This window comes from Pleurodeles waltl, chromosome 7 (genome assembly GCF_031143425.1).
Source record: "Pleurodeles waltl isolate 20211129_DDA chromosome 7, aPleWal1.hap1.20221129, whole genome shotgun sequence".
NCBI lineage: Eukaryota > Metazoa > Chordata > Amphibia > Caudata > Salamandridae > Pleurodeles > Pleurodeles waltl.
In genome coordinates, this window is record NC_090446.1 from 597,373,215 (window position 1) to 597,661,572 (window position 288,358).

Consider the following 288,358-nt stretch of genomic DNA (forward strand, 5'->3'; position numbering starts at 1 on the left):
AAAATATAGCAATTTTTGTAGGAGACCCACCAGTAAAAGAGACATTTTGAGAGTTATGCCTGGAGCCCAGTTCAGGCTACGATTCGGTCCATGATGAAGATCTGCAGATCCAGCAATGGAAAATGGAGAGCATAGCACCCAATACTCCGGGGCAGATTTACTTACATTATGCACTGTGTTTGCATCATGAAAGTGACACAAACTGATGTGAAATGTGTATTTGGGATTTACATTCCATTGCATAACATGTTTGTGGTGGAAAGTAGCCCTAAAGTAATGTATTGTAAGCCGTGCTTTTCATTGCTTTGCCACGGGGTGGGGGAGTGACGGTGTGGCACCATGAGAGGTATATGGGCATTCCCACACAACCAGCCATGTTTCTTTTACACAAAGTCATATCTTCTAAGATTTGTAGACAGGGCTTTGCACCTAAAAATATTGCCTCTGAGGCTGGTGTTAAATAGGAGAGATGTTTTAATTTCTCCAAACATTTCTGACTTTGCATGTGTGCTGCATTGTACAGCAGACCTCCAAAGTGGGAAACATTTTAAAGTGTGCAAGGCACAGTATTTTGTACTGGAACAGTAACCTTCCAGTGCAAAACCTATGTTAGAAATGACACAAGCACCTTTACGTTGATGATGATAAGCAGCGCCAAGCCGTCTGATGGTGCGCTGATGCTAGGGAGAGACCATGGCAGTGCCATATCTTGGCATGTAGGGAGCGGCCCTGCTCTCGCCCTCTCAGGCAATGCAGTGCAGCAACACTGGTTACTGTGCTGTGCGAGTCTTCAACAAGTTACTCTGCAGTTTTAATTAGCATTTTTTTTTTTAAATGAAGGTTAAAAAAAATTGCTTCACTGTTCTTGGTTATTGGTAAACATTTCATTAGTGTCACTACATGAGAAAAGATGGTGTCTTTTGATGTTATTTGTGGCTCAAAAACAGGTTGAATTCAAACATACAACAAAAGTACAATACTCAACGGTTAAACCTTAGACTGCTTTCTATAGTTTATAAATGAAGGTTTATAAACTGTAAAACACTTTGTATCACACCATGACAAGCTACACGTGCCTCTCTATCTGCAATATTATTGTCCTTCAAGAAACATGGGCAACAAATACCGTCCCCTGGCCTAACTTCACTGTTTATGAATCTTCTGCAATTGTGTCGCCAGTAAGGGGCCACACCCCCAGTGGAGTCACAATTAAAGTAAAAAACGAGTTGTCTGTTGCAACCAAGGTATTAAAAGCAGGGAAGGGCGATTCTATCATTGTGGAAATAACTCTCCCTGCCATAAGTACCGGAGCCTAAATAAATCCCTTATACTAGGCTGTATTTATCTACACCCCTCCAAGTCAAGAAGAGATGCAACCCTGAAGCAAATACTCCCCACTATCCAGGACCTTGGCACTATCCACCCAGATGAGATGTGGGTAATCATGGGTGACTTCAAATGCAATGATACATGATAATTTGAACAGGAGCATTGTAGATTTTAACGATGAATTCTGGGATATTCAACCACTAATAGTGCAATACCAAAGGTGCAATAAACAAGGGAGGGAGCTGACAGCACAATTAAATGAACTGGGCCTTCGCATAATAAATGGCAGAGTGTCATTGGATATTCCAGCAGCCAACACCCAATTTTCTGTTTTTAGAATTGCTATTCTTGACTACATCTGGGTGTCTTTAGCCCATTTTCACTTGATAAGCAAATTCGCAGTGTGCATGACGTTGGCAAGCGGTCACGCCATCCTTAGCTGGGAAGTCTCAGTCATGCATCCGTGCTGCCCAAATGTGACCCTTATCTGAAAACAAGACGAGCTGGAACCAACTAATAGGGTGATGATGAGGGGCGTGGCCTGAGGCCGATGGAGCAGCACGCGTAAAGCGGAGCTCCCGGCGGCCTCCGATCTTCGCATAAACATCCTGCCTCCCCGGCCCAGGCGATCACCAGGAAAGATCCAAGGCAAGTGGTGGAGCCCCTGGAGCACTGTCTGACGGAAGCCAAGAGGGAACTGGCTGGCTCAGAGCAGACGGACGGCCTGGCTGCCAAGCGGAGCCGCTGGGCAAAATGGCGGCGACTTGGGATCGCAGCAGCTAGCTGAGCCTGGGGCGCGGGCCGGGAATACGGGGATCGCCCAGCCCCGATGCAGCAGAAACGGATTGGGGCATAAAGGAATCGCCTGGGGCCCGTGCCCAGCTCCGTGACAGCCTTACGAGTAGGCGGTGAGGGTTGGAGAAGGGGTGCGCCCGCGGCAAGGGCCGGATCCGTGCAGCGACTTGCGGCAGAGACCGCGTCAACATAAAAGGGCCCGGAGGCCCTCCACCCGATCCCCTCCCCCAGGAGACAGGCGAGGACAATGGGGGCTGTGCGGCGCTGGATGAGCAGATAGGAACGGGTGACTGAGGGACGAGACCCGGACCCCCTCCCCCCCCCCCCCCCCAGTGAATGACCTGAATCTGAAACCCGGGGCCTGGAACAAGAGGTGGTGCCTGCGCGGGCAGCCTGAAGGCTCAAGGACGAGATCTGGACGTCCTAAAGGACTCCCACACACCGATTTAAAGTAAGGAGGGACACACCAGCAGCGACTCATCCTGGCAAGGCGAAATAAAGCACAGAACAGCCCCCAACGGGAGGGGGGAAGAGGAAAATAAAAATAAAAAAAAAATAAAAAAGAGGGAATCTGACCTGAGGGAACAGCCAAGGCAGAGGCAAAGCTGCGCCCAGCCCTGAAAAGAAAGTGCAGCTGCTAGAAATGGGCATACCCAACAAGCAAGAAGGCCCTGGAGAGGACAATAGCTTGCAAAGAGAAGGGGGAGCTGGTGAGGCCGATAAGGGAACCACACTGGACACCCTGCTGCAGGCAATACAAGCATCTGGAGAAGCTCTAGAACTAAAAATAGACTCTGAGGAGCGCCAGATCTGCAGATAGAGACGACCACAGAAGACTAACCGACAGAGTGGTGGCCAACGAAAAGTCACTAGAACAACTCACCGCAGAATGCAAGAAAATCGCCAAAACTGTGACCTCTCTAACGTCCAGGATTAAAATGCTTGAGACACGCGCAGAGTACGCCAAAAATAGAGCACGGAGAAGCAACTTACGACTGGTGGGCATCCCCGAAAAGTCGGAACGAGATGCGCCGGATATGGAGTCATACTTGGAGCAGTGGATACGCAAAGAGGTAGCACCGGAAGGCCTATCACAATATTTCGCAATAGAAAGAGCTCAAGGAGTACCTGCAAGACCTCCTCCTCCTGGTGCTAGACCGCGCCCGATTGTAGCAAAGCTACTACATTTTAAAGACCGAGACTTCATCCTGTCACAAGCAAGGAAAAAAGGGGAGATTACGATGGAAGGACAGCGAATAATGATTTTCCCGGACTTCGCCAAAGACACCCAGAAACAAAGAGCCACTTTTATGGAGGTCAAGCGGCGACCTAGAGAGCGCGGCATTCAATATGCCATGCTGTTCCCGGCCAAACTAAAGATCATTGCAAACAATGATATGCTCTTTTTCACAACGCCGCAACAAGCGTGGGAATGGCTAGATGAGCTGGGGCCGACAGAGAGAGAGCACAAAGAAAGAGCGACCAAAAAACGCAGAGAGCCCCCCCGGCGGAGGGGGAAACACATTATGGACATGGCCCCGCCACACAACCAGACATTGCGGGAAAGACAGGATGCAGTGAAGGCCGTGGCGTCCTTGGGTCGGAGGGAGGCCGCCTCCCCGCGCCCGTCCGAGTCTCTATCGGATCAGGATTCGGTGCCCGACGAAATCTCCTGTTCATCACAGGACACAACCGACAACCTACCACGATTCACCCCAGGGACATCTGACAAGATCATTTGAAAAACAGCAGAGGTCTGCCTGCGCCCAAAAGAACGACTGGAGAGACATGGTTTGATTGAGTGAAACAAAGGAGGATCAGCGTAAATGAGGACTCGCGGAGCTGGCCGGACCGGGAACTCAACCGCACACAGCGACACTGAAGCATAATTTCTATGGACCTGGGACTTTGTCGCAGCCCACTTACCGCAAGTACAGCTGGGGTACAGGGGAGAAAGACACGAAATGAAGCAAATTTGCATTGAAAGGGGGCTCATGGGTTAAGCACACGGTTCTTGCCTAGCCCCCCCACACATAATGTTTACTGAGTTGGGAAAGGTTTGGACTGGAAATGTTACACTACCGGTCCTGGGGACAGGGAGTTTGGTTTATAGAAGAATGGTTAAGTTAGCAAGTAATAGGTTTCAAATAGGGGAAACAGATCCAAGCCATAGATTTATGTGGCCAAGCTCCTGGTCATTGTCACACACGGAATGGGGGTATGAGTGCAAATACACCAATGGTCCCCACATAAGTACAGAGCATGGACAGACCACTAGATTACAAACTCCTCACATGGATTATTAGAGGACTGAACAGTCTGAGTAAGCATTATAGGGTTTACAATCAGCTCAAAAGACGGGGAGTGCAAATAGCAATTTTACAAGAAACACACCTTATAGGAAAAGAGGTTACAGCACTGACGAAGAGATGGTGAGGTCAGGTATACGCAACAGAATACTCAGCGTACGCACGAGGGGTTCTGATATGGATACGACCAGGGGTCCCCTTTCAAAAAACAGAAAAACACATAGACAAGGACGGACGCTATATCTTGGTGAAAGGCCGGCTAGGGGGAAGGGACATTACACTGGGAGGTATCTACGCCCCTAATCAGGACCAGAGCTCTTTCCTAAACGCAATCTCCCACAAATGGGGGCCCCACTTAACCCAGGCAACAGTGGTGGGGGGCGACTTTAATTGTACATCGAACACAGTGCTAGACAGATCTCACCCACCCCTGGTGTCCTCCCCTATATGCAGGACAGCCAAGAGTTTTTCACTGACTGGCAAAGGGATTGGGGACTGATAGACTCCTGGAGACATCTCCACCCGCAAGAAAGGGACTACTCTTTCTATTCACCCATGCATGACTTACAAGTCCGACTAGATGCTATCCTCCCTGGACGTAAATTGCACGGTATGCAGTGCGGAATACCTATGCCGTACAATATCTGACCACAATCCGTTACTGATCACTTTAGACTGGCGAAGGGAACGGCCCCTGATACCAGACTGGCGACTTAATGTAGAGTCCTTAGGGGATAGTGCTTTCCAGCAAACCATCCGAGACGCAATTAAATAATTTTTTACGCACAATGCAGGCTCAACTTCCTCCCGAACACAGGAATGGGAGGCGTTCAAGGTGACTATCAGGGGCCAATGTATGGCTGGAATACTGAGGGTTAGGAGGTCAATAGAGGGGGAACTCGATAAACATGAGACGACATTGAGGACCTTGGAGCGCAATAGACCAGATAACCCAGATTTGGCCCCTAGCATATCTGAGACTAAGAATCAAATAGCAAATTCCCTGGAAAAACTCAGATGCTTTGACTATAAGAAATATATCAGCAGACAACACGCGGAAGGAGACAGAGCGGGGGCCTTACTGGCCTGGCTGGCGTCTCCACCAAGACAACAATCGCTCATGATGGAGATAGAGGACACATAGGGAAGAAGGGGGGGAAATCAATGCTAGCTTTGCCAAATACTATGCAGCACTCTACGCTACCCCTACAGCACCCCTAGGGTCCGATCGGTTGAGACTCCTGTAAAATATCCAGCTTCAAACCCTGGGAGGGGATGACCAACAAACACTAGGGAGGTGATAACCCCCCGGGAGGTGACCGTTGCAGTGGAGATAATGGCCAGAGGGAAAGTACCAGGAACAGATCGGCTACCAGCGGAATTTTTTAAAGTATATGCAGACCTTCTGGCGCCACGACTCAGTGATATATATGAGGAGGCGTTCGAGACCGGTAATCTACCCAGTTACATAAATGAAGCCATTGTTGTCCCATTGCCAAAACAGGACCGCCCGTCCACAGATGTGCGATCATACCGTCCTCTATCCATGTTGAACATGGATTATAAAATAATGAGTCGTATCCTTGCCACCAGATTATTGCCCCACATGGAAAAACTGATCCACCCCGACCAAACCGGCTTTATTCCCAACCGTAGTACAGCCATTAACATCAAAAGACTGATTGGAATAATGCACTCAGGCTCCCCAAATATCACTACATCTGCCATATTAGTGGTGGATATTGAGAAAGTGTTCGATAGCCTTAGATGGGATTCCCTGGAAGCAGTGATGAAGAAAATGGGTTTGGGCCCGGGGTTCCTTAGATGGTCGAAGCTGTTATATACCTCCCCCACAGCACGAGTTCGCACAGGTCGAACAATATTGAGCTCATAGAGAATAGGGAGGGGCACCAGGCAAGGATGCTCGCTATCGTCATTACTGTTCGCCATCGCGGTTGAGCCCTTAGCACTGATGGCCAGAACTGAGGAACACTATGAAGGACTAACCATAGAGGATAGGACGCACCAGATTGCACTATACGCAGATGACATGATATTATTCTTGAGAGATCCAAACAGGGATCTGCCTAGAGTCATGACCCTGTTTAATGGTTTGGGGATGTCTCGGGGCTTCGCTTCAATTGTCAGAAATCCCTCCTCTTCCCGCTGCAGAAAGGGACCGTCCGGATCACAACCGTCCAGAATCTGGGGTGGTCCTCGACCACGTTCCGATATCTGGGCGTCAAGATATACCATGATCTAAGGGACCTTTTAGAGGGCAACGTGAATATTGCAATACGGAAATTAAGAACAGACGCCCAGTTCTGGAAGACGCTGCCGCTATGGGTAATCGGTTGAGTAGCTCTGGTAAAAATGGTGGCACTGCCGAGACTGCTATACGGCTTCTTGACCTTGCCCGTGTTGATCCCCCGATCATCCTTCAGGGAAATTGACTCCATCCTTACTAGCCTTATCTGGGGGGCGGGACGCCACAGACTAGCCCTGCACAAACTCCAACGACCTACAGCGGAAGGTGGACTGGCAGCTCCAGACATGGAATTATACTACCTAGCAGGCCAGCTCTAGTGGCTGGCTAAAGAGTGTCATGTAGCAACAGCAGTAGAGGCATGGGAATCTCCGAAGGAGAATTCGGTAACAACCCTTGCAGGGATACTCCTAGCACCTGAGGGAAAGAGGGAGACAAGGCCGCTTGACCTTCGGGTCATAAGCACATGTTGGAGGCGTAGCCTACAGCGCACATGAACCAAATCCCCATACTCACCGAATATCCCATTGAAGTGCCTGGCCCTGCTTCATGGAGGGAGTTCCATAGTGGGGATCACAAAACTAGGGACGTATGGTGTTACCATGGTGGGGGAGCTCTTCAGAGACAGAGAGCTCGTGACATAAACAGACATGATGACACACTACGGAGTACCACCGGGGATGTTCCTCATGCACAGATCGTTAACAGCATTAATACAACGGCATTGGAAACAGGGACTAAGGGAACCCCCTACACACGCTGGATGCCATGTCATCTGTACAATAGGGGGAGACAAAAAGGTGGTATCGACAATTTACAAAACACTACAAACCGATATGCTAGCCCCTCTCGAAACTCTAAAAACCCTTTGGCAAGCAGACATTAAGGAGCACATAGATGACGAATGCTGGGGAAACATCACAACCCATGTTTACAAAGTATCCAGGAAAGCCCGTTTCAAACTGATAAATATATAACTATATCACAGAGCATACCTTAGCCCTGCAAAAATAGCATCAATGTAAAACAACACGAACAATGCATGCCCTAGATGCGCAGAGCAAAAGGCAGACCTGATACACATGCAATGGAAATGTAGAGAGTTAAAACAATACTGGGAAGAGGTCATACACAACATTATGACAGTGACAAATAGGAAGCTAGGAACCACCCCTGCAGTGGCATTGTTGGGAGGCTTTCCCAGACATCACTTGAAGAAAGCCACAACTAAATATATAGACTTAGCATTGATCCTAGCAAAAAGGGAAATTACAATGCACTGGAAAGACCCCATTGGCCCACAAACACTTAGATGGCGGGACACATTAATCAAGTGGGCTGAAGCTGAGGGCGAGGCGCTACACCAGGAGATGGCAAGAGGGGCCGGGAGCGTGGAAGGGGTGCAGCAATGGGACAGCCTACTAGATCGCTTAAAAGACCCAACAATCGACTCCCAGAAACAAAGTGCATCCTCGGAGGAATCAGACTCAGCTGAGAACAGCTTTACTAGCTCGCATAGAGACTAGCACCACACCAGGCAATTAATGGGACTAATTCAGGGTAGCAATGTCCGGGAGTAAGGAGCATCAGGATCCGAGCCGAAATAGAAGTACGGGGAAGGGGAAGGGTGCTGAGGGATAAGTAGTTGTTTGAATGTTTGTTGATAAAATGACAATAAAAATATATAAAAAAAAAAAAAACTAATAGGGTGATGTGAAATATGGATAATCAAGAGGAATATAGTAAATGCATGGACAAATTTCTGGAGATGATGCTGACTGAGGAGGGGGCGCCTCTCCCCGCAGATCATTGGGAGTGCTTGGCATCTTCCCTTAAAGAAATGAGGCCTTGAATGCAAGAAATACAGGTTACAAGGAGGTACCCCAGCCAGTCTCGGTAAGATCTAATCAATGTCAACTACAGGCCTTAAAACAGCAGTTAAATAAGGCTCTGAAAAACAAAAAACAAAATAAAGCGGAGCATCAGTGGCTGCACCTCCAGATTTCTTCCATAAGAAAGAAATACAGAAAGACCCGATACATGCAAAAAAAGGAGGAAGAAGCAATAAAATGGTCCAAGTCACATCAGATCATGAAAGCAAAGGATGAAATAACATTTTGGAGCTGGATTAACAAAAATTCCACCCCAAATCCTCAGACAATAGGAGGCAATATCGCTCCATCTGACTGGGAATCATATGTCTCAAACCTATATAGGGAACAATAGGAAGCCATCCTCATAAAAGGCAAAAATGGTATGGGCTCTGATAGGATGTGGCCTGGATAGGGTCCTAACAACAATCAGTGTGGTGCAGGTTTTGAAGCGATTAAAATCAGGCGCACCGAAGGAGCACCTGTCCCAACCTGCATTCCGGCCACGGTATATAAATGGGCTCCAAGGAAAAGGGCCACTGTTATGGCTCCCCTGTTTCAACAATATCTGTTGGGGTCATCCATCCCTGAGTCATGGCGGGGGTCATTATTGGTGCCTGTGTATAAAAAGGGGCCCAGATTAGTCCCTTGGAAATATAGGCTAATTGCGCTTTTGGACATAGAAGGGAAATACTTTGCCAGTGTCCTAAACTCAAAACTTAAAGCCTGAGCTGCAAGCATAAACATAATCCCGCCAACCCAGGCAGGCTCTCAAAGAGGAAATCAAAGTGAAGACAATCTTTTTTGCTTAGCATATCTGAGTGAAGTAACCATGGCCACAAAGGGGAAGGTCCTCTATGCCGGCTTTATAGACGTTCAAACCGCCTTCAACGGTGTTTTAAGATCAAGGCTTTGGCAAAATCTAAAGGTCTGGGCTAGCCCAACCAACTTACTGACTGCGATCATCGTCCTACACACAGATACATGGTTAAAATTAAAGGTCAATGCCAAATGGTCCACCACAGCAAAAATCAGGACAGATAAGGGCCTAAAACAAGGATGCATATTGGCCCCATTGTTATTCAATCTGTATTTGGCAGACCTGCCAACCCATCTAGAGAGGGTGAGGGCATTCTCACCAAAAATGTCAGGCACCAGAATACAATCTTTACAATATGTAGATGACACAGTGCTCTTGGACCAGACACCAATTGAACCTCAATGCCTTGTTAATGCTTTGGTAACTTGTTGCCAAGAAAACAGCCTGAAAATAGACATCACTAAAACAAAAGTTACTGTAGTTTCATCCAAATTAAAGAAGCATTGGGCCTGGTTCATTGGGAGAAGCCCTGTAGAAGTAGTTGAAATCTACAAGTACCTGGGGTCTGGCTGGACCGTAGGGCCCGTACTGTATCATATGTTCAGGCCCAACAAGCAGTCACCAATTCATTGGAATGGGCCTTTCCCAGGCTTCGGAAATCATTGACATACCCCGATTTAAGCCCCCTGCTAAAATTGATGGGTTGTAAATTCTTCCAACTTTAACACACGGTTCAATTATATACAGACAGAAATTGACAAATTGGCTGGATATGCCACAATCTGTATTTGCTCTAACTGACTGCACAGCACACGCTCAACTCAAAAGAGTTTGGCCTGACGTCACAACATTGGGCATTGAAAGCCAAATTCTTAATATATTGCCTAAAGCCAAGCAAGCAAAAGAAGGTACACTGAAAAATCTAATTTGGCAAATAATAAAAAACCCTCAATTTCACTGGAAAAATATTTTTTAGCCAAGGACTGGACACTTTTGAGGCCAGTGTGATATGGGCAAGTGGTCTCCCAGGTCCAAGGAACTTAGATTATTGAACAAGCAGGTGAAGTTGATCTCCATAAAGCAGGACTACAAGACAATTAAGAAACTTGCCAATGGTGGTTGGGAAGTCACCCTCTATAAATCTGGGATCGCGCCTATTTAGCTCTCCCTGCCGTTTAATGTGGCCCTCAAACAGGAGTTACTGAGAGCCAGTCTAGGGCTTATTCCATTAAAAGCATATGGATATGGTTGGAGGCATTTTGAAGCTCAGGACAGGCAGTGCAGATTCTCTGCAAGGCTTGAGGAATCATTAATCCACAGTGTGTGCATATGTGAAGAGCTGCTGCCCTTAGAGTATTTTTGGCTTTGAACAATATGGTACACCCTACATATCCGCAGCTGCAGTGGTGCCGTGGAAGCATGCCTGAAGGACGAGTGCTCACAGTTGGTGGCAAGATCTATAAATTTCTTGAGAGCAGTCTGGGCACTCCCCACAAACTCACCAGACATTATACCACGAGTCCCTGATTAGCACTTGGCAGACACTTTTGACCTCAGAGGGGCTCCGAGCTGGCTTGAGATTCGTCAGTATTTTAGTCTTCTGCGATCCATACTCTTGTAATTTTTCAATTGTCAGTAATTTACATAAAGTACTTATGTTTTATTTGCTGAAAAGTGAAAGAGATTTTATAAGGTACAATTTGTCGTAATTCATTTTTTTCTGTAACTTTTGTAATGATTTTAAATTATTGTGCAATAAAAGTATCTATCTATCCCTGTTTGTAGCAGCTTTCTTTATACATACACGGCAGAGGACACAGACCTGCGCAACTCATCTTTTCAGCTCTGTCCTTTCCTTCTGATGGAGAAAAAGTTACCTCCCTCCGCTCCTCATCTACTTTTTGCCTTGCTGAGCTGTGAGGGAATTGAAAGGAGGAAGGACTGCAGGAAGTGAACTTGGCTGTTAGAGAGCCACATTTACTTTGTTGTTGTTCCCCTGCAATCTCCAATGCAGGGGTTGCAAGGGAAGTGCCCGGGGTCTCAAATGATGTCCTTGGCCCTACCATTTTATTGCTACCCCCCTCACATCTTGATAGTCTTGCTTACATAAACACCCAGGTTTGGTTAATCACTCACTCCTGGGCCCCAAAGCAACTCCACCTTCTGCGCTAATGATAGTTGCAGCCCTGAGTAGCAGGCTATCTCCTCTGCCTCTTTCACCCCTTTCCCACCAAGCTTGCCCCTCACTCCATTCTTGTAACAGCCCCTGTCCCTTTCAGAAAAATGAGGTCTCATGTGTTGTCTGTCTCTTTGCAGCAAGGATGCTCTCAGCCCTTATGCTATCCTCCATGCCTTGATTGCAAAGTAACACTAATACAATACTGGTATAGAGTAGGGAAATATACACATGTATAATACATCACAGTGAAGACATTAATTAATCACTGGAAAGATTTTTTAATTCTGGCACTCGCTCTTTATATGAACAAATTTATACTTGTCTCACTTTGTCTCGCTCCTCCTCTTAAGGAACAACACATATAATATACAGATTTGACACAATAATATACAGTTTTGACACAATGCACAACACTGCTCTCAGCCCTAATGCTGTCCACCATGCCTTGATTGCAAAGTAAGATAGTCATAATTGTGATGTAGTGGACCCTTCGTGCTCCTGGTCCCCAGTGCCACTTCACCTGCCTCACCAATGAGAGATAATGCCTTGTGAAGCAGGCAGTCTCCTCTGTCCCTTGTTAAACTACCCTATCTGCCATCTCTCTGAAGCTCAAGCTATAGTTTCTCCTCTTCTTCCCTGTTCTCCTCTCTTGGATCATTGGTTCAAATCCCAAAGCAACACAGACAGAGCAAGGGTGCCTAGAGCCATAATACAAGCAACGAGTGACTGTAAAACAGCCATAATAGGGATTTAGTTAGGCCCTCACACACATGGGTCCTGGTGCCATTGCACTTGCAGCACCAATAATACCTACTCCTCTTCCCACACTACTGGGGTATCACTCTTAGGCCTGAGGCCCAAAGTGGACTGTCTGTTCCTTTGTATAAAAAAATAGTAAAAAGCCCCCCATCTCACTCCCTTGCGTGGGAGCTGTTCCCTGTGCAGCAGGGAGGACTTTGTCCCCAATGCTAACAAGGAAAATGGCTCTCCACCACCACCTTTTTTCCTAGCAATGTTTCCTTAATTGGGGTGCATTGGACCCTAATACCATTGCCCCGGTGCCAATACACCTGCTGCACTAATGGTAGTAATGGCGCTTTAAAAATATTACTCAACACCTTTTTCAGGGCATCTCTTTGAAGAAGTGGGAAAGGCATCTCAGTCCATTTTTAAACAAAAACATTGGACCCAACATATCGCACCTTCTCTAGGCCATCTCTTTGATGCTATCCATGGATCTTGCTTTGTTCTAGTTTCTACTGGGCCGGTGCTCTAAAGCCCCGGGGTTTGAGTGATCAGGCTCTGAATATGACCCTTTTTGGCAATCCCCTTTCCACCCCTGAGCTTTCCTGAGAGGACATCTACATGTAAACAAAGATTGAAGTTGTCCGCGTGTAAGGGAACCAAGGTGTTCTTAATTTTACAAAAGCAGTTCCTATACATATCGTTAAAAACAACAATCCCAGAATTGTTAATGAGGACCTGGAACACCTGAAACGTGCTGGGGGTATTCTCTAAAGTGCTTTAATTTTTTAATTTATGGTGTCACTTGAAGTATGATGACAAACATTTATTATTTTTGATAGATAATGTATGGATGCTGAGTTTTGGAAAGTGTCCTTTTAATAGACTCATAGGCCCTCATTATGACTTCGGTGGACGGAAAAGCATGTCTGCTGAAGTCCCGAAGGGTAGGTTGCCGCCAATATGGCAGCCTCCCTGCCGGGGCCGTTACGAGTTTCCCGCTGGTATAGTGGGTGGAAACACAGTTTCCACCCGCTGACCCAGCAGGAAACGGCCTACAGCATTGTCTCCGGCTCATAATAGAGCTGGCGGCAATGCTGTAGTGCTTAGGGTACACCAGCACCCGTCGCAAAGTTCACTGTCTGCTTTGCAGACAGTGAACATTGCGACAGGGCTGGCCCTGGGGCCCCCTGCACCCCGTCTCCACTAGCCTTTTCATGGCAGTGCTACCGCCATGAAACCGCTGGTGGAGAAGGTGGTCGTAATCCCCAGGGCAGCGCTGCTTGCAGCGCTGCCCTGGCAGATTAGGACCACCAGACCGACGTGAAGTCGTAATTTGGCAGCCTGACCGCGGTGGTACTATGGTGCTCGGACCACTATATTGGTGGCAGTCCGACCGCCACCACGACCCTGACGGTCAATAGATTGCAAGGATTGGAATGCGGCCCATAATATCTGTACTTGGTACAATCTAGTTAGCTATTACTAATATGTATTCTTGGGAAGCACTTTTTTTATAATATACACTAAACCATTGTGGGGCAGCCTATCTTCTATTATGTGTAATGCAATTTTAAAATAATGGCACATATTCACAGTGCTTTCTGTTACTTGCTGGGACCTCATAGCACTATAAATACACAAGTCACTATTCTGCACTATACTGATTTAATTCTGAGACTCTCTGATCTCACAAAAACACATCTGTATCGATAACATCAACCAATTGATGTGTCATAATATAAAAGAGTTAATTTGCTACAAAATAGTTTAAGTTGCATTTTTATCATTTTTTTTTTTTTCAAGGTGTGTGCATTATTTTATATGCAGTTGTGAGGGTGAAAAAGCAACAAAATGCTTGTAGAATATATTGTTGTTTTTAGCAAAATCTTGACAACACCATCAAAGGGATCAGTACCACACTTGCTGGTATTTTAATGTGTGGTACAAATATTTGAAAATACAACTACTGCCAGTATTTGTTTACTGTTATCAGTACATACTTTAAACAGTACATGTTAGAAGAAAACACTTTAAAATGTCTTCTTCAGCTGCTCTAATAACCCCGACTGATAATTAAAGGAAAAAAGACAGGAAAGTCATGTTAATAATGAGTACAGACAGTTCATATAAAGTTCTCCTTAACCACGTCCGGGCCTTTGCAGAATCCGAAAATGTGAACAGATGGCTGGCATTTTTCTTTGTGAAAGGTGACAACCCTAACTTCAATTGCTTAATATAAATGAAGATGGCCTGGAGTCCTCACAAGTAAACAAAGTCACACTTTCAAGCCATCTTCATTTACAAGTGCTTACTTAGGCATTTGCTCCCCTACTGGGAATGGTGTCATGACCATGGGCGTCTGCGGGGGGGTTAAGGAGGGTGCTAACGCGTCCAGCCCTTATAAATTACCTGTACCTGGACACGTTGGAGGTCGGTGAACCTTTTAGCCGAGTTGGGTTCTCCCCATCCTAGAATAGTCGGATCACTTAAATCGATAATCATTAACTATTGTAATCGATACCCAATACTCAATTAATAGATCAAAATAACACATTAGGAATCAATAACAGTTGGTATTTCGACGCAACATGACCTTTCAGTCATGAATAACCACACCAGTTTATTTTAAAGTTAATGAATTTATTTCCCTATATTAACAAAGCTAGCACAATGTATATAAGTCTCAAAACCAAATGATATATGTATACGAACATTACTAGCTGTCCATAGCGGCGGAAGAAACGCAATCTACGCAAAATCTGAACTATAATGCATTCAGTTATAGCAATACAAATCACTAATATGAGTAATTGAATTTGACTAATTGCATACATCGGTCAGCATGACAAGATTTCAATTCAACATGGTGCGTCAAGTGCATACCTCGACTAACCTCTAATTAGCATTGGCATGTGGGACTTCATGCAAAACGAATTTAGTCAACACAAATTTGGAAAACTTCTAGCTTGGGCCCTATCAAAATAGCAGTTGGTACCTAAAAGGAAAAACACAATGCATAATACAATTATCCTTTCATAATTACCAAATACAATCAGTATACAAGGAAAGTCTTCGTCCTTCAGGTACCGGTTCGATCAGAATGGGGCAGATTTCATAGGGACAGAGTTAAGGGCAAGTTTCCTTGCAGCGGCAAGGAGAATGGGGCAAAGTTACTGCATGGGCAAGACGGGGGCAACATTAAAGTTAGTCTCTAGGGTGAGACTTCTTAAAGTCTCTTTCTCTGGAATAGAGAAAAGGGCATCAAGATGTCATCTAAGATGGCGTCTGGCATTCAGCTTCAAAGATGGCATCAAGGAAAATGGCTGACTTCTCTTTGTCCAGTGGGTTTAAGTAAGAAACATTCCAAAAACTTCAGGATCTTCCATTGGAGGGTTCATAGGGTGGCTTCAATTTGACCAATGAATAGTGTCTTTCTCCTAGTACTCATTTATGCATACATTGTCCTTGGAACACAAGTTGCAACATAGTTTGCCAAATATTTCAGTATCTGTACTTTTATTGTCCGCACCTGCAGAGACTAACCTTGGATCAAAAGGGATGCAACCAGCCTAGCACGAAACCTTGGAGATAAGTATGTTAGTCATCCCTACTGGATAAATACAACCTTAAAGTAAAATGTTCATTTCATTAGTTCAAGGAAAAGCCACGCAGTTAGAATTTGAGACCAGGCAACTAGGCCAAAGCCTCTACTAAATTTAAGCTAAACACACACAGTTTCAATAAGAAATTATGCCATACATTTGCAATTATAACGGATTACTACGATTTTCAGTTCTTCATGATTAATTAAGCTTGTTTATAATGATGGCGAACTACCCCGAGGGCACAATTTCCCTCGTTCATTATTTTCTTTACTAAAATCACACTACATTATACGATCTTGGCTACATGATATATGAATATTTGTTAGTCCTTCTTTTTCTGCGTCATCAATCCCTCCTCTGATGACTAATTATGTCATCACATCAAATCTTCCCACAAATTTTATTATATTAAAATTCTGTTTTAGTAATTTGGCACTTCAGTCAATTTCCTCTTTCTTTTGGTTCCTTTAGATTTTTCTCTGTATATTTCTACCATTTTGTTTTCTATTTTCTCTTCTCTTCTTCTTTTGTTTCTTGCTTTTAATATTTTAATAGCTTTTCATATTCCCCAAATGCCTAATAAACAAATTAACACTATTAATATTCCTTTTACTATTTTCAGTAATAGTCCGTTCCAAATGTTGCTGAGCCAATTTCCCACCGAAGCAAATCCTTTTCCAACCTTCTCCCATACTCCTGGTTCTTTCAATTCTTTCAAGTCTGTAGTTTCGTTAGTTAAGTTTGTAAGCATTTTTCTAATTTGCCCACTGTTGTCCGGAATATAAGTACAACAGTGACGTGTACCAAGCATTTTGCAAACGCCGCCATCCTTTGCTAAAAGAATGTCTAAGGCAAGCCGATTTTGAAGAGTCATAGCTCTTTCTGCAGCAAGTTCAGCATCCATCAGGAATATAGCTCCTGAGAATTTCGTCAGCATGTTATCCACAATAGTAGACAACTTTCGTATTTTAATTGAATTCAATATGACTCCTACTGAAGGAATCACTGCTCCAAATATATCTCCTACCACACCAGAAGCTGTCTCTCTTTTCTGAACATGATGTGATTCAGACAGCTTTGGAAAATTCTTTAAGTCGTCCAGTTGATAAACCTTTGGAAATACTATTCCCAAATAACATCTCCCATACCATCCTTTAGGAAGGCGATAATAGGCGTTAAGTCCACAAATATAATATACCCCTGGAATAACTGGGTCTTGTCCATTCAGCATGAACATCCATTTAGGTTGAAACAAAAACGTATGTTTACATTCACTTGTTCCCACAAAAACTGTGTCATAATATGATTTATGTCTATGTACACAAAATCTCCCTACGTGTAATGTATCTAAAGCTATTTTCCCTTGTGTCTTTATCGCGGCAAAAGCATAGTTATCTACAGATGTCCTCTTGTGTAATTCCCTTTCTAATTTCTCCTTCACCTCTTTCCTCCTATCGTCAGTGCGATCTAAAAAGCTTATCTCCATCGGTGAAAGCAAGCAAGTAAGATTTTCTCTGTGGGCGTGAGCTGTGTGGAAAGGTGACAATGGCTCAAAGAAACCCCTCATCAATTTTATATAGTAATCCCTTGCTACTTTACTCAGGTACTCGATTATGGGGATATATGCAAATGTAACATCCTGATTGGAATAAAAGTAGTGAATATACTCCTGGCCGTAAAATCTGGTCATTATTAAACTACGTGTAATTCCATACGTAAGAGGCATGCTATGATATGTCACCCCTTCCACTACTGAGGTAGGTATTTGTGTGCATACATAACAATCTTTCGCATCCATTGTCTCAACATACTTACTCAGCAAGCGATAGAAAACATTGGACGAAAGTTCCTTCTTATCATGCAAATGTCTTTCGTCTTGTTCGAGTTTCTTCAAAGGAGTTAGTTCAGTAATAGGTTTAGAAGTAGAAGCATCATTCGTTTCTCTTTCATTCTTCCCATGCATTCCAAGAACTATTGCTACAATGATTAGCACACATGCAGTTATTAGACCTATACACACGTATTTACAACACTTCATCTTATGTCCCTGTGTAGTGTAGCCTGTCATGATCTATATAGAATCAGAAAGTTGAAGACACTTTATCAAATCAGATTTGCAGATATATATATAAAGCTGAACGAGTTCAATGTTCACACAGTTCTTTTTAGCAGCTTAGTCTCTCATCGGTTTAGCAGCTTTGTCTCAAAATCGGTTTCAAAGTCAATCAAGTTAGCAATGTCTTTGCCGGTTCAAAAGTCAATCAGGTTGTTAATGTCTTATTCGGTAATGTTCATGGGATTTCGCTTCTCAAGTGCCAAAGCGAAGTTCTGCGTCTTCGTTCTCAAGACAGAGATAGGAATTCGTCTGACCAATCATTAGTGGCTAGGTATGCCTATTCCGGACCAGAATATCTTCTGCTCAGTATTCTTTTCCTTTTCAATTTTGCCTCTCCTTTTGATTCTCTCTCGCTGGTACTTTCTTCCTTGGCCGGGTCTTTCTCTTCACTTGGTGTTGTTGTTGCGATGGACACTTCTTTTCTTTTCTCCTTCAACTTTGGCCCTTCACTTTTGTTCAATATTTCTCTAGTCCTTAATTTCACTGCCGATATGCTTTGTCTCTGTTTCGCACTGCTTTCACCTGACGGACCTGCAATCGGTTCTGGAAGAGGTTGAACGATTTCACCCTGTCCTGCCTCCTTTTCTTTCCCTAGGAGGTCAATCAGGTTTTCCTTTTCTTTTCCTGGATCGGCTGCTTCTGGGAAAGCCCTCCTCTGATCAGGCTCTCCTGCTCCTTCACCTGTCGCAGGCTCTTCGTTACCTTCAGGATCTTTGTCACTTTCTGAGGTTTCTCCTCCGATCTCCTCAAATGGGTCTGTTGTTTCTTCCTCAGAAAATATCTCTCCCTCCTCTATTTCTGCTTGTTCGCCTCCAGGTTCTCTTTGTTCTGTCTCAGTGCCTGGTACTTTCTTGTCAGTCACTGGCGATTTCAGCGCTTCAACTTCCTCTTCTGTGGGGCACGTCACCCTTTTCGTGTGACTGGCGTGAATCCAGTTGGGAACTCCCGCACACTTCACAGCGGTGGTAGTTGTCAGAATCACTTGAAAAGGTCCTTTTCAACGGGGTTCCAAACACGACTTCCTCACATGCTTCTTTATCACGACCCAGTCACCTGCTTTCAGGGCGTGTCCCGGACCTTGGATCGGTGGCAAGGTGGTTGCCTCCACCTGGTGAGAAAAAGAGCGTACCACATCAGCTAGACCTTTGCAGTAGTCCAACACCATATCATCTGTAATATTCAAAAGAGCATTTGCAGGAACTGCGGGAAGCCTCATGGCTCTGCCCATGAGGATCTCATGCGGGGACAGTCCAGTCTTTCTATCAGGGGTGTTTCTCATTGACATTAACACCAAGGGCAATGCGTCAGGCCATTTCAAGTTTGTTGATGCACATATTTTCGCCATCCTCGATTTCAATGTGCCATTCACTTGCTCCACTAGTCCTGATGCTTCAGGGCGATAGCTACAATGCAGTTTCTGCTCAATGTTCAGCGCTGCACACAGTAATTTTATTCATTTGTTATTGAAGTGACTTCCCCTATCTGATTCTAAGGAGATTGGGAATCCGAAACGTGGTATTAATTCTCTCAAGAGTAGTTTTGCAACTGTAAGGCTGTCATTTCTACGTGTGGGGTATGCTTCAATCCAGTGACTAAAAATGCACACAATCACCAACACATACTTCAAGCCTCCATGCACAGGCATCTCAATAAAATCCATTTGCATCCTGCTGAATGGACCTCCTGCTCTTCCAATGTGGCTCAAATTTACTACTGTTCCCTTCCCTGCGTTCATTTGTTGGCAAATGACGCAACGATGGCAAACTGCTTCAGCAACTTGACGGAATTTGGGATTAAACCAATCAATTTTGAATAGTCTAACCATGGCATCCCTTCCAAGATGGGCTTGTCCATGGTACAATCTGGCCAACTGCGTCAAAAGACTGTTTGGCAGAACCAATCTCCCTTCACTTGAAACCCACAAATCATCTGGTTTCTTTACACATTGTAATTTGCTCCATGAGAGTTTCTCATCTTCACTAACATCGTTCTGTAAGGATTTCAATTCATCGATTGTATCTACAACCTTTAGAGCAAACGCTTCACTTGGCTCAAGTTCTGGCTCATTTATCAAGTTCCATTAGTCTCTGAGCAATATACAGTTCAATGCGCAAAACCTTGCGACTTGATCTGCATACCCATTTCCCAAAGAAACATAGTCTTGTGATTTTGAGTGTGTGCTGCATTTTACCACTGCTACTTCTCCTGGTAACTGGATGGCATGTAACAATTCTCTTATTCTTTCACCATTTTTCACTGGTGATCCTGAAGAGGTCATGAAACCTCTTTGTGACCACAATTGTCCGAAATCATGCACTATTCCAAATCCGTACTGACTGTCAGTGTAAATGGTAACTTTCATTAATGCGGAAAGTTGGCAAGCTATAGTAAGTGCTACCAGTTCCGCTACTTGTGCAGAGTAAACTCCTTGAAGCCAAGATGCTTCCAGAACACCTGTTATTGTACATACAGCATATCCTGCTTTCAATATTCCTAGTGCATCTCTTAAACATGAACCATCAACAAAAATAACTTGATCGTTTTCTTCCAATCGGGTGTCTTTGATGTCAGGTCTTGGTTTTGTACAAAATTCAGTCACCTGAAGACAGTCGTGCTCGATGTCTTCAGCGTTCTCAATTTCGACATTTTCACTGGGAAACAAGGTTGCTGGATTCAACGTAGTGCACATTTTCAGCTGCACGTTAGGTGAACCCAAAATTATTGTCTCGTACCTTGTAAGCCTAGCACCGGTCATGTGCTGTGTTCGGGAACGTGTCAAAAGTATCTCGACTGAGTGAGGGACCATGACTGTCAAAGGATGTCCCATCACTATTCCTTCACTCTGATTTAGGCTGATACCAACTGCTGCTACGGCACGCAAGCACCCTGGCAGTGCTGCTGCGACCGAATCCAAAGTAGCTGAAAAATATGGTACTGGTCTGTTTACGCCACCATGGGCTTGAGTCAAGACAGACATCACGTTCATGACAAAACAATGTAAAAGGCTTTGTGTAATCAGGCATACCTAAAGCTGGAGCTCTGCACATGCATTCCTTTAATTCAATAAAAGCATCCATCTCATCTCTTTTCAGCACTATTTCATCCAGCGCATCTTTCTGGGTCAGTTTCAGCAAAGGTTTGGCTAGAGTTGAGAAATTGGGAATCCATTGGCGACAGTAGCTCACCATTCCCAAACACTTTCTCACGTCCCTCCTCGTTTTGGGTGGACTCATTTGAAGTACACTTGTTATTCTTTCTTTCATTATTCTTCTCAACCCTTTCTCTATCTGGTGACCCAAATATTTCACTTTCTTCTGACAGAACTGTAATTTCGAAGGGGACACTTTGGGGGTTATTCTAACTTTGGAGGAGTGTTAATCCATCCCAAAAGTGACGGTAAAGTGACGGATATACCACCAGCCGCATTACGAGTTCCATAGGATATAATGGACTCGTAATACGTCTGGTGGTAAATCCGTCACTTTTCCGTCACTTTTGGGACGGATTAACACCTCCTCCAAAGTTAGAATAACCCCCTTTGTGTCCATTCCTTCTCAAATGATTCAATAGGGCAATGGTGTCAGCTGTACAGTCACTTTCTGTCTTGGACGCGATCAGCAAATCGTCAATGTACTGTACCAAGGCTGACTCAAAGGGTAATTCCAATGATTCCAAATCTTTCTTTAGAATCTGATTGAAAATTGATGGTGACTCCGAAAACCCTTGAGGAATTCGACACCAACTGTAGACCCTGTCCAAAAATTTGAAACAAAAGAGAAATTGGCTGTCCTCATGAAGGGGCACAGAAAAGAATGCTTGTGACAAGTCGATGACTGAGAACCACTCAGCGTCACAGGGAACTTGAAACATTATCACAGCTGGATTTGGTACTACGGGACAACACTTGACTATTATGTCATTTATTTTCCTCAAATCCTGAACAATCCGGACCTTTCCACTCGGTTTTATTAGTCCCATGATTGGTGAATTACATGGACTACTTAACACTTGTTTCAGTACTCCCTGTTTCACAAACTCGTCAATGAGTTGGGCGACTTTCATGAGGGTGTCTTGTGCCATATGGTATTGTGGGGTCTGGGGAAAATTCACATTGGGTTTTACAGTCACTTTCACTGGTTCTACTCCTTTGACCAATCCTACTTCTTTTCCTGTCATATCCCACACTTCCTTTCCAACTGTTTCCTGTAACTAAGCAGGAATATCTGCTTCAGTGAGCATTGGATAAAGAGTAATCAGGGGATACTCTTCATCGACAGTTTCCACTACGTCTCCTCCTAAACTGTCCTCTTCTTCCTCATCACTGTTTGTCTGAATTTTAATTCCATCATTTGAACACATAATCGAACACCCCAATTTGCACAATAAGTCTCTTTCTAATAATGATATCGGGCTTGAGTCACACACCACAAATTTATGTGACCCTTGATAGTTACCAATTCTGACTTGCACTGGATCTGTGATTGGGTTTGTCAGGTACCTATTTGCCACTCCCACTACTTGAACTGTTCTCCCTGAAAGTGGCAAGTTTGGTACTTCGATACTTCTAACTTCTAAGTGTGTAGCTCCTGTGTCAACCAAGAATGAAACGCGGTGACCCATAACTCTTCCTTCCACATATGGACCCTTTTGATCAACTTCCAAGGATGCTGCAAGCATACAATTTCCCTCCTCTTCTGAACTTTCACTCTCCCATACATTGTTTATTCCGTGCTCACTGTGTAACGGGAATTGGTGTACTGTGTCATTTTGATTCATTCCTTGACCCATGACCTGTTGAGGAAGCATTACTTGTTGCTGATTCATTGGTGCTAAGGGTATTTGCATTTGCTGATTAGGTACCTGTAGGAAAGTACCATCTTGCCTGGCATGTTACCCCCATTTTTCACTGCATATATGTTGTTTTAGTTGTATGTGTCACTGGGACCCTGCCAGCCAGGGCCCCAGTGCTCATAAGTGTTCCTGAATGTGTTACCTATGTTATGACTAACTGTCTCACTGAGGCTCTGCTAATCAGAACCTCAGTGGTTATGCTCTCTCATTTCTGTCAAATTGTCACTAACAGGCTAGTGACCAATTTTAACAATTTACATTGGCTTACTGGAACACCCTTATAATTCCCTAGTATATGGTACTGAGGTACCCAGGGTATTGGGGTTCCAGGAGATCCCTATGGGCTGCAGCATTTCTTTTGCCACCCATAGGGAGCTCTGACAATTCTTACACAGGCCTGCCACTGCAGCCTGAGTGAAATAACGTCCACGTTATTTCACAGCCATTTTACATTGCACTTAAGTAACTTATAAGTCACCTATATGTCTAACCTTTACCTGGTAAAGGTTGGGTGCTAAGTTACTTAGTGTGAGGGCACCCTGGCACTAGCCAAGGTGCCCCCACATTGTTCAGGGCCAATTCCCCGGACTTTGTGAGTGCGGGGACACCATTACACGCGTGCACTACATATAGGTCACTACCTATATGTAGCTTCACAATGGTAACTCCGAATATGGCCATGTAACATGTCTATGATCATGGAATTACCCCCTCTATACCACCCTGGCATAGTTGGCACAATCCCATGATCCCAGTGGTCTGTAGCACAGACCCTGGTACTGCCAAACTGCCTTTCCCGGGGTTTCACTGCAGCTGCTGCCAACCCCTCAGACAGGCTTCTGCCCTCCTGGGGACCAGCCAGGCCTGGCCCAGGATGGCAGAACAAAGTACTTCCTCTGAGAGAGGGTGTTACACCCTCTCCCTTTGGAAAATGGTGTGAAGGCAGGGGAGGAGTAGCCTCCCCCAGCCTCTGGAAATGCTTTCATGGGCACACATGGTGTCCATTTCTGCATAAGCCAGTCTACACCGGTTCAGGGACCCCTTAGCCCTGCTCCGGTGCGAAACTGGACAAAGGAAAGGGGAGTGACCACTCCCCTGACCTGTACCTCCCCTGGGAGGTGCCCAGAGCTCCTCCAGTGTGCTCCAGACCTCTGCCATCTTGGAAACAGAGGTGCTGCTGGCACACTGGACTGCTCTGAGTGGCCAGTGCCATCAGGTGACGTCAGAGACTCCTTCTGATAGGCTCCTTCAGGTGTTGCTAGCCTATCCTCTCTCCTAGGTAGCCAAACCCTCTTTTCTGGCTATTTAGGGTCTCTGTCTCTTGGGATTCCTTAGATAACGAATGCAAGAGCTCATCCGAGTTCCTCTGCATCTCTCTCTTCACCTTCTGCCAAGGAATCGACTGCTGACCGTGCTGGAAGCCTGCAAAACTGCAACATAGTAGCAAAGACGACTACTGCAACTCTGTAACGCTGATCCAGCCGCCTTCTCGACTGCTTTCCTGGTGGTGCATGCTGTGGGGGTAGTCTGCCTCCTCTCTGCACTAGAAGCTCCGAAGAAATCTCCCGTGGGTCGACGGAATCGTCCCCCTGCAACCGCAGGCACTAAAGAACTGCATCACCGGTACCTTGGGTCTCCTCTCAGCACGACGAGCGAGGTCCCTTGAATCCAGCAACTCTGTCCAAGTGACTCCCACAGTCCAGTGACTCTTCAGTCCAAGTTTGGTGGAGGTAAGTCCTTGCCTCCCCACGCCAGACTGCATTGCTGGGAACCGCGACTTTTGCAGCTACTCCGGCCTCCGTGCACTTCCGGCGGAAATCCTTTGTGCACAGTCCAGCCTGGGTCCACGGCACTCTAACCTGCATTGCACGACCTCCTAAGTTGTTCTCCGGTGACGTGGGCCTCCTTTGTGCGACTTCGGGTGAGCACCGTTTCACGCATCCTCGTAGTGCCTGTTTCTGGCACTTCTGCGGGTGCTGCCTGCTGCTGAGAGGGCTCCTTGTCTTGCTCGATGCCCTCTCTGTCCCCTGACGCAATTGGCAACATCCTGGTCCCTCCTGGGCCACAGCAGCATCCAAAAACCCTAACCGCATGATTTGCAGCTAGCAAGGCTTGTTGGCAGTCTTTTGGCGGGAAAACACTTTTGTACGACTCTCCACGGCGTGGGGGATCCGTCCTCCAAAGGGGAAGTCTCTAGCCCTTGTCGTTCTTGCAGAAACCTACGCTTCTACTGTCCAGTAGCAGCATCTTTGCACCCACAGCTGGCATTTCCTGGGCATCTGCCCATCTCCGACTTGCTTGTGACTTTTAGACTTGGTCCCCTTGTTCCACAGGTACCCTCAACTGGAAATCCATCGTTGTTGCATTGTTGGTTTGTGTCTTTCCTGCAGAATTCCCCTATCACGACTTCTATGTCCTTTGGGGAACTTTAGTGCACTTTCCACTCACTTTTCAGGGTCTTGGGGTGGGCTATTTTTCTAACCCTTACTATTTTCTAATAGTCCCAGCGACCCTCTACAAGGTCACATAGGTTTGGGGTCCATTCGTGGTTCGCATTCCACTTTTGGAGTATATGGTTTGTGTTGCCCCTATCCCTATGTGTCTCCATTGCATCCTATTGTAACTATACACTGTTTGCACTGTTTTCTAATACTATTACTGCATATTTTGGTATTGTGTACATATACCTTGTGTATATTTGCTATCCTCATACTGAGGGTACTCACTGAGATACTTTTGGCATATTGTCATAAAAATAAAGTACCTTTATTTTTAGTATATCTGTGTATTGTGTTTTCTTATGATAGTGTGCATATGACACTAAGTGGTACTGTAGGAGCTTCACTCGTCTCCTAGTTCAGCCTAAGCTGCTCTGCTAAGCTACCATTATCTATCAGCCTATGCTGCTAGACACCCTATACACTAATAAGGGATAACTGGGGCTGGTGCAAGGTGCAAGTACCCCTAGGTACTCACTACAAGCCAGTCCAGCCTCCTACATTGGTTGTGCAGCGGTGGGATAAGTGCTTTGAGACTACTTACCACTCTTGTCATTGTACTTTTCATAAGAGAAAAATATACAAAACAAGTTCAGTGTATGTACACATAACTAAAAAGTTTTGCATTTCCTCTTTTCACTCTTTTCTAAAGTGCTGAAAAGTACTTCTAAACTTTCTAAAAGTTCTTAAAAAGTGTAAAAAGTTTTTTTTTCTGTCTTTCTAAAAGCTCTAAAAACTTTTTTATCACTTTTTCTGTCACTTAAACTCTTTCTAAAATGTCTGGCACAGGCCAAAATGTTGATCTGTCCAAACTTGCATATGACCACCTTAGCTGGAAAGGAGCAAGGAGTCTCTGTGTAGAAAGAGGTTTGAGTGTAGGGAAGAATCCTTCCTTGGAATTATTGCTTAACATGCTTAGGGAACAAGATAAGGGCAGAAGGGCCCCATCTGTTGAAAAAGTAGCTAATGATTCCCAATCTGATCCAGGGACACCCCTAGGAAAAGATTCAGGAAAGAAACTTCAGAGCCTGCCCATTACTAGACAGTCTAGCATAGTTGGTACTGATGTTGAGTCACACCATACAGATAGTGTTGTCTCACATCATAGCAAGAGCATTCATTCTCACCACAGTAGAACTGATGTTTCTGTTAACCATGCTGTTAGGATGCCTTCTGTAAGGGACAGATCTCCTTCTGTCCATTCTCACCACACTTCTGTGTCAAGGAATGTCCCTCCCACCCACCCTGATGACAGATTGTTAGAAAGGGAGCTCAATAGATTGAGAGTGGAACAAACCAGACTGAAGCTCAAGAAGCAACAGCTGGATTTGGATAGACAGTCCTTAGAAGTAGAGAAGGAGAGACAGAAACTGGGTTTAGAAACCCATGGTGGCAGCAGCAGTATTCCCAATAGTCATCCTGCAAAAGAGCATGATTCTAGGAATCTGCACAAGATAGTTCCCCCTTATAAGGAGGGGGATGACATTAACAAGTGGTTTGCTGCACTTGAGAGGGCCTGTGTTGCACAGGATGTCCCTCAAAGGCAGTGGGCTGCTATCCTATGGCTATCATTTAGTGGAAAGGGTAGGGATAGGCTCCTTACTGTGAAAGAAAGTGATGCCAATAATTTTACAGTTCTTAAGAATGCACTCCTGGATGGTTATGGCTTAACCACTGAACAATACAGGATAAAGTTCAGAGAGACCAAAAAGGAGTCTTCACAAGACTGGGTTGATTTTATTGACCATTCAGTGAAGGCCTTGGAGGGGTGGTTACATGGCAGTAAAGTTACTGATTATGACAGCCTGTATAACTTGATCCTGAGAGAGCATATTCTTAATAATTGTGTGTCTGATTTGTTGCACCAGTACTTGGTGGACTCTGATCTGACCTCTCCCCAAGAATTGGGAAAGAAGGCAGACAAATGGGTCAGAACAAGGGTGAACAGAAAAGTTCATACAGGGGGTGACAAAGATGGCAACAAGAAGAAGGATGGTAAGTCTTCTGACAAGGGTGGGGACAAATCTAAAAATGAGTCTTCATCAGGCCCACAAAAACACTGTGGTGGGGGTGGTGGGCCCAAATCCTCTTCTAATCAAAACAAAGAAAAGAAACCATGGTGCTATTTATGTAAAATAAAAGGCCATTGGACAACAGATCCCAGTTGTCCAAAGAAAAGCACCAAGCCTCCTACCACTACAACCCCTACTGCTACACCTAGTGTCCCTACTAATAGCAGTGGTAGTGGGAGCAAACCTACTAATAGCCAATCCAAGGGAGTAGCTGGGCTCACTTTTGGTAACTTAGTTAGGGTTGGTCTGATTAGGGAGACCACAGAGGCTGTGTTAGTCTCTGAGGGGGCTATTGATTTAGCCACCTTGGTTGCTTGTCCCCTTAACATGGATAAGTACAAGCAACTACCCCTAATAAATGGTGTTGAGGTTCAGGCCTACAGGGACACTGGAGCCAGTGTGACTATGGTCATAGAGAAACTGGTCCACCCTGAACAACACCTACTTGGTCACCAGTACCAAGTAACCGATGCTCACAACAACACACTTAACCACCCCATGGCTGTTGTAAATCTCAACTGGGGGGGGGGGGGTTACTGGTCCAAAGAAAGTTGTGGTAGCTTCAGATTTACCTGTAGACTGTCTATTAGGGAATGATTTGGAGACATCAGCTTGGTCAGGTGTGGAGTTGGAGGCCCATGCAGCAATGCTGGGCATCCCAGGGCATATTTTTGCTTTAACAAGGGCTCAGGCCAAAAAGCAAAAAGGACAGGGAAACTTGGATCCTGGAACAATGGACCAAGTGCTCCCTAAAGCTAGGGCTAGTAGAAGTAAAACACTTCCTACTATCCCTCCCTCTACAGTGGATTCTACTTCTGAGGAAGAAGAATTTCCACCCTGTGCAGAACCTACACCAGAGGAGCTTGAAGCAGACACTGCTGAGCTTTTGGGTGAAGGGGGGCCTGCCAGGGAGGAGCTGAGTGTGGCACAGCATACCTGTCCCACACTAGAGGGTCTAAGACAGCAAGCTGTCAAACAGGCTAATGGGGATGTCAGTGACTCTCACAGAGTTTACTGGGAGGACAACCTCTTGTACACTGAAGCAAGGGATCCTAAACCTGGAACTGCCAGGAGGTTAGTGATTCCTCAGGAGTACAGAAAGTTCCTCCTAACTCTAGCCCACGACATTCCCCTAGCTGGGCATCTGGGACAAATGAAAACTTGGGACAGGCTTGTTCCCTTGTTTCATTGGCCTAGAATGTCTGAGGACACAAAAGAATTTTGTAAGTCCTGTGAAACCTGTCAAGCCAGGGGCAAGACAGGTGGCACCCCAAAGGCACCCCTTATTCCACTGCCTGTGGTTGGGGTTCCCTTTGAAAGGGTAGGGGTTGACATAGTTGGCCCCCTTGACCCTCCTACTGCTTCAGGCAATAGGTTTATCTTGGTGGCAGTGGACCATGCCACAAGATATCCTGAAGCAATTCCTTTAAGGACCACTACAGCACCTGCAGTGGCAAAGGCCCTCCTAGGAATATTTTCTAGGGTGGGCTTCCCAAAGGAAGTAGTATCAGACATGGGAAGCAATTTCATGTCTGCTTACTTAAAGGCCATGTGGAAGGAGTGTGGTGTGACTTACAAGTTCACTACACCCTATCATCCACAAACAAATGGACTGGTGGAGAGATTTAACAAAACTCTCAAAGGCATGATTATGGGAATCCCTGAAAAACTCCGCAGGGGATGGGATATCCTTTTACCATGCCTCCTTTTTGCCTACAGGGAGGTACCCCAGAAAGGAGTGGGCTTCAGCCCCTTTGAACTCCTCTTTGGACACCCTGTTAGGGGTCCACTAACACTTGTCAAGGAGGGTTGGGAACAACCTTTAAAAGCTCCAAAGCAAGATATTGTGGATTATGTACTTGGCCTCAGATCAAGGATGGCTGACTATATGAAAAAGGCCAGTAAAAACCTTCAGGCCAGCCAAGAGCTCCAGAAGCAATGGCATGATCAGAAGGCTGTTTTGGTTCAGTACCAACCAGGGCAGAAAGTGTGGGTCTTGGAGCCTGTGGCCCCAAGAGCACTCCAAGATAAATGGAGTGGACCCCACATAATTGTTGAAAAGAAGGGTGAAGTCACCTACTTAGTTGACTTAGGCACTGCCAGGAGTCCCCTTAGGGTGCTCCATGTCAACCGCCTGAAACCCTACTATGACAGGGCTGATCTCACCCTGCTCATGGCAACTGATGAGGGACAAGAGGAAGACAGTGATCCTCTACCTGATCTCTTCTCTTCCACAGAACAAGATGCTCTAGTGGAAGGTGTAGTTTTGGCTGATTGTTTTACTGCTGAGCAGAAAGACCATTGCATAAATCTCCTGGGTCAGTTTTCTGAACTCTTCTCTGCTGTGCCAGGTACCACTTCTTGGTGTGAGCACACTATAGATACTGGAGACAGCTTGCCTGTCAAAAGTAAGATCTATAGGCAGCCTGACCATGTCAGAGACTACATAAAGCAAGAGGTGCAGAAAATGCTAGAACTGGGAGTGGTTGAGCACTCTGAAAGTCCATGGGCCTCTCCTGTGGTACTTGTACCAAAACCTCATTCCAAGGATGGAAAGAAAGAAATGCGGTTTTGTGTAGATTATAGAGGTCTCAATCAGGTAACCAAAACTGATGCTCACCCTATACCCAGGGCAGATGAGCTCATAGATACACTGGCATCTGCCAAGTATCTAAGCACTTTTGATTTCACTGCAGGGTATTGTCAGATCAAATTATCAGAAGATGCTAAACCTAAAACTGCATTTTCAACCATTGGAGGACATTACCAATTCACAGTAATGCCTTTTGGATTGAAAAATGCACCTGCCACTTTTCAAAGGTTGGTGAACACAGTCCTGCAAGGGCTGGAAGCTTTTAGTGCAGCATATTTGGACGATATAGCTGTCTTTAGCTCCAGTTGGGATGATCACCTGGTCCACCTATGGAAAGTTTTAGAGGCCCTGCAAAAGGCAGGCCTCACTATCAAGGCTTCAAAGTGCCAGATAGGGCAGGGGAAGGTGGTTTATCTGGGACACCTTGTTGGTGGGGAACAGATTGCACCACTTCAGGGGAAAATCCAAACTATTATAGATTGGGTTCCCCCTACTACTCAGACTCAGGTGAGAGCCTTCCTAGGCCTCACTGGGTATTACAGGAGGTTCATTAAGAACTATGGCTCCATTGCAGCCCCTCTTAATGACCTCCCATCCAAAAAGATGCCTAAAAAGGTATTGTGGACAGCCAGCTGTCAGAAAGCTTTTGAGGAGCTGAAGCAGGCCATGTGCTCTGCACCTGTCCCAAAAAGCCCTTGTTACTCTAAAAAATTATATGTCCAAACTGATGCATCTGAATTAGGAGTAGAGGCAGTCCTATCACAACTTAATTCTGAGGGCCAGGATCAACCTGTTGCTTCTATTAGTAGAAGGTTGACCCCTAGAGAAAAGCATTGGTCTGCCATTGAGAGGGAGGCCTTTGCTGTGGTCTGGGCACTGAAGAAGTTGAGGCCATACCTGTTTGGCACTCACTTCATTGTTCAGACAGACCACAAACCTCTACTTTGGCTAAAACAAATGAAAGGTGAAAATCCTAAATTGTTGAGGTGGTCCATATCCCTACAGGGAATGGACTATACAGTGGAACATAGACCTGGGAGTAGCCACTCCAATGCAGATGGACTCTCCAGATATTTCCACTTAGACAATGAAGACTCATCAAGGTCATGGCTAGTCTTATTGTCCTTCGTTTGGGGGGGGGGGGGTTGTGTAGGAAAGTACCATCTTGCCTGGCATGTTACCCCCATTTTTCACTGCATATATGTTGTTTTAGTTGTATGTGTCACTGGGACCCTGCCAGCCAGGGCCCCAGTGCTCATAAGTGTGCCTGAATGTGTTACCTGTGTTATGACTAACTGTCTCACTGAGGCTCTGCTAATCAGAACCTCAGTGGTTATGCTCTCTACTTTCTTTCAAATTGTCACTAACAGGCTAGTGACCAATTTTAACAATTTACATTGGCTTACTGGAACACCCTTATAATTCCCTAGTATATGGTACTGAGGTACCCAGGGTATTGGGGTTCCAGGAGATCCCTATGGGCTGCAGCAATTATTTTGCCACCCATAGGGAGCTCTGACAATTCTTACACAGGCCTGCCACTGCAGTCTGAGTGAAATAACGTCCACGTTATTTCACAGCCATTTTACACTGCACTTAAGTAACTTATAAGTCACCTATATGTCTAACCTTTACCTGGTAAAGGTTGGGTGCTAAGTTACTTAGTGTGAGGGCACCCTGGCACTAGCCAAGGTGCCCCCACATTGTTCAGGGCCAATTCCCCGGACTTTGTGAGTGCGGGGACACCATTACACGCGTGCACTACATATAGGTCACTACCTATATGTAGCTTCACAATGGTAACTCCGAATATGGCCATGTAACATGTCTATGATCATGGAATTACCCCCTCTATACCATCCTGGCATAGTTGGCACAATCCCATGATCCCAGTGGTCTGTAGCACAGACCCTGGTACTGCCAAACTGCCTTTCCCGGGGTTTCACTGCAGCTGCTGCTGCTGCCAACCCCTCAGACAGGCTTCTGCCCTCCTGGGGTCCAGCCAGGCCTGGCCCAGGATGGCAGAACAAAGGACTTCCTCTGAGAGAGGGTGTTACACCCTCTCCCTTTGGAAAATGGTGTAAAGGCAGGGGAGGAGTAGCCTCCCCCAGCCTCTGGAAATGCTTTCATGGGCACACATGGTGCCCATTTCTGCATAAGCCAGTCTACACCGGTTCAGGGACCCCTTAGCCCTGCTCTGGCGCGAAACTGGACAAAGGAAAGGGGAGTGACCAGTCCCCTGACCTGTACCTCCCCTGGGAGGTGCCCAGAGCTCCTCCAGTGTGCTCCAGACCTCTGCCATCTTGGAAACAGAGGTGCTGCTGGCACACTGGACTGCTCTGAGTGGCCGGTGCCATCAGGTGACGTCAGAGACTCCTTCTGATAGGCTCCTTCAGGTGTTGCTAGCCTATCCTCTCTCCTAGGTAGCCAAACCCTCTTTTCTGGCTATTTAGGGTCTCTGTCTCTTGGGATTCCTTAGATAACGAATGCAAGAGCTCATCGAGTTCCTCTGCATCTCTCTCTTCACCTTCTGCCAAGGAATCGACTGCTGACCGCGCTGGAAGCCTACAAAACTGCAACATAGTAGCAAAGACGACTACTGCAACTCTGTAACGCTGATCCAGCCGCCTTCTCGACTGCTTTCCTGGTGGTGCATGCTGTGGGGGTAGTCTGCCTCCTCTCTGCACTAGAAGCTCCGAAGAAATCTCCCGTTGGTCGACGGAATCGTCCCCCTGCAACCGCAGGCACCAAAGAACTGCATCACCGGTACCTTGGGTCTCCTCTCAGCACGACGAGCGAGGTCCCTTGAATCCAGCAACTCTGTCCAAGTGACTCACACAGTCCAGTGACTCTTCAGTCCAAGTTTGGTGGAGGTAAGTCCTTGCCTCCCCACGCCAGACTGCATTGCTGGGAACCGCGACTTTTGCAGCTACTCCGGCCTCTGTGCACTTCCGGCGGAAATCCTTTGTGCACAGTCCAGCCTGGGTCCACGGCACTCTAACCTGCATTGCACGACCTCCTAAGTTGTTCTCCGGCGACGTGGGACTCCTTTGTGCGACTTCGGGTGAGCACCGTTTCACGCATCCTCGTAGTGCCTGTTTCTGGCACTTCTGTGGGTGCTCCCTGCTGCTGAGAGGGCTCCTTGTCTTGCTCGATGTCCCCTCTGTCCCCTGACGCAATTGTTGACATCCTGGTCCCTCCTGGGCCACAGCAGCATCCAAAAACCCTAACCGCACGATTTGCAGCTAGCAAGGCTTGTTGGCAGTCTTTCGGCGGTAAAATACTTCTGCACGACTCTCCACTGCGTGTGGGATCCGTCCTCCGAAGGGGAAGTCTCTAGCCCTTGTTGTTCTTGCAGAAACCTACGCTTCTACTGTCCAGTAGCAGCATCTTTGCACCCACAGCTGGCATTTCCTGGGCATCTGCCCATCTCCGACTTGCTTGTGACTTTTGGACTTGGTCCCCTTGTTCCACAGGTACCCTCGACTGGAAATCCATCGTTGTTGCATTGTTGGTTTGTGTCTTTCCTGCAGAATTCCCCTATCACGACTTCTATGTCCTTTGGGGAACTTTAGTGCACTTTGCACTCACTTTTCAGGGTCTTGGGGTGGGCTATTTTTCTAACCCTTACTATTTTCTAATAGTCCCAGCGACCCTCCACAAGGTCACATAGGTTTGGGGTCCATTCGTGGTTCGCATTCCACTTTTGGAGTATATGGTTTGTGTTGCCCCTATCCCTATGTGTCTCCATTGCATCCTATTGTAACTATACACTGTTCGCACTGTTTTCTAATACTATTACTGCATATTTTGGTATTGTGTACATATATCTTGTGTATATTTGCTATCCTCATACTGAGGGTACTCACTGAGATACTTTTGGCATATTGTCATAAAAATAAAGTACCTTTATTTTTAGTATATCTGTGTATTGTGTTTTCTTATGATAGTGTGCATATGACACTAAGTGGTACTGTAGGAGCTTCACTCGTCTCCTAGTTCAGCCTAAGCTGGTCTGCTAAGCTACCATTATCTATCAGCCTATGCTGCTAGACACCCTATACACTAATAAGGGATAACTGGGCCTGGTGCAAGGTGCAAGTACCCATAGGTACTCACTACAAGCCAGTCCAGCCTCCTACAGTACCATAGGGAACTGCTGTTGCATTGGTTGCAACTGTGCCATTTGTGCATAGGGCATTTGCACCTGCTGCGGTTGTATGGGTTGTAAACCCTGCATCTGATTTATATTACTTTGAAAATTTGGATTTGCACCTCTCAATTTCGGTTCTCTCATATTCTGAAATGCATTGACATCATTGTTTTGCTGACCTACGCCTTCCTGCACCAACATTGGGCACTCCCGTTTCCAATGCCCGACGATTCCGCACGTGTGACATGGCATCACCTTCTTCATTGCCTGTATACCATTCGGAATCATAACAGTATTTATATCAGGACCATTATTCACAAACCCTCCTCGGCCTCTGCCTCTCATTTGTGGCTGGAACATAGCATTTCCCTGCTGTTGCTGCTGCGGCAACTGCTGTTGAAAACCTTGTAAACCTTGCAAGCCTGTCTGAGCTGCTCTAAGGTGCATCACCATCACCTTTTCTTTCAACCTTTTCTGCTTCGTCTCAATCTCATCACTACAGTATTTTGCATAGTTCAACACTTCGTCGATCGATTTTGACTGCCAACAAATCAAATGCATTTTAATCACCTGGCTGATTTCGGGTCTCAATCCTTCCACAAATCTGAACACAAAATGGAGCATGTCCTTTGGCTCAATCGTTTCCGTGCCGCTGTAATTTTTAAATGCTTTCAACAATCTCTCATAGTACGCATGTATTGACTCTTTAACTTCTTGTGCCGTTCTGTCAATCCTCTGCCAATCCACATTTTTCGACGCAACCTTTGTTTTCAAGTGCTCAATCACCTTATGGTATAAACTCATTACCGTAGGTGATGGTGCACCTGTGTCCCTATCTCTTTCTGGTTCACTTGTCGGCCAACCTACAGCCCTCTTACAATCTTCCCACAAGTCTGCCGGAACCACAATTTCGAATAAGGTGTTCAGGTCTTCCCAAAGACATTTTGCAAGTTTCACAAATCTATCTGTTTGTTGATACCATTCAATCGGTTTCTCTCTTAATTTAGGGAAATCATCCGTGAAGGATTGAATATCGCATCTGTGCCATGGTACATGTACAAGTTTTCCCCCTGCTGTTTCTCTCATTGGCAACATGGTTATCAGGTCGTCATTCTGTTGTGTTTTTTCATTCCGATCTGGGGTACTTTCTTTCTTTTTGTACTTTTTCTTAACCCATCTACTTTCCCACTTGTCTAAGCATCTCCAGACCTGCGCGCTCTGCAGTATCTCCTTAAGGTGTGTTTTCATCCCTGCAGATCTCATGTGTTCAAAGTCTTTTGTCTCAAAGTCTAGCCTGTAACTTCTGCTCAAATGTTTAGTCTTCCCTATATCGATCTCGTTTCTGTCTGCAATTTCTTGTAACTTCTTATGTATATTACTCACTTCTCTTGTAATCCTAGGGCACATGTATCTCAGCTCTTCTGTGTATGATTCTAACCTGTTCAGACCCATTGTTCCCTCTACTAGTTCATCTGCTTCCATGCCCAGTCTTATTTTATTCAGGTAGTCTTCTCCCTTCCCGCTGGATGTACTCTGTGGGGAGTTTAAACTGTTGAGCCATTGTGTTAGCTGTTGTGCGTTCAGTCCCATCAATGTAGCACTTACATCAACTGCTACTGATGGTTGCGGCAACGTTTCAGTTTTTGAAGTTAGCGGTACTATTAGTGGTAGATTTGACCGTACCACAGTTGACGGAGCACAAGCTGGAATTGGACTAAATTCCAACAAGGACCCAGATCTATTTGGCAGTGTTCCTACCGGGGTTGTTTCTGGAGTGTTTTCTATGCATCTCCTCCCTGTCTCATTTCGTGTCATTACCCCTTGGTCGCATGCATTCGGCTTTGCCTGTATATACAATGGTACTGGCGGACCTACAGTGATAGGCAGAGATATTGCGTCTGGATTCTGTCCGTTCCCCGAATTCTGTGGCATGTTAATTCCCACATTATGGTTCATCATTATTGGCATGTCTAACTGGTTCCCTGCTATTTGTGTGTACCTCGGCACCTCTTGCATCTGCTTCTGAGGCATCAAAATTTGTGTTGATTCAGCTTGAATCAATGTCGGTCTTTGATAATTCTGTCCTCCCTGCGCCATTAAAACAGAAGTCATTCCCAGATTATGCTCATCACAGCAGCGCCTTTGAACCTGCGGCTGATAATTATCGACAGGATTCAATTTAGGCACGTCAGGATATATCCTCTGAATTTGTGGTATTTGTGGTGCAAAGGGCATATCGGAACTGCTCTGCCTCTGTGATATTCTCAAATTCGGTGTCACATTACCTTGTATTGGTTCTGGAGGGGCAGTGCTAATGCTTGAGCCTTTTTCGCTTTCCACATATGGTGGCGGGCGATCATTTAACAATTGTATAATGAACTCCTCATCGTCTGACTCGTCTGATCTTTTCGAATTTTTGTTGTTTTCTCTATCTCTGGACTGACTCCTGTTTGTTTTATAGGTAGCTTTCCTTCCTTCTGTCTCTGCTTCATCAGTAATTGCCGGAAACAATTTAATTCCCTGCAATAAGTCTGATCTCCAAACCTTTTGTGTGCTATCCCATCTAGCGTCCGCTAGTGTCTTTTCTACTTTTCTTATTCTTGTCTCAAATTTCTTTTGTTGTTGGTTTCTAGCTATTAGCTCCCAAATTGCTAATGCCTCAAACTGTGCTGGTCTTGGAGGTACTTTCATGTCGTATAGCGCGAATCTTAGATTCTCCAAAACTCTTAGATTAAACGACCCATGGATAGGGAACGCTACACTTCCATGTTTTTCTGTTAATTTGCACCATTGCTTTAGCCAAAGACATGGTGCGACACCCTTTTCTTCAATCACAATGTAAGCTGGTGTACCCTCAGGCGGTGTTTCTTCTCCCACATTTGCTTTAATATATACATCTCCCCTCAAGGCACTCTTGAATGCTTTGAAAAATTTCATCTTTTCGTCTTGTATTTTTCTAAAATGTGTAATCAATAAGTGACTTTAATTCCCGGAATACTCTTCGCTTGCCTTTCCCCACCAATTGCGCTTCACGAACTGCGTCCAACCCGTGCGCGACCCTTCTCACCAACCAACCTATCCCAGCGCGGCTCCTAGTGACGTCACACTCACACACTGCGGCTGACAAAGTCCCGCGGCTTGTCCTCCTTCATTCAACTTCACCCGAAACGAATTTCTGCAATATATCGCGAGCACTAACCAAAAAGAAGAAAACAAATCTGTCGGTTTACTACAGGAAGGGTAATACAATCGCTTCAGAAACCTTAGGGATTTTTCACTAGCCTCTGCAGTTATTCCATCTTTCTCGGTTTCCCGCTCTCGCAAGCAAAATTTGACCCGCAAACTTTACTCTCAACTGATCAATGAACTATTCTAGAGCACCTTAGAATTCGGCAAATCTCAAAGTCGAAAATTTTCTTTCATTCCTCAATATTCATACTGACTCGTTGACCACGCCCGATCAACCTATTAAACCGAACAGATTACAACATCAATCAAGTGTCTCATACACTTTTCAACATACTCCGTAGTCTCTTGACCTCGCAGGGCCCGTCTCAACATCAACAACCATGTGGACAATTTTCCTGCACAAAGCGCTACACACATGTGAAGTTCAACGACTTCCCTATTCTCACACTTTGGAGTAACACTCCTCTAAATTGGAGTTCGTAACCCCCTAAAATCCTCACAAACTTCTCAATTAATCCGCGGCAATAAGCTGTGCAAGCGCAAAACCCTAACTTCTCTCATACCGTCACTAGAAACGTCTGAAACATTCTCACACCTCCATTTCCTCCATTCGCAAGCTCCGAGATTCCGGGAAAGTCATTGGGGATTTAGGGCATCATCATCTCTCCAACTTGTTTTATCAAAGAAAATTCTAACTTGACTCCGTTTATTGTTCGGATGGGGTCCCAAAGGGCGTAACCATCCTCTGCTACCATCTACTGATAACGCGTCCAGCCCTTATAAATTACCTGTACCTGGACACGTTGGAGGTCAGTGAACCTTTTAGCCGAGTTGGGCTCTCCCCATCCTAGAATAGTCGGATCACTTAAATCGATAATCATTAACTATTGTAATCGATACCCAATACTCAATTAATAGATCAAAATAACACATTAGGAATCAATAACAGTTGGTATTTCGTCGCAACATGACCTTTCAGTCATGAATAACCACACCAGTTTATTTAAAAGTTAATGAATTTATTTCCCTATATTAACAAAGCTAGCACAATGTACATAAGTCTCAAAACCAAATGATATATGTATACGAACATTACTAGCTGTCCATAGCGGCGGAAGAAACGCAATCTACGCAAAATCTGAACTATAATGCATTCAGTTATAGCAATACAAATCACTAATATGAGTAATTGAATTTGACTAATTGCATACATCGGTCAGCATGACAAGATTTCAATTCAACATGGTGCGTCAAGTGCATACCTCGACTAACCTCTAATTAGCATTGGCATGTGGGACTTCATGCAAAACGAATTTAGTCAACACAAATTTGGAAAACTTCTAGCTTGGGCCCTATCAAAATAGCAGTTGGTACCTAAAAGGAAAAACACAATGCATAATACAATTATCCCTTCATAATTACCAAATACAATCAGCATGCAAGGAAAGTCTTCGTCCTTCAGGTACCGGTTCGATCAGCATGGGGCAGATTTCATAGGGACAGAGTTAAGGGCAAGTTTCCTTGCAGCGGCAAGGAGAATGGGGCAAAGTTACTGCATGGGCAAGACAGGGGCAACATTAAAGTTAAAGTCTCTAGGGTGAGAATTCTTAAAGTCTCTTTCTCTGGAATAGAGAAAAGGGCATCAAGATGTCACCTAAGATGGCGTCTGGCATTCGGCTTCAAAGATGGCATCAAGGAAAATGGCTGACTTCTCTTTGTCCAGTGGGTTTAAGTAAGAAACATTCCAAAAACTTCAGGATCTTCCATTGGAGGGTTCATAGGGTGGCTTCAATTTGACCAATGAATAGTGTCTTTCTCCTAGTACTCATTTATGCATACATTGTCCTTGGATCCTTGGAACACAAGTTGCAACATAGTTTGCCAAATATTTCAGTAGCTGTACTTTTATTGTCCGCACCTGCAGAGACTAACCTTGGATCAAAAGGGATGCAACCAGCCTAGCACGAAACCTTGGAGATAAGTATGTTAGTCATCCCTACTGGAAAAATACAACCTTAAAGTAAAATGTTCATTTCATTAGTTCAAGGAAAAGCCATGCAGTTAGAATTTGAGACCAGGCAACTAGGCCAAAGCCTCTACTAAATTTAAGCTAAACACACACAGTTTCAATAAGAAATTATGGCATACATTTGCAATTATAATGGATTACTACGATTTTCAGTTCTTCATGATTAATTAAGCTTGTTTATAATGATGGCGAACTACCCCGAGGGCACAATTTCTCTCGTTCATTATTTTCTTTACTAAAATCACACTACATTATACGATCTTGGCTACATGATATATGAATATTTGTTAGTCCTTCTTTTTCTGCATCATCAAGGGGCAGCTTGCCCCACCCGATTTAGGTACATCCTTGTTTGTAGGCTCACAGTGCAGTGTAACACTCTCGCCACCTTAGTGTTAAGTTGCCTCAGGATGAATGACGTTAAAATTATACCCCCCCGAAAATATTTCTGCGGACGCCCATGATCATGACCCCTGGAGGGTACACCCCACAGTTTCAAGACCTCTAACCTACCTCTAATGAGAGCAGTAATATTGCTCTCTGTAGACCTCTTTCATTTCCATCTGACCATAAGAAGGAGCGCTACATCGTAAAGTGAGGATCAGATTTGGCCCCTGGCCTCTCGAAAAAACTTGCACTGACCACAGCTGGCTAAGGATCTGAATGGTTCTAGTATGTCACTTTTCCTTTCTCCTGACAATTGCTCTGATCAAAAGGGCTGAAGAAAAAACCCCTGTCCCTTCTTAAATATCATAGGGCTAATTCAGGCATTTACCTCAATCTGATCCCAAAACATACTGAGATTAAAGCACTTATTCCTGTGGAACATCCTATCATACTCTTTATATCAATTTCCTCAGGCTCATCATTGGCACAGAGAATTCTATTTTGGTAGCAATCCAACAGAGGGCCTAATTTAGGGACCTTTCTGTTAGCTCATTCTAAAATATAGTGAAACCTTTAATTCACTTGGACAGGGACTCCTGAATCTTAGATTTTCTCCACTTTTGAGGACATTCCTTACTATGTTTTTCCTTCTCATCAGCTGTTATTTCCACAATGAAATCAAATATTTCAACAAATGATGCCTTACAGATTTTATTTCGCACAGTTCCACTGACAACCGAAACCCCATTTGATCCCTTGGGGACATGACAGAACTATGTAGTTGGCCTACCTGCTCACTTTTTTGTTACTATCACTTTCACCAGTTTTCGTTTCTGCCTCAAGAGGGAAAGTGAGTTGAGAAGGAGGAGAAGCAACCCGACTCGCTGTGGAGACCTGCCCAAGGCTCCGTTTGTAGCTACCTGCATCACCCTGCAACCCCAATTAGGAGAGTCTGTGGGGCAAATTAGGCCAGAGTAATTTGTTGTCCTACAGGATTGTCGGGAAGCTCACAATCATGAAGTAGGACAACATTTTTAGTGACCCATTCCCATCACACAAGTCTTAGTGATATGAGTAACCACACAAGCCCTTAGGGATCCCCCTTGAGCAAGGACACTGACCACTCTTGGCTCTAGCCAGACTATCCTACTTGGAGCTACTTGAAACGAGACCACTACGTACTGACACAGACAGACCTCTCATTACCGACAACCAAGGCAGCATGTTAGCCAGACTAAATGCTTGAGTAGCCAAGGCTATCTGGGCACCCTCCAGTGATGTAGAGACCCCTGGTGAATTTGCTAAAACATCCAGCCCACTGTTGCCCCACCCTGGGAAGCTCCCTGTAGAAAAACCACCTCATCAGCTTGGTGAACCCAGATTTTTCAACATGTGCTGGACCCAATATTTTTGCTACCTTTTAAAATCTTTGCATTTTACCCCTCCAAACCAGTAGTAAAGTCAACATAGTCCACTTTAACCATGCTTAAATTGGCCTATTCCCGATTGGCACATTTAACTTGCCTGTAAGTCCCTAGAATATAGTGTAAAAAGTGCAGACATGGCTTTAGGCCTGACTGTGCAGTGTAGATATACAGTGCAACTTGTTAAAATACCCCTTTTCGACAGGTAAAACCCTCCCTCTTAAATATCAGTAAGTAACTCTTATGTACACCTAGTAGCCCACTAGTCAGGGTAAAAAGCATTTAAAAATGGTACATGTAGAAAATGAATGTCACCATGTCCATACAGTGGCACGGCTCTAAAAGCTATTTTCACCGTTGCAGGCCTGGCTGTCCTATGTAGAAATTCAGGGTACAGATTAAAATACTAATACTGTTTACTCTGGAACAGGAACAGCTGGAACGATAATGAAACTACTGTTTTTAAAGCTACCAAAATTCACCTGTGAAATCAGAATGTCAATGCATATTAAAGAAAAGTATCTTTTAGAAAGTTACCCTTTGGCTGCCTAAACTGTCAGGTGGCTAATTAGCCAAAACGTTTGCCAACTCTCAGCCTATAAAGCCTTGAATAGGTGTGAATGAGGCATGAAATGCCTCCCAACAATAAACAATAAATTCACATGAATGGGCAGAGAAGACTCCTCAGAGCTCAACAGACAATGCAGGGTGGGTGCTGTGCCTCCTTTTGACAGCACACTGTCAAATCCTGCTTGTCAAGTCTGATGCGCCTCATGTAATATCTGGGGCACATTTGAAAGGGATAGAACAGAATGCCCAGACAATGCTTGTGAATCCCCTGCCTGGTTGCTGAAGGACCCTACAAGATTTCTAGCTCTGGGTTTGTTGTGGGTACAGTGTCTCCTTCAAACTGGATTTTAGTGTTGGATGTGGGATCACACTAGTATTACCATACTACACTTCTCACACACAACTATTAGATCCCAAGTTTAGCGTGGCCGAAGATTTTTGCCATCTTGAAAATGCCTGACACATGGCATTTTGGGCATTGACCCCATTGGTTAGGGTGGCCTCAGGAGTCACCACCACCTACTAGCTAGTGCCAGGCTTAAGTGTGGCGCCCCCAGACAACTTCTTCGGATCTGCGGAAGATCAAAATAGGACTGGACCTGCTGTCTGTGCATGAGATAAGCCCTGAAGGACTGGACCTGTACCCTCTTGAACCCATGAGAAAAAGGCTGACTCCAAGGATCAGCTGTCTGACCTCCGGCATGGCTACAGGGAGACAACATGCTGAAAGAGGGCTTTTCCTGAAAATATCCAGCTGACTAGTGACAACTGGAGCTGAGCTGGACCTTGCTGTTGGCCTCTGCCTGACACCATGTGAGTCTCTGCCTCCCCTGAGGTCCTATGGGCTTTAGAAGTGTCCTCCTATGTAGCCCTGGGTTAAACTTAAATAACGCTGGGGTAAAAGGCATAGTTAAAGAAAAAATGCATATAGAAATTTACGTGAAGTTACTGAGATTACACCGTTATGTCACATTGCTTAATTTCAGGTAGAAATTTTATGAGAGTTGTATCATTTGGATAGTTTTTTAGTGCAAGCAGCATTTCAGGTACATTTTCTACTCAAACAGACCGGCTGGGTATGTTTTGAGCTCAAAATTGCAAATCCAAACGTGAGCAGCAGTATTTTTTCAATTCGAGCAGCAATACCTTTAATGTGGGTGATCAATAAATATTTTAAGTTATTTCTTTTTGTTTTACCTGAGACCACTCTGGTAATCTTTAAGTGCAAAACTAAAACTTAAACTGCAAGCAGCGACTGGAAGTCAACTTCAAACTACATTTTTGAGTTATATTTTTAATTGAACAGTCTGTTCTTGTAATTGTTGTAGTTTGAGATGCATTTCACATAATTAAACATAGTTTTGTGTAATTATGCTGCCGCAGATTACACAAGATTCGTACACCCCTACTCCTGTTGTTGATTGGGACTTAATGGACTATGGGCTTGATTTAGATCTCGGCAGAGGGTTTACTCTATTGCAGCGCTGACGGATATCCCATCTGCCAGAATCTAAATACCATAGAAAACAATGGTATTTAGATTTTTAGCACATGGGATATTTGTCACCGTTGCAACCCTTCGCTGAAATCTAAATCAGGCCCTAAATTAGAAAGTAAAATCAATAGAAGTCAATAGGGGAAAAAAAAATTTCAGGACAAACCTGGTTGACGTGTCTTGAATTGCGCTCCATCGCAGTCGGAATCAAATTGCCCTTCTATGTGGTTCATCAGCTTGTACCAGCAGAACAACCAGCCTATAGACTCCACCACCAGTTGCCAAAAAGGACTGGTGAACAAAGAGAGTAACTCCTCAAAAGAATCTAGCCTCCCCATCACTCTTGAAATATCCTCATCCCTGCTGGAATGCCTCACCTCGTTTTGACAGCCCATGGATGCATTATTACTCAATTCCTGCCAAAAGGAAGTCACCAAGAAGTTACAATGCTTAAAATAAGTATAATGAGTTTGAAATGCTCACTTTAACAAATGCAACAATTTCAAATGCGGCCTTTGCAAGACGAATAAAATGGATCAAAATTGTAGGTGTAACAAAAGGATCAAACCACAATAAGGACAGAAAAATTGTCACTATAACTGAGCCCCATGGCATACAAAACAAACAGACATCTGACCCCTTTAGGTTTAGCCTAAAAGTGGATGAAAGCAGCTTCTGTCACTGTCAGACGAGATATTCAGGGCTATTTTATTTCTTTTTACAAATAATTCACAATATAAACCCTCAAAAACAGTATTTGAAGTTGCATGATTATTATGAACTGAACAGTGAAAATGGCAAACAGGACACAAACCCTTGCCCTTCAGACTGAGAGGCGTTGCAGTGGTGTGGACCAGAAATCTCCCCAGTAATTAAGACAAACAGGGATCAACATGCTGTGCTGGTACAGACACACTCTTTGCGGCACCCAATGCTGCAGAGATGGGTGGGGGAGGGGACAGCGAACAGGATGTATTTCCCCTTTTAACCTCTATTGAAGTAGAGACAATTTTAGGTGGCAGATGGACAAAATAAAGCCTTTTTTTGCTTCAGAAATCATGAGTCTCCCACCTGAGTCTTGCCTATTGACATGTATGGTGGCGGTACTCATATTTGGGGGAGCGTATGTGATTGTTGGCAAAAGTGACTACTCAACCCTTGGCACCCAGCTTTTAAAGAGGGGGGCAGGGAAGTAAAGAGATGGACAGGAAAAGCAGGGTGGACAAGCCTAAAAAGAGGTAATGGTGAAGGGGAAGGTAAATCAAGTACAGATGTTGAGATCAATAGAACAATGATAAAGAATAGGTGGGAAGAAAAAAAGTTATGGGTATATCTAGAACTCATACAACCAGGGAGAAAAGGTAGAAGAACAAGGAAGCTCCTCCACCTGAAATCGTTTTCAGTTACTATTTTCCCTCTCAAATTGCCCAAGCTTGAAGGCTTTAACATCAAAAGATCCAAGACAAGTAGGGTTCGTCAATTACATAAAGGGCAATGAAGTAATACAAATATTATTATATCCAGAAATAGTCAAGGCAATACTTGAGTTATTCTTATCCCTCGCACCAATTCCTTTTTTGCGACACATAAGAGTATTCTACGGTGGCCTATAAGGGCAGACAGACTGCCCCGTATCGACTAGAACACCCTGACTCTCCCGCATGAACATGGTGGGTTTGGAGTTCCGAGTTTACATTTATATTACCTCGCCGTGCAGTGTCACTATGCATACCATTGGTACCATGCTGACCCTCATCTTCCATACTCTAAACCTGAAATAGACCAGGCCCCAACCCCATTCCAAGCTTTTTACCCACAGGCCTGCCTATGGACCCGACTGACACAGACCTGTCCAGTTCCTGTTGGGCCTGGAAAAGACTTGCCAGAATGCTGAGTGGGGTATTGCTTTACTGTCCTGCATTTCCACTGGCGAATAATCCCTGGCTTTCTATCACACAAGAGAATTTGTTTCAGTGCACGCTGACAACCTACGCTTTGCATACCTTTGGGGATATATTTCTGGACGGCCATGTTTTCAGCCGCATGGAAGATGGCAGATTCCGAGAGGCCACGTAGATGGATAACATTGTGCTCCGAAGCTTGGAGAGTGCGTTGAGAGATGCAATCCCCACTTATCCCCTGCCTCCAGACGACTTTATACCACTTACTCTAGTAATACGAATAGTGATGGCAGTCGACTAACCTCCAAATTGTATCATACTTGCTTAGGCATTTAATTGCCGCAGATTGCAAACTTAGGGCTACTTGGAAAGCTGATCTGGGACACTCCCTGACTGACAAGACCTGGTATGCTTGTTTTGCACAGACGCGCCTCATATCTTTTAATCATCGCCATAAACTCTTCCATTGTAAATTCGTCCATAGAGCATACATTATGTCTGCAGCACTAGCGTGGCCCTCAGAATACCCGAAGTATCACATGCCCATGGCAGACCTTGCCCACTTGAAATGGACATGTAAATAGGTCTAATGATACATATTACGCTTGATCCTTCACCTTTATCAGCTCTATTAGGCTATGTAATGGATGTCCCTAAATCAGTACGGCAATTTGTGGCCTTGGTGCTATTGCTAGCAAAGCGCAAGGTAGCCAGACATTGGGGGAGTAAATGCCTACCAGTGGTGGCGGCATGGATGAAGAGCCTGATGTACTGCAACACCAACAGCGAGCTCTCTGTGACTATACAGCCATCTACCTTTCCACCTAAGGGTATCTGGCATCCTCTAGGAGATTACTTACAGACACCTGGGTCACAAAGATCAGACACTTAACCTGGAACGCACCTAGAGATATTATTTTACATAGATCTCTACCTCCTATATAAATAGCCTTTGTATTATCATCCGTTTGTGTGCGCTGTATGCGGTAATACCTCCTTTCTGCCGTAGAAGGACGCTAGTGCTGGCAACTTGCTCCTAATGCTGTCTTGTTTTTTGTTGCATTATATTTTTCTCGATTCTGCTTCATTATCACTTCCTATATGGGAAGTAAGTTTACAAAAAAGGCAACACTTGAGAAATCTGAAGCTGGGGTGCTAGAAGAAGGTATTACATTTGTGATGGAAAACTAAATACCAGAAATAGGAAACATGAACACCTTATTGAAACATCATGCAGAGCTAGGGTCAGGGCAAGTGATTTTTGACAAGCAGGGCAGCATGAATGGAAGATACTTAGAATGCAGCAAACAGTGTGCACTAAAGGTAAGGGTCCCACACTATAGCACAGATGAATATGGTAAAGTTAGCTACAAAGGGAATCGTTATGGGGCTCTGGCAAGCTCTGCTACTACAAAGTCTGTTTGGTTTAATGATCTTGATTAGGAAGAGGGGGTTGCACAGCCTAGGAATTTTACCATGGAACATCGGTGGGTTTGTAAAAACATATTAGGCTAGAAGTTTTTAAGAAAATGCTGAAACTATATGAGATTAAATGTTTACAGAAACCTTGGCTGTGTGACAAACCTCCAGTACTAGATGGGTTATTGCTGGTTAATAGAGCGGCAAAGAAAGTGGGCCAGGGACGACCCTTTGGGGGGGGGAGGGGTGACAATACTTGTTTCCACTAAGGCACCTAAAATGTCTCATCAATAAAAGAAGCAGCTACATTGTCGCCTGTAGAGTCTACCTATATGTTGAAGACACTAGGTATGACTGTAGAACAATAATTGATGTATATATCCAAACGTTCGAAAGATCAAGTGGCACAATGCCTAAAAGTGGAGCTAACGGCTAATAGGAGGAAGCAGAATAAGGCATCAGGAGACTTTATAAAAGAAGACGGTTGGTTTGATAGAGAATGTAGGCAATTTAAAAGCCTCATAAGGAAAGGAGAGAACAAACTAAAGATAAAACATGAGTTTGAGGTGTACTCTAATCTCTAGAACACTAAAATACAATATACAAAATTGATAGATGATCAAAAAGAGCCCATAACGAGAGCTGCTGGAAACACATGTTAGAAGTTATTGAAACAAACATTACAAAAAACGTTCTGGCATCTGATGCAACAGGGGTCAGGGATGAAGAAGGAGCTATGAAACGTGTTATAGTTGAAGGAGCATGGGTGGATTACTTAAAGGAAATGTACAGCAATGGTGATGAGGTGGAGGGAGCAAGTATGATAGATTGGAATGGGATAGACGAGGCTGTTAAAACTCTATTCTCCTTGCAAAACGTCAAAGACACTATAGTGGCTCTGAAATTGACTAGAGTGGTAGGCCCAGACAATCTACCAGTGGCCATAATCAAAACTAAGGCAGATTGGTGGGCAACATTTTTCTACCTAGCATTCCAGGAAATCCTGTCGACAGACTGGCTCCCTGAAAATTGAAAGGGTGCAGTCATAAGACCAATACATAAGAAAGGAGATACAAACCACCCCCCCAAAAAATTGTAGACTGACCAACCTCCTTGGTATAGATGAAAAGTTCACAAAGATCATTTTAGGAAGACTTAAGGAATGGGCACTACATCTACATCATATTGTACCAGTAGAACAAGGGGGAGGGTTTAAAGAAGGTCACTCTGTGATAGACCATTGCTTTAGAATGTGTTAGTTTGCACAGAAGTCAATGGAACAAATGGGCAGTCTATTTGACGCTTTGTAGTCTTCTGTGCAGCTTTTGATTCAGTAGTACATAAGTGTCTATGGGAAAAGGCTTATGAATTTGAAAATCTCAAGGAGCCTCCTTAGCATCATAATGGGTCTGCATTCACATAACTGGGCTCAGGTGATCATCATCGCTGAAGGAAGATTGATTCAGAGAATCCCCATTAAGAATGGGCTTCACCAGGAATGTGTCCAGGTCTACCTGCTTTTCTATTTGCTCATCGCTGATCTGTCATCAGTATTAGCTGCAGTATTAGTTGCATCAAAGGACCTCAGCCCCTAAATGAATGGCACCCATATAACTTGCTTACTACACAGATGACTTGATCATAATGGATATGACTGACATAGATCAACAAAACAAACTGAATACATTTTGGAGAACTGTTATAAGAAAATGCTAGTGGTAATAATGCTTGGAAACGACCAAGGTGCTGGGATTCGAGAAAAAAATCTATAAAATCGAATTGGCATTTGGGGCTTAATAAACTAGAAATAGTGAATAAATATAAATACCTAGGAATATGGCTTGATAAGGGATTAGTATGGAAAGAACATATTTTCTGTAGTTAACTTTCTTTTATTTTCTCACTTTGTACTCATGTTTTATTTCATTTTTGCTTGTGTTCTTAAATTATGACGATTATCTTGTTCTAAATATTGCAAAGAGACATTATGCCTTTTGGTATGTGTAATTTCTGAAATTATGTTTTTGTTTGTAACTTCTTTATTAGTTTTAACATTTAAAGACACAGCGATACGTTGAGGACAATCAGCGCCATACTGCGGGCGCACCATAGTTTAGACATTGAGTAATTCAATTAGCATAACCATAGCCTAGGAGCTACATAAGAAACTATTATTTTAGATATCATAGTGGGACCTAACCCCCATGTTTGCTAAGACAGAGCGGAGAATGGTCCAATCTAACCTGTCAAATGCCTTCTCTGCGTCTAATGAGAGGAGCCATACTGGGATGTTGTAACGGTGGGCTTTCTCAATCATGTGGGCTACTCTATGGCTATTGTCGGCTCCCTGTCAGTTATATATAAATCCCACTTGATCCGGGTCTATAAGGCCCAGTAAATAACGATCGAGCCTTGATGCCAATATTTTGGTGTAGATGTCGGTGTCCGTGTTAAACAAGGCAATGGGGCAAAAGGAAGAGCAGAGTGCTGGGAGCTTACCTGGCATGGGGATGAGGGAGAGTTCACCTCTTGCCATTGAGGGAATGAGGCCCGTAACATGGGTGAAAGAGTTAAATTGTTTGAGTAAGTGTTGTCCCAAACAACTGGTAGAAACTGATAGGATGGCCATCCGGTCTAGGTGTCTTGCCTAGCGGGAGTGTGCAAGTTGCAAGAAGGATCTCGTCTAAGGAGATAGCAGACTCTAGCTCTTCCCTGTGAAAAGGCTATAGTGGGGCCCAGTCACAGGTGTGCAGGTATGTGTCAATATTTGCCTTCAATGTCTCTTCGCATCTATAGATTGTTTGATAGACGGCACAGAGTTCTTCCTGTTTGTCGCATTCTGCGATCACCCAGGACCCATCCGATCTCAGGAGCTTAGCTATGTGTGCCTTGATTTGCTGCTGTTGCATTCTTTGAGCCAGCAACATGTCTACTTTGTTCCCCCCCCTCTCATAATAATGTTGTTTAAGAGCTAGGAGGGAATGCCTAGCACTATTTGTTCTGTGGGCTTGCCACTGTCCCCACAGAATAGCCAGTTGCCTTTTGTTACGACAAGTGGGATTTGCCTTTTCTTGTTGCTCTAATGCTTTAATCTCAGGTGCCAGGTTGTGGTCTACTATCCGCTTTTCACAACGCCATGCTATAGCGATCGTGGGGATCACTCCACAGATGATGGCCTTAAAGCCATGCCACAGAGGCGCATCCTGTTCTGTATTGTGAGCAAAATAGTCTGTGATGCCTTTACGGATTCCTGCCACATCTACTGGGTCATGGAGCAGCCTCGGTAGTAGCCACCATCTGGGGGTGTCACCAGATAATCTGCTGGTGGGGAGCCATGTCGCCTCAACATGAGCATGATCAGAGATAGAGATGTCTGATGTCTTAGTGGTGTCGAAGGTATGGAGGAGAGAGCGTGATACAAAGATATAGTCAATTCAGGAGTATGTGACATGGATGTGAGAGTAGAAAGAATAATCCCAGGTGCCCAGGTGTTGATAACGCCATGCATCAATGAGCCCTACGTCTAGTATATCTTGTTTTAGTTGTGCTGACATGGTGTAGGAGGCTGGACTGGCTTGTAGTGAGTACCAAGGGATACTTACACCAGGCCCAGGTATCCCTTGTTAGTGTAGAGGGGTGTCTAGCAGCTTAGGCTGATAGAAAAGGTAGCTTAGCAGAGCAGCTTAGGCTGAACTAGGAGATGAGTGAAGCTCCTACAGTACCACTAGTGTCATATGCACAATATCATAAGAAAACACAATACACAGATATACTAAAAATAAAGGTACTTTATTTTTATGACAGTATGCCAAAGTATCTCAGTGAGTACCCTCAGTATGAGGATAGCAAATATACACAAGATATATGTACACAATACCAAAATATGCAGTAATAGCAATAGAAAACAGTGCAAACAATGTATAGTCACAATAGAATGCAATGGGGGCACATAGGGATAGGGGCAACACAAACCATATACTCTAGAAGTGGAAAGCGAACCACGAATGGACCCCAAACCTATGTGACCTTGTAGAGGGTCGCTGGGACTGTAAGAAACCAGTGAGGGTTAGAAAAATAGCCCACCCCAAGACCCTGAAAAGTGGGTGCAAAGTGCACATAAGTTCCCCAAAGAGCACAGAAGTCGTGTTAGGGGAATTCTGCAAGGAAGACCAATACCAGCAATGCAACAACAATGGATTTCCTGACGAGAGTACCTGTGGAACAAGGGGACCAAGTCCAAAAGTCACGATCAAGTCGGGAGTGGTCAGATGCCCAGGAAATGCCAGCTGTGGGTGCAAAGAAGCTTCCACCGGATGGTAGAAGCTGTGGATTCTGCAAGAACGACAAGGGCTAGAAACTTCCCCTTTGGAGGATGGATGTCCCACGTCGTGAAGAGTTGCGCAGAGGTGTTTCCGTGCAGAAAGACCGCAAACAAGCCTTGCTAGCTGCAAGGGTTGCGGTTAGGGTTTTTGGATGCTGCTGTGGCCCAGGAGGGACCAGGATGTCGCCAATTGCGTGAGGAGACAGAGGGGGCATCCAGCAAGACAAGGAGCCCTCTCAGAAACAAGCAGCACCCGCAGAAGTGCCAGAACAGGCACTACGAAGTGGAGTGAACCGGAGCTGACCCAAAGTCACAAAAGAGGGTCCCACGACGCCAGAGGACAACTCAGGAGGTCGTGCACTGCAGGTTAGAGTGCCGGGGACCCAGGCTTGGCTGTGCACAAAGGAAATCCTGGAAGAGTGCACAGGAGCCGGAGTAGCTGCAAAACACGCGGCTCCCAGCAATGCAGTCTAGCGTGGGGAGGCAGGGACTTACCTCCACCAAACGTGGACTGAAGAGTCACTGGACTGTGGGAGTCACTTGGACAGAGTTGCTGAGTTCAAGGGACCTCGCTCGTCGTGCTGAGAGGAGACCCAGGGGACCGGTGATGCAGTTCTTTGGTGCCTGCGGTTGCAGGGGGAAGATTCCGTCGACCCACGGGAGATTTCTTCGGAGCTTCTAGTGCAGAGGAGGCAGACTACCCCCACAGCATGCACCACCAGGAAAACAGTTGAGAAGGCGGCAGGATCAGCGTTACAAGGTTGCAGTAGTCGTCTTTGCTACTTTGCTACTTTCTCACACATGGCCACTGTGTTTTGATATGTTTTAGTGTGTCTATCTAAGGTAGGGTCCCACACCAGGTTTAGGTCATCCCTCACTATGATGCCTTCCTCAATTTCCTCTAGCTGGTCCTTCAGTATGCGGTGGGATGTTGGGGGCATAAAGAATAAACAGAGTGAGTTGACACCATCCACCCTGCAGGTGGAGTGCCAAGTATCGTCCATCCCTATCCCTAACCATTTTGGTGACATGCAAGCTAAAGCGTGGCTGCATTATATTCCTAACCCTAGTGTCTTAGAGTCTGTATAAGCCCAGTGTCTTATGGGGTACCTTGGATGTGCCATCCTATGTCTGACTACCCTGTGTAAATGGGTTTCTTGATGATGATTTTGGGTTTATGGTGCATAATGGCTTTCTTGAAGATGATTTTGGGGTAATGGTGCATAATGTACCCCCAAGCCTGTTCTCATTTGTCGGGGAGTTAAGACCCTGAACATTCCGAGAAAGTAGTTTCAGACCTCCTTGTAGGCTCATCGGTGTATGTGTAGTGTGATCAGGTATCCCTTTTGTAGCAAGATCAAGGGCCGCCTCCCCAGTGTACAAATATCAAATGTGTTATGAATCTCTGTTTGTAGCCCTCACACCCCGTAACACCCAAGGTAGACCTGAAAAGAAACCAGATTAGGTCATAATCAAAATCATTCACAGGCAAACAGGGCCAAACTTGTGTGTCCGCAGTCTTCAGAGACTGGCACTGTGGCACCTGCTTCTGAGTAGGGGAGTTACCCTCCCAGAGAGCGTGACACCAGGGCCAGGTCAGCAGTTGTGAGTACAATTGTTGTTGCATATTCCAATAGGCTCAAGGGAGCCCTGGTAACCGCACCCAGGGCTCGGCACCACTGCCAAGGTAGGCATCATCAAAACTAAATCACAGAATTAAGGCCAGAAAGCATGTAGGGATGAGGGTGTCAGTCATTGCCGGCGGAGCCAGCGGTGGATGGGGCCGGCGAGGTGGGCTTTTCCATGTTGCGAAATGTTGGATAATGTCCCTCTTTGTTATCTGGGATGAGGTTGCAGCCAACGTCTTATCAGGAAAGGCACGTCATACTGTGGTACAGACAGGTTTCAGAATGTCCCCAGGGGGGCTTTCATGCCGGGGGGACGTTTTGGAGTTGTCGGATGCAGGGAGCCCCAGTAGCCATTTTGCTTTTGTCAGTGAGCCCCGTCAGCCCTCCTGTTCGAATATCAAGGTAAATGGGTGCCCCCATTGGTAGCTAATGCTCATTGTGCACAGTTTATCTGTTATGTGTTTGAATTCCCTTCTTCGTCTCAGAGTGGTAGCTGAAAGGTCTTTATATAATTGAATCTTATGGACCTGGAAGTCTATACTGGCCTTATGTTGCGCCGCTTGGAAGATAGCTTCTTTTGCTGCGAAGAAGTGGATGCGAATTAAGATATCTGAGGCTGCACTGGGGTGGCCAGGAGCTGACGGTGCTTGGTTCGGATCCCCTCTGATGGATTGTTAGAGGGCAGCAGTAAAGGCTACAATGTAATTGCCTTCAGCACCTCTGGGAACCCCCGTATACGAACATTATTTCGGTGGCTCTGGTTTTCAAGGACTTCCTGCTTGATTTGGAGCTCGATATGTGTTCTTCCAAAGCCGTCATTCGTCTCCATAACATTTTCTGGTCCTCTGACCTTGCATCAACAGGTCGTCCACCCGCTCCCCGATTTCAGTCACTTCCCTCTGGACGTCCCAGATGCAGGTTTTAAGGTCTGTTTTGAGGGAGTTCATTTTAGTGCGTATTCCCTGTAGGAAATGGTTCATGTAGTCGTGAATAATGGGTGCAGTGTGACCTGCAGCTTTCAGCTGTTGTTGTGGTTGGTTCTTCTGATCCATTGCCTTACTGGGAAATTTGGCCCACAACGAGGTGAAAGTGGTCTTGACAAGACCATGTCCACTCACCTGAATTCCAGGTTCCACAGGAGCGAAGAGAATAAAACCCTCACCCCTAAACACTATTCTCTCGTATCTGAACTGAACAGGGAATTAACAAATAGTCTCTGGGGGAAAGGGATAGGGAACAGGGATTTGGAAAGGGAAGAGAAACTAAAACACTGGTTCAGAAAGGAGTGTCACTTTTGTTCTAAGAAAGTTGCCTCAGGGTTTGGTGCAGGAATTTCTAAGACCAAAAACAAATAAAAAACAACAGAACTACAAATATCACAGACTCTTTCGGCAACATAACAACAATTATTATCATTCGATTGAACATTCACCGAACCTTTCAGAAAAATCACAATAATTACCGTATTTATCGGCGTATAACACGCACTTTTTCTCCCTGAAAATAGGGGGCAAATGATGTGTGCATGTTATACGCCGATATAATGTTAAGGAGCCATAGTACATACAGAAATTTAAGTTTATGAGGTGCGTGTTATACGCCGGTGCGTGTTATATGCCGATAAATACGGTATTAGCACTTGAATGCTCAACTATTAAACATGCTTTTGTAACTCACAACAAAATTGTTATAAAATAAAACTTAAGAATTTGTCTTTTGTTATTTGTTTTCACACAATAGACTGGCTCCAAAAAGAATCAGAATAAACGTCTAATTTTGCATAGATACCGAGCAATGCTTTCAGGAGTTCACAAGACAGCTTCAATGCTGCCTTCAAAAATACTTTGCAAGTTGTCTTTGGAAAATAGTCTTGTATCACGGTTTTCTCAGCATCGATGAATATTTTTCATAATGCACCAAAAGATCACTAACCGTGAGAAGGTTAATAACAGGGTAAGGAGAGGGGGAGTACTCACGAACCAACTTCTCCTGGAATGTTTTTGATTATTTGAGGGAGATGGAATACTGTTTGTAAATTCTCCAGCCGCTGCTAAAGTAATCTGCTCCAGAGAGGGAAGGTCCGATGAAGCCTCGCACTGAAATGACGGCTCCAGAAAGTCTGAACTGGGAACACCTGCGAGTGAAGGAAGACTCAAAGCCAAGCCCAGGAAACACCTTGGCAGTTCTGTTTATAGACTGGTGATGAGTCATCAGACACATGCTGGTGATGAGCCATCAATCACTTCTGATGATTCATATGAAGGAATTCAATGTCTCCATAAATCACTTGCCAAACAGTTCACAAATGGAACAACACTTGCTTTTATAAATATAAACAAACATGCAATGTAGTGTTCCTCACAAGTTACAGGGAAGTGCTGTGCTGTAAACACATTCATTACATGTTTCATTGTTCTTCATACATGCTGATTTATTTTGTGAGGGTGCAGCAAGAAGTGTGCTTGTGTGAGTGAGAGTCCTAACAGGTCTTCTCGTTGTGTTTATTACATGGCATGTCGCAAGTGGTGAACTGAGGGCAGTGCTAAGGTCTCTCAGTGAGGTCAAAAATGTTCCCCCTCCTTCAGTGCTAGTGTTGTGTGCTGTCCCCGTTTGGTGGTCAATTAGAGTGCCACAGCAGGGGTTGTAGTGAGCTGGGCACTGAGTGGCGGCGGTCAGTTGGGGGAGCTCAAATATGCCCTAGGGCTGGTAGTGCCAGCCAAGGTGCCAAATGAGTGGGGAGGGCTGGCGTAAACTGCTCCAGTAGAGGCATGTGTTGTCCCAAGGCACCAGTAGGTGGGGTGTAGCTCGCTGCAAGCAGTTTCACTATATTAGCACGCAGGGAACACAAGAAACCGGGTGTCCAAGAACTTCAAAGAAGTGTCTGTGGGGTCGGGGAATACCCGGCCTAACAATGTGCCTTTTAAATAATTAGATCTCTAGTTGTGCTGCGTGTACTGCAGCACGAGGCCCAACCTTCAGTTGTTTATGTCACCCCCTAGGGAGCCCACCCGCGTTGCAAGGACCCCTCCCACTCCAATCCACCACAATCCAAGCCAATCCAAACCAATTCATCTAACTCTACTCCAATCCATCCCACCCTAGTTCAGTCCACCTCACTCACTCTAATCCATCCAGCCCACCCCACTTCAATCCCCACGCCCCACTCTAATCCATGCAGCCCACCCCACTCCAATCCATGCAGCCCCCCTCTCCAATCCACTCCAATCCACCCCACTGCAATCCATCCCAGTCCAATCCACCCCATTCTAATCCATTCCATCCCAATCTAGACACAATCCACCACACTCTAGTACAATCCACCCCCACTTCAATCCAATCTTCCCACTCCAGTCCAACCCAGTCCTCCCCACTCACCCCACTCCACCTCACTCCAACCCACAACACTCCAAACCACCCCACTCCAAACCACCCCAGTCTAATCCAATCCACCCAATCCGATCCACCCGTGTTATCACTCCAATCCAGTCCACCCACACCAATACAATCTAATCCACCCTACTCCAATCCACTCTGCTTCAGTCAACCCAGTTGAATCCACCTCACCCCATTTCAATCCACCTCACTTGAATCCAATCCACCCCATCCGGACCCAATCCACTGCATCCTGTACACCTACTCCAATCCACCCCATTTAATCCACCTTACTCTATCCCAGTCCAGTCCACCCCACTTTACTCCAATCCAATCCTCCCCACTACCCCAATCCACTCCAACCCAATTCCACCACACTGCACTCCACTCCACCATACACCACTTCACTCTGACACTCTGCCACTGAACCATTGAGCTCTATTCAATTCTATGACACTCTACTCCCACTACTTCACTCTACAGCAACATATCCACTATACAACACCAGTTTTTAGCCATGCTGAGCAGCAACTACACTGATACATAACAAGGCAACAACATATTGCGAAAGCCAATATCTCTTATGTAGGTGAGACCTATTGGCTTAGCCAATGCTTGTTTTTAAAGTTGAAAGCGTTGCCCTATTGGGTGTCCTGGCATCAGTCAAATAACTCACAACACCCTCTGAACTTATTATCAAGGAGGCACTCGGTGAATACCTCCATCAACAGCCGATTTTAGGAGAAGGATTAAAAAGAAACTTCACATAGAGTCCTTTCAGACATTGGCATAAAGAAACTTGAGGGGGTCCCCCTGCAAAGTACATGGAGGGCCCCTCCCTCCCTGGCCCACCACCTTCCACTTTTGCTGAGGGGATCACCTGGAGCCTTCTGCACTACCGGGGCTGTGGGGAGCTTATGTTACGCCACTGCTTTTAGACCTCTCCACCAATCTGTCTGTCTGGTTTCAGGGTGCGTGAGCAGCCACTCCCGCTTTCAAACCGCAAGGGTTCTTTTGGAAGAGTTCAATAACATTTGTAACGCAGTCCACTAGCTCATGAGGGTCTGCCTCTAAGAAAGGCAGAGCAAAACCATTGGGAGCTTCGGCCTCTGTTTGGCTGGCAGGCCAGGTAAAAGTCAGCTGCATCAGTGGCGTAACAAAACTGGAGGGGGCCTCCTGCAAGGAGCATAGAGGGGGGGGCCTCCAGACTCACTCAGGCCATGTGCTGTGCTGAGGGGGGGGCCTGGAATTCCGGCCCCTCTGCACCGAAGGAGCTGTGGCGACCTTTGTTATGCCCAGCAAGGCCCACCCAAAAATGACCCTTGGCCCACCCAGTCATGCAAATTAGCCAGTGTATCTGTGAACACATTTTAAAAGTAATTCTTCTTATATTTACTATTTGGAGTATAAAAGAAGAAACAACACTGACCTTAGGTGATTTTACTAAATTTTGTGCTTTAAAATCCAAGTCATGCCTGTATAAAACTGACTATGCGGCAATCCTATGTGTGGGGTGTAACATGCCCAGATGTGTGAATGTTGGGCATCAAGATAGACTGTGAGGCAGTGGTCTATTATAGAGAAATTGGAAACTTTGGGTGGAGATAGCCTCATGTGTAAGTGAGGATAGGACAGGTACCCTGGTAGGCAGAAGCAGAGAGATACCAGGGTGCAGCAGGTGCAGTGGCACCAGAGCCCAGATGCCGAAAGAGGCCATTGAACCCTGATTATTGTGGGATATCACAGTTCAAACAGGAGGCCCATTTCTTTCTTGCACTGGGCCCATGACACACCGGCTACACCACTGACAGATAACAGAGCTGAGGACTCTTGGAAGTGAGGCCTTACACCACCCCCGGGTTTAATATTTTATGGGCAAACACTGTAACTTCTTCCTCAAGTCTCGGCACATAAGAACACAGTTCCCCTTTCGGAGTGCCACAGTAGGTTGACAGACTGATGTGGTGGGATCGCCTGGACCATGATGAAGCCAGATCATTCCCAGTGGCGTAACATAAAATGATGATGCGAGGCCCCTGAGCATACCATATCTCATAGATCTTCATTGGCCTTCGGATCAATGGGACCCTCTGTAATGTTGAGGGGCCACCCTAGAGGGTTGGCACCTCTCCTGCACTGAAAGGCTGCAGAGGCCTGGTTACACCCCTAGGCATTCTATTCTAAGCTATAACCAGCCTAGAAAGATGCCGAATCAAGGTGCTCTCGGCACAGCATTCAAAGTTAAATTCCCCCAAAAAATAGAGAATGAAAAGTTTAACACACCCTCATAACTTGAACAGATACGTTTTAATCAGCTTTTTTGGACTCTGATTGGTGGAAATGCACAGATCATTTAATGTAGAATCTGTGGTCACGGTTATACATAATTGTGTGTTGGAATGGTTGCTCAAGTATCGGAAGAAGGAGCATAGCTCCTGCTTAGGGTTTGATCTCCTGTGGTAAGTGGCAAACAACTCTTGTGAAAGAGGCAAATACTAAAGTTGATGTAGGCCAACCTTTGAGTCAGTTGCAGGTCTGGTGCTAGTGGTGATGAGTTGCTTTTGGCTCTGCTCCATATCCAGCATCACTGCAATATTTTGTGTAGCAGCACTAATAGAATAAGGGAGAGATTAACCCAGAGTGAGCTACCATGATTCTGATGGCTCTGTGCTACGTTGCCCACAACCAGTTTCCAGTCCGTCTGGGGTGAAAGGTGGCATCTAGTTGAGAGGCCTCATCTGGAAATTATGATTAAATGGCATCCTGAATTTCATGGGAAATGAGCTCTTTGGAAGTAGACTGTGGTTATGCTGGGTTCACTCACTTCTTTTGGGCCCTTAATGTTTGATCTCAAGGATTTTCTTCTACACATCTTCACTTTTTGAGTCTCTACATTGCCACCAGTTCTTGTAATTTTTTGTTATGTGAACCTACTCTTGCTTGCCTTCCCTACTCCTTTTTCTCGGTTGTCTGAGATGGTAGAAATGCAGTTTTAGAACTTCCACATAATATGGTTTCCCCAAACTCCGGTGCAAAGGACGTGAGGATTGCAGCCTGGCGAGGTGGTGATTTCAATCCCTGTTCCAGCAGTTCTGTGTAGTCCCCATTTCATTCAGGAAGATTCCTCCTCTGCAAATCGAGAGGTACCAAAAGTATTAATCTGTGTGTTAGATGACCACTTTCCTCCATGTAATCACATGCATTGTTTCCAGTTCTATACTTTGACCTCACAAATCATTGGTATTCCCTGTTTGTCTTGTTAATTTGATAGAAGCATACTAAGACTACAATAGACAACATGCTTACATCCCTTTAGCACTACCCAGTCTATAACCCTAAAATCACCAATACATCCCTTTACCACTCACCCTCCCTAAAACCTAGAGCCAGATGTAGCAAGCAGTTTTGTCCATTCTGTGTCTATGGGAAAATATGTTCGTACATATGGCCCCTAAAGTTACCCTTAGCTCAAATTACTACTACCCACAACTAAACCCTAAAATTAACCTTAGCTCAATTTATCACTACCCTACTATCTACAAGCTTTATACACACACAGAATCCATTGTTTATATCATGGCGCCTATTGGAAGCAGATATGATGTAATTTAGGGTGTGCAGGCTACTTTCAGAAACGAGAACAATGTAGCCCACTGTGGCCCACTTGAATGCACCCTTGACCTACTGCGATACAAATTCCTGAAGCCCGTCCTGGTTAGGCCAACGAGCTACATGGCACACAGGCCTGACTATGAGGCAGCAGAGTTATCCTTTAAGAAATTGGCCTCGCATGTGACCCCCATGTCAGAGGTAGTATGCTATAAATGGCTAATTCTTCTCATGCCAGAGTCCTCAGATGCAGCAGTATAACACATGCCTCACTGTTCCCCAACCCATCCTGCTTTTCACAGGCATTAACCTGAAGTGTGTCTGACTCTAATTGCGCGGCCTTGCAGAGGCTCCAGCCAGGTCCACGACATAAAGGGAGGAGAGAGAAAGGAAGAGGCTGGATGCCATCACCAGTCTTCATGTGTGTGAAAACTTTACCCGTGTGCCAGAAAGGGCCTTTGTGAATATTTGCACCACTTTGGCGCTAGGCTGGTCTGTGCATTAGTGTGCAGGAGGGCGAATGTTTGCACAGACGCTGTGATGTGTGAAGCCTTCTTTAGTGTGGAGTGCATGCTCTCACTCACTTGCTAGTGTGTGAGACATTACTAGTGATGAAGCAGAAATGAAGGTTTTACATTTATTAGCGCTTAAACGTAGTGTTGAAATAATCATGTGTGACTTTAACCGAACTAATAAAGATTGTACGGGGACAAAATGTGCCCTCAGAGTAGTTTGCCAACATTTATAAGCGTGCTTTATATAACGTGATGTATTAGAATTGCACTAATCCGACATAATCGTAAACGTGTGCTATGATTTGCTTGCTTGAAATGCTTTAGCTTAGCATAACTTTAGTGGAGGCTTTGGCCTAGTTGCCTGGTCTCACGGTTTAGATGCTCGTATTTTTCCAATGTGCTATTAAACGTGTATTTTTGCTTGAAGCTGTACTTTTCCACTGAGATCGTTCCCATGCTTATCTTAAAGTTTCGTGCCAGCCTGGCATATTTTCTCTTTACTCTAAGGTCGATCTGCAGGTGCGGACAATGGAAGCTCTGAAAGTGAGTTAATTGGTATAAAATGTTGCAACTTGCGTACCCATCTCCAAGGATAATGTATGCTTAAGTAAAAGCTTGAGAACTGTTGTTTTTGATTGGACAATTTGAAGCTAACCTATGAACCCTCCAATGGAAGACCCTACTGGATTCGAACTGTTGTCTATAAAACCCAGGTGCACGAGAAGAAATTAGGCCATTGCAGCTATTACCCGCCATTGCCAGCTCGACACCCGCCATTTTGCAGACTTCGTAGCTATTATGGCCCATCTTGCTGCGACGCCATTTTGAGAGACTTTGATGCTTTCTCTAATCAAGAGAAAGAGACTTTAAATGATTCTTGCCCTAGAGACTTTAACTTTGATCCCCTTGCATGAAGTAGTAGTTTTACCTTGCCGCCGTGAGGCAATTGCCCCGTCCACACCTGCCCCTTTGCCCCGTCCCATGCTGATCGAAACGGTACCCATGCTGATCGAGAAACGGTACCTGCGAGACGAAGACTTCCTTGTATGCTGATCGTAATTGGTAAATATGAAAGGAAAATTGTAAAATTGCATTGTGTTTCTTTTAGGTAACCAACTGCTGATTTTTGACAAGATCCCTAGCTAGGAGTTTTTCCAAATTAATGTTGCTAAATTGTTTTTGCATGAAGTCCCACATGCCGATGCTAATTTGAGGTTAGATGAGGATTCCTTTTGCTGCACGATGCAATTTGAGACCTTGTTATGCTGACTAAATGTATGCAATTAGCTCATTACAGATTATAGTATTAGTAATTTGCATTGCTATTATCGAATGTCTTGTGATTCAAATGCTGCATAGATTGCACTTGTTTCGCCGTTATGGACAGCTATTAATGTTCATTTATGTTTATCATTTTGTGTTGAGACACATCTATATTGTGCTAGCTTTGTTAATATAGGGAAATAAATTCAACTGGTGTGGTTATTCCTGACTGAAAGGTCAGGGTTCGCCGAAATGTATTCTGGATTAATTGTTAAGTGTTATGTTGATCAGGGTATTGCTTATGTTCGTTATTGATTATTGATTTAATGCAATTGATCGATATAAGAGTACGGAGAGTTCCACTTAGTCAAAAGATTCATCGGCCTAAAGAGCGTCCAAATACAGGTAAATTATTAGTACGGACCGCTCTATCAGTAGATGGTAGCAGAGGACGGTTTCGCCTTTTGGGACCCCGTACTCTTAAAGTACATGGTGTTGAATTAACGGTTTCGACTTTTGAGACCCCATTTGAGAAGTTGAATTAGATTTTTTTTTGGATAAAATAGATTGACAGAATGATGATGGGCTAGGTCCACCGCGACTTTCCCGGGATCTCGGAGCTTGCGAATGAAGAGAATGGAGGTGTGGAATCAGCGTTGGCGGTACTAGTGATGGTATGAGTGAAATTAGGGTTTTGCGCTTGCACACCTTATTGCCGCAGATTGGGTGAAAAGGTTGCAAGGAATTTTTTTCTTTTTAGAGGATAGCGGAGGTGCGACTCCGAGTGTAGAAGTAGAGAAGTCGTCGAACTTCATAGAAATAGCAGAGGTGCGACTCCGAGTGTGAGAGTAGGGAAGTCGTCGAACTTCATGTGCGTGTGGCGCTTTGTGCATAAAAAGGTCCACATGGTTGTTGTTGTTGAGACGGGCCCTGCTAGGTCAAGAGACTCCGGAGTATGTTGATCTATGTTGTGGTCTGGGCGGTTTAGTAGGTTGATCGGGCGTGGTCAACGAGTCGGTACGCGTGTTAAGGGAGTGAAAGGAACTTCGACTTCGGGCTTTGACAAGATTCTAAGTGCACTAGAATAGATCATTGACAAGTTGAGAGTAGGTCTGCGGGTCACATTTGCTTGCGAACGTGGGGACCGAGAAAGATGGAATAACTGCCGAGGCTAGTGAAAAATCCCTAAGGTCCTGAAGCGACTGTTACCCTTCCTGTAGTAAACCGACAGATCTGTTTTATTTTTTGGTAGCTCGCGATACATGCAAGAAGTTGTTACGAGAGGAGCTGAGTGAAGGAGGACTAGCCGCGAGGCTTTGTCAGCCGTAGTGTGTGTGAGTGTGACGTCACTAGGAGCCGCGCTGGGATAGGTTGGTTGCAGAGAAGGGTCGCGCACGGATTGGACGCAGTCCGTGGGGCTCGATTGGAAGGGTGAAAGGCAAGCGAAGAGTATTCCGGGAATTAAAGTCACCTATTGATTACAAATTTTGTGAAATAAAAGACGAGAAAAATGAAATTTTTTAAAGCATTCAGGAGTGCGATGAAGGGGGAGTCTTACATTAAAGCGAGCGTAGGAGAAGAGACGCCACCCGAAGGTACACCAGCTTACATTGTAATGGAGGAAAAAGGGGTAGCTCCGTGCCTTTGGCTAAAGCAATGGCACAAGCTGACAGAGAAACATGGGAGCGTAGCGTTCCCGATTCATGGGACATTCAATATAAGGATCCTAGAGAATTTGAGATTCACGATGTACGACATGAAGGTACCTCCAAGGCCAGCACAGTTTGAGGCTCTAGCGATTTGGGAACTGATGGCTAGACAGCAGCAGCAAAATAAGTTCGAGAACAGGATAAGGAAGGTAGAAAAGACACTAGCGGACGCTAGGTGGGATAATGCACAGAAGGTGTGGAGGTCAGATGTATTGCAGGGGATAAAATTGTTTCCCGCAATTACTAAGGAAGAAGAGGAGACAGGTAAGAAAGCTACCTGTAAGACAAACAGAAGGTGTTCCAAGGAGAGAGAGGACGAGGAAAAGTTGAGAAGGGAAGAGGAGTTAGAGGATGAGGAGTTAATAATGCAATTGCTGAACGACCGTCCACCACCTTATGCGGAGAGTGGACAAGGTCCAAGTACCAGTTCTGCCCCTCCGGCATCGGTACAGAACAGTGAAAGTCAGAGTTCAGGAGCATCATCGGGATCTAAGGACCCGAGTCTACTGTTCACCCCGCAGATACCGCAGGTTAGGAGAATATATCCAGATGTGCCCATGTTGAAACCAGCAGAAAATTATCAGCCGCAGATTCCAGGATACTACAGCAGTGACAACGGTGCAGGAATGATTCTAGATCCAACCGTAAGGGGAGTACAGAATGGTCACAACCCGACATTGGCACAAGTTGAATCAACTCAGTTTCTGATGCCTCAAAAGCAGATGCAGGGGGGAAATGCACATGCTCAGATGACGGGGAGTCAGATGGGCATGCCGGCAATGATGACCCATAGTGTGGGAATGAACATGCCTCAGAACATGGGAAATGGACAAAACCCAGATGCAATATCACTACCCATTACTGTAGGTCCACCAGTACCTTTGTACAGTCAGCCTAACTTAGGTATGAGCGGTCAGGGATCAATGCTGCAGAATGGGACAGAGAGGAGGTGCATAGAAAACACTCCAGGGATAACTCCGATAGCGGCTCAGCCAACTGGATCTGGGTCCTTGATGGAGTTTAGTCCCATATGTGCTCAGTCAACACTGGTGAGGTCAAGTCCCCCACTGATGATACCGCTGTCATCGAATACTGAAAAGTTGCCGCAACCATCAATGGCAGTCGATGTGAATGCTACACTGATGGGGTTGAATGCGCAACAGCTGACACAATGGTTCAACAGTCTGAATTCCACTCAAAGCTCAGCCAGTGGGAAGGGAGAAGATTATATGAATAGGATGAGGTTGAACATGGAAGCACAAGAATTGGTGGAAGGGACTATGGGTGTGAATAGGTTAGAGTCCTACTCGGAAGAAGAGCTGAGGTATCTATGTCCCAGGATTACGAAAGAAGTGAATAAGGTACATAAAAGTTTGCAGGAAGTAGCTGACAAAAACGGGGTTGATATAGACAAGACAAAACACTTGAGCAGGAGCTATAGATTGGATTTTGGGACCACAGATTTTGAACACATGAGGTCAGCAGGTATGAAAGCGCACCTTAGAGAATTGCTGCAGAGTTCACAAGTGTGGAGGTGCTTAGACAAGTGGGAAAGCAGGTGGGTAAAGAGAAAGGAAAAGAGGAGGGACAGTGCTACAGAGCACAATGAGAAAAGACCACAGAGTAGCGAGGCAGTAACCATGTTACCAATGAGGGAGACAGCAGGGGGAAAATTAGTACATGTACCATGGCACAGAAGCGACATTCAGTCATTTACGGATGATTTTCCCAAACTGAGAGAGAAGCCGATTGAATGGTATCAACAGACTGACAGGTTTGTGAAGCTTGCAAAATGTCTTTGGGAAGACCTGAACACCCTCTTTGAGATTGTGGTTCCAGCAGATTTGTGGGAGGATTGCAAAAGAGCTGTAGGTTGGCCGACAAGTGAACCAGAGAGGGACAGGGAGACGGGTGCACCATCACCTATGGTGATGAGCTTGTACTATAAGGTGATTGAGCATTTGAAGACGAAGGTTGCCGCGAAAAATGTGGATTGGCAGAAGATTGATCGAACTGCCCAAGAGGCTAAAGAGTCGATTCATAGTTACTATGAGAGGTTGTTGAAGGCGTTTAAGAACTACAGCGGCACGGAAACAATAGAGGCGAAGGATATGCTTCATTTTGTGTTTAGTTTTGTGGAAGGGCTGAGACCAGAAATAAGTCAGATGATAAAGTCGCATTTGATTTGTTGGCAGTCGAAACCTATTGATGAGGTGTTGAATTATGCGAAATACTGTAGCGACGAAATTGAAGTGAAACAGAAAAGGTTGAAAGAGAAGGTGATGATGATGCAACTTAAAGCAGCTCAGACAGGTCTGCAAGGTTTGCAAGGGATGCAAGGGTTCCAACAGCAGGCACCGCAATCGCAGCCGCAGTTGCAGGGAAACATGGCGTTTCAGCCACAGGCCAGAGGCAGAGGCAGAGGAGGTTTTGTGAATAATGGTCCGGATTTGAACACTGTTGTGACTGGTGTGCAGGCAATGAAGAAGGTGATGCCGTGTCACGTGTGCGGAATCGTCGGTCATTGGAAACGCGAGTGCCCGATGGTGGTGCAGGAAGGTGCAGGTGCAGGTGTTGGTCAGCAAAACAATGATGTCAATGCATTTCAGACAATGAGGGGACCGAAAATGAGAGGTCCAAACCCACATTTTCAGACCGTAAATCAGTTGCAGGGATTACAACCTATGCAGCCGCAGCAGATGCAGATGCCTCGTATGCAGATGACGCAAATGCAGCCAATGCAACAGCAGTTACCCATGGTACCTAATCAGCAAATGCAAATACCTTTGGCACCAATGAGTCAGCAGCAAGTGATGGTTCCTCCACAGGTCTCGGGTCAGGTAATGAGTACAAATGGCACCGTACAACAGTTCCCATTACACAGTGAGAGTGGAATAAACAATGTATGGGAGAGTGAAAGTTCAGAAGAAGAAGGAGATTGTGTGCTTGCAGCATCCTTGGAAGTTGATCAAAAGGGTCCGTACGTAGAGGGAAGAGTAATGGGTCATCGTGTTTCATTCTTGGTTGACACAGGAGCCACACGTTCAACTGTTAAGAGCAGTGAAGTACCAAATTTGCCACTCTCAGGGAGGACAGTTCAAGTGGTGGGAGTAGCAAACAGGCACCTGACGAACCCAATAACAGATCCGGTACCAGTCAGCATCGGTAACTATCAAGGGGTGCATCAGTTTGTGGTATGTGACTCAAGCCCGATAGCACTGTTAGGGAGAGACCTATTGTGCAAATTGGGTTGTTCGATTATGTGTTCGAACGAAAGAATAACAATCCAGACGAGCAGTGATGGGGAAGAAGAGGACAGTGTAGAGGGGGATGAGATGGAAACTGTCGATGAAGAATATCCTCTGATTTGTCTTTTCCCGATGATAACTGAAGAAGATATTCCAGCCGAATTACGGGAAACAGTCGGAAAGGAAGTGTGGGATATGACAGGGAAAGAGGTGGGATTGATGAAAGGAGTGGAACCAGTGAAAGTGACTGTAAAGCCCAATGCAATCTTTCCCCAGACCCCACAATACCACATGGCACAAGACACCCTCATGAAAGTTGCCCAACTTATTGACGAATTTGTAAAACAGGGGGTACTGAAAGAAGTGTTAAGCAGTCCATGTAATTCACCAATAATGGGACTAATAAAGCCAAGTGGAAAGGTCCGACTTGTGCAGGACTTAGGAAAATAAATGACATCATAGTCAAGTGTTGCCCTGTCGTACCAAATCCAGCTGTGATAATGTTTCAAGTCCCTTGCGATGCCGAATGGTTCTCAGTCATCGACTTGTCACAAGCATTCTTTTCTGTGCCTCTTCATGAGGACAGCCAATTCCTCTTTTGTTTCAAATTCCTAGACAGAGTATACAGTTGGTGTCGAATTCCTCAAGGGTTTTCTGAGTCACCGTCAATATTCAATCAGATTCTAAAGAAAGACTTGGAAGCATTAGAATTTCCATTCGAGTCAACTCTAGTGCAGTACATTGATGACTTACTGATTGCATCAAAGACAGAAAGTGGCTGCACAGCCGACACCATTGCTCTGTTGAACCATTTGGGAAGAAATGGACACAAGGTGTCTCCTTCCAAATTGCAGTTCTGTCAGAAGAAAGTGAAATACTTGGGTCACCAAATAGAGAAAGGGTCACGGAGAATAATGAAGGAAAGAATAACAAGCGTACTTCAAATGAGTCCACCAAAGACAAGGAGGGAGGTGAGGAAGTTTTTGGGAATGGTGGGCTACTGTCGCCAGTGGATTCCCAACTTCTCAACTCTAGCAAAGCCTTTACTGAAACTGACCCAGAAGGATGCCTTGGATCAAATTGAACTGAAAGGAGATGAGATGGATGCTTTTGTTGAATTGAAAGAGTGCATGTGCAGGGCTCCAGCTTTAGGTATGCCTGACTACACAAAGCCTTTCACATTGTTTTGTCATGAACGTGATGCATGTTCTTTGTCTGTCTTGACTCAAGCCCATGGTGGCGTAAACAGACCAGTAGCGTATTTTTCAGCTACTTTGGATCCGGTCGCAGCAGCACTCCCAGGGTGTTTGCGCGCCGTAGCAGCAGTTGGTATCAGCCTCACTCAGAGTGAAGGAATAGTGATGGGACACCCAGTAACAGTCATGGTCCCTCACTCAGTTGAGATACTTTTGACCCGCTCCCGAACGCAACACATGACCGGAGCAAGACTCACAAAGTATGAAACGATAATTCTGGGCTCACCGAATGTGCAGCTGAAAAGGTGCACCACGTTGAATCCAGCAACCTTGCTTCCTGGTGAAAATGCTGAAATTGAGAACGCTGAAGACGTCGAGCATGACTGCCTTCAGGTGACTGAATTTTGCACAAAACCCCGACCTGACATTAAGGATACTAAGCTTGATGAAAATGACCAAATTGTTTTTGTTGATGGTTCATGTCTAAGAGATGGGATGGGAATTTTGAAAGCAGGATATGCTGTATGTACTGTAACAGGTGTCTTGGAAGCGGGCTGGCTTCAAGGAGTCTATTCTGCACAAGTAGCAGAACTTGTAGCCCTTACAAGAGCATGTCAACTGTCTGCATTGATGAAAGTCACCATTTACACTGATAGTCAGTACGGGTTCGGAATTGTGCATGACTTTGGACAACTATGGTCACAGAGAGGTTTCCTGACTTCTTCAGGATCCCCAGTGAAAAACGGGGAGAGAATAAGGGAATTGTTACACGCCATTCAAATGCCAGCTGAAGTTGCAGTGGTAAAGTGCAGTGCTCATACAAAAGGACAGGACTATGTTTCTCTGGGAAATGCATATGCGGATCAAGTCGCAAGATTTTGTGCCTTGAACTGTATATTGCTCAGGGATGAATGGAATTCGATAAGTGAGCCAGAACTCGAACCAGCTGAAGCATTTGCCTTAAAGGTCGTAGATACAATAGATGAACTAAAAGCATTGCAGAATAACGTCAGGGAGGATGAGAGAGATTCCTGGATTAAATCACAGTGTATAAAGAGACCAGACGAGTTATGGGTTTCAAATGAGGGAAAATTTGTTTTGCCAAATAGTCTCTTATCACAGCTTGCGCGGTTCTATCATGGGCAAGCTCACCTAGGGAGAGATGCCATGATAAGATTGTTCAAAACTGATTGGTTTAACCCCAGATTTCGTCAAGCTGCAGAAGCAGTTTGCCATCGATGTGTCACTTGCCAGCAGATGAACCCAGGAAAGGGAACGGTTGTGAACGCGAGCCACATTGGTAGAGCAAGTGGCCCGTTTAGTCGTATGCAGATAGATTTCATTGAGATGCCTGTGCATGGAGGTCTAAAGTATGTGTTGGTGATTGTGTGCATTTTTAGTCACTGGATTGAGGCATACCCCACACGTAGAAATGACAGCCTTACAGTTGCAAAGCTATTGTTGAGAGAGTTGATACCACGTTTCGGATTCCCGATCTCTTTAGAATCAGATAGGGGAAGTCACTTCAATAACGAGGTGATAAAGTTACTTTGCGAAGCGCTGAACATTGAGCAAAAACTGCATTGTAGCTATCGCCCTGAAGCATCAGGATTGGTGGAGCAGATGAATGGTACACTGAAATCAAGAATGGCGAAAATATGTGCATCGACAAATTTGAAATGGCCTGACGCATTGCCCTTGGCGCTAATGTCAATGAGAAACACCCCTGATAGAAAGACTGGATTGTCTCCGTACGAAATTCTCATGGGCAGGGCTATGAGACTTCCTGCAGTTCCCGCAAACGCGCTTTTGAATATTACAGATGATATGGTGTTAGACTACTGCAAAGGTCTGGCTGACGTGGTTCGCTCTTTCTCTCACCAGGTGGAAGCAACCACCTTGCCACCGATCCAAGGTCCAGGACACGCACTGAAAGCAGGTGACTGGGTCGTGGTAAAGAAGCACGTGAGGAAGTCATGTCTGGAACCCCGTTGGAAAGGCCCTTTCCAAGTGATCCTGACGACAACTACCGCTGTGAAGTGTGCGGGGGTTCCCAACTGGATTCACGCCAGTCACACAAAGAAGGTGTTGTGTCCCACAGATGAGGAAGTTGAAGCGCTAAAACTGCCAGTGCCTGATAAAACAGTGCTGAGTGCTGAGACAGAACAAAACCGAACTGAAAGCGAACAGGCAGAAGCAGGAGAGAGAGAGATATTATTGGAGGACGAAGAGACAAACTCACTTGGGGAAGACCAAGGAGAAAGTTCAGACAGCGACGAAGAAGCTGAAGGTGACAAAGAACCTGAAGCAGCTGAAGGTGACAAAGAGCCTGAAGCAGCTGAAAGTGATACAGAGCCTGACGAAAGTAACGGTGACGAAGGGCTCGAAAAAGGTGAAAAAGCAGGAGAGCCTGATCAGAGGAGGGCTTTCCCAGAAGCAGACGATACAGAAAAAGAAAAAGAGAACGTGATTGATTCCCCAGAAGGAGGGGACAAGGCAGAACAGAACGAAACAGTTCAAACTTCTACAGAAAAGGTCGCAGGTCCATCAAATGGACATGGTGCAAAGAGGAGACTAAGTATATCACCAGTAAAACAAAGGACTGAAGACAGTTTGAACGACGGAGGAAGGCCAAAAGTGAAAGAGAAAAGAAAGGAAGTGTCTGTCGTGGTACCATCCCCGAGTGGAGAAAAGGACTTGACAAAAGAGGAAAGTACCAGCGAGGCAGAATCGAAAAGAGAAGCAAAATTGAAAAGGAAAAGGATACCAAACAGGAGATATTCCGGTCCAGAATGGGCATATGCAGTCAATGACGATTGGACTGACGAGTTTGTATCTCTAAGCATTGAGAACGAAGAAGAAGAGATACCAATAGAAAAGAAAAGTTTTATGGACAGTGTTGATTGAAAGGGTGATAAATGACATTGCCTGCTACAATCTAAAGTGATACAACCAGCTGAGACATTGCTAAACCGGATGAGACATTTGCGAAACCGATAAAGACTGAGTTATTGCCGAATTGAGACAAATGCTGCTAACCGATAAGTGACTGGCCTCTTGAAGAAAACTGTGTGAACATTGCGCTCGTTCAGCTTTGTAACTGAATTGCTAAATAGTTTCATTTATAGGTGCTTCTAGCTCTCTGATTCTATACAGATCATGACGCAAAACAGTAGAAAGAAATATTGTAAATATGTGTGTATAGGCTTGATAATTGCATGTGTACTAATAATAATGACAATAGTGCTTGCAATGCATGGAAAGGGTGAGAATGAGAAAATTGATGCTTCTACTTTTGCTCCTGTTACTGTCACTGAACTAACCGCATTGAAAAGACTAGAAATAGATGAGAGACTCTTGCATGATAAGAAAGAACTTTCGTATAATGTTTTCTATCGCTTGCTAACAGAATATGTTGAGACTATGGATGCGAAAGATTGTTATGTGTGTACACAGATACCGACATCAGTAAAGGAAGGGGTGACATATCACCATATGCCGCTTACATACGGGATTACATGTAGTATAGTAATGTCTAGATTTTATGGTCAAACTAACATACAGTATTTTTACTCAAATTATGATGTTACCTTCGCATATGTTCCTATAATAGCGCAGCTAAGCCAGATTGCTAAGGATTGGGATGCTAAAATAATGAGGGAATTTTTCGAGCCAATGCTACCTTTTGAAACGGCTCACGCTCATAGGGAAAATCTTACCTGCTCGCTCTCTGCAGTAGAAATAAGCTTTTTAGATCGCACAGATGATAGAAGAGCACAAATGAATGCGAAATTAGAAAAAGAGCTACATAAGAGGACTTCAGTAGATAATTATGATTTTGCCGCAATAAAGACACAAGGGAGAATAGCTTTAGATGCTTGGCATGTAGGGAAATTTTGTATATATCGAGGTGAATCTTATTATGATAACATTTTTGTAGGAGCGAGTGAGTGTAAACATACGTTTATCTTTAAGGCCAAATGGACATTCATGATGAACGGACTTGACCCTGTCATTCCAGGTGTATATTACATTTGTGGGTATAATGCCTATTATCGTCTTCCAAAGGGATGGTGGGGGAGATGTTATTTGGGTATAGTGTTCCCAAAGGTTTATCAACTGGATGACCTATCGATGATTCAAAAGACATCTGGATCCCATCGTATCCAGAAAAGAGAGACCGCAGCTGCTGTGGTAGGAGATATATTTGGAGCCATGATTCCTTCATTGGGAGTTGTGTTGAATTCCATCAAAATAAGAAAGTTGTCTACTATAGTGGATAACATGTTGACAAAGTTTTCAGGTGCTATAATCCTGATAGATGCTGAACTTGCAGCGGAAAGAGCTATGACTCTTCAAAATAGGCTTGCTTTAGACATTCTTTTAGCAAAGGATGGCGGCGTTTGCAAAATGCTTGGTGCACGACACTGTTGTACGTATATTCCCGACAATAGTGTGAAGATTAAAACTATGCTTGCTAATCTAACAAAAGAGAGTGCAGATTTGAAGGAATTGAAAGAACCAGGAGTGTGGGAGAAGGTTGGAAAAGGACTTGCTTCAGTGGGAAATTGGATTGGGGGAATTTGGAATGGAATACTGCTAAAAATAATAGAGGGAATATTGATGGTACTGATTTGTATATTTGGAATTTGGGGAATAAAAAGGGGAATAATAATGATTATGGAAAGAATTAAAAGAAGAAAGGAAGAGAAAATAATGAAAAGAATGGCAGAAGAATACAAAGCGAAAACTAGGGGAATTAAAAGGAAAAGAGAACTGACAGAATTTTAATGGAATAAAATTTGTGGGCATGGTTTCGTGTGATGACAAGTAGTCATCAGAGGAGGTATTGATGAAGCAGAAATGAAGGTTTTACATTTATTAGCGCTTAAACGTAGTGTTGAAATAATCATGTGTGACTTTAACCGAACTAATAAAGATTGAACGGGGACAAAATGTGCCCTCAGAGTAGTTTGCCAACATTTATAAGCGTGCTTTATATAACGTGATGTATTAGAATTGCACTAATCCGACATAATCGTAAACGTGTGCTATGATTTGCTTGCTTGAAATGCTTTAGCTTAGCATAACTTTAGTGGAGGCTTTGGCCTAGTTGCCTGGTCTCACGGTTTAGATGCTCGTATTTTTCCAATGTGCTATTAAACGTGTATTTTTGCTTGAAGCTGTACTTTTCCACTGAGATCGTTCACATGCTTATCTTAAAGTTTTGTGCCAGCCTGGCATATTTTCTCTTTACTCCAAGGTCGATCTGCAGGTGCGGACAATGGAAGCTCTGAAAGTGAGTTAATTGGTATAAAATGTTGCAACTTGCGTACCCATCTCCAAGGATAATGTATGCTTAAGTAAAAGCTTGAGAACTGTTGTTTTTGATTGGACAATTTGAAGCTAACCTATGAACCCTCCAATGGAAGACCCTACTGGATTCGAACTGTTGTCTATAAAACCCAGGTGCACGAGAAGAAATTAGGCCATTGCAGCTATTACCCGCCATTGCCAGCTCGACACCCGCCATTTTGCAGACTTCGTAGCTATTATGGCCCATCTTGCTGCGACGCCATTTTGAGAGACTTTGATGCTTTCTCTAATCGAGAGAAAGAGACTTTAAATGATTCTTGCCCTAGAGACTTTAACTTTGATCCCCTTGCATGAAGTAGTAGTTTTACCTTGCCGCCGTGAGGCAATTGCCCCGTCCACCCCTGCCCCTTTGCCCCGTCCCATGCTGATCGAAACGGTACCCATGCTGATCGAGAAACGGTACCTGCGAGACGAAGACTTCCTTGTATGCTGATCGTAATTGGTAAATATGAAAGGAAAATTGTAAAATTGCATTGTGTTTCTTTTAGGTAACCAACTGCTGATTTTTGACAAGATCCCTAGCTAGGAGTTTTTCCAAATTAATGTTGCTAAATTGTTTTTGCATGAAGTCCCACATGCCGATGCTAATTTGAGGTTAGATGAGGATTCCTTTTGCTGCACGATGCAATTTGAGACCTTGTTATGCTGACTAAATGTATGCAATTAGCTCATTACAGATTATAGTATTAGTAATTTGCATTGCTATTATCGAATGTCTTGTGATTCAAATGCTGCATAGATTGCACTTGTTTCGCCGCTATGGACAGCTATTAATGTTCATTTATGTTTATCATTTGGTGTTGAGACACATCTATATTGTGCTAGCTTTGTTAATATAGGGAAATAAATTCACTAACTTTGAATAAACTGGTGTGATTATTCCTGACTGAAAGGTCAGGGTTCGCCGAAATGTATTCTGGATTAATTGTTAAGTGTTATGTTGATCAGGGTATTGCTTATGTTCGTTATTGATTATTGATTTAATGCAATTGATCGATATAAGAGTACGGAGAGTTCCACTTAGTCAAAAGATTCATCGGCCTAAAGAGCGTCCGAATACAGGTAAATTATTAGTACGGACCGCTCTATCACTAGTATACACATGCGCAAGAAAACAGTACTCTGACATGGCTCCTTTCTATTCCTAGAGCTCGTTCCCTCTTATGGATTTCTCCTTCTGGGAGTTGTCCGGCACCAGGAGCCGACTCCTCAGTCTGAAGAAGAAGCTGAGTATCTCCAGAACCTTCTCGGTGAACCGCCCGCTGGAGGCCGGCCAGGTGAGGAGGTGACAGGTGACCCAGCCTGTGCTGGCACCAACTTTTGCACAATTTAACCTCTACCGTTGGCCATGCTTGTGGCCAGTACCAATTTCGTACAGAAAACTTGGGCACTGAGGGGGGAGGAGGGGACAGCATGGGTGTGGACCATGCTCTCTGCACAGCTACTGACCTTACCCCTCGAAGAGTGGGAGCATGGTACTGGGTGCAGCCCAAGCCCTGTACCCAGGGCCCATTTTCCATAGCTGTGCCCAGCAATTACTGTCAGCAGAGGTATTTTAGCTAAAGATCATGTCTGAAGTGCACGAGCTCTGAATGAATAGGTGCTATAGACTACATATGGTACCTATCAATGTTTATTTTTCTTTAGATTTTGTATGGTTATTTCCTTTCAGCTGTGGTTTCGAAATCCCTATTTCATAGGATGGGGGTCATACAGATAACGTTTTTTTCAGTAACTAGTACTTACATCACTGTGATTTACAGATTTCAACTAATAAGGCTCGAAATTGGTAGTGTACTATAATGCAGCTTGTATGGCTATGGAGTAGTACCGTTTTCAGTAGGCATGTTCACATTTCAAAAACATGTAATATAAAAATGCATGACATATAACATGCTATGGAGTTCTGGTGACATATACTAAGCAATCCATCTCATGACTTATTTTATCTTATGAGAACTCCACATTGGCATCATAGAAGTATGGGGTGAAAAATATAAAAATGTGTCCACCCTGGGACGTCCGACAATGCACAAGGGGTGCTAACAGCACATTGTAACCACTGAAGTTCATTCTAATGGATGTAAATTCGAGCCAGCCAATCAAAGTACATATGCACAAAAGATTGTACGCTTAGACTAATGAATGTACATTCACGAAATTAAATTTACATTCCCACTGTGTCCTCCTCACAACATTACAGTGACAGGATTGAACTTAACCTATATGAAATGACTGCTCCTAGAGGAAACCTTATTTAATTGCAAAAGAATATTACACAAACGAACACGAGAACACTACATATTTAGCTGAATAACTGTGTATTGTGCAGTAAATAGCTCTACTTAGTCGCTGTATTTTCCTTAAGGCATGTTTTAAGCTGGAATTATGATTGCAAGGACTGCAGAATACAATAGGGGAACATTTTTGGCAAGGTCAAAATCGTAGCAAATCATGTAAACAACGTGGTTGTTAATTCCAAAATAGATGCATTTATTGTTTACTTGTCCATGATTAATGATCCTCCAAGAACGTAATTTGCCCTGAGGGATTTACTCTGTTTTATGGCTCTGATAGTGTTCATACTTTCTATAGCAAGGGCTCTCCAGCCATTTCTATAATTAGAGGTAATTATGTTCAGTGAAAATCACTCTGGTCTAGTAATATTAGTGTTGTAATAGTGACATCACCATACAGAATTATAAGAGGCCTTCCCATGACACATTACCAGCAGTGCTCACTTCAATGCATCAGACAGAGGTGTCAGCATTAGTATGAAGAAGGATTTGTTAATTTGGAAAGCCACCTCTACATGGTTAATAAGTGACAGCCACAGATGCCGCGCCCCTAGCGTGACAGTAGTAACATTAGTAATCCGTTGCTACAGTGCCTCATGATTTATCACTCAAATATCACCTTTAAATATATTTCAGAAATCCTATCATTTTTTCTTCAAACATCAGTTTATGAGTTCTGAAAATACACACATTTTTATCTTGAATACACACTTTTTAATTTTGGGATACATATATTGATTCAAACAGATCAAAGCTTCTAAATTTAGTAGGCTCGGCAGCACACAGGAGAGCTACTTACAGATAGTTGAAGAGCCACCAGTAGCTCATGAGCAACTCATTGGCGAAGCTTTAGACTATGCAGTTTTTTTAATTCTTTCAATTCTTGAGTTCTGTGTTTCAAAATATCATGCAAGATGAACTGTAATATTGTGCACATTTTGGGGTTTTATTGTAAGTTTTCATTCTATGAGGTAGTGTCAAATAAATAGAAATTAGAAGTAGAAATTATAATACTAAATCACGTCTGTTAGAGTGCTTCTGAAAAAAACACATAGCGGTGCTGTATAAAATCCATATTTAATCTCCATGACTTGACTCCTGCTTTGAACAGGAGCACTTAAGGTATTTGTATTTTTTAAAAAAATCCTTAACATACTACAATATCTTTCAGTCTGTTGTCTTTATATGTCAGGAATTGCACATAGGTAAGCACCACAGATTGTAAACCTTTGTCGGACTTCAATTACACGTTCGTTATCAGGGTGGGCTCAGTTTCCTTCCCAGTTGTGTGTGTTTTTAATAATACAGCAGCCAATCAAGCCTTCACACTGCAACAAACCTGATGCTGTTACAGTATGGCTTCTTGTAACAAAAGCTTTACAATGTCTTTTTGGGGTGCTTGAGATAGCATAGAAAGCTCACCGGTTCAAAGGCTCTCACAGGTGTTTCAGGCATGTTACTCAAATTGGTTTAGTGAAAGCAAAATAAGACTACGACGACCAGAATGCGTTCGGTTATCACACAAACAGCCATGACTGGAAAGTGTGTCCAAAAAACCTGGAGAGAGGTGGTCGTTCTATGTAAATGTGAAAAAGTCTGCTTGTCGAATTCCACTTGAGACTTTACATACACATGCAGTCTCTCCCTCACCCTAACTCCGCCTCTTTCTCCCTATGTCTCCCCCCCCCTCTACCTCCAGTTCCTTACCTCCCTCTTCCCCCACCTCCTTCTCTCTCCCCCTCCCTAGCTCCTTCTATCTCCCTACCTCCCTCTCTCCCCCTACCTCCCCCCCAATCCGCGCTCCTCTCCCTTCCTATTGCTCCTTCAGGCCCCCTCCTGCCCTGCTTCTCATTTAATACTTTTAACCAGCAACATTCAACCTGTACGCAGCCAGCGGATGTGCATTCTTTTCTAAAAAAACTGCAGATCTTCCAGTGTTTTTCAATCATATCCAGAGAAAGCATTCCGAGACGTGTGAACTTAAATGTAAAATGAGAAGCAAAAAATATTCAAATCAGCTGCTCAATGACAGTCAGTGAAGAAATTGAAAACAAACAGATATTGAATTAAGCTGGTTTTGTCCCACTTTATTGATCACAACAAACGTCGTTTTACACAATTTACTCATATACGTCGTTTCGGTGACCTCATCCTTATTTTTGGCATTAAATCAAAAACATGAATGCAACGTGGAGAGGGGGCAGCAGCACATAACGGGCACCGTACTATGCTGCAATCTGTACTAGGTGGTGTTCGCATTGCACATGTTTGTGCATTATTCACATTTACAATTCGAAGTACACAAATTGTTGCACTCAAGAGGCACGTTTTGTACATTTGAGTGTCATAAGGACTATATGTAAATATGCTAACAATAAAAACTGTTTCTTAAACTGGGAAGTGGGCCTTTTCACTCTCCAGTCATTGGAGAAAGGCGCCTTCAACCATTTTGCGGGTGTTTGAGATAAAAAGTAAAACACACACTTGTGTATGTCCGGTAAACAAGAATGTCATTTCCCAGTTTCCCCTTTCAAAACATAAAAAGCATTGGCAAAGTCTATAGCTCTCGCCTATAAAAGAGTTATTGGCTTGGCAATGTATTTTGTCACGTTGTACACCAGTGTGGCTGCTGTTCGGCATGTCTAAAAAATTAGTGACATGGAGTATCACAGAGTGAAGTGGAGGAGTAGTGTTGTAGAGTGGATTTGTTGGAGTACAGAGTAGTAGAGTGGAGTAAGGGGAATAGATTTGAGTAGATGAGAGTAGAGTTCAGTGGCAGAGAGTGCCTTAGATTTTAGTGTTGTGGAGTGGGGTGGAATAGGTTGCAGTGGGTTGGAGTGGATTGAGGTACTGGGCTAAATTGGATTGGAATAGAGTGGGATGTATTGGATTGCATTGTGGTAGAGTTGGGTGTTTTGAGTGGACTGGGGTGGATTGAAATTGGGTGAGGTGGACTGAAATGTGATGGATAGTATTTGGGTGGATTGGATTCGGGTGGATTGGAGTTGGTGGATTAGATTAGGGTGGATTAGATTAGGGTGGGTGGATTGAATTGCAGTGATGAGGTGAATTGTTTTGGCGTGGATTGGAGTGGGGTGAATTGGGATGGAGTGTATTCAATTGAACTGGAGTGGGGTGGATTTGATTTACTGGACTGAAGTGGAGTGGAGCTATTGGAATGGAGTGATGTGGATTGGACTAGGGTGGTATGGATTGGGATGGGGTGGACTGAACGGAGGTGGGTTGGCTGAACTTGGGTGGGGTGGATTGAATTGTGGTAGAGTGGGGGGGATTGTAGTAGATTGGCGTGGAGTGGGGTAGATTGGAGTGGCGTGGAGAGGAGTGGGGTGGATTGGGGTGGGGTGAATTGGGTTGGGGTGGGTTGGAATGGATTGGGATAGACTGTATTGGGGTGGGGTGGACTGGAGTGGGGTAGACTGAGGGGTGAATTGTATTGAGTGGGGTGGACTGAATTGAATGTGATGGATTGGAGTTGGTTGGAATGGAAAGATGGATTGGAGTGGGGTGGGGTGGATTGGATTGGGGTGGCATTGAGTACGGTAGATTGTGATTGATTGGACTGGAGTGGGGTGGATTGGAGTGGGGTTAATTTGATTGGAGTGGGGTAGATTGGAGTTGGGTGGGCTTTTTGAAGTGGGGCAGATTGGAGTGGAGCTAATTGTTTGGATTGGAGTGGGGCAGATTGATTTGAATTGGAGCACGGCAGATTGGAGGGGAGTAGATTGGAGTGTGGCAGATTGTTTAGATTGGAGTCTGGCACATTGTTTTAGATTGGAGTGGGGCAGATTGGAGTGGGGAAGATGGGGCACATTTAAGTGGGATGAGTTGGGAGATTTAGAGTATGGTGGATTGGGGTGAGTGGTTTTGATTGGTCTGGGGTGGATTGGACTGGTCTGGGGTTGATTGGATTGACCGGGGTGGATTGGTGTGGGTGAAGAGGGGTGGATTGGAGTTGGTTGACTGGTGTGGGTTAGGTGGGGTGGATTGGCATGGATTGGAATGGGGCTGATTGGATTGGAGTGAGGTGGATTGAGGTGTACTGCACAGTTTTGTGTTAAAGCATATTTTCATAAATGACACATAAAAAGTACGCAATGTCGCTTTGCAATTTTTAGAACAAGATAATCATCCTATTTTGGGAACAGTGCCAACGAGCAAAAACAAAACAGGAGTGCAAAGTGAGTAAAGAAGACTCTGCAAAATAAAAGAAACAAGTTAACTATAGAAAATAAAACTTTGCAGTTTTGTTTGTCCTGCTGGGCACATTTTGCCAGTCATACACCTTCGTTTGCAGGGTCCTAGAAGTTAAAAAGAAGTACCTCAATCATGTTGGGAGCAGTGGAGGGCATTGATGAAGTTGAATCAATCAGTGCTGGGTCCCTGCTTCACAAACAGGAACGGAAATTATGCTAGGCCTAAGCTAACAAACGGTAAGCAGTGGGCTCTAAGCATCCCGTAATATTACAATAGACTCGAAGAGAAAGCACATGCACAGTCTAACTGAGACCTAAAAAAGAAAGGGTCTTGTGTATTTTTGTTCTGTTCTCTACTCCAGCCTCTTAAATTATACATTAAATTTTTCTTGTTATGTATCATGATTTGTCCCTTCCCATTTGTACAAACACAGAGTGTATATATATATATATATATATAATCTCCAAGCAGGAGTTCAGAATGTTCACAAGTGAAAAGTTACCCTCTGAGACAATAAAGGAAAGAAGCAGGGTTTTGGTTTGCAGTATTAAATGTTTCTCTCTGTTGTAGCTTGTTAAGAGGCATATAAGGGTTGTTTGTGGGTGTTAATTGTTCTCTTTTTTTCATATAGCCATGTTATGTATCTGGTGGTGGAAGGAGGTGGTAGTCAAAACAAACATTTCATTAGTTCAAGGGGGCATAGGCCTGTGTCTCAAACACTGATCCCAGGGGACACCCAAACACAGACACTGGTAAACCATACTACTTCAACAGGTCTGCAGTACTATGTGCCAAAATGTCTGAGCTCATGTAGCTACCACCCTAGATGCTTTCTATACGTAACTGTACAATGATATATATTTAATAAATCTGCAGGCTTGGGAAGTGTTCCTGGAACAGCCATTTTTTTCAGTAATATTCTAAAATGCGGCTCCCACTCATTTACTATGGTGGTAAGAGTGCGGCAGCGCTCATACTTTCAGCTCCCACGTTTACAGGAAACAAAGCGAGAGGAAGAATGCAGGTTAACCTAGCTACACCGTCCAAGGGCAAAACTTTTTAGGAGGGTTGCGCCTCCTTTAATCAAAATCATGGCTATATCTCAACTTTTTCTCTCTTTAAGGCTCAGGAATGTCTTACTTCAAATCCTTTTTATGTATCGCCTGACACAGCATATGCTCTGTCACTTGTGAGACATTTTTATAACTTACGGGGTTTAGAGCCTGCCTGTTGCTTACCACTGGTTGGCAATTGACACTCTCATTTCCATGCTACTTATTCTTTGTTGGTCTCTCCCCTGGAACATGACCCAAGGACTACTTCCTTGCATCCTTCCACTGTTCCCCTTTTTGGAGCTATTTTTTTCTTTTAGTTGCACCATTTCATATGAGTGCACGTAGTTGCAGTTCTGGCCGTGTCATTGTTCTTTTTTGTTTCTTACTTTCCGCTTGCACCGCTCATCGTCCCTCCCCTCTCACTGATGTTGCTTGCTCCATCCCATCCTCCCACCCATCTCTGTGATGTTTCTTGCTCTTGTATCCCAGTGCTTGACTCTCAGCGAAACACATTGTTGCTTGCTAGTTGTGGAGCTGAACAGCATGGCTTTAAGACATTGACAAAGCCAATAGTTCTTGTAGGTAAGAAATATTGGCTTAGCCAATGCCTGTTTTCTCTGTCAACCCTGAGTTTCTCTTCAATCTTCCTCCTCCACCCTGATTCTTTTAGTGGCGTGGGGGTGACATTTATCTTACATATCAAATGCCCCTTGTTAAAGAATCCGTCTTTCTTCCTACATTTCCCTCAGTGCTGCATTGCCCCCTAAGAGTGGAAGTAGCAGCAGTGCTTAATTTGTGCTGAAGCTTCTAGTTGATGTGCGCCAGCGTTCATTTTTGGGGACCATGACTTATTTTTCATCAGTAGACTTGTGCCCAGATACATTGTGAGAAAGGCTGTAGAGGGAAAGGGGGATGAAACGTGGAGAACGATAGGAAAACACTGAAATGGAGAAAGAATAGATGAAAAAGAGTCAAGAGCGAGGTAGAGACACAAAGTGAAGGGTGGATGAAGAAAGAGGCAAGAAATGGAATAAGCAGCTGTGATACTCAGCGACCCTCACCGCACAGAGGTCTGGGCTCCGAAACAATAAAGTTGGCCTCCACCATTATTCTTTTACACTGTGTATTCTTAGACTTTCATCGCAAATGGGCATTTGGGTCTGAGACGAATACATTGTCTTACTTATTACTGTTGAACTGATATTTGATATTTTTGAAGTCCTTGTTTTTACCCGCGGAATGACCACTGAAATGTATCTGCTTCATGCATGTCACAAGAAGGCCTTTGAAACGACGCTGGCTACGTATTCGGGCCTTTCCCTTATCAGCTGGGCTCTCTTTGAGGGAAACCTGGGCTTCGGGAGACGCACGTAGTAAACAGCAGTTCAGAGTGTAAGCCCGCCGGGTAAGCTTACCTGAAGAAGACATCTTTTAGACCCTGATAGAGCGTTCCTCCCTAATAATTTACCTGTGTTTGGACGCTCTTTGGGTCGATGAATCTTTTGGCTAAGTGAGACTCTCTTCACCCGAGATCAATCGATTTAATCTAATCAATAATCAATAACGAACATAAGCAATACCCTGATCAACATAACACTTAACAATTAATCCAGAATACATTTCGGCGAACCATGACCTTTCGGTCATGAATAACCACACCAGTTTATTCAAAGTTAATGAATTTATTTCCCTATATTAACAAAGCTAGCACAATATAGATGTGTCTCAACACCAAATGATATATGTAAATGAACATTAATAGCTGTCCATAACGGCGGAAAAGATGCAATCTATGCAGCATTTGAATAACAATGCCTTCGATAATGGCAACGCAAATCACTAAAACTATTATCTGTAATGAGCTAATTGCATACATTAGTCAGCATAACAAGGTCTCAAATTGCATCGTGCAACAAAAGGAATCCTCATCTAACCTCAAATTAGCATCGGCATGTGGGACTTCATGCAAAAGCCATTTAGCAACATTAATTTGGAAAACTCCTAGCTAGGGCTCTTATCAAAAATCAGCAGTTGGTTACCTAAAAGAAACACAATGCAATTGTACAATTTCCTTTCATATTTACCAATTACAATCAGCATTCAAGGAAGTCTTCGTCTCACAGGTACCGTTTCTCGATCAGCATGGGACGGGGCAAAGGGGCAGGGGTGGACGGGGCAGTTGCCTCTCAGCGGCAAAATAAAACTACTACTTCATGCAAAGGGATCAAAGTTAAAGTCTCTAAGGCGAGAATTAATTAAAGTCTCTAGAAGTCGGCAAAATGACGAAGTCAGCAAGATGGGCCATAATGGCCAATGTCCTGCAAAATGGCGGGTATCGGGCTCGTAATGTCAAATAATGGCTGTTTTCCTCTCGTGATGGCGCGTAATGGCTGGTAACGGCAATAATGGCTACTTTCTCCTTGTGCACCTGGTTTAAATAGACAACAGTTCAAATCCAGTAGGGTCTTCCATTGGAGGGTTCATAGGTTGGCTTCAAATTGTCCAATCAAAAACAACAGTTCTCAAGCTTTTACTTAAGCATACATTATCCTTGGAGACGGGTACGCAAGTTGCAACATTTTATACCAATTAACTCATTTTCAGAGCTTCCATTGTCCGCACCTGCAGATTGACCTTGGAGCAAAGAAAAAGATGCCAGGCTGGCACGAAACCTTAAGATAAGCATGTGAACGATCTCAGTGGAAAAGTACAGCTTCAAGCAAAAATACACGTTTATTAGCACATTGGAAAAACACGAGCATCTAAACCGTGAGACCAGGCAACTAGGCCAAAGCCTCCACTAAAGTTATGCTAAGCTAAAACATTTCAAACAAGCAAATCATAGCACACGTTTACGATTATGTCAGATTCGTGCAATTCTAATACATCACGTTATATAAAGCACGCTTATAAATGTTGGCAAACTACTCTAAGGGCACATTTGTCCCCGTACAATCTTTATTAGTTCGGTTAAAGTCACACTTGATTATTGCAGCACTACGTTTTATGCGCTAATAAATGTAAAACCTTCATTTCTGCGTCATCAACCCCTTTATCCATCCTGTGTTTTTTCTTTTAACATCCCAATTAAATTCTGTAGTGGTCTACTTTAAACCAGTTGAACTAGAGTTGTGCATTACAGTTATTTGTTTATGGGAAAAACTGGATTGGACTAGGGTGCTGCTGGGTGCCTCTGATGACTCGGAGACATAGGGTTCGTTGTGCCTCCCTGCGGCCTGTGTTCGAGGCTTGCGGCCTCCTTTACTCGGCGCTGCTGTTCACATGACACGAGGCAGCCTCAGTGCGCTCCGTGTCTCGTGCCGAGTGAGGTCTGCAGGGAAGCCTGGTGTATGACGCTTGGTTGGCGACGAAACCCACAGAGTCGGAAGTGACTTTAACGCATTTGCAAGCGCTATGTCACCGCAGATAGGAAGACACAGGACGTCCTCTGCCCTGCCCATTTCCGTTCTTCCCCTAACAGATCATTTTCGGTCTCTGCGTTATCATGCGACACCCCGTTTGTGTCTTTGTTACATGTCCCCGCAGCCTTCTTGCCGAGCACGAGTCATTCAAGCCCCCGTCACTTCATTCTAAGATGGCCGCAGCCCTGGAAGGTTATTACAGGGGAAAGCGCCCCTTCTTTAAAACCGGAGATTTCGCAGTTCAAGAGTCCACAGAGTGAATTTCCAGGTGTTGGATCCAACATTATGATTCTTGATGGTGAGACTTAATTTTAGCTCACCAGTCTGTGTTGAGACTGATCAAGAGACAGACAGTGTTCCATTATATGAGATCATCACCCAATGAAAGAGACTGAGCTCCAGGAATAACACGGACATACAATAAGCTGGGCTGTAAGGGGCAAGGCTTACAGCCAGTGAGTGACTTTATGTTTCTAGGAGGGAGGTTCACACTTGGTCTTTCACTCAAAGCAATAGGCTAACAGCTCAACCTTCCACTGAATAAATGCACTAGGCTAACATCTCAACCCTCCACTGAATAAATGTGACTGTTCTTCACAGGCTTCGAAGTAATTGATTTATGCATTGTGCACTTTATAAAACACAAACACAGGTGTGAGGCACCCACTAAATGAGTGAAGTGTTGAGAGCCCTCATAGTATATGTTCGTTTCAGTATTATTTTGTTAAAACCACAAGAGATGAGGAAGAGGCTTGGTGCGCTCACCCTCCCTCGGCCCCTGCTTCCTGCCACAACGTTAGTTCTTTGCTAACACTTCCTGTCATGGTGAGTGAAGTGTGCGAAAACGATGTGGCAACTGCATGACAGCTGAGCTTGACAGCACATCCAGTACTGTAGCATCAATCGCTCTTATACCACAGTATCAGTTACTGCTGAACAATTAATAACTGATTACAATAGACACCGAGACAGGACAGTGGAAAGAAAACTGCTGAATGCTGGGCTTCATGGAGTTCCTGGAAGTCCCTGTCTCTCGAAAGGTAAGTGATTGGTTCGTAAGAGCCCAGCAGTTCTCTGGGTAACAGTGGCTGTCATCAGCCGATGTGCTATGGCAGATTGTGTTCGACATTTCCTCTATGGGCGTCCCCTGCCAAGTGAATGTGTATTGTCTCAATATGTTAATGGCCTGGCAGGTTCATTTGCTTCTGCCTGTGATTATTTGGGTGTGAGGAGACGTGAAAGGTCCTGCCTCATATCAGCCTGTTATTCCTGGTGGATCATAGCCACATGCAGAGGTTGCCAAATGCCAAGGCTGACTGGTTTTCATTCCACTTTATGCCTCTTTCTTCCATCACCCTGCACCAGCTATATCTTTTTCTCACTCTTGCAGAATTCTTTCCACCCCTGCTTTCTCTCTTTGTCACTGTTTTCCTTCGTTTATCTCCCCTTTCTCTCTTTGATGACTTTATCCCTTTTCCTCTGCGTTAAAGCCTTAAGATGAAAAATGCATCCTGGTCCTCGTAAATGAGGTCCAGTGCCCAGTAGCTGCAACCACTCACAGCACTAATTAAGCACTCACCACAGTGGCCTTCTGGATGAATGATCATTGCCGGATGTCGAGACCTGATGACGGCATTGGTGGGTGAGGAGCTCTCACTTGCTTGGATAAATAGTTAAACCAGCACTATTTTTCAATTTACATTTTTGGATTCACTTTTGACTCCCCTTCATAAATAGACGACGTTAGCTCCCAAAAAAGCAGCCAGGTCAGTCTTCTCACACCTGGCATAAACCAGATAGAAATGTTTGTGGAAAAGGGTTCGGATAGCTGCTTGAAATGATACCAAATGGAATGGCACGTGTTAGCTGCCACAGTTTAATGGCACTTTCCCAGTCTGTGTTATCCAGTGGGCACACTCGGCGTCCCCTTAAGCCCACAGCCCTCACATCCAGGCTTAAGCGGTGCCACTTCTAAGTTGAATTTTTCATATCCATTTTTGTGATTTATTCAAGGTGGCCAGAGTGCATCAAGTGGTAGCAATTTGTTTACAAGACTTAGCTAAAAAGTCAAAACAGTAATAAGATATATTATTTTATTTTGTTTTGTCGTTTGTATATTTCCTTTGTTTTCAATTTAAAAGTACTCCAGTTCCTGGGATTCAATCACACTGCTGCACCAAGTGCAGACCCAATTTTACATAGTTACTGTTTTTCAAATATTGTTAATTCATTTTTTCATTTCTGTTCGTAACTTTATACAATTGCATTTGGAGCACAAAATGATTGAAAATGACAAAATTAACATACATTGTCATTTAGTAAATGATGTTTTCCTACAATATAACTGATGTATTTTTATAATGGTTTATATTCCTAAATGTGTTTACACACCTAAATGTTGTCCTTTTAGCATGGTGGGAGAGGATGGAGGATCAGTGTGTGTGTGAGGATTCATATCCTGGTACCTCTGTTTACGGATCAAATGCCCATAGATTCCTCAATCTAGTTCCATGTTTCCTTCTGTCTTGAAGATTCCTTTGTTTAGCAGTGTTTTCCATCTGATGATCTCACAGTCTGTGAGTCCAACAAGGTGCCAGTTCCCCAGTTCCACCAGGCAGGGCCACTCCACCTGGTTGGTAAGCACCAAGTGTTATCACCTCGAATGAGCAACTTCCCCAAGAGCTACCTGGTTGGTGGAAGTTTACCTGAAAGTTGACGCAATAGACTAAATTGTGTTTTGGCCGCCATAGAGTAATGTTGGTTTCAGTTTGTTCTCACATCTCCTCAGTAGTATGAGACAGGGTCTTTGGGCATCACTACATTTGATATCTGTTGGCCCAGAAAAGCCCCCTGTGTCATAACAAATCCGGATCATGCTTGTGTTCCATGCCCTAGACCTGTCTCATGCTAATGTGGTCGTGATAGCCTGGGAGGTGTACCCCAAACGCTATTCATGTAGTGGTAGAGGGCTACTGCCCTTGTCAGGAGTTAAGTGACTCGATCATGGTGGTGGAAGCATACTCTTCCTGGTTTTTTGGAACCAGCAGTGTGAACAGGTCTGTTACCCGTGTCATCGAAGTGGTGCCTACTGGCCCCCTCATATAAAGTTTTGAAACTGTGTACTTGACTCACCCTTGGCCTACATGATATCTGTATGTAGTGCTGTGCAGCATGTGATGCTTGCACGTACATACTGGGATGCATGCGTGACTATGAATGGTAAAAGACATGGAGGCCTGTGGATTCCATTCTGGAAGCCCACGGCCTGGAAAGGCAAGTTGGAGCTGAAGCCGGCAACCCCCAGACAAGAGATGTGGATTGTTAACTTTCCATAGGCCTGGAGTGGGAACACACACTGGAGGATGAGGAACAGAGCTTTCCCTGTGCACCTCAAAGGTCTTGGATTCAGGGAAGCTTTACTGGTTTTTCGGGCCTGGGCTCATTGTCAGGCGAGATGGTGGGTCTGGTAAGGTTGGCACAGTAGGACCAGAGAATTATAATAGAAGGGATGGCTTAGTCCTTTGACCTCTGCGAGGCATATTTCAGTGGAGGGTGACAGCTATGTGTGATCCCCAGTTATTCTGTTAGCCTGTGTGGTGGGTCATTCAGAACTTTAGATGCTCATGTTGTGGCAGACTGTACATTTGAAAAAGCACAGAGGTAAGGGTATTTCAAAGGAGTCCGCATCAACAACACAAATCTCAAAGGACCAGACACTAAATTCATGCCTGGATATGGACTACAGAGATGGAAGTCCACAAAGGATTCAAAAGCACTGTGCAACAACGTGTACAGAAGATCACCAAGACTTCTTACTGCTGTAACTAGAACTAGGGACCAATGTCTGCTAGTTTCCCTCTGCGTAAGGGGTTATAATCCTGGAAGTCAAAACCACTTGTCCTGAGTTTGGTCCTTCTGCCTGCCTGCCTGCCTGCCAAGACCAGCATACCTTTTGAGGAGGAGAGTGCATGGAGAGAGCAAGGACCAGTGGATCTTGTCAAGTGGATCCTGGTGAGCGAACTGCGAGATGCTTGGTCCAGTCGGGCGTGCTCTGTCCAGTTACAAGAGTGAGGGCTCTTTGACCCATCTTGTGGGAGTCAGAAACCCCAGTATGCCAGGTGAGGACCACCGTGAAATTATAGCAGTTGCCCATGCTGTCTAAACTCAGTGACCTCAGAATGGGGGGGGCCATGAATTTACGTTTGTCACCCTTGCTGTGTAAAGTCAGCTAACTCCATATACTTGGGACCTACCCTAGAATATCACTGCCATAACAGCTGAGGGAGCCATGGAGAAAACATCTGTCACCGACATGGGTGGTCAGGGAGACTGTGGTGACCCAATGCATCACTGTGAAAAGACAACAAGAAGTCCTCCAGCATCCCAGCGTAGGAGCCCGCAAAGATGCACCCTGGTCCTCCTGGACTACCTGCCATCAGGTCGGGTAAGACTGTTGCCAGCAGGCCTCCTGGGGACTTTCACAAACTAAGTACACAGTGCTGCTGAAGTAGACTCTTAAGGCCAAACTCAGACCTAGTTGCATATTGACTAGCATATATCACATCTGAAAGTTCCCACCATTTTTGAATGGAGAATAACCAGCTCCACTACATGGGAAAGAGGCATTTGAGGATCCCTCCTGGGACAGCGTTAGAGTGCTGACATTCAGAGACAATGGGTATTATTTAGTGTTTGGTTTTTATGTTTTGTACGTTTATATTAAATACTGCTTTTATCACAAAAGACAGTATTTCACTGGACAATCAGTTATTATGGTTACTTTGTGGGTTTTTTAGTCCTGTGCCTGTGTTCGCCTTAAACCTACCTCCCCGAAGATCATTTGACTCCTCAACCCTCTCTACCACTGTGAGTGAAGGGCCTCGTTGCTCAGGATCCGTAGTAGGTTAGGCACCAGGGCATAATGAGCAAAAGATAATCACCAATGTTGGCACTGGAAACCCCGTGCTTGCTCCGTTGCCCTTTTTGAAGGGTTTCTGACAAAATCCAACATGCAGCACTATGCCTCCTCAATGACCTAAAAAATATGAACACATCATCCCCTTTCTACTTCAACTTCACTGACTTCAGTTGCATAAGCTACAAAGCCAGCACGACTGACACCTCAGCCATCTCCAGTGGCCTTCAGCACACTTGAAGAAAAGACACAATTAGAATAGAAATGAAGAAATAGGGGGTAAAAGGGCAGTGCTTATTCTCCATCTATGCCCCCAGGACCAGTAATCACATTTCATAAGCATCGGGACTACTTCAACCATGCTCCATTTTTTAGAAAGAGTTGGAGAAACACCTCTTAATTTGAAAGTGAGAAATAGATGCAAGTAACAATAGCAATATACTCAAAGGAGTTTCCAAAGAGGGCAGATGTCCGTCCCACGTAATCTGCCTTCTGGCTGCCAACCATATGAACCTCTCAACATTTAGTCTATTCTGATGTTTACTTAATTCTGTACTAACTGATGTAGTTTTGTCTGCTGGTGTCTCAAAGACATATTCCTGTTAAAAGAAATACCTCTACCTGAACCTTGCTCTCTAGTGAGCATGAATTACATCTGTGTTGTTTTATGGTATTTGTTCCAACTGTAGTAATCCACATTTATATCTCTTATTGGCATTTATCCACATTTGTTTTTCTCTAATTATCAGTATTTATCTGTGTCTATTTTTTGGTTGGCTTGGTGTAACTAAAGGTGGTAAACCCAATCAAAGGCGTGGCCAAAGAGCAGTGTAGTGAGTTTCTAAAAGAACTCTAAGTGGTTATTTTGTTCTTTACGCTCATGGAAAGAACACCCCATGCCTCTGATCCCTACTTTGGCAGAGTCATTCACTTAAAAATTAGTATTTCTACTTGACAGATTAGATTTTACGTCTGAGATAAAGATCTGATTCTTCTTTTCAAGATACACTGGGTAAAGTAATTGTAGCAAAATATTTGGGGTCTGAGGATCCTGTGGACCTTCTAGTGTGGGTGGAGATGTTTGAAGGTATCTCTCTTTTTGGCAGGCTTTGGTGATCTGATTTTCTTACTATCTGGATTATTTCTGCAAATATTTCTGGACTTGCCTATGTATTTCTGTTTTTTTAGGGTAACCTAGATAGATGGAACTGGAGTCTGCCTATTTGTGTAGGATTAAGATTTTTGATTTGTTTGTCTTGGGATCTCGTGTTTGAGTAGGAGATTTTTCCCAAGAATGAGAAACTCAATGTGTTACCTGTTCTATATTACTTTGGCACTGGAAGGGTACGTTAACGTTGAAGTGAGCTCTGATATTACAGCATTCTTTTGCCACTGACTGGTGGCCTTAATCTGGTGGTCTGGTAAATAATGTCTGCAAAGTGGAGATTGTTTGTTTGGCCACCAAGTACCTGAATCTGTTCTGCATTCAGTTCTGAATAATGTGCTCACTCTGCTCTAAGAGTCCTTAACATCTAGATTCTTCCATAGTAAGATAGGCCTGGGGAAAAAACAATTTGTTAGTTATGTACCCCTTTCTGCACCTGTGGGGCACCCTTCATGCATGTTTTCAGAAGGAGGTGGACAAGTACTAATCCTGGGGGTGCACTGCCTGTAACATTTGCTTGCATTTTATTTATTTTACTTTATTGTAGTTCATATTTTATAGGTTGAGCGTAGGCAGCTCGCATGTGCTTTCTTCAAGACATTCTGTACTTGCTTTAATCATGCCACGATTGCCATTCGTTCTTTGTTGTGCTTGTCTTCAATGCTTCCTTTTTATTGGTGCATTTTTCTAAATGTCCCTCCTTTTGTGTGCTTACTTCCCTCCCAAGCGATTTCACTAAGAGAACATTGTTGTTGGCCAACACACTACATTCATGCATCCTCCTGTTACAGCGTGTGATGGCCTATCTGGGCATTACAGCCTTAGTGTTCTTTTTTGGCTGTCCATAGCAATGTTTTCACACTACACCAGTGAAAACACCCCAAAGGTTTAATTTGTAATGGCACTTTGTTCTTGGATATTTCTCTCTCCTAAACTTCAAGCGTAGCGATGGTGCTTGGTTCTTGGATCTCTCTCTCTACCTCTCTCTACCTCTTCCTCTACCTCGCTGTCTAACTCTGGCTCACTCTCTGCCTCTACCTCTCTACCTCTTTACCTCTTTACACCTCTACCTATACCTCTACCCCTCTCTCTCTCTACCACTACCCCTCTCTCTCTCTACCACTACCCATCTCACGCTCTCTCTACCACTACCCCTCTCTACACCTCTACCTCTCTCTACACCTCTACCTCTACTCCTCTCTCTACCTCTCTATGGACCTCTCCCCTCTCTCTCGACCTCTAACCTCTCTCTCTACCTATCTCTCCACCGCTACCTCTCTTTTTATCTCTACGTCGCCAGACCTCTACCTATACATCTACCTCTCTCTACCTCTAACCCTCTCTCTCTACCTCAACCCCCCCTCTCTCTACCTCAACCCCCACCCTCTCTCTACCTCTCTCTACCTTTACCTCTCTACCTCTATCTTTTTATCTCTACCTCTATCTATACCACTATCATCTCTCTCTCTACCTCTCTCTCTCTACCCCCTCTCTCCCTACCTCCACTCTCTCTCTCTCTCTCTCTCTACCTCTAACTCTCTTTCTATCCCTACCCCTCGATGCTTGTGAGTATGGCGTCACACACATCTAGGGATGTTTTTTTCGCTTGTAGTGGCAATGCAAGCTTCTAAACGATAACATACTAGAAATGCAGAAATACTGCATTCACATCCAAAATGCGAGACCTATTGGCTATGTCAGTGCTTCAATGGCCTCTCGGGTAAATTTTTGTGTTAGGTCGACATGCATAATTTAAGGGAGTTGTTTTGTGCGCTCTGAGGATGAAAGAGTGTTTTTAGGGTCGAGCCTGCGTCGCATGCGCTTGCGTTTCGCTAAGCGAGACGCTTTAGGATTTAATAAGGGCTCAGAGCCCTGTCCACGTCACGTCAGTGTCTTTTATTGGCTCGTGGGCTTGCCTGTTAGAATCTGCTTGATTTCATTAGTAGAAGGCATGCATACGTCATGCCTTTTCCGGTGGATAGCCCTTCTCGAGCGCATCGACCAAGTACAGAAAACATGCGAGGCTCGCTGTTTTCCGTCCGGATCGTGGACTACTTTTTCTCTATTTTCCCAGTCGGATCTCGCTTGGCAGAAGTCGAGCGTTTTACATAATATAGACCCAGTTACACAGTTCATTGCACTTTTTCTGGTTACGTACACTTTTGCCGATAGGTTTCATTACCTGTGAAAAGTCCGGTTAGGAGTTTACAACGCTATCAGCTCTAACACGAGGAAACGCAAGACTCGTTGCATTGCAAATGCTGTTGCAGTGCTTAATTTGTGCTTGTTGTTTCCGGTGCTGAGCACCAGCACCTATTTTTGAGGGCCGGCGCTTAGTCTCCTGCCTCAAGCATTTGCTGCGAGCAAAAGACACGTTTGGAAAGACGGAGGACAAGAAAAACGAAAAAGCGTCACAATGAGAAAGCAGAAAGCTGCAGGTGTGAGCTGAAGGGGGATCAAGTGGCTTTTAAATGTATTGAAGAGACCCGAGATGGCTTCGGGTTTACGCTGCCTCAGTATTCCGTGTTCGCACATTTAATTGCAGCAGCCGCATGTTTAAGAGGAGGGCTTTGGGCACCGGCACCTTTTTATTTACAAATTAAGCACTGGCTTGTCGTACTGTGGGTTCGTGGTGTGTTTGAGTTGCATATACGTTCTTTTCTGACGCACATTATGTTTGATAGCTATGGTGGTGCAAGCAAATTGTCTGCCCTTTAAATGTAGTATTGTCTGTCTTTTTTATAATCTGTGCAATAATGTTTTAGGGTTCTGCCTGCAGTGTTCTTATGTTACAACTGTGCCGAGTGATAGCTTTGTACAGTGAATGCTGTATGTGTTATGTACTGTGCTAACATTGTTTGCTATGCTTTGTATTCTGCGTGCCACACTGTTTTATGAACAAGCAGTGTAGATGGTATTATGTGTGCACACACGCAGACTGGATATCAGCGTGGTATGAGGCTGCCTGTGGCGTCGTGTTACGAAAGTTTATGTATTACGTTGTGTGCTATATGTGTAGCTTTTGTGTGATGCATGAACCTCACTCACCCCCACACACATTGCGCATTTTCCAGGCAGCACACCGTGTGTGCGTGTGTGTATTTGCGTGCGCGTCTGGTTTAATGAGTGATAATCCTCAGAAGACCAGTGCTGACCCTGCAGCTCTCAGGGGGCGTGGCCCAACCAAACTGTTTTTACAAAGCTAGTCTGAGATAATCCCAGAAGATCCCTGTTTCTGCGAACCGAGGGACCCCAACGCTTCGGGTCAATGGAAGGAGGGGGATTCGTTCTCAGTGGGAGGGACACGGAAGGTAACGAGTCAGGATGCTAGATACTGAGAGCATGTGGAATATATGTGACAGGGTTTCCGACACAATGCGTGTGTGAGGCACCCAGGACATCGGTAGAAGCTAGGAGTGTGTCGGGCCACCTGGACGCTGATAGGACGGATCCTGCTCCGCGTTTAAGCCCTGGCCCTATAAAATGGAGTCTACACCCCCCTTCCCAGTCCCTAAAAGAGGGCCTCTGGCTCCTCCCATGTTTTGAGACGCCCAGCCATATTACTAGATACACCAAATACCAAATAATTAACAAGTGTCTTAATCTCTGGTTCCATTTTGCCCATCCTCTAGGGTCTCGCGTATCCTAGGGCTTCTCGACACTGAGGAAAAGTCGGGTTAAGCGAGGGCTCATGGACAGGAGGTCTGTGTGTGAGAGTTCCTGTTCACTGGAGGAGTTCTTTGTATGCATTTCTTTCGGGACACTGGGATAGTGGTTTGTAAAAGACCTTTAACACTAAAAGGGCTCCTAGACAAAGGGTGGAAGGTGGGGGTCTGTGTATTAGGATGCCAGAAATGGTCTCTTTTTGAGCGCCCAGGGCTCTTGGTTTTTGGGTAAGGGAGTGTGTGAGGGTTCAGGACATAGGGCAGTGTAAGTATGAGAGAGCAAGAAAAGTTATGAATGAAGAAGGCTCTAGATTGAAGAAATGGGCGTCCCAAATATGAAGATTCAGGGGGAAAATGACAGATTCTCCTCCCCTGGGTTTCCAGAGCGCCGAATAACATGCTAACTAGAGCCACGTGTCCCAGGACCATGGCTGTCCTGCCCTTAGAAGCTTCCTTCCTGCTGTTGTATCTGTTCTGTCCCTGTACACAGGGAGGCCACATCAGAGCCCGGAGACTTTACCAGAACCTGGAGTGCACCTCAGCAATACCACGGCACCATGGTGGACTCTGGAAAAGAGGGGAAGGTCATGCTGTGGATGGAAGATGGCTCGGAAGATGGTGAGGTGAGCCCTGCGTTTTGTAGGAGCTCTGAGGGGGGAGAGGGTGTAAGGTTCTTCTAGAGGCGTGGTGGGCCTTGCATGAGTGCTACCATTTTCATTAGAAGGTGTGAAGTATAATTTTGTATGGTATTGGAATGGTGAGCTGTAGTGTTCTGTGGTGTGCTGTAGTGTGCAGCGATGGTGCGTTGAATTGGTTGTTATAAATGGTGGTGTAACCTTTTCCCTTGTGGGGTGCTGGCAAATGTTGTGGTATGTGTGATGTGCTGTAGTATAGTGTACACTGTAGTGGGTGGAGTAATTTAGGACCATGTGTATCATGCATTTTTGTGGTTTACAAACACAATGGGGCTGTTTGAGACTGCAAAAATGCATTTTGGTATGTATGAATTCCAATTTGTGATCCGGTAACATGTTACTGAATTGCAATTTGGAATTGCGCATACATACCGAATCAGTATTAGGTAGGGACATGTCAAGGGTGTCCTTCCTAATACTGAATTGCAGCAGTATGTAGGAATGCTTTGTGAACGAAATGTGGTTGCAAACATTTGCATTTTACCACCTACTTCAAGATGGACGGCAACCCATTCGCAAATGGAAAGGAGGTCCCAAGGTCTCCTTTCCCCTTTGTGAATGGTAGCGAAATGCTTTTTTGCTCTTAAAAAAGGAAAAGACAACTTTTCCTTTTACTTTTTTAAAGAAAATAGGCAGCATTTAAACAAAAAAAGATTGCTTTAATTAAAAGCAGTCTCAGATATGGTGGTCTGCTGAGCCCAGCAGGCCACCATCCCTGTGATTTTTGCCTTACAATGGAACGCAAATTGTGACCTGCCTCATTGATATTAATGAGGTAGGTCGATTTACGATCCTTTAGGACACGCTTCATAAAACTCATGGAGTTTCATACATTCGAATAACGATTACCTAATTGCGATCCACAGAGAATCGCAATTAGGTAATTACAATTTGTAATAATGATGCATATGGCCTGTCATGTTTTAGTGTGAGGAGATGTAGTATTGCTCAAAGTAGTACAGTACGAATTGTGGTGCATTGTGTTGCAGTGTTGTATGGTGTAATATGCTATCAGTATTGTTAAAAGTAGTGATGTATGGAGTGAAGCATAGTGGTGTTATATGATGATGGATGCTGTAACGTGGTGAATTCCGATGTGGTGTGGTCTGGTCTGATCTATTGAGACTGTAAGATATGTTGTAGAAAATTGTTGTGTGACGTGGTGCTGCATGAGGTGCAGTGATTTTAGGGCCTGATTTGGAGTTTGTCAGGCGGGTACTTTGTCACAAACATGACGGATATCCCAACCACCTTATTACAAGTGCCATAGGATATAATATACTCAAATTTGTGATGGAGTAACCAGTCTGCTGAACTCTAAATCTGACCCTTAGTATGGTGTGTTGCGATGGAGTGCACCACAGTGTGCTTTTTAGGGAATTTCTTGGTATGTTTTTGGGCGGCATGGTAAGGTGTGAAATGATGTGTTGTTATTATGTCATGATGTTACAGGTATTTGTTGGGCCTCAAAGCATTAGTAGACTGTCTGGATGCGCACTGTTCTCATTCTGAGCCCTCTGGAGTGTGCAGTGTTGTGTTTGTGGATTGCTGTTCGGCTTTGGAAGGCTTGCAAATCATTCTTGTAGAGTTTTCATGGCTCAAGTAGTGCTTTGGCAATGAATACATTTCGTTTTTTACTTTTATTTTATTTTTTCCCCAGATTACATTGCACAAGTTAACAATCATTAGGTCTAGAATAAGTGTTTGACCTTGGGTATACTTTTAGTATATCATGTTACCCACTGTCCAAACAAGGACCCTCACACTAGTCAGGGTAAAAGAGAATCACCCTCAGCTAACCCCTCCTTACCCCCTTGGTAGCTTGGCACGAGCAGTAGGCTTAACTTCAGAATGCTAGGTGTAAAGTATTTGTACCAACACACACAGTAACTTAATGAAAACACTACAAAATGACACAACACTGGTTTAGAAAAATAGAAAATATTTATCTAAACAAAACAAGACCAAAATTACCAAAATCCACAATACACAAGTCAAGTTATCCATTAAAAAGCAAAAAGAGTCTTCATGTAGTTTTAAACATAACGCTAGCGCTGCTAGCCTGAAAATGTACCTGGTGCGCGTCAAAAATAACCCTGCATGGGCAAGTGTGTGTCAAAAAGGGCTTGCCATGCGTCGATATCACTCACGAGCGAGACCTTACGTCATTTCTCCTTCAGTCGAGTCGGCGTGTGTCGTTTCTTCTCTCCGCATTAGAGCGATGCGTCGATTCGGTCCGCGCATGGGTCCTGGCAGGCATTGCACTGTTTTTACACGGCCAGTAATGTTTGCGTCGGAAATCCAGCCGCACGATGATCCGAAAACCACGCAGCGCGGGTTGTGATCTCACCAGCCTCTGTCAGCGATGCTGTGCGTCGTTTCTCCAGCCCTGGGCATCGATCTTCGGGTCACATTGCAGGGGAGCATCGATTTTCAGCCGCAACGCCGGCAGTGCGTCGATTTTTCAGCTGCAGATCGGACTCGCGTCAATCTTGGGCTGCCAGCTTCGCCTTTCAGGGTCCCAGGAACTGGATGGGCACCACTTGTCAGGGTAGGAGTCTCTCCAGAGACTCCAGGTGCTGGCAGAGAGAAGTCTTTGCCGTCCCTGAGACTTCAAACAACAAGAGGCATGCTCTAAATCAAGCCCTTGGAGATCTTCACAAGATGGAAGGCACACAAAGTCCAGTCTTTGCCCTCTTACTCTGGCAAAAGCAGCAACTGCAGGTTAGCTCCACAAAGCACAGTCACAGGCAGGGCAGCTCTTCTTCCTCAGCTCTTCAGTTCTTCTCCAGGCAGAGGTTCCTCTTGGTTTCCAGAAGTGTTCTAAAGTCTGTGGTTTTGGGTGCCCTTCTCATACCCATTTTGCTCTTTGAAGTAGGCTTACTTCAAAGAAAAGTCTCTCTTGTTTGTGAAATGCTGCCTTGCCCGGGCCAGGCCCGGGACAGACACACACCAGGGGGTTGGAGACTGCATTGTGTGAGGGCAGGCACAGCCCTTTCAGGTGTAAGTGACCACTTCTCCCCGCCCTCCTAGCACAGATGGCTCATCAGGAAATGCAGACTACACCCCAGCTCCCTTTGTTTCACTGTCTAGTGAGAGGTGCAACAAGCCCAACTGTCAAACTGACCCAGACAGGGAATCCACAAACAGGCAGAGTCACATAAATGGTTTAAGCAAGAAAATGCTCACTTTCTAAAAGTGGCATTTTCAAACACACAATATTAAAATCAACTTTACTAAAAGATGCATTTTTAAATTGTGAGTTCAGAGACACCAAACTTCAGATGTCTATCTGCTCCCAAAGGGAATCTACACTTTAATCATATTTAAAGGTAGCCCCCATGTTAACCTATGAGAGGGACAGGCCTTGCAACAGTGAAAAACTAATTTAGCAATATTTCACTGTCAGGACATATAAAACACATTACTTTATGTCCTACCTTAACCATACACTGCACCCTTCCCTTGGGGCTACCTAGGGCCTACCTTAGGGATGCCTTGCATGTAAGAAAGGGAAGGTTTAGGCCTGGCAAGTGGGTACACTTGCCAAGTCGAATTTACAGTTAAAACTGCACACACAGACACTGCAGTGGCAGGTCTGAGACATGATTACAGAGCTACTAATGTGGGTGGCACAACCAGTGATGCAGGCCCACTAGTAGCATTTGATTTACAAGCCCTGGGCACCTTTAGTGCACTTTACTAGGGACTTACTAGTAAATCAAATATGCCAATCATGGATAAACCAATCAACCATACAATTTACACAGAGAGCATATGCACTTTAGCACTGGTTAGCAGTGGTAAAGTGCTCCGAGTTCAAAAGCCAACAGCAACAGGTCAGAAAAAATAGGAGGTAGGAAGCAAAAAGATTGGGGATAACCCTGAATAAGCAAAAAAAGCGAACACTCCTTATGGCTCAAACCGATTTCATTTGTTTGGAGCAGTGTCCTTTAAAAATTCTTGCTTGTGAGTTGTCAGTTCTGCCTTTTTCTGTTTCAGAGCAGTGACCAACTACTATATTATTTCACTTTGTTTTCTTTATCTGTTGCCGTGACGGACTATTTGCGTTATTTCTTTGGTGCTCCCCTTTCACTGTGGGTGTTTTAGGCTGGTAGCTGCCTGCGTTTTATTGCAGCATTCCGTTCCATCTTCTCCTATGTCACTGACATTTGTTTAGGCTTTATTCCAGTGCTGTCCTTGTTTACCTCTGGCTCCTAAAATAAGCTTATTTTACAAAAGAAGCACCCGGTCATTTAGCACACTACTCACGAAAGCCACAATATGCCATTTCTGGTAGAATGTAGCTAAGCCTAAAAGCAATGATGTGAAACTTACTCAGCCTTGCATTGCATCTTGAGTCTGTCTCTCCAGGGCCCCTCCTTGCCAGTACTCAAGACATCACACACAGGGCATTGTTTAGCTCCTTTATTGGGGCCATAAATCTTCTCAGGCTGCTCTGCTTGTGAAATGCAGTCAATAATGCTTGCAAGACTTTTCATTCTGTTAAAAAAAAAAAGAAAATACTTTTACAACCTTATTTTCCAATTTCTGTTCAGACGTTTTCACAACTCAAGGTAGTGCAATCATCTTCTCGCCTCTCCTCCAGGGTTTGTGATTTCTGATGTCAGTAGTCACCAATGACCACCAAAACATGGCAGGAAAAGATGAAATTATGAGACAAGGTAGACCAATTTATGTGGCAAGAAAAGTCCAGTTTTGAATCTACAATGCTTATAGCTCTAACTCAAGAAAATATGAGATTAGATGGCTGTCATGTTCTGGCACAGTTGAGCACTGGGTCTGTTGTGTGCTGAGTTATATTTTTAGAGCTGCATGTTTGCTCTTGGGTTGTGATGCAGGTGTTGAGACATTCAAGATGTCTTTGGTACTGATGAGAATTGCCACCTTACTCATGGCCGTGTATGGGCTGCACAGTAGTGTGGTATGTGCATGTTGTGTGCATTGTGTGCTCTGGTGTCTTTGTGTCGTAGGGCCATGAATTGTAAGGTTTATTGTTCATATTCTGGATGAGTTCCACTCTGGTTGTGTACAGTGCTAAGTGATGTTTAAAGGGCCGCATTCTAGTGTTCGGATTGTGCTGTAATAGGTGAGGTTTTACTGATGTGTGTAGTGTGGGTATTCTGGTGTCATTATTGCCATTCCTTGAATTCAGAGGCTTTGGAATTTTGTCCAGGTACTATTTTTCAAGGGCAATTCAAGTGAAACGTTAGAGAGGTACCCAGTGATCCAGAAGGAAACTAGAGCATTGTGCGCACATAAAAAAACAATGTTCCATTAGGAACAATGTTCAATATAAGAATACAACTAAAAAATGATATAATAAAGAGAAACAATTCAAGAGAAAGGCTACAAAATAATAGTATTTAATACTTTAACACGTTTCAATGAAGGTGGTGACAATATACAAAAAAAGTTACAACTGCACAATAAGCAATAATTAGATGAGTACACAATATAAACAATGAAAAGCACCGATTCACATTTATATTGAAGAGTGATAGTTGTACGTGTATATATTGAGTTTAGACTTCAAACAATCTTTGAGCAAATTATTGATGTTCCTACCACCGAGCAACAATTTATGGGACTTCCACAGGACATGGAACAATGTACAGGAGTCACCTTCACAGTTCAGTAAATTAACATCTTGACTGAAATAGAACTGCAATTCTGATAGCAATAGCTGTTAACCACAGCATGAAGTATTGAAAGGAACAATTTGAGAGCGACAGATGGGAGTCAATAGAGGACCTGCACTGCTGCTGCTTGAAGATTGAGAGACGCAAACAGAGTCTGGCTGGGATGAGTCACAGAGACGCATCATCCGCCCTCGTGGGTTACTTACAGAGAAGCGTTTCCGCTGCTCGGGACTCTGAGGTGAGCACAGTGAAGCTTTTCTCCATGGTCAGAGGTGAGTCCCAGTAAGGTTTTTATCCAAGTACCACAGCTCTAGAATGTGTCAAAGGGAGTCATTTCCCCAGGCACGTGAGCTCTGAGGTGAGTCACAGTGAGACTTTTCTCCAAGTGCTGGGGCGAGTCACTGTGAGGCCTTTCTCCAGGTTCTGAATGAATAACAGTGACACTTTACCCCAGGCAGCTCTGCTTTTGGATGAGTCCCCATGAGGCTTTCCCCCAGGCACTGTGGCTCTGGGGTGGGTCACGGTGAGACTTCCCTGTTGGCACAGGGGCTCTGGGGTATGTAACACTGAGGACTCCCACAGGCTCTGGGGTGAGTCCCAGTGAGACTTTTACCGAGGCTCTGTGGTGAGTCACTGTGCGGCTTTACCCCAGGCCCTTGGCAGAGCTACAGTGAGGCTTTTCCCCGGGTAGCAGTCCTCTGCAAGCAGTCGCGGTGTATTGCATTTGCCGGATAAGTCTTGCTTTTTTACCCTCTGTCTTGGAAAAATTCAGTGCATTCCACTGAGCCGATTTTGAGAGACTAGACTAAACTCAGAGGAAGGCACACTTCCATATGTTATAGTGCTATATTAGTTAGCAGTCCTTAGCAGAAAACAATCTAATTAACATGGAGAATAACACGTGTAAAAGTTGCATATCTACATGTTTAACCACCAAACTGAAATACCTCACCTTGCAGTTTGGTATTTACCGGTGTTACATAGTTAGTGAATCTTTTTTTATGTTTCCTTGAGTTCACAACCTTCATAATGCAGTATATGCTTGCCATTTCAGCTCTGTTGCCGCTCTGAACATGGCCTGGTACATATGCCAGACCCTATAATTGGATTACAGGCGGTCCGTGTCACCGGGGAGAGGATTCGTAATCCTCTCATCTGCTCTGGAATGAGATTATTGGTTAGTCACTCCAGGAATCAGGGAGCCCGCCAGTGCTTCATTTGTAAAAGTAATTGCCAGGGCCTAAGTTTTTCCTTAGGAGTCCACTGCCCTTGCTGCTAATACCAAGGCCGCCTAATGTGGATTCCATCACACGCCTCTTTCATCCATCACCCTACGCTTGGTGCCTCTTTATCTCACTTTTTATTTACTTCTCCCTTGAGCACGGTTTTCATCCCTTTCACTTCCTTTTTATTACTTTCATTGCCTCTCGTGCTCGGCAAAAGTATGAAATTAAAAAATAAGCCCTGGTGCCCAAAAAAACAAAGGTGTGGTGCCGTTCAGAGCTTAGTTTGTGGCAGCATTCACTGGCACAATCTAAACTCTGGGACCTGGTGCAACAACCAGAACACAGGGCCCACCCGTGGATGCTGCTCAGTGGGAGCTTGGGTTGGACCTTACATTAGCTTGCTCTCTGTATCACCTCATGAGCTCTAGAAGCTGTAAATTCATTTATTTTATGTGTATCATACAGCGCCAAGGAGCTTCAGCGTGCTTTGTGAAAAAATAGTTTGCAAATTTACATTAGAGTGGCTGAACGTGGGATGGTGTTGTGCCCATGCACCTCTGTCATTTGCTTGTGTGGAGTTGTGCATCTCTGTTGTGGTCACTTATGGCATTGTGTTTGCTGTACACCTTTGTCGTGGCTAACGTGGGTGATGTTGGTCTGTGTGCCTCGGCTGTGGTAGTGTTGGTGTTGTGCACACCTACAGTCGTTTCAGACAGGGCTCAGAGAAATGCATTTTTATGCACTATGTGGGTGTGGTTTCAGTTGAAATACAGAGTATGTTCTCACTTAAGACAGACCAAAACAAGGTCCACAAACAGAGCTGACCGGTTAGGGCAGTATGTACGGTTTTCTGTAGGCTCGGGCGAAATTTCCATCATGTTGGCATTACCTTGCTATAATTTTGGAATTTCGTGTTAGGTCAAATTCCTGAAATTACACAATTACACCACGTGGCCTAATTACGCCGCATTTTCCGCAAAATGTTTGTGTACGTGGCGCCGGTGTTTTCGTGCTGTTTTTGAGCGTGAAATGTGTCCTTATGTCCAAAATGGACACAGCCACGCATTTCGTTCTAAATGTAGTGCTAACTGCTGGTTTGCTCTTCGCAAAATATGACGTAATTTTTGCAGAATTTCATGTAATGACAAAATTGCAATTTATGCGATTTCTCACACTCCAAGTTTTCTCTAGCAAAACGACATCCAGTCAGAACCACAGCCACCGCATGTTTTTTGGTAGTTTCTCTGGTTCTCCCTGGACCTCGCTGTGCTAGGGAGGAGGACGCTAGGGGCCAAATGATCGCACGTTTGGAATTGCGACTTTCTAATTCCAATTCAATGCGAATTGCAATTAGGAAATCGCAATTCCAAATGTTCAAAACTCCACTAAGTTACATTTGGAATTCCCAGTGGGGTAGCACAAAAAACCTGCCTCATTAATATTCATGAGGTAGGTTTTGCTTTGCACCCGCTGGGAATCGCAAAACATCACAGGGATGGTGGCCTGCTGTGGTCAGCAGGCTACCATGTCTGTGACTGCTTTTAAATAAAGCATTTTTTTTAATGCAGCCTGTTTTCCTTAAAGAAAAATGGGATGTGTTTAAAAAAAGAAAAGTTTTCCTTTCATTTTTTTAAGAGCATTTAAAAAATGATTTTACAGACATTCACAAAGGGGAAGGGGTTGATGAAGCAGAAATGAAGGTTTTACATTTATTAGCGCTTAAACGTAGTGTTGAAATAATCATGTGTGACTTTAACCGAACTAATAAAGATTGTACGGGGACAAAATGTGCCCTTAGAGTAGTTTGCCAACATTTATAAGCGTGCTTTATATAACGTGGTGTATTAGAATTGCACTAATCCGACATAATCATAAACGTGTGCTACGATTTGCTTGTTTGAAATGTTTTAGCTTAGCATAACTTTAGTGCAGGCTTTGGCCTAGTTGCCTGGTCTCACGGTTTAGATGCTCGTATTTTTCCAATGTGCTATTAAACGTGTATTTTTGCTTGAAGCTGTACTTTTCCACTGAGATCGTTCACATGCTTATCTTAAAGTTTCGTGCCAGCTTGGCATTTTTCTCTTTGCTCCAAGGTCAATCTGCAGGTGCGGACAATGGAAGCTCTGAAAGTGAGTTAATTGGTATAAAATGTTGCAACTTGCGTACCCATCTCCAAGGATAATGTATGCTTAAGTAAAAGCTTGAGAACTGTTGTTTTTGATTGGACAATTTGAAGCTAACCTATGAACCCTCCAATGGAAGACCCTACTGGATTTGAACTGTCGTCTATAAAACCCAGGTGCACGAGAGGAAAGCAGCCATTATTGGACATCCCGCCATTTTGTAGACTTTGCAGCTATTATGGTCCACCTTGCTGCGACGCCATTTTGAATGAGACTTTGATGCTTTCTCTAATCGAAAGAAAGAGACTTTAAATGATTCTTGCCCTAGAGACTTTAACTTTGATTTGTCCCTTTGCATGAAGTAGTAGTTTTTACCTTGCCGCCGTTAGGCAATTGCCCCGTCCACTCTGCCCCTTTGCCCCGTCCCATGCCGATCGAAACGGTATCCATGCTGATCGAGAAACGGTACCTGTGAGACGAAGACTTCCTTGTATGCTGATCGTAATTGGTAAATATGAAAGGAAATTGTACAATTGCATTGTGTTTCTTTTAGGTAACCAACTGCTGATTTTTTACAAGATCCCTAGTTAGGAGTTTTTCCAAATTAATGTTGCTAAATTGTTTTGCATGGAGTCCCACATGCCGATGCTAATTTGAGGTTAGATGAGGATTCCTTCTGTTGCACGATGCAATTTGAGACCTTGTTATGCTGACTAAATGTATGCAATTAGCTCGTTACAGATCATAGTATTAGTGATTTGCATTGCTATTATCGAATGCCTTGTTATTCAAATGCTGCATAGATTGCACTTGTTTCGCCGCTATGGACAGCTATTAATGTTCATTTATGTTTATCATTTGGTGTTGAGACACATTTATATTTTGCTAGCTTTGTTAATATAGGGAAATAAATTCACTAACTTTGAATAAACTGGTGTGGTTATTCCTGACTGAAAGGTCAGGGTTCGCCGAAATGTATTCTGGATTAATTGTCAAGTGTTATGTTGATCAGGGTATTGCTTATGTTCGTTATTGATTATTGATTTGATGCAATTGATTGATATAGAGTACGGAGAGTTCCACTTAGTCAAAAGATTCATCGGCCTAAAGAGCGTCCGAATACAGGTAAATTATTAGTTCGGACCGCTCTATCAGTAGATGGTAGCAGAGGACGGTTACGTCTTTTGGGACCCCGTACTCTTAAAGTACATGGTGTTGAATTAACGGCTTCGACTTTTGAGATCCCACTCGAGAAGTTGAATTAGATTTTTTTGGGTAAAATAGATTGACAGAATGATGATGGGCTAAGTCCACCGCGACTTTCCCGGGATCTCGGAGCTTGCGAATGAAGAGAATGGAGGTGTGGGATCAGCGTTGGCGGTACTAGTGATGGTATGAGTGAAATTAGGGTTTTGCGCTTGCACAGCTTATTGCCGCAGATTGGGTGAAAAGGTTGTGAGGAATTTTTTTTCTTTTTTAGAGGATAGCGGAGGTGCGACTCCGAGTGTAGAAGTAGAGAAGTCGTCGAACTTCATAGAAATAGCGGAGGTGCGACTCCGAGTGTGAGAGTAGGGAAGTCGTCGAACTTCATGTGCGTGTGGCGCTTTGTGCATAAAAAGGTCCACGTGGTTGTTGTTGTTGAGACGGGCCCTGCGAGGTCAAGAGACTCCGGAGTATGTTGTTTTATGTTGTGGTCTGGGCGGTTTAGTAGGTTGATCGGGCGTGGTCAACGAGTCGGTACGTGTGTTAAGGGAGTGAAAGGAACTTCGACTTCGGGCTTTGACAAAATTCTAAGTGCACTAGAATAGATCACTGACAAGTTGAGAGCAGTCTGCGGGTCAGATTTGCTTGCGAACGTGGGGACCGAGAAAGATGGAATAACTGCAGAGGCTAGTGAAAAATCCCTAAGGTCCTGAAGCGATTGTGTTACCCTTCCTGTAGTAAACCGACAGATCTGTTTTATTTTGGTAGCTCGCGATACATGCAAGAAGTTGTTACGAGAGGAGCTGAGTGAAGGAGGACTAGCCGCGAGGCTTTGTCAGCCGCAGTGTGTGTGAGTGTGACGTCACTAGGAGCCGCGCTGGGATAGGTTGGTTGGAGAGAAGGGTCGCGCACGGATTGGACGCAGTCCGTGGGGCTCGATTGGAAGGGGAAAGGCAAGCGAAGAGTATTCCGGGAATTAAAGTCACCTATTGATTACAAATTTTGTGAAATAAAAGACGAGAAAATGAAATTTTTTAAAGCATTAAGGAGTGCGATGAAGGGGGAGCCTTACATTAAAGCGAGCGTAGGAGAGGAGACGCCGCCCGAAGGCACACCAGCTTACATTGTAATGGAGGAAAAAGGGGTAGCTCCGTGCCTTTGGCTAAAGCAATGGCACAAGCTGACAGAGAAACATGGGAGCGTAGCGTTCCCGATTCATGGGACATTCAATATAAGGATCCTAGAGAATTTGAGATTCACGATGTACGACATGAAGGTACCTCCAAGGCCAGCATAGTTTGAGGCTCTAGCAATTTGGGAACTGATGGCTAGACAGCAACAGCAAAATAAGTTCGAGACCAGGATAAGGAAGGTAGAAAAGACACTAGCGGACGCTAGGTGGGATAATGCACAGAAGGTGTGGAGGTCAGATGTACTGCAGGGGATAAAATTGTTTCCCGCAATTACTAAGGAAGAAGAGGAGACAGGTAAGAAAGCTACCTGTAAGACAAACAGAAGGTGTTCCAAGGATAGAGAGGACGAGGAAAAGTTGAGAAGAGAAGACGAGTTAGAGGATGAGGAGTTAATCATGCAATTGCTGAACGACCGTCCACCACCTTATGCAGAGAGTGGACAAGGTCCAAGTACCAGTTCTGCCCCTCCGGCATCGGTACAGAACAATGAAACTCAGAGTTCAGGGGCTTCATCGGGATCTAAGGACCCGAGTCTACTGTTCACCCCGCAGATACCGCAGGTTAGGAGAATATATCCAGATGTGCCTATGCTGAAACAAGCAGAAAATTATCAGCCGCAGATCCCAGGGTACTACAGCAGTGACAACGGTGCAGGAATGATTCTAGATCCAACCGTAAGGGGAGTACAGAATGGTCACAACCCGACATTGGCACAAGTTGAATCAACTCAGTTTCTGATGCCTCAAAAGCAGATGCAAGGGGGAAATGCACATGCTCAGATGACGGGGAGTCAGATGGGCATGCCGGCAATGATGACCCGTAGTGTGGGAATGAACATGCCTCAGAACATGGGAAATGGACAAAACCCAGATGCGATATCGCTACCCATTACTGTAGGTCCACCGGTACCTCTGTACAGTCAGCCTAATTTAGGTATGAGCAGTCCGGGATCAATGCTGCAGAATGGGACAGAGAGGAGGTGCATAGAAAACACTCCAGGGATAACTCCGATAGCGGCTCAGCCAACTGGATCTGGGACCTTGATGGAGTTTAGTCCCATATGTGCTCAGTCAACACTGGTGAGGTCGAGTCCCCCACTGGTGATACCGCTGTCATCGAATACTGAAAAGTTGCCGCAACCATCAATGGCAGTCGATGTGAATGCTACACTGATGGGGTTGAATGCGCAACAGCTGACACAATGGTTCAACAGTCTAAATTCCACACAAAGTTCAGCCAGTGGGAAGGGAGAAGATTATATGAATAGGGTCAGGTTGAACATGGAAGCACAAGAATTGGTGGAAGGGACTATGGGTGTGAATAGGTTAGAGTCCTACTCGGAAGAAGAGCTGAGATATCTATGTCCCAGGATTACGAAGGAAGTGAATAAGGTACATAAAAGCTTGCAGGAAATAGCTGACAAAAACGGGGTTGATATAGACAAGACGAAACACTTGAGCAGGAGCTATAGGTTGGATTTCGGGACCACAGATTTTGAACACATGAGGTCAGCAGGTATGAAGGCGCACCTTAGAGAATTGCTGCAGAGTGCACAAGTGTGGAGGTGCTTAGACAAGTGGGAAAGCAGGTGGGTAAAGAGAAAGGAAAAGAGGAGGGACAGTGCTACGGAACTCAACGAGAAAAGACCACAGAGTAGCGAGGCAGTAACCATGTTACCAATGAGGGAGACAGCAGGGGGAAAATTAATACATGTACCATGGCACAGAAGCGACATTCAGTCTTTTACGGATGAGTTTCCCAAACTGAGAGAGAAACCGATTGAATGGTATCAACAGACTGACAGGTTTGTGAAGCTTGCAAAATGTCTTTGGGAAGACCTGAACACTCTCTTTGAGATTGTGGTTCCAGCAGATTTGTGGGAGGATTGCAAAAGAGCTGTAGGTTGGCCGACAAGTGAACCAGAGAGAGACAGGGAGACGGGTGCACCATCACCTATGGTGATGAGCTTGTACTATAAGGTGATTGAGCATTTGAAGACGAAGGTTGCCGCGAAAAATGTGGATTGGCAGAAGATCGATCGAACGGCCCAAGAGGCTAAAGAGTCGATTCATAGTTACTATGAGAGGTTGTTGAAGGCGTTTAAGAACTACAGCGGCACGGAAACAATAGAGGCGAAGGATATGCTTCATTTTGTATTTAGATTTGTGGAAGGGCTGAGACCAGAAATAAGTCAGATGATAAAGTCGCATTTGATTTGTTGGCAGTCGAAACCTATTGATGAGGTGTTAAATTATGCGAAATACTGTAGCGACGAAATTGAAGTGAAACAGAAAAGGTTGAAAGAGAAGGTGATGATGATGCAACTTAAAGCAGCTCAGACAGGTCTGCAAGGTTTGCAAGGGATGCAAGGGTTCCAACAGCAGGCACCGCAATCGCAGCCGCAGTTGCAGGGAAATATGATGTTTCAGCCACAGGCCAGAGGCAGAGGCAGAGGAGGTTTTGCGAATAATGGTCCGGATTTGAACACTGTTGTGACTGGTGTGCAGGCAATGAAGAAGGTGATGCTGTGTCACGTGTGTGGAATTGTCGGTCATTGGAAACGCGAGTGCCCGATGGTGGTGCAGGAAGGTGCAGGTGCAGGTGTTGGTCAGCAAAACAATGATGTCAATGCATTTCAGACAATGAGGGGACCGAAAATGAGAGGTCCAAACCCAAATTTTCAGACCGTAAAGCAGTTGCAGGGATTACAACCTATGCAGCCGCAGCAGATGCAGATGCCTCGTATGCAGATGACGCAAATGCAGCCAATGCAACAGCAGTTTCCCATGGTACCTCATCAGCAAATGCAAATACCTTTGGCACCAATGAGTCAGCAGCAAGGGATGGTTCCTCCACAGGTCTCGGGTCAGGTAATGAGTACAAATGGCACCGTACAACAGTTCCCACTACACAGTGAGAGTGGAATAAACAATGTATGGGAGAGTGAAAGTTCAGAAGAAGAAGGAGATTGTGTGCTTGCAGCATCCTTGGAAGTTGATCAAAAGGGTCCGTACGTAGAGGGAAGAGTAATGGGTCATCGTGTTTCATTCTTGGTTGACACAGGAGCCACACGTTCAACTGTTAAGAGCAGTGAAGTACCAAATTTGCCACTCTCAGGGAGGACAGTTCAAGTGGTGGGAGTAGCAAACAGGCACCTGACGAACCCAATAACAGATCCGGTACCAGTCAGCATCGGTAACTATCAAGGGGTGCATCAGTTTGTGGTATGTGACTCAAGCCCGATAGCACTATTAGGAAGAGACCTATTGTGCAAATTGGGTTGTTCGATCATGTGTTCGAACGAAGGAATAACAATCCAGACGAGCAGTGATGGGGAACAAGAGGACAGTGTAGAGGGGGATGAGATGGAAACTGTCGATGAAGAATATCCTCTGATTTGTCTTTTCCCGATGATAACTGAAGAAGATATTCCAGCCGAATTACGGGAAACAGTCGGAAAGGAAGTGTGGGATATGACAGGGAAAGAGGTGGGATTGATGAAAGGAGTGGAACCAGTGAAAGTGACTGTAAAGCCCAATGCAATCTTTCCCCAGACCCCACAATACCACATGGCACAAGACACCCTCATGAAAGTTGCCCAACTTATTGACGAATTTGTAAAACAGGGGGTACTGAAAGAAGTGTTAAGCAGTCCATGTAATTCACCAATAATGGGACTAATAAAGCCAAGTGGAAAGGTCCGACTTGTGCAGGACTTGAGGAAAATAAATGACATCATAGTCAAGTGTTGCCCTGTCGTACCAAATCCAGCTGTGATAATGTTTCAAGTCCCTTGCGATGCCGAATGGTTCTCAGTCATCGACTTGTCACAAGCATTCTTTTCTGTGCCTCTTCATGAGGACAGCCAATTCCTCTTTTGTTTCAAATTCCTAGACAGAGTATACAGTTGGTGTCGAATTCCTCAAGGGTTTTCTGAGTCACCGTCAATCTTCAATCAGATTCTAAAGAAAGACTTGGAGGCATTAGAATTGCCATTCGAGTCAACCCTAGTACAGTACATTGATGACTTACTGATTGCATCAAAGACAGAAAGTGGCTGCACAGCCGACACCATTGCTCTGTTGAACCATTTGGGAAGAAATGGACACAAGGTGTCTCCTTCCAAATTGCAGTTCTGTCAGAAGAAAGTGAAATACTTGGGTCACCAAATAGAGAAAGGGTCACGGAGAATAATGAAGGAAAGAATAACAAGTGTACTTCAAATGAGTCCACCCAAGACAAGGAGGGAGGTGAGGAAGTTTTTGGGAATGGTGGGCTACTGTCGCCAGTGGATTCCCAACTTCTCAACTCTAGCAAAGCCTTTACTGAAACTGACCCAGAAGGATGCCTTGGATCAAATTGAACTGAAAGGAGATGAGATGGATGCTTTTGTTGAATTGAAAGAGTGCATGTGCAGGGCTCCAGCTTTAGGTATGCCTGATTACACAAAGCCTTTCACATTGTTTTGTCATGAACGTGATGCATGTTCTTTGTCTGTCTTGACTCAAGCCCATGGTGGCGTAAACAGACCAGAAGCGTATTTTTCAGCTACTTTGGATCCGGTCGCAGCAGCACTCCCAGGGTGTTTGCGCGCCGTAGCAGCAGTTGGTATCAGCCTCACTCAGAGTGAAGGAATAGTGATGGGACACCCAGTAACAGTCATGGTCCCTCACTCAGTTGAGATACTTTTGACCCGCTCCCGAACGCAACACATGACCGGAGCAAGACTCACAAGGTATGAAACGATAATTCTGGGCTCACTGAATGTGCAGCTGAAAAGGTGCACTACGTTGAATCCAGCAACCTTGCTTCCTGGTGAAAATGCTGAAATTGAGAACGCTGAAGACGTCGAGCATGACTGCCTTCAGGTGACTGAATTTTGCACAAAACCTCGACCTGACATTAAGGATACTAAGCTTGATGAAAATGACCAAATTGTTTTTGTTGATGGTTCATGTCTAAGAGATGGGATGGGAATTTTGAAAGCAGGATATGCTGTATGTACTGTAACAGGTGTCTTGGAAGCGGGCTGGCTTCAAGGAGTCTATTCTGCACAAGTAGCAGAACTTGTAGCCCTTACAAGAGCATGTCAACTGTCTGTATTGATGAAAGTCACCATTTACACTGATAGTCAGTACGGGTTCGGAATTGTGCATGACTTTGGACAACTATGGTCACAGAGAGGTTTCCTGACTTCTTCAGGATCCCCAGTGAAAAACGGGGAGAGAATAAGGGAATTGTTACACGCCATTCAAATGCCAGCTGAAGTTGCAGTGGTAAAGTGCAGTGCTCATACAAAAGGACAGGACTATGTTTCTCTGGGAAATGCATATGCGGATCAAGTCGCAAGATTTTGTGCCTTGAACTGTATATTACTCAGGGATGAATGGAATTCGATAAGTGAGCCAGAACTCGAACAAGCTGAAGCATTTGCCTTAAAGGTTGTAGATACAATAGATGAACTAAAAGCATTGCAGAATAACGTCAGGGAGGATGAGAGAGATTCCTGGATTAAATCACAGTGTATAAAGAGACCAGACGAGTTATGGGTTTCAAATGAGGGAAAATTTGTTTTGCCAAACAGTCTCTTATCACAGCTTGCGCGGTTCTATCATGGGCAAGCTCACCTAGGGAGAGATGCCATGATAAGATTGTTCAAAACTGATTGGTTTAACCCCAGATTTCGTCAAGCTGCAGAAGCAGTTTGCCATCGATGTGTCACTTGCCAGCAGATGAACCCAGGAAAGGGAACGGTTGTGAACGCGAGCCACATTGGTAGAGCAAGTGGCCCGTTTAGTCGTATGCAGATAGATTTCATTGAGATGCCTGTGCATGGAGGTCTGAAGTATGTGTTGGTGATTGTGTGCATTTTTAGTCACTGGATTGAGGCATACCCCACACGTAGAAATGACAGCCTTACAGTTGCAAAGCTATTGTTGAGAGAGTTGATACCACGTTTCGGATTCCCGATCTCTTTAGAATCAGATAGGGGAAGTCACTTCAATAACGAGGTGATAAAGTTACTTTGCGAAGCGCTGAACATTGAGCAAAAACTGCATTGTAGCTATCGCCCTGAAGCATCACGATTGGTGGAGCAGATGAATGGTACACTGAAATCAAGAATGGCGAAAATATGTGCATCGACAAATTTGAAATGGCCTGACGCATTGCCCTTGGCGCTAATGTCAATGAGAAACACCCCTGATAGAAAGACTGGATTGTCTCCGCACGAAATTCTCATGGGCAGGGCTATGAGACTTCCTGCAGTTCCCGCAAACGCGCTTTTGAATATTACAGATGATATGGTGTTAGACTACTGCAAGGGTCTAGCTGACGTGGTTCGCTCTTTCTCTCACCAGGTGGAAGCAACCACCTTACCACCGATCCAAGGTCCAGGACACGCACTGAAAGCAGGTGACTGGGTCGTGGTAAAGAAGCACGTGAGGAAGTCGTGTCTGGAACCCCGTTGGAAAGGCCCTTTCCAAGTGTTCCTGACGACAACTACCGCTGTGAAGTGTGCGGGGGTTCCCAACTGGATTCACGCCAGTCACACAAAGAAGGTGTTGTGTCCCACAGATGAGGAAGTTGAAGCGCTAAAACTGCCAGTGCCTGATAAAACAGTGCTGAGTGCTGAGACAGAACAAAACCGAACTGAAAGCGAACAGGCAGAAGCAGGAGAGAGAGAGATATTATTGGAGGACGAAGAGACCAACTCACTTGGGGAAGACCAAGGAGAAAGTTCAGACAGCGACGAAGAAGCTGAAGGTGACAAAGAACCTGAAGCAGCTGAGGGTAGCAAAGAGCCTGAAGCAGCTGAGGGTGACAAAGAACCTGAAGCAGCTGAAAGTGATTCAGAGCCTGACAAAAGTAAAGGTGACGAAGGGCCCGAAAAAGGTGAAAAAGCAGGAGAGCCTGATCAGAGGAGGGCTTTCCCAGAAGCAGGCGATACAGAAAAAGAAAAGGAGAACGTGATTGATTCCCCAGAAGGAGGGGACAAGGCAGAACAGAACGAAACAGTTCAAACTTCTACAGAAAAGGTCGCAGGTCCAACAAATGGACATGGTGCAAAGAGGAGACTAAGTATATCACCAGTAAAACAAAGGACTGAAGACAGTTTGAACGACGGAGGAAGGCCAAAAGTGAAAGAGAAAAGAAAGGAAGTGTCTGTCGTGGTACCATCCCCGAGTGAAGAAAAGGACTTGACAAAAGAGGAAAGTACCAGCGAGGCAGAATCGAAAAGAGAAGCAAAATTGAAAAGGAAAAGGATACCAAACAGGAGATATTCCGGTCCAGAATGGGCATATGCAGTCAATGACGATTGGACTGACGAGTTTGTATCTCTAAGCATCGTGAACGAAGAAGAAGAGATACCAATAGAAAAGAAAAGTTTTATGGACAGTGTTGATTGAAAGGGTGATAAATGACATTGCCTGCTACAATCTAAAGAGATAAAACCAGCTGAGACATTGCTAAACCGGATGAGACATTTGCTAAACCGATAAAGACGGAGTTATTGCCGAATTGAGACAAATGCTGCTAACCGATAAGTGACTGGCCTCTTGAAGAAAACTGTGTGAACATTGCGCTCGTTCAGCTTTGTAACTGAATTGCTAAATAGTTTCTTTATAGGTGCTTCTAGCTCTCTGATTCTATACAGATCATGACGCAAAACAGTAGAAAGAAATATTGTAAATATGTGTGTATAGGCTTGATAATTGCATGTGTACTAATAATAATGGCAATAGTGCTTGCAATGCATGGAAAGGGTGAGAATGAGAAAATTGACGCTTCTACTTTTGCTCCTGTTACTGTCACTGAACTAACTGCATTGAAAAGATTAGAAATAGATGAGAGACTCTTGCATGATAAGAAAGAGCTTTCATATAATGTTTTCTATCGCTTGCTAACAGAATATGTTGAGACTATGGATGCGAAAGATTGTTATGTGTGTACACAGATACCGACATCAGTAAAGGAAGGGGTGACATATCACCACATGCCTCTTACATAAGGGATTACATGTAGTATAGTAATGTCTAGATTTTATGGTCAAACTAACATACAGTATTTTTACTCAAATTATGATGTTACCTTTGCATATGTTCCTATAATAGCGCAGCTAAGCCAGATTGCTAAAGATTGGGATGCTAAAATAATGAGGGAATTTTTCGAGCCAATGCAACCTTTTGAAACGGCTCACGCTCATAGGGAAAACCTTACCTGCTCGCTCTCTGCAGTAGAAATAAGCTTTTTAGATCGCACAGATGATAGAAGGGCACAAATGAATGCGAAATTAGAAAAGGAGCTAAGTAAGAGGACTTCAGTAGATCATTATGATTTTGCCGCAATAAAAACACAAGGGAGAATAGCTTTAGATGCTTGGCATGTAGGGAAATTTTGTATATATCGAGGTGAATCTTATTATGATAACATTTTCGTAGGAGCGAGTGAGTGTAAACATACGTTTATCTTTAAGGCCAAATGGACATTCATGATGAACGGACTTGACCCTGTCATACCAGGTGTATATTACATTTGTGGGTATAATGCCTATTATCGTCTTCCGAAAGGATGGTGGGGGAGATGTTATTTGGGTATAGTGTTCCCAAAGGTTTATCAACTGGATGACCTATCGATGATTCAAAAGACATCTGGATCCCATCGTATCCAGAAAAGAGAGACCGCAGCTGCTGTGGTAGGAGATATATTTGGAGCCATGATTCCTTCATTGGGAGTTGTGCTGAATTCCATCAAAATAAGAAAGTTGTCTACTATAGTGGATAACATGTTGACAAAGTTTTCAGGTGCTATAATCCTGATAGATGCTGAACTTGCAGCGGAAAGGGCTATGACTCTTCAAAATAGGCTTGCTTTAGACATTCTTTTAGCAAAGGATGGCGGCGTTTGCAAAATGCTTGGTGCACGACACTGTTGTACTTATATTCCTGATAATAGTGTGAAGATTAAAACTATGCTCGCTAATCTAACAAAAGAGAGTGCAGATTTGAAGGAACTGAAAGAACCAGGAGTGTGGGAGAAGGTTGGAAAAGGACTTGCTTCAGTGGGAAATTGGATTGGGGGAATTTGGAATGGAATATTACTAAAAATAATACAGGGAATATTAATTGTACTGATTTGCATATTTGGAATTTGGGGAATAAAAAGGGGAATAATAATGATAATGGAAAGAATTAAAAGAAGGAAGGAAGAGAAAATAATGAAAAGAATGGCAGAAGAATACAAAGCGAAAACTAGGGGAATTAAAAGGAAAAGAGAACTGACAGAATTTTAATGGAATAAAATTTGTGGACATGGTTTGGTGTGATGACAAGTAGTCATCAGAGGAGGGATTGATGAAGCAGAAATGAAGGTTTTACATTTATTAGCGCTTAAACGTAGTGTTGAAATAATCATGTGTGACTTTAACCGAACTAATAAAGATTGTACGGGGACAAAATGTGCCCTTAGAGTAGTTTGCCAACATTTATAAGCGTGCTTTATATAACGTGGTGTATTAGAATTGCACTAATCCGACATAATCATAAACGTGTGCTACGATTTGCTTGTTTGAAATGTTTTAGCTTAGCATAACTTTAGTGCAGGCTTTGGCCTAGTTGCCTGGTCTCACGGTTTAGATGCTCGTATTTTTCCAATGTGCTATTAAACGTGTATTTTTGCTTGAAGCTGAACTTTTCCACTGAGATCGTTCACATGCTTATCTTAAAGTTTCGTGCCAGCTTGGCATTTTTCTCTTTGCTCCAAGGTCAATCTGCAGGTGCGGACAATGGAAGCTCTGAAAGTGAGTTAATTGGTATAAAATGTTGCAACTTGCGTACCCATCTCCAAGGATAATGTATGCTTAAGTAAAAGCTTGAGAACTGTTGTTTTTGATTGGACAATTTGAAGCTAACCTATGAACCCTCCAATGGAAGACCCTACTGGATTTGAACTGTCGTCTATAAAACCCAGGTGCACGAGAGGAAAGCAGCCATTATTGGACATCCCGCCATTTTGTAGACTTTGCAGCTATTATGGCCCACCTTGCTGCGACGCCATTTTGAATGAGACTTTGATGCTTTCTCTAATCGAGAGAAAGAGACTTTAAATGATTCTTGCCCTAGAGACTTTAACTTTGATTTGTCCCTTTGCATGAAGTAGTAGTTTTTACCTTGCCGCCGTGAGGCAATTGCCCCGTCCACTCTGCCCCTTTGCCCCGTCCCATGCCGATCGAAACGGTATCCATGCTGATCGAGAAACGGTACCTGTGAGACGAAGACTTCCTTGTATGCTGATCGTAATTGGTAAATATGAAAGGAAATTGTACAATTGCATTGTGTTTCTTTTAGGTAACCAACTGCTGATTTTTGACAAGATCCCTAGTTAGGAGTTTTTCCAAATTAATGTTGCTAAATTGTTTTGCATGGAGTCCCACATGCAGATGCTAATTTGAGGTTAGATGAGGATTCCTTCTGTTGCACGATGCAATTTGAGACCTTGTTATGCTGACTAAATGTATGCAATTAGCTCGTTACAGATCATAGTATTAGTGATTTGCATTGCTATTATCGAATGCCTTGTTATTCAAATGCTGCATAGATTGCACTTGTTTCGCCGCTATGGACAGCTATTAATGTTCATTTATGTTTATCATTTGGTGTTGAGACACATTTATATTGTGCTAGCTTTGTTAATATAGGGAAATAAATTCACTAACTTTGAATAAACTGGTGTGGTTATTCCTGACTGAAAGGTCAGGGTTCGCCGAAATGTATTCTGGATTAATTGTCAAGTGTTATGTTGATCAGGGTATTGCTTATGTTCGTTATTGATTATTGATTTGATGCAATTGATCGATATAGAGTACGGAGAGTTCCACTTAGTCAAAAGATTCATCGGCCTAAAGAGCGTCCGAATACAGGTAAATTATTAGTACGGACCGCTCTATCAGGGTCTAATGGAGACCCCTTCCTATTTGTGAATGGGTTACCACCAACTTAAAGTTGGTGGTAACCTACTAATGTTTTGGGACTGCATTTCAGTCGCAAAACATTCAATCATGCCACTGCGATTCAGCTTTAGGAAGGGATTCCCTAAACCTGCCTCTTCCTAATACCGAATCTCAAGGCCAAATTGGGATTCAGTAATATGTTACAGAATCACAGTTTTGCATTAGGAACATGCCAGACCGCTTTTTAGCATTCGCAAATGACCCAATTCTGTGAATTGGACCATTTGCAACTGATTAATAGCTTTGATCATCTGGCCCCACGTGTGCAACTTGCTAAACCTTTTCTCAGGTTCACCTGTTCTGCAAATTTTGGTGATATTTGTAGCACAATTTGACACCACTTCCTGTGCGAAGGACGGTGTTTGTATACCTCTCCGTAACTGTTTCGAGTTTGGCAATTCCTTCCTTGCTGTTTGCCCAAATTATTTGAATTTTAGAGAAGATGGATGCCAGGGAAAGCCCTTCTCGGAACTATAGGTAAAAGAAAGTATCAACAATCCTCATTTGCGCCTGAAGTCTTTACAAGAGTGCCGGCTGCTCACCGCCTAATTGTTCGAAAATTAAAAACAGTGATATTCATGCCTCGCTTACAAGAGTTTTGATAATCAAGTAATTTTTTTGGGATGTGGTTGGAAAATGAGCAGCACTCCAAAAAGAAGGGAGATGCTGCAGATTTAGCTGCATCTCTCCGGAGTCATATTCGCATAAAACTTTGAAACGCACTGTGTTTTAAGGTAACAGCTACTAAGGCTCCTAGGGCCAGCTGTACGAAGGATTTTTCTTGTCGCAAATGACCAGATCTGCAGATCTGTGACAAGAAAAATGCCTTTTGGTATGTACCAAGCCCTATTTGCGACTCGATAATCTATTAACGAATCACAAATATGATTTGTGATTCAGTATTAGGATGGAGTGTGTTTAGGGTATCCATTCCTAATGCTGAATCACTGTGGTATGTGTGAATGTTTTGCGATTGAAACGCGGTCGCAAAACATTCACATTTTACCACCTACTTCAAGTAGGTAGTAACCATTCGCAAATGGGAAGAGTTCCCCAATGGACCATTTCCCCTTTGAGAATGTTTTCAAAAACATTTTTTAAGAGCAGGCCGTAGTCCCAGGGACCACGGCCTACTCTTAAAAAATTAAAAGAACACTTTTAATTTTTCTTTTTGAAACTCTTCCCGTTTTCCTTTAAGGAAAACGGGCTCATTAAAAAAAAATGCTTTATTGAAAAGTAATCACAGACATGGTAGTCTGCTGACCCCAGAAGGCCACCATCCTTGTGATTTTTGCAATTCTCAATGGGTCGCAAAGCGAGACCTACCTCATGAATATAAATGAGGTAGGTCTATAGGCGACCCACTGGGAATCGCAGAAAGTGTAAAGCACACTTTCGTACTAGGGTGTTTGCGATTACCAAACAGAAAATCACAAAAATTAGCTATTTGGTAATCGCAAACCTGTCCCTATCTTCATCTAGCCACCAGGTTCCTTATAGATCCTTAGGGATATTGCTGGTCCTTTTTTCTTTTTAATTTTCAAAACTTTAACTCTGATTATGTCCGATATTGATCCTAACCCATAAGTTGATGATAATGGATTCATTGGAACTTTGTATTAAGATGAATTATATTTTGATTATTTTTCATACTTTCACATACATATTGAATGTGAGAGATGTGAATTATTGTGGATTAAGTATGACTTAAAAAAGTTTTACAAATTGTAAAGAAAAAAAACCTCCAAGAAAAATAGTTGTGAAATTAAATGAAATAACTTGCTCAATGATTTGTCCTGGAGGTTGGTGTCATGATTTCAGGTCTGCTAACCTGCCAAAAGCCCACCTCTCTAGACATATTTATAGGACACAGAAACGTCTGTATGTGATTGACTTAAAGGTGGGTGGTCTCACCAGGGCTGGGTTAGAGTCTATTATAGGTGAAGAGACTGGGGGTGTGGCAAAGGTCCCCAATGTGTGCAGTGTCAACTGCCAGAGCACGTACTGTGTGCTGCAAAGAATGAGGTCCTAGGTCTCATCTTAGGGTCGGCTGCAGAAAGGACTCTTCTAGGCTGTTTTTCAAATCTGTTGCACAAGACAATCCCTACATTGAATCTAATAGAATCAATAAGATGAGTCTGGTTTACTCTATGACGTCAATTTGGTAATACTGCCAAGAACTTCAGGTGGCAAATAACTAGCGCTCACAATTTCAAGCTGTCAAATGAACAAAAAAAACCAACCTAAACAAAAGTCATTGTATTTCGTAGATTTAACAAAACCTTAATTTGGATAATTGATAATTCCGGTATAGAGCAGCTGTCAATACATAGGAGTAGCGATGGATGGAACCTAATATTGAAACAACACCGCAAAAAAACAGTATTCCACCTGCATGCTGACTTCAAAATATTGTGAAGCCAATATATCGAGGACATAAACATCACATAGGTAAGTATATATAGGTAAATATAGGTTTACTATAACTAACTTCACATATATGTATCTTGAGAAATATTTTTATCTGCAAGGTACCTAGCTGTGGAGTGAAGAGTAATAAACCTGGAGTTACCTATATGCACTTACCTTCACGTTATTTTGGTCCTCTATTTTTAGGCCTCAATATTTTGGCCCCATAATATTCTTGTCACTGACATTCTGACGTGCAACCGGAAAAATATCTCGAGGACCTTTCCCATAGAACACAAATGACCGCTGCATCTGTGTAGTTCCACACCGGAAGCTCACATCGCTCTAGAGCTAGGGTTGATTAGCCAAGTCGTTTTAGCTGACCATGATTACATCTGTTATATGAAGCACGAATACCTTAAACACATAATCGGAGCAGCCTTAGACAATAATATATTTTATCAACTTAACAATCTTTAAGGAGAATTTCTTGGACTCGCTTGTGCCTACAAGGAACTACCAGAGTGAAAGGGCTTATTAAACATTTAAGTTCGTAGTAACACAAAATCTTTAAAAAAAAACATGAGCAAAAGACATAATAAACATGAAATCAAAACATGATGTAGGGTAATTGATAACAGTGTACGTTAGGCGACAAGGTTATATAGTCTCAAACCTTACTAAAGCTAAGATCTGTTTCCTATAGTTTCTTAATGTTGTATCTATTGGTGTTTGTAGAGCCTGAGTTTACAGCTCAGTAGCAGGTTATTGTACTCTCGCTGCTACAGTTTACTCGAACATGGACATTCATTAAGAATAATCACTTCAAATGCCATCCTTGTGGTCAATTCCAAGAAACAATAGATCTTATCCTTACTGTATGCCCTGCACTCCTAGGAGAAAGTAAACTGTCGTTAAAACCATCCTTTAAAGAGGCCTGGAGCCACACTGTTGCAGAGGCCGTAGAATTGATCAAGGTCCTACTTATAGGCTAATCCGTAGACTGGCCACCTTTATGTCTCTTGTGAAAAAGAAATTAGCCACTTTGCAAATGAACTGACTAAATTGACCATATATTATATTTCTCCTGGAGGTGTTTGCTGTTTACTGTAAAAAAGGGCATATCATATTGCGACTGACTAAACTTTATTTCTATATTAACATGGCCAACTTGGTAGCCCAATCTTATTCTAAGCTTTTAACATTAAAAAAAAATATTGAATGCACTGATACATATATCGATATTTATGTGTAGACATTTTATCTAAACAAACTTATTACCACTAATACTGCTACCCAAAAGACTCACTGGTATTGTATTTTCTCTATTTTCTCTTTTAGAAGTTGGCTGCGTCTGATGGAGGTAAGTCCAGACCTGGACATCGAGGTGGGATCCAGACTCTCACCCCACCTCTGGGTGGAGTTAAGGAGGGAATGTGTGGTATACTGTGGAAAACCATGTGGTAGATAGCGAATGGTTGCGTGCAACGGGCATAGTGGACTTCAAAAATCCATGCAGCCTCTATCATTTCTTTTTTACTTTGTGACCAATTTGCCCTTGGCTAGTCCTTCCCAAAATTCACCCATTACCTGTCTTTTTGTGGGCCTCAAATCTGCGGAGCTCTCCACCCCACCCGAGAAGCTGCACTTGATAGCAGGAGAGCCACAGCAATCCATCAATTGACTCCTAAAATAATTCACCAGCCAGAGAAAACACAGAATAGCAGAGGGGATGGTAGCCAATTGTGATTACATAGAGAATTCTGAAGGACGCCACATCCTCTCTAGTACAATTCGCAATATACAGGCACCTACCAGAATTTCAGAGATTGAGCAACACATCTATACAGATGACACACAGATAAACTGTCTGAACACTACATCAACAACAAAAGTATACACAACATTAACATACCTGTGAGACAGATAGTGGGTCAGCACCAGAAAATGGCACTGCATCTTAAAAAGTAATTGGCTCTGGCATAGTAATGGGTAATAGCTTTTCCAATGGATGACAAATATATTAGGTGAAAAGTTACTAAATGATCATGGCCACAAAACCGATTACCACAATATTCTGGGTCAAAATGAACTACAGACAACCTCCAAAGGTGGCAAGCAGACAGATTATGGGGCCTGCTGGAGACCAGCACATCCTTTCTAACCCTGTAACAAGAGCACTGTTAACTCAAAACCCAGAGCACAACTATGAGAGTCTATGTTCAAAGTCTGACCCTAGGGGCCCTCCAAAACTGCTCCCTGCTAATCAGAAGGCACTCCCCAGCCCATGCCAGACAGAAGCAACCCAGGGCCTTTGTCCATCTCACAACAGTGATGTAAAGAGGCACTTAAAGGTGCCCTCCATACCACTTATCATTAGAGCACTTGGTGCATCCCAAACAAGATTTCCTCGGAGGTCTTGTCAGGCCCATTCCCCCATAACCACTGAATTTAGTCTGCCTTGCTCACTCATCCCGAGCCAACATCCAGGAGGCCACCACACAATCACACACACACTTAACCCAGAAGACCACCATAGACCAGGCCCCCACTCAAACTTACTGAGAGGCTCTCACTAAGTAGGATGACCAGGTGGTTCCATTTCAGCACCATGACAATTTTCTAGAGACTTCTGCAGGCCCTCTAACTCTGTTTACCCCACATCCATTACACTGGCTCAGCCGATCCCAGATTTATTTCACAATCCACTTTCCTCCTTTGATTGTAATGTTTTCAGACCCTACCCACCCACTGACTCCAGAGACCATTTTCAGTCCTAAGCCAAGTTGACCACCTCCCACGTCCTGCAAACCCACTGACTCAGATGCTCTTAGAGGCCATCCTCATGCCTGCTGACCTTGACATACCTTACTCAGCTTACCCAAAAACCCTCACAACATCAACACACTTGCTGATCCCAATACAGCACGTGTCTTTCTGCCACAAGAGGCACCCCTTGACTTCTCTTGAGCCCAGAGACTTTCACCAGAAGCCTCTCTGCCTCACCTTGTGGATTGAAGATAAAACTAATCTCTGTAGTCAATTCATTGCTAGTTGAGGTTTTGCTAGCCCGCAGTTCCTCCTATGTGCTGCTGCTCATCTTAAGCACAAAATTCTTGTTAGATGACCAAAGTTCCCATATCAGAAAAAGACAGTGCTTATGTCCCCCCATGTAGAAATGACATTGTATCCTGCAGACCTCAATTGTCTTTTGAATCCTTTGACCACATTCGACAGAGTGGACTAAGGATCTTAGTTGCTTCTAATGTTATAAGTGTTGAAGTATAGCTATGTCTCCTTGAAGTAGCCATATTTCTAAGCCTCCCTTGAATATCACTTCACCCACAGCCGTGGGACTCTAGGTGCTGAAATAACAATTATGATAGGGAATAGCAAAGCCAAAAAATTGATGGGTCACAATATCACAACCAGTATACTGAGGGACAAAATGTCGAAGAGGTAAGTGCACAGAGGGAGATATAGATTTACTACTGTTAACCCCAAAGGTAAGTACCTTGAAGATATATATCACTGCGGTACATAAATGAGGAGTTACGTATTGAAAATGTATACAAGCTTATCTTTCGATACTTTGTCCCTCGATATTCTGGTCACCATATTGTGATCTGTGGAAATAACAGATTTTTATTGTTACCCAACTCAATGGTACTCATTTTATCAACCTCAGAAGCATGAAAGGCTCAGTGGACCCAGATGGGTTTCTAGCTTGTGACCATGAGGTCAAACACAGATCAAGAGAGTGAATGTATTGGTTGACTGAGCTACTGACCTGGGAAGTGCTCAAAACTATTATCCTCAGTTAAACCAAAGGTCTCTTCCACATTAAAAGGTGGAAGTTAGTATGCCACTACTCAACCAGAGCTAACTTGAGGCCCTTGCCACACATCAGTTGCCCATTCTGTAGCTTCAGCGTCAGGCTCCATTTCACTTTCTCAAGATGATTTCTGTCACTGAAGCCAGTATTACATCAGCCTTGTTTACTGTGCCAGATACGTCCTCCTGCCAGACCTTTGTATTCTTCACTCCACAGAAAGGTGCAATGCAATCAACCTACTCAGTGAAAAAAACACATCAAAATCTGACATCACTTTGAGAACAACAAGCCTGCTTCATCTCTTATGCCCACCCCCTTACCGTAGAATCTGGCAGTGGTCACACCTCAAAACCTTATCTGTTGCAGATCTAGCCATCATACTTGACTCCCTCGATACCACTTCTTATGAAGATGATGCTTTATCCACACCCTTCATCAATGCATTCTCTTTCACCCCTGCTTACCATTGTCAATCCTGCCTCACCCAAGGCATCATCCAAGAAGACAAGCCAGATCCTCCCACTCCAAAAGAACCCTACAGTAGACCTACTGACCTTGCCAACTACTGGCCCATCACTCACCTACCATTCATTGGAAAGATCATTGCAAAAGTAATTTATGTTCAACACCAAGGTCCCATTAATGCTAACTATCTCCACATCTACCATCTGGCTTCAGATCACGCTGCAAAATGGAGACCACTACCAAGCATATTGGAGATGATGCCCTTGTGACCACAGATGAGGATGCCCTGTGTCTCCTGATTTTGCTGACAGTCTCCACCCGCCCCCCACCCTAGAGTCTTCAATGGGGTTCACTGGCAGTGTCCTTCACAGGTTCTCCATCTTCCTTTTCATCTGACACCAGTTTGTTAACATGGGCACCTCCAGGTCCAAAAAACTCTCTATCACCTGCAAAGTCCTGCAGGGTTGTATGCTGTCCCTCATCATCTCCAACCTCTACAGGAAGCTGCTTGATGCTCTACTCAAAGGTAACAGCATCAGGATTCATCAATTTGCGATGATACACCACTGCACTTGGAAGTGTCCTCTGCTTCAGATATTCAATACCTCAAACACTTCCTGCATATCATCCAGACCTCGATCTCTAGAGCCTACCTAGGGCTCAACCCAAAATAGAATTCCTGTTATTTGCCAAAAACAACAAACAGCAAACTGCAAAAACCTGGCTCAATTACATGAAATTTGACACCTTCAAACCCCAATTTGTACCAAATGCCAAGTCACTTGGATTCAACCCCGACACCAACCTCACACTCAAGGAACACATTGCCCAAAACAAAAAAAACAAAAACAAAAAAAAAAAGACCCTCTGGTACCAGCTTCCACTGCTAAAGAAAGTTGAACCATCTCTTACAGAACTGCTTTTGAAACCCTTGTGCTCTTGGATCAGGAATGCTGGTAATGCCTGGCTGCATGAATTCCAAGATTCCACATTGAAACCCCTTGATTGGTGTCTGACATGCCACAGTCTCATCCTGGGCAACAAAAAAGGATGATGGACGGAGTGCTGGACAATGCAAACACTCACCTCCAGTTACAGATCTGGGTTTAATCCATCGTTCTTTTGCTCACCATGCCACCCCTGTTTGGACCCAGGCCATATGCAAATCAATCTTGACCCTGTTCCTCATGGGAACAGTCCAGCCCGAACTGCCAGGTCTTTCCTGGACTGGAAACAAGCATCCGGGGACCGGTTTCAGGATATCACCCTTCATCAGTCAGGCTAGCTTGAATCCAGTGGCACAGTGAGCAAAGGACCCACGTCTGGATATACCCTTCCCACTTAGGGCAACGTTAACAACACAAATCCTGGGCCTGAAGAAATATGATCACTTCAACCCATCCTAGTGAAAATGCGTTGGCTCCCCTTTCTGGCTCACACTGTCCTCCCAATCAGTTGCATCATTTACAGAGTTATCACAAATAACATTGGTGCTCATCTTACAGACAAGCTCACCATCTCTGGTGGTTTCCAGCACACCCACAGCCAGGAAAACTGACTAGACTTTAGGAAGTGTAAAGAAAGAAGAAACATGGCAGCGTCTATGCACCAATGATCTGGAGCGACATCTCCATACATCTTGACTGCCCCAACACTGGTCCAGTTTAGTAAGGTGTTGAAGAATTTCCTATATCACAATGCACTAATCATCTAGAAACCAACTACCCCTCCTATCTCTCTTTGACTTTATTCTTGGCTTGACCTTGTACAGAGCTCCATTGCCCTTTTACTAGATCAAAACTATAGAAATACCATCTACATAATACTTCCATTTCTGTCAGAACCACAGGAATAGCTATCAATAGTGCAGAGGCACTAGGGACCAGAGGGTGAGGTGCCAACTGCACCCCATTTATTAATGTTTTTTATTAATAAACAAGGCAAAAGGGATGCTATTTTCCTTGCTTGCATAGGGGTATGTGCACCCACGCTGGGTCGCTGGTCAGCGCAGCATCATGCCGCAGTGGTGGACAATTATGACTGTGCTCTTTGTGGATGCTGCCCCAATTCTCTCTCGTTCACTTACAAAACTTAACCTTATCTGTAAGGTAAGGAGAAGCCACCAAAAATCAACATGGAGACCTCCATGTTTCATTGGCCCTAAAATTCAATGTGCTGTTTATTTCATGTGCTGAAAAGAACAGTGAGTTTACAAGTCAAAGTAGTCAAATGATGTCACCTGTCCTGGGAGGTCTGCTTCTCTAATGGTAATTTCCTATTTGTGGTTTCAACTATGCTGAAATATACCGTAGAAAGGCACCTTTGCATGTGGAGAGTCATGCTATGGAACACTGTCCTTGAAAACCTCACTTTTGAAACCTCCCAAACAACCTTCCACACAACCTTATAAACCATTTTGCATTATCTTGCTTCAAGACGTATGCCACTGAGTCAAGCACCAGGGCTAGGACCAGTCCAAGATGAACTGGACTGTATCAGATAGTCAAATTCACTACCTTACTGCTTTTTTATAATTCATGCCCAGGCAACCCGCTATATCTGTTGACCATAGAGGCAAGCCTTAACCCCTCACACCTATTAGTTCAAGAAGACCTGTCCAGGACCATCACTCTCTCTGGCCAAAGACCTAGGGATGCCACATGTTCTTATGTGACTCACCCATTCAGGTTTGTGATTATCTGTTCAGGTGTTAAGGTACACATGTATTGGAGGGATCCGTTAGTGTTTGAGTCTGGATAAATATTTGTTTGAGTCAAAGTGAAAGTTTGTCTACTTGAGACTAGACCATGTTCAAGCCTGGTGGAAGGTTATCATAGCATTGTTCATGTCTGGCTGGGCAAAAGGAGGCAACTCTATCCAAAGGCCTTCTCAAGGTCACCCATTACCAGTTAACCAAATCAGTCTGTGGACATACCCGCATCATACCACTGACCACATAAGGTTTGGTTACCAGGTGACACTATGTTACTGGCGCTTCCCATTTCCATTCCTGTTTAGGTCTCGCCTGCCGAAAAGTCATTTGAGTGGTATTGTTTACTGTATAGGGCTTGGACCCCCCAATTGCTTACCATTTGTTGGCATCATTGTCACTAATCTTTGTGGCCTTCTAATCGGTCAATGCGTGCCAGGCGTCATTTCCTTTTCTTTGTGTGGAGCATGGATTGATTTATCTTAATTAGTGTCTGTCCCCTGGTTGTGCTGTGAATGAGGTACTATTTCTTTCAGTGTCCCCACCAGGCTCCTTCTTCTTTATCCCCAACCAGCATGATATATGTTGCTCCCTCGCCCTCTACCCCTCCCAGTCTAAAATGGATTTATTTGTAAACAGCAATCCTACACCACAAGACTTACTATGTACCACTATCTTCACTATTTAACGAAATGTCGAGATCCTGAGCCAATCAAGTTTTTCTTTACTTGCCAAAAATTGGACTGCTTGCAATTCCGGAAAACCACACACCATTATTGCGTACTCTGTCTTTAAAAAAACAAGCTCCTGCATTTTATCAAAGGCATCAAATCTTTACATTGATCGTAGGTCAAGATAATTAGTGACATATTTCATTATATTTGCATTTATATAGCACTAGGGTTTGAATCACTATAGGGCAACTCGTCCAACTTTCCATACCACACAATGCCACTCCACACATTGCCACTCAACACTACACTGCACATTGCCACTCAACACCACGCTGCACATTGCCACTCCACTTCGTGCCACACTAACTCCACTACAAGCCACACAACTTCACTCCACTCCACATAATTCCATGCCACACAATTCCGCTCAGTGCCACACAACTTCACTCCACTTCACAAAATTACAATTCATGCCACACAATTTCTTGCACCACAGTTCTACTGTACTCCACACAATTCCACTCCAAGCCACACAATTACACTTCATCCCACTCCACTCAATTCCACTATAATCCACACAATTCTTATCCACACCATTCCACTCTACTCCATGCCACTCGGCTGCACATAATCCCACTTAACACCAAACAATACCACTCCATGCCACACAGTGCCATTCCACGCCACACAATGCCACTACACACTAAACACTGCCTCTCCAAGACACACTGTTCCACTGCATGCCACTCAGTGCAACTCCACTCCATGCCACACATTGCCACTCTGTGCCACTCCAGTCAATGCTACTTCACGCCACACAGTGCCACTCCATGCCACACAGTGCCACGCCACACCACGCAATGCCACTCCACACAATGCCTCTCCAAGCCACTCCACTCCACGCTACTCCACTCCTCACAATGCCACTCCACTCAGTACCACTACAACACTCAGTGCCACTCCATTCAATGCACAGAATGCCACTCCACACCACACAATGCCACTCCACACAGTGGCACTCTACATCACACAGTGCCACTCCACACTACACTGTGCCATTCCACTTCACACATTGCTACTCCACGCCACTCCAGTCAGTGCCACTTTACTCCACTTCATGGCACACAGTGCCACTCCATGCCATACAATACCACTCCACCCCACTCAGTGCTACTTCACACTGTCACTCGACACCACAGAATGCCACTCCACACCAAACAGTGTTTCTCTACTCCACACAATCACACTCCACTCACTGCCGCACATTGTCACTTCACCTCACTTCAGAATGCCACTCAATGCCACACAATGCCACTCCATGCCACACAATGCCACTCCAAGCCACACAGTCCCACTCCACTCATCGCTACTCTACTCCACTCCACCCCACTCAATGTCATTCCACATCATGGAATGATACTCCATGCCACACAGCGTCACTCCACTTTATACAATGGCATTCCACTCCACGCCTCACAATGCTTTCCCACTCCATTCCACACAATGCGCTCCGTTCAATGCAACTCCGTGTCACTTCACTCCACTGAATGTGACTTCACTCCACTCAGTGCCACTCCACTCAATTGTAACTGTATTTGTATAGTGCTTACTACCCCTGATGAGGCATCTAAGCACTTTTCGGCATGCCACTTCACTCTACCCATTGCCACTCCACGCCACACAATGTCTCTCTTCTCCACTCCACACAATCCCACTCCATGCCACACTGTGTCACTCCACTTCCCACCTCAGAGTGCCACTCCATGTCACACAATGCCACTCCGTGACACTCAATGCCACACAGTCACTCCACACCACACAATGCCACTTCACACAATGCCACAGACTGCCACTCCAAGCCACAAAGCTCCACTCCACTCATTGCTTCTCTACTCCAGACAATGTCACTCAACTCCAGGTAGTGCCACTAGCTTCAGCTCAGTACTACTCCCTTCAATCCACACAATGCAAATCCACACCAGACAGTGCCACTCATGCCACATAACACTGCTCACTGCCACTCCGCTCAGTGCTACTCTACTCCACATAGTGCCACTCCCTTCAGTCCACAGAATGTAACTCCACACCACTCAGTGTCACTCCACGCCACACAATGCCACTCACCACCATTCAGTGCCACTCCATGCCACAAAATGGCACTCCACACTACACAATGCCAGTCCACACAGTGCTCTCCTAGGTACACTGTGCCACTCCACTCCACACAAACTTCACTCCATGGCACAGAATGCCACTCTATGCCCCTCCAATCACTGCTACTGTACTTCACTTCATACCACAGAATGCAACTCCACACAATACTACCTCAATCCACTTAATAGCCCTCCACACCACAGAATGCCACTCCACACCACAGAATGCCACTCCACTCCATACAGTACCATTCCACTCCAAGCCACACAATGCCCCACCACTCTATTCTATACAATGTCACTTCACGCCACTTCACTCTGCGCCACTTCACTTCAGTCCCCTCCACTGAATGCCACTACACTCAGCGCTACCCCACCCAATAATAATTATATTTAAATAGCACTTACTATCCTTGAGGAGGCGTTGAAGAGCTTTGTGGAATGACACTCTGCTCTACCCAGTACCATTCAACTCAATGGGACTCAATGCCACACGTCACTCTATAGCACACAATCCCACTCCACTCTGTCACTCCACACCTCAGAGTGCCACTCCACGCCACACAATGCCTCTCTATGCCACACAGTGTCACTTCACGCCACGCAATGCAACCACAGTCCAATACACACCACACAATGCCACTCCGTCGCACTCCAACAAGGCCAAGACCTCTCACATAGGTGAGGCCTACTGGCTTTGCTAATGCTTGTTTTTCAGATAATTGTTGCTAGATGATTTTCCCAATTGTAGACAATTAACACGACTATTCCAATATGCTTTAGATACAAAAATGCCCAGGCTTTTAATATGGTGTCTCGATGAAATTAGATCATCGAGTCACCCTGCTAGAAAATTCCTAAATCCCACCCCTTTCTGGTCTTTGCTTCATCCTCAGACACACCTAGAACGCCCCCCACCCCAGGGTCGCTCGCTCATTAAGCCACTTTCCTTTCTCGGGACGCTTTCTTCCAGTCAGACCCGTACAGTCCTACTCTACGTGCTCCCTGAGCCGCCCGCACTGAAGGGCACAGTCGGGCAGACTGAGAGACCTGAACAAACATGTATCCAAACCCAAACACAGAGGTGGTCACTATGGAAGGTTTGTTTCCCCTGGTCATTAACCCCGAGCCTGGAATGGCAACAAAGGTTCTCTCTCGCCTGACAGCCCCCCGGGCCTGAGAGCGGAATCCGCCCGGACCAGCTGCCGTCTGACACCTATTGTTTGCTCCTGCACCGTTTCGGAGATGGGTGAAGATATTGCACCCCTCCACCCCACGTCCTGCTCCTCGCTGCCGTCCTTTCTACGCAGCTTCTCGGAGGCCGAGGCCGGCTCTCCTAGGGCTCCGTCGAAGCTTTCGCTGCTTCACTCGTCGTCTCCCATCTCTTCTTCCTCCCTTATTTTAATTTCTTTTATTCTCTCGCTCTCTGCCGACATCCCGATTTCCTTTTTTCATCGCCTTCTCGCTCACTTTATCCCTCCCTGGCCCTCCGTCTTCTCTCACTTACCCTGCCTCTACTCTCCGCGTTCACTCTCTTCCCGTCTCTCTGCCCCATCGCATGTCTTCCCTTCTAACCTTTTCTACCTCTCCCCTCCAGACGTGGTCTGCCTCTTCTTGTCCTTATCACGCTCCCTTCCCATCTCCCCTCTCTCTCGTCTCTGACTCTTTGGTCTCTTCGCTCTCGCCCCTGCCTCGTTATCTCTCCCCGAGCCCCACCCTCGCCCTAGGGCCGCCTTGGTGCCCCGACTATGCGAGACCCGTGCCCCAGACGCCATTCCCAGAAGATGTCCCCCTCGCCCCTGCTTCATCTCTCCAGCCTCGTGTGCTTCGGGTTCCCGAAGTCTGGAAGGAGCTCCGAGGGTGAGTACGAGAAGCACACATGCGCGCCGTTTTCCATACTTTGCGAACACAACTATACTTCTCGGTTTGCAAGCGTGGTCACGTTTTAGCTATTGAGGACCCCTTCTATTTCTGTCCCGGTCCGGCCTCGACAATCGCTGAGATGTGGAGGGCACTGAAGAGGCGGGTGGTTGGCCACAGAGGCGGGGTACGAGACTGCAGGGGCCGGGGAAGTGATGGGCCAACTGTGCGCGTAGATGCCAAGTAGGGTCTGCCAGCTCCTTGTACTTAGATGTGTTAAGGTATTCATGATGGGCCTATCTTCGGGGGCTCTCTTTTCAACCTTTGACCAAATGGTGAAACGCAGATCTCAAAAGTGATTGCAGTTGCAAAATAGTTGCACCTTTTGTGTGAAAGCAGCAGTACTGGTGGTGCGAGGCATGCAGACATTTCCATTCAAAGATTGGCACTGCTACCATGGCATAGGGGCAGTGGCACCAGTGCCTGGTGAGATGTCTCCCAGGGACGTAGGAGACAACACATTTCTGGGGGGACAGTCTTGTGGGCTCTCCAATGAGCCCATACAAAAGTACCCATTGTCTGTGAGCTGCAGGCTCTGATAAAGGTATACAGTTGCATAGTTCTGAAGGGGAAAACGTAAATAATGATAAAAGCGGGCGTGTAATCATAGTTTGCAAGCATTATTTATTGGATTTATATTTTGCAAAGTAAAAAGAAAATAAGTGAAAACGAACCTTGCGTCTTCGTGCACCAAGCAAATAAGAATCCTAAAGGATAAAATAAAGAATAAACAAAATGTTCTTAGTGACGTTCTTGAACACCAAAATGCAAATGGACTAATCAGAAACCATTTTTTTCTCGCTGCATTCTTCTTACACTTTTATTCCCTTAACTGAAAAGAATGAAAGTGCTTAGAAACAGTGCTTTTAAAGACCTTTGACCAGACCGCCAGATGACAGTTCCCTTGAGTTAGCAGACAGCACCACTCAGCCACTAGATATGGTCCTGTGTGTAATTTTCAGCCAATAAACTAGAAGGTTTCTCATCCAATCACAGCTTTTCCATTTTTAATGAAAGTATTGAAAGGTATTGGGGTATTTGTTTTTTCCAATTTTATATAGCACAAACTCAACCTGAAGTTATTGGATTGCTTTGCATGAGCACCAGTTACATGTCACAAGAACACATTCATTTGTTTTGGAGAAATGGGTAGATTAAGTGATTTGCCCAGAATTACAGGATGTTGAGCCAACACCAAGACTGGAACCTGGGTCCCCAGCTCCAAAGCCAGCAGCTCTGGTCTATGTGCCACATCCTCTCCCTGCCGCTGACTGTCCGCCTCAAGTAATAATCACAATCCTGGTCAGGGTGAACCCTAAAATAAACTAAATTAGCCTGAGCTCAACCCCCTGGTAGCTGTGGCACATAGAAAACAGGCTTAACTTAGGACAATGTGCAAAGTATTTTTCAGTACCAAAACAATAATAAAATTGAAATGCAAAGTAATAAATAACCCAAACTAAATTAGAAAAATAGAGTAGAAACGATTAATCAAAATAACACAAAAATGACAAAAATCCAATCAAGGGAACCGGAGATGTGAATTTTATGTGGGAGCAGCTCCAGAAAGCTCAAAGAACCAATGAGTCAAAGCTTTTGATTGACATGGATCTAAGTGACATTTGAAGCTAAGTACAAGAGACCATAGAGGTCAGGTACACCAACTACATTTGTCCTGGTCAAAGACTGCACCTTCTGACTTTAGCTCTTTGTGTCCCATTCCACAAGAGTACACTTACAAAGTCCCTCCCCCACCCCACCCCAGAAACTCCGGGGAGGCATTTGGGAGTCTCAGAGTGTTAGGCAGATTCCAACAGCAGGTTCCATTCCTGGTCCAGTTGCCACTGGTCAGTTGTTGTAAAAGCCCATTGTAGCTTCTTGTGTCCATGTCGCATGAACAGGAGGTCAACCATATGACCCTTTGGTCCACCTCTTTGTCCTGTGTACAAAAGGCAGCATGCCAAGTCCTTTAGGGCTCCTCTCAGGTCACAGATAGCAGGTACCATCCTCTACTGTTCTTCCTTAGGTCTGTGAGTGTTCTGAAGCGGGTCACTGGATGTCCCACATTTATGCCTGCCACGAACCAGCAGGTGGAAAAGGCTCTTGGGCACACCCTAACCTAGTTCCTGGGGCCAACCCTGCACACTCTGGGCTTTTTGAAGCTGGTGAATGTGTGTGGCCACACTAAACGTGGGCTCTGAGAGCTCAGTGTGTATGTTTGTGGTGTACTATAGTAATCCTAGTATCCTCTCACATCTAAAACTAATATTGAGTTTCTGCTAACCACTGTAGACCCAATAAGACCAGAGACAGGAGTCTGGTAGGAAAACAAGCAGACAATTGCCTTGGCATCCTGTTTTGCCCTTTGAAGTGCACCCCATGTATTATATGTATTACCCAGAGACAGATGTCTCATAGAACAATCTGCTTTCCCCATATAATTGGATTTTTAATAATTAATAAAAATTGTTGTTTATTTTTATAGCTAGTCCTGTTCCTGGGATACATGTTTAGGATTTTAATCTGTACTCTGGTTTTCCGCACAGGACAGCTAGGTCTGCCACAGTGAAAATAGCTTTTGGGTGCTAGTCACTGTACAGTAGGACATGTTAGCGTAAAGTTTCTACATATCCTACTTTCAAATACCATGTGCCTTGCATTGGTGCCTTGGAAGCAACAACGCCTGATTAGTGGTGACTTATTACTAGTTCAAATGGTGATTTTTACCCATCAAAGGGTTTTATTGGCTCTTGATGTTAAGTTTTGAGAATCCAGTCATGATTCTATCAAGTGGTAATGCTGTGTGGAGGGGCGTACACTTGCATGGTCAGGCAAAGAGGCAAATAGGCAACCTGACTGAATTTTACTTGACAGGGTGGCAAGATAGATTCCCTCTGTCACTGAAGAATAAGAGCACTCTTATTACATGGAATGTAAAAAGGCTGGGCTTGGCAACTAAAAGGCATATGATCATTGCATACTTGAAGAGAAGTGGTACACATATTGCATTCCTCCAAGGACTTATCTTAAGACTGTGGTCTGTAGACTATAACGGAGATGGAGGGGCCAGATAGTCATGAAAGTGTACTCATCTCTTGAAAGTGTGAGGGGGGGGGCTCATCAGGGCTGAGGTCCTGTTCCCTGCCTCACACACTGTAGCAAAGAGGGAAGATATGTGCTGGTGACAGGTAAGTTAGATGGGCAGGAGTTATTGTTGGTCAGTATTCATGTGCTTAATCAGAAGCAGTTACGATTCCTTGCATTGCTGATTTGGCCCTCTACACTCATTGGAGGGGATTTTAACTGTGCTAGAGATGCGCACATAGCTTGCTCTATGCCACCTTTGGCAGGTGCTCAGTATGTTAAAGTGGTGAAGGGCTTTACTAGATGGACAGCGGATTGGGAATTAGTGGGTGTTTGGAGGCTCCAATACAGACACCGTAGGGAATACTCATTTTACTCCAGTATGTATGATGTTCACATGTGATTGGATGCAGTGTTCTGCTCTAGTCTGTTAAGTCAATGTGTGGTGAGTTTGGAGTACCTGGGCAGAACATTGTAGGACCATAATTCACTTTTGGTGGGAGTACAACTGAGAAGACCCCACAACTGATACTTTATTTGAGAAGATGATTACAGAATACTTTGGCAGTAACCAAGGTACAGCATCCAATGTGATGGTTGAATGGGAGGTGTTTAAGATGGTGGTGTGAGGTAGCTAATTATGTACGGTAGTAGGAGCCTGGAAGGCGCTAGAAGATGGACAACCGCAAAATCAATCATGAGTTGGAATTAGACATAGAAGTGGCCCGGACTACTAAGAATAAACTAGCTGGCAGCAGGGAGAGGTATATTCAGAGAATCCAGAAGTTTCGTTGTTATAATTACAAAGAGTACACCAATGGGTATATGAAGGGGACAGTAGGCCTAGGAGGATGCTGGCTTGGTTGGTGCTGCAGAGAGTAGAGGGTCTCTGATCACACAAATACAGGATCCCAGTGGTCCCATACTATGCTTCCAGTTACAGATAATGACACCATCAAAGAATAATATAGGGCTCTATTAGCTCAAACTGACCAGGCACTAATGAAAGAGGTGAAGGCATTTTTTAACAAGGCCCATCTGAGTGTGTTGGACTCAGAGAGCAGAGAGACTCGAGGGGGCCAATCATAGAAAATAAAATTAGACAAGCCCTTACACACATGGGTAGGGCTAAAACCACTGGGGATGATAAGCTGCTAAAAAAAGCCAAGTTCTTCCACTAGATTGGTACCACATTTTGTAAAGGTATATGGAGCAGCTTGGGAGCAGGGTGAGTTCCCAGCTTCAACTAGGGCAGCCTTAATGGTACCACTTTTTGATCCAGGAAAGAATCAGGACACTGTTTCCTCATATAGACCCTTTTCAATGGTGAACCTGGATTTGAAAATCATTAGTAAAGTTTTGGCAACTTGACTATACCAGCATCTGCAGGGTTTGATTCACTGGGGTCAGAATGATTTCATACCTGCCTGTAACACGTTGGGTAATCTCAGGTGCTATTTAAGATTCTAGAGGTGACAAATGTAGCCTTATTCCCTGATGCAATGAATGGCTCTGTCAACCTTGAAAATATCTTCAACCCTGTAAAATGGAATTATCTTGAGGTGGTTATGGACAGAATGAAGTTGAGGGTGGATTGGATTAAATAGATTACAGTACAGTACTCTAATGTGGTGGCCCTGGTAAAAACCAGATGGTATGTATCTCAACAATATTTTATATAACATGGAGTGTGATAGGGTTACCTCCTTTTCCCGCTGCTTTTTGCTACTGTTATTAAACTTCTGGAGGCGGTAAGGCAGAGGGTGGGGAGACCAGAAACATCCCACTAAAGGATGGATTCATATTATATCACTTTACAGGGACAATTTATTATCATATGTCCACAGCAGGACTTCGGATTTAGGGCCTACCATGCACCTTCTAGATGTGTTTGAAAGGGTTGCTGGGCTTAAGACAAATACTACTAAGGCTTATTTCTTCTTGGTTAGCTGAGATGGGCAGGAACTAGACGTAGCTACAACAGGAATGCAGTGGGCCTCTCATACCTTTAAATATTTGGGGTAAATATACATCACTGACCGATGGACCTGAGAAACAGTAACTTCGGAGTCACAATGAGGGCTTTAAAATGATCATTGGCATTTGGCACTCCCTCATCATGGTGATTATGGCAAGGATCGCTCTTGCCAAGATGGGGGCCCTGCCCAAGCTGCTATACTTTTACTACCTCCCTGGTTTGTAGCTCTATCAAGTGGTTTTCATAGACACACTACTTCAACTACTAGTATGGAACAGAGGAAGACAGAGGGTTGTGTTGGGATTCGGTTAAACACACAATTTGCAAGGAGGCTTTAGTGCTCCTGAGTGAGAGTTACATTACCTGATAGCCCATCTAGAATGCATAGCATGATGGATTGATAGTGCGAATGTTGAGGAATTGGGGTAATAAACAAACTAGGGTGCTCTGATTGCGGTTCTAATGCCGAAGTCCATCAAAGCCCCTAGACCCAGTTCATTACTTTTGGGACCATTGAAATTTTGGAAACTAGGCATTGCGAGGACCTCTGGACAACCACTGCATGCTTCAGCTTTGTCCTTGATTATCCTCCCACGTGTGGAGCTCCCTATTTGGGCTTGGCCCCTGTTCAATTTTTGAACCGTTGTGCACTGAAACTAATATTTGAGGGACTATGGGACACAGGACTATACATGCATTACTTTAGCATTGGAGAGAGGGAATAGTAGGCACATGGTTGCATATCTCTATACAGCACTTACCAAAATGTTTAGAAGGGGTCTAGACTAATTCAGAGAGAGATGGCAGACTATTATAGGCCATGAGATAAAAGACAAGGAATGGGAGACAGTATCAGTCTATACTCAAAAAGTGCTGAGAAACACTGCGCTGAAAGTATATACAATTTAACTTTTTACACCAGTCATACCTCTTCTCCATGAAAATCTGTGAGATATATGAAGGAGACCCTAAGCCTTGTGCAAGTCTCTACATGCAAATGACTTCAACACAGTGTGGGACTAAATCTAGATTAGGGAATATAGGGATCAAATAATACAGTGTTTAAGTAGGCCTCAAGATTACATAATTAAATGTAGGTAAGACTTTTGTTTAGTTGGATTCAGTAGACTCAACCCTAGAAAAGTGTGTAATCAACTCTTAGACTTGGCACTCTCAATGGTAAAACAACTAGTGTCAGTGATGTGGAAATCTTATCATGGACCAACATTTGCAAGATGGAAAACGGATGCTGAAGCGTAGGCTAGAACACAGGAAGAGACATTAAGGAGAGAGAAGGCATGTGGGATGTGTAGGCGCCCATTGTCAGATTTGTGGTATGAAGTGTTGCAGAGTTTTGTTAAATATAGACCTATACAAGGATCATTACTGGAGGACACAGAAGTAGATTGGTTGCGTAACACAGCCTGACATGCTCCACTGTACTATAATATTTGTTTGCATTGACAAAGTGGTGCCCCAGGTTGCAGAACAGACTTAAAGGGATGATGGTTTGCTAGCAGCCACACAGCAAAGTTAATCCAAAATCATTAAGTGATTGTGTTTATATGTTACACCATAGCCTTCTGAAGACGTACGTCATACCTACAAAACACACGTAAACATGTATATATGGAACCGCATTGTTCACAAGTGGTATATAAAGTAAGATGTAAACTGAAAACAATAATAAAAAGAGGCTTAAAAAAATGAAAAATATATTGGTTCCTTGAATTGAGATATGCTTCTTTATTATGAATTTCATGTGCCAGTTCTTTGAAAATGCGTGCTTCCCAGGAAGACAATGTAAACATAGATCTACAGGAGATTTAAAAATAACTTGTGAGAAGCAGCTGTTCAGTGCTTAATGGCATTCAACCTTTCACCGTCTTTCAAATGCAGAAAGAAACAGCAACCTCACTGTCCTACTCATTGTCCTGCTAAATGTTTGCAAGCTACCTGGGGGTGGGGAGGGGGGGCAGCAGCACTTGCCCCACCCCTAGTTATAGCGCCACTGAAATGCTGAAGACGTCTGGGTCAGCGGAACTTTCATCCTCCGCTTGGTCAGCGTGAAGCTGAGGTATGGCTGAGGACGCTGTGGCGGATGACTATCTTTTGTCCCCTCTCATCCCCCCAAAGTTGTCCCCTGTGTTCCCCCCAGTCCAAAATCTGGGGGGGGGATAAATCCCTGCTTTCCCCACACTTCCCATGCCCAGGCCCGACTGCACCCTGAAGCAGGGAGAACCTCTGACGTGGATCTCATGGGCATCATTGAGCCAGGTGGGGGGATGGGGAGGAGGTGCTATATTCGCTTTTGGGTTTCCTTGAATTGAATTGTGGTACTTGCATGTGGTACTTGCATTATGTTGAATATCATCATGGCAGGAATGCAAATAGCAGAATGCAAAGGGAAAATCACAAGGCATGAAACAACTCGGATCACTCACGTGAGCTGCTAATTATTTTAAACAAATGGCAAAATGCGCAGTGTGCATTGCAATTTATGGAGTGCTGTGCTGACATAACATAACTGGGGATTTCTGAAGCACTGTGAAGCTGTGTCAGGGGAAGACATGGGATGACGGGTGGCGATGGCAATGCTGGCACCTTTGATGGGGGCAATGCAGTTGGGTGTAAACGGTACAGGTGCATTTGCTTACTTAACCACATACCAGTAGTTTGGGCTACTATAGTGATCCCTATGGGGCAGTGCATTAATAACCCTAATTGTGATAAACACGCTAATGGCCAGAACATAAACATACAGGCAGTGCGAGCAACCTGGGCTGCTGCCAAGCTCACAAGCAGCACACACTGGCTGACCAATCGATGCCAGAGTTTAGAGGTGAGCTCCGGAATGCCAACCCTGCCCTCTGACAAAGCTCTTCTCACAACCACGGCAAGGACTCCGTGCAAGCCAAGGGAACTTCCACTACGGAATGAGAGCAGTCGCCGCCTGGATGGAGGCCAACTGCCTCAAGCTCAACTCGGACAAGTCAGAGATCCTCATGATCGGCTCCTCCCCTTCTGCCTGGAATGACTCCTGGTGGCACACTGCACTTTGTAATGTCCCCACGGGCCATGCGCACAACCTGGGCATCATCCTGGACTCCACTCTATCGATGACCCACCAAGTTAACATCATCTCCTCACTAAGCTTCCACACCTTCCGTCTCCTGCAGAAGATCTTTAAATGGATTCCCCCAGATACAAAGAAGACAGTCACCCGCGCACTCATCACCAGCAAACTGGAGTAAGGCAACGCATTATGTGCTGGCATTACCACGAAACTTCAATCAAGACTACAGCGAGTCCAGAATGCAGCAGCCAGACTCATCCTGGACATCCCCGACACAGCCGAATCTCCTCCCACCTTAGAGACCTACACTGGCTCCCAATCAACAAGCACATCACATACAAATTCTTGATCCACACCCTCAAGGCACTGCACAACATAGGCTCAGCATACCTCAACCACCGCCTCACCTTCTACGTACCCATCTGACATCTCCGCTCCTCCCAGCTCGCCCTTGCAGCCGCCCCCAAGATCCAGAAAGGTACAGCGGGAAGAAGATCCTTCTCCTACCTAGCAGACCGGGCATGGAACACACTTCCCCTCAGGCTCAGGCAGACGGCATCACTGAAGTAGTTCAGGAAGGATCTCAAGAGCTGGCTCTTCGACTGAGCAGCCCACATTCATTCAGCGCCTTGAGACCCTAAGGGTGATTAGCTGCGGTTTACAACTCCTGATTGATTGATTGAAACTAACCATTCTGGAAACCCCAGAAGAGCCAAAGAGTTCTTAATGAAGGGTCGCTGCACTCCTGCAGAAGTCAACAAAACATCCGAGTGCACCCTCCCACAACTTTACAAATGTCTGGTCCATCACACATATCATGCACTGGTTGACATGGTGCAGCCGAAAGGTGCCAATCATTTCAAGGGCATTCAGGAGAACTGTTTGGCCAGAGGGGGCATCGTGTCAGCAGAGCCATAACTGCATTTCTAAACAGACTGTAATCACGTAACCTAAGGAACGAGCAATATTTGTTTTGCCGTCCTTGGCATGGGTTTAACATTGGTTCATATTTGACAGCTCTAAAGGGAAGTTTTAAACCATCGGAAATACAACTTGGCCAGAAGTTTTGTGAAGTTTGTGAACGCGATTTTAGCCAAGCAGCTAGTATCAGGTCCAATTTAAAAAATCGAAATACGTCTGACTCCCAACAAATTAATCAAACGCTACTGCTTTTTTATCTGATTGTTTGACAGAAGGATTTTTTTACTTTTCAAACGGATTTTATTAACTAGGCAATTAGGACAGGGATTGGTTGAAGAGTGAGTCAGAATCCGGGGATTGCTCAGGGGGATTCGTGTTGAGACCCAGCATCGTACAGTCCTCTGAAAAGGGGGACACGCAATGCCAGGCGGGAGTGCGTCGGGGCCTCTGAAGATGGGCCTATCCTTTACCCCCTTCTTAAAGGACAGGGAGCTGACAGGCCATTTCCTTGCTTCTGCACCTAAAAGCACACTTAACTAGTCACTGCCACTTTCACTTCCCTGGATGGCTTCTTAACTAACCCGCTGAGCCTGTGCGGCCTTGTACCCCGCCCCTGTGCAAGCTACCCGCCACCCCCACATTCTGTCGAGCTCGGACCGGGACAGAAAAAGGACCCGGGCACCGAAGTACAAGTGGGCCCATATGCGAATCAGACAGCTAGAAAGTGGCCCATATTTGCAAATCGGGGTCAGTTTTGAAGTTGTTAGGACACCATGCTTAGGCGTTTTGCAATGTATGGAAGACTGTGGATTTGAGGATGCTGTAGGCAATGTTAGATAAATAAACAGTAAAAACGGTCCCAGCAGACTACCCAGGCATTCATCCTTCTGAGGTCAACATAAATCTGTCACATTGAGTTTCGTAACCACAAGCTCTTGTTATTCAGCTTCACCATGCCCGTCGCGCTGAACGTGCATAATTCATTAGATTATGCAATGTAAGGAAGCCCCACAATATTTCCTGATGTCTTCTCAATTACCCTCCGATGATCAGCCCCAAAGCAAACACCTGCTCGGATTAGGTGCTCATGTTCTGTCTATTCGAACACCCTGGCCCACCATTCTCTCAATGAATGTGTGTATTCAGTAACCTCCTCTCTCTCCTTCAGAGTTAAGCAGCGCTGACGTCGGTGGACGGGGAAGCAACCAAAGCCTGACCAGTCTGCCAAGTGTCCGGCGCTCGGGATCCTCCAGTGAGCGTGCAGTGGCCAGCTGGGCCGTGTCCTTCGAGCGCCTCCTGCAGGACCCCCTGGGGGTGGCATACTTCACGGTAAGCTGAGCAGCAGGCCATGGCGCTTCTCTGTGAGGTGTGCTGCTGACTTTGATGGGATGTTGGGCACACCTCCCGATGACTGGATGCTCCCTTCTGACAGTGCGCCCTCTACTGGATGGCTTTCACTACTGACCTTACCACAACTGTCAATTGCACCCCATTTCTAATCGCACCCCTTTGGTAACAGTGCTCAGACCTTGCCAATCTCGCCCCTGTAAACGGGGCTGTCCTGCAAAGAGACTCACTCTTATTACCGTCAGCCTTCTCTGACTGTGCCCCCCCGGGCTTTGCCATTTTGAAATAGCTGTGCTCTCCCGGCTGCCTCTGGCCCTCTACACTTGCTGTCCACATCGACACAACACACCTTCTCTTCGTGCCCCCTACCCTCTCACGCTCACTCTGCGTCCCTGGCCCATCACCTCCCCTCTATGGCCAGCCTGTAACCAAAGGTCCTGCCCGCCACTCAAGCTGTTCCACCCTGGCAGTCACGATCACATGGTTTGTCCTCCTCGGAATTTGCTCTTTTACTACTTATTAATTGCCACTGGTTATTGCGTTGTGCTGTAAATAGTGGAAAAACATTATTTTATATTTTGTACTTTTTCCTGACCTTTTCTACATGTTCTCTTTTGCCTTTGATTTATACTCCTATATTTGCATTTTCACATTGTGACTGACATCCATAAGCAGGCTTTCTCATTTTGCTCAAAGGATTTGGAAATATTTTCCACTGCTCCACATTTGCTTTTATGTCCACCTTTCCATTTTCCCTCTGCTTTTTTCCTAGTATACTTCTCTGCTGGCTTGCTGCTGTTGTTGCTTGTATACCTGGAATGTTGGCCTTTTGGCCTATCCCAGTTATGTTACCACAGGAACTGACTGAATGACTACGGGGTTGGTGACCCAACAGTATATGAGCACAGCTCTATCACTATCTGCATTTTAAACAGACAAAGTATATAATTCAACTTATGTGCACTTTCATATTTGAATTAATCACGCGCCTCTGCTATTCATATACACAATACTCCTCAAATCTGTCTGTGAACGGAAATGTTAGAAACTTGCTTGCAAGCCAAATGTGTGTCTTGAAGAAGTCTTTGACACTTTCGAGTATTGGATGAACAAATTGACGTTTCTACTTTTTGCAAAAATGCTTTAACTTCAGATTTGATTATATTTTGCTCAGAAAAAAAACTACAATTTGTTGGGCTTTCTCAGTGTTAGGAATCAGGATACTGAGTTTTTTTTATTTATTACAAATAAAGCTTACCATTTTTCATTACAAAAGTAGAATCACTGTTTCGTAAAGGAGTTCTTAAATCAACAGATACTGCGACGTGTTTTAATGTGATCTGGATATAGACGTGATTACAGTTTACATTTTTTCGCTATAATGTATTCTGAGTTTTACATTTGATTTGTAAATACATATTAATCTCTCTCTCTTCCTTCCTTGCTTTCTTATTTTCTTGCTCACCTTCCTTCCACTGTCTCACTCCTGCGGTTCTTCCTACCCTCGGCCTTCATTTCTGCCTTTGTCCTCCTGATTCATGTTCTTCCCCTGGCAATCCCACGCTGCTCACCTTCTCATTCCTGCTTCCCTTCCCCTCGCCAACTTCCCTTTCCACCCCCCATTTTCTTTCCCTTCTTTGTTCACGCTTCCTTCATTCCTCCTTCTCTCCTTCACGTTCTCCGGACCCCACCGTCTGTAGGAGTTTCTTAAGAAGGAGTTCAGCGCCGAGAATATCTTCTTCTGGGAGGCCTGCGAGAAGTTTCAGCACATTCCCGCCGAGGACAGTGCTCAGGTAGGAGGAAGGGCTGGGAGTGGGAAAAAAGGGAACCTGTTGACAATCTAACTTGTAAATTCACACAAAAGTGATGTATGCAAGGAATCATCATGTCTTCACAAGTGCAGCTCTGTTCCTCCTAGGCGCAGGGCTCTGTAAATACGGTCCCGGAGAGCCGGGTCCATGCCTGATTTTTAGCATATCCACATTTAGAAAAATGTAGATTTCTGAAACATCTTTTTTCTAAATGTGGATATGCTAAAAACCTGGCATGGACCCGGCTCTCCAGGACCGACTTTGCAGAACCCTGTCCTAGGGTAGTAAGAAGAAGCCTTGAGTATTCTGTCCTCCACCTACAAATTAATTCCTACATTGACGATGGCTTGCAAGGGTCAGAGAAACCAGGAAGTTAAGGTTACTGTTTGAGCATCACCTTCATTGGGATGGAAACTGTGATAAACAAGTAACTGTGGTTATTATGTAAGAAAAACACATATCTGAGAGGCCATGGTTGAGAGCGACACATTACCATCCTTTGCACCTCGACTTGTAGCCTTCAATACGCAATTTTAGCTACTCCCCAACTCCAACCCTACATAGAATCCATCCTTTTGGTCCACCTGCTCTGCCACAACTTCTCATGTTTTCACTTCTTCCAGCCGGTTGTCTGAGTGACTTGGCCTCATTTTATTCTTATCTCCTGGTTGGGCTGTCCATGCTTATCTACGTTACATCTCCTACTACTAGGCTTGTCAGTCTTCTTTTAATATCACTTCATATTTATTTGACGAAGTTTATATATTTAACCAATTTTTATCAGCTTTCCTACTATGTCTGCTACTTAAAGGCCAAATGACAAAATTGACACAATACTTCCTCAGTAACGGTATTTGCCAAGCTATTTCCAAAACTGACCATTACTGTGACGCTTCTCAGTCATGCCCTGCTGATACTGGGCATAGGTCGGGATGGCGGGCAGCGTGTGTACAGCCGAACCCAGATCACGATGAGACCTGTGCTCCAAGCCGTGAAAACCCATATTCACCTAATTATTTGTGGGGCATCCCAGGTCCTATGAACAGCTGCACCAACAAGATGCCTTGCAAGGCCAACATCATATCCCGCCTCATGGCCTGTGTCCATGGAGAAAACCCTTCTCCAGACCCACTCAACAAAATTAATAGACGAGTGAGAGGTTTGTGCATAAGTGCCAGTCAACCCGCGCCTGACTCCCAAGCCGTAGATAATAGTTGGAGAACTATAGATTATGTGAAATTATATTAATCATGTGAAATGATATTACATCATCACAGGAATGACGTAACAACTCTATCATACTCTTCCCTTTAAGGGGAGTGGGTCTGTTTTCCAGTCAAAGTCGAGGTACACATTTTGCTAGATAAATATAGATGTTGGTAAGTATATGTGTAGTTTCTATTTATTTATTTATTTATTTATATAACTGTGTTATCTAGCATTGCTGCACCCATAACGTATTAGGGCATTCTACATTTAATGACAGATACATCTAATAGCAACAGAAGCTAGCTAAGGTAAGAGAAGATTTGTGCTTCTGTAAGAACAGACAGAAAGACATATTTTGAGGGACAGCTGGTATAAGTGAGTTTTTGGGTATCACCTGAATACCGCAAGAAAAATATTGGTCCATAAATTTGCTGGAAGAGAGTACCACAAAGCAGTTTTCACTCCCAAAAAAGTGTTGTTAGCCTTGGGCATTCTGAATTTCGACAGTTTTAAGTACAAAGTGTCCCGGCCACTTGGACCTCCTTGTCCACCCAATAGATTGGCCAAGTTTGATGCTGAATCCGGTTCAGGGCTTTCTAGGCTTTGGTCCCATTTAAAATTTGACTCTTGTATCAGTTGACAGCCATTTAAAACTTGAAAGGATTAGGGCAATATGGTCTAACTTATTTGTTGAAGACCAGAGTTTGGCCGTGAAGCATAAGACACTTTAAGTTGTTTGAGTGAGGTTTGAGGTACTTGTTTATAATGTAAACTACATATTCATGTCTATCAACTTATTTGTTTGTCACTGAAAAGCAGCAGGTAATGTTTGAGGTGATCCATGAACATGACATTTTATTTTTATGTGTACAATGGGAATGGAGCGACACTGTCAGAAACTGCCTTTAAAACATATAAATATTTCTTGATTTTTAGCAGATGAGTTTTGTGAGATGGGCTTAAAGAAAAGCTATTTAAAAAAATGATCACATACCCCAAAGGCAGATATGGCATTGGCAGCTGGACGTCTCATACAAATTAACAGCGTATTTCAACATGCTATAATACCTGAGCTTTTAAAGGCTTAAGGCAGTGGCAACCTGGCCCAGGTTCAGATTTTCTCTTCCCACCCCCAGCAAAAAATCATGACTATCTCACATTAACGTGTGATGTTTGATAAATCAATGATACATGCTCACAACTGAGAACCAATCTAATATTCAACCACAAGAAACCTCTCTTGGACATAGCGAACTGAGATGGTTTGACAGCACCACAGTCCACACAGAGGAGTTAAATGAAGAAATTAGTCTAGTGGGGCTACAGGCGCTTGGCAGGAAAGTGTACAGGTAATATGAGTTCCACTAACTGTCCTCACTGGGCCAATGTAGGCTAGGCAATCCAAGTTGAGTAGGGTGTTAGAAGAATAGGTGGTGATGATAGGTGCTCCAGATGAGTTTCTGCAGGGTTCTTGTTAGAAATGGGGTCCTTGGTTGACAGTCAGGTTACCCCCTGTTCAAGCAAAGACCCTCACTCTAGTCAGGGTAAAAGAGAATCACCCTCAGCTAACCCCTGCTTACCCCCTTGGTAGCTTGGCAGAGCAGTAGGCTTAACCTCAGAGTGCTAGGCGTAAAGTATTTGTACCAACACACACAGTAACTCAATGAAAACACTACAAAATGACACAACACAGGTTTAGAAAAATAGGAAATATTTATCTAAACAAAACAAGACCAAAACGACAAAAATCCACCATACACAAGTCAAGTTATTAATTAAAAATCAAAAAGAGTCTTTAAGTAGTTTTAAAAACACACTAGCGCTGCTAGAGTGAAAATGTACCTGGTGTGCGTCAAAAATAACCCCGCACGGCGGTACTCGAGTAAAAAATCCAGCCGCACAATGAGTCGAAGGTCCAGCCGCGCAGGTTGTGATCTCCCAGCCTCCGTCAGCGATGCTGCGCGTCGTTTCTCCTGCTCCGTGCGTCGATTCTTCGGTCGCGTTTCCTGCGAGCGTCGTTTCTCAGCTGCGGAGTGGGCGGCGCGTCGTTTTTCAGCCGCAGATCGGATTCGCGTCGATCTTTTCCCCGCACGGCGCTCTGTGCGTGGATTTTCTTGTCTTTAGGCTGCCAGCTTCTCCTTTCAGGGTCCCAGGACTGGATGGGCACCACAGGGCAGAGTAGGAGTCTCTCCAGAGGCTCCAGGTGCTGGCAGAGAGAAGTCTTTGCTGTCCCTGAGACTTCAAACAACAGGAGGCAAGCTCTAGATCAAGCCCTTGGAGATTTCTTCTCAAGATGGAAGGCACACAAAGTCCAGTCTTTGCCCTCTTACTCTGGCAGAAGCAGCACTGCAGGAAAGCTCCACAAAGCACAGTCACAGGCAGGGCAGCACTTCCTCCTCAGCTAACAGCTCTTCTCCAGGCAGAGGTTTCTCTTGATTCCAGAAGTGTTTCTGAAGTCTGTAGATTTGGGTGCCCTTCTTATACCCATTTTAGTCTTTGAAGTCACCTTTCTTCAAAGGGGACTCACACCTACTTGTGAAATCCTGCCTTGCCCAGGCAAGGCCTCAGACACACACCAGGGGGTTGGAGCCGGCATTGTTAGAGGCAGGCACAGTCCTTTCAGATGAGAGTGACCACTCCACCCCTCCCTCCTAGCAGAGATGGCTAATCAGGAAATGCAGGTTACACCCCAGCTCCCTTTGTGTCACTGTCTGGTGTGAGGTGAAAAACAACCCAACTGTCAAACTGACCCAGACAGGGAATCCACAAACAAGGCAGAGTCACAGAATGGTTTAAGCAAGAAAATGCTCACTTTCTAAAAGTGGCATTTTCAAACGCACAATCTTAAAATCAACTTTACTAAAAGATGTATTTTTAAATTGTGAGCTCAGGGACCCCAAACTCCACATGTCCATCTACTCTCTAGGGGGAATCTACGCTTTAATCATATTTAAAGGTAGCCCCCATATTATCCTATGAGAGAGACAGTCCTTGCAACAGTGAAAAACGAATTTAGCAGTATTTCACTGTCAGGACATATAAACCACATTACTATATGTCCTACCTTATCCATACACTGCACCCTGCCCTTGGGGCTACCTAGGGCCTACCTTAGGGGTGCCTTACATGTAAGAAAAGGGAAGGTTTAGGCCTGGCAAGTGGGTACACTTGCCAAGTCGAATTTACAGTGTAAAAATACACACACAGACACTGCAGTGGCAGGTCTGAGACATGATTACAGAGCTACTTATGTGGGTGGCACAACCAGTGCTGCAGGCCCACTAGTAGCATTTGATTTACAGGCCCTGGGCACCTCTAGTGCACCTTACTAGGGACTTACTAGTAAATCAAATATGCCAATCATGGATAAACCAATCACATACAATTTCACACAGAGAGCATATGCACTTTAGCACTGGTTAGCAGTGGGAAAGTGCTCAGAGTTCAAAAGCCAACAGCGACAGGTCAGTAAAAAATAGGAGGCAGGAGGCAAAAAGACTGGGGATGACCCTGCATAAGCAAAAGTCCAACAGTTCTCCACTCTGATGACATTAAATTATGGTGATGGAATTCTAATCTCTGTGAAGTAAGATGGTGCAATGGCTGCCGGAGGTCTGTCATGGCACCTCTAGAGAAAGAAAGGAAAAGAATCCTGGAAGAACTTAATGCTTCTAAACCATACTTCTGTACCTCATAGGAACCAATAATGACAAAATACAGCCAAGCACTTCTATTTTCCCTATAACGAGGTAAAGAATGGTTAGAACAAGTAAATCAAACACTATGCAGCGTCACAGTGACCTTCCTGAACTCGGCCCTGCTCATAAGTACCCTTCAACTGAATGGTCCAGGTCAGATGGCACTGGTTGAGCTCTTGTGAAGAAGGTGGTTGCATCCTTATTGGCGGAGGATCACTATAAGGCTTGATGCCTCTGCCATGGGAGATGAAGCGGGGGAGGGTCTGGATAGCCCAGTGAGTACTGGTGATGATGAGCCAATCTGTGCCAAAACCTTGAAAGATTTACCGCCCTGGAGAATTGAGGGTCTTGAGATCGAAGACTGGGTAGGCCAGCAACGACAGAGTGATCATAAAAGACTACAGTCTGGGTTCCTGCAGCAGGCAGGAATACAGAAATAATTAGCATGTTCAACACAGCAACCAGAAAGGTAGTGACCATCCAAAGCATGCAATAGGTAAAAACAATTCATTATTCTCTGGGACCTGGTATCACTCTGAGGATGTAGGGCCTGGTCCCTTTGTGGTTGATAAGGTAGAATGTTTCTTACGGGCTGTAGTAAAGCACAAATAAGTTTGTACAGTCTCCAGATGATCAGCCACTGGATGCAGTTCAGATTTGCAGGGCAGCACACACCGAGGCAATGATGAGTTGGGACGTCACAAGGTTCTGGGAATCCCAGCTGATGGAGCTGCAGTGCCAGTGTTATAAGGTTCCTAAAAAATAAGTAAGACTGTGTATTAGGTCAGCAAGAACTTTAGAATATAGGGACTTGGTCTAGAAATATCACATTGGCCCTGTTTCCTAGCTAGGTCACAGTGCTCCATCTGAACCCCTATCCTTTACCAGGGTACCAGATGGTATCCATAACCTCAAACATGACCACTCTTATTCCCAGGGGAATTGTGGAAACAGATTTACCCTTTTGTTGTTACTCTGCATGCCCAACATGAACACAAGAAGGATATGAAAATGGCTTTTCAAGTATTTATTGAAACAATTGTATTCTTGTATAGAAAGCATGAGCTGTGACTATCTGGTAGATGAAACAAAGGATTGTAAACAGCATTATAAGAGTGGTGAAGAAGATAAGCTGTTCAACCATGGTAAAGTAACTATGCTGTTACACTCATATCTGCTACCACCTATGCTATTGAGAGCATTTCGGGAGGTCCCTTGGCCAGATCCATTAAGATAGCGTAACCCTCCGTACCTGGGTATGATGTGCCAGGAAACCAGTCTGATGTAGTACAGGTTTGTCCTTTACTGGATAGAGGTCAGTCAGCAGGGCTGCATCTCAGTCACAGTGCACCGTGTTCCAGGATAATCCCAGCATAAGTTCTCCCCTGACGAACTTAGCACAAAGGCTGTTTATATAATAAAAGCACTATTCATATCGCACTGTGTCAAAGGTGCAGAGTGGATCCGATGGGATGGCTTGTCTGGAGCTTTAGAGCTGTCTCCAGCAGACAATATAACACAAGGGCATCACTTTCTTTGTATGATGGAGGCATGATGGAGGCAGCACGTTGTGGTTGGTTGAAGCCGGACCCTAGCCAGGCAGGACCCACCACTCCTGTCGAGGGTGGGTGATTATACTTACTGCATATTCTGTGCTCACCCTTGAGTAGCTTGGCCCAGATCAATCAGCCTTATCACAGAGGCAAAGTGTAAAGCAAAGACACAGCACTTCCCTGCCACAACCATGTTGCATGGGACAAAGGAGACGTCACACACAGTGCATGTATAAAACGATTGTATTCAACAAACACCTTGTTAAAACAGCACTGTTAAAATGTAACTTTTGGCCTATTTCCCAGTTTGAGTGGAAACCACTATATGAGGCTGAACTGTGTTAAACACTACTACTGTATGTCCACATGAGGAAAACGGTACATTCCCTGCCCGCATCCACATAAGGAGCCAAACGTTGTCAGCACAAGACCACCCTAGAAGTCCTCACAATCAATGTAACACATAAATTCAGGGTGCACCCCTGTTCCCAACATTAGCAGCAAAACGTACATACAAGGTTTACAACACTTCGCTTAGCACTGCGGCCACAGCTGCACTACTAAGATATTATGGCAACTGTACGAACTTCCCGGCAGGTTTAGCATGACCAGCAGTGTACTGCCTTCGTATTCGCCCACCCTCACTCGTGCACATCCACTCTGCGTCACCGTGCGGTGCCACATGGATATCCACTGACACATGCACACACTCGTGTGCACTCACTGCACACATTCGTATGCACTCACTCCCAGTACCCTAATGCGGTGCCCTGATACCCGGACAGTGGATGCCACTGTATTTGTGAGCACCCTAGGTCCTAAATCTCCCCTCATCCACTCACCATCTTCAACTATCACACCCGTCCGTGAACCAAAGCTTGCATTAACCTTTCCCTGGTTAGTGGGCTGCTCGCAGCTAGTCACCGGCCCCAGGTTTCTGGGTTCAAGGTGGGGGAAAGGAAAAACAACAGCCGGTAGAAAATTAAGGAGGAAACGTTGGGGCTCCCTATAGGAGGATCACTGAGAGGTCTGCAAAACACAGGTGGAGGGTCACTGGGGCTGCCTTTAAGACACTGAGGCACCCAGCCCAGCCAGACTGTTCAATGTTACCAAATAGTTGCCAATTTCAGGACCTTCAGAATGGAGAGGCACCTTCAGGGCTTGTTGACGTAGTTGCCCTCAAAACCTCCCATTGCACACAACAAGTTACTAGGCCTGTACCTTCTGCACCAGGAGATTCCACTTCCGGGGCATGAAGACTCCAGTGACCCCAGACAGTTACAATTCCACGTGAAAAGTGCTCCGTGCTGCACCACCATAAAAAGGAGGCACAACGCCAGGGGTCCGATGATTTGAGTTGCCCTGACCGTACGTTGACCCACAAGCCAATTTCCAATGTGTTACCACCTCGAAAGAGGTACTAGTCTGGTGCGTAATTACTTGACCTGCATCAGACAATCCCAGACTCTCCCACGAAAGATGTTAACCCTGCAGCCCTCAGGAAGGCACAACATCTAGCACACAATGACTTGAGTCACACTAGTCCCTCCGGACAATCTCAGAACTTGGTTTCCGTACCTCTCTGGAATGAAGCACACTGTCGAGGGCACAATGACTTTAGACGCACACTTTGATGCAAGTTCAGCCGTGCCATATGAGGCCAAGTACAGTACAACTCGGGTTGCACCCTCACCTCCAAGGGTCGCAACCAATGAACAGGGCACTGCACCCAATGACCAGGCAGCGAGGCTCGTACAAGAGAAATGCGACATACTTGACAATAGCGGGCCCCCCCGGGTCCCGCACCAGGTGATCCTGTTCACACACACAAGACGTTTTGGCATGCAGTGATCCCCATGATTAAGGGCCACTCGCCTGAAGTGGGGCAATCTTTGGTAAGCTCCACACCAGACACTTCCGGTCTCCAGACAAATACCTAAGCCACATGAAATCTGCTGCCAGATGAAATCCAGCATACGATGTAGACTGAGCAGAGGGCACCCTTCTCCAGATATTATCGATGTAAGTCTCTCTCAGGAGGTCTTTCATGTCCTTAAGACCTCCTCTGAGAATAGGGGTCAAGCCAATGTGACCTTGGAGAGTAACCCTTTGGCATGCTACACAGCTGCAGGAAATCAGCCCCAGGCCAGTCTCTAAGCAGGAAGGGGAGCACAGATCCCCTCCTCGGACAGTTATCCTCCTGGGCACAACAGACTCCTCTGGCAGTGTGCCTGTGCAGTACAGCAGCATTGGTCCTGCATTGTGGTAAAGGTTACTCTGCCTTGCAGACATTGAGTACCCCTAGTTATACTAGATGGTTCCTTTTGAAGTTGGGGATGGTTCAAAGGGTTCAGATGTCTCCCCTAAATTTCCTCCCTGTCCACCATGAGGCTCTGGAATGCAGATCTTTATTGGGGCCATGCCCTGGCTTTGAGAGGCCAAGTGTCAAAAACCTCTCCCCACAGTCTATCTATCCAGGCCACAAATTGCAGTGACCTATCGTTCTAATTGCCCAGGTTTTATAGCAGTCACTTGGGGAATTCACAGATGTGCTTTTCCACCATGACCAATGGAATGAAGCCTAATTTACAGGACACCAGAACCATTTCAGAACCTAGAAATCCTCACTTGCTAGAAGTGCCATTCATAGGGCATTGATGACAAAACTACCTTCACCATCTGAAGGGGTTTGACATTCTGAATCCAACAATACCAAACATCACGAGGCTGCTTCCCTGCAATTCACTATTGCAGCCAGACTTAATAAGACTAATTCTCCCCTGTTACCTTATGGGCAGAGCAGCTCTCGTAGGTAGTGCTAGCATGCATGGGTATTCAGCATTCCCTGGGACACGTATGCCCTGGCGCATACCCATGCCTGCTGGGTATGTGGGATACTTTCATTAAAGCCACCACAAAGGTCTAATTCTGCCAATACTGGCCTGCTCCATCAGGCTCAATTCCTATCTTAGAATACCTGTGTGCAAATGTGCACACCCTGGCAAGTGGTGCCAGCTCCACGACCTATATAGAAAACCAACCAGGTGCAAGTTGCACACCCAGGCGAACTTCACTTTCAGGTGGATGGAAAGATGGCGCTTGCACTTTCATACTGTGCTTCCAGTGGAGAAGTGCCCAGGGCTGGTAGGCCCTTTGCGAGAACCAGCAAAACATCCCAGAGAAAAGCGAAAAATGAGGGGTAACCACTGCCACCACCTGTCAGATCTAACACCCAACCTTGGAACAGAGTGTACAGACTACTCATCAGCAATGCTAACTAGGAATAAGCTGCATATACAGTATCTTCTCAGTACATTATCTTAATAGAAAAACGTGTGAAAAGTCAACATTAGAAAACAATTTCAAGCTAAAGCGGGGAATCTAAGATGGAGACTCATCATGGGCCCTAATGCACTTTACTACACCAGCCATTTCGCCAGAATCCCATGGCGTTTTTCTCTCCCCAGGCACACTTTAGGTGTCTGGATGGCAGCACAAGGTAGAGTGAAGAGGAGCACAGCTTTCCCTTTGAATGGATCCCTCTAATAGTAGTCTAAGTGTGTATCTGGAGGGCTTTAAATGATATCATCTCTCCAAAGTGAGGTGCAGCAGTGATGGCCAATCCGAGAAGAATGGCACCCTTGAGACAAGTCCCGAGAAACTCACCTAAAGGAGCAACCTCCGTAAGTTGGGGGGTTGAGGTTCGTTCTGTTGATGCCACGTGCCACTCTACATTGGAAGATATGATTGACTGTGCATCATGCTTACATTCAGTTTCCATAACATTTCTCTATTAAACATATGCTGTAAACTGGGCCTCTCCTAGACCAGGAGTTTGGGTGCAAGTCTTACGGCCCCAGAGAGCTGCCCCAAATCACAACTTGATGCCCTCATCCTGGAACGTGACCACAGCAGCAGGAAGAGAGAGCAGGAAAATATATGCAACCATTCACATTTACTGTCGAGTGCTTGTAGTTAAAGAGTATTGTTATTATTTTAGGGCCTGTGGTGAAATATCCTTGGTATTGTTCTTTATACCTTTCGGAAGAAACGTGTCACCAAGCCTCAAATGAAATCTCTACACATGAGTTTGGGCAATAGCCCCAATATTAGGATATGTTCACAGACCAGGAAATGCCCCTCAAGTTCAATATAAGCTAACCCATCTCATATGGGTCCCAGTCCTTCCTTAACCTGGGCATGGCACTGATGAGGCTAAAGCTCCATCGGACAGGGTATTGTCTCCCATGTGCAGCTGTGAGCAAGGAAGGTCAGAATGCAGGAGCGAAGGGGAAGGGAAAGACTCAGGTCTAAATAATACCCCAAAAATGTACCGCTCTGTCTAGTGGCTGAGTGGACTGTTGCATGCTCTCCAGGAATCTGTGTTTGTGTTTGATTTCATGTTCATAGGTTCAAATCCAAACATGAACAGTCAGCCTTTCATCCTTCTGAGGTCAATAAAATGAGCTCCATTGAGCTGGGTAACAATAAACGTTTGTTAGTCAGTGCCAAGACGTCCCAACGAGTGAATATACGGTTACAAATGCATATTATGTTATGTACCAGTATAAGGTCATTTTTCATTCGTTTCCAGTGATTTGTGCACGGATGCTGGGGAATTTTGCACCAGTTCTGACGAGTTTTGCAGTAATAATTTCACAAATCACCGTGCACAAGACACTTGCTTCATTCAACACATGCAAAAACAACATTTTGCAAAATGACAATACAGATGTTGATTCTGCTATGAAATTACCCTGGACCAGTGCAAAACACCCTGGCAGTAGTGCAATAAATGTGACCTGGCCCATGTTGTGAATTGTCTTTACACCAGGCAGCCAGCATTTGGTTTGAAGGGCAGGACTCTGGCCAGTGATGACAGAAGCCTGCTGTACAGAAATATACACCAAAAGCCAGTGTGCAAGGGGGTCACAGAGCAGGGCATCACAGATCCGGTTTGCAGGCCAGCGACTTGACATGGAGGCGGAAAGCTACAAGTATCGAAACAGCCTAAGTGTAGAAGGGAGGTGCAGTGCTACCAGATATCGTCCAAGAAACAGGAAGCTGCTACAAACACACACTCAGGAGGAAGTTGCACATACTACTCTGTTTTACCCAGCCAGCCACCCACTCACTTTTTGTTTTCTCCATATCTGCCACTGAGTGCCCACTGCTGCCACTGGATACGACATGCACCTCAGTCCCCCAGCTCAGGCAGTATGGAGGAGCAGAGTTTGAGGTCAACGACAGAGAAAATTCAGATCAAGTGAAAGTTGACTGAGATCATGGTAGAATAAGGGTCGACAATTAAGTCAAGGGCTCTCTAACGCTTTATTCCAGAACTCTTTGCAATTTTAATGTTAATCTGTGGTACAGGACTCTCTGAAGGACTGGACCAGGGGACACTGAGGGGGCATTCACAAAGGCAAACTTTCACCTAAGTAAATCTACATGCGTAAGTTTACTCTTATACTTAGTAGTAAATTTACTACTTTTGGCTATTGACTACTTAAAACTGTACATTTACTACAAGGGGTAGGCTTACCTCTTTGGGCGGAGCGTAATTTACAAGTGTAAGGCTCACACTTGTAACTTTTCACACATATGCAAAGACCTGTGCCTCCCAGGTGGAAATCTCCCTATGGTAAAGTATAGCCAAAAGTTTAAAAATACTTAATAAAATCTTTTTATGATGAATATTAATTTAAATTATTTTGATATACTGTATGTTCAAAGTACAACAAAATATAAAATGCTCTAGCCTTATCTTAATTTTCAATTAAATATTTATTTTTAATATATGAAAATAAATTACAGTTTCTTAAGATATACATGTAAAAAAACAAAACACCTGAAGTATAACATTGATATATATTTATTATGTAGTAAAAATGATTAAGTTATGCATAGAATTCCTTTAAATTAATTTATGTTCTAAAAATGATTTAAATTATTTTTTACAGTAAAAAGGTAATTGCCATATTTGTTTTAAAGTAATATGTGTTTTACTTATATACATTTTCAACATTAAATTACATTTATTTATATTGTTTTAGGACTTAATAATTTAATTTAGCATTGGTTCCTATGGGCACTTATTTTAAGTCCCTGCCTCCATTATTTTCTATGGGAGGTTGTTGCAATTCCAATAGTTGGCTTTTTGTGGTGCTGGACATACTCCAGCTCTAAGCTGGGGTACATTTACCGCTGTTTTGGGTCCCTTTTTGCTGCAGTAACCATAGAAGGGAAGTGCAGTTTGTGAATAGCAATGGACTTCCTTTTTCTTTGGTTGGTGCATGTCCCTCCGAAAACCCCTACATAACCCTCCGAAAACCCCTCCATATTCCTCCGTTAACCCCTCCTAGTTATTTGAATGTGTTGCCCATTTTGAGGCCACTCCCTCTCTCCCTCCAAAATTAACTATTTAAATGTATTCCTACGTGTGCCGAGATCTCCACAGTTGGGGCGGAGATCTACACACATAAAACATAGGACCTTTGCCTGCTGGTTTGTGAATAGCATGTTGCAGTATGTTAGACATACAACAAAATGCAGTTTGTTAATAGGCTGCTGACTCTCCATCCCAGGACCGCAAGTGTCCTGGTCCAGGGCACCCTGGTGTTCAGGTACGGTGCAAGTATGCTTTTTGTTCTACCATCACCACTGCATACTGTTCAGTTTGTGCATTGTTCTGATAACATTTTTTACTTTGTCTCCTCATATAACACTCCCCCGCCTGCAACCTGTCCCTCCTCCATGCCTCTGTCCCACCACCTTCCATGTCCTCAGCTTGCACAGGAGTCCAGGCGAATATATGATGAATATCTATCGAGCAGCTCCTTCAACCCTGTCAACATCGACCACCAGGCCTGGCTTGGAGAAGACATGCTGGAAAAGCCCACCCCTAACATGTTCCAAGTCCAACAGATGCAGGTGACACAGATCCTCCACGTTACTTATAATGTACAAACAAAACAACATTGTGTTTTCCTTGTGAGGTATATGTATATGTGCCCACTAAAGCGGTACAGTGAGTGTTGCTCCGTCATAATCCTAAATGGTCCCTGGGGTATGAACCTAGACAGATATACTGCTGGTAGTTTCACAGACAATAACATGCAGCCTTTTCTCCTGATGGTCCCTGTGAGAGCGCTGAGTCATGTGAGTTATCTTGCAGCCTTTTTTTGGTGTGAGAGCCCCTGAGTACTTCCCTTTCCGCCCCTCAAGCCTCCCTGGGAGTCTCGTGTGGTCTTGTCTTGCTGATGTGCCCTGTGTGTCCCCTGTAAGATGCATGTAACCTTGCCCTGCTCTGAGTGCCACTTTTGACATCAATGAGCCCCTGTGTGACCCTGCCCTTCTCTCAGTCTGTGTGTCTCGTCTTATGTTATTTGGCATTTGTATAGTGCCCAGCTTCCACTAGTTTGGCATTGTGGTACTATGACTGGCTGGAGTATTTTTGGTTGGAGAGGTGTGTGGTCGTAGTACGACCTGTATGGGAAGATTTGGATGAGGTACATGAGATACTTACATGTGGCCTGGTTGTCTAACGAGAGACTTGCTCTAGTGTGCATGCACTACTCACTGAGGTACGGGAGAGATCATGGGGTGAGCTTCATGCAACATTTATTCGACATTCCTAATAGAAGTGTAATAGCCTGTTTGATGTCCTATTCAATTCTGTGTGGCTCGTCCCACGGGAAGTAAATCAAAGCAATCAAATATTCATCTATGCGAGTCTAGCCACAATTGCTGAAGGAACATGTGAGAAGTGCCCACCCTCTACATCAACAGATATCCACAGACGTTAATTTAAAAGTTGTATGGTGTCCACCTAACCGCTCTGAAGAAGCAACCAACAAGGTGGGTGAGATTTTGGAGCCAAGAGTGAGTGTGCATCAATCTCTCACCTGTGGAAGGGATCTAGGTAGATAATGGAAAAGGATGGAGAGGGAGGGGCCAGAGATTCAAAGCAGCGCTAATGTGGGAGAATGGCATGACTTTTAGCATGAAGTCCCATTTGGCCTCCAGGAGGTCCAGGCAGGGAAGACTCCACAGAAAGAAATCTTTAAAATCTTTTCCCTTCACGTGGATGAGCCTGTGAGGGAAGATGAAGTAAAGCGGGTGATACGGGTGGGGAGGAGGGAGAGGGAGGAACAGTCAGCACAAGATGACGTTTTGCCCTTGAGTGATTGAGTCAAGGGCATTGGGCAGGGGGTATTAGAAGGGTAAGGGCATTGTGAAGCAGAAGGGCCTTGGGCTCCGTGATTCGTGGAACACAAGCTAGAAGCTCAAGGTACCTTTAGGGCAAAAAGGAAACAAAACAAAAGATAATCGAGTGATGTCCTAAAAAATGGAACTTTATTTGTTTGCCAATTAAAGCAGTTCAGTACAACAATTGCAAGTTCAATAACTGAGGGTGGGGTCTGTTTCAAATAATCATTGGAAGGCAGATAAAATCCAAATCAATATTTTGGATGTACCACAGCATTAGCAGTAAAAATACCCTTTTGGTCTACAAAAATGAATCACCCACCTGTTCATGCTCACACTGTAACACACACCATGATCTCTTTGAAAATCCTAGCTTACATCACCATTTTCTGGCATCTCATGGATGACCTGGGCATGCTGACAGGTCTTCTCTAATACTGATACTCCTGTTTGCCTCAGATCTTCAATTTGATGAAGTTTGACAGCTATGCCCGCTTTGTGAGGTCCCCCATGTACCAGGAGTGCATGCTTGCTGAAGTGGAAGGACGCTCCCTCCCTGACCTGGGTTCTACATCGCAGAGCCTCATGTCCAGCAACAGCTCCACCTCCTTGGATCTCAAGAAGGTATGTACTTTCCCTTTTGATTGACTGGCGGTGGGTTGAAGGGAGAGACTATTCCTAGAGCCTGCATATATGTGACACCAGACACCAGTTGAACTCTTATCTCTAAAGTGTAACCTTCTTCAACTGTTTCTTTGAGATGTTTTTATCGAGTTAAGGGAGGAGTCAAGCAGTTAGGCTTGTCAGAGTGTAGTGCAAAGCATTTGTTGTACACACACAGTCAAGAAAGAGGCACACACTCAATGACTAGCTTCAGGCCAATTGTTTTATACAGCAAAAATATATTTTGTTACTTTATTACTAGAACCAGAAAAACTTTGTTACCGGTAAGTATAGTTGTGAATAGGTATCAAGCATATGTTTCCAATGTACTTTGTTTGGTTTTTGCAAGTAAAGCAGTTTGCAAGTAAGTTACACTTTTCTATTTTAATTTCAAAAGTTGAGCCAGTGCAATTTTTCATAGGAGTCAATAGAGTCCCAAAGGTGGGAAAAGGTTTAGCATAGATAACAGGTAAGTACACAACTTACAATTCCAGTCTTTGGGGGTTAGGATGTTCACAGGTCGAAGTTTAGGCTGACTCCAAAAGTGTACCACCAGCAACACGGGGCTGGCTAGGTGCAGAGGTCAAAGTTGACGTCGGATTTGCAATGGAATCCTATGAGGACTGGGGGTGCTTGGTAGAAAGCAGATTGCAGGTAAATACCCGCGGTTCCAGGACACAGGCCTGGTGGGTTTAGGTCAGCACGGGGGGGGCACAGGATCACTCCAAGCACACACCCTTAGCGGCACAGGGGCAGCCGGGTGCAGGGTGAAAACACAGAGCTGGGTGCCCAATGTCTCAATGGGAGGACCCCAGGGGTCACAATAGATGCTGCGGGATAGGTCCAGGGGGTCAGTTCCGGGTAACCAAAGGGTAGGCAGGCAGGAGAGGCACGGTGTGGACGTTGCTGGACCATCGGTTGGGTTCCCCAAGGCCAGGGGCTGCTGGTGCAAGGGTCTCCTTGAGCATCTGGAATCCTTGTCGAATCCAGTCATGGTCAGGGAGGTCCTCCGGATTCAGGCTGCAGTCATCGCTGTGTTGGACAGGAGGGGTCAACCCAGGGTGGACTCCAGGTCAGAATCACCTGGGGTCTGGTGGGCCACCTGGACTCAGGCTGTGGGCGTTAGGTGCAGAGTGGACAGGGCTTGCAGATCCTGGGCAGCTCTGGAGTCCTTTTGGAGATTTCTTCTGGACAGGGCTGCTGTCCTCTGAGTTCTTGTTCCTCTGCTGGGCAGGCAGTTCTCTGGGGGGGTTTTAGATGTTGCTGGTCCTGCAGGATGCATCGCCTTCTTGGAGCAGTGGTCTTTGAAGTTGCAGACAGGCCGGTAGGGCTGGGGCCAAGTCAATTGTCATTTGGAGTCTTCACTGCTGGGGTTGGTTATGCAGTCCTTATTCTTTCTTCTGAGGTTGCCAGGAATCTGGTGAGTAAGGTTCAGGGGAGCCCCTAAATACTACATTTAGGAGTGTTACGGTTTAAAGGGCAGTAGCCAATGGTTACTGTCCCTGATTGTGGCTACACCCTTCCTGTGCCCACTTCCTTTGGGGAGGGGGGCACATTCCTAACCCTATTGGTCCCTGTCCTCCAAAAGAAGATGGGGGATTCTGCAAGGAAGGGACCACTTCAGCTCTGGACACCTTAGGGTTGGTCCCAGCTGAATTGATCACTCATCCTTGTTTTTCCTAATTTTCCCACTGGACTTGCTGCCAAAAGTGGGGCTTGATCTGGGGGTGTGGGGGAAGCAGGCATATCCACTAGCTGGAGTGCCCAGGGCTCTGTAACAGGAGGCCTGAGCCTTTGAGGCTCACCACCAGGAGCTACAGGTCCTGCAGGGGGAGAGGTGTGAAGCACCTTCACTCAGAGCAAGCGTTGTTCCTGACCCCAGAGAACACAAAGGCTGTCACCCCATGGGGTCAGAAGCTTGTCTGTTAGTGGCAGGCTGGCACAGACTGGTCAGCTTTACACTAAAGGGTTGGGTAAAATACAGAGGGCATCTCTAAGATGCCCTCTGTGTGCAATGTACAATACATCCAACACTGGCATCAGTGTGGGTTTATTTTGCTGAGAAGTTTGATACCAAACTTCCCAGCCTTCAGTGAAGCCATTATGGAGCTGTGGAGTTTGTAATGACACACTTTCAGCCCATGTACCTAATATGGCCACACAGCACTTACAATGTCTAAGAACGGACTTGGACACTGTAGAGGCATATTGCTGATACAGCTATGCCCTCACCTGTGGTATAGTGCACCGTGCCTTAGGTCTGTAAGGCCTGCTAGAGGAGTGACTTACCTATGCCACAGGCAGTGATTTGTGGGCATGGCACCCTGGAAGGGTCGACATGTCGACTTTGGCTTTTTCTCCCCACCAGCACACACAATCTGCAATGGCAGTGTGCATGTGCTTGGTGAGGCATCCCTTAGGGTACCGATAGCACCATTTGCAAGCGACCTAGCTGTGTGCTAGGGGTGTGCCAATTGTGTAAACAACTGTACAGTTTACTGAAAGAACACTGGTGCTGGGGCCTGGTTAGTAGGATCTCAGCACGCACTCAATCAACTTAGCATCAATAACGGGCCAAAAGTGTGTGTGTGTGTGTTGGGGTGGGGGCGTAACCAATGAAAGAAGGGGCCCTTTCCTACATTATTGATCAGGGTAGCTGAACTCTGAAGTCCATTAGGGCTGGTTCTGCCCAAGGACAAAAACATATTCCATGTCTTTGTAATTGAAGCACTCTCTCAAAGCCAAAGATCCAGCGCCTTGAAACCCCACAGACTTCTTGTACAACACAGTGCAATAACCCACCCCATCACCTATTCACAAGCTTTAGTTGCCTGAAGTTCAGAGCCTGAAGTACAGAGCAGAGTTATTCCCCTCCCTTGACAAGCTACATTCTCAAGTTAGAAGGTTATTTTGGTAGAATAGTGCATGTTTGGTCCCCTAGTGGTGACTGGAGCATGAACAGGTGCTGCCCTTCTTTGTTCTCTGCTTGTGATGATGAACGCAGAGAGTTTTAGATGCCTTGAATGCTCTTGGTGGTAGCCAATAGCAATCCAGCGGGTTTTTGTAGTAGGTTTGCCGCCCCATGTAAGAAGCTAGCTAACATGCCTCCTCTCAAGGTTAAGATATCCTGAAGTGCATTGACTGCTGTACTTATATATCAGATTATTATATGCAGGATTATTTTCTGACACAAATATTGAATTTTTCGTTTACAACAATATTGTCCCTTTGTGTGTAGATGTTTTGTTAGAAACTCCAATGGGTTGAAGTTTTTTTACTGATATTTAGTTGCAATATTTATGTCAGAAGATGTTTTGACAACAGTAGTCTGAGGCCACACCATGCAGTAAACCTGGACATAGGGAAAACAAATCCAGAGGCTCACACATATTAATAAGTGTTGCCACTGTTATAATGAATATACCGCAGAGAAAGTACTAACAAACAGAATGTTATTGATTAGACATGACAACCAAATGGCAAAAAAGTAAACTACAGACCTCGCTAATAAATCACCAGTGACCCAAGCATAAAGAGCTCAAAAAGCACAAACAAAAAATAAAGCTATACATGGGTGCCAGATGTGGCAAAAAAAGAGAAAGAGGCCTAAGAAAAAGACTAGGTGTTACTGCAACAAAAGCAAGATTGAAGACTTACACTTCAACGCAACATCAATTTAAGACATTGCTAAAAATGTAAGCATGATAACACAATCCAACATGTAAAGCATGATCACTAAAAATGTGTCATACTACAAATATACTCACAAGCAACATGGCTTCACTCTGATAATGATGGTCTTGAATCATCACTGGACACCCAATACTGCTTGGGAGTGTTGGGCGATCTGAAAATGCTGAAACTTTCAAGATTTACTGAGCATCGTTGATAACTTTCTGAAGAAATGTAGATCACCTGCTTCCAAAAGAAAAGAGGAGCGGACCTAAGGTGTGCTTGATGATCTAATATAAGAACATACAAGGTGTCATGTAGCAAAAGGGCATTAGTATCCCGAAGGTCATTGAGACACTAGAGTGATCACTTCCTGGGCGACAGCATTGACAAAAAGTGGTCAAAGGGTGGCTGTTGTAGATCAGGCCAAAGCAGTGTACACATGATGAGAGGCATGTTTGCCAGAAATAGAGAGCAAGTGTACTGTGAGTCAGTTGAATTATGAGATCACTCTGTTATCGTTGCTTCGTTTGTACTGGGACATCATGGATAGTCGAACACCAGGTGTCTGTTAGCACCATTATGGAAATTCAACGCATGAACCTCTCATCAATCAGTGGAGCATGATAATAAAACTATTTTAGTGAGAGTAGAATGCATAGAATTGTAGGTGGATGATTATCAATAAGTTATTAGCTATCAATAACAAAGGGTTCCAATAGTCAGTCTACATAATGCCACCAGGTAGGTAACAGAGGTGAAAGACTTCTGATATCAATACTTGCTGTTAGAAATAGGGTCTCTAGTTGGCAGTGGTTTGCACCATGTCCAAGTAGAGACCCTCACTCTAGTCAGGGTAAGGGAGCCACTTAGCTGAGATAACCCCTGCTCACCCCCATGGTTGCTTGGCTCAAGCAGTCATGCTTATCTCAGAGGCAATGTGTAAAGTATTTGTGCCCACACACACAACAACACAGTGAAAACACTACAAAAGGACTCAACACCAGTTTAGAAAAATAAGCCTGTATTTATCTGAGTAAACCAAGACTAAAACGACAAACATCCAACATACAGAAGTAAAATTAATGAATTTTCAAAGATTAAATCCTAGTATAGCGCTTAGACACACAATAGCTCCAACTGGGACTATCACAGCATCTTGACAGAGTTGCTTCCAACAGTCCAACACCACTTGCAAGGGAGTTCGGGCCGGTCACGGAGTCGCACGGACTCCAGGCATAGGACCCTGGAAAACGCAGAGGAAACAAAGACATTGTACGGAGTCGGGAGGTGAAGTGTCGCTGGAGCCGGTGCAGCGTTGGTTCCTTATGGTTGCAGGGAAGGTGATGCGACGTTGGAGGTGAGGCATCGATTCCTTACGACAATGTGAGGTCTGTTGGAAATGGCCCTTTCTAAAGGGTTTTCCCTGTCTTTTTGGTTTCTGACTTCTTGTTTTTTTTTATCCTGTGCTGAATTTAGTTTTTGCTGGCTTTAGGACTCTGGGCACTTTGCCACTGCTAACCAGTGCTAAAGTGCAAGTGCTCCCTGTCCAAAGGGTATTGGTGATTGGTTTATCCATGATTGGCATATTTGATTTACCAGTAAGACCCTCGTAAAGTGCTCTGTGTGCCTAGGGCCTGTAGATCAAATGCTACTAGTGGGCCTGCAGCACTGATTTTGCCACCCACATGAGTTGCCCTGTAAACATATCTCAGCCCTGCCACTGCAGTGTCTGTGTGAGAAGTGAGTGCACCCACTTGACAGGTCCAAACCTTCCCTTTTACTTCATGTAAGTCACCCCTAAGGTAGGCCCAAGGCAGCCCCATGGACAAGGTGCAGTGTATTTAAGAGGTAGGACATGCACTGCGGTGTTTTACATATCCTGATAGTGAAAAACTGCTAAAATTCGTTTTTCACTATTGCAAGGCCTATTGCTCCTATAGATTAACATGGGGATTGCCTTGAAATATCTTTCAACTGTAATGTCCCATTGGGAGCAGACAGAGATCTGGAGTTTGGGGTCTCTGAACTCAGTTGGTTTTTCAATTGTAAGTTTACATTTTCCGGCCAGGTTGAAACTCAACCAATGTAGGATTCTGGTCATACCAGCATTTTATGTCCTCCTGGCTAGCTTCCAGATTCTCCTGGGCAAGATTTCTGGACGCTGGCTGTCTGGTTCCTGAAGGCCAGCATGTAATTGAAAACATCCTGGTGTAACTTCTTAGGAGCTTGCTCCTAGCCTCCTTTCACCAGACTGAAAGGCCCTCTCACAGGGTTCCCGTACAGAAGCTCAAAAGGGCTAAAACCACCCCCCTTTTGCAATACCATTCTGTAGGCAAACAACAGGCAAGGTAACATGACATCCCACTTATGTCTCATGGGTTCTGAGAGACCGATAATCATGACCTTAAGGGCACGGTTGAACGTTTCAACCAACTCATTGCTTTGGGGGTGGTAAGGCGTGGTGAACTTGTAGGTAACACCACGCAACTTCCACATGGCTTTCATGTACAGCAACATGAAATTGGTACCCTGGTCTGATACCACCTCCTTGGGGAAACCCATACGGTGAAGATCCCCATAAGTTCCCTGGCCATGGTGGGCGCAGTTACTGCCCTTAGAGGGATAGGTTCTGGGTACCGTGTGGCATGGTCCACCAAGACCAAGATAAACCTGTTGCCCATGGCTGTCTTGGAATCCAGAGACCACACAATGTCAGTACCCATCCATTCAAAAGGGTGCTCAGAACAGGAAACGGTTGAAGAGGAGCCTTGCACCTCTTCCCAGATTTGCCACTCGCCTGGCAGATTTGACTCGTCCAGCAGAAGGCCTCTGAGTTTTTCCTCATTTGGGGCCAATAAAAGTGGGTAACAAGCCTATCAAAGGTCTGGTCCTGCCCCAAATGACCTGCCAGTGGCACATCATATGCCTGACCCGGAGGAATTCTCTGAAACACTCGGGTTCCACCAGCACATGGGCTGCTTAGGCTCAACAATCTTGGGCTTGCTAACAGGAGATCATTCTCCCAGTAAATCAGATGAGATCCAGAGAAGTCACCAGCTGTCTTGGCCTCGGCCTGTTTCGAAGATCCTCAAGAGTAGCGCACTGTTTCTGCACTGTGCAAAACTCCGCCCTGGTGAGGCCTCCTTTCTGCTGCCAATGGGTCAGCTGAGGTGGGCCCCCAGTTTGGCCACCTCTTCCCCTGTAGATTCTGGGGCGTTCCCCTCGGGTTCAGCCTCCTCCTGGACCATGGGAATCTCAGGAGCTGGTTCCCCACACCTCTTGCCCCTCCTCCTGGCAGGCACCTGGGATACTAATTCGGGCTATAGGTCCTTCTGAACCCCCCTCTCTGGTGGCCATGGACCATGTGGTCATGCATGCCCACACTGGCAATCCTAACATTTCCAAGTGTGACCTGAGCTCTACCTCCATCCAGGCAGTATGCTCCAGGTTGTTCCCTAGCAGACAGTCAACAGGCATGGATGGACTCACAGCTATCCTTAAGAAACCTAAGACCCCTCTCCCCCCATTCAAAGGGAACCTGAGCAACTAAACATTGGTGCTCAATGTTGTCTACTGCTACAACCTAGTGGACCACATTAGGGATTACCTGCTCCTCAGACACCATATGACAGCAAACAGTTGTAATGCTGGCTCCTATGTCTCTTAGACCCTCTGCCTGCCTCCTATTGATGGTCACCCACTGCCTGTACTTTTTTAGTGTTGTCAGGCATGAGGGTTCTCTGGACCACCTCACCCTCACCGAGGGAGACTAAGGCCAACTCAGCTGGCTCTCCACCATTGACTGGGGCCAACTTCTCCCCAATCGCTACACTGGCCACTCCTAGTGACTGCCACCGCTGGGGAGCTGTGTCTGCTTAGTACACTTAGGACTCACCCTGAAATGCCCTTCCTGACTACAGGCGAAACACTTTAGGGGTACCTTCCCTGCAGGTTTTCCTGAAGGAAACCAACTCTTCTTCTTAACAGGGGATTGGGAATCCTTACCTTGGGAACTGGTTTGGGGCACAACTCCTTACTTTTATCCTTGTCCCCCGTCTCCTCCTTCTTCTGTTTGGGACCCTGCCCACCCTTGGCTGAGTCTCTCACATAATCTTCTTTTGAACCCTGGTGCTGAGCCAGCAGTCCGCCTTCTTGGCAAGCTTCCTGGGATCAGAAAGCTTGCTGTCAATCAAGTGCTGGCGCAGCTCTGGAAATCAGCGACTAGACAAGTGCTCCCATGCAATCAAGTTGTACAGCCCCTGACAGTCTGTTACCTCGTGACCCTTAACCCAACCATCCCATGCTCTACAAAAAGGAATCAACATACCCCACCCAAGTATGAGAACCAAGTTTAGCACTTTCCCTAAACTTTTCCCTGTAACTTTCTGGGGTGAGACTATATTTCCTGGTTAGGGCTTCCTTCATGGCAGGGTACCTCATCCTATCTTCTTCTTCTAAAGCCAACAAGGTATCCCTCCCCTCCACTGATAAATAATTCCACAGACCTTCCCCCAATTTCCTTCAGGGACCCTGTTCATTCTCAATGCCACTTTATAACCGCTAAACTACTGCTCTATGTCATCCCCCACAACAAAATCCTTCACCACATCCATGGTTATACGTACCTTTCCCTCAGACTGCACTGCAGATCTGCTTCCACCATCTGTGCTTGACCTGCTCTTTAAGTCCAGCTCCATCAAACTCAGCTCATGAGCTAAGATCATTTTCGTTTCTTCTATGACCAATTCTTTGCCTCCATTTTGAGACTTTCAAGTTCCAAATTGTGCTTTCCTAGCTTCCATCCTGTCCTCCAGCTCCTCTGAGGTTGGTCCCTTTGAAGACACAATGCTGCCTTCCCTTGAGTGTGCCTTTCCCCCTGGCAGATCCTGATTATCCACAAAATAACCATGCAGGCTCCTCTCTATCCTCAATAGCATTCTTCTCCTCTGTGGGCTCACCAGCCTGCTTTGCTACCAACTAGGCCTTCAGCACCTTTTGCAGCTCCTCCTTTTTGAGTGAGGCCTTTAATAGGACACTTGAGCTCCTTGCAGAAATCTTTGAGCTAAGGTACCGAATAGGTCTCCAACCCTTCCTGCTCAAACACCAAAACTGTAGCTCCATCTGATGGCTCACCAGACTGATGCATGATTGTGAATAAAACTTAAAAGTTGCAAAGTTTCAAGAAGACAAAAAGACCCAAAAAAGAAAAAGGAAAAACAATATATGGTCACATAATGGTCTGCGATATGGAAGTAGTGTACACTAATCACTGTATGTCAAGTACAAATACAAGTCCTATCCTCACCGATGATCACCAATGTTAGAAATGGGGTCTCTAGTTTACAGTGGTTTGCACCCTGTCCAAGTAGGGACCCTCACTCTAGTCAGGGAAAAGGAGCCACGCAGTTAAGATAATCGCTCCTCACCCCCTTGGCAGCTTGGCTCAAGCAGTGAGGCTTATCTCATGTGCAGTATGTAAATAGTTTGTACCCACACACCCAGCAACACAGTGAAAATACTGCAAAAGGTCTCCACACCAGTTTACAAAAATAGCCAATATTTACCTTAGTAAAACATGACCAAAACCACAAAAATCCAATATTCACAAGTAAAGATCCGAATTTTCAAAGATTAAATCCTAGTATAGTGCTTAGAAACACCATACCTCCAACTGGGGCATTTACGGCATCTTGACGGAGTCACCACTCGCTATGGAATGTGGGCCAGTCATGGAGTCGCACAGACCCCAGCTCCAGTACCTTGGAAAATGATGAGGAAACAAAGACATTGCACGGAGTTGGGGAGGCGTTGCTGGAGCCAGTGTGGCATCAGTTCCTTACTGCTACCGGGGATATGAAGCATTAGTTCCTTACTGCTAGGCAGGGGAGGTGAGGCCTCTGTTCCTTACGGTTGCAGGGGAAGTGATGCAGTGTTGGCGACGAGGCGGCGGTTCTATAGGATAAGGCGCGGTCAATGAATCCAGCAGATCAAAACGCGAGGCGTCGACTTTGCAGTGTCTGGACTCATGCTGTGGCAGGACTTTGGAGGTGCTGTGATGGCAACGGGCCTGTGGCATTGGTTGTGGTTGCTGCACTCCGCGTGGACCATGGCTCCGGTGCAGGCAGCAGCTCTGAGTCGGGCAGCGGCACTGGTTCCGAAGTTACTCTGGAGTCAATGTGCTTAGTTTATCCTTGGTTTCCTCATGGTTGCACCAAAGCCACTCCCAAAGGCCAAGGGCCCAAGAACTGGTTTTGGCACCACTTGACAAGTCAAGACTCTCAGCAGGAGAGCCCAGGTGCTGGCAGATGAAGTCTTTGATGTCCCTGAGACTTCTTAACAGGAGGCAAGCTCAGTCTAAGCCCTCGAAGAACCTTTGGAAGCAGGATGTGGAAAGCAAAGTCCAGTCCTTTCACTCCCAGGGCAGAAGCAACAAGCCAGCACAGCAAAGCAACAGGCAGAGTGGCAGTCCCTCCTACAGCATCCAGCTCTTCTTCCTGGCAGAATGCCCTCACTTCAAAAGGATTCTAACTATGTGGTGTCCAGTTCTTATACCCATTTCTGTCTTTGAAGTAGGTAAACTTCAAAGAGAAGACTTTGTAGTGCACAAGACCCTGCCTTTCCCTGTCCTGACCCCAGACACACTCCATGGGGTTGGAGATTGCTTTGTGTGAGGAAAGGTCCAGCCCTATTTAGGTGCAAGTGTCAGCTCCTTCCACCCCTCTAGCTCAGTCAGATCAATCAGCCTGGTGATGGGCCATCAGGATATGCATGGCACACCTCTGCTCCCTTTGTGTGTCTGTCTAGAGTGAATGCACAAACAGTCAAGCCGTCATCCTGACCCAGACGTCACAGAATGGTTAAGCAAGAAAATGTGGCATTTTCAAACTTACAATTCAAAAACCAAGTTCATCAAAAGATGTATTTTTAAATTGTGAATTTGGAGATCCCATAGTACATAACTTTATCTGCTCTCAATGAAAAATTACACTTAAAAGATACTTCGGGGCAATCCCCATGTTACCTTATGGGAGAGATACGCCTTGCAATCGCGAAAAGTGAATTTAGCTGTATTTCACTACCAGGACATGTAAAACAAACTAGTACATGTCCTACCTTTCAAATGCACTGCACCCTTCCCATGGGGTGCCTTGGGCCTACCTTAGAGGTGACTTACATGTAGTAAAAGGGAATGTTTGGGCCTGGCAAGTGGGTGCATTTGCCAGTTCGAAATGGAAGTGGAAAATTGCCCACACAGACACTGCAGTTGCATGTCTGAGACATGTCTACAGGGCTACTCACGTAGGTGACATCATCAGTGCTGCTGGCCACTAGTAGCATTTGACTTACAAGCCCTGGGCACACACTGTGAACTTTACTAGCGAATTACTAGTAAATCAAGTAAGCCAAATACAGAGGATCCAATCACCAATGAAATTTACACAAGGAGCACTTGCACTTTAGCACTGGTAAGCAGTGGCAGTGTGCAAAGAGTCCTAAAGCCAGCAAAAACGAAATTCAGCACAGAATCAAAAACAGTAGGTCAGAAGCAAAAAGACAGGAGAAACCAAGCCAAGAACTGACAGGTATAACAGTTGCCAATCGATAACCAGACATTTATGTTGCACATGTCTCTTGATGCTGACTGTTAGCTGATCCCATGAATTGCTGCACATAAAGAGAGGGCCAATAAAGAGAAATACATAATCATCCATTCACCCTTCTATTTCCCTCAGTGTCTTTACCCTTCTCACATACCTCGTGTTTTAGCCCACCTCCCTACAATTATTAAAGAAAAATATCCAGCACTCTAGCATATTTCTCCACTGCCATATGATTGTTTGCTCTCACCCATGGCTGCTGGTCTGCGCTGAACCACAAGAAACAAAGGGATGGTAGTGGCAGGGGAACAACCCATGTACAGTATCCATTTATTTGGAATGAACAGTGGTACCCTTTTGTGAAAAGTTACTTAACCAGCCTCTTGTGGTTTCACAATATCGTTATGCTGGTGCAGCTAGAACCGAGAAAGCATTTGAGAGCATTGGAGTCTTGCAAAATTAAAGAAAACAATTTTGGCTGGTTGGCTTCTGCAAAAGGCAGTGCAATTTCCCCACAGCAGGGAAGCTTATCTGATTGAACTACAAACTTTTTGTCTTTTGACTGCACAACGTTATTGCCTGTACAATGTGCACAGTTAATTTCGGAAGTATCTTGAGGAACTTCACAGAGGCACAGTGTGGCTTTTCAGATAAGTACCGGAACCACTGAACTCCTTAACTGGAAGGCACTGTCAGAGCAGGTGCAGAAGAGAAACTAGACACTGGGTCCAGGCTGCCTCAGCACTTTAAATCTAGCTGCTACAGTCAAAATACTTCTTTGGCGCCTTGTGGTTGGAGTTTTAGGAAGTTGGTCGAGCTTAAGAACAGACGTCCTAAGGGGCGAGTACAAAAACCAACAGGCACAATGCAACACAGTTGAGATACAAAGCCAGAAGTATCAATGGTGTTTGTTGTTGCAAAGCCTGTGGGGCCCAAAAGTGCAGGTTTTAAGAGTACAAAAATGACACCCACAATGTTCATAGTGACATTGAGGGTCACTGACTGCTTTACGACTCGTGATGTCCACGTTGCGAGTCCTTGAGAATCATTAGGAAACGGGGGTGAGAAAAAGGTGACCCCCTGGCATTGCGGCTTGTCAGGAGGATATGTATAAATGCTTTGTAATATCTCAATCCTCTGGTGGAATAGCAGATTTTGAAAGCTGGTGGAATCCATTTGCCAAATGTATTTGAGGCACAGAATCTTGCTTCCACCTTTCTTAAACATCATCTTACTATTGTGCATTCAAGTACGGAGAGCTGCAGTCCCTCGCAAGCCTTCATCTTTGCACAAGGATGCACTGAGGGAAACTTGTCTTCATAAATGTGAGACAGAATTTCTGCGAATCCTTGCGGATGGCCATTTTGCGCTGAGCTGGATTTGTGCAAAGAAGTCACATTACAGTCCTGTGCAAAAACAGTGACGACTTCATGACTTGATCCTTTATACATCTGCCCAAAAGAGTTTTATGACCAGACCAAGGAAGAAATAAGAGTAGTCAAGATGTGTTATGTAAATACTATCAAAAGTTAATCCGGGAGAAATCTAAATACAAATAAAGTTTTCTGTTTGATCAGAAATGAGTAAAAATCTAAACCTCACAAAATATTGATATTGAATAAATAAATAATATCCATGAACTATAAAATTATGCAGCCAAAGGGACAAGGAAAAACTCATTAGAAAACAGCTTTTAAAACACTGAAGTCTGCGTGGCAGTTGTCACTGAGAGTGAGTCCTCACACAGAACAGTGTGGCTGGCAGGGTGGGACTTGAACCAAAATGTGCCCGGGAACAAATGCTCAAACCAGCTCCACACTTCAGAAGGCAGCTAATAGAATGGGGGTCACGTGGACCTTCATGGTTGCATCATGGCTGCACATACTACTTTGAAAGCAGCCCTCTGACCTCCAGCCTACCTGGAGATGCCAGAGTGGCACAATGGCCAGTCCAGCCCTGGGTGCTGCGTGATCTCTCTTAAGCAGACCAGGCCTGAATTGTAAAAAAAAAAAAAAAAAGTTATCATACAAATGTGTAATTAGGTCTTTACTTTAAGGTTTCTTTAATGTAGAGCAAGATAATGGTACAGATTGGTCCAAGGCAGTTTTACCATGGATGTTAACAGATTAGGAAAGGTGCTTCTGTGGTGCTGGAATCAACAAACAAACGTCCGGTTCATGTTTTAGTGCAAGTGTCCCTTGCTGCCTACATAGGTTGGTATTGTTCAAGATACACCAGGCACTACTCGAACAAGTGCATGCAGGTACTGTGTAATCACATCCTGCACCACTTATCTCATTTGCAGGCATCCATGTAGATCTAGCATGAGTTATTGCAGGTTCCCTCACACCAAGACTTGTCACTAATCTGGGAGGCTGCATTCAAAGCAGGACTACTGCTCTTCAAGAGAAGCCAGGGCCACTATACAAAACAAACAGGCTTCAAGGGCTCTCGACAGGGCCCACAGGCATAGAGATCTGTAGCTGCAGTCACTCTGGCCCCTCAACACAAGACTTGGAAAGATTTCTGCTGGCCGACTTCCTGGGGTCAAACAAATATTCCATTCTCTCAGTTCTAGAAGGCCCTTATAATATGGGAGACTTCCAAGTCCTTTTAAAAATTTGCTGCATTAAATTGCACAGTTTGCTTTTGTTGCTGCATAATTTAGTCAACCTTGTCGCATATCTCTGTCCGCCCTTGCTGCATACCTACAGTGACTCTGCCTTGAGCTAACACAATACATGGTGCCCACCCCTAGTTCAGCAGTGTGGACATCTAGACATTTCATATGTTTTCTTTTCTGGCCCACTAGTCTCAGAACTTTCCATCTTATGACTCCAAGATGGTTTATTGAGAGAATGCCTTCTGTTCATTTTAACCCCAATGTAGATTAAATTGAAATATATGGAAGCCAGGAAATAGACCTAAAGAACCCTGTTTTGGAGGGTCTGCATAGGCAATGCGGCTGCTCCTCCATACACACAAATGTCTCAGCCTCTTCTACCCCCCTAGAAATGCACACATTCCCCGGAGTGAATAAAATGTATGGCTTCTTGGAGGAATTTCAGAAGTTAAAAAGCCGACATTTGATAGTATTTTTCCTAGATAGTACTGAGTCATATTACTCCTTATTTTCTTGGAGTGTTGCATTTCGGTGCTGGACTGAACTTGAGTTTATAAATAAAAAAGTTTATAAAAAGCCCGGATTAAATTTTGGGTTTGTGTTATTCTATTAGCCTAAATTCCGAGAAACATTCAGATTGAGACTGTCAGAAAGTAGTGACAAAGACACTGGGACACGGAATACAACGATACTGCTACAGGGCATACTCTTACACTGGGACTATTCTGGTAGGATGGAAACCGGGCACTGAAACTGAGAGTAATTGGCGCAGTGACTAAGATATAGAGAACCAGATGTACTTACTGGGAAAGGGACTGGGACACACCAGAGTAAAACAACACTGATTCAGGAGTTCAAGCCAACCAAGACAAAATCTGTTTTATTTGTCATGATATCAAGAAAGAAATAATACAAACCTGGCTCAATGACATGAACCCTGAAGGCTTCGAACCCCAACCTTCACCAAGTATCAAGACACTTGGATTCACCTTTGGCACCAACCTCACCGTCAAGGGACATATTGCAAAAAAAACTAAAATGAAACACAGCCTGGTACCATCTCTCTCTTTCTCTATTCTAAAGAAACTGAAACCATTTTTTCCAGAAAGCGACTTCAGAACTGCTGTTCAAGCCCTCATAGTCTTGCGTGTGAATTGTGGTAACACCCTGCTCCGGCCACTCATAAGGGCATCCTGAATGCCACACGATATCTCAACAAGTGCCAGAAAAATATATCATCACCTGATGGAACTCCTTTGGCTCCCCTTGCCAGCCTGCATCAACTTAAAAATCAGCTCCATCATTTACAAACCCATCATGACCAACATGTCCAACTATCTTGCTGACAAGCTCACCATCTTTGGTGGCTTTTGGTACTTCTGCAGACAGACAACCATCAGACTGGAAACTAAGAAGTGTAAAAAAGGCAAAAACAAGGCAGAAGAAAGAAATTGGACACCCAACTATTATTTGATGCTCAACAGTCGGGTACAGATAATCAGAAACTGCAGAGTTAAAGAAGGTTGATCTCTTTTTAGTCAGAGGCTTTCTGCTGCTCTCTGGTAGGGCGTAATCAGGCAGAGAAGCAAACAGTGATAGGCATCATCCTTGCAAATAGTGAAAATTAAGTACACAAAACTACTGCCTGATAGTCATCCTTATCTGTCCTGACAACTCACCTAGAATCTTTGTAGAAGAACAAGCACATTTGCAAGAGCTTTTTTTTCTCAGCGTGCCTAATCATTTTTCATGCTCTTACATGTTCTCCAGGAGTGATTAAACCAAAACTAAATATTTCTCTGGGTATAGGCAGGTTTTACGGCTTGTCATGGTCCCAGTGACAGCATAATTGCACATTGCACTTTAGCACACAAGGTTTTGAAATAAAATAATGCCAGCTTTTTAACCGTGTTTTTGTTTCATTGGTTTTAGTAATGCTTGTGATAATAGAGTAAGGCTGTGACATGAATCTTAATCCCTTCAGATCCAAAGTGCCGTTGGTACTAAAAAGAAATCCATAATGAAACACTGGTGCAAGTTCGAATGGGCAAAATGATTACTGTTAAAACTAAACTTTGTTTTAACAATAGACTGGTGTCCACTGCCGGCCTTTTGGCTTTGTCAATGCTTGCTTTGATTTGTCATGATATTTGCACACATTTATTGTTGGGGAAGCTGCTGGACCCCTGTAAATCTAAAAATTCTGAAAAAAAGGTAAAAGCAAAAATATTTTTGGGGTCTTGAAGAGCACACATTGCCATATGGTCCTTGGCATATAAGACAACTACTTTGTGTATGGTTTTGCCTCTAGTCAAAGGACAGAATGCCTTCATGTACAGTGAAGTCAGCCAAAGCCTGAAGTGGGCTAACCTATTGCCCCATATTGTATGCTGTAATGAGAGGAAGAAAAATGGATAATGACATAACAATGGAACAATGGAACCAATAGGCGAAGAGGGCTGTCAGAAAGCCCCTAGAATGATGTATATCAATGATATGATTAAGTAAAATCAAAACGTTTAGTCTAATGCCAGAGTTAAAAATGATACCTTTAATAACCTGAAGCAAAGTTGGAGTGTTTACCCTTGCCCTTTTAATTTGTATATTGTCAATCCTCACCCATTTTTAGAAACAGCTTGTTTTCCTCCCAAAACTGTGTGGAGATCATACCTTAGTACTTGCATGCATAGATGACCTTGTGTTAATGAACAGTACTCCTGTAGGCTTGCATCAACCTTTGCTTACCAGTTCTATGTATAATTAAATTAATATATTAAATTAATTCAAGTAAAACAAAGTTAATGGGAATGGCATCCTAAGGTTTTTGGTCTGTGAATGCATGTGCAATTGAATATTGAACGGATATGCCATTTTAGGTGTTATATCAAATTCTTCACCCTTTTAGTCTGACCCTGTCCAATTTGTATTCTGCAACAGCTACAGACTCAGCATAGTAAAAGTGTACAGCATGCATATGCTATCTAACAATTTTGGAGACCATGTCAGGTTTTCTAACATGCTATTCTCAGTGCAGTGTTTTGGCATGCATGACTAAGCAGTTAATTATAAACCTGGATTTCAGCATAGGGACCACAGCATGCCAGGTCTGTGGACCCAACATTTAAACCATTAAAAAATGGAAAGCCCAGCTCACGGATTGGATGTCCAGGGATGCAGACTCATGAGGTCAAAAGCCCATACATGATGGAGTTAGATGAAGCAGTGTGTGCATTTGGAGTGGGAAGGCACACCTTTTGTTTGGTTGGCTAGATGGTGTGGGTTGGACGTGCAAGGTCTATTGCTGGCCAGGTCAGGTTGGAATATCATATTTCTAAAGATGTGTTGAAGGTAGGTCCAATGACAGCTATGGTGGAGCAGAACACCATTTAAAGGGAGAAGTCACTTCCACGGGGACCATTGTCTTTGAGAAGTGTGAGTCCTGGAGGTGGAAGACCTCCCTACGATAGTTAGGCGGGAGCAATATTAACTGAATAAATTATGAAACCTGGTTTATTACAATTAATTTAAAACAAATAGGAGATTGTTCATCTGGTTATTCTTTAGTCTGAATCCAACAGCCAAAAAAATCTTACACACATAGATGAAGTCTTCATGTTTTTGGATGCTACCATTCCCTTCCTCAAGAAGGGGTATTTATTGTAAAATGTAAACATCAACAATTTTGCTAATCACAACTAAAAACATTCAGTTCAGCAAAATGTTCTTGATAACTGACTGAAACAAAATATTGAAGCCTACCTCAAACCTCCCTATATTGATTTACATTTGCTGCTATCCAGTAAACGTTTGCGTTGTGTGCTGGACCAAGTCTTTTATAGTGTTTCTGTTATAGTTTCCAAGGACTTGGATTTTACATTAACAAACCCACAATAGAGAAATATGCTGGAAATTAGTTTCACATCAATAACATTATAACAAAACATTAAGGGGGTCATTCCGACCCCGGCGGGCGGCAGAAGCCGCCCGCCTGGCGGGAACCGCCAAAAGACCGTACCGCGGTCAAATGACCGCGGCGGTCATTCTGACTTTCCCGCTGGGCCGGCGGGCGACCGCCAGAAGGCCGCCCGCCGGCCCAGCGGGAAAGCCCCTTCAACAATGAAGCCGGCTCCGAATGGAACCGGCGGAGTTGAAGGGGTGCGACGGGTGCAGTGGCACCCGTCGCGATTCTGAAAATCTTTATGGGGCCCTGTTAGGGGGCCCCTGCACTGCCCATGCCTGTGGCATGTGCAGTGCAGGGGCCCCACGACACCCGTTTCCGCCATCCTGTTCCTGGCGGTATTTACCGCCAGGACCAGGATGGCGGGAAGAGGGTCGGAATCCCCATGGCGGTGCTGCAAGCAGCGCCGCCATGGCGGATTCCTTGGGCCAGGGGTAAACCGGCGGGAAACCGCCGGTTGCCCTTTTCTGACCGCGGCTTTACCGCCGCGCTCAGAATGGCCCTGGAAGCATCGCCAGCCTGTTGGCGGTGCTTCCGCGGTCCCCGGCCCTGGCGGTCATGGACCGCCAGGGTCGGAATGACCCCCTAAGTATCCTACTATTTGTTCATTCCATCTTGGGGAAATTGTAAATAATGTCATCCACCTACTTTCTCTTTGGCATAATTATTGCTTTATTTCCCTCCCCTCATTTGAACTATCGCCTCACAGGTTTGAAATCTTGGTATAGAGAAGTATTGCATTGGAATTATCCAAAATGGTGTGGAAGGTCCTGAAATTTCAGTTTTTTGGAGCTGATGTAGTTTGGAGGCAGAAGACTCACTTATAGTTGGATTAAGTCAAAGTAGTATGTACGTTTTCAATAGAAGGCCAGTCCGTAGCTGGGATGAAGCAATAAGGAAACTAGTCCACAACTGATGTTCTATGGAACTGCATGTTCTAGAAATGAAAGGTCCATTCAGGTTTGAGTTGGAGCACTGTACGAGTTGGTAAGATGACCTGTCCATGGTTGGGTTGAGTTTAACAGGCTGTGGGTTGCAAATGACATATTTGTGCATTTCTGTTTAAAAGGAACATTTGATTATAGAAAGAAGGTCCTTGCACTGCATGGTTTGGGTGGGACAATGTGCGGATTGGAGATGGTTTTGGGGCACAAAGTCTGTTGAGGGTTGAGTTAGGAGTAGCAGAATGTGGGATGATGAAGAGAGGGCTGTCTATGTGTGTTGAGCAGCTGTGTCTTATTTGGAGGAAAAAAGCAACCACTGTTTGGGTAGGACCAGTTTCTGGGTTGTAGGAGAAAGGCCTCCTCATTGCCGAGTTGGTTGGAGCAGTGGGTGTATAAGAGGAGGGAGGTCCACCCATGTTTGTGGTGGAGCAGTGTAGGATTGAAGGGATTAAAGGGTCATCATTTGTATCTGGGTTGTGCAGTCTTTTAATTGAAGGTGGAAGGTCTCATCACTAGCAAGATGGACAACATGAACACCTTCTACTCTGGGCTCAGCAAAGTACTCATCAGATCCCTATATGCCATTCAGTAGTCACAGCCATAATCACTCTAAACCTCCCACACCAGTCAAATCACACTACACGTCAGTGAGCACACAGTTCAAACTCCTCACTCAGACCTTCAAGGCACTGCAGAACACTGGCACAGCCTGCTTCAATAACACAATCTCTATTGCAAATCATCCAGACACCTCCGCTAGGTCGGGCTCCATTTGCACGCATCTCTTACATATGCACAACCAGATTAGGTTGTTGAGCCTGTCTTTACCTGTCAGAACCTCCTCATCACTTCTTGAGTTCCAGAAGTATCTGAAGGCCTGGCTTTTCAATTAGTCCCTCCTGTTTGCCCCAGGAGCGGCTAATCTCACACCTGCTCTGTGTGAGGATACCCTCCCCTTGTGATAGTGTACTTTACAATTACGCTTAACATAATGTAGCATAGCAAGGGTTGTGCATGTATTGGTTTAGCCGGAGGGGTGTGTGGATTTTAAGAGAAAGATGAGGTAGAATGGGGTCATAAGAAGAGGTAGTTCTGGTAACAATAGTATTGATATGGAGAAGATCTGAGGGAGCTAGATGACCTTGTTCTTCTGTCATTAAATTGTTGAGTTAACTTTTCTCTCAGCAAAGCTGTCATCCCCTGATATATAGTTACAGGCTCATGGAAAACCCAGAACTTAAGGGCCATCTGTTTGAAAGCCGGCCTTTTCAAAGATTTATGTCTCATTGTGAGAATGTTTGCTTCATTCGCAGAAGAAGAGGCTGAAGTCCGGGAAGTCACTGCCCCTGGGTGTGGAAGTGGCAGGTGCTGAGATCTCGAGCCGTTCTTTCTCTGAAAGATGCACAAGGCGATCATTCAAGAAGAAGGACCAGAAAGAGATTTGGGGAGGTGAGACTGCTTGGATGGGAAATGATAGAGCATCCCGTGGGTGGGAGTTTCAGGAGTAGAGAGGTCACTCAGCAATGATGGTGGCACTGTGAGGTGAAGACATCAATTAGGAGGGGGTTGGAAAATGATATTAAGGGAGATTTACCAGAGTTGGAACAAATTGCAGAATTGAAGGAGCAATTACACTCACTGTCTGTGGTACCACACCAACCCTGCTGTAAAACACTACCGCCCTCCTGTTGCACACCACCTCCATCTGCAGCCTTCCACTCCTGCCATTCTACACAACCTTAAGCTGTGCTACTCCACCTTCTTCTGTACCACTTCACCTTCTGCTGTGCAACACACTGCCTGATGTGCCACAGCACTCTTATCACCTATCACTGCACCACATTGTTTTGTGCTGAAATATACTATCTCCTCCTGCACTGCATCTTCTTCTACTGCATGGTCACTGCCTGCTCTCCAACACCTCTCACTCAACCACTTCATCAGCACATCCCCCTGTGCCACAGCGCCACACACATTCTTGCAGCACATCATCACATGCTTCACCACTTCACCTCCAACAGTAACACACCTTGTCTTTCCATATCCTTATGATGTCTTGCTCTACTGCATCTCTCGTTGCTGTTTCACCCCTACTTATGCTATCCCTCATGCCCACTGAGTCACACCATCTTACTGTTGAACAAACTGCCTTTTGCTGTGATTCAAAACCTCTGAATGCCCAAACCCCGCTAGACCATACAAGCAATGCAAACAACACTCTTCCTCCTTGGCCTAATCTCCATTTTATCACTATCCCAAATGTATTTGGTGTAATTCAATAGGCATTTCTACGTTTGGTTGGTATTTGCTAACAATATCTGTGCAACTGAATGCTAGGCTTAGTCTCTGATATATCTGAATCTGGACACTGGGCACAAGTTTCTATTCCTGATTTCTTGGTAGTTTTGCACTGTACTCTATCAGCTATATCTCCTACCCTCAGTTGGCACCTGATATCTCTGTATCTGGACACTGTTCCTGATTTCTATGTACCTAGTCAGTGGGACATGCTCCTCATCTCTGTACCTGGATTCTGTCACTGATATCAGTGTATGTGGTCACCCTGCCACGGGTCTATTTATAGCTGGACTCAATCAGACGATGTGTGTCTAGTTTCTGATCCTTCTCTCTGTATCTGCCTCTTATAGACCTTTCAGATTCTGACAGCGCCTCCTCGCTGCGTCGACGCTCCCAAGGTTCACTCATTTCCACAGCTAGTCTGGACTTGGACTTCCTTTCATCTCCCAAACCGAAATCTGAGGTGAGTATGGAAAATTTCTGATGCTGTATGGAAAGTAGTCATCCCAGGGCTAGCCTGCCAGTAGTAGATTCCCTGTGACTTCCATGTAGGGTAAATGCCAACAGTTCTGAATCGCTGTTAACACCACCAGTAATGTCAGCTCTTCAGTAACGACCACCCACTTGTGCTACCCTATTAGTACTGGCCAAAGGTCTCAGCCCACCAGTACCAGTCTACTGGTTAAAATCCATCAGTGCCACTCTGATGGTACCAACCCATCTGTAAAGATCACCATCATTATCCCACCAGTGTGAGTCTATTACTGGCAACACACCATTGCCAGTCTGATAACAGCTCACACACGCTTACACCAGGTTATATGAGTTGATACCAGTTCACAAGAGCTCCCCTTCTGGGACAGGCATTTTATGTACTAGTCCACCCCTGTCAACCCAGAGGTTGTGCTGGTTTACATTAGATGGAGCTCCAGCAGCTACTGCTCACAATTGCAGCCTCCATTGCTTTTCCACCAGTCCCTCCCCCTCCAGATCTGGTCTTGTGTAGCTAGCCAATTTCTGTTAGTTCACCAGCAGTAGCATCCTGGGATCAACTTGGAGGTACCAATCAATGGTTCACTGACACTATATCAAAGCCAAAAATATCATGATACAGAAATATTATGTCAAAAATATTGATCACAAAAATATTGTTTTTCTATACATATAATGGTAAGTACAAAAATCTTGACAAAAAATATAGTTTTCACTCTCATCGAAAAAATATGTATGATAATATCACCAGTCCACTGTGTGCAATAGTAGAAAAAGCGTTGGAATCAGGAGAGGTTACATTTACTATTTGCACACCAGACAGTGCAGCAATAGGGTAAGCACTGGACTAAGGAGGGATAAACTTTACTATTCCCACTCCATTGTGTGCAACAGTAGGGAAAGAGTTGGACGCGGGAGAGGTTAAATTTACTCTTTCCACACCAGTCAGTGCAACAGCAGGGAAATGGTTGGATTCAGGAGGGGTAGAATTTACTATTTCCACTCCGGTCGGTGCAACAGTAGGAAGTGTTCAATTCAGAAGGGGTAAAATGTACTATTCACACTCCATTCACTGGTACAGTACAAAGAGAGTACTCCACTTTAAACACATTTTAACAACTTTATAATATTCCCAAAAATCTACCATTTTTAATATAAAAATTAAGTATCTTAATTTTAACAAAAATTAAAAAAATAACACAAATATTATACATTTTTAATAATTATCAATTAACACAAATATTATGAATATAAAACAGCCAACAATTAAAATGTAATAAAAATCAAGTATAACACAATTAACATGTGAAATAATTAATAAGAATGTTAAATGAATTAATACATTTTTTATCTATGATTACTTAAATAACTTCTCCCATTCCTCTACAAATTAAACAACACGCAGCTAAGGTATACATTAACAAATATGATAAGTTCACAATGTACATAATTATCAATTAGAAAATTAATAATAAAGTAATAATTATCAATAAATGTTATTAATTAACTTCCCACCCTGTAAAACTAAAAACACAACAACCCACACCTAACATATAATTCAAAAATATCTTAATTAACGCATTTACATAATTAGCAATTACATAATCAATAATAGCAAATTCATTATTAATTAATTATAATTTATTTCCCGGCCAGTACTCCTACAAACCCAACAACCCACACCTGACATATAATTTCAAAAATATTTTATTCACATAATTAATAATCAATTAAATAATCAATCATTTAAATTAGTTAATAATTAATTTACTTCCCACCCTGTATGCCTATAAACCCTGCTATCCGCACCTAAAACATAACTTAAAATATAAATTAATCACATGATTTGCATATTTAATTATCAATTAAAAAGTTAATAATTAAAAATAAATTGACTAAAATTAATTTACTTCCCACCCTGTACCCCTACAAACCCTACAACGCGCATCTAAAACATAACTTAAAAAAATACATTAATTACACAATTAACAGTCAATTAAATAATTTATCATTTTAAAACTTAAGTATTAATTATAACTAATTTGCTTTCCACCCTATGTCCCTACAAACACCACAACCCACACCGAAAACTTAAATAAAAAAAAAAATATTTACACAATTTACATAATTATCAAATAAATAATTAATAATGATTAAAAAACAATTATTAATTAATAATAATTACAATATTTCCAACTCTATACCCCTAAAAAACGCACAACCTGCAACGACACTAAAAATAACAATAAAAAATAAATAAAAAAACAACAAAAGATTTACCAACTATATTAAAACATTAACAATAATTAGACAATTTATAACATATTATAACATACTAAAGTACATAAAAATAATTGAAAAACTATATTATTAACCCCTTGGGTGCCAGGGACGAGCTATTTACGTCCTCGGTTGCCGTGTGCTGAGGACGTAACTAGCTCGTCCTGCACCAAGCCCACAAGGGGAGCGCTTGCGTTCCCCCCATAGTCCTCCCACCCCCTCCTCTGGCAGGGATGTAAGGAGGATCGCTTCCCCTTCCACCCTGAACCCCCCCCAAACCTCCCGGTGACGTCTGATGACATTAGCACGCTGACCTCATCAGAGGTCGCCTCCATTGAGCTGCAAGCATGGCTTCCAGCGCGACCGAGGAAAAACGAATTTGTTTTTCCTTGGTATGGGGGCAGGGGAGGTCAGAGAGGGATGAAAAGGAATGGCTTTTCCTTTCCTTGTCATGTCTCTCTGAGCATTCCTGCAGCCCGATCGTATAGCGATCGGGCTGCAGGAATGCCTACTAGACACCAGGGATTTTTTGTTTTGTTTTGTTATTTACATATAAGGGGAGCAACCCCTTAGGCAAGGGTCGCTCCCCTGGGAGAGCAAATTTGTTTTAGGCATTTTCTGCCCCCCTTGGGGGCAGACTGGCCTATTTTAATTAGGCTGATCGGCCCTCAACGGTGGCAGAAAACACTAGACACCAGGGATTTGTTTTGGTGCTCTTTGTTTTTTACTGGGGGGGAGGAAGGGTGGCCCAAGGGGGGCAAATGTATTTTAGGCCATTTCTGTCCCCTTTGGGAGCAGATCGGCCTATTTTTATTAGGCCAATCTGCCCCCAGGGGAGGCAAAAACCATGGACACCAGGGATTTTTTTTAACAGCAATTTCATGCAAGGGCAGCGACCCATTAGGGCAAGAGTCGCTCCCCTGGGGGGCACATTTATTTTAGGCCATTTCTGCCCCCCTTAATTAGGCTGATCTGCCTCCAAGGGGGCAGAAACCACTTGGCATCAGGGATTTTTTTATTTTTTACAGATGGGGAGTGACCCCTTAGGCAAGGGTCACTCCTCTGGTGCAATTTTATTTTAGGCCATTTCTGCCCACCTTGGGGGCAGATCGGCCTATTTTTGTAAGACCCATCTGCCACAAGGGGGGCAGAAAGCCCACTAGACACCAGGGAAGATTAAAAAAAAAATAATAATAGGTTGGGGGTATGGCCATACCCCCACGCGAAATAAATGAGGACAAAGTTGTTCTGCCCAACGGTGGGCAGATGGGGCAATTACCTCCGATCCACTCCCCGGGGGGACAGAAAGCCTACTAGATGCCAGGGAATTAAAAAGAAAAATAGTGGGGTGGTGGCTACCAACCAGTTTGGGCATGGTTATGCCCTCACCCCAACTGAAGGGGGTAACAGTCTCTCAGCTCTCCCCCACGCACATTAAAAAGATCTTATCCCAACGGCAAGCAAGAGAACATTTGATTATTTTGGGTTTTGGTTTTATATTTGGGCCATGAGAGCTTGTCTAACTCTCAATCGTCCCACTTGGAATGGTGAGGGCTGCACTTTTTGGGACTTTGGGACGCTGCCATGTAGGATAAGTTACGAAAGCTAGACACATCTGAAAACTGAAAATCTGGTTCATTTGCACCCCACACTATTTTCTTGCCCACAATGCCCTGTAAACCTCCAGCTTTGCTTGAAATCACACATTTTTTCCACATTTTTGTGATGGAACCTTCCGGAATGTGCAGGAATCCACAAAATTCCTACCACCCAGCATTGTTGCAACTATACCGATAAAAAATCTGCCCCACTTGTAAGCCTAAAAATGTTTTTTCCAAACTGCCCTTTTGGACCCACTTTGGTTCCACCTCAATTTCAACATGTTTTTGGCCTGTTTGCTGAGGATTCTGGTTAAGAAAACACTTGGGGATCCACCCAAGTCACACCTCCCTGGACTCCCTCGGGTGTCTGGTTTTCAGAAATGTCTGGGTTTGATAGGTTTCCCTAGATGGCTGCTGAGCCCAGGACCAAAAACGCAGGTGCACCCCCCTCCCACCACCTGCAAAAATAGGTAGTTTTGTAGTTGATAATTTTGATGTGCCCACGTAGTGTTTTGGGTCATATCCTGTGGCAGGCACTAAGCCTACCCACACAAGTGAGGTACCATTTTTATCAGGAGACATGGGGGAATGCTGGGTAAAAGGAAGTTTGTGGCTCCCCTCAGATTCCAGAACTTTGCAGCACCGAAATATGAGGAACAAAGTTTTTTTTTTGTTGCAAAAGTTAAGGTTTGCAAAGGATTCTGAGTAACAAAACCTGGTGAGGGCTCCACAAGTTACCCCATCCTGGGTTCTTCTAGGTGTCTACTTTTAAAAAATGCACAGGTTTGGTAGGTTTTCCTAGGTGCTGGCTGAGCTAGAGACCAAAATCCACAGCTAGGCACTTTCCAAAAAACACATCAGATGTCAATGTAAAAATGTAATGTGTCCATGTTGCATTTTCTGTCGCGGGCACTAAGCCTGCACACACAACTGAGGTACCATTTTCATCGGGAGACTTGAGGGAACACAGAATAGAAGAATATCTGTTATTGCTCCTTGTCTTTCTCTACATTTTTTCCTTCCAAATCTAAGACAGTGTGTAAAAAAGACGTCTATTTGAGAAATGCCCTGTAATTCACATGCTAGTATGGGTGCCCCGGAACTCATAGATGGGCAAATAACCACTGTTTCTCAACACCTTATCTTATGCCCATTTTGGAAATACAAAGATTTTCTTGATACCTATTTTTCACTCTTTATATTTCACCAAATGAATTGCTGTATACATGGTATACAATGAAAACCCATTGCAAAGTGCAGCTCATTTATTGGCTCTGGGTACCTAGGATTCTTGATGAACCTACAAGCCCTGAATATCGCCACAACCAGAAGAGTCCAGCAGACGTAACGGTATATTGCTTTAAAAAATCTGCAATTGATAGAAAAAGTTATAGAAGAAAAAGTGGACAGAAATGGCTCTTTTTTCACCTCAATTTCAATATTTTGTTATTTTAGCTGTTACTTTTTGTTGAAAATCCTTGAAGGATCTACACAAATGAACCCTTGATTAATTCAGAATGTTGTCTACTTTTCAGAAATATTTAGCTATCTGGGATTCAGCATTGGTTTCACATCAATTTCTGTAATTTCTGTCACTAACAGGAAGGAGGCTGAAAGCACAAAAAATAGTAAAAATGGGGAATGTCACAGTAAAATTCCAAAATTGTGTTGAAAAGTGTGTTTTTATGATTCAAGTCTGCCTGTTCCTAAAAGCTGGGAAGATGGTGATTTTAGCACCGCAAACCCTTTGTTGATGCAATTTTCAGGGAAAAAGCACATGCTTTCTTCCGCAACCCTTTTTTCTCATTTGTTTGAAAAGAAAAAAAAGACATTTTAGCTCTATTTTGGCAACTTTCTTGTTCTCCTCCAGGGGAACCCACAAACTCTTGGTATCTTTAGAATCCCCAGGATGATGGAAAAAAAAGGACACAAATTTGGCGTGGATAGCTTATGCGGACAAAAAGTTACTAGTGCCGAAACGCAAGCTGCACAAATAGCCAAAAAAAGGCTCGGCACAGGAGGGGAAAAGGCCTGGCAACGAAGTGGCTAACGACAATATTTTTGCAAACTATAATGACAACGTATATTTTTTACATTGATATTAACAACATATATATTTTTGTAAATGATATTAGAAACATAGATTTTTTTAATATCAATATTGCTTACCTTAGAAAACAACATTCTTGTCAATGGTATTCCTGCATCAGGATATTTGTGGATAACAATATTAAAAACTTGATGCTTCTGCATCTCAATATTTTTAATTCAATATTTTGTCCGAACACCCCAGCCAACATGTATGACTCCTGCAACACCATTTGATGACGTAATTGATGATGGCATCAGTTAGGTAATTTGAGATGTCATTTCCGATGTTTTCAGTCATGTAATGTGAGAGGTCATAAGCAGTGTGTCTGGTTAGTGCATGGGTTACAATATGTGTAACTAACTAGAGCAGCCAATTTCAGTTGTTCATAGGGTTTGTTTTGTAACAACATCGTCTAACTGTGAATTTTCATGAAATTTCTGAGGTTTTTTAAAGAAATGTTCGTGTCTCCTGGTAAAAATAAACAATAACTTAACATTAACAAAGTCCAGGCACAGTGGGCCTGGCCCACCAAACATCACATGCCTAAACCATGTGCAGCACAAATGTTTTGCCAGTGTGCAACAGGGTTTAGCCTGGCCTGCAAACATGGCCTGTTCCCAAATTCCTTTGCACCAAACCTCAGCTCTGTATGGCCTTTACCTATGCACATTGGAGGATATCCAGACTTGGTTATGAGCTGAGGTGGGTGTTTGATCATAGGGCCTGGCTTGTAATCAGCCTGCGTTACCAAACTTTCAGGTTTTTTTTATATATAATTGTGAGCCCAGAGACCCTAAATGTGATACATGACTCCTCCAGGTCAGTTTAATTTGCTTTTAACCCAAGGTTCACTCAAAGGCAGTGGGCCTTCTGGGACAGCGCCAGGCACATGGACCCAACTCTGAATCCACTCTAAAAGAATTTGAATTCAGCTAGTGCCTTTGCTCGGTTCTCCCTCCCAGCTCCCCCCATAATTGTCTTGGGAGTCATGGAATATTCCTCATACCCACTTATGCCTCCACTTAATATTTTTTAGTAGCAACAGAAGTTTTCCTGTTGTAGCCAGCCAATCAAATTACTTGTCGTATCCACTCTAATAGCCATTCATATATCCCCATGCGATTAAGTGTTTCAAACATGTATGCTCAGGACAAAGAGTGAAGTACTTTCTGGGCATCTAGAAGTACTGCAATAGTGGAAAGCTCAGGGTCCATCTGCTGGGAGGAGTGCACAAAATGGTTTAGGAGATTATCTGACATCGATCTACCATTATGACGCTTGACTGCATTTGAGAATCTATACCTCTCATATAGGGACATGGGCTCTTTTAGCTATAATTTTTGCAAAAAATGTGTATCGATAATAATTAACAACAATAGACAGTAAGACGAGAAATCATCAGAAGGTTTTCCCTTATTCAGTAATATTATATAAAACTGCCTCGCTCAGGGATGGGAAAAGCCTACACAACTTGTGGTCTTCACCATAAACTTCCAGGACCTTGGGCGCTAAAGCCTAAATATTCTTTAGAAAATTCAATGGTCAGTGCTCACAACCCATCCTCCCCAGGTAATAATTTAATTGCTTCACACACTTCCCTCTTGTCTGCTTTGAACCAAGCAAGGGTAGCATCAGTACGTACTCAGTTTGGCAGGATGTAGCCGCAGATTTGTCTGCTTGGCAAAGAGAAGGTGGGCATTATATCTTCTGTTAACAGTTACCTCATCCCATCAACACTTTGTATACTCAAGACATCTCTAGAGGCCCATAAATGGCTCAGTAGCCTAGTAAGGGTACGGTCAGGGTGTTCGCCTTCTTCATTGCATCTGGCTATAGCAAATTTACCCAGGAATGTCACTTCTCGTTCTGGCACGTCCCTGAATTTGAGCAGTGTAGCCTGAATTTGAGAAATGATAGTGGAGTCATGTGTATGTGCATAGTCATCTTCTAGCCCTTTCAGTTCCAGCTCAAGAGTGTGAAGTGTATGCTGAACTGCATGCAGAATAATGGATTATTTAGAGGTGCATCAGCCTTAAATATAAACTCTCAAAGCCTTCCAGAGTGTAGCAGTGCTGTCAACAGAGTCCTCATTGAGCGCAAGGTGGTCCAATATAACCTGTTGGATCTTCTCCATAAAGTCCCTGCCTGATAGTGCAGTAGTAGAATACCCAGGAGTGGTAAGCACATGGTGAGAGCTTCATTTTCAAGGTGAGTAAAACAAGAAAATTGTCTAATACAGTCCTTGGAGGGATAAGTGCCTCACTGCACCTCCCACAAACACCCCTTTCCACTAGCTAAAAGTCAATAATCAAATACACTTTATGGACTGTAGAAAAGCATGAGTATTCTCCTTTAATGGGATGATAAAGGTATTAAACATCAACCAAGAAGTGGTTGCGCATTCATTCTTGTGTTGTCTGGGCAGTGACTGAGAGGGAGCAAGAGTGGCGGGAAGATCCGTCTATGTGGATATCTAAGATGGCGTTGAAGTCTCCGCTCCCACAAAATAGTAGAATTGGGCAAAGTAAGACATGTTGTATTATGTTATCGTAGAATAAGGGGTAGCATTGTTAGGTCCATGTGTGTTAACAAGTGTAACTTGTGTATTTCCAGTACCCTGTTCCCTGCACATGTAAATTACATACCTACACGCCTAGAATGGTAATCCCATGACTAAAATGGAGCCAGGACCACAATAGTACAGCCACCCACTAGAAATGCATACTGAAAGAGGTGAAATATCCACCTGTCCCTCCTTCCAGGCAAAGTGAGTTTCCGTCTATTGTCATAGAAGAGTTTCATGCAGAAACACTTTGTGCCTCATAAAATATGCCAGCATCTGCCTGGCTTTTTTAGGGTCATTGCGCCTTCTCACACTCCCTGTAAATAATTTCACACATAGAAAGAAACATGTATAGGTTGTTGGAGAGAATTTGATGCTTTAATGAAGTTTATCCTCTACACTGCATAGTCTTGTCTCAATTCATAGTGTGAAATGTCACATGTTTCATGTTCCTAGCTCCCATGAAATATATAATGCCAATGGTAGTTTTAGAAAGCAATGCCAAAGTAACCTCCCCCTAACCCACACTGTAAACCCCAACAGACAATGTAGTAATCTGAACATAACAGTAAATAAACCAACACATAACTTCAAACAACAATTGTAATGCCCTCAATGCAGAATCAACTTAGGGATTTTATAGGTTGACTAATTAATGTGGCTGCTGGCTACAGCAAGTGATGATCCCATATTGAACAGTGGGCTCTATCTGTAAATCTGCGGTACTAGTTAACATCAGATTTAATGTAAATTGATCCACACAGTGAGTGACCTACCTTCAACAGGTGTAACTGGAAACCGCATCACATCACATATCTTTATACAAAAGTATAATCATTGCTGATTTCAGTAAGACGACCCTAATCCATGTTTGAACTTTACAAAAGGCAAATACTTGGCTCAACTGTAATACCTGGTGATGGAGCCCCAAGTCAGTTGTTGTCATCTATGTTCTGGGAGACTCCTCTTTGTGTCAGTGATTGGATTTGCCTGGAAACATCAGGGGCATTCATTTTTCAAGTAGGGTAATTTAGAGTTGTTTGGTGTTGCATTTGATGAGTAACTTGGTAGGGTAAGGCATTGCCTATTCTATCCCTAGTTTCTGTATGCATTTCTTGGCTGGAATAAAGGCCCACCATACCTCCTGGATGGTGATTGTGAGTGAAGAAAAAGGAAACAGAGCCTTCATAAATCAGGCCACTAATCTCTTGGGCCAGTCTAAGGACAGTGTTCCTGTCTCTGTATTTCAGTATTCCTGCTGTGAGAAGCTTGGGAGAAGCCCCTGTAGATGGGTGTGCACTCAGTGACCTGAGCGCCTGCTCCACCACAAACATAGGCGAGAGGGCTCCAGCCCCAAACAGGTGCATGAGCACATACTTTCATCCTGCCTAAAGTAGTGGTCTTGGCTATCCGTAGGATGAGCTGATTATTGAGATGCAATGTCATTTTTGCCACCCGTTTTATCAAGCAACTTTTGAGTTGTTGTCATGCCTTAGAATGTGTAACTGATTCATCTTCTATCTCAGAGATGCGCCGTTCAGTGCCATCTGTATGCTCCATGAATCGGTCCAGGCGATGTTGCATCAAGTCTACTCTATAATGTTAATGAGTCTATTTTTTATCAATTGTTTGAAGTCTCCTTTGCATTTCCAGTAACAAAGTTCTAACATCTGGAGAATTGAGAGTTGCCCCATCTGTACATTCAGGAAATCACACTGCTTCTTGCGCTTGTCCTTTTGCTCTTTTTGGCCTCAAAGGTGATCTTGGCTTGTTTATTTTCATTTTTCCCCATTTTGCCACTTTGAGATCTGCTATACGTTTATGTAGCTTGCAATTAATTGGGAGTGCAATCTAGTAGGAGAGCAAGCAGTAGCAGTTGAAGTGAAACAAAAAAAGCTCTTTACGAGGAGTAATTGCAGTGTCCCCATAGTGTCAGTATTGATAAATCCATATCTGGTGCTGGCTAGTATAGGCTCGATTTAACAGTTTCATGTTTAATTGCTGATACATAAACTGGGGTTTTCACATGCAATCCGACCACGTCACTGGCGAAAGAGATGGGATATTTTTTCTCCTTGAGTGTCTCCCACATCCACTAGACCCCCCAGTCCTACCTCCCAGTGGGTCATGCTGATGGCTTGCCTTGCCCTTGTTAGCGAGTTCACCTTGCTGTCACGTAGAGTCATGAGGGTCAGAATGTGGGGGATCCCTCTCACATGGGTACGCTGGTAGCAGGCCAACCAGTATGCCTGGTGACCCTTGTAGTAGGGGCCCTGGCTTGATCCAGGGTCAGTCCTTTGCTGGTAGCCATGCAGCAGCATCGTTACAGACACCTACAAGGTAGTCCAATCATGCCAGGAGGTCCATTGAAGAGCTCACAGCCTTAGAGGAGTCTCACCATCAAGCACAGCCTCCCTGCGTCACTACGTAGTTCCAGATAAAGCAGATGCACTGTCCCAGGCCAGTGGTCCGAGAGGCCTGGCAAGCCTGCAGGCCTCATGGAGTGTTTATGTAGTTGTGGGAAAGTCCGCGTGTCAGCGATGCTCGTCAGTGTGAAGAATGAGGGGATAGCCATTTCACAGCACTATGGGGGTCATTCTGACCCTGGCGGTAGACTACCGCCAGGCCAACGACCGCGGATGCACCGCCAACAGGCTGGCGGTGCATCCATGGGCATTCGTACCGCCGCGGTCAGAAACGGAAAACCGGCGGTGTCCCGCCGGTTTCCCGCTGCCCTGGGGAATCCTCCATGGCGGCGCTGCGGGATTCCGACCCCCTTACCACCAGCCTGGCTCTGGCGGTTTTGACCGCCAGAACCTGGCTGGCGGTAACGGGTGTCGCGGGGCCCCTGGGGGCCCCTGCAGTGCCCATGCCAATGGCATGGGCACTGCAGGGGCCCCCTAACAGGGCCCCACCAAGATTTTCAGTGTCTGCCAAGCAGACACTGAAAATCGCGACAGGTGCAACTGCCCCCTTTGCACCCCTTCCACTCCGCCGGCTCCATTCGGAGCCGGCATCCTCATGGAAGGGGTTTCCCGCTGGGCTGGCGGGCGGCCTTCTGGCGGTCGCCCGCCAGCCCAGCGGGAAACTCAGAATTACCGCTGCGGTCTTTTGACCGCGCAGCGGTATTCTGATGGCGGTACTTTGGCGGGCGGCCTCCGCCGCCCGCCAAAGTCAGAATGACCCCCTATGTGCCTGGGAAGAGGATGATATTGACAGACAGCTGGTGGGGTTATTGGGAGTGATATTATGGCACATACATCTTGGGTGATGTGTTTTAGAACACTTTCTTTGTAGAAATTCCAGATGTAAGTCATCTATTGCCAATAAAGTTGCATCCGCCAACAGGTGCAGTTGATCCTTATGCCTACAAAAAAAGTTCATAAAAAGTACTCCAGTTGACTTTCCCTTCTTGCCTCAGCATTGACAGGGTAAGTGGTGTCAAAACCTCACTTAAAACATTCACCCACAAATTGACTAAATATTTTGACATCTCACTGCCACAGACAACCCGATCTTGATCAATTCTTGCTGCAAATAAAACCCTGGACCTTCATCTGATATTTTAACTATTGAAGCTCAAATAATGAAGACTACAAAGTCAATTGAGCCATAACTACAGCGAGGAAATAACAAATACCTTACATCACAGCCTTTAACACTTATACTTTTGAAAAAAGGGCATCAAAAAGCAGAACTATCACACTGCTTGGAATCCACATGCACCGAACACAACAAAATAACTCTTTAAAGTGCTAAACGAATGTAGGCACCTTTAGCTCATATATTCAGACTTCCTTTTATCCATTGAGAGAAAGAGGTGAGAACTCAAGATGGGGGAGAGAATATGGGGACAGTGGGGACAGAGATGGAGTGGAATTGGCACAGCGCCTGCCAATATAGCACACAGATGCCTACATTGTTTTGATTACTGTAGGGTGCTCTACTGAGTATACCTCAGTGATTAAAGTACCTTCTTTCTTGCAAAGGTAAACACTGGGCTGGACATTCATTTTTATGGGTCTGCTGATTGACTGTAGAGCTCTGAGCTTGAGCACTCCCACACTGCCTTCCTGAAAATCCTGTGATTATTTACCCTTGCTTCCTTGAGAGTCAAGCGCAGAAAGGGTTGTACCTGGCTTAGTTTGCAGAGCTATAGTAGGCCCTGGAACATCAGGGGCCTGAACCCCAACTGTTGAGGCCCAGTAACCCCTGCTTGTCCCATAGCTCCCCGAATAGGATCTGTTTTGTTTTTTCTGAGTTTCTGTAAATGCCTTTCTTTCACTGATTTGTTCTATAATTTAAATGTATGTGAAGTGAGTTCATTATCGGAGTGAAATGATATACTTTAAATTAACCCATTCCTGATTATCCAGTTTGGTAGTTTAAACATTGTAGATTCTTCCGGGTATGAATTGTCTTAAAAAACAGAGTTTATTTTGATATTATAACTGGCTTAAAATCCAGGATATTTATTATAAAATTCCTCAAAATAATTCCATAAACTTGGTTCTTATTTTCTAAAATTTGAAGTTATTTTAAATACATCTATAAGGAAATGTGACCACAGTGGAACTGACCTGTGAATTTACAGTGCAAATGAAAGCTGTGTAGGAATATCATCATGGCTGAATTCCACTGGTACAGTTTTTATTACTTTCATTCCAAATACAAAATAAGTCCCTAATAATCTACAAATTGAGTATCTGACACACTTTTCAATTATCAGTGGTGGATTCTCTGTGGCCTTAAAAATATGGCTACACTTCAAAAGTCCTAATCTGTAGTGATTTTTACCTTTAATGAAGTTTTCAATATTTAGTGTTGGTGATCTACAACTTACGGAAACGGTGTGAGAGTCTAAATAGCACTCCTTAGACTATGGGTAAGATCAGAAGGGATAAATGGAGTGAAGGGTACCTGGCCCATCAACCATCCATAGCCAACCGGCAACCTCAGGGCAGATTATTGTATTGCAACTGATATAGCAAGTCAGGTGGATTTTTAAATGCCTCAGGTCTAGTGGATTAAGCACAAGCCATTATGAAAAACATCTACAGCTTTGCAAAGTTGCCGTTTTCAATCCACAGTATGTTTATCTATGTGAAAGAATCTGCAAGTCTCTAGGTCATCTGCTCAGTTTCGAAGTGTTGTGTACAAAGATCCTTGAAATTGAACTGCTTCTTTGTAGACATCGATTCACCAAAATGTGAGGGGGAGCAGAAATTACATCACACACCCTTTGACCTCAATAACATCACAGGAAATAACATTAAATGGCCCTTAACACTGAATCACAGTAACCTGATGACATCACAATACTGATGCCTAGTGTACAACTCTAAGAGAAAATGTATTGCTAAATCACAGAGAGATACACACAAAAAGAGATTTTAAAAAATAGTGGACAAAGGCCTCCATTATCAAACCACATGTGCCATCTATTGATTATGAATATATGGCTTGATTCCATCTTATCATTGTTAACAAGTTTTGATTTATGACCACATGTAAGGAACTACCAGACGTATGAAGTATAGATGTGACTGTTTTGTTCAAATATATCATTAGGTGTGGCCTAGAGACAGTTTTAGCTATTTTGCTTGTGTAATAAATAAATCATGAAATCATATTCAATGTAAGAACCAAAGGTTAAAGATTAGTTATAGTTACAACAACTTTATTGATTCTATCCATAAAAAACAACCTTGAACTACCCAAAGGTTAGACATTCTAAAGTTTATTTATACCTTAAATTTATAATGTACACACCATCTTTAGATTTCTATAACTTTATTGCTTTTTTCTGTACAAAGCAAACTTAAACCCTTAGAAATTCTAAACTTACAGTTATACTTTCAATTTTTAATGCATGCACCACCTTCACATAATTATAAGTAGCACACCTAAATTCACACTGTTTAAAGCTTGCTAAACATGCAACAGTAACTGTAACTCGCCACTCTACAATGCACTGTGTTCTAACAAATGATGTGATTTGAGATGTCATAAGTGTTGCTATAAATGCTGTGATATCTTATGGTACAACTTATGTTATATAAAAGATTTCTTCAGTCTTTGGCCTTGCAACATGTATCTTGTGATGGGAGTGGCAGCATTTTGCCTGACTACACAAGCACATCTGCTTAATAGAAGTGCACATCCATTCCAGTGTTTGGGGGCTAATACTTTACCTTTGTAATGTTCTCTTCTTTCAGTGTTATATATTTTTTAGTTTTTAGTTAGCCTTGTGTGTTTAAACTATGCCTTCATGTTACATTAATTCAGAGGCAATAGAACCTTCTTTGTATCTTGGCCCACATCTTTGGAATAGACTACCTCTACACATCCCTGCTTGTCCTGACTTTGCCAGCTTTAAAAAGCTTCTCAAAACTTGGCTCTTTTAATTTTCCCATCTTTCATTCCCTTTCCTTACTTGAATTGTGCTCCAGCGGAGAGATACCCCTTTGGGGGTGATTCATTGCACATTAATTAACATTTTCTTTGCACCATTGAGAATCATATTTGATTGTGATGTACATTAAAACTGGTAAAGGTTTCTGTACTTGTATTAAGTATACCTGCCTTTTAGGAAGTACCCAAACTGTTGTATTAAAATGTTGATTGCTATTTCTTTTTTTATTTGAAATTGTTATTGCACGTTATATGATGCCACGTTCAAGCATTATGTTCTTTCGTCCTATTTTTGTGACATATCCTTGAAATAATAATACAAAATCTCATGAGTTTGCCAAAGCCAGACCTATTGGCTCTGACAGTACTCGTTTTTCATGTATTGAAAATTATGATGCATCTCAACAAGTTTGAAAAAAAGTATATTTGTTTCCTTTTATGATGTATTCTAATGAGTTCTGCTGAATGCATGTATTTTGATGGACAGAAAATGTACTGTCCCCATGGGAGCTGCAGAAAGTAAATATGCTCACTAGGCACTGTTCTTGACACTGTTTTCATCACCTTGATGTTAGAGTCTGCAGGGCGCAAGCCAGGGGTTGAACCTGTGAGCACTGGTGACTCCTTAATGAATGTGTATATGATACTTTTCTAGCAATGCTTTTAGTACCTGAGGCACTTCGTGGGAATTGCTGAGTACTTTACTTGAGTCTTTCTATCTCACACATCTGGTGTTGTTTGGTCAGTGCTGTGGTAGATGTGATTTGATTGCAGAAGTGGGCGTGGGAGCACCAGCAAACATTGCTGCACTGGCCAGCCGCTCCAACCAGCCTCCCGGACACCCCGAGTTTCTGGGAGGTTCGTGGGGGTTTGTGGAGGTCCATGAAGGTGGATTGGGCCTGAGGCAGTCGGGATGGCTTGGGCGTAGACGTGTTAGAGGCCGCGGGGGCCCAGAGACCTACAGAGAGCGTGCTGTGAGGTAAAGCGAACGCGACAACCATAGTCAGCTGTCGCTAAGTGCGTGCCACAGCCCCCCCAACGGAAGCTGTCCAGCTAGGTTCAGATGCAGCTTTTGGGGTGACTGCTGAGCCCCACTCGCTCTCTTTCCCTATCACGATAATTATAAGCATGACAGAAGGCATTATATTGCATTACATCGCTTGCACAGCCTCTAAGACACGTGAAAATTGAGAATGAGATTGGGATTGGACTTGAACTTGAAGCTACCGGAGTCCCTTGACTATTCTGACCACCTAATTAAAGAGAATGAGATTGGGTAAAGCAAGGGGCAAAGGTCCTATCTCCACTAAAAGAAAAGGGAGCCATTTTCAGATGAAGTGGCAACAAAAAGGAAGACGAACAGTGCTATACAGACCTCCAGCCCATGCAGGGTATTGAGTACAATCAGCATAAATAACAGGAGCCTAACAATACAACATAATTGGGTGTTTAGGGTAAATGCAAGAGAGATGGGTCAGTCGGCAATTGACAATACCCAAAATGAGGAGGAGACGAAATTCTTAGTCCAACCTGATTACCACAAGATAACTGACTATTATGCTGCTTTAAGCCAGCATGGAAATAAGAGGGCCTCACTGGGTCCTAATCAACAAGCTTCTGAGGTCAGTCCTTCATCCGTCCAGGTTTTTGGGCCCAAAAGTCCAGAGGGGAGATGGACGTCAGAGGAGATTGCCCTCCACCAATCCTGTGATCGCTAATAATTGTGACCATGGAAAATCAGCCCCTTTATGGTGGGTCCTTGGCAGTCGCCCCCGTGGAGGCTATCACTGCTACACCAATGGGGGAGGGGAGAGGAATTAACTCCCTCATTAGGAGCATATGAAACCCTCAAGCAATCATAGAGTATGAAACGGAGTTGTCCATATCAGCAAAACCCATATATGCCATGTAATCTATCTAACCCTGATACATAGAAGGAAGCTAATGCTGAAATTGTGGAATTAGTGAAGTCCCAAGATCTCCCAAAGAGTCCCAGTTCTAAGTTCTACTCCTTTCCGGTTTACAGACCAAAAAATAGGGAGTTGGGATCACCGAAGACAAGATCACCTGACTTAACCAGGGGGTTGGATGTAGGGGATAGACCACAGACAGAACTAATGTGAAAACTCCAGTGAAAGACCAAAGGACATATTTTAGGGAAACCCTGCATCCATCGGCCGTAAACAGTGTGAACGACATTCTGAATTTGATGCAGGCAACAGTAATTGTGCTTCAGTTCTACTCTAATAAAATGGATATTCAGGTAGACTTGTTAAACATGCTGGCCGTGCTCGCCTCTGGAATTTATGGCAAGCTAGAAGAACTAAATTCCCTAATAACAAGGGCTCACACCAAACAGCTCAATGACTTTACCATCTTCTCGTGTAAAGATGTGGTGGACAGATCGGCCCAGCTGCCGACAACCTTAGAAGGAATATAAAGAGAGGTCTGCACCACCTAAATTAAGGAGCGTACATATGTCAGTTTGTTATCTGAAATGCTGACACCCGTTCCATCTGCAGAGAGCATGAAGTATAGTCATCATATCGTCCAAGTAGACCCAACCCAGAAGAATAGACCTTGTAGAAAACAGTGTTGCAAGCTCCGCTGTCAAAGGCGTCATTGAGGCTCCTGAGGTCTTGGCTTATTTGTTAGATCCAAGGGAACCAGAAAAGCCTCTGCAACTGGCAAAGATAGAGAGAGAATGTGCAAGAAAGGGCAGAAAGACTGCTCGGCCTACCCGCACAGATATTACAAAGAACACAGTGGCCACCCCAGAGGAATTTAGCAAGGAATATAAGACCACAAAGGGAAGGCAAAAGTCGGATGGCACTCCTGGGTCCGCCTCGAATGTACCGGCAAATTATGTTCCTGAATTAGAAGGTACTCCCATGATAACTCTGACACCACAAGATTATAGACCATCTCTACCAAATAAAGGCCCCATGGAGGGAAGTGGAGGCCCTTTCGGTGGTCAGCTAGACTCTTCACCGGAGAGCTGTATGGCAGGAGGGGTCAGTTCCTTTATCTTGAATAGTGTAAAGACTTCAAGAAGAGTGCATACTGTAGTGCAGCAGTCAAACCTGGTAAACTACCAACATTTGATTAATCAGGAGCAGGATCTCAAGGTGCTTTGGATCCCTGAATTTATATCAAGAACTCAAGAAAGTTCATTCAAGCACTAGGGAGTCTGCATATGGACCCAACGCTTGTAATTTTTTCGGCCCCTGATCTCCCTAAGCAAATCTTGGATGGGCGAGGTTACCTGAAAGCCTGGGGCATGGAGGTGACCACATATCAAGAAGATAAATATCCAAAGCCATTATTAGAAGAGTTTAAGTTCAACAAGGAAACAGAAGCGCCATGGTCTGTTCTACGAGGGGTGAGCAGAACATCCAATTCCAGTAAAGCCAACAAAGGAAAAATTAATGAAGGATCTGTAATTCATTCCCCCTTGAGAGTTCAAATATGGAAAGAGGAGGGGCGAATCTGGAGTTGGCTACCCTCGGTGTTCTGTTCAGGAATGGATCATAAAAGTTGAACAACAATTCATCAGCCACCACCCCACAAGGAGTACTGAGCATCTGCTCGTTGAATGTAGGAGGACGGCAGGCAAAATTGGATGATCCAGTAGTAATCTAACTTTTAGGTTCATTTGATATTATAATGATAGAGGAATCCTGGGCTCAAGCGTCTATACCCCTATTTGGATATAAAGAATTCAACAAGCCGGCAGAGAACACCAGAATGTTTGGAAGGGCAAAAGGTGGCCTAGTGACCTACATTAGTACCAATATTCTGGTCAAGACATCAGAATTCACTGTGGAAGATCTGCTGTTTCTGCTGGTCTGATTAGATGGTTGGACAAATGACATGTGTGAACCACTGATATTAATTAACGTATATATTCATCCAAAAAAGAAATCTGCTTCATATAAAAAGTTCAGTATATCCGGCATATTGGTTAATTTCAGGTGACTTCAACCTCAATCTATTCCACAGCCCAAGTGAGAAACACATACAAACAGTAGTAGCAGTGCCGAACCAAAACATCCCATTGCACATAAAGAAAGATAAGATTGGAGAGAATTTAATAAAGACCTATGAAATAGCTGGCCTATTTACTCTAAATGGATGGAATTCGGCTGAAATTACCCATGCATGGACAAGAACTTCTGGTAAGGTGGTTTCATATCTAGATTACACACTGGTTAACCTCTCACTGTACAAGCATGTGAGCCACTTCAAAATCCTGGACCACGCGGAAAGCGCCCATAACCCCCAGATAATCAAGATATGGTCTACAGCCTGTAAGCCAGAGAAAGTTGCATGTCTTAAGGGGGAGATTGGCAGGGAAAACCTTAAGCGACTGAAATGGTCATCCAGTTCTATCAAAATCCATGCAAAAGAGAAAGTAGCCTATCTGGAATCCATGGCCACTGGATCTATAAACCGGACATCTATTTGGGAGGCCTTCACTAAGGAACTTACAAGCCAAGGTTCCTCCGAAAACAAATGAACAAGGGAGTCCATCTGGGATATTGCAATGGCATACATAATACGTAAGCCACATGCACTGTGCATGAGGAAAGTGGCTGTGTGTAGGTTATTGAGGCAACTGCGCAAATCCCCGGAGAATGGAACATTATTAAGTACCCTCCGGGAGCAAAGGAAGCTCTTAAAAAAGGAAAAATATCTAGCAAGAAGCATTATGGGCTAAACTGCACAACACATCAGGATTATTAGACTCAAAACGTTTGTGGAAACTGGTTAATTCCTTTGAAAAAGGTCCAAACACTGCCACAATGCAAACATAAGATAGGAAGCTTGGGTTGACCACTTGAAATCATATTTCAAGGAAAGTCCAGCTGGAGAAGTTGTTCCAGTTCAGTGGGAGAAGGATAAACAGGAATCTGATGATTTGGATTCTATGGTATTTACAGCGTCATAGATAATGAAGATTATTGGGAAATTGCAATCGTACTGTGCACCTGGGCCTTATGGACTACCACAAGCACTGTTTAAACAGTCAACGAGAAGATGGGTGGACTTTTTGGCTGCAGTGTTTAAGTCTGTTTTGTCAACTGGAATTGTGCCGGCTAGTTGGAAGGGTTCAATACTTCACCCTATTTATAAGGGAGGGAAGGCTGCCTCTACAAGTAATTATAGCGAGATAGCTCTTTTAGATGTGGACCTCAAATACTTTTCAATATGCTTACTGCAGCATTTAGAGTCTTGGGCCCTAGATAATGGCAGACTTCCCATAAACCAAACCGGCTTTATTAAGAACCAAGGTACCTTAACGAATCTTATGGGGCTGGGTTTGATCATTAACCGAGCAAAGACAACAGGGACCCCATTATATTTGCTTTGTTGATTTTAAAGCAGCTTTTGACTGTGTCCCTTGTGGCAACTTGTGGGCAAAATTACAGCGATGGGGGTTGCTCCCGACCATCCTGAATGCTATTAGATAACTTTATTCCAACACGTGGGTGAAAGTTAAGCTTGGGGATGACTCACATTCATCTAGGGCAGTCAAAACAACAGCTGGTTTAAACCAAGGTTGTCTTTTAGCACCACTTCTCTTTAATCTTTACATTACAGACCTCCCCACAGTGTTAAACAACCAACCTACCCATTCACCCACACTTGGTGGTCACCAATTATCCAACCTGCTATATGCAGATGACCTGCTGTTGCTTAGCAACTCCAGGATAGGTACGCAATTATTGATGAATTAACTTAGGAGGGCAAAAAATGAATGAGTTGGAAATAAACCAGAGTAAAACAAAAATGATTGTCCTCAACAGTAGACCCTCCAGACAGCATATGTGGAAATATAAATGGAAAAGCAATAAAGGAAGTGACCACCTATACGTATTTAGGGGTTAAGATAGACTCAAGAGGACTTTATGTATGCCACAGGGAGGCGATAAATAATGAAGTACAAGCTCTCAGTCATGCCTTTGGAATTTTAGCAAAGACCATCCGTGGGCATACCCTTAAACCATTAGCAGCAATTATGAGAGCAAAATTATTACCAATTCTCTCTTATGGCACAGAAATGATGAGGAGGGCGGAGGAAGTTCTCTTGGATAAACTAATGGTAAAATCCTGCAAGCAAGTTTTCCAGTTACCTAGGTTGGCATCCCCGGCCCAGGTTAGACTGGAATTCTCGCTAGTAAAGCAGTTTTTGGCTTGACCTGCAGTGTTGAATAAATGTTGCCATAAATTTAGGCAATCCCCGGAAGGGACATTAGCCAATTTAGTATGGCAGGAAATTAACCTTGAGAGGGGCAATAGTAATTATAAAGAGTATCTGAAAAGAAGTATAAAATGACTAATGGGACCAGACGCCATCTGGCCCAGCATTTAAGAAAGTAGTGAATAAATCATGTATGCTACAAAGTTGGCTATAATATAGGGAGGAACTAGCTAAAACGTCTCATAGATGGTTGGTTCTTACATCAAATAAAACACATAAAGAATCACCAATAATGGCTGCACCCTATTCTTTGAAAATTAAACAATGCTTCTTAAGGCTAAGGCTAGGAGATATTCCAACGTTAGACCTCATACCAATATAGAAGAAGGAGCCAATCAGGAATGCCACTTATGCCATCTTGCAGCGGAAACGTTGGGGCAAGTGGTCTGAATTTGTCCAGCCTTGGCTATTCAAAGAAGAAAATTGTTGAAAAAAGAATTAATTGCCCTAGGGATTAGATCATGCGGACAGGCCCTAATTGAAGCACTTAATCCAAGAAATGAAATACTGAACTTTAGGCTAGGAACCACATTCAACCCGAAAGTTGGGTGGACCACTTTTCTCATTTTTATGAGGAAATTACCATTCTTGGGGCTCCTGATAGTGACAATGTGGGGTTAGATCCCCCCACTTTGCCAAATGTTAACCTTGCCATTTCTCCCCCTGACGGGAGCCTATATGATCCAGAGGGTTACATTTGTTTCTCCTTAGAAGAAACTGCTGATGCTATCAACTCTATGAAACCTGGTAAAGCCCCAGGACCAGATAAAATTCCAGGCGATCTCTATAGATCCGAGCCATCCATATGGATCTGGTATATCAATTTGTTGTCGAATAAAATCGCAGAAGGAGGACAAATTCCCGGGACATGGAAGGGTGCCGAAATTATCCCCATCTATAAAAAGGGCAACGCAAATCTCCCAACCAACTATAGACCGATTAGTCTAATCGATAATTTGCAAAAAATCTTCGCCAAACAGCTTTTAGGTAGACTATCGAGTTGGGTTATGGAACAGCAGATTCTTTCTCCGCTACAGGCGGGGTTCCCGCCAAGGATACGTACGGTAGACCAGGCCTTTAGGCTGGCAGTGTTACATTGGAAATATGTAGTCCTGGCAAAGCAAACCTTATATGTAGCATTTGTTGATTTGCGCTCTGCCTTTGATTTGGTCCCAAGAGAAAAGTTGTGGGAAGTGCTATACAAAATAGGGATACCATCTAATATAATCCACCTACTGAAACGCATGCATGAAGACACATATGCGCAAGTGAGGTGGGGCAATCAAGGTGAGTTGACTAATAAATTCCCCATTAAAAGGGGTGTCCGACAGGGTTGTGTCCTAGCACCACTTCTGTTCACCCTATTTATTAATGAGGTGGTGCAAGAACTAAGGGCATGTCAGAATGATGCACCCACTTTAGTCGACCAGAAAATCCCCATTCTTCTCTTTGCAGATGACTCCCTACTCATCTCAAAAACCCCTATGGGCTTACAAATCCTTGTGGACAAATTCAATCTCTTTTGTCGGAATTCTGGTCTAGAGTTGAACCTGAAGAAAACCAAATTGATGGTGCTTCGCTCTGGCCCACGGAAGAAATGCACTACAAGGCTAGATGGCGTTATTTTGGATCAGATTAGATCCATTGATTATCTGGGTGTGTGGATCACTGATTCACTCCAATGGGAGGAACAGGTCAGCAACAGTGCGGGGTCTTTTGCAACATCGGTCAGCATCCATACTGCACCTTTATAGGAGCACGATGGCCAAAGCTGTATCCCCAGCAATAAAGATCTATGTGGCCAGCATATCCCCAGCTGTATCCCCAGCAATAAAGATCTATGTGGCCAAGGCGCAAGGTGCTGCTGTCTACGGTGCAGAGATCTGGGGCTTCTCCGATAGTAGTAGAATAACTAAAATTGAGAATAGTTTTGCACGGGCCTTATGTGCATGCCCCATTAGCACCCCATTAATCCCCCTGTTTCTAGACCTGGGGTTCAAACGAATGGCTGACCTAATCATTTTACGTCCTTTGCTGTACTGGGTGAGGCTATGGATAGTCCCCAAATTGGTCGTATACAAGTCCTCACTTCTAGAATTGCTAAAATGTTCTAATTCTACCTCCATCCCTTGGATCAAACACGAATCTAGCTGGTTTTGTACATTAGGATTGAGAGACTTATGGGAGAACCCCCACCAACTTGAGAAGTCCCATGTAAAAGTATTGAAGCGCGCTTATTGGTCCCATATACGGAACAACTATATTTCTCACAAACTCAATGGTCGTTTAACTAATCTTTTTATTGATTTTAAATGGTACCCAGAGCTCGAACTATACTTAGATTTAATTCCTGACCTATTAGGCAAAGGACTGTATGCCAGATTCCGTTTTGGAACATTACCATTGATGACCCTGACGAGCAGATGGGGATTCAATCCTACTTCTGATATTTGCCCTGTGTGTGGTAATTCCCCTGAAACAGTAGAACATTTCATGTTTTTTTGCCCTGCTTACTTAGTTCCAAGGTCCAAATGGATCCGTAAAATTTGCCGGGAATTGAAGATAAGAAAATGTGATCTAGCTCTGAGGATTTTAAAAAGTCACAATTCTAATGTATTAATATATGCAGTAAGCAAGTTTTTAGTAGCGACTTGGCGTATACGTAACTTTTATACAAACAATGATCTTAATTGATTTTTAAGTTTGGATAATCAGGGATTTTATTTTACTCTATTTTATTTTTAAACTTGGTTGATGGTAGTTTTGTACTGTTTTTATTTATGATGATTGCTTATCTTTGTACTGTATTGCTTTGATGGTCTGCCGGCCGAATAAAGCTTATTGTAATAGTAGTAGGCTGGTCCAATTTTTTGAAATCTTTATTTCCCTTACTGCCCCATTGAGAACCCAGTGACCCCGGCAACTGGGCATTCAATAGGGCAGAGTACCTCCATAGAGACTGGGTTAGGATATGTTTATTGTTGTCAAGGATTCATCACTTAACATCTAATCAGTATTAGTGACCATGCAGAAGGAATGTAATGCACTTTTTGGCCGACTTTGCACATTATCTAAGTTAGTAACTTTTAAATACCAAATGCTTTTTGATACTCTGTTTCCAGAAATCTATGGCTGCTGACCAAAAAACACCCAAAAACTTGATTTAACAACTGGTTCCCTCCACAACCTTAGTAGATATGAATGATGTTTGGGGGTTATTTTGTGTTTTACCTTGATTTTAAACCCTTTTTTATATGTTTGGAAATGGCATCATGGGGGGGGGGGGGGGTTAATAGATATGAATGATGTAGTGGGGGTTTATTTTGTGTTTTACAATGATTTTAACCATGTTTTATATTTGGAAATGGATTCACTGGGTTAATGTATTTATTGCACTGATCATGCCTTTCAGTATTTACTGCACTGATTATGTCTTGTTCTATTTAAATGGAGATGGAATGTTTTATGGTTTTTATTAACTAATAACATTACTTACTACATACTATTTGAATCCCTCCCTGAGTTCATGGTCACACACTGCTGTTCTTCTTTCAGAACCATGGTGTAAGTGTCAGCAGCACCGAGACCGATCCTGAGACGAGGCTAGAGACAGGCCCAGTGAAGTACTGCTGTGTGTACCTCCCCGATGGCACAGCCTCACTCACCGCTGTGCGGCATGGTCTCTCCATCCGGGAGATGCTCTCTGGAATCTGCCAGAAGCGCGGCCTCTGCCTGTCTGAAGTGAAGCTCTACCTCATGGGAAGCAAGCAGGTATGTGATGTGATGTGATGAATGAACGTGTTCATAAACATGGGCTCTACCACCAGGCATCCTGGGTATGAGGCTAGCTAGGGTCATGTTCCTGCAGGTAGCCAAAGGCACCTGGTCAGGGGGGTATAAGGGAGAAAGTGGCAGCCCAGTGCTTTACAGAGGCAGATTTCACTCCTAAAATGTTAGCTGGACAACAACCTCAATATTACAATGATCACTTAGTAATTCTAAGGACGAGTCACATCCAGAAATCAGGTAACTGTTTTAGGTCTTTGGGTTTCATAATCTTAGCCCTCTCCTTATTGCAAGGAGATACATTTTCCTTCACTCTGAGGTCCTGTTTGCAATACCACACAGACGGTACAGGAAAGAGATTCAGCAGAGGAAGGGTGTAAGCAGATTATGTTTAAATGTTAGTTGTGAAAGTATTGTTTCATTTTCTCTCATCTTCATTCAAGTCATAATAATGTAAGGACATAAAGCTATGCCAAGGCTTTGACCGATACCCATCAGTGATCACACACAAATCATATGCTACAGAGGACACTTATGAGAGAATTGTGGCAAAGTAGGAATAATTCCTGATGTATTTAAAGAGCTAGTGTATCCTAGTATGCTTATACTATGTATGTATATGGAATTTGTATTGTGCGAAGCTAGCCAAAAGGTGGCGGAGTGTTGCACAGGGTCAATGCAAAGATATAGTTGAAAAGTAATGGGAGGGGAAGGTGGGTTCTGAGAGTGAGGGTGGACTTTGTTGTGATGTAATGTTCTTAAAAAAGGTGTGTGTTCAGCTGTACGCTGTACAACCTGGGGTACAAGTCACAGAAACAAGATATCAGACCAAAGGGTGGTGGACAAATCCAGAAATTGTGGTAAGCAAGAGATTATAACAAGATGTACAGTTCTTCCTACAGCATAATTTTGATTACATGTGAAGCACCAGGCACATAAGTAAAAACAGATACTGCCCAAGTGCACTCTACCCTGTAATTGTGGTTGAATGCTATATTGTTTTTTACAGTTTTAAGATCTCACAAACTCATCAGGGCCCACACTCTTGCAGATCTTACTAAACAATACTTACAATGTCTGTGTAATCTTATCAGCAAGATTGACTGCAACAGGGATCAATTAGTTCCCTGGGTACCGTATAAAGGTAAACTAAAAGTTTATGAAAGGGCTTCGTTGCTTATATTTGATACAGACAGTAGGCATATATTTCATTAGCTTGAGTAAACTGTAGTTGGTGTTTATGTTTTTGTGTTGCACAGTTGCTCATGCAAAAAACGAGAGAGCAGTGGATGTACCTCTTTATACTGTGCCCCTACTGGTCCAAGGAGCTAATCTCCCACTCAAGAAGAAAAACAGTTATTTACAAGCCTTAAACCAATTCATTTGTTTAGATGTGTCTCCATGACATAGAATTTAAAGTCATTTAGGTCTTTCAAACCTTTCTGCACCTTGAGTGGACCATTACATTTGATTATTTCCAAACCAGCCCTTCTCCTGGAATTTTCTAGTAACCCATAGCCATGGTATTAGTTTTGGAGAAGGTTCAGTGGTACCAAGCGTCTATGAATGTTAGGGGTCTACTTCACTCCAATTAGGGTATTTTTTAGGTTGAGCCTATCAGAGAGCACAAGCTATCTGGTTGCCAAAGGCACTGTGGGCTCATGGACTTGCAGCCCACGTGTTGCTTACCATTGGTTGGCTTTACAATCACCCTCCTTTAACTGCTTCTTTATCGATTGCTTTTCATGTCACAGCTTGTCAGTCGGTTTGTCCCTTCTACTGAGCATAGCCTCTCTACCATTTCTTTGACTAGTTGGGTGCTATGCTTCCACTGCTCATTTTTAAGGAATTACTTTTTTCTTTTTGTTTAAGCATGGCGTGAGAGTGCTTGTGTTTTCCTGCTGCTTCACTCGTATGCTTCCCCATTCACATTTCTGTCTCTCACCCATGTGCTTCTCTTCTCCCACCTGCACTTGTGTTGCTCTTTTTTGTCCATATTCTCTCCCTCCTGTACTCCACAGTGCTCTTTCATCTGTCTTGTTCCTTCCCTTGCCCCCTTGTCTCCCTCATGTAGTTTCTCCCCCAACTGTGTGTTGCTTCACCCCATTCTCTCCAACCTACTCCCCCAACCTGATCACCCTTTCATTTTTAAAAGCTTTTTCATGCTAATTTTAAAACATTGCATGTGAGGTACTCTTATTTTTTTATTTACTGATCTATCTTGGATCAGTAAAAAAATATCAAAATACTTGTCTCCTTTTGTAGGCATGCATATGCATGTCAAACATGCACATCTACAAACTGTTGCGGCGGCCTTGTCAACGTGTTTAAGCCATGCTGCAACAGCAGCCACAACATAGATTAGACCTATTGGCTTTGTCAGTACTTTGTTCTTTAGCATCTTATTTTTCAATATAAGCTGCGGGAAGAGATTGGCCACTCAGAGACAGAGACTGCAGATTTATCCTGCAATGCCATTAAATAAAACTGTTTCCTTGTCATGGTTCTCAACCGATATGATAGTTGTGTCGCAAATTCAAGACCCAAGGCAATAGCTGGCAGTACTGCCAGCAAGCTGCTTTTTTCATGACGTGCATTTTCGGTAGTATCCCGAAGGGAAATCTGTTGTACCTCTTATGAAGGAAGCCCTAACAATGTCACACATGTCAGTAGAGTAGTGAAAGTTATGAGGTGATGATATAAATATTCTGACCAGACTTGGGCCCTCATTATGAGTGTAGCGGTCGGACGGCTGCCAAAGTGGCAGTCTGACCTCTATATCATGACCGTGGCGAAAGCGCCATGGTCGGACGGCCGGCAGTGCCATGGTCAACGGCCTGGCAGTGCAGGTGGTCTTAATCCGCCAGGGCAGCTCTGCAAACAGCGCTGCCCTGGAGATTACGACTCCTGTGTCCGCCAGCTTTTGCATATTGGTTCCACTGCCATGCAAAGGCTGGAGGAGACAGGGTGCCAGGGGCCACATGGGGGCCCCTGCCTTGCCCATGCACTTGGCATGGGCAGTGCAGGGTCCCCCATGGACAGCCCGTCGCGCTTTTCACTGCCTGATTTACAGGCAGTGAAAAGCACCACGGTGTTGTTGCACCCGACGCACTGCTACATTGCCACCAGCTCGATTACAAGTCGCCATCAATATTGTGGTGAGTTTCCCACTGGGCCAGTGGCCGGAAATGCTGTTTCCGCCCGCTGGCCCAGCAGGAAACTCGTAATAGGGAGGAAGACCGGAGTAGGGGTCTTCGACACAAAGAGTTTGGCAGGCAATCTCCGCTGCCCGCCATACTCATAATGAGGCCCTTGGTGGTTTCCTCGTGTTGTTTCTTACCTTAGGAGACTGTGGGCATTGTATTTCACATGTATACCAAAAAAACAAGTACTTTTTTTGCAAAATATTGACAATTATATTTTCTACAGAAACATGATTTTCTTTGTTTGTCTACTAATCAAGAATGTACAGAACTGAAAATCATGTTAGTTACACGATTATTAGCATGTGAATTTTGTCTACTACTCAAGATGGAAGGTCTGGGTAAATCAAGTTATTCCTTTGTTAATATATCATGGGTCCAGTGAAAGCACAAAGCTGCACTATGCTCTTTTTTGTTCTAGGTTTGAGCCTACCAGACACTGCAAGCTATCTGGTTGCAAAATACTTACTGTGAGTTATCAAAAGCTTACAGGGGTTTGCAGCCCGCCCATTGCTTACCATTTTTTTACTTTATTGTTACTCTTATTTGCTTGCTACACATTTGATAACTTTCCTTGTCCATCTTGTTTGTCCCTCCCCTGGAGCGTAGCCTCTTTACCATTCTTTTGAAGGGCTGCCTTGTATCCTTCAAGCACACAAAAGATGATGGGAGGAAGGCTTGCAATTTGCTTAAGCACTGACAAATGCTCGGGTTAGCATTCCAACCCATTGTCCTTTTGCCCACCATGCCTCCTCAGATTGGATCCAGCATTATGAAAATCAGTTTTGACCCTGCTTCAATAAGAACAATCCAGTCCGACTGACTTGTACTCTTCCATTGCTCACTTTTAAGAAACAACTTTTTTTTGGGATATGCACTCCATCAGAATGCATGTGTTTCTTATGTTTCTCTCCCTGCCTCCAAAATATCCTTCCGCTTGCTTGCTCTGTTTGCTCTCTCTCATTTACTTCCCTTCCCTGAAGCTCCCTCACTCTCAGTTTTGCTGTCTCTTTCGTGTGCTTCTAACCCACCACCTTGTATTGCTGTCTCTGTTGTGCGCTTCCCTCCCTTCCACTCCCTGTTGCTTCTCCTCTCCCCCCCTGCTCCATTGCCCTATATACAGCAACCGCCGGTAATATGTCACAGTGGTGGGGCAAGCGAAGTGCCCCACTGCATAAACAAAAAGTGAAAACAGTACACAAACACAAGCATGCACAATAAAAACACAAGCATGCGTTATATTAAAATTAAAAATAAAATAATTGTACTTACCTGGGCTGCGTCATCCTCTGTGTCCTTCCCAATCTCCATCTGGCACCAGTGGAAGAGGAAACTTCCTTAAGCAATCCTGGTGCTGCTCTCATGCTGTTAACCAGCTTGAGAGCAGCACCAGGATTGGATGGATCATGCCGGACAGACTCTCTTTCAGGCCCTTTGGGCCTGTGCTTGGTCTACACCCAGTTGTCTAAGGCAGCCGGGTGGAGAGCTGCGGAACAAACTCACATGCGCACTTTGTAGTGTCTGGCCTGCACTGCTGTAGTCCTCTGTTCAAAAGAGGACACACCCCTTATTTCTCCTGGCTGACAGCTGCTGCATGCTATGTGAAAAATAAAATGGAAATGAAATGATTTAATTGCCTTTTTATTCGTCGTATTTACTGCAGCTCGCAGCAGGTGTGGCTGCGACGCTCCCTCCCCCCCCCCCCAGGAGAAACTGCTGTTACCCATATATTTTCTAAAGTAATTATTTGGATCACTAGGCAGAATGTTGTTTGCAGCCCACAACATAACTACTTTGGCTTACTTGCAATGTCTTTCTTTATTGACTGATCTATGTACTGCCTGTCATTTTAGATTGGTCAAGAAAAAATAAAAGAGAATGGTGTCTGCCTCATTCTTATAGGCATATCTTTTACGCCGGTACTAAACAGCACTGGCAAAAAGCATTGCTTCTTACCAATGCTGTTCAGCATTGTAAAGAAAGCTTTGGAAAAGTCAGTTGGTCCCAAAGGTGGGACTCGTTTACTTTGTCAATGCTTGTTACTACCAAACAACAGGTGCGGCTCAGAGGTGTCAAAAGGGGCGAGGTGAGGTGGCGCGGGCGGGGAAATGGGAGCATGGGGTGGTGGAGGGGGGGATAAAATATTACTACATTTAAAAAAAAAAATAAACTCACCTTTACGTAACTCAGCACCGAGCGCCGCATCCCGTTCCTCTGTTGGTTGGAGGCAGCCACAGTCTCCCAGCCTGCCCTGCCCCCAATCCTGCCACTGCTCAAAGCAGCGTCAGGATTGGCTGGGAGCACCCAGCCAGGATGCTAACAGGCAGACTTGGCGCCTGTGCAGGCTCTCTCCAGCCTGGCAATTCTGTTGCTGGGCTGGAGAGAGCCCACTTCGCATGTGTGTTTGGCTGGCCCGAGACGACCGGCCAAACACACATGCGTTAACAAACTCTGTTTGTTATCGTTTCCTTGTAAAGGTTTAGCAGGTGTCGCTGCTGGCGGAAGGGTGTGGGGGAATGGGGTGGAGGGGGGGAAGCGATGCTCCTTCGCCCTCATTGAGGAACCGCCCCGGCAAAAACAAGGGAGAGTGGGCTCATTTTCTTTGCGCGTAGTTGGCCTGTGGCAACCTTGCTGGGCCACTGGAGTCGCCATCATGACATGTAAACGCCTCGTCAGGGCTAGAACGCGATCAAAATGCCAATACAACACAGTTCAATACAATAAAATGTGACTCTCTGGAGTGAAAAATTTTAGGATTTTGCTAGCCACAATACACACTATTGTCCACTAGATGGCACTCTTTGGACACAGATAGGGCCTGATTACAACTTTGGAGGACGGTGTTAAACCGTCCCAAAAGTGGCGGACATACCACCTACCGTATTACGAGTCCATTATATCGTATGGAACTCGTAATACGGCTGGTGGTATATCCGTCACTTTTGGGACGGTTTAACACCGTCCTCCAAAGTTGTAATCAGGCCCATAGTGTCCTGTTGGAATTCTGAGGGCTTGTTAATGGTCAGGTTTATTGGTTGATGGCTGTGTATTAAAAAGAAAGAAATTGATTTTTATGCAGAGCGAAAACGAGGTATTACTCTGTGTCAACAAGGTAGTAGGCAGAAAATTAAAATACCTCCCACTTTGAACTATATGACTCCCACTGAGCGGTGAGCAAAGCGTGTGATCCAGACTCTTTTTAAAAGGTCCCCATGAATTGTATAACCCAACGGTACTCAAAGTACGGCCCGCGGGCCGCCAGCGGCCCCACGGACCTAGCTTGGCGGCCCGCGAGACGCACACCAAACGCCACATCATAATGGCAGCAGTATGTAAACATAGAAGAGGGCCGCGGGAGCATGCTCCCGCGGCCCTCCTCTATGTTTACATACGGCGGCCATTGTTTATGGCGTTGCCCTGACGATCCTGGAAGCCAAAGCCCCATAAAAGTCAGCGCTTGCAGCTAACTTTTATGGGGCTTTGGTCGTCTGCTTCCTGTCACCGGCTCCACGTCTGCTGCCCGCCTGCCTGCCTGCTGTTCCACATTTGTGGCATCTTTACAGTGCTTTGAGTCAGGTAAGGCTCTTTGGTTATTTATTTATTTGTTTTTAATGTAGTGTGTGTTACTGGGGTAGGCGTGAGAGCAGATTGCGCTGTGTGTGTGCGCTGTGTGTGTGTGTTACTGGGGTAGGGGTGAGAGCAGATGGCGCTGTGTGTGCGCGCGCTGTGTGTGTTACTGGGGTAGGGGTGAGAGCAGATGGCGCTGTATGTGTGCGCGCTGTGTGTGTTACTGGGGTAGGGGTGAGAACAGATGGCGCTGTGTGTGTGCGCGCTGTGTGTGTTACTGGGGTAGGGGTGAGAGCAGATGGCGCTGTGTGTGTGCGCTGTGTGTGTGTGTTACTGGGGTGGGGTGAGAGCAGATGGCGCTGTGTGCAGATGGCGCAGTGTGTGTTACTGGGGTAGGGGTGAGAGCAGATGGCGCTGTGTGTGTTACTGGGGTAGGGGTGAGAGCAGATGGCGCTGTGTGTGCTACTGGGGTAGGGGTGAGAGCAGATGGCGCTGTGTGTGTTACTGGGGTAGGGGTGGGAGCAGATGACGCTGTGTGCAGATGGCGCTGTGTGCAGATGGCGCTGTGTGCAGATGGCGCAGTGTGTGTTACTGGGGTAGGGGTGAGAGCAGATGGCGCTGTGTGCAGATGGCGCAGTGTGTGTTACTGGGGTAGGAGTGAGAGCAGATGGCGCTGTGTGCAGATGGTGCAGTGTGTGTTACTGGGGTAGGGGTGAGAGCAGATGGCGCTGTGTGTGTTACTGGGGTAGGGGTGAGAGCAGATGGCGCTGTGTGTGTGCGCGCTGTGTGTGTTACTGGGGTAGGGGTGAGAGCAGATGGCGCTGTATGTGTGCGCGCTGTGTGTGTTACTGGGGCAGGGGTGAGAGCAGATGGCGCTGTATGTGTGCGCGCTGTGTGTTTTACTGGGGTAGGGGCATTGTTTTGAAAAAGGGGGTGGGGTGGTTTTTTTCCCCCTCTAAGCCCCGCCCCCGCTGTCACTTCAGTGCGGCCCTCGGCCGCAAACCATACTGCAATTTTGGCCCCCGAGAAAAAGTTTGTGAGTACCCATGGTATAACCAAAGAAAGTTACGTTTTTCCATTTTTCTTTCCTTCTTTCCATTTTCGATCCTTGAAATCTTCTTCCCTCTTTGATCCCTTATCTGTCTTCTTTCTTTCCTTTCTTTGTTTTTTAGTTTCCTCCCTTTTTAGCTCTCTCACTTCATTTGCCTCCCACATTTTTGTTGTGATTTTCATTCCTCTCTCCCTGTAACCTTTGTTGGTTCTTTTCCCACATTTGTTTATTTTTGTTATTTATTAGTTTCTGCTTCTGTTTTGTGAGTGAGGAGTCTAGTTTCACAATTAAGAGAAGTCATAAAAACTGCTGTGATTCGTCCGCTGCCACCCCTGCTGAAGCTGGCACACCGGGTGCCCTCCTGCGCCCTGGGTGGCGAACATATCTTTTAGGCTCCTGTACAGCTGTGGGCACAAAGGCGTGCTTTGTTGTTGTTTTACGCAACGCCTTGTTATGAAATGATATTGCTGTTTGTGTCCCACGCATTCATTTCAACGTCCTATGTTGGTTGGGATTCAGATACTTTTATTATTTTTAGAAACTGTAACATTGCACTTAATTATAAATACATGGAATAATAAAATCAACTGAATTAAATTATTTATACGAGGAAATCCATATCTTCCTAATTTTGCAATTCTTATGCTTCCCTATTTGTGAGAATTAAAAACAAATCACAAAAATGTTGGTGCAGTCTGACAGTTTTGTAACTCAGAGGCAGGACATGACAACTGCTTCCCCGTGCGCATAAATTCCAGTTGAACCATACATAGCTCTAACATGCCGAATGTTGTCTCTCAGCGCAGATAAACGAAGAACACTGCCACAGCTGGCACAACCCATGCCCTGGCACAGGCACCCCATCCCCCTGGCCACAGTAGGGAAGTAAGGCGTTTCTAACCGCTTTAGAGCTGCCCTGGATCCCACCATCACTATGTCGTCGGCTGCCGGACAGTTTTAGCGACTGGAACCCACCTGCATAACACACACACACACATCTGCACAGCGTTTTAGAATGTTGACTGGTTAATAAGGACGCTGCTTTCACCAATAGTCAAAAATCCAAAGAAAATAAATAGAAAAAAAAAACATCTTGGCAGCTCAGACGGAGATGGGGTTCAGTTACTCTGGTTTCTATGGCTTGTCTCCCAACCCCTTAGCAACCATACTCTCCGTCCACCTTTCTTTTCTCTCCTGACACCTTTTACTCCCTGTAGCACATCTCTCACGTAGTCCTACCCCTAGCGATCACCGCCCTCTCCTTCCTCTCTCTTTTCGTTCTTCCCCTTCTCACTCTATTTCCCGGTGCTTTCGCTCTGTCTCTCCGTCACCAGCGATTTTCCCTCCCTATCTTCCTCTTTACCCGCTCCGCCTCATTGCCACTCTTCTTCAGGCTCTTCTGACCTCAGTGCTTTATTTGTGCTTGTTGTTTCCGGTGCTGAGCACCGGAACTTATTTTTGAGGGCCGGGGCTTAGTCTTCTGCCTCAAGCATTTGCTGCGAGCAAAAGACACATATGGGGAAGACAGAGGAAGAGAAAAACGAAAGAGCGTCACAAGGGAGAAAGCAGAAAGCTGTAGGAGTGAGCTGAAGGGGCAGGGAGTGGCTTTATATCGATTGAAGAGGCCCGAGATGGCTTCAGTATTACTGCGCCTCAGTATTCCGTGTTCACACATTTAATTGCAGCAGCCGCGTGTTTAAGAGGAGGGCTTTGGGCACCGGCACCTCTTTATTTACAAATTAAGCACTGTCTGACCTCCGCCCCTTCTAGATATGTTCTCACATAGTTGTGCCCGCCCATCTCCCTCCCAAACTCCACCTCTCGCCATGGCACCATCTTGGTCTCACACCCCTTCTGTTTCTCTCGAATTTCCTTTTCTTACCCCCCTCACTCATTACAGTTCTGTGCTGCCTGCTGACGCTGATTCATACATTCAATCTCCTTGAGTCAGAAGTGTTTTTTTTCTTTTCTTCTAGAAGACTCTGGTTCTGGACCAGGACAGCACGGTTCTTACTGATCAGGAAGTGATGCTGGAGAACAGGATCAGCTTTGAGTGAGTCTTTTGCTGGTTCCAGCAGAGAGGGGGGCAGGTGAGGGGGCTGTGCTGACTAGGGTGGTGGCTAAGCTGAAGGCTGGTCGTGCAGTGAGCCATGCATATGGTTGAGTTTCAGCGACCGTGGTAGAGCTGTGCCGCACTGGTTCAGTGATGGGTTGGTCCCACGCAAGGTTCGGCCTGCTCTGGGTTTGGGAGGCTGCCTTCAGTGTGGTACCTCAAAGGGTTTGGTCTGCAGCTGTAAGGCCTGAACCTGCTGTTTCTCTTCCAGGTTGTTTTCAAGGGCTGGGTTAGGCCTAGCCCCCTTTGTGCTTCTCTCACTTGAGGGCTGAACACACAGAACGCTGTTACTTATACATTTCTCTTTCTGGATTTTTCATTAGGCTAGAAATTCCCATCATCAAGAAAATCGTTCGAATCTCTGCTAAATCTGCCAAGACTGTTCGTGAAGCACTGCAGCCAATAGCCGAGAAGTACGGAGTGAGCCTACAGCAAGTGGTGCTGCGCCTGGTAAGATCTGCTCCTGGTGCATCTAGCAAGTGGTAGCATGCATAGTAAGGCCATTCACTGCCCTTTCCAGCAGGCGCTGCTGCACTGTGTAGGATCCTTTTCATGTGCCTGTGGTCATGTAGACTGTCATTGCCTGGATAGTGCATCAAGTAGGTGCCCCTCTGGCCTAGTAAAGTCACCCCATGTAGCTCCAGCATGCAGCTCTGCACCCCCGTCCTGGTGACTCCAGCAGTTGTGGCTGCGATTGGTTAGAGACACTTCTGCACACAATCAGAAGGTTGCGTGACGTGATGCTTTGGCTGGTGGGACCATCCCTGGGTCAGTATTTACATCACCATAATCTCAAATTTTACCGCCCCACCACCCGAACTGCTCCTTTATGGTGTTTGCCTTCTTTCTCCATACCCCAATCCCTTCAGCCTGTATCTATTTCACTAAATTCCTTACTTCCTGTGGTTCATCTGTCAAACCAACAGGCCTAGGAGCATCTGTTGGGTGTCAGGCTGTGTTTCATCTCTACAGCATCTTTTCCCTTCTTTTTACATCATGCCAGGTTTCCATGTTAGTATTTGTGGTGGTGCTCTTATATTATTTGTCTGGCACCGTAGCACTTCCAAGGCCGATCACCTGTTTCAGATGATCCTGGTATTTTTATGGCTTGTTGTGTTTAGTTAGCACAGATTAGTTTGTCTAATGTATTGTTTACCAACAATACCCATTGCATCCCAGCGTTCTCCTTGCACTCCTGTCCCCTGTGCCACCTTCTCCCTACAAGAGCAGCCATTGATGTCTTTTTTCCTAGAGCGGGGAATCAAATGCGCTTGATCTGGACAGACCGGTGACCGCTGTAGCTGGACAAAGGCTGGTGTTAGCAATGGTCTCGGGTGAGTACAAATGTTTTATTGATAATTCTCCGTCAGTATCATTCCGTTTCAACCAGGTGTGAACCAAGAGCCCTGCTGCCCTTTGCCTATAAAGGCACAGTGATCATTACCTGAAGCCCACCGCAGCACTGTTAGTTATACCCCACTCCATGAGTCCCTTCTAACACTTGTAGGCGGTGTTGCCAGATCTGCGCCATGTCAGCAGGAAACAATGTTTCCAGTCCTGAGCTCTCAGTGGAGAGCCTAATGCTTTCTGGGTGTTGCTGTGTGCACTTCAGTTGAACCAATTGGTCTAAAACACCTCAAACGCATGATTAATAAAGCAAAGGCCGTCAAACGGAAAAATATATTCTCCTGGCAAGAATGTACTTGACAGCTCTACCTGAGGAAGGACTACGACCTTCCAACAGTCTTGCAGGGTTACGGAGCCCCCCATGTGATTCACTCTTAAACCCAATACGCTCCACTGCTCCCCCATAAAATTCCAGAGCGGATTTCAGTTTTGTGGGACCCAGAGACACGTGTCTATCAACAGCTCCCTTACTATCCTTGATCAAACTACACAGCATGCTTTAATGCCACTAACACTATTTTATGAACCCACACAAAGCTGTTAAAAAGTGAAAGCAGAAAGTGCAGTGAAAGGACTAAGAACGCCTACATCATGAAATAAAACACAACCATGTGTAGCAGGTTACCTTGCATGTACCCTCATCGAGATGAATCGGGCTCTGGTTTAGGAATCAGTTGCAGTGTCCCTTGTACTGTGATCTTTCTATGCTCCACCATTCTCAAGATGGCTGCTTCTCCTCTGACTGGTTATCTGGAATGGAACACTGACAGAGATGTCAAGTCATCCTCTCTAGGTATAATTGGTAAAGTTCATATACCATACCTGTAAACGTTTTAAAAAATAAGCGTGATATCTCCTTGCCATTGGCAAACCCCTTGGCTGGGTTTGCCAAGGATTGTTCCCATGGCCGGAGTTAAGAAAGACTGGTAACTTTTAGGGCAAAATATACCCAAAAACTTTGCTCAGAACTGAATATAGATATGACTACTTCACAAGATAGTGGGGCGGGGTGGTCTTTTCCAACAGCGTTTCTGTTAACCACTGAAAACCTGTGCAATCTGTACCACAATCGCCCATTTATTACATTAGTCAGAATTAAGATGACTCAAACATGACTTCAGAAGAGAAGCAGGTGGGGTGGGGGGGTTCTCACACCAATTGTGGGACATTTCGTGGGCAAGTAAGTCAGTTTGAGGAACATTGGGCAGCAACATTGGTCACAACTAATGTGGGTCAAAACATCCTCACAGCAGCCCTCCTGTTCCTCCCCTTTCTTCCCTGGCCCACCTCCTGAGGCTAATTAGTTTCCTCTTCCCAGCACATTCTCCATCTTGTAACAGAGAGCACAAAAATCTTGAAAGGAGCTTGGGGCACCAACCACTGCTCTAATTGTGGCATCTTTTGGCTTAGCTGGACTAGGTGAAATATTAGACCTTTAAATATTGTTTAGTTTCATCTCCAGTTGCCAAGCTTGATGTCATGGCTCCTGCTCACGTCACCATCCCCTGTTCTTGCCCATTTTGCATAAATTTACGATTTTGAAAGCTTCTCTGTCATGTGCATTTTGCATATGGATTATCGGGCCTTCAATGATTGCACCCACTTTTGTTGCATTTAAACAAATATACCACCCTATTGTCCTTTTGGCTAGGTTAATGCCATTAAGCTGCATATTTGTTTTCATCCTAAAGATAATTATAATTTGTGTGTCTATCTCTCTCACGCAGTGCTGGACGCTGCGCCCCAAGACAAGATAAGAGCATCGCCATGATGACACACATGCAATTAAAATGCTCCCACAATGGATTATACCACATGCAACACTGAAACCACACACTCTCCAATGGTGTAGCATGCTAGCCATCAAAAAATGTTCCCCAGCTCCCCACATAAAGGTTATGAATCAACATATGAATCCTGTCGTACAATACTCTCAAGAAGCCTTGCATATGAATCTACTATCGTAGTTGGACTCTCGCTCCTGCTGGTTTAGGGATGACAGCACTTTTGTTTGTGGACGACTAAGCCAATCCTACAACAAGTCGCAAATGTCAACCCAACCCTCCTGGCTCACAAGCAGTACCTCACCAAAAACCCAAACAGTAAAAGGTAATTTCTGGCAGCCATCACATTGACTCTAGAGTGCAACATGGGCAATGAAGGAGATGCTGTAACATTTTCAATAGGTTTTATTAACAAGACTGCAATCTACTGTAAAATGCATGAGCTGCAATGATTAGGATAATGAATGATGCAAGAAGTAGAATGGTAAAGATGAGAGTCCTGAATATAAAGACCCCCACCATATTGCACTAACATTGAACATAAAATATCCCTAGAGCCCTAGCATGGAGAACCTAATCTCTAACCTAAAGAGAGATAGGTGTGATAAACCTAATCTGCCACTACCATGTCCATGAGAAGAGCCACCTGAGCCTCGTAACCTTGGAATGAGGTCTCTAGATCAGACTCCATGGGGACACGAATGCTGGGTCTGCATCAAGGCGGCGTGTAGCATAAATAGCGTTGATGGCATCTGGTAGGAATCCCTCCAATAACCTTGTCTACATGAGATGTATTTATACAGATCTTGAAGGACCCCTGACACAGGTATGTTCCCAAGCAATAAATACAAAGGCATGCTTGGGGCGGAAATTATATAAACAATTCTCTCCAAAAATACATTATGTTCCTGTCACACAAGTGGGAATGGGTCATCCTGTGAATACCTACGTATATCACTTGTCTTTGATGCTGATAGTGATGCTTTCACAGAGTGGCACTGATAACGTGAAATCAAAACATCTTCCTAACTATAAACATAGCAGCCATCTTGGAATAAATAAATAAATAAATGTGCTAAAACAGAGCAGGCTAAGTAGGTTAAAAGTCAATGGTTGACGGGGGCACAGGTCTGCACGCCAGAAGGCTAAGCAAACTCCTGATTGTCAATAAGACCAAATAGGATCCACTACACTACACAGGAGTCTCCAACCTTTTCTGTAGTAAAAGCTACATATGTTCAATAAAAATCATCCAGAGCTTCAAATATTGTTAGAATTGTAATACAGACCACGTCAGACATGTTTGTTTTAAATACGCACTTTTCTGTTTTTGTAGGCTGGGCTGCATAGAGGAGAGCTACTTATGGGTAGCTCGAGAGCTACTAGTAGCTCATGAGCTACTCATTGGAGATACTGCAAGTACAACAGCAAGCAGGCAAAAATAGAGCCTGTTTCCTACATGCAGAGAGGTACACCAACCTCTTTGGTAGTCCTAGTATTTTTTATACTCAGGTGGTGCTCAACACAGTGAAAGCTTTTCTCCTAAACTTAAAACAGTTACATCTTAGCTGTGGCAATGAATGCTTAAGTCACGCACTGGACACGTTAAGCCAACATACCTCTGTGTACTTTCCTGTTTGCATGCTGCCCTGCACTGGTTGAATACATAACAATCTGGCAATGAGGTGGGCCCCCTAACTGCACCCATGTCACACACCTCACCCCGATAGCACTTCATTTTCCCAAAGGTGACTCAGGATGTTCAGCAGCATATGCAGGTGCCCCAATCCTGTGTTTGCTCCAGCGTTAGCATGGGCATCTCAACAGCAGTGCCAGCATGCTGACATGGACAACAGTGAGTCTACTAAGGGCTACAATGTTGCATGCTAGATGCACATGCAAAGGTTTGCAAGCAACAAATTAGATCCTCACACTGTCGCCCACTAGTGGCTGTGCAGGACACCACACTTTAGTCTCAGCACAGCCAAGAAGCTGCTAATTACCCACGAACCACAAGAGTTGCCACATCTTGATTGTGATCTTAGACTCTGGGAGATTACCTCACAAACCCCGCAGCCCAATGTCATGCTGTGTAGAACTGCAACAGCAGTTGCAGTTGACAAGATGTCTGCTCCCTACTCCACTGCTGCTTCTTGCCAGGTTTTGATTGCAAAATTTGAAATGTATCTTTCTTCAATGAAAGAAACGAATGCTACTATGAAACGTACCCTCCTCTACTTCGCAGGAGATGAAGTCCACAGACTGTTTATCAGCCTATCTTACACAGGCAGAGCTAATGACTATGATGCAGCGCTTAAAGCAAATATTGGTCAGCTCAGTTCCCAGGTGGATACAACGTATGAACTCTTCATATTGTGCCAAACCGAGCAAGGCCAAAAAGAAACCATTGACATTTTCTACACTCACCTCCCTGGGCTTGCCAGCACATGCAAGTTCACTGACACGGAAGAAGAGATCAGATGCATGTGGGACTTAAACATTACTGATTCCTCAACTTTGGGCTCACTAGTGCAGCTGAAGTGTTCCAACAGTGCATTTGGGAGATCGTAGCTGGACTCTTGTTTTGTTGGTGCTCATTGTGAGCAACAACATGCTACTGCAACGACCATAGAAGAACACAACCATTGCCTGAGGGTCATTGAGACCAGAATCAAAGACAGTGGTTTGACCCTGCACAGAGGCAAGTGTGAGTTCCTGAAAGAGTGCATCAACCTTCTTGGCTACCTCTTGATCTCTGGAGAAGTATCCTCTGACTGGAGGAAAGTGTAAGATGTCAAAGCAGCTACTGTCTCTCAAGAACGTCTTAGAGATAAGGAGCTTCCTAGGTATGGTCACATACTGCAGATGGTTCATTCCCAACCTGACCACCCCCACCAACCACTGCAAGAAATGCTGAAACCCCATAGGCCTGGACACATAAATAAAAGAAGCCTTCCATGACAGTAAGGAAGCTCTGTCTGCGGGTACCGCAATGAGGTACAATGAACCCAAACATCTCCACTGAACTTATTGATGCTACCAGAATTATGCCTGGTACTCCCATGCTGCAGTGAGCAGTGGGCACTGGTAGCTTATGCCAGCTTTGCTGTAACTGATGTCATTCCATGCCACCCAGCATGGACCCCACAACCGTAGATGTACCCTTTGTCTAGGGGAGAAGGAAACAAACAAACCATTGGGTCATCCCTGAAAGGAAGTCCAGGAACAGAGACGTGAAGGTTAGTGGCCAGGTGTTCCTGAGAGACAAAACAACTGGAAGCAAGTTCAAGTCTCCCAGAGTAGAAAACATTCTAATAATCTAGGTGTGCTACCACAGGGATCACACTTTCAAATCCGTATAGAGCTTGATGGAGTGGGATGTCTTTCTGAAGCATAGAAAGTTCCTACCCTTTACCACCACAGCGATATGAGGAACAGAGATGAGACCTGCACGAGGCCCTTTACTTACTAAGATCTTGTTTGCAGCATTCCTAGTCACGAAAGTCATTCAGTCAGATTCAATTCAGGTGCAGAGCCAGTCATCCCTATTCTCAGCTATTGGTTGCAGTGACACTTAATTATTTCTTTTATCCCTTGATTAGACATTGTTAAGGCATTTGGAAGTTTTTGTCCTGTTACCAGGGTACTTCTGCAGGTGTATTTAAATCTGGGTATCATTTACATGCATTTTAAAATGCATCTCATGTGGCTCTCATCACCAAAGCTCAAGACTCAAATAGACGTTGTATACTGATGGGAACAGAAAGGTGCACTGTGATACTCTAAAAGTTGTAGTACAAGAGGATGACCACAGACGTCCAATATGCATCTGTTGGCTAAAGTCTGTAAGGCAAGAGTGGAATCTTTTGTTAAAGTAGTTTCTCAACATCTCCCTATGTTTTTCCCTTTCAGGAAGAATGACGTGATCTAAGGTCTCGTGCACCCCCGGGACACTTTGATATTACAGAAGAGGGCACAGGCACTTGTGAGGTCCCTTCGGTAATACAGATAGCACTGGTGCACGTCTAGTACCAGTGCTATCATTAGAGGGTGTTCCCTCATTTGTTAGCGGGGTGTGGCCCGCTGCAAATGAGAGGATTACTTTACCTCTGCGCCTGCATTGTATTAATGACTCTGGTGCAGAGGTAAATATATCTTTAGGAGGTGCATTTTCAGTGCGCCTCCTAAAGGTAGCCCTCTGGAGGGGATAAAGATGGTCTCCAGACATTCCCCTGCAGGTGGGTGCAGTCACTCACTACAGCCGCCTGCAAGGTGATCTCTCTACCCTCTTGAAAGTGCAGGCGGCTGCCTCCTGCACTGTAAAAGACAGAACAGCTTTGAAGCAGCCACCCCATATTTTACTTGAATGCACTGCTCCCGGAGCAGCATGGCTTTGTGGCTGCCCTAAGGGCAGTGCATTGACCATAATAGGGTGCGCTTTCCCTGTTTACGCTCAGGGCACCTGTTTTAAGGTGTGCCATGGCACAAACGGGGAAAGTGCACCTGTATAGTAATATGTGTCCAGGTATCCTAGTTATCGCTTGTTAAGCTCACACTTGGCCCTGCCTATACAACAGCAACACATGCCACCCTATCTCTTTTCCTGGTTGCCTTCAGAAGTGTAGCAATCTCTCTCATTTCCAGCATTTTGGCTTCATGTGACATAAATTAAACTGTCTTCAGGGAAGGCAAACCAAAACACAGCAAAGTACACAAAAAACCAAGGGTACCAAAATTGAGTCACCTGCAAGTGCACGGTGAGCCGACCATCACATCTTTAAATCCATGATGGGATCAGACTGACAAATTCAGGTGCACAGTAGGACTAGATCAACCTTTTTAAGAGTGCAGCCTCACCCAGTAGATGCAACTTGAGCCCCATTGTCACCAGCATGGGACCACTGCCCTTTTAGGCTGCACATCTATTTTGGGACAAGTGGAAACAAAAAGGCACTTGTGTCCAGGTCCATGGTGATACCGTATCAACAATTTTGTTTCTTTTTATTTTCTTCTTTTTTACTTACAGAAATGGATGCAAGAGCATTCGGGGAGGCAGTAGACGCCCAAGCACAACCCCAGGTGAGATAAAAGAAACCTGCTTCTTTCTGTGGGCCAAGATTAGAGCTCCTTCGTTCTGATGTGCTTGATATTATCTTATCCAGAAGATGCAGATGTTTTGACAGGCTCCCCTAGTCTATGCTTGTAAACTGTATAGATGCTCCTCTCGTCAGTGCTGAAGTATGTGATAGAATCCCTCTCATTCTGTGCTTAAGTTCTCCATACAATCTCCCCCTGTCTCTGCTGATGTGTTTAGTAGAAGCTTTACCATTCTGTGTAGATGTTCTAATAGAAGCCCCCTTAGCCTGTATTTATGCACATAATAATGGTTTGCTAATGCTTGGATGGCCTATCCATCAAGGGTATGGCATTCCCTTGATGGTTATACTGTGCCATTTGTGTACCCATTAGGTTTTGCTGATGGGGCATGCAGTATGCCTTTTGTTAGACTGCAGATACAATATGGTGTGTACCGTATGCCATTTTCATTTGTGTTTTATGATTTTTTCAAATTTTAGGATGTGCAATCTATTTGAGTGCTTTAGCCTTCCACAAAGGCACAGTGCCTTTCACTTTTTCTCTTGCCACAAAGTCATGTTGTTGGATATTTAGCTTTTTGGTTCATAATGTACTTTCTTAAAGATGTGTCAAAAATACTGTCCCTTTTTCAGAAGTATCTTCTGTACAGTATTTTCTGTGTATGCTTTTAATTTCACCATTTACAATGCAAACTTCTTCTTCTGACTTATTATAACACATCTTTGAATGCTAAGTTTAACTCTGCAAATGTAATCTATTCTGCAGAGGTCCATACTGCCATATTTTAAACGGCTGTTGAAAAAAATGTTACTTACTTATAACATTGTCTTTTTAAGACAGCTAAGGGTATCGCTCATACGTCACCCAACTATTACTAAACAAACATCCATACAAAAAGTCAGTGCTTGTTATTTTCCTAGGAGTATGTCCACAGCACAAGGTCAGAACAGTAGTCCCACAGTCTGCCGTAACAATGCCTTACAATGTAATTACAATTTCACATTTATAACGAGGTACAAGTGCTGTATAGCCCTTTCACTGTCTAGCACTTGAAAATGTCTTGACTTTGTCTTGCTGCCAATTTATCAGCATGGAGCACTACTGAAATCCTTCACAGCAAAGGAAACCAAAATTTTAGATGATTTTGTTTTCTGCTTCTGCACATTTTATCGCAGTATATATATATATATATATATATATATATATATATATATATATATATATATATATATATGTTCGATGGCATGTGTAGCTGCAGATACACATGCTGTGCACTGTTCCTGCCATCTAGTGTTGGGCTCGGAGTGTTACAAGTTGTTTTTCTTCAAAGAAGTCTTTTTGAGTCACGGACCGAGTGACTCCTCCCTTTCGGCTCCATTGCGATTGGGCGTCAACTCCATCTTAGATTGTTTTCTTTCCGCCATCGGGTTCGGACGTGTTCCTCTTCGCTCCGTATTTCGAATCGGGAAAATTAGCTAAGTATAGAAAATTTGTCTATATTGTTCTCGTTCGGTACCGGTTTAGTGTTAGTGTATCGGCACCGACATCAAGACCGCTTTGTCGGCCCGACCGCACTCGTCGTCCAAGACTAATGGACCGGACCCCCTTCCGTTCCTGTCCTAAGTGTCAAGCCAAGTATTCTTATACAGACCAGCACCGGGTCTGTAACCTTTGTTTGTTGCCCGAACACAGAGAGGATACTTGTGAAGCTTGCTGAGCGTTTCGATCGAAGAAAACCTTGAGAGATCGGCGTGCAAGAAGACTACAAATGGCGTTGAAGCCGAAACAAGATCTTGACGTTGAGGAGGAAGAAAGAATTTCCATCCAAGAAACGGACTCGGATGAATCCGACGGTGAACGACCCTCGACGGTGCAACAAACTGTGAGTAAACCTGCCCCGTCCCAAACCCAGGGTCACACAAAAAAACTCAAGGCCATGGGGACGCCACTGCCAGCAGGCCATGGCTCAACCCACAGAAGGGAAGGTGACCAGATAACATCGGCACCAAAAAAGGCCAAAGAGTTGCCGAAGACTTCCGACTCCGGTCGAGATTCCGGCACCGAAAAAGTTCGGCATCGAGTTGTCGAATCAAGCAAGACCCGAAAAATCTCCTCGGAACCGAAAAAGACAATTACATTAGGAATTTCGGTACCAAAAAAAACGGCCTCGGAGCTGAAACAATCCTCATACACTGAGGAGCAAGGGCTTTCGATGGAACTCAAAGAAAGGCATAGATTTGAGCAAGATCTGGATATAGAAGAACCGGACCAAACGCAGCAAAGTTTGCAAATTCAGAAAGATACAGGGAAGATTCAGACCATCCCTTCACTCAAATCTAAAAGAAAACTAGCCTTTCAAGAATCAGAGATGCAACCAAAAGCCAAAGTGGTTAGAGACAAGTCACCACCACCACAGGTCTCACCACAACCATCCCCACTGGACTCACCACACTTGTCACCAGTGGGAACACCGATAATGCAGTCACCCACACATACTGGGATGACCCAAGATGACGCTGATGCATGGGATCTATACGATCCACCAATATCGGACAACAGCCCAGAGTGTTATCCAACCAAGCCTTCACCACCAGAGGACAGTACAGCATATATGCACGTATTAGCCAGGGCAGCTACGTTCCACAACGTAACAATGCACTCTGAACCAGTGAAGGATGACTTCCTTTTCAAAACTCTGGCATCCACCCATGCATCCTATCAAAGCCTGCCAATGCTATCAGGCATACTCAAGCACGCACAACAGGTCTTTCAAGATCCTGTAAAGGGAAGAGCTATCACGCCTAGGGTTGAAAAGAAATATAAACCACCCCGACAGACCCAGTGTTTATAACGCAACAACTCACACCGGACTCAGTGGTTGTAAGGGCTGCAAGAAAAAGGGCGAACTCACAATCGTCAGGAGATGCCCCACCACCTGACAAAGAGAGTCGAAAGTTCGACGCAGCGGGCAAGAGAGTGGCATCACAAGCAGCCAATCAATGGCGAATTGCAAATTTGCAAGCCCTACTTGCACGCTACGACAGGGCACACTGGGACGAAATGCAAGACATCATTCAGCACTTGCCCAAGGAACACCAAAAACATGCCCAGCAAGTAGTTGAAGAGGGACAGGCCATATCAAACAATCAGATAAGGTCTGCATTAGACTCTGCAGACACAGCAGCACGGACTGTCAACACGGCTGTAACGATTCGAAGGCATGCATGGCTGCGGAGTTCTGGATTCAAACCAGAAATACAACAAGCGGTACTAAATATGCCGTTTAACCAACATCAGTTGTTTGGGCCGGAAGTCAATACCGCAATCGAGAAGATGAAAAAGGACACAGACACGGCCAAAGCCATGGGCGCGCTCTACTCCCCACAATTCAGAGGCACTCTTAGGAAACCACAATTTAGAGGGGGGTTTCGGCAGCAGACATCTGAGCCGTCCACCTCCCAAACAAATCCCACCTACCAGTCACAATACCAAAGGGGGGGGGGGGGTTGTGGTTCCTATAGAGGCCAATTCCCAAGGGGAAGATGGAAATTCCAGCCCACCAAACCAAGCCCTAGCAAGAAGTGACTTTAATGTCACACTACCCCAACACTTGTCAACAGTGGGGGGGGGCTAACCAAATACTACCACAATTGGACACATATTACCACAGACACATGGGTCCTATCAATTATCCAACATGGTTATTGCCATTCCCTCCAGATGTGCCACCAAAACCGCACAGACTGTCTCCACAACACTTAGACCTATTACATATAGAGGTCCAAGCACTGCTACAAAAACAAGCAATAGAGCTAGTACCCTATCACCAAAAGGGAACAGGTGTTTACTCCCTGTATTTCCTTATTCCAAAAAAGGACAAAACATTAAGACCTATCTTAGCTCTCAGAACACTGAATCTCTTCAGCAAATCAGATCATTTCCAAATGGTAACACTGCAGGACATAGTTCCCTTACTAAAAAAGGGGGAATACATGACAACACTGGATCTCAAGAATGCGTATTTCCACTTACCCATCCATCCATCTCACAGGAAATACCTAAGGTTTGTAATACAAGCCAAACATTATTAATTCAAAGTGCTACAGTTCGGAATAACAACTGCCCCCAGAGTATTTACAAAATGCCTAGCCGTAGTAGCAGCTCATATAAGGAGACAACACATGAACGTATTCCCATATTTGGACGATTGGCTAATAAAAGCAAACACTCAACAACAATGTCAATTTCACACACAATACATCATAGAAACTCTACACAAACTAGGGTTTTCTATAAAGTATCAAAAGTCACATCTGCAACCATCCCAACTACAACAATACTTGGGAGCAACACTCAACACACAAAAAGCAATTGCCACTCCAAGTCCACAAAGAGTTCAATTGTTCCAAAATGTAAGATCAAGCATGCAACCAAACCAATACTACACGGTAAGGTTTGTAATGAAACTACTAGGCATGATGTCCTCATACATAGCTATTGTCCCAAACGCAAGACTACACATGCGGCCCTTACAACAGTGCCTAGCAAAACAATGGACGCAAGCACAGGGTCAACTACAAGATTTAGTGTTGATAGACCGCCAAACACACTCTTCGCTCCAGTGGTGGAACCCTATAAATTTAAACAAAGGGTGGCCTTTTCAAGACACAGTGCCTCACGCCATTATCACAACAGACGCTTCCATGGTTGGGTGGGGAGCACACCTCAACAATCACAGCGTACAAGGTCAATGGGACAATCAACAAAGACTACTTCACATAAATCACTTGGAACTGCTAGCGGTATTTCTAGCATTAAAAGCGTTTCATCCACTGATAGCCCACAAACACATTCTTGTCAAGACAGACAATATGACAACCATGTATTATCTAAACAAATGGGGGGGACACACTCGTCACAGCTGTGTCTCTTAGCACAAAAGATTTGGCTTGGGCAATTAACAACAACATTCGCCTGATAGCACAATACATACCAGGCATTCAAAATCAGTTAGCCGACAATCTCAGTCGAGATCAACAACAAACTCACGAATGGGAAATACATCCCCAGATCCTACAGGATCACTTCTACTGCTGGGGGACACCAAACATAGATCTATTTGCAATAAAAGAAAACGCGAAATGCCCAAACTTCGCGTCCAGATATCCACACCCTCAGTCCAAGGGCAATGCTCTATGGATCAGCTGGTCAGGGATATTTGCTTAGGCTTTTCCCCCTCTCCCGCTCATTCCTTATCTGGTCAATAAAGTGAGTCAAAACAAACTCAAACTAATACTGATAGCACCAACGTGGGCTCGCCAACCGTGGTAGACAACACTGTTGGACTTATCAGTAGTACCCCACATCAAACTACCAAACAGACCAGATCTGTTGACACAACACAAACAACAGATCAGACACCTGAATCCAGCATCGTTCAACCTAGCAATCTGGCTCCTGAATTCTTAGAATTCGGATATTCAAACCTTTCAAAAGAGTATATGGTGGTTATTAAACAAGCAAGAAAACCCACAACAAAACATTGTTACATGAACAAATGGAAAAGATTTGTTTGCTACTGTCAGGCTTATCAAATTATGCCACTAGTCGCCTCTACCCAAAACATTGTAATTTATTTACTATACTTACAAAAGTCAAATCTAGCTTTCTCTTCCAAATCCATCTCACTGCAATATCTGCTTATCTGCAGATTAAACATACAACATCCCTTTTTAGAATCCCAGTTATTAAAGCCTTTATGGAAGGACTAAAAAGAATCATACCCCCAAGGACACCACCAGTACCTTCGTGGAATCTTAATATTGTATTAACACGACTCATGGACCCACCATTTGAACCCATGCATTCTTGTTAAATCCAATTTCTAACTTGGAAAGTAGCCTTTCTAATAGCCATCACATCACTTCAAAGAGTTAGTCAAATACAAGCATTTACTATTCAAGAGCCCTTTATACAAATACATAAACATAAAGTGGTTCTCCGTACGAATCCAAAATATTTACCAAAAGTCATATCACCATTCCATCTAAACCAAACTGTGGAACTCCCAGTATTCTTTCCACAACCAGACTCAGTAGCTGAAAGGGCATTGCATACATTAGACATAAAAAGAGCACTAATGTATTACATTGACAGAACAAAACAATTTCGTAAAACAAAACAATTGTTCGTAGCTTTCCAAAAACCTCATGCAGGTAACCCAATATCCAAACAAGCCATTGTCAGATGGATAGTTAAATGCATTCAAACCTGTTACCTTAAAGCAAAAAGAGATTTACCCATTACACCAAGGGCACACTCCACTAGAAAGAAGGGCGCCACAATGGCTTTTCTTGGTAATATACCAATGACAGAAATGTGTAAGGCAGCCACCTGGTCTACGCCTCATACATTTACTAAGCATTACTGTGTAGATGTGTTAGCAACACAACAAGCCACAGTAGGACAGGCTGTATTAAGAACATTATTTCAGACAACTTCAACTCCTACAGGCTGAACCACCGCTTTTGGGGAGATAACTGCTTTATAGTCTATGCACAGCATGTGTATCTGCAGCTACGCATGCCATCAAACAGAAAATGTTCGTGGCATGAGACGCTGCAGATTCACATGCGCCCTCCCGCCTCCCCGGGAGCCTGTAGCCGATAATAGTTGCATGAAAATTGTAAATACGTAAATAAATATTCTTTTACTACACACTATGTACATACATTTCTACTCCACTGCATGGGCACCTCTAGTATCCTCACTTTACCAACTCCTACCTCACCCTTTGCGGGGAAAAAAATCTCAGATGGAATCGACGCCCATGCGCAATGGAGCCGAAAGGGAGGAGTCACTCGGTCCCGTGACTCGAAAAGACTTCTTCGAAGAGAAACAACTTGTAACACTCCGAGCCCAACACTAGATGGCAGGAACAGTGCACAGCATGTGAATCTGCAGCGTCTCATGCCACGAACAGATGTACACTGGGTAAGTGACATTTTCCATATATATATATATATATATATATATATATATATATATATATATATATATGCACAAACACAAGTCTATAAAAAACAAACTTATGTACTACACAGAGCAATGGAGCAAAAAGCCATTTTACAATCTATTTATGCTATTTAATTGGCGTGCATTAGTTTTTTTACTACCTTCTAGCAGCAATAGGTGATTTTTACGGTTGGCTAGAGCGCCTGAAGGTGAAAAGCTAGCCTGAAATGCCAGCTGTTACCATATTATGCCTGACTGATGAGTCTAGTGTATGTCTTGCTGCTTGCGTTAGGGCTACGTTGAGTTGTAGGTTTCATTCAGATCCCGAGCAGCTCTTTTGACACATTTGCCCAGCCACTAGTTGATGTTGCCGTTATAAGCATATATTTACTTTTAAACAGTGCAGATGCAAGACTTGCCCTTGTAGATCCAGGATTTTGGATTCGTAGCCTGGGGGGCTACAGGTATGGTAGATCTATTTGCATAAAGTGTAGATCTTGTGATCATGTACTGGAAGGGAGAGGAGGATTTAAATGCCTTTTCATTCTAGGCCAGTTTTGCCGTGTGACTCAGAGCCTCCCCAATAACCTCAAATTGAGACTGTGCAGTAAGATAGGAGAAGTATTCCCTTTACTTGTCAGTGGTCACTTTCAGCTTTACTCGCAGTTGGGAACTGAGACTAGGGCATATTCCAGCAATAGCTCTATTTCCTGTAATGCCTCTCTGCCCGAGTGATGTCACTCACAACATACTCTGATTGGCCGTTGATGTCCTACGCCCTTTCCAAATCCTCTCCATTATTTGAACCAGTTCCTTTTCCTGTGGAGGAGCCTGCGGTAGAGTCTGTGAATCCAGGTCCAGATGTAGCGTGCATGCCTTCCTATAGCAGAGCCTTTTTCCCTTTGTGTCTTAGTGAGACTGAACCTCTGCCTCTCCTATAGTGGATCCTTTGCAGCCCACCCCACATAACCGAGCCTGTGTTTCTTCCAGTCGTGAAGCTTGTGTACCTCCTGTGTTGGAGAGAGTGAACCCTTCCCTTGTGTATCGTTTGCACTTTCCTATGGTGACTCTGTGAATCTCGTTCTTGCTGAGGCTGGCACATCTTCAATAGGGGATCTCAGGACCCTTTCCATGGTGGAGCGTATGTACTGTTGTCATGATGAGCTAATTCAAGCCCTTCTAGCTGAGTTATGCTTCTGTCTCACGTAGTCTAGTTTCTTACCTTCTGCAAAGATTTCCTATCTCCCATTCAAAGCTGAGCAGTATCTCTCTTGTCTCTGGAAACAGTGTGCTTCTTCTCCGACTGTTGGCTTGAAACATCAATGTTCGTCGGCACCAGTGAAAAAAGGGTCAGTAAATGCCTCGCCTGTCACCCGGCATCGAGATTCCCCTGCTGCAAAGAATCCTTTAAATCGGCGCACATATGATATTGAAGGTCAGTATTAACTTCACACCATCTCCAGTGGATCAAAATATGAGGTTTTTGTGCACCATCCAAACCACAATTGTAGCTATGCCATACCCAGAACTTCATAACTTGAGTCATTCTCCGCAGAGCCCTTTCCACATCTCTGTTCAAGGCTGCCCCATATTTATACCAAATCCTTGAAGTTGGAGCTTAGCAGTGTTAAACCCACCCCCAAATTACCTGGTGGATAGCGCTTAGCAGAATCCCATCCGTACCTCAAACCCTCTTTCAGGATCAACAATGTCCAATTCATACCTCTTCGGTCAATGGTATTAAATCCCTATCGGGTCCATACCTCGATTTATTGGCGTCAGGAATCAGCAGTGTCCTGTTCATACCTCAGGGGCAAGTGTTAGCAGTTCCCTGCTCATACCTTAGATGCCAGGAGACTTTCTAATCTTTTGGGTCAGCTGAATACATTCCATACCCCTGTACCTCTGAATCAAAGATAAATGATAACCATTCATATCTTGGCTTATCAGTGACCATCCACACTTAACTCTCTTGGAGTCTTTTGTTGCTCAGAATTCATCAGTGATGGTGCTTTTCATTGAATTCAGTGATCAGCCCTGTCCAGCACACGCCTCCGTTTCTTGTGGTGAGGGTTCTACATACCCCACCAGTCCTTAGCCCCAATGATCATCAAAATTCCAGGTTTCATGGTGTTTGAAGAGTCTCTTGTGCAATGTGGAAGGAAGAAGGGAGGCATGAGAAATGTATTTATAAATATCTTAAATAAAATAGGTTCACCTATATTGCTTATCTGTACATGATATTTTTTACAGCTTGCCTCTATTGGCTAGCTGAAAATATGGTGAGTCCTTTTAATTCTCTCTTCTAATCATTTCTAAGCCATTGGCTCCATCGCGAAGTCTGTGAACACATCAGAGGCCTTAAGGAAGCTGTTCAGAGGGTGGGTTGGGTCACTATATCTTGGGGTAAATATCTTTCTATCGCACTATAAAATCCACAATATCAACTACCACCATATTGTCAAGGTAAGAAGATGAAGGGTTGAGAATATTACAGGCATGGTTATCTGTATATACTTACCTTGATGATGTGGTGGTCTTGAAATATTGTGAAAGCAATATTTTACAAGACTGATATTTATAATCCTGATTCAGTAATGTGCAGCCTTCCAGAAGACATGCTTGAGTCCTATTCAATATGGCAACTGGTAAATCTGTACTGGTGTCCTCACAAAACACCTTTAAGTGCAGGGTTATTGTGTGCCCCTTCTAATCGAGGGCAACTCTTAGCATGCTGGGTTAAACACTATTTTCACAGTTTTAGTGAAAATTATATTTTGTCAAACTAGGCAATGTTGTATGGTAGGTATGATATCATAGGCAAATGTGATAGAAAAACATGGTGCCTCACACTCTCACAATAAGATGCTAAATTCAAACTTGCAACCTCATGTTAACCAAAGATGGGTGACCTCACGGGAGGGGGCATGACCTTGCAAAATCATTGATGTTGGAAGTGTGTACACATTTAGTGCAGAGGCACTTGTATGAAGACATAACTGATGTAATGGGATATGTGATCTTGCATAGGAACAACTGCATTGCGATGTCTCTCTACCTGGATCACAGTATTTTGTAGAGCAGCGAATGAACAGTGAGTAATGAGTGTAATTGGAATGTGCGTGCATACCAATGGATTAGGAATGCAGCAATAGTCCTATTGGTGGGGGTTCCCAACGGTGTTTACTCAGATTTGTTATAAGGACATTTGTATGTTCTCTGAATAAAATGTTTAACTGTTACATTGTGCAGTTATTGCTGGGAGAGGTTAGCCTCACAATGTTGAGGTTGTTGAGCTGTCTTGAGAGCATTAATGTTCTTGTCCATCTTTACTTCACACAGGGTTGGTGGAGTTGCTGAACCGAGTGCAGGGCTGCCGAGCTGAGGACCAGCGAGGCTTGCTCTGTAAGAAGGACCTGGTTCTCCCAGATTTCCTGCAGCTTCCTCCAAAGGATGAAGGGGATCCCCAAGGCCACAGCCCAGAGGCTACTGATATACACTGCATTTCTGAGGGCTCAGGAGTAAGGACAACCGATTTAGAAAGCACAGCTGAAGATTCCACACCAAGGGTAGTTGATTCAGATAGTAACCCTAAGGGCCCTAATTCAAGGACAACCAATTCAGACTGTGATCTTGCTGAGCCTGGGTCAATGGTAACCAATGTCGACTGCAGTCCAGATCTCAAAGCACAACATTACACTGAAGTGTGTTTGGATCCAGAAGGCCCTGGGATACTGTCTGCTAGCCCACACTGTGAACACAAGAGCACAGACCCTAAGATTTCAGATCTGAAGCATGGAAACGAGAGTCCAGGGTCAAATGTACTCAGGTCTGAAAGCAGTCAAGCACTTGTAAATCAGGAATTGCTCCCAGAGAGTGTGCTCTGCCATGGGGATGCACTGCCTGATGTAACTCAAGAATGCACTGCCCAAAGAACATGTAACACGGGCTCTTCCTTGCAGACAATGCCAGGAGATGGACTTCTACCTGGCCTAGTAGGGAATTCTCTAAGCAAAGCCTCCCAGTTTCAGGAGCCCGATCCTGAACAGCATACATCCTGATGATACCAAAGAAATGTTACTTTCACAATTTGGCTTTTGAGAACTACCTTGGTTTGGGTGATATCAACAGACAGAAGAACCAAGACACAGACACTGGGACACACCCTGCAGAACAAGCGAGACAGCTAAGACTTACTAGAGCTCATAGGGGTGCATCATCTTCCATGTACAGTTCTATGATATCCTTGCTCTGTGTTGCAGGCAAGTGGTGGCAATGCCTGGTAGTGCTCAAGGATTTATCTTCATTGAGTAGTGAGTGATCCTTTTGGGTGGTATTTACCCTCTTATTGTGATGTCTTTGCCAGTCAAAATGGACACATTTTCACAATCTGGACAAAGTGAAGAACCGAAACTTTGAAGCCTGTCTTCTGGGATTTTGTTAATTTAACTTTAAGCCCTGTTGTTGGTTGTGTTCTTACCCCATACAGGCTGTGTTTATTCCAAAATGTATTCATCCAGTGGTGGGCTCCAGCTGCTACCTAGACACAAATCAAGGCTTTTAGGTGAATGGGTGATGAAGGTGGTAAGTATCGGCACAGTAATGATAACCCTCAGCATCCACAAGGGAATTGGTGCAGGTCTCTGGAGAAGCTGCATGCCAGCTCCACCTTTGAGCTGCTTGCGTCCTGCATATTTATGTTTGTGAAAGTGATCGTATTTATTTTAATAGATTTCAGTGGTATTCAGTCAATCGTGTATTTTGTTTGTGTTACTTGAAGTTTAGGGGCTAGCTTGATATCAAGAAGCTTGGAGGACTTGGTAAAGCTCCTCACTATACTCACCAGACCCGGAGAGGAAACTTCACTGCTAGCGCTGAGAAGTAGGGAGGGTGCTCTTATCCAACTCACCCTCTTATCCATGAGATTGGGCCAAGAGTCGCTGATAAGAAGCAGGGGATATATCACACTTGCACTTCTCATGTAGTAAATAGAGAAGAAGTTGCTCGTGGTGAGAAGGCAGTAGCTTCAAAATGTTCAGGTTGGCCTATATGAAAGGTACAGCAGACCTTAAAGATTTCTTGATACCTGTATGCACCATAAAGATTTCTTAACATAAATGTATGTTTGAGGTGGAGGAAGCGAGCTCTGCCGAGAGTTAAAAATTAAACACCTTCTCCCATTCCCTTTCATAAAGGAAGAGATCCCTTAGCCAGCCCAGAGGTCTGCTGAAAAAATGGTATGTTGTATCCTGAGCCTTGTTAGACATGGACGCCTACTGCAAAGCGTCAAAATGGGCTATTCAGGAAATATGTGAAATAGCATTAAACTGATAATATGATTTCACTGCATTCTATGCAGCTGTACGTTCAATAAAGTATTTTATGTGATTGCTTTTTTATTTAATTTTTAAAGTGACTAGAAAAGTGCATCTTTGTCTTGTTCAGTTCCTACACTTCTAAAGTGAGATGGATTTTAAGGCGTCTACAGTTTTTCATGAATGTCCGGAAATAAGATATTTTTACCCTGGAACCTTTTCTAAATAAATTCTACTGGATTCCGAAATTCTACAACATTGTCCCACTATTGTTATACAAGTTGGGGGAGGGACAAAAACGGCAGGAGGGTAAATCCTCATAAAGACTTGGAATGAACACTGTATAACCACTTTACTTAACAGAACCATTAGATAAGGTCAAACCAGAGAATGTCACTCAGGTGGGCTCTAGAATGCATGTAGTGAATAGCCCTTAAAGAAACTATATGTTCGATGGCATCTGTCGCTGTAGATACGCATGTTTTGCAATAGCTCGCCATCTGGTGTTGGGCCGGAGTGTTACAAGTTGTTTTTCTTCGAAGAAGTCTTTCGAGTCACGGGACCGAGTGACTCCTCCTTTTGTCTCCATTGCGCATGGGCGTCGACTCCATCTTCGATTGTTTTTTTTCCGCCATCGGGTTCGGACGTGTTCCTGTCGCTCCGAGTTTCGGAACGGAAAGATAGCTAATTTCGGAAGATTTTCGTCGGTATTGTTGCGTTCGGGATCGGCGTAGTTAGATTCAACACCGCGTCGAAGGATCGAAGAGCTCCGGTGCCCTTCGGGGTAGTTTTTCGATCCCCCGTCGGGGCCTGGTCGGCCCGACCGCGTGCTGAAGAACGCCGATGGAACGGACCCCGTTCCGTTTCTGCCCCAAATGCCACAATAAATACCCCTATACAGACCAACACTTGGTCTGCAACCTGTGCCTGTCACCTGAGCACAGTGAAGACACCTGCGAGGCCTGTCGTGCGTTCCGGTCCCGAAAAACACTCCGAGACCGTCGAGCCAGAAGACTCCAGATGGCGTCCGCGCCGACAGCCCACCGAGAGTTCGAGGAACAAGAAGAGGAAGGTACCTTCTCGATCCAAGACTCAGACTCCGAAGGATTCGACGATACGCAAACCGTGAGTAAGACGTCGAAAACCACTCAGAGGAAGATTTACAAGGCCCAGGGGACGCCACTGCCACCAGGCCATGGCTCCACCCATAAATTCGGTGACCGACCGTCGGCACCGAAAAAGGCCCAAACAGTGCCGAGATCGTCCGACTCCGGTCGAGACACCGGCACGCAGCCTTCTCGGGACCGAGAAAGTGCTGGACACAAGCATCGACACCGAGATGCCGGTGTAGACACGGCTCGACGCCGACAGGTTTCGGCCCCGAAAAAGAAAAAAGTCACCTCGGAGCCGAAAAAGGACGCAGACAAAGTTTCGGGCCCGAAACAAACTGCAACCGACCCAGCTTCAGGCTCTTATACAGAAGAGCACTCGCTAACCTCCCAAATGCAAAAGCATAGGTTTGAGGAAGAGCTACAATCAACTGATGTGGACCATACGCAAAAGCTTATTTTCATACAGCAGGGGACAGGAAAAATAAGCACCCTTCCCCCTATTAGAAGAAAGAGAAGGTTGGAGTTCCAAACTGAACAGACACCACAACCGAAAGTGGTGAAAAGAGTTACCCCACCACCCTCTCCTCCGCCCGTGATTAACGTCTCACCAGCACAAACTCCATCACACTCCCCAGCTCACACCACCATGAGCCAGGGTGACCAAGATCAAGACGCATGGGACCTATACGATGCCCCAGTGTCAGATAACAGTCCGGAGGCATACCCTACGAAGCCATCTCCACCAGAGGACAGCACCGCGTATTCTCAAGTGGTGGCTAGAGCAGCACAATTTCACAATGTAAGCCTCCACTCAGAACAGGTCGAGGATGATTTTTTATTCAACACACTCTCCTCCACCCACAGCTCATACCAAAGCCTGCCTATGCTCCCTGGTATGCTCCGGCACGCAAAAGAAATCTTTAAGGAGCCGGTCAAAAGTAGGGCAATCACACCAAGGGTGGAAAAAAAGTATAAGGCGCCTCCTACAGACCCGGTTTTCATCACTACACAGCTGCCACCAGACTCTGTCGTTGTAGGAGCAGCTAGGAAAAGGGCCAACTCCCACACATCTGGAGATGTACCACCCCCAGATAAAGAAAGCCGCAAGTTTGATGCAGCTGGTAAGAGAGTCGCAGCACAAGCTGCAAACCAGTGGCGCATCGCAAACTCCCAGGCACTACTTGCGCGCTATGACAGGGCCCATTGGGATGAGATGCAACATCTCATTGAACATCTGCCCAAATACCTACAAAATAGGGCAAAACAAGTGGTTGAGGAGGGACAGACCATTTCCAACAACCAGATCCGCTCCTCCATGGACGCTGCAGATACAGCTGCACGGACAATTAATACATCTGTAACTATCAGAAGACATGCATGGCTCCGAACGTCTGGATTTAAACCAGAGATTCAGCAAGCAGTTCTCAATATGCCTTTTAACGAAAAAGAACTGTTCGGTCCAGAAGTGGACACAGCGATTGAGAAACTCAAAAAAGACACGGACACTGCCAAAGCCATGGGCGCACTCTTCTCCCCGCAGAGCAGAGGGAATTACAGCACATTCCGTAAAACACCCTTTAGAGGGGGGTTTCGGGGTCAGAGCACACAAGCCAGCACCTCACAAGCAACACCGCCCAGTTACCAGGGACAGTATAGAGGAGGTTTTCGGGGACAATATAGAGGAGGGCAATTCCCTAGGAATAGAGGAAGATTTCAGAGCCCCAAAACCCCTACTACTAAACAGTGACTCACATGTCACTCACCCCCTCCACACAACACCAGTGGGGGGAAGAATAAGTCATTATTACAAAGCATGGAAGGAAATCACTACAGACACTTGGGTTCTAGCAATTATCCAACATGGTTATTGCATAGAATTTCTACAATTCCCTCCAAACATACCACCAAAAGCACAAAATTTGACAAAACATCATTCCAATCTCCTGGAGATAGAAGTACAGGCACTATTGCAAAAGAATGCAATCGAATTAGTGCCAAACACACAAATAAACACAGGAGTTTACTCACTGTACTTTCTGATACCAAAGAAGGACAAAACGCTGAGACCAATCCTAGACCTCAGAGTAGTGAACACTTTCATCAAATCAGACCACTTTCACATGGTCACACTACAAGAAGTATTGCCATTGCTAAAACTACACGACTACATGGCAACTTTAGACCTCAAGGATGCTTATTTCCATATACCAATACACCCATCGCACAGGAAATACCTAAGGTTTGTATTCAAGGGAATACATTACCAATTCAAGGTACTGCCTTTCGGATTAACAACCGCACCAAGAGTCTTTACCAAATGTCTAGCGGTAGTCGCTGCACACATAAGAAGGCAGCAAATACATGTGTTCCCATATCTAGACGACTGGCTAATCAAGGCCCATTTGTTAATAGAGTGCTCAAATCACACAAATCATATCATACAAACCCTCTTCAAACTAGGGTTCACCGTCAACTTCACAAAATCCCAAATTCTGCCGCGCAAGGTACAACAATACCTAGGAGCCATAATAGACACATCAAAAGGAGTAGCCACTCCAAGTCCACAAAGAATTCAAAATTTCAACACCATCATACAACGCATGTATCCAACACAAAGGATACAAGCAAAGATGGTACTACAACTCCTAGGCATGATGTCTTCATGCATAGCCATTGTCCCAAACGCAAGACTGCACATGAGGCCCTTACAACAGTGCCTAGCATCACAGTGGTCTCAAGCACAGGGTCATCTTCTAGATCTGGTGTTAATAGACCGCCAAACTTACCTCTCGCTTCTGTGGTGGAACAACATAAATTTAAACAAAGGGCGGCCTTTCCAAGACCCAGTGCCACAATACGTAATTACAACAGATGCTTCCATGACAGGGTGGGGAGCACACCTCGATCAACACAGCATACAAGGACAATGGAACGTACATCAAACAAAACTGCATATAAATCACCTAGAACTCCTAGCAGTTTTTCAAGCATTAAAAGCTTTCCAACCAATAATAGTTCACAAATACATTCTCGTCAAAACAGACAACATGACAACAATGTATTATCTAAACAAGCAAGGGGGGACGCACTCCACGCAGTTAAGCCTGCTAGCACAAAAGATTTGGCGTTGGGCAATTCACAACCAAATTCGCCTAATAGCACAATTTCTACCAGGGATCCAAAATCAACTCGCAGACAATCTCTCTCGAGATCACCAACAGGTCCACGAATGGGAAATTCACCCCCAAATTCTGAACACTTATTTCAAACTCTGGGGAACACCTCAGATAGACTTGTTTGCGACAAAGGAGAACGCAAAATGCCAAAACTTCGCATCCAGATACCCACACAAACAGTCCCAAGGCAATGCCCTATGGATGAACTGGTCAGGGATATTTGCTTACGCTTTTCCTCCTCTCCCTCTCCTTCCTTACCTGGTAAACAAACTCAGTCAAAACAAACTCAAACTCATATTAATAGCACCAACTTGGGCAAGACAGCCTTGGTACACAACGCTGCTAGACCTATCAGTAGTACCCTGCATCAAATTGCCCAACAGGCCAGATCTGTTGACACAACACAACCAAAAGATCAGACACCCAGATCCAGCATCGCTGAATCTAGCAATCTGGCTCCTGAAATCCTAGAATTCGGGCACTTACAACTTACCCAAGAATGTATGGAAGTCATAAAACAAGCCAGAAGGCCATCCACCAGGCACTGCTATGCAAGTAAATGGAAGAGGTTTGTTTGCTACTGCCATATTAATCAAATACAACCATTACACACAACTCCAGAACATGTAGTGGGTTACTTGCTTCACTTACAAAAATCTAACCTGGCTTTCTCTTCCATTAAAATACACCTTGCTGCAATATCTGCATACCTGCAGACTACCTATTCAACTTCCCTATATAAGATACCAGTCATTAAAGCATTCATGGAGGGCCTTAGGAGAATTATACCACCAAGAACACCACCTGTTCCTTCATGGAACCTAAATGTTGTCCTAACTAGACTTATGGGTCCACCTTTTGAACCCATGCACTCCTGCGAAATACAGTTCCTAACCTGGAAGGTGGCATTTCTCATCGCCATTACTTCCCTAAGAAGAGTAAGCGAGATTCAGGCGTTTACAATACAGGAACCTTTTATACAACTACACAAGAATAAGGTCGTCCTAAGGACCAATCCTAAATTTTTGCCAAAGGTTATTTCACTGTTCCATCTAAATCAAACAGTGGAACTTCCAGTGTTCTTTCCACAGCCAGATACCGTAGCTGAAAGGGCACTACATACATTAGATGTTAAAAGAGCATTGATGTATTACATTGACAGAACAAAGAACATCAGAAAGACTAAACAACTATTTATTGCATTTCAAAAACCTCATGCAGGAAACCCAATATCAAAACAAGGTATAGCCAGATGGATAGTTAAATGCATCCAAATCTGCTACCTTAAAGCTAAACGACAGCTGCCCATTACACCAAGGGCACACTCAACCAGAAAGAAAGGTGCTACCATGGCCTTTCTAGGAAACATCCCAATGCACGAAATATGTAAGGCAGCCACATGGTCTACGCCTCACACATTCACCAAGCACTACTGTGTAGACGTGTTATCCGCACAACAAGCCACAGTAGGTCAAGCCGTATTAAGAACATTATTTCAGACTACTTCCACTCCTACAGGCTGATCCACCGCTTTTGGGGAGATAACTGCTTACTAGTCTATGCAAAACATGCGTATCTACAGCGACAGATGCCATCGAACTGAAAATGTCACTTACCCAGTGTACATCTGTTCGTGGCATCAGTCGCAGTAGATTCGCATGTGCCCACCCGCCTCCCCGGGAGCCTGTAGCAGTTTGGAAGTTACCTTCAACTATTTGTATATGTATCATCTCAACCTTAAATAGGTGCATACTTAGTCACTCCATTGCATGGGCACTATTACTACAATTCAACTCCTACCTCACCCTCTGCGGGGAAAAACAATCGAAGATGGAGTCGACGCCCATGCGCAATGGAGACAAAAGGAGGAGTCACTCGGTCCCGTGACTCGAAAGACTTCTTCGAAGAAAAACAACTTGTAACACTCCGGCCCAACACCAGATGGCGAGCTATTGCAAAACATGCGAATCTACTGCGACTGATGCCACGAACAGATGTACACTGGGTAAGTGACATTTTCAATCCTCTTCACAGAGCCCCACAGGGGTGGGTCTTCCACAGGAAAGTGGGACTATAAACAGTGGTCACTTCATAGAAGTGAATGATCTACACTGAAGAAACTGACGCTGCTTCCCCAATGGGGAAGTGCATGTTGTAAACATTAAAGCATTCACCAACATAAGGGAATACTAGAGCCAAAACCAACCGAAGGGGGAAGCATCATACATGTATAACAGAATCCTCAGGTAATGGTAGATGTTGTTCATTATACATACAGTCACAAATAGGGGTCCATGCACCAGCTGCTGACTAAATGCAGTTTGTTTTGTTTTGCTTTTGGAATATTCCTCTTACAAGGATAGTCTCACTAAACTAGTGTGAGATTCCAGAGGCAGTAGTGCTGAGGAAGACATGCCATGACACATACAATTGGAACATTACAACGAAGAAGACATGCGGGGTCCATCTACTTATTTAAAATCTTGTGGTTGGGAGGCACCAACAACTGAGTATGTTCTAGCCCACCCACACACAATATTAAAATATGTCTGGCGGTCACGCAGTGGGACAGCATACTTGGCAATGCAAGAAACAGAACCCTCCCTCAATTAGTAACCCACGTCTTAGAGACTGGACACCAAGAAGCCGGTAGCACTCTTTGATGTATCCCAGCGATAGATGGAGAATTCAGTGAGGAAGAATGACGCAGTGCATAGGTTGGTATTCATCATCACTTATGGCAATTCCATTACTGATATTAATAGCTTTTACCAGGGACACTATACTTTTTGTGTGGTTAAAGTGTCTCTTATGACATAGGGGGTCATTACGACCTTGGCGGGCGGCTACTGCCGGCCGCCAGGCGGTAACCGTCGTGCGGCTGCCAATGCGGCCGCACTCATGCGGCCCCCATTATGACATTCCTGCTGGGCCGGCGGGCGCAAACCAAGTTTGCGCCCGCCGGCCCAGCAGGAATGAGGCCGCAACATAGGAGCCAGCTCCTAATGGAGCCGGCGGTGTTGCGGCCGTGTGACGGGTGCAGTTGCACCCGTCGTGCTTTTCACTGTCTGCTATGCAGACAGTGAAAAGCTGGCCGGGGCCCTGTTAGGGGGCCCCTGCACTGCCCATGCCAGTGGCATGGGCAGTGCAGGGGCCCCCAGGGGCCCCAGGACACCCCTTACCGCCAGCCTCTTCCTGGCAGTGCAAACCGCCAGAAACAGGCTGGCGGTAGGGGGGTCGTAATCCCCAGGGCAGCGCTGCCCTGGCGGATTACATCCGCCGGGGCCATTGTGGCGGTAAACCGCCAGCCCCGGCGGTGCAACCGCGGCGCTACCGCCGCGGTCAAAATACGCCGGGAGGCACCGCCAGCCTGTTGGCGGTGCTCCCGTCGTTTTGGCCCTGCGGTTGTAATACCGCCAGGGTCATAATGACCACCATAGTGTCTCCAGTGGGCCACAGTCTCCTGTGAAGCAGTTGCCAATGACGGCCTGTTGTAGATAGCAGGAATGTCTAGTTCCACTTGGTTCTAAGGTATCCTTGCAGACTGGCGTCATATGTTTGTTATTCTAATCCTCCCCTAAGCCTTTGTTGTATTCCTTAGACAATGTAAAGTTTGATTCTTTGGTTCAAATACATCATGAACATCCGTTGTTACGCTACACGGTTGGGTGATAGTGTTATATTCACTGAGCTGGGAGTTTGTGGTTGTAGTGTAAGAGAAGCGTGGGTCAGGCTTGTAACATTTGAATGCACATTTTAAGTCAGTCACATACCCTTCCCTGGCGATTAATTACTGTGTTTGTGGCGTTGCTGGCCATGAGGCGTGTTTAAAGTTGGTTGGATGTGCTTGTGTGTGAAGGACAGTAGTCTTCAAAATGTTTAATGCCGCGCCCCCACGCTCCCTGGCAAAAAAAAGACATCGAGGCACCCTCCAAATTTATCAAAATTATTTTATCACATTGGCAATGTTTAAATATGTCTAGACTTATTTAACCATTGTAGTTATGTTCTGTTACATGATGGCAGGCATACTGTTCTGGCCTGGCAGGCCTCACTAACGTGTAAACGTATCCACATTGTGATTATTAGAAGTGGGGTTGGGGTGGGTGTTTTGAAGAATATTTGGAGTCCCTTCCCTGTTGACACATACTCCCAGCTTGGATATAAATGACAAAACATGATAGTGATGGCCCATTACAGAGCAGTTTGCTGCTGCACATTTTTTTTCAGCTTAAAACAAATCTGTTATCATCATAAGGCTTCTTTTGGTCATACCTTGTCGTTCCTTCTTCCCCACCCCGGATTATTTGAGGCATCCCTGGGGGGGCGCCCCTCAGCGTGACGACCCTTGGTGTAGGGGATGTTGTGTGTTTGATGTGAATGTCCTTAGTGGCTTCTTACATATGGAGCAGCGCAATATGTAGCACGTCTGGGCTGTTAGATGTGTGAGGGATGTAATGTGTAGAGTGTTCTGATCCATTACTCCCGTGAAGAATTTAATACGTTTGGTTGTTTTTTGTGTGGGTACCTTGGAAGCTAGTTTTTCCTGGTTCAGCTACGTAGCTTACAACATAAAGTACCTGTGCTGTACTGAGTGTATGTGAGATGATCTGTCTAATATGTTCTGTTGCATTTGTTTATGGTGAATGTTGGTAAGTAACGATGTCTGCTGTCTTGTGTGAGTATAGTTACGAGCTGCTGGGAGCAATACAACAGCTGACTAAATGGTGTTACCTGTACTATGCTGAATGTATGGGACATGTTCTGTCCCATTTGTGTGTGGGAGCTTAGGGTCAGATGTGCTAATATTATTAATTGTGATTTCCTAATTGCGATTCTTATACAATCACAATTAAGAAATCACAATTACTAAAGAATGAAAGTTTTTATTTTAAATTAGCGATACATAGTGGGTCACAAATCGACCTACCTCATGAGTATTAATGGAGTGGGCTGCAATTTGCGACCCACTAGGAATTTCAGCCATCAAAGAAATGGTGGCCTGCTGGGTTCAGGAGACCGCTATGTCTGTTATTTCTTTTTAATACAGCAATCCTTTTTTTTTAAATGCAGTCCATTTTCCTTCCTTTTATTAAATTTCATTTTTTAGGAGCAGGCAGTGGTCCCGTCTCTTCACAAATAGTTTTTAACACTCCCAAAGGGGAAGGGGTCCCAAGGAGACCCCTCTCATTTGCGAATAAGTTGCCACCTCTTTTAAACTGGTGATAAAGTATTACTGTTTAGTGATTGGCGTTCTGTTGTAAAACAGTTGTAGATACCATAGCGATTTGGTATTTGAAAGGGACACCGTAAACACACCCCTTCTAAATACTGAATCACAAATGCAAATTGCGATTCAGTAGCAAGTTACCGGATCTTTTGCATTACAATGCCTTTGCATTACAATGCCTTTTGTATACTTGAAAAAGCCTTTTTGCGGTCGATAATGGATACTGCTACTGGGAGCACTGTCAGATATATATCGTATATTTGCTGGTTTGGATATGTGGCAGATATTCTGTCTAATGTGCTTTGTTGGATGTTAGTCTGTACTGTGGAATCGAGAACAAGTTAGGTTGCTTTTTTGGGGTAGCTTTCAGTAATTTACAGCAGCTTGAATAAAATAAAGCAAAATGTTATCACCTCTTTCCCATGAAGAAACCACAGGTGTTCAAGCTCACTGGTGCTGGTGTCTGATCAGGCACAATGGCTGTGGCTGTACTTGTGCGGCCTATGGATTCTGCACATCTCATGACGTCTGGTGGCCCATAGGTTTTCGGAGCTGCATTTACAGTCACAGACTGCGACAGTGCGGGTGGGTTGTCCGCTGGCTCTAGCTATAGTCAGGTGGGTAGATATTGTTTGACTATGTGCTAAAAGCATGAATTTCTGATGTATACGTTCGAGGTGTTTGTGTCTCAGACTTTGGCTCATTTTACAGTGTGTGCTTGTGTGTGTATATGCGTACGTTTGGGTAAAACTATGTTGTTGTTTCGGTAGTGTATGTAGTCATACACCATATGTACGTTTTTGTGTGATTAGATACTCAATTTATACATGAACGCTGCTCTCTTGTAATTCTGTTATTGACCGCAAAATGGCATTAGGCGTCTGAAATACGGCCTTCCAATTGTCGATCGCCTCATACCTAATTTACATTTCCCATTTAGCACTTACTTCTCCTATCGTGTCCACATTAGTTTCCTCCAGTACAGTTTTAAAGCTGCTTGGCGGTCGTTTTTGAGTTGTCTCAACCTCTCTTACCTGATCCTTCGGAACCACCACTGTGTTTGGGGTCTTTGAGAGCCTCCTGTTTGAAGTGCATTGAGGCCACTTACTGTTGAATGTCTCGACTTCAATATCAATGCTTGTGGGCATGACATACTTTGCTCAAAGTATTTCATTCCCTGTTTACCATCGAATGTTATTAGTTTTTATTTTTCTAGGCATCTGATGGTAACTTATGGGGGCATCCACTGCCACTGATGCATTTCAAAGAACTTTATTGGGTAGGTTCTTATGCAGCGCCCAATCAGCAAGTGTGCACTAGGGGCCTACACTGCTTAAGCTGACCACAAAGCATATGCTGTACTTTCCACACAGGGACCTACCACACACAAGATAGGCAGACAAGACAAGAGGGCGCGGGAAGACGGGATAACACACAACAAGCTACCAGAAACCTCCCTCTTTTTCATAGTAACACACTCTGATTATACCTATAAGAAACTAAAGTGAAGAAATTCACATATGTACAATTAAAGCTTTCAAAAGAGCAGCCGTCCTCTTCACTTCCCCACTCTCTCATACTGTGATTTACACTGTTCCTTATGTCCTTGTTCAACTTCTTTCTCTCCTCCATCTGTCTACCCCTTCACTGCCTAACGATGAAGTCCTATCTCAATATTGTATCCTAAAGACCTGTCTTCATGGCTTTTCCAAAAGTTATTACACCCGCCATGGTATCAGACTTTGGCCATCCTTTCTTTTCTGGTCTCGGGAACTTTAGTCCAGTCATGTCTCCTTCTTCAACTCCAACCACCCTTAGAGTCCCTCTCATTCCATTCCTACGCCTTTTCTGCATCCTCTTCATCCCCCTTTTGTTGGATTAGGATATTTGTAAAGTGCAATATTCAGTAAAAAGGTTTCTTTGTGCTATCCGGTAAAAGGCAAACTAGTAAAGTAATAGTACTAGTTAGTTACTGATTAAGTATCATACTTCTAAAAAGGTTTAGAGAAGATGAACTGCAATGCATTAAAGAAAGATTCTTCCAAGATTTTGGTGCTTCTTTAGAAAGCCTTAATCTTTTTAGGGTGTAATATTTAGGAATTTGAAATAGGCATTACTGATCCAATCATGGTTGTCCGAAGGGCTTATACCACATCAATGTATTTGCCACAACCTCAGGTGTATTGGAATAAATTGCTTTGTGGGCTAGTGTCAATGCTCCAAAAGTCATTCTCTTGTGGACAGACACCCAGTGGAAATTTCTCAACTTTGGGGTAATAAATCCAAGTGCTTAAGACTGTTAAGGAGACGTGCTGCTGCTTTTTTAAATAGTTGTCATTGAGAGAGTGAAGTATTGGGGAATAGATAACAGAATAGCATTCCCATAATTTAGTCTGGACTGGATCAATGGGTTGACCACCAGAACTGTCAAGTCTTTCCGAAGGTAGGGAAGAATTGATGTGAAATGTTTTCATGTGAAAGAAACAAGATCTAGTGACATCAGAAAGATGAGTTGCTAGTCCTATTTTAGTATCATTTGAATGCCTAGGTTAACAATAGATGAGGGGATAAAGGGAGACCCCAAGATCATATATCTTGATATTAGTGGATGTCAAGAGCACTCAGCTTTACTCAGAGTTACCTTTAGATAGTTAGTTGACACCCAGTTGCCTCCACCATTGTCTCTCACGGTGGAATTATGGTTATTGTTAAGAATGGATAAATAAGACAAGCCAAAGATTAATGTCATTGGCATGCATTAAAAACTCGTGACCATTTGATGTAACAGGGGAACAGAGGGGAGGCATATATTTGTTGCAAAGTACAGGGGATAAAATGGATCATTGAGGAGTTCCTTACTGTATCTGTCTTGGAAGATATGAATAAGGAAGAAAAGATGACTTGATGATCAATTAGGAAATGTTTGGTGCAGGTTAGAACTGTTATTTCAATTTCTAATAGCCTGGTTAGAAGGATGTTATGATCAATTTTGTCAAGGACAGAGTTAGAAGAGTACAAAGACCTCTGAGCCTCTGACATTCATCAGTCTGCATGGGTCATCAAGGAGTGGGACCACCACAAATTCAGTGTTGAGGCTGAGTCAAACAATAGCTTGCTGTAGTTCTAGTAAAGATGTGGTTGCTACATTTTCTTGTAGTTGTGAAAAACTAAATTTTCCAAAATCTTGGACAGAAGGGGAAGAGAAATGTTGGGCAAATACTGCTAGAATTCATAAAACCGGGGTGATACTTTTTTTAGTGGGAGTTTAGGTACAGCTTTTTTTTTTGCTGTTTTTTATTTTTATTTTTACAAAATCTGGGCAACAATCTAGTTTTTAGAAAACACTTAAAACTAGTTCAACTTTATTTACTAAGGAAAGGAGTTTGTTTTTGCTTCTATTTTGCTAGACACATGTCCAAGGGTTGTCCACTGGGATGTTTGTGATTTGTCAACCGACGGAGAAATGACTCAAAAACTGGATGTTATTTATTAAAGGAAGTGCTGGTCCTCTTCCGTGGGGCAAAATTAGCGGTGTAGGAGGCCTGTAGAATTGTTACAATCTCTATATTCGCTCTAATTTTAAATAATTAATCAGAAAAAGAGCGTGGCTAGACTTTCAGGTACCTGGGAGAAAGGAATAATTTTAGTCTGGCTTGTTTTGGGTTCTTGCTATTCTTACACACTTTTGAAGAGTCCTTGGACATATAAGGAGCTTTCACTAATCGTTTTGAAAAGTGTAGTTTGGCCTACTTAATTTATTGATGACATTTTCTACATTTGGCAGAGGATTTTACTTTGAAATCTTTGGCATAGGAGCGGCACCACTGTTGTTCCAGCTGGCGTAACAATAGTTTGCTAGCGGCAAGACTGGCACTAAACAAAGGATTATTGTTCTCGTGGGTACTTTTTAATTTATGCTGCAGAGGTAAAACTTTGTCAAGTACATGAATAAGAGAGTTATTTAACTTCGTAAGAGTACTTTCAGGACCTACCTCTAATTGTTCTGTTAATTGGTTTTTATTTTGACTTCTGTTGTCTAACTCATCAGCAAGAAGCAGTTTGCAGATGTGACCTTTGATAGCAATTTAATTGCTACCTCCTTTCCAGGCGTCAGGCAGGTAAAGTTAAAAAAAAAAAAAGCAACATAGTCTATCCACAGTAAGGGCAATAGTTTTTCAAAAGTTAGTTCTTCAACAGTTGAAAATGTAGGATCTAGAAGATATGCAGCTGACTGTGTGAGATATGTGCCAACATTAGTTTTAAAAATAATCTCTCTAAAGCAGATAGGAAATTAAGTGCATGGGGCTCTTCTACCTTAGATTTAAGGGCTAGGTGTATTAATTACTGGTCGCAAAAAACTGGTCACAATTTCATAAAGTGACCTAAGTACTAACTGTCAATTTCTACAAATTCCACTTCAGAGTAGGTCATGCTCGTACCTACCCCACTAATATTGATGAGAAAGGTCGAAAATTGTGACTCTCTAGGATTGATGGCCATCTTGGGGATGGTAGCCTGCTCAGATAAATAGACTATGGGCCTGAATTATAATTTGGCGGGCGGCCTGGTCTCTGGCAGGGCAACAGAGTAAATTATTCCATTGCCCTGACAAAGTTGCCCCTGGCCAAATTTAGAAACGTCTGCTGCCCTAGCAGGCAATTCTAGCATTGATAGGAACCACCGTCATGGTGATTCCTGTCAGTAGATTATAAGTTTGCCATATAGCTCCATTAACAAGACCGGCCGTACGGCAAACTTACAAAATTTGATGAGGGGGGGCATTAGCACTTTTTAATGCCCCTTACTGCCAGGCTTTTCCTGCCGATAATGGGCATTGAAAACAGCAGCATGTCAACCCATCTAAATTAGATGGATGGACATATTACCAAACTTCTGAAGGCCCTTACTCCAGCTGGCTGTCGTAGGGGTTTGACCACACTGGAGACTGAGTAGTCTCTGCCGTCATCAAACCTGTGGTCAGCCCGACTTCAAATCGGGTGGACAGACAATTATGTTGGAAGGTAGGGAATTCTGTTGCCCTCTCCTCCAACATATAAATCAGGCCTTTATTCTATAATCAACTTTTAATAAAGAAAGATTTTTTTTTATTTTAAACTGTCCATTTTCATTAAAGAAAACAGTGCTGCACTTACAGTATTTTAAGAGTGTTTGAGGGTCCAGGTGATGACTGTCTACTTCTCAACAAACATTACTTAAAATTAACAAAGGGGAAGGCATTCCATTTGGACACAATACCCTTTTGCGAATGGCATACCATTCCAAATCGAGAGTCAGTAATTTTTGTTTTGAGACTACATTATTGTCGTACGAATCGTCAACCCTTGAAATCAGAGGTTATTCTCGGACGGGAAGACTGGAGGGTGAGCAACAGGCATCAACACTTTATTTTTGGCAGTTTTACAAACCTCTGAATCGGGATTCTGCATGCAGGAATTGCGAGATGGGAGACTAGTGCTGAAATTGGTAGTATCCTGCCTGAATCGGGAGAGTTGTCATGTATGGGATCAGTAAAGGCTTACTGACTCCTAAAATGAGATTAGCACATTAAAAACATTTTTGCAGTTGCAATCACCGATTCAGAGTCTTTGTAACCATAGAAATATTTTCTACATTTGGCCATAAATCACCTAAAAGTTTCCTTTTGTAGGAAGAAAGATTAATTTGTCAAGAAGAAAATGCAGACTTAGGGCTTCATTTAGATACTAGCGGATGAGTTACTCCATCACAGTGGTGACACTTACTCTGTCTGCCGAAATCTAAATCCCATTATATCCTATAGGATTTAGATTTTGGCGGTAGGGATATCCATCACCATTGTGACGGAGTAACTCAATATCTAAATCAGGCCCATAATTATTCATTAAGGGGATGGTCATTATATTAAATCAAAAGCAGCATGAGTTTGTTTGTTGCTATAAACTAATAAAAGTGTCAAGTTGTAAATACCGTAATAACTCTTTTTTCCTTTTTTTTTTTAAATACATTGGTGTCCCGTTATTTGACAGCACTCTGTACCCCTTGTTTGTTGTCTTAGTTGGCCTGTATATCCGTTGGGAATCAGTTCGTCCAAAATAGGGTTGCTTTTCAGTTAAAAAGAGTAAATCAATCTAATGCTGCTCAAATAAACTATAGATTTAATTTCTAGTAGTGACAGCTGACAGAACATTGCATAAAGTAACTTAAATACCACAGAATTTGTGGCGTTTTACCTTTATTGATTACGTGCGCCGTTTTCATAATCTTGTTGGATAAAACACTTGATTTTGATCCTGAAATTTAAAGATTTGCATAAATTAAGAAGTTTCATATGTTTAAATCAGGTTTTGCTGCTGGCAAGTATAACTCAAAGGTATATCATCACTTGAGGATTCTGTAAATAGATTGTGTTATCCCACGGGTGCCTCTGTGGGAAATGAACATTGTGACAGACTTCACGCGGAGTACGTGCAGAGGTTCGTTCAAAAAGACTTGCCTTTAACACTGCTGCTGTGCGTCCGCGCAGCTGCCGCATTTTTATCCTGTTGAGTTGGGCAGCATACGGAAGGGAAAGTGTCTAGACTTGGTCAATGGTTACAGGGACATTATAGTTAGGCTCACATTCTAAAAGTACAAATCCATAGAAATGCACCTGTTAGAGTTATCTCAAGTAACTATAACTCATGCCCTAAAGTAACTATAACTCAAGCCTTCACCATGCACTACTAATTACCCTACAAATTTCAGCACTCATAACATCTCTGATAACATCATTGTAGTGACCGCAGTAAAAAAATTTATGAAAAAGCTTTGCATGGCAGGGAAAGAGTTATAGTTACCTTTGGGCACGAGTTGTAGTTACTTGAAATAACTCTAACAGGTGAATTTCTATTGTTTTGTACGTTTAAGATGTGAGCCTAAGTACAACATCCCTGAAACCTTTTATTTTTGTATATATATATATATCAACTATACTACACTGGGAAATAAGACTACTGTTATGTATGCAACTGTACAAATATGCAAAGTTGTGAAGTGTTTGGCACCTAACATGAATAACCCTCGCTTCCCACTGCCAGGATCAATTATGTTTAGGACAGCTCTCCCCTACAATGTCCTCTCAACGAACACCATAGGAAGACTGTATTTTCTTTGTCCTCGATGACTGCTACCACAGCCACCACATTGTTTACTACTTCTTTCCACAAATGTATCTGCTACTGGCACCCAATCAGGTCTCCGTCTCCTTCGTCATGGTTATTGTAAGTGACCCAGATTCCAGATGTGCCATCCCTTTCTCCCAGGGTCTTAAGTAGAACGAGCATATTGTCCTCTAACCAGCAAACCCCTCTGAAAACTGAATTACCCTCATCTCCCCAACACACCTTCTGTCCCTCTTTGTTTCATTTTGTCTGGCCACCATCACCAATACACTAGCGGCCCTTCGCAGTAGCTGGTCCCCTCTCTAACCCTTCTCTGCTCATCTTTATCTACTGGCAGCCACTGGTATTTCCACCCAAACTCTCTTCTTTTCAATTTTTTCCACCCTCTCCTGCTCCACTCCCACAAACTTGAAAAACATTAAACTGCCCTGTTCTTCAGTCCTGGCACAGAGTCAACACCGAAAGTGTGCCTTTCAACTGTGTTATCTATTTACAGTTGCAACTGGACACATTATCCAAAGTCTGCCTGGCCTCGTCTTGTGAAAGTACTACCCTTAAAGCGCCAGACTTTGTTACGCAAAACTCTTTTAATGGGTCAAACTATACAGTTCAGATGATCTCCCAATCTCATTTGGCTTGCATAAACTCTCCTTCAGGTTCTGCACTCTAGGGATATTCACCCCTTCTTTAGTCATTTAAGCATTTCCAAAAACGTGTCCAACAAAGTTGGTGTAGTACTAAGCTACCATAAGAAAGAGAGTAAATGTTTCTTAATTCACGGCTAAGGTGTTCACTGAGTTGTTCTTGCTGACTCGCTTTTCAAATTTACTACATCTGAGCTGATTGCATGCACCAAATACCAAATAGTCATTCTTCAAAATTCACACTTCCAGCCTTCAACATCAACCCATTAATTCTTCTTCAAGATTGATATCATTTGATGCAATCATTATCATGCTCCTCGATGTTACTTCTATGAGCTTATAAATTGTTCAGGAAGAATTGCACTCTAGCCAGCCCCTGCCTGGTGCTTAATTGGTCTTGAGAAAAAACACAGAGGCAGAAGTTTTTCATAAAAGCCTGTTGCCAGTGCTGCCCAGATCCATGGTTCCTGAATACCAAGTGTGTCTAGTCTTGATTTCACCTCGTGCCTCTTTCTTTACCACTCTGTATTTCCTTTTTCTTTAATACAGGTTCTTTTTCATTGTTCCTTCCTTCGTAATCATTGTTTTCTTATCTTTTTTTTAATTCACTTTCCCCCCTTCCTGCCTTTCAACTTCTGGCTCTTGGATAAAATCTAATAATGAAAAATCCTGGTCCCCAAAAATTAGAGCCACTGCCAACTACCTGTTACTGTAGTAAAAAGTAAGCTCTGGTTATTCATTGCGTACTTGACAATGGGAGCCAACAACACCAGTCTGAAAAGAAAACCAAAAATCCAACAGGCGTGGTAAAGAGAGGGAGATGCCAAGACATTGGATGCAGCAAGCAAGAACACAGGGGCTTAGCTTTTCACCACCTGGTGCCATTTGCAATCAAATGAGAAGAGATCAGCAGTTCCTAGTGGAAAGGTTACAAGACCAATACTCGTCAATTAGTATTGGCAATTAGTTTTTTTCAAAGTAGTAACCTTCACCGAATTTAAAATATTTAAATGATTTAACAATGAGTGGTTCGAACAAAAATGAATCGGTAACATTAGTCATAGAGGCTCCTCATGAAAACAATATTTTAATTTATCATAACGGTGCTTACTGCTCAAGTGAACACACAGTGCATGAAGAATTATGAAAGACAAAAGGAAAGTTTGTAAGAAAGAAGGGGTAAAATCAATGAACAAAACAGATAATTCGTTTTTATTTGCATAGATCTTCATAGATAAAAGTGGCAACACAAGAGGTCAATAAGAACACGTAATGAATGATTGTCCAGTCAGTGCTTTTTCTTTAGAAAAAGGAAAAGTATCTTCATTTTACCCACATACTACTAAATACTAATTAATTTATAAATATATACATAAGCCAGATAGAAACACCTTGGTGATGCTCTGAGAACACAATTGGCCCCTAAAGGGGCATGACTTCCCACAGTCACTGTGCCCCCTAGATATACCAAGTAGAACACTGCAATAAAAGGGGGTATCACTTTAAATAAATAAGGCCTACACAACAACATATAACACAAGTCTATTGGCCTTGCCAATAGATCACCACGTTAAATAAACCAATACCCACATTTAAAAAAATCATAATTTCACTGTAATCATTAACCTTGAATAAACACAATCAATAATGCAAAGTAAGCATTTCAACATTGATCAAATGTCACTGTCAGTATTATGTTATCAATAAAGCAGTTGAAATAAACTTAACATGACTGTGTATTTTTCATAACAACTTCAGATCACATGTAATACAGCCATGGCACCAACCTGTTGAAAGTGCTGCACTCTGAGCTAAAGAAAAAAGGTTTTAACCTTAGGAGTACTTTAAAATAAGGTTAAAAATCCTGAGGGTCATAATTTCCTTGACCCCGCAAACGTAGGGACACTTTACTTCAGAAGGGGCTGCTGTAACTTCTACAGTCCCCCTCAACCTCCCTTAAGTTTGTTGCTGATGCCCCTGTCCTCTTGGGGCCACCACAAGGTAATATAAATATGCAAATAGGCCTCTCTTGAAGTAGCATGGCGCACTCCAGCAGAGGAGCAGTGAATATTTAATAAGTGGCCCAAGACACTTCCTGGTTCTAGACTGGCTGGGGACTGCATGGCTTTTTTTCTGTTTTGTTTAAAAAATAAATTAAGTACGTGCCCGGTTCCACCTGGACGCCGCTGGCTGTGTGGGGAGCCCTCATCTGCACAACTAGCTCTCCCCATGGCTGGCATAGTCCTCGCTGGTGACGGAGCTGGCTGCTATTTCTTCCTGCTCGCTCCATGCTGGCACGGTGCTATGTCAAGTGGTGGCTGCCCCGCACTCCCCAGACACGGAGTGGGGGCGAGGCCACCACTATTGTGGAGGGTACAGTGATGCTCTCATTCCTCTTCTTGGTGTTGCGGGCCCAGAGTTGCTGACTCTGCCTCCTTGTCCCTGCTGTGGAGGGCATGGCGGCACTCCCCTTGTTATCCTGCGTCAGGTGCCCAGAGATTGCATCCTGGCTCCCTTTTCTCTTTCTTGGGGAGGCATAGTGGTGCTCCCCCACCTTTTCCTTCTGTTGGGTGGGGGGTCTTGAGATGGAGTCCCAGGCCTTCTTGTGATAGGAACTGGCCCAAGGGATAGGGAATAGGGTCCAGGGTCCTCATACAGCTCTGAGGGTGTAGCTCTGGCATGCCACTTCCCCAGCTCATTAATTATTAATGCAGCTTTTCTTCGACCCACCTCGGTGGAGCACCACATGCTCGGTTTTTCAAAAAGGTCCAAGGGTACCAACCTTTAAACGATCAGAACTTTGTCCCCTTGTGGATGATCCTGGGTTCAGTTTACTCCAGTTGGTGAGTTCTACCCACCAGGAGGAGTTTCAGCAAGCCTTCTGGCTTAGCATGATCTCACTTTGCAGGGAGCTAGTTCAAATGGCTCCCTACCCCAGTCTTTCTTCTTTTCCTTGTGTTATGGTGTCCCTCTTGCTTGGGTGATAAAGACCAGGTCTTACCTGGTTTTTAGGAGGTGTAATGGAACCAGCATCACTGGTTCTGGAGAGACCTTCTGGTCCCAGGGTTACCTGTAGACAGAGTCCCTAGTCCATTAGAGCATGAGTGGGCTTTTCTTTACAGTTGTCCATGGTTGCAACTGCCGTCCAGTTCAAGGGTCCAAATCCAACAACTCTTACGTGTGCAAACGTTTATAAATGGGGGTTGAAATTTCTAAAAGCCAGGCACCGCAGGCCAATCCAAGAGTGTCACATCACCCCTCCCACCATCCCAACACTCCTGAACTGCAGCTTCAATAATATGATAATCGAAGGGTAGCAATTAATACCAATATATTACAACATGATGGTGAGTATAATAAATTATGACATTGGTACAAATCAGTTTGCAATGTGGCCACAATAGCAATATTATAATAAAATTAAGTTCAATGTTTTACATGTTAGTAGTAACAAAATGAATATCAATATGTGTTGGAAGCAGCCACATAACGACACATCTTGGACTGTAATGAGACCCAGGATAATACATTTTTTACAGGATGCACTAATCACCATCATGGTAATTAATGAAGTAAAGAAATGATTATCAAACTATTGAAGTTGATATAATGGTGTTACACACTTCTAGGGGTTTGGCTCCATTTGTGCCTATGTCACAATTGAGATTCCAGTAACATTCAGCTTCGTACAACAGCAGTTGTGAGCCACCATCAAGGACAGCTCTGATCACCAGTTGAACCACCTGCCAATGGGTGCAATTTGTTGAATGATAATGCTCAATAAAATGTGACAATAAAGGGTCTGACACAACCTTACATTTGATTCTGCTGCTATATTGGCAGAGACTAGTTTAGATATTTTGTGTAATTTGGCCTATGTAAAGCAAATGATTTCGGGACCAAATCAGATACAGCAAATTTCTTGGGTTACATTTGGAAACGTGTCTAAGAGTTTGTTTGATGGGGCCATGTGTGAATTCCTTACTATTGTCTGTGAAATTACACACTGCAAAACCCTCGCTGTGGTAGTGTCCAATGAACCTATTTAATCTGCATAGTTCAGCCCCGTAGGATGACTTGTGGGTTTGAAAACTGGCACGCACTGGATAATACCTCACATTACATTCTTTCTGGAATGAGAACATGGAGAGGTAATTAGTGAGGCCAATTGACTGTGTCAAAGACCAATGTTTTTAATTATTTTAAATCGGATGTTACTGTAGGAACAAAAGGTGGTAACGCAGACTATGCATTCCACCTCCTTTTTTTTTTCGAGGCGAGCAGATATTCACAAGGTGAATACCATGTTCTTTTCACTCACCTTTTAATGAGTTTCTTAGGGTAGCCTCTAGATAAGTTAATTACTTTAAATCTATGCTTCATGAAAGCAGTCCATCTTGCTTCTGCAATTTCTACAAATTTGCAAACATTGACTATACTGTAGGCCATCTCCAATGGCTTTGGTATGATTATTGAACATTCCTTTCTGTGTGTTTTCGAAAGAGGGTGGTTCCAAGATGTCCATCTAGAGAAATTATAGTCCGATCCAGAAAATCAATGGATTAAGTATTATAATTTAAGGTCAAATGTAAATCATTGGTCAAAGAGTTATTCCAAGCAAGGAATTAATTGTGATTGTTCTTCACCATTCCAGATTGTAAATATATCATCTTTGAATCTTTTCTGTTGATGGATGTGTTGTGTCACTTCTACATAAGCCCAAATGGTTCAATCATCCCCCTCCTTGCAATCGCTAACTTAAAATAACTGCTTCCCTCCATGCGATGGACACCGTCATCATGTGCCCTCGGGGTTGTTGACTGGAGCATTATAGATAAAGCTGCTCTTTAAATCGTCTATGTGGAGTATGACAAAATTGGGAGCACAGGAAGCTATCATTGAATTACTTTTAGTCAACAGGTGATATGTGCGATAAAACCTAAATGTCTGGTTAGTGGAAGATTTAAAAGCAGGATAATGAATTCAATCGGGACTAACAATAGAGCTTTAAGTATGCCCAATAAATCAGAAATGACTCTTATACCATCCCACTGAGGGATATTCCTGTAGAGCAGTGTGATGTCCAAACAGGTCAAGAATTCACATTCAGGATCAAAATGGATGTCTTCAATAATCATGATAAAGCTGCTACTATTCCACATATAACTTTCAGTAGAAAGTGCAAAGTCTTTCAAAAAGATACCAAAGTATTTGCCTAAGGGACCTAACAACAACCAAAGTTGATTGGTCAAATGGATGGATTCACTCGATCTTTGTGTATCTTAAGAAGGGTTTATAGAACAGCGGTATATGGAGATTTGACACTGAGATACAGGTTTTGTTGATTTAGGAAGCCCTCTTCTTTTGCCTTCATTTTTTCTGTAAATCAATCTTTATTGCTAATGCCGCTGATTCATTCTTGTTTGAACTACTCCTTGTTATATCATATGAATTGATATTTTAGTTAAGTGAAGGCCACTATGTGCTTTAAAAAAACTGAATGCTACCGCTAATTGACAAAACTTTGGATGTCGCCTACACGCGGACATAAAATCCAGCATGCTGACTAGCCTAGCAAGAATGCAACCATCACTCCTCTGCTGGAAATAGGAAACACACCCAATATCAATCCTTTATTATAACATTATAGGTTTATGCCATGTCTTATCTCATCATTGGTCCTTTGTGTCACTGCTACCTAGGCCCTATTGGTTCAATAATCCCCCTCCTTGCAGTCTAACTCATAATAACTGCTTCCCTCCATGCGATGGACACCTTCTTCATCATGTGCCCTCACCCTTCATAAGAATTATATGCACACCCCAACATCTCCTGGAATAACTTGAAAAAAAATCAATGTGTCCAACTACCCCAAGACAGCACAAGACATGACAGAAATTGAGAATCTAAATTTGGGTCCAGTTTTATTCCCTGTTGCCTTTGATTCCTCGAATACTCAACCTCCGTTGTACATAACATTTAACTTTCAAACCACTAGATGTTTATAAATGGCAGTACACAATACACACCAACACTCCCTCATTGAACACTTGAGACACTTGAGCTTCCTTGGTATACCTTTAATCCAAGGTGTTAGACCTAGCACCCTTGGCGTGGTTTTCTCCCTAACTTTTAAACTTCAGACCTCCTGTTTTGCTAACTTTGGTTGTGCTCTGCACACTTTATCATTGCTAACCAGTACTAATGTGCTTGTGCTATTTTCTTAGCACATGGTAAGATTGGCTTATACCAATGGGTATATTTAATTTACTTGCAAAATTCTAGTAAAGTGGCATTAGCTGTGCCTAGGGCCTGTAAATTGCTACTAGTGGGCCTGCAACATTGATTGTACCACCTACTTAAGTAGCACTTTAAACATGGTTCAGGCCTGCCATTGCAGCCCTTGTGTGCAGTTTTAAACTACTATTTCATTCTGGCAAAAAAAAAAAAAAACTTTTGCCAGACCAAAACCACACTTTTTAATACATATATGGCAACCCTAGGGTAGGACCTATAGACAGTCCAGAAGGAAGTGTGCAGTATATTAAAAAGTAGGACATTTACTTTTAAGTTTTACATGATGTGGTAGTGAAACATTTTTTTTATTTGTTTTTCACTATTGCAAGGCCTTCTTCTCTTATAGGATAACATTGGAGACATATTATTACATTTTATAAGTGTAATTTCCAGTTCATGTTTGGTGTCTTAGGAATTGAAATGAAACATCCTAACTTGTGATGAAGTCGAATTTTAAATTACCATTTTGAAAATGCCATTATCCTGCCTTAGCCATTTGGTGCCTGCAACATGTCTCTGGATCACATGACTGGGTGTAGTTGACAACTGGGCTTTGTGTATTCCTCCTAGACATCCACATACAAAAGGGAGCTTGGGTGTGCCATTACTGGCAGGATGGGAGTGAGGAGCTGGACCCAGCCTGACATATACTTTAGTAGGCTTTGCCCTGCCTCCACACAAAGAGCTGCATGCCCCTGTAGTTAGTCTGGGGCCAGGGTCAGGAAGGCAAGGCACATGTGCACTTCAATGGCTGTCTCTAGAGGCTTCTCCCCACTTTAAAGGCACACCTGGGTCTAAATACTGGACCTCGAACACCAACTCTTCAGTACACTTCTGGACCTGTGGATAAGCTACCAGGAAGAAGCAATGGTGTGCTGATGAAAGGACTGTCACTATGCTTGACTGCTGCTATAAAGGCCTGCTGCCCTGCTGTGCTGACCTCCTGCTCTCTTGCCAAGGTGAGAACGACTAGACCTGCATCTCTTTAACCCACAACCCTAAAGTGACTCCAAGGGCTAGTTGGCTGGTCTCCTGATCTGAAGTCTCAAGAACCCAACAGGCTTCCAACAACCTTGCACCTGGACTATGCCATCTGTGAGCCTGTCCTGCCAAGTGGTGCCACCCCAGTTCTGGACCCTTGGAAGTGAGCCTAAGGTGATCTGCCAGCCTCTGTGGTTCCAGCAGAACCGATACATCTCCTTTGCTACACAGAGCACACCCGAGCAGAACAGACGCATCACCGCTGCTGTGTGGACTGGGCCTGTCGCAAAGACCCATATTGCAGCTTATTGGAACTGCAGCTGTGCAACGCATCCTTGGCTCAAACGCAGGAACCCATTGTTTAATTTTAAATGTGTATAAATACAGAAAATGTGACTTCTTTTAAGTGTTTCTCTGTGCGCTCTCACAAATTCAAGAACAATAGCTGATCAGATAAACAGCATGAGGAGTTAAAAACAGGGTTACATTTCCTTAATCCTTTGTATTATAATGATAATACTTACCTGTGGGTGTATTGTTATGTTCTATTTGTCTGTTTAATTTGCTAAAACACGACAAACCTAAAAGTGCACGTTTATAAGTCTGAGAATTGTGGAAATAAACAGTTTTACATCTTCATTTGCTCACAAAACACAACATAAATATGGGTAAATACTGATAAGATGGCTATAAAATAAATATGGATGGATACAGCTGGAATTCTTTAAAGAACAAATACCATAAGACCAAGAGTCCTAACTATAATGCATTTGTAGGACATCCGCAAGCAACATTTGTGCGGAGTATCCTATCTGCCAAACTCTAAATAAAGCCATAATTCTATAATTGCTATTAGAAGGTCGCACATTACATGCAATACATAAAGACCAAAACTGATTCTACCATTAAATGCTTTGGCGACTTCCCCAAATAATAAAATTGGAATAATACGAAGACACAATGGGACTCAATGTTATTTACATATTTGGCATTAAAAACAGTTTTTCGGCACCAGAACATCATTGAGCTCTATAGAAAACTTATATAGTTTTGAAATGGTTCTTATCCCTAAAGTTGCCAAAGGGGTTAACAGTTACTGACCTCGGTGGTGGGCCATGACTCCCACGAAGAAGAGATCGGGCCCAGATTTGAAGAAATACCCATGGACCAGCAGATAAGCCTTCTAGGTGCCTCCCAGCTAGTTATCTTTACCGGTCCCCATGCAGTGACCTTGAAGGGCGGAATCTGAGCAAGCAGTGCCCATACGTCAGGCCTGAGCTTGTGCACTCCAAGGAACCATTCTTGGCTCTATCTGTGTGAGATATGGATATACCAAGCGCCTCGGGCCTGGCACTCATCAAAGAGGCATTACCTCCCAAAGATGAAAGATCAGGAACTTCCTCCCCATCATTCACAACAAAATCAGACAGCTCCTCAGCAGAGCAAGTTAAGAAATGTTTTAAAGCATGAGGGAGCTCAGCCGTGAGGAACTGACAGGTTCTTGTTAGGATGGATCTTTGATTCCACATGACTTGCGGACCAGCAGTTGGAAGGCAGACATATAGACTGCAGTTTACAATTAAGGAATAGACTGGCCCTACTTCTGAGTCCAAGGGCTGGCATGTGTAGTCCAGACCAGCAATTACCCACATCCATTCTATTTTTTATCTAAACTGATCAAAAGTTGCTATTCCTCCTCGAAAAGGAGAACCTGACAATGTAGTCAAAATCGGTCTATGTTTTCTAGTTTTAAACATTTATGATAAATGTGAGATCCTTAGCTACAATACACAAAGTATAAAACAAAAATCTCCAGATTAAATATAAACTGCAAACAGCTGAGGTTTCCTGTAACTTATCTTGGATATTAGTTCCAAAAAAGTGGCAGTGATTAGCAAATCCCATAGTCCTTTAGGGTTTAAAGAACCTTAAGGGTCAACAGATCACACTGTACATAAAAATGACGAGCCTGGATTAAAGAGCCTGTATTTAGAATTTAAATTTTAATCAATAATAAAAACTTAAAGGAAAATGTACACTCGGGAGAAAATACACCACACTTATAAGGATATCTAGCTTAATACCCTTTGCCCCTGCATCGTTCCTCATTGCCACTGTTAATGGCTGAATGGCCATCATGTAGCGCATCGAGGAAGAGACTGGCCTCTAGCCTAAGCCCCGAGATTCTGAAATCCACTGATCCTAAAACCAGGGGCGTCTGGTGTTCAAGGGCTAAGGGGCTGGGCCCCTAGCTTTTTCTGGCCTCCCTAGTGAAGCATATATTTAATTACATGATGAAAGTAAAAAAATTCTGCACATTTTCTGAGTGAAAGTTGTGCACTTTGAAAAGCCCCACTGGGCCTGCGTCAGTATGTGGCTGAAATCTGCACAGTAGGGCTGGCAGGGCTTGTCCACCAAAGCCCTTACGTTTTCTCAGAACGCAGTGACGTCCCTGGCTTATCTCCTCCTCCACCAGAAGCCCTGACAGTAAACAGCCTGGAGTGTTTCTTGTTCAGCCCGGGTTTCTGAAAACTTCATGTCACTCCAATATTATTCTCCACCCTTTCCTATTTACTCAAATGGTGGGGTGTGATCAGAAGGGTCTATGTACCAGAAGTCACATTTTATTAAAAGAATGTGGCATTGCACAAAGAAAATCCTCTTTTCCTGCATTACAAGTAGTCTGTGGCAGAGAAATGGAATAAATACAATAAATAACTCCATCCAGGGCTCTCTGGGAGACAGGAGTGTGACCTGAAGACCTCAAGTCATAAATATGCCAAAGACAACCCTGCACACAAGTAATTTGGAGCTCTATCTTTTTTACAGACAATAAGAAAAAAATCTGTTCTTTCAGGTCTCCTCTCCTTTCACTGCCTCTGTAGGTGATTTTGACTCTCAAAGGCAGTAATGGTTCCAGTAATTTATCATGGCTAGTTATTGTTTTATTTCTTCTGCAGACTAATGATGTGATATGTCATATTAAACATGTAATCTGCAGCTCAAACAAACGTGTGCCTTTTATCACTGAAACTGCTGGATACTGGATGGGTGAGGCAATGTGTGTTTGTTTGAATGTGTTTGCAGGGCTTGACTGAGTGGCTGAGAAAATGTGGGTGTCTGTGTATAAGAGTTGTGTGAAGGGCAGTGGATGACAATGTGGATGAGTAAATGGGTAGGTGACCAAAGGCAGTGGGTGAGTAGGTGAATGGAAATACGTGGGTAGTGGGGCTCACTCACAAGGTGCAATTCCGTCTTGTATTTGTGCCCCACCACTGCTTTCAGTCACCAGCCACCACTGCCTAAAACGCTATCTCTTTCACGTGACGTCTGAACTTGATGCTTTAATTATTCAGTGTGCACCCTTTCTTAAGAATGTAGCCTTGTCTAACATGGCAAACATGAATAACAATCTGACTTCTTCAAAATCTACTTAGGCGCCCAAGGCTATCACAAAAGGGCGCTGCTGGGTGTGGAGGTGGTCTTCACAGGCTCTGTCAATTTCTACAGGATGGGGGGTCGTTAGTTCAGTTCTAATGTTTGCACATCAAAAGCCACCCCTTGTAAAAGTATTTTGAGCATATTACTCTTCAACCTGTTCTCGAGTAATTTATTCAATATATTTATAATCAAGTTTAACACTGATGTGGGATGACAGGATCCACGTTCTTTCAGGTCCTTCGCTGGCTTGGCAGCACAGATATGGAAGCGATAAGCCCGTGCACTTGTCGCTCTATATGTCTTGCACAGTGTGCGCTGTAGTGTTGACAGCGGAAGTAGTCAACACCACCAGGGGAAACCGGGGAGGGGGTTTGAAAGCCCTACCCCTCCGCAAGTGGTGCAAGATGGATTGCACCATGACGGAGGATGGGAGGGCATAAAAAGGGAGAGCCAAGGCGGGAAAGGCAGTTTAGAGTGTAGGAGCATATGAACAATAAAGTAGACGACCACACGCATAGAGTCTCCGAGTGGTTATTTCCAGTAGCGCGCCTGCTGCACAGCGCGATACTACATTGTCGACGAGGAAAAAAAAAATGAACCCCGTGTGACACAGTGCCGCCGAGGTCCCGCCCGCATCCAGCCCCAAAGACTGCCGCCGGCTCTCACCGTGAGTACGCGGCCACAATCAGTGGAGCCCATCATCGTTCGGCGAGGCCGCCGAAATTCGGACACACAAGCGTGCCCGCGCAGCATCGCTGCACCTCTGACCCGGCCCGCACCCGACCTACACCTACGGCAGAAGGAGGCCGCGCCCTGCTATCGGCGGACTGCGCGCCTGCGAGAGGAGACACCCCCTCTACAGGCCGCGCAAGAAAGTATACCGGCACGTGTCAGGTGAGAAGCCCTAACACACCCTCGGTGCCGTTCAGCCTCGGAACGCTCCGCTGGGCAAATCTGCATTTCAGGCTACCGCGCACGAGCCCCGTGCACTCCCGCAGGCAGCGCCGAGCCCCAGGCGCCCGCTGCGCTACTCTGCACAAACGAGCACCGGCCGAAAAAGGTAGAAACGGAAGCAAAAAAAAAAAAGTCAAGCAGAATTTTCACAAAAAAAAGAGGAAAAAGGGGCACTGAAATTTTCTTCTCACAAAGAAAAGACCACTAAGAAAACTCACGCAGTCCAACCAACCATGGATATGGGGTGAAGAGCAAGAACCCGCCTTCCGGGCCACCAAGGAGGCACTCTCAGCAGACATGACACTAGCGTTCTTCGACCCCCAGCGACACTCACAGCTTGTAGTAGACGCAAGCCCCACTGGGCTAGGAGCAGTGCTAGCGCAAAAACAGGACTGCGGCGAGTGGGCTCCCATCGCTTTTGCTAGCCGTACACTGACACCCACGGAGCAAAGATACTCGCAAATCGAACGAGAAGCCATCGCCATCCACTGGGGGTGCCGCCACTTTCACCTGTACCTTTATGGCAACTCCTTTTCGGTCGTGACAGACCACAAGCCGCTACTGCCTCTGTTCAAAGGATCATCCTCTAAGCCACCCCCAAGAATCGAGAAGTGGATCCTGCAGCTGCAAGAATACCACTTCACGCTCACGTATCAACCTGGCACAAAGAACCCAGCAGATTTCCTGTCTAGACACGCACACCCAGCCACGTCAAAAGAAATCGAGGAAGCCCAGGATACGGAAGAGTATGTGAGGTTGGTAGTGGAACGAGCACGACCGCCACCCATACCACTTAGCGAAGTGGTGACAGCGACCAAACTGGATGAGTGTCTGCAACTAGCCATAGCAGCAACCCGCACAGGAGAATGGAGACCTCTCCAAAGGCCAGACTCGTTCCGCACACAACAGGCCCAGGCTTGCCTGCATGCTTTGTTCAATGTGTGCCAAGAGCTATCAGTAAGCGAAGAAGGCTGTCTACTCCGAGGACTCCGTCTCGTGATGCCGGCGAGCCTCACAAACAGAGTAGTGTCCCTGGCCCACGGGGCGCACCAATGGATTGTCAAATCCAAAGCCCGCCTCAGGAACAAAATCTGGTTCCCGGGCCTTGACAAACTAGTGGAGGACACAATCCAAAAGTGCATTGTCTGCCAAGCCAGTGGCAGCCCCGACCACCCCGCACCCATCATAACAGAGCAAGGCCCTACGGCACCATGGCAAAAAGTGAGCGCAAACTTTGGGCACCTACCTGACGGCTCACACATGGTCATTGTGGTGGATGACTACTCGCGGTATCCGGAAGTGGAGGTAGTGCAGTCAACCTCAGCACAAACTGTCATCCCCAAATTTGAGAAGCTCATGGCCACTCACGGGTTTTTCGGAGAGATCCACACAGACAATGGACCCCCGTTTAACAGCCATGAGTGGGAAGAGTTCCTAGCGTCCACGAACACGAAGCACAGATGCATCACTCCCCGATGGCCACAAGCAAATGGCGAAGTGGAGAGGTTTGTGAGGACCCTCAACAAAGTCATCCGCATAGCGGTGGCGGAAGCAGGAAACATAGAGAGAGCGATCTACGCATTCCTGAGGGAATACAGAGTAACACCACACGCCACCATAGGGGTCACTCCCAGTCAACTCTGTTTCGGCAGAACAGTAGTGGACGCTATCCCGCACCACCCATCCTGGGCAGTGAGTACCCCACCATCCAACAAGTCAACAGCCAGGAGGAACGCTACAAACACCTACGCCTCCCAGAAAAGAAGAACTAGGCAAACAAGGATGCAAGTAGGAGATAAGGTGCTGGTAAAAGACCGCCATCCAGGTAGAAAGTTCCGACTACCTTTCGAAGTAAAGCCATGGACAGTAACCGCTGTAAAAGGCACGATGGTGACAGCCCAGAGAGGACGGTAATCCGAAACGTGGTGTTCTTCAAGTGGCTGACCCCGCAGACACCCTGCGGAGAGGACAGGAGCTACACGGAGGCAAGGGCCGAATCGGACACAGAACCCAATGACTGGGGCACTGCACCAGAAGAACCAAGGCACAGCCAGGAACAGCTAGAAGATCGACTGTCACCGGAACGTGGACAGGCCCGAGCGACAGGAATGGAGACACCCGTCCCGAACGAAGAAGGAGCGCAAGCATCGGGCGATCCGGCGCGGGGAGGTACCTGCTAAGGCACAACCCAGGGCCATCACAGCGATACGCTGATTTTGCATGTGACTGATTGTACGAACATGCTGCTCAGGCATATGCCACTAGCATTTGATTATTCACGGATGTTGAGACATTCAGAAATTAAAGGTTTGTTACGAGTTCGATTTATCATCACCCTCCCCCGTTGGGGAGGGATGTAGTGTTGACAGCGGAAGTAGTCAACACCACCAGGGGAAACCGGGGAGGGGGTTTGAAAGCCCTACCCCTCCGCAAGTGGTGCAAGATGGATTGCACCATGACGGAGGATGGGAGGGCATAAAAAGGGAGAGCCAAGGCGGGAAAGGCCGTTTAGAGTGTAGGAGCATATGAACAATAAAGTAGACGACCACACGCATAAAGCGTCTCCGCGTGGTTATTTCCAGTAGCGCGCCTGCTGCACAGCGCGATACTACATGCGCCATTAGGCTTACTCTTGCCATGACATTTTTTGCAAAATGTTTGCATGTGCTCACGTGTTTTCTTTCTGTGAAGTCTCTTCTGGTGTTCAATACCACTTCTGAGTTACGCTTAGGCTGCAACTCCTGTCCCAGGAATCCTGAGAGTCTTTCCTGTGAGGGGTCGTACACCCATCTTAAGGTTTTCTCTGGGTGCACGCAGACCCATACCAATAAAAAGCTGTTTTTGAACAAGAAAATCATATGCTGGATATATGGTCTGATTCGCAAGGGTAAGGCAACTACTTGTAAAATTCATTTGTGAATTGCAAAAAATTGGTAATCTGACACAGAAGTGCAAGTTTACCTTTGTGAATCAGGCCCTCGGTGTTTGCTGTAGGATGCACGTTTTCAGTTATGGTTGAGGGCGCTTGATTGTGTGTTTTCTAATATACTGAAACAAAAAGGTTTATTCCCATTGTATTAAATATTTTCTAATTCATGCATACTACATTCATTTTCATTAACCTAACGAATTCCTCTTTGACTTTTTGCTCCTAATTCCAGCCTGTCTGTCAGTGAAGTGTTGGATGCGAGCTGCCACGCTTGGCCCGGGTAGGAATCTTGGCTTATAAAATGGATTCCGATGTCCCTTACGCTACGTCTGTTTTCTGTTATAATATCATAAAGCGCCGACTATAAAAGGTATATGCTTGTGAAAGGCATGTGCAATGGCTGAGATTGTGTTCGCTGTACTCCAGTAGACTCTGAGCCTGCATACTTCTTAGTTAAACGTGTTGACGCGTCCAATGATTTATTTGAAAAAGAATGAGTGTCGGTGCCCAAAGCTCTGCGCAGAAGCATGAACTGGTACAAGTAAATGTCGAGGAGCGAAATCCAAGGCTGCTCAGTCCTAAATCTACTTCATGCGTTTTTAATTCACTTCCAGGCAGTCCGTGTCCGTTTATTTCACTGTTTCACGTTCCTGCTTCCCACCTTTGTGACGGTTTTTCCGTCTTTATCCTCCTCCGTCTTGCCATTTTGTGTTTTTACGTCTCTTGCTCTGGTAAATGTATGATCCAAAAAGACAGGCGCGTCCCCCAAAACTAGGGCCAGTGCCCACCAGGCGCCGTCACTGGCTCATATAAAGCAATGGACACCTCCTTTACCCATGATCTGTATCCCAGAATTCCACATGTCCTTGGTTTAGAAACTATATTTAGGCCCCATCTCCATAGGCCCAATCTTCTTCACCATGGGTTAGTGTGTTTAAATTAATTCGCACCCTTTGGGGCGAGCCATGAAGCTGCCTCCCTCAACCTGTAATCCTATTCTTCAGTATCATAAAATGGTGAGTCTTTTTAATGTTTGACTCTTCACCTCCATGGAATGTCCAATCCATGCCCAGCTCTTTTTATGATTTGTTCCTCTTTGAACAGTGGGTGTACTCTAGGTCAGCACTCTTTATTTGGAGCCCCACTGCAGTCCTTGTCCTCCTGGCTTTATTATTTGCTTCGTTAATGTTTATTCTCACACATGCATGTGTCATCCATCTACTTGGTGTTTTTTCTCACCTCTCCTGAGAGTCTCGTGCCTGGCCCTTTGACAGGCTCTGGTGTTTGATGGCAGTGCTCTCCTCTTCACTTCTCCCCATCACCCATAGTCATAATGACTGCTGGTTTCATGCATCTGTTTGGGTGCACTACTTTCTGGTGTGGAGGCCATGACAGGACATTACGGCCATAGCAGAGATGTTTCTCTTATTCACTGTTATGTAAGGATAATAACGAGGTATTGGTGGAATGTTACTGTATATTGCATGAGGGACCCAGTGAAACATGGGGTTTTCAATCAAGTTAGAAAAGGCTGTGATTCAAAGGGTTTAGTGTTAAATACTAGGATAACTAGCACTTCCTCCAAAACATATTATCGCACTGTCTACAGTGGGCCAGAGCAATGACCCTATATATGTCACAGTGTCCTAGGGATGCGCTCAGGCGCTGAAGAATGGCTGTCGCTTGGTAGAATACACCTGAGGTTTCTTGGCTGAAAGTGGCGTAATACTCCAACTGCACTATATTAAAGTCTTCCACTTTTTGCCATCTAACTTTGAATATATTTTTGCTTTTTTTCTACCTGTAAGTATGTCCCAAAATGGGGTTTACTGACTTTGTATTGGTGGCCCTGGAGTGTTTTGAAGTCTTTCCTGCCCATCCTCCCTCAGCTTAGTAATAACACGTCCCAAGAGAACCGACCAGGTATGTGTGTTCATTTTTAATGGTCTCCTCCATTTTGCAAACATGCTCCCACAAGGTTAACTCGCCCATAAGTGTCTCTGCCCTCGAACAGGTTCTCAATGTAGCTGGTGAACAACTACACGCTACCCTGGTCTAGTGAGAGTGTCATGCTTCCAGGGCATGTACTACATGCACACACAGCTCTCTTACTGCCACAGGTGCTTGCCACATCAGCACTTCTCATACAGGGCACTTTATACTGGCATATTCTGTACAGGGATGTGCCTACTTCACCTCTCACCTTCCACGGGTGCTGTACTCCACTGCACCTTCATATGACACTGCCACGGGTGCTGTAAATGTATTAACTGTCCACAACCCAGCTACATTCCGTATGACTCATTGACTTTATACTTGTCTTTGACATGCACAGCACTGTCGTGCCTCTTGGCTATAGAATTACCACATATATACGCTAGCACTTCACCCATAAGTGCTCTGCTGCAGGCCTGCACCTCACCCACCTGCCCCGAGACCCACGGTTGGCACGTAGGCATCCCAGTTTCATGCGCCCGGGTATCCAAGCTGACCTTTGCTCTTCCATTCCTCCTCCAGTGTAAGTGACGGTGACTGGCGGACCATGTCAGCAGGCAGCGTCAGCCAAGAGGGAGGAGGTTGGCATACTTCCTTGCACTTGGTCAAAACGTGAGCCCAGATGGTTCTGAAGTGTTATGCTGGGTAATAACGTCTGCCAAGAAAAACAAGGGCAGACGCTCTGTCGAGGGCAATGGGTTCAGACAACACGGGGTGGGCAGGAGACCGAGAGGACTGGTTCAGCTCCTGAATACTATAAAAGGTTTAATCATTTCTGGTATAAAATAAAACTCGCTGCAGCTGTTCGATAAAGCCACGTCAGTTGTGCGAGCAGGCGGACGCTGCGGGACTGGGGTGCTCCTGTCAACCGATGGGCCATTCCAAAATGGCGACAGTGGCAGCCCTGCACAGATGCAAACATTGGCATGCGGATAACACATGCAGCGCGTACAGGCCGCCATATACAGTATTCTCAATTGAGTTATACGGCACAGAGCACACAAAGGCGTCTTTAGGCTTTGTCCATGAAGATCTGCTGGTCCTTTTTTGTTAACAAGGTCTACCGTCCAAGGTGACCTGGACTATTTCCCCTGGACACGGTTTCCTGGGCAGCGGGTGAGAATTCCGGGGTTTGTCAAGACAAAATACATTTTACGCAGGATAGCCCCTCCTGGGACAGTGGTCATAACTTCAAAGCTTTGAAATACTAAGGCCCGTATTTATACTTTTTTTAGCTCCGCATTTGCGTCGTTTTTTGACGCAAAAACGGCGCAAACTTGCAAAATACCATTGTATTTTGTAGGTTTGCGCCGTTAGCCGTCAAAAAGCGGCGCAAATGCGGCGCTAAAAAAAGTATAAATACGGGCCTAACTACTTGTTATGATCATGTAGACAGCAATATCATCCAAAAGTAGCCCTGTTTGAGAACTTCGATGAAGCACATTAGCGATTTACTTCAGGGTCACTGTTGCTGGTAGTGTGGAAAGGCTTCTGTAGGAGGCTGGACTGGCTTGTAGTGAGTACCAAGGGGTACTTGCACCTTGCACCAGGCCCAGTTATCCCTTATTAGTGTATAGGGTGTCTAGCAGCTTAGGCTGATAGATAATGGTAGCTTAGCAGAGCAGCTTAGGCTGAACTAGGAGACGTGTGAAGCTACTACAGTACCACTTAGTGTCATATGCACAATATCATAAGAAAACACAATACACAGTTATACTAAAAATAAAGGTACTTTATTTTTATGACAATATGCCAAAGTATCTTAGAGTGTACCCTCAGTGAGAGGATAGGAAATATACACAAGATATATATACACAATAGCAAAAATATGCAGTATAGTCTTAGAAAACAGTGCAAACAATGTATAGTTACAATAGGATGCAATGGGGAAACATAGGGATAGGGGCAACACAAACCATATACTCCAAAAGTGGAATGCGAACCACGAATGGACCCCAAACCTATGTGACCTTGTAGAGGGTCGCTGGGACTATTAGAAAATAGTGAGAGTTAGAAACATAACCCTCCCCAAGACCCTGAAAAGTGAGTGCAAAGTGCACTAAAGTTCCCCTAAGGACAAAGAAGTCGTGTTAGAGGAATAATGCAGGAAAGACACAAACCAACAATGCAACAACTGTGGATTTCCAATCTAGGGTACCTGTGGAACAAGGGGACCAAGTCCAAAAGTCACAAGCAAGTCGGAGATGGGCAAATGCCCAGGAAATGCCAGATGCGGGTGCAAAGAAGCTTCTACTGGACAGAAGAAGCTGAGGTTTCTGCAGGAACGAAAAGGGCTAGAGACTTCCCCTTTGGTGGACGGATCCCTCTTGCCGTGGAGAGTCGTGCAGAAGTGTTTTCCCGCCGAAAGAACGCCAACAAGCCTTGCTAGCTGCAAATCATGTGGTTAACGTTTTTGGACGCTGCTGTGGCCCTGGAGGGACCAGGAGGTCGCAAATTGGACCAGGAGAGAGAGGAGACGTCGAGCAAGACAAGGAGCCCTCTCAGCAGCAGGTAGCACCCGGAGAAGTGCCAGAAACAGGCACTACGAGGATGCGTGAAACGGTGCTCACCCGAAGTCGCACAAAGGAGTCCCACGTCGCCGGAGACCAACTTAGAAAGTCGTGCAATGCAGGGTAGAGTGCTGTGGACCCAGGCTTGGCTGTGCACAAAGGATTTCCGCCGGAAGTGCACAGGGGCCGGAGTAGCTGCAAAAGTCGCGGTTCCCAGCAATGCAGCCCAGCGAGGTGAGGCAAGGACTTACCTCCACCAAACTTGGACTGAAGAGTCACTGCACTGTGGGGGTCACTTGGACAGAGTCGCTGGATTCGAGGGACCTCGCTCGTCGTGCTGAGAGGAGACCCAAGGGACCGGTAATGCAGCTTTTTGGTGCCTGCGGTTGCAGGGGGAAGATTCCGTCGACCCACGGGAGATTTCTTCGGAGCTTCTGGTGCAGAGAGGAGGCAGACTACCCCCATAGCATGCACAAGCAGGAAAACAGTCGAGAAGGCGGCAGGATCAGCGTTACAGAGTTGCAGTAGTCGTCTTTGCTACTATGTTGCAGGTTTGCAGGCTTCCAGCGCGGTCAGCAGTCGATTCCTTGGCAGAAGGTGAAGAGAGAGATGCAGAGGAACTCGGATGAGCTCTTGCATTCGTTATCTGAAGTTTCCCCAGAGACAGAGACCCTAAATAGCCAGAAAAGAGGGTTTGGCTACCTAGGAGAGAGGATAGGCTAGCAACACCTGATGGAGCCTATCACAAGGAGTCTCTGACGTCACCTGGTGGCACTGGCCACTCAGAGCAGTCCAGTGTGCCAGCAGCACCTCTGTTTCCAAGATGGCAGAGGTCTGGAGCACACTGGAGGAGCTCTGGACACCTCCCAGGGGAGGTGCAGGTCAGGGGAGTGGTCACTCCCCTTTCCTTTGTCCAGTTTCGCGCCAGAGCAGGGCTAAGGGGTCCCCTGAACCGGTGTAGACTGGCTTATGCAGAATTGGGCACCTCTGTGCCCAACAAAGCATTTCCAGAGGCTGGGGGAGGCTACTCCTCCCCTGCCTTCACACCATTTTCCAAAGGGAGAGGGTGTCACACCCTCTCTCAGAGGAAGTTCTTTGTTCTGCCATCCTGGGCCAGGCCTGGCTGGACCCCAGGAGGGCAGATGCCTGTCTGAGGGGTTGGCAGCAGCAGCAGCTGCAGTGAAACCCCAGGAAGGGCAGTTTGGCAGTACCAGGGTCTGTGCTACAGACCACTGGGATCATGGGATTGTGCCAACTATGCCAGGATGGCATAGAGGGGGCAATTCCATGATCATAGACATGTTACATGGCCATATTCGGAGTTACCATTGTGAAGCTACATATAGGTAGTGACCTATATGTAGTGCACGCGTGTAATGGTGTCCCCGCACTCACAAAGTTCAGGGAATTGGCTCTGAACAATGTGGGGGCACCTTGGCTAGTGCCAGGGTGCCCTCACACTAAGTAACTTTGCACCTAACCTTTACCAGGTAAAGGTTAGACATATAGGTGACTTATAAGTTACTTAAGTGCAGTGTAAAATGGCTGTGAAATAACGTGGACGTTATTTCACTCAGGCTGCAGTGGCAGGCCTGTGTAAGAATTGTCAGAGCTCCCTATGGGTGGCAAAAGAAATGCTGCAGCCCATAGGGATCTCCTGGAACCCCAATACCCTGGGTACCTCAGTACCATATACTAGGGAATTATAAGGGTGTTCCAGTAAGCCAATGTAAATTGGTAAAAATGGTCACTAGCCTGTTAGTGACAATTTGGAAAGAAATGAGAGAGCATAACCACTGAGGTTCTGATTAGCAGAGCCTCAGTGAGACAGTTAGTCACTACACAGGTAACACATTCAGGCACACTTATGAGCACTGGGGCCCTGGGTTACCAGGGTCCCAGTGACACATACAACTAAAACAACATATATACAGTGTAAAATGGGGGTAACATGCCAGGCAAGATGGTACTTTCCTACAGCTTCCAATTTTGGAATTTTTTTGGTCACCTCCAGAGGGCCTCAGAGGAGTTTTCCCCACACATACGTCTCCCTATGGGTTATTCTGGCATCTGGTGTGTTCGTCCATGACACCTCCTTTAGGCATGTGCTAACAGTGGATCTTGCATGGTGGGCATGTTATGGGCACTGTGAAGCTCCTGAAATTAGCAGAGCAGTAGGTGTTGTTTGCGGGCAGCCAAAACTGGGGACTGATAGAACTTAACTTGTGTTTGCAGTGTTTTTAACCAAGAGCAATTGCGGTGGTGTTGACCCTTTTAGATCCTGGGCAGGGAGCAGCAGATAGTTCATCCTTGGTGACCACCCAGCCATTCAGTACTCTGATTACCATGAGTGGGTATTGTCGTGTACATCCCGTCACCTTGTGGCATAAGCGTCTATCAAGAGGGCAGTTGCCAATGTTGTCCTTAGGTGCATAAGTGTAAGAGTGACGGCTTGCAACGTTTATTTGGATAGCTGGTACAACTCTAGGTGGTGATTTTAATTAGCAGACATTGTCACGCTTCTTCTGATGTTAAAGAAACATTTAAAAATACCAGTATTTAATGGTGACGTGTATCCTGAGTCTAGTTTTCAAACCGGTCGATCTTTACTAATATCTGACTACTGAAAGAAGGGAAATTTATAGATTATTACAACATGGTTCACCCTCATACTACACGCCCCTAGATTCTGTAGGCAAGCGAACTGTGCCACAGCCTTCGCTCCCTAGGCTATCAGATGTTTACTTCAGTATTCAACTCAAATTCCCACCTGTTCAGAGCCTCCCTGGAACGCTGGAGTGCAGAACGGAACACAGAGTGATAAATAGCTTTTAACAAAAAACAAAAGTAAATGAATGCTTAGTGGCCGATTCACAAAGACATTTGCGAGTGTTGGAAGCAGTACTACAGGAGTACTCTTTTACTTTCCCTTACATGTACTTGTGAATCCGCCTCCATTCTGTATAACGAATGTGTACAATGACAAATAAGTGCACCTTAATTCTAGTGAATGTACATTTGCCCCAACAAACTACAGCCCTGATTTATACTTTTTTGGTGCAAAACTGCACCAATGCAGTTTTGCTTTAAAAAGTTTAGCACCAGCTTCCACCATTTCTGTGCTCCAGCCGGGCACCATATTTATGGAATGGTGCAAGCTGGTGCAAAGGTTAGGCTAGCGTAAAAAAAATGACGTTAGTCAGGCGGAGCTGGTGGTATGGAAGAAGGGGGTTTTGCACCAAAAAATGACGTTAGGCAGGTTAGAGTAAAAATAAATTACGCAAATTCAGCGCAAAACATGTATAAATATGCCCCTACATTTGGACCAAAGAATGTAAAAAGAGGATTTCCTGCACTAACTTTACAGAAAGTCTAGATTATGCTTCTTTAATTATTTTATTACCAACTTGAACATAATCACACAATAACAAAACTATACAATTGGAAGGGTGCAGGTAAAAAAAAACATGTAATAGTTTTCAACCAATGAGCTAGCCATATAAACCATATGGGCAACACCCTGTCAAGCCTGTGACTCTTTCTTTGGCATCTCAAACTTTCCATTACAAAATCAACTCAACATGCCAAAGATTCACATTATGTATCGTTTTTGGAATGTTGCTCTTCCTTCACTTTTCAGGTTTCTGTTGGACTTGCTTTCATCCCAACCTTGTCCTGTCTGATTGAGCAACTTATCCCCTTGTCTTTTATAAATTTAGACCGCTTTTAACCTTAGTAAGAAGATATTGTGATTCTACTGCAAAATAACTGGAGCTCTTATTATGCTGTGTTGAAGCCTATCCATCGCTTTGATGACACCTGATGAAGCAGAAAATGAAGGTTTTACATTTATTAGAGCGTAAACGTAGTGTGAAATAATCATGTGTGACTTTAACCGAACTAATAAAGATTGTACGGGGACAAAATGTGCCCTCAGAGTAGTTTGACAACATTTATAAGCGTGCTTTATATAACGTGATGTATTAGAATTGCACTAATCCGACATAATCATAAACGTGTGCTATGATTTGCTCGTTTGAAATGCTTTAGCTTAGCATGACTTTAGCGGAGGCTTTGGCCTAGTTGCCTGGTCTCACGGTTTAGATGCTCGTATTTTTCCACTGTGCTAATAAACGTGTATTTTTGCTTGAAGCTGTACTTTTCCACAGAAACCGTTCACATGCTTATCTTAAGGTTTCGTGCCAGCCTGGCATATTTTCTCTTTACTCCAAGGTCGATCTGCAGGTGCGGACAATGGAAGCTCTGAAAGTGAGTTAATTGGCATAAAATGTTGCAACTTGCGTACCCATCTCCAAGGATAATGTATGCTTAAGTAAAAGCTTGAGAACTGTCGTTTTTGATTGGATAATTTGAAGCTAACCTATGAACCCTCCAATGGAAGACCCTACTGGATTTGAACTGTTGTCGATAAAAACCAGGTGCACGAGAAGAAGGTAGCCATTATTGCCATTATCAGCCATTACCAGTTCGATACCCGCCATTTTGCAGACTTCGTAGCTATTATGGCCCACTTTGCTGCGACGCCATTTTGAGAGACTTTGATTCTTTCTCTAATCGAGGGAAAGAGACTTTTAAATGATTTTGGCCCTAGCGACTTTAACTTTGATTTGTCCCTTTGCATGAAGTAGTAGTTCTACCTTGCCGCCGTGAGGCAATTGCCCCGTCCACCCTTGCCCCTTTGCCCCGTCATATGCTGACCGAAACGGTACCCATGCTGATCGAGAAACGGTACCTGTGAGACGAAGACTTCCTTGAATGCTGATCGTAATTGGTAAATATGAAAGGAAATTGTAAAATTGCATTGTGTTTCTTTTAGGTAACCAACTGCTGATTTTGATAAGAGCCCTAGTCAGGAGTTTTTCTAAATTAATGTTGCTAAATTGTTTTTGCATGAAGTCCCACATGCCGATGCTAATTTGAGGTTAGACGAGGATTCCATATGTCGCACGATGCAATTTGAGATCTTGTTATGCTGACTAAATGTATGCGATTAGTTCATTACAGATTATCGTATTAGTGATTTGCATTGCCATTATCGAATGTCTTGTGATTCAAATGCTACATAGATTGCACCTGTTTCGCCGCTATGGACAGCTATTAAGGTTCATATATGTTTATCATTTGGTGTTGAGACACATTTATATTGTGCTAGCTTTGTTAATATAGGGAAATAAAATTCACTAACTTTGAATAAACTGGTGTGGTTATTCCTGACTGAAAGGTCAGGGTTCGCCGAAATGTATTCTGGATTAATTGTTAAGTGTTATGTTGATCAAGGTATTGCCTATGTTCGTTATTGATTATTGATTTGATGCAATCGATCGATTAAGAGTACAGAGAGTCCCACTTAGTCAAAAGATTCATCGGCCTAAAGAGCGTCCGAGAACAGGTAAAATCATCACTACGGACCGCTCTATCACACCTGAGTTATCTGTTTAAAATAAATCTCTTTAAAAACCAGGTCACCAATTCAGTGGCATTCTGAATAACATGAATAGTGCCCCCCACTTCAAAACCTTTCAAGTCCATGGTCCCAGGAGCTGAATGTGCTCCAAACATGGATGCATCCATGACTTCCTGATACACAGTCAAGATAAACCACCTCACCTGGGTGGCCGATGATAGTAACTTGTGACACAGCTTCATAATCAAATCAATTGCCTCTCACCAAGACCTCAGGCCTCTATTGTAGGTATTTTACCTGTAAGATAAGTTCCACTACTGAATGTGGAATCTATTTGTACTGTATTCTCATTTCATGATTTATATGTTTTCATTTGAGTTGGGTGACCATGCTCGTGTGTGTGCTGCTGACTGGTTGGGCTTACTGGCTGAATGGTACAGGCAGCAAATGCACTTGCTGTGGGCTCCATTTCCTTTGTGACTTTAACTTCAAATAAAAGTACGCTACAAACAACTTAATATTGGATTTGTTAACTTACCACATTTAGGGACCACTTAGAGAAACCCCGGAGCCCACAGAGGCCTTTTTCCTCATTTTGCAGTGCCAGGCTTTACCTTGATGTTGGTGACCAGTAGGATGGTCCATTTGGTGCTTTTCTAATTGAAGCCTCTTGGGCTGGTGGCGCAAATTTTCTGGTATTGTAATTGATTTAATGTCTGAGTGAAAATCTTTGTTCATCCTACCTCGAGCTTCTCTCTTGCAGTTTTCTTCAACACTCGAGCTCTCTCACATGCATACCCGATATCAATGCGCAGTTGTGAAGTTCACACATGGAATATCAGATATCAGTAAATTAACTGGTCCACTAACCTGTGATGGCGATATTTTCAGTATACGGAAAACCTCAAGTTTTCTACTTCGATGCGCCCACCTTATATCAAAATGCATCACATTGTTATTTTGTTAACAGTGCAGAATGTGAGGCTCAAACGTGTGGCATCATCAACCAGATGCTTGTATATTTCTGCAACGCAACCGTAGCAGCTGCATGCTGATTGAAGAAGACAAGTAAAAAAAAACTCAGTGCTGATATTTTTGTTACATTTTAAATCATTTTATCACGTGCAGGAGAATTTACTAATAATACTCATACTATTTTCTACATTTAAAGGAAAAGTTATTGGAAGTGAGACAAAATGTAAAAACAACATAAAATAAGTTGCAAAAATGTTTCTTACATTTTGGAGAACATGCATAATAGACAAACTGTGAAATGGCCACCAAATAATTTTGCACAAATAACCCCATTCCTACAGTCTTCAGGAAAACCACCTATCAAATGGTATACATGCGTAAGAAGTTTAGAAAATTACTTAGTTGCTGTTGGTGCGGATGGATTTAAATCTAAGCGTATAGCAGCAATTTTATGTAGTCATCTAGGTAATGAAGGCAGACAAATATTTGACAACATACCACAAGCAACTCCACCATCTGCAGAATCGTGATTGGAATGAATATTCTGAAGCTATTTGCAGATTGAAGATTATATTTTCAGAGGAAACTAGTGTCTTGTTAGAATGGTGTAATTTGTTTAAGAGAAAGCAAACATCTAAAGAGTCTGTGGAAGAATTTATTTTGGCATTAGGAAGTCTTGCAGGTACTTCAAATTTTGAAGTGTCATCTGATATTTACATTAGAGACCAGTTTGTCTTCAGCTGTTTCTCAAGGAAAATTCAGGAAAGACTGTTAAGATGCTGAGACCTGTCACTGACTGAAGTTATTGATCTTGCTAAAAGTATAGAAAGATCAATTCATTCAACAAAAATGATGTCAAGAACTAAATTCTATGCCAGACTCAGGAGTTAATGCTGTGTGTGAAAGTGACCATGTTATTGCTATTCATGTAATAGGCAAAAATGACAAAAAAGGTCACCACTTTACTAATGTAGTTTGTTTTAGAAAGTCACATTTAAGTCATTTTACGCAATGTCCAGCTACTGGTAAACATTGCATGAGATTTTTAAAAAACAGGTCACTTTCAGTCTGTATCTAAAAGCAACAAATCTGATGTCAAAGTACATAGTGTTGAAGTGGAGGGTGACTTTTCTAACGTTCTTTTATCCCTAGAGTTTGATGTACCTATGGTCAACAAAGTGAAGGATCCAGTTTGTAAAATGAAAAAAAAAATCAAGCATCATTTTTTACATTTTTTGTGATTCTGGGGCTCCTGAAACTACTATTTCAGGCACATTTTTCTATCAACATTGGGGCACAGTTAAAAATTAAAAACTTCAGATATACATCTGAAGGCTTATGGCGAGTGACATATAGATATGGTAGGTTTGTTTTTTGGTTCAAATAATGTGTCTAGGAAGAAAAACTGTGACAAAAATGTACGCAACAATTAAGGGAAGATACCTAGTAGAATGGCAAGACTTAGCTAAGTTGGGTTTGATGTTAGTGCCTGGTGCTAATCCGCCTATCAGAGTTGCTAATGTTCCTATTTCCAGTATTGAAAAGTATTGAAATGCAGGAAGTTTACAACTCAAAATAATTTAAAAAAGATTTTCAAGAAGCTTTTAGTGGGAAAATATATAAAAAATACACTCACACCATTAAGTTGAAGAAATATGCTGTCCCAGTATGCCACAAAGTGAGACTGATTCCCCTAAGTGTTAGGCAGGAATTGAAGTCCCTGTTGGACAATATGGTAGCTGAAGGCATTATTAAAGTAAGTTACTCGTCAGAATGGGTGAGCCCCATAGGTATTGGGAGAAAAAGCTGGAGACATTAGGTTATGTGCGGACTTAAGAAGCCTTAATAAGAATATTATTGTAGATTGCCAGCCGCTTCCTAAGGTGCTAGATCTACTAGCTAATATTGGTGATTCCAAGTTTTTCACCTTACTTGATCTAAAAGCAGCATATCACCAGATACCGTTGGAGGAAAAATTGCAAGATTTAACAAGATTTAACAACATTTGTAACCCCATTTGGGGCATACAAATTTTGCAGACTACCTTTTAGTTTAGCCTCTGCAGCTAGTGTTTTTCAGCGTCTAATGGACACTATTCTGGAAGGTATATGTGGTGTCCAGGCTTTTGAAGATGATATTTAAATTTATGCAAAAACATTGGAAGAACACAATCTAATCCAAAGTTGTGACAAATTCTGAAAAATGTGTAATTACTCTTCGTAAAGAAAAATTTACATTTTTGAAAAAAAGGTTGACTATTTAGATCATTCCATTGGGCCAGTTGGTATTTCACCCAACTTTTCCCTAATTAGAGCAATAGAGGATGCCAAGCTACCATGTGATAAAGATACTTTGCACTCATTTCTGGGCCTGAGTGAATATTATTCACATTTTGTGCAGGGTTATACATAAATTATACAACCTTTGCGTAATTTGTTAAAGAAGGGTGTGACATTCATCTGGTCAGATGATGCACAACTGTTGATGCTAGCTAGATTGGTTTAGGCTCTGTTTTTCTCAAATGTCACATGAAAAAGAATACACCTTTGCCTTTGCCTCTTGCTAACACTTTCTGAGGCTGAATCTCACTATAGTACCATTGAGCGAGAAGCACTCGCATGTTGTTGGGCTGTGGAACTGCACAACATGTACCTGTGTGGTTCTGCTTTTTACTCACCATAAGCTTCTTATTCATTTTTTAAATGGAAAGGGTTCAGAAAACATTTCTTCTAGACTGGTCAGATTAGTCTCTAAACTACAAGGCTACAATTTTACTGTGAAGTACATTCCAGGATGTTAGATGAGTATGAATGTGTAATTGCATTTGTGGAAGACATTGTGGAGAATAATGGAGTTAGAACACATTAACAGTGGCTGGAAGAGCATAAACAAGATTCCATTTATCAAGCAGTGGTAAATTATATGAAAATGGTTGGCCAAAAGAGAAAAAATGTGAAGCTTCATTGGGACCATACAAACATGTATGTGAGAAACTTGCAGTGTTTTAAGGTGTTTTAGTAAGGAATGATGTATGTGTGCCCCCAACTGCATTAAGAAAAGTCTTGATTGAAGAAGCACACAAGAGACATTTGGTAGTCAGTAGCACTTCAAAAAACTTAAAACAGTTTTACTGGTGAGTTGCAATGAAGGTGCAAGTTGACAAATGTATTGATGATTGTACTGCTTGCCTGGTATCAAACACTGGAAGTTTACTGAATCTCCCATTCAATTGGTCCTGTTACTGGATGAAGCTTGGCAGAAGGTGGCTCTTGATTTCGCAGGCTCATTCGAGCTTCTACTTTCCAGCAGGAGATACATGATAGTCTTAGTTGACTATTTCTCTAAATAGATGCATTTTGATTTTACAAATGAACCCAATACTGAATCAGTAATTACGTTTTTGAAGAATGTTTTCAGTATTGAGGGTCCACCCACTGAAATTGTCACAGTCAATGAAACACAGTTTACATCTTTACGCATGAAAACTCTTATTGAACAACAACATATAAATACATCAGAGTAGCACTATACCCCCATTTTCTATAATGGGTTATAAGAGAGAATTAACACATTTCTATAAGGTGTGCAGACAGTTATGTCTATATGTTGTGACATTGAAAGCTTTTTGAGGGAGAAAATGTGTACTCTAATTAACTCAACAGAGTACCACAGAAGTTTACCCATTTGCACTAGTCAGAAAAAGAAATGCAAGAACAAGTGTTTGCCCAGATTGGATCAGAAGGTTAACTGATAACGGAAAGAATAATTCCAAAACTCATTCCAATATGGCTGATAATGTGATATTGAAACAAAATAAGATCAAAAACAAATTTGACAGCAAACATCATGTAAGACATATAAATCTTAATGTTGCAAATTGGGTGTCAAGGAGAACTCCTGTGAAGGTCAGAGAAGGAGAATCCAAATTATCAAGAACTTTTCGTATTGGAAAAAAATCTAAAGTTTCAGTGTTATTACTTCGTAAAAGATAGAGACGCAAGAGGGATGTCATCAAAGTCACTCTAGTGAAAGCTGCTAAAATACAGTCAGTAAAAGATAAAAATGAGTTGCATGGACTAAACTCAAGCTTTTAGAGTGTCCCTGAAACTAAAAACACCTTTGCTACTATTGTATATAATGATGAAAATGTGGTACATGATGGTAGGGATGTGATTCCTGTAAACCTCAACAGCACCATTACTGGGGGGATTTATGTAGAACATGAAGATGCTGCGGGTATTGAGTCTGCTGTGTGTATTCCAGTACCTACAGATGTAACAAATGTTGGTAGGTATTCTTTAGTTAAATGCACAAGAAATGTGGGAATGCCTTCAAAATCTAACGATTTATATTTGCTCTAAGATATAGTTTAAAGTATATCTAATGCAGTATTGGTCTGTTCAGCATTTATTATACATAAATGTTTCCTTTTTTTTAAAAAAAAGGCAAGGTGATGTAGGCATTGTACCTTTAAGATAAGTTCCACTACTGAATGTGGAATCTATTTGTATTCTCATTTCATGATGTATATGTTTTCATTTGAGTTGGGTGTTCCATGCTCGCATGTGTGCTGCTGACTGCGATTAGGCTTCCTGGCTGAATGGTGCAGTCAGCAAACATGCTTGCTGTGGGCTCCATTTCCCTTGTGACTTTAACTTTAAATAAAAAGTATTTTTTGTACAATTTAGCACTGGATTTATTCACTTACCCCAGCCTCTCTTCCTTATCTCATGTTTTTTGACACCTCTTACTACACAGAATTTGTGACTCACTGGGAAGAGAAGATATGATGCCTAGATAGGACTCGTCTTTCTTCTTTGGGAAATTATGAAACTCATCCTTCCTAAAAACAGTGATCTCACCCAGATCCCTATCTCCCCAGAAATCTGACTCTTTCCTGCATGAGATCAGGCACAGTAACTCCATTTAGTAGACTTTGAGTCCCAACTGTTTGTTACATGACCATTCCAAAACCATTCAGAGATGAGTACCTCTGCTTCAAGAGAACATGTGATTGTTACCCAGGAGTAATCTGCAGACCAAAGGATGCTCCTACCATAACGCTTTTTCGCCCTTGACTGTAATGGCAGAGTCCGTAGACATTGATCTGTTTCTAGTCCTTATCCTCTTGTGCAACTTAAGAGTGGGAATTTAGAACACAGACCACAATAACTACAGCCGGAATCAGAGACTCCACCGAGGGCCACTGCCCCCAAAGTGCACAAGCAGATGTGTAACTTGTGGTCATCCCTGAGGCTAACAGCTCTCAAATGAAGACTTCAGCCTCATGCAAAATGCTAGGATTGCCACAGTGATCTCTGGTATGTTCCACCTCACCAGAGAGGGACAGAGTCCCATCACAGAGGTAGGGTGACTGAGAAGGTCCCTCACCAGTTCTTCCATCAAGTAGCTGGAGTTCAGAATCCATAGAAGGTTACAGAAGATCCAGAGACCAGCAGCATAGTCAGGATCAGGCTGACATCCTGTCTCCTGGAGTCAACACCCTGGAGATAATTATAAAAGAGGGAAACGTGCAATTACACCCCCTTCCCCAGTTTTGAGAAACGCCATCCATCTTCTCAGATTCTTAAACTCTTGTCTTTCTCTCCAACCAAGGCCCAAATAGGTCTGTCTGTCAATCCCATCATCTCTGCTCTAAAATAGCGACCTTCGAGGGAGTTTCTGCTTCAGTTGTTGCCATTCATGTGAGACAGGAGTCTGTTTGCTCACACCATGCATTTAAAGCACAGCGGCACGATAGTGACACGATTTTAAAAAAAAATAAGTGAAATGGTTTGAGCCTTAATTACCTAGGATCTTTCAGGAAATTATATCTCAAACCATTTCGTTTAAAAAAAAAAAAAAGATCTTGTTACTATTGTGTTGCTGGAAAAGTATGATGTGTGTTTTGTGACAGTAGAATGTTACATTGCAAAATATTGCTGGGCTAGGCAGGAAAAGTAGAAGCAGTCACAGGGATGTACTGTTTAAGTGATAGGCAAGGCCTAAAGTAAACAGCACCAAGATGCATTCAGTTCAGAAATAAACTGAAGAGGTGAGTTTTCTGGAAAGAGAGAAGCGCCTGTTTGACATTGATTGGGGGCTAGAGCGAGTTCCAAAGACTGGAAGCAGTACCGATAAGATTATTGCGGAGGTAAGGGTGATTTAAATTGTGTCCAGAGTGCGTCTTCGATCCTCAAATCCTCCAGTCCTCCTGAGATGGTAAGAATACCACACGTTGGTTGCCCAGAGGTTCAAACAGCAGGTTTTAAATTGTATCCTGGCCTGGATTTGGCACGGCTGTGGTTCATGCACCATTGAGATATGACTGAATTTCCTTTTCGTAGATGTGGGAAGGACCCTCGCATTATTGAGCTGCGTTGATCAGTTCCAAGGATGATTGGTGAACGAATGCCTGCTCGACTAGGATTACTGACATGTAATAAAGACATGGCAGCACCTGGCAGGTTTTATACGGTCATTGCCGGTTCTTAACTTTCGTCAGTTTGTGAAGTGAAACAAGTGCTATTGACGGGAAACCAAGAGATGTCACATTGGAAGAAAGAGATGGTTGGTGGTCATCAAATCGGGAAAGCTTTGTCAAAACTTGGTTTCGTTTTCACTGTCTGCCGCATCAACCCCCCTGGCAATCAGGACAGTGTCCCAGGAGGCCCCAGTAGAACCCACAGTATTATTGACTTCTCATTTACTCCTTAAAACCACTTCCAGTCACAGTAATGTTTGCATTTTTTCAAATGTGTCAAATGTGAACAATTGTGTTTTGCAATGAACGACCGGTGGAGGTTGTGGCCAGTGTGGGTTATATAAGCTCTCTGAGCATAAGCCATTGGGGCAGGGACCTCTTGCACGCTTCAGGCTCTAGCTCTCAGGAGGCTTCCTCACCGCTTAATCTTCGGCTGTTGTCTATTTAGTGTATCTTTCCACCTTCCAGCATGTGCCACGACTGGAATTCACGAGTACTATTTCACATCTGAAATATATAGTCAGCATGCTATTTTTTCACATTCAATTATTTTTTCCTATATGCACTCTAGTCAGGAAGCAGTCCTTTTCAGTTACTGTAGTGTGATAATCAGGATTTGTGCACGCCACACTGTGAACAGCATCCGTGAATGGTTTGGTTTACATGCGTTGGTGTTTTATAGCCAGACCTGTTGGCTTTGCCAATACCTGTGTCCATCAGCATCCGTGCGAGTCAGTGAGTATAATTAATCCTACATACGGTTCGGCACAGAAGGGTTAGGAGATGCCTGTTGCTTACTGTTTCTGAATCGCAAACATATTTTGGTGGCCACACTGCTGTTCACTTGTAGGCCAGCCGACAGTCTGGTAACTTAATATAACTGATTCATCAAAAAAGTACACTTACAAGTACAAAGCGAAGGGGATTCAGCCATTGGTTTCATGTATTTTTTCATGGTGTGCAATTGCGTGAATAATTACATTGCGCCATTACGTTTTGGAGATTAGCTTCAAGCGGTCATTAGACATCTGTTGATGCATTCACCTTGTTGAAAAAATTAAATTGTAATTGCTGGTTTATATATTTTTTTATTTAGGAAGTACTTGTTGATTGGATTGTTTGACTGTAAAAGTACAGTGATATTCATTCCTTTCAGTTTGCTGTCATGATAATATGTTGCTGTATAAACAGCTTTTTACCCAGGAAGTAAAGATGTGCACACACAAAGGCGTTCTTCTTTATGATTCAAAGAAAATACTACCTTCTTGTCAAAAGTGTTTGCTGTGCAATATTTCACTCTATTAGCCTTTTAAGCAATGGTGGCTGGTGGAATTTGGCAGTGATGGGGCGTAAAAGTTGGGGATGAGCTTTATGTAGTGAGCTTGACTGACAAAATGTAGGTTCAGAGGGGTTCTCCGCCCAAGACAAGTTTGAAAAAAAAGACTAGAAATGGTGCATTTTGAAACAAATTCTTATAAAGAATTTACTGAGAAAGCAAGAAAGTTATAAAGCAATTGTGAACGTCTAGTCTTGAAATAGTTAAACACATTAACAACTTCTCCATATCTTACTTATTGCTTTTAGAACAGTGCACAGTGGAATAACTTAAGGCCCTTTAAAGTGCGTGCTTTCCCAGTATCTTGCACTGCATGGAGCGTGGACTTTAGAAGAAAATACTCCAACCAGGCTTGGGGAGTCACCCATAGCTGTTGGCTACATTGAGCCATATAGAAATATGAGCAGACAGGGCTTTGAGTGGAACGAAAAAAGTGGAGATCTCGGGAAAGGGTGTTGTTTAAAAATGTAAACCAAATTTCTGTGAATGCCAAAGTCTGCCATCCTACTGGTATTTTGGTTTCTCGCTGAGCTTTCTGTTATTGCATCCAGACATACAACACAGCAAATGCAATACACCTAAAACCAGCCAGGACTATTGGCTTTGTCAATTGGTGTTTACTGTTTTAGGTAAACGAGTTACAACAAAGATTGTGTTATAAATAATTTATATTGAAAGTGTTTAATTTCTGAAATTGTGAGATTACTGAGGCCTGTGGAAGAAGTATTGGTCTTCAGATATGTTCACTTTATGTTAAACATGTATGTCCGTTTTCTATCCGCACCCCGTCCATCTGCATATCTTACACCTCATCTTTTCCTTTTCAGCTCCTGTTTTTACTAATTTCTTAATGCACTTCCTCACATCTCCTTCGCTTCACTGCCCCCAAAAATACAACCCACCTACTCATATGTAAGCACTGCATTTTCTTTTACTTTGACCTTGTACCCTCTTTTCACACCTTTACAGAGAATTTCAATAGCAATTCCAATACGTGACCATTGCTCTGTGCACTACAGGAAGGCCAAGTATTGGGTGACCATATATTGGTCATCCAATACTTGGCTCACTACAGGCACATTGAGAAATTCAATTGCCTTCAACCTTCGCTCCACAACTCTCAATTATGACCCATTATAAACACCTGGTGCGACTCAGTTCAAAGTATGCACTATACAAGAGTAATATACTATGTAAAAAAAAATACAAAACACAACACGATGGAAATAGCTAACACTCTTAGGGAATGCAACATTGAATAAACCACATGAAATATAAACAGCAACTAAATCACTGACTTGAATTACTTTAATGTTTTTAACATTCATTGTTCAAATATTGATCAGTGTTTTTGGCATTCTCAGAACCCTAATCAGAGGGCCAAGGGCCAAGCAAGAGCTACTGGGCCCAACCATGGGGACTGAGTACTCTCCCAATGTCCTGGGGCTTGACCTTCTATGGATCCTGAGCAACTTGGCCAAGCACAGCTTCAGCAGATGACTCTCAGTAGTAGGACAGGATGAGCAGTCCAAGGCTTCTTGGGGGGAGGTAAATACAGTAGGGTGAAAACAGGCACTTCCCTCTCGCTAGCGGTAATGATTATCCCCGCTTTAAGTGATTTTCCCCCATTTACTACAGACAACATCCAGGTTAAGCCCCACTAGTAGTCTGAGTGGTAGAAGTCCCACTCTGACTCCAATTAAAGACAATAGTGTTCCTGCACTGAAGTGCTATATGACAGGCAAGTTCCCCTGGGGGTCCTTTGGCCTTTTAATCAGTCTTATTCTCACTAGCAGGACCTGCACAACCAGAGTTTCTGACTGCGCCCTGGTGCTGAAGCTGCAGCAACTGTATCTGGTGAATACTAAACATGTGGCCATGCAGGGGTAGCAGTCGGGTGCTCTTGATGCTTCTACAATGTGAAAGGTTCCTTGAATCCTCCCCACAGATGGTGGGGGGGAGTGGTGATTCAGCGCTCCTGGGCCATATTATTTATACAGCGCACTTTCCCTGTTTGCCCCACAGTGCACCTTTCAAAGGGTGCAGGAGGCGCAAACAGGGAAAGTGCACCATATTATGCAGGATGCGCTGCCTCCAGGGCAGCTGTGAACTCGCTCGGGGGCAGCGTATTCAAGTGAAACATCGAGCGTCT

The 288,358-nt window shown here is 44.2% G+C and overlaps 1 protein-coding gene across 5 annotated transcripts; it reads left to right on the top strand.

Moving 5' to 3' along the window:
• Positions 1–74,012: 74,012 nt before the first annotated feature.
• RGS14 (regulator of G protein signaling 14) lies at positions 74,013–235,813 on the top strand. Of its 5 annotated transcripts, XM_069244484.1 has the most exons (16): positions 93,159–93,235; positions 94,080–94,212; positions 120,451–120,472; positions 141,094–141,254; positions 142,973–143,065; positions 156,333–156,476; positions 158,214–158,378; positions 178,529–178,664; positions 179,864–179,976; positions 204,776–204,991; positions 214,804–214,880; positions 215,264–215,390; positions 216,193–216,274; positions 223,158–223,210; positions 231,530–231,677; positions 233,585–235,813. In XM_069244484.1, the coding sequence occupies exons 2-16, from the start codon at positions 94,147–94,149 to the stop codon at positions 234,301–234,303; spliced, it is 2,322 nt and encodes a 773-aa protein (XP_069100585.1). In that variant the 5' UTR covers positions 93,159–93,235; positions 94,080–94,146; the 3' UTR covers positions 234,304–235,813. The 5 variants fall into 5 exon arrangements, with proteins under 5 accessions (XP_069100582.1, XP_069100583.1, XP_069100586.1 ...); XM_069244481.1 differs by lacking the exons at positions 93,159–93,235; positions 94,080–94,212 and adding an exon at positions 74,013–74,132; XM_069244482.1 differs by lacking the exons at positions 93,159–93,235; positions 94,080–94,212 and adding an exon at positions 74,013–74,132 and having other exon boundaries at positions 214,807–214,880.
• The last annotated feature ends 52,545 nt before the right edge of the window (positions 235,814–288,358 follow it).

Coding starts and splice junctions, on each gene's coding strand:
- RGS14 (XM_069244481.1), top strand. CDS start 74,019: ATGGATTTCTCCTTCTGGGAGTTGTCCGGCACCAGGAGCCGACTCCTC. Junction 215,391..216,192: donor AGCAAGTGGTGCTGCGCCTG/GTAAGATCTGCT, acceptor CTTTTTTCCTAG/AGCGGGGAATCAAATGCGCT. Junction 223,211..231,529: donor ACGCCCAAGCACAACCCCAG/GTGAGATAAAAG, acceptor CTCTGGAAACAG/TGTGCTTCTTCTCCGACTGT.